Source organism: Xiphophorus hellerii, chromosome 11, assembly GCF_003331165.1.
Source record: "Xiphophorus hellerii strain 12219 chromosome 11, Xiphophorus_hellerii-4.1, whole genome shotgun sequence".
Classification (NCBI taxonomy): domain Eukaryota; kingdom Metazoa; phylum Chordata; class Actinopteri; order Cyprinodontiformes; family Poeciliidae; genus Xiphophorus; species Xiphophorus hellerii.
Window position 1 is genome coordinate 8,628,031 of NC_045682.1, and position 236,543 is coordinate 8,864,573.

The 236,543-nt window shown below is 40.8% G+C and overlaps 2 protein-coding genes across 5 annotated transcripts; one reads left to right on the forward strand and one right to left on the reverse strand.

Annotated features, from left to right (window-relative positions):
* Positions 1–3,324: 3,324 nt before the first annotated feature.
* robo3 (roundabout, axon guidance receptor, homolog 3 (Drosophila)) lies at positions 3,325–186,966 on the reverse strand. Of its 4 annotated transcripts, none has more exons than XM_032576308.1 (27): positions 186,495–186,966; positions 81,647–81,973; positions 52,220–52,377; positions 50,431–50,551; positions 48,415–48,553; positions 48,125–48,252; positions 45,597–45,608; positions 37,801–37,925; positions 34,146–34,317; positions 30,770–30,975; positions 23,155–23,236; positions 20,863–21,031; positions 18,502–18,790; positions 18,204–18,420; positions 17,759–17,883; positions 17,431–17,614; positions 16,381–16,617; positions 15,803–15,842; positions 15,529–15,668; positions 15,170–15,454; positions 12,370–12,514; positions 11,708–11,899; positions 9,361–9,554; positions 9,124–9,231; positions 8,369–8,536; positions 7,167–7,309; positions 3,325–4,175 (listed from the first exon to the last, which is right to left on the reverse strand). In XM_032576308.1, exons 1-27 carry the CDS (start codon positions 186,646–186,648, stop codon positions 4,164–4,166), a joined length of 4,272 nt encoding a protein of 1,423 aa, XP_032432199.1. In that variant the 5' UTR covers positions 186,649–186,966; the 3' UTR covers positions 3,325–4,163. The 4 variants fall into 4 exon arrangements, with proteins under 4 accessions (XP_032432199.1, XP_032432200.1, XP_032432202.1 ...); XM_032576309.1 differs by having other exon boundaries at positions 9,361–9,551; positions 186,495–186,965; XM_032576311.1 differs by lacking the exon at positions 186,495–186,966 and adding an exon at positions 102,253–102,841.
* Positions 186,967–214,606: 27,640 nt separating this feature from the next.
* On the forward strand, positions 214,607–220,855 carry msantd2 (Myb/SANT DNA binding domain containing 2). The gene is made up of 4 exons (XM_032577325.1): positions 214,607–215,300; positions 215,771–216,026; positions 216,127–216,190; positions 217,172–220,855. The coding sequence occupies exons 1-4, from the start codon at positions 214,869–214,871 to the stop codon at positions 218,061–218,063; spliced, it is 1,644 nt and encodes a 547-aa protein (XP_032433216.1). The 5' UTR covers positions 214,607–214,868; the 3' UTR covers positions 218,064–220,855.
* Positions 220,856–236,543: the final 15,688 nt, after the last annotated feature.

The window sequence follows — 236,543 nt, forward strand, 5'->3', positions numbered from 1 at the left end:
AATTGGTTAGATCAAAGCATGTACTTGGTTAGAATGAAGTAGTCAACTTGCAGACCTTAATCCAACTGAGAATTTGTGAAAAACAATTTTAACATATTTTCGCAGAATCCCCCCATCCAATGTGACTGAGCTTAACTATTGTGGGCAGGAATGTAAGTGTCTAGAAGCTGGTAGAGAAGCTGCCAGTAAAAGGTGATTCAATGAAGCACTGACTCAGGTGGGCTGAATACAAATGCATGCCACACTTTTTAGATTTTTTACAATTATGTGCTAATCTATATTGGTCTATCACATAAAACTACAACAACATTCTTGTAATGCATTGTTAAAGTTCTTAATTTTGTCAAATTACAGCAGCGCTCTGTAATTATTATACACACTGGCTGTTGTATCCACGAAACACAGACTCAGAGGGACTGACAAAGCAAATGCGAGCCGCACTTTTCAGACATTTATCCCTCATCGGCTCAGCTTCAGCCTAACAGCGACACTGTGAAGGGGTTTTACAAGACACTGCCTGTTGATCACTCGATCACAGAGCTCTAACCAAACAGCCAGACCAGTGGTTGTTGGGGTGTGCGGCTGAGTGTGTTCGCTCGCTATTGAGCGTGAGCATGTTGAGGCACAGCGAGCATCACAGACCCCCCACGGGGGTAATCCATGCCTCGTTGGAGGTGAAGGGAGTACGCGGTATCCTCTCAGAGCAGAACGTTCCACCAATTTCATGCTCCTCAGTGTGTGGAGCTCTCATCCACATGCAATGCAGCGTAGAGTCAGATTGAGGGTGTGTGTGTGTGTGGGTGTGTGTGTGAGTGTGTATAATGAGCAAGCAGTAACACAGTTTGTTGTCTTTTTAGATTCGTCCCATAGATGTTGCTGCTGCTGGAAGCTGTAAAGCACTTAGTTTGTAAATGGAGCTGATGAAGCAGCTTTAAGCTTTTGCTTAGCAGTGAGCAGCAGAACAGGCAGCAGCATTCGGCCTTCCTCTCTCAGTGATCAGGTCGGTCTACTTTCTGTAGTTCAGCTGGATTGACATCAGCCAAAGGGGAGGTATTATGTAAAATGTACTTTTTTGAGCTTGAGATCATGTTATAAAGCTTTTGCCTCGTCAAAAACACAGCTGGAGCGTTGAAAACTGATTAGTCTTTCAATCATGTTTGAGAAATCCTTTAATCTCTTGTCCATTTGTGAATCTTAGTCTGTGCATTTGTGAATTATGAGACAGTTTTAGCTCCATAATGTTTAGGCTTGAATAGCTTCGCTGATAAGCTAGCTCCTTTTAGGACAACTTGAACAGACCAACAGTCTTTTCCTGCGTCCCACTACATGATTTAGTTTGAAGCGAAATTTAACCCCCAGTTGGCTGAGAGAAGCCGCTTTGTCGTTCGTCGCTGTTTACACACGTTGCTTGTGCGTTGGGTTTATTCCAGGAGCATGCAAATACTAAGGTTTTCTACCTTTGTATGTAAAATAAATGAATAAATAAATAGATTAACTGTGTCAAAATTTGAAGTCTTTTAGGTCGCTGACCGGATTTTTCTTAATGAATTTAACGTAAATCTAGAAACTGGGAGCTTGGTTTGAGTGTGGATTTTGAGTCCATCTTTAGCCTGCAGCAGCATAACTAGCTAACTTTTAAAACCTCTAACCCACACCAGTTACCTTCCTCCATCTTCCTGCTCTCTCACCTGAAGAAGTGAAGCTCTTTGCCCGTTACTAATCCAGTCACAGCCCGTCCCTCTGGTCCGGTGTTGTGGTCCACCAGTTCACCTGAAGGATGAGACAGATGTTTTGAGGCGTACCAGGGTTTGGTTGCTAGCTAAAGGAACAAGTCTTTCCACCAAGCTCAACTTCAATTCAGCAAACTGAATGCTGAATGCAGGCCAATTTCAGCAGTTGGATGGCTGGAAGGCTTTAAACCTGTAGACTCAAATTGTGAGTTCGACTGGTTGGTTGTCCAAGGACACAAAGAGACACAATGAAGTTAGGAAATTAGTTGAAACCTTAATCTCAGAGGACTAAATTACCACAAACAAGATTGACAGTCTGGCAGCAACTCAAGGGTCCAGCTGGTCATTTTAACTGTGACTTGATGAGGAAGTCGAGTGAGCAGCGTCCCTGCTGCTGTGGAGAATAAGCAGCTCAGGAAGTGAGGGGGAGAAGAGAAAAAGAAAAAATAACAAACACTGAATCATCCCAAGACCATGAACAATAGCTGTTTATTTATAAAATATCTTTGGTTTCCCACCTGACTGCCACCACTGACTCAGATATTTTAGTCCTCGACGACACAGTTGCCAGGGTATCTAGAGGAAGTCCAAAGAAACAAAAAGGGTCAGAAAACGTGAACATACGGGCATGGCCATGTTTTCTCACCAACATAAATGTTTTATCTTTCTTTTAGATTTTTTTTATTCACACTAAACTGCCTAGATTGTTTGGGTTGAGGTTTTGGTGTACATTTTGGACCCACTGTGTTTTGGGGCAGAAATGAGAGGAAGCCCACTCCCGTAGAGAAGAAGCAAGCGAGGATGCTTCATTGTTAGCACATATGGTAGTTTATGCTTTTTCTGCTATATTACAATGTTTTCCTAACTGTCTCAAATATGTAGCCTGGTAAAAACCACCCAGTCGTTTTACGCTTTGCTTCGTCCAGAGGGTGTGGACCCTCGGCTATTGAGAACTGATTGCTTACTGGTGGCGTGGACTCTGTTGAAGTCTTAAATGACAGGATGGATCAGATTTTTACGCAATTGCTAATGTTTGGCCGTGATGTATGCATAGAGCCAGTTCGACGCTATGAAGCTTAACAAAATTGTACAATTGTAAAACGGCACGGAAAGTTGACGTTATCGTTCACAACTCCTCCGCCTGTTCGCTGATTGGTCTGGAGGAAATTCAACCAGAGAAATTGAGCTCAATGGGAGAAATCCTAGATGGGGCACTGATGGAAAATGAGAATTGGGTAGGAAAACAATCAGACAGCTGGATGGAGGATGCATCTGAGAGAATAGCATTGCTTGTACTGTCCATCCATGCTTCCTGCTGAATTTCATTCCTTCTTTGATGATGTTCTTAAGACAGCGGTGACCCCGTTTGGTTCTCCAAGTGTTGTCCAGATGTCTTCACTTCACAGTGCAGATGTCCTCACACCCACCCAGCTGTCTGTCCTCAGTAGGAGACAGTCCTGGGATTGCTGGACCCTCTAGACCTCCTAAGTCTTTTTCGTTGCTGCTGAACGTCTCTTCTTGATATTGTGGTTTTAGCTGAACTCTTTCCCGGATTCATGGTATGTACAGCTAAAAAGAAGAACGTGGGCCCAAATCTTGATCAGCAAATGTATTTTTATTGTACATTTACAAAACAACAAGAGTACAAAAAGTCAGCCCACAGACAATTTTTTGTTTCAGAAGGAGAATAAGAAAATTTATTTTCAGAACTGCAGCAAACGGTCTCTCGGATGTAAAAAGGGGAAGGGTTGAGTTGGCGGTCGTACAAGAGGGGGTACAATCAAACTTTCATAAAGCCTGTCAGTCAGCCAGCACAGTGCTGCAGAAAAACCAAAGGAATCATAGAGAAGTATGACATTCGTAACGGACACCTAGGATGCAGGGATCCCGACAGGGAGGCGCTCGGGGCAACAGGCGTCCCTCCGGGTTGTTTTTGGCTTTTCCAACTTCTCTCCTCGACCAGCAAACACATTTTGTGCTTCTTATTTTCTGTTGTTTTGCCATGACAACAAGAGTGCAACAGTAGTTAATGCTTTTCCCTAAAAGTTTACATATTGACAAAAAAAAGTTGGCACATTCAAGAAGACGTTTTCCATAAGAACAGACTTTTTTTTTTTTTTAATTCTTTGATTTTTTTTGTTTTGTTTTGTTTGATCATCATAAATACAATATACGTCTCTCTCCCTGTATCCAGAGCTCACAAAAGAACATTACAGACAGGTATTTACAAAGTAAGGAAAATGAGTGAACTCAAACTCATAAATAATTATAGTAATACCAAAAGTCCGTTTTTTTACTTATTTCACAGCAATAAGTGTAGCTTGATGGGAACTGGTAGCGTCTCCTCGTCTTTAGCCCGGTGTGTCGGTGGTGAAAAGATGAGGGGGGGCTGATGGAGGCATCGCAGGTATCCTGACAGCTTCACAGAGCTCCTTATCTCATTTCCTAGAAGTAATCAAAAATAAAATGTTTTTTTTATTATTATTATTTTTACGGGCAATGTAAAGCTTCATCACTTCATCTTGATTAGCTAGAAAATACCTAAAAAGCCATTATTATTATCAAAAATAAAACTTTATGTCCTAGCATTGTTTTGACTCACACTGCTGTTCAGTTAGCTACAAGAAGGCTTTGATTGATAATGGTAAAGAAAAATTTCACAGTTTGAAATTATTTTCAGTCCACTTGTCACTTTCACTGTAATGTTTTTTTTAAATTTTTTTGCAACAAGTGGCAACGAGTAGCAAAAATGTATAATATTCCCTGCAAAAAAGGTAATTGAAATCTACTCCTATTTTTTATTTTTTAATAATTTCGTAATCAGGCCCCATTGACAGTTAAATTACTTTTAAAATGTTTGAATTAAAACTTAACATATTTAAAAACAGATTTTACATTTTAAAAAATAGAGCAAATTTAAATTTAAAAGCAGAATTACTGGAGTGTAAAATGGAATATTTAACAGGGAGTCACAACGTTGATTGGACTTTTTGTTACTTATAAAGGAGGCTCACAACCTGGAAAACCCCAAAGCTTTATTTGGATTGCAGACTCATCCAATTCAGCCCATGAAGTGTTGAATTGTCACTAAACTGCTCATAATCCAGTATATAAATCCATTTTTTTTAGAATGCATTAGCATTGACAGGGTTTTTAGCCAGAGTAGGCTCTCACAGCCGGTGAACCAATCTGACTCGGACTCTGAAAGGCGACAGTTACCAGGTACGCTGCTGAGTGCTCCACAGAGGCACTTAAGAGCCCGGGAACGGGCTCATCATTTCTGTTTTCTTTCACCTCATGCAAAGATTTGGTGGGGATCTTTTAAAAATGCTCCCTAACATTTAAATGAAGAAAAATAAAATCAATGTTTCAAGTAAATTTCGAAGTCTTAGTGGTTTCTTCCTGTCTATCTTAAAAGGTCATTCGCTTTAAATAAATATACATTAAAGTGTATTGCTAAGAATTTGTTTTTTTGTCGTTTTATTTTTATTAAAAAAGAAGCATCTTAAAATTGGATACTTCTTAGTACTTCACAAAATTAACATAAACAGTTATCAGAGGGGCGTCTAATTCTGCCATTTAAATTCAAAACTTAAATGTCAGAATGGATGATTAGTACCAGGTTTCAGGCTTGTGACTCTTTAGAAAAAAACATTTGTTCCTATGTCTGGATACAAAACTAATGTTTTTATTTGGAAATTTGTACTGTGACAAAGAGGTCAGAAAAAAATGTGTGAGAGACAACAACTTGGAGACCTAACAGACCGGCACCAACCCAATCTGAACCCACCGGACGTCTAAATGCTGATGCGGTATTCTAAAAATGTCCTTTTCTTTGTTGCTAACAAGCAGCTACATTTTCTGTTGCAGAAGTCTACAACAATATAGTTCGTTGAACTCTGTCTCAACAAGGTCTGTCTCAGAAAAGTCAAAATTCCTATTTTAAAAACTGTGAAAAAGCCTGTTGTGATTAATTTTGTTAAGTTAGCGTTTATTCGTCTCTTATCATAAAAGCTAGTGTCAGCTAATTTTAGTTAGCATGCTAATGCTAATAATTCCTAAAGTAATCTGTCAAAAATTCTAAAAGCGATTTTTTTTTTTTAAACAAAGAGTTTCCATCGCTGTATTCTGGAGTATATTTTAATGGAAAATACGTGTTTCTCGAATTTTTTAAGATTGTCTGACTCTTTCCGTGGATTTTCTTCGCAACATGTGCTTTGAAATAATTAACGGCATTTATGATGTTAAAAAAACGGGTTCTGTGAAACGGGGAAGAAATGCGAGTTCTCCATCCGAAAGTCAGGAACTGGTGAAAATACCACATTATTCCTTTGAACATTTTAATGGAAAATGTTCCAGCTACCCTGGGTGTGTTGGTCCTAGACTGACCTTAAGGGTCAAAGGGCATAAGAAAGCAGTCGGAGACCCTCTCATGAGGAAGAAGGAGCCTTATCCAGGCTTCCTGCGCAAACATCTCAAACTTTGCAGCGGGGCGGGGACAGGCTTTCAAGCCCAGAGAGGGTCATCTGGGGGGTTGGGTGGGGGTGGTCCCTGCCGCTCTGTAGATGGGTAGAATAGGATACAAGATACTGTAGCTCTGTATGTGTGGTCATGGTTGCCACTTTTACAGGTCAGTTTAGTCTGTTCACCTGACCCCTGACAGACTACACTGTCAGAGGTCAAGTTTTTCCTCCCACACAAAACTGTGACACCTCGGGTTACAGCTTTAAAAAGAACAAATAAAGTACAATGATGCAGCGAGGAAAAAGGACTGCTAGAAAAATGAAACTATAGATATGTTACAAATTCTAGGATACACCTTTTTTATATTTAAAATGGCAACAAAAAAAAAAGAAAAAATAGTAAATGTTAATTTTTTTTAATTTGAATTTCTGCCTAATACACTGGGTAAAATAATAAAAAATAACAGGAGTTTTTCATTTTTCTTTGGTCCTATTCTTGACTGAAGACGTAGAAATTGAATTTCAGAGATGATTCAGTCTTGTAATATTGTGGATCAAGCTGTAGTCAGACCAGCTTTCACTGTCTACCTACTGTCATGTCAGATATTGTAAGTGTTGTCTGTGCAGCTCAGAGTCCCTGCGGAGCTTTCCATTCCACTGGCGCAGCTTCCTCTGCCATAAAAGACACCGTCTCCTCACCGGAGAGCCTGCAGGGGGTGCATTTGAAGGAGCGCTCCCACGGAGAAGTGTGTCCTCTGAAGAGCACTCCAAATGGAGTGGTGGGAGTGAACACTTAATCGTTTCCTACTGTAAAGCTTAGTGAGTAGAAAGTAATGCTAGATCTGCGAACCCGAGCGTGACACTGAACTGTGGCGGGAACAGTTTTTATTTCTGCGCGTGTTTACGTTTGTGTTGTTTACAAGTCGAGCAGAGATCCGATGCGGCGAAGCTCAAAGACCAAACTGTTTTCTACCTCGTTGTGTTTCCTGGCTGAGCCGAGCCCCCGAGAGCCGGTGGAGCCTCTGGAAGAGGAGCTCCCCGTGGTCGAGCAGTTACCGGACATCTGACTCCTGGAGAGGTAGCCGCTCTTACCGCTGTACGCCACCACTTCCTCATCTGGTGGGGCAAAACAAAGAGAGGACACAGAAACAGAATGAAGGCGTCTAGTGAAAGATGCTTATATAAAAAAAAGCAGAAAATGTAATTTATTCTGACGTCGTTTAGCTGTTTCAGCAGTGGTGAGCACAGTTCGGCTAAAGCGCTAACAGCAGAGCTAGTTTTTCATCTGGCGCCTTTTGCTAACATTTTAGCATGCTTAGCTTCCCCTGAGTTCATCTTTCCGGAAGAATTCTTGGCTGTTTTGTAAGCTTTCGGATGAATAAAGTTTGACATCTGTGTTAAAGTTTTGGTTATTGACTGTTATGAATTCGTCAAGTAGTTTGATATTTATATTCATGCACTTATTTTGAAATGGGTGAAAACGGTTTATGCAGCAGCTCCGTTTCCTTCCTTTGCGTTCTTCACCTGTGACGTGAAAGGTGTGTTCAGAAGAACACAACCATAAACAAAACCACACAATACATTTCCTCCTGTTGAGGGGAACTTATTATGTTGGAACACATTTTGTGTCATTGAATATGGTTGAAGTTGGTGCTTTAGCGTTCACTAAATAGTTTATAGGTGAATCTCTTTAGAGCTAGCATAGCTAATGTTTATGATTAGAGTTTAATGATTAGCACAGCTAACGTTTTAGCTAGCGGTGCCCACCTCTGTGTTTTAGTAACACATTTTAAGCATAATGATATCTGACTAGCTACTACTTTACCAGCTAGCTCAACCTAGCCAATGACTGAACACCTACATATTTCAGATACTCAATACTAATACTTTAGCAGCAATTTATGGATCACTGAACATGTTTTTTCTGTTATTATTTACAGCCAACATCTTGCAATATAACTGCTGAAGAGTCATTCAGAAAGAATGACACAACAAAGCTGGTCTCACTTTACTCCCATGTGGAGGAGAAACACTGCAGTGCAGTAGCAGAGCATGACGCAGCGCTATCTGCTATGGCCCTTGTTCACCAACTGGGACCACTGGAGGCCGGTTTTGTTTGGAAGTGGGTCCCTCTAACCGTACATGACGTGACGAGCTGCAAACACTTCTTCTTACTGTCTGCATGTTTTTGTCCCGAGCCTTTCCGCTGGTGGCTGTTGCTGCTGTAGTCGCTCCTCTCCAGGGAGGACAGGGCGCTGTTTGCCAAGCTGCTGGTCTCCACACACCCCTGGGGGCCCTGAAGCCTGTTCTCCTCTGGGGGGGGCTCCGGAGGTGGGGGCAGGTCTGAACAACACAAAATGAGGAATATAAAATAAGGAATAAAAACAAAAAAATAAAAACACTTAAGCCGTAATAAATAATTTCCTTCTAGTTTACAAAGGCTGCTAGGCTAATTATAGTGTCTGTTATATAACAGCTGTATTTGCTTTCAAAAGAATACTTGGCCACAGTTCATTTAATTGCCTCACATTTAGGGAGCAAGAACATGGCAGAACGCTTACGGCTCGGTTCTCATTTAGAGAATGAGGGAATTTAAAGGAGCAAAAACATTCTGCTTGTTGAAACAAAGAGCTCTGATTGTGACTCGCAGGGAGCCAACCGCATGTTTACTGTTCAGAATATGGCCACTCAGTCCTCTGCCGGTTCTCGCATCGTTTCTGAGCTTTGAGATACGCAAACGCCAGAAATGTTTGCGTATTACACAGAGATCAACACATAGACTTTACACGTGTGAAATGTATAAGTAGGAGCTCCGACCTCCCGCCCTGCAGTCTACTGTGGTTTTCAGTAATACAGCATTTCCTTTACAAACACTTCCTGAATGTGAGAACGTGTGAATAGAGAACAGCGGGTTTCTGAATGTTTTTCACCTCCTTGAATATCTCTTCTGTACGCTGAGGTCTTGGACGCCTTTTTCTTCACTCTGGACCTTTGGTTGGGAGGAGTGCAGGTTTCTGCTGGAGAGGAGCGGCTGTGCACTGTGGCAGAAAGACGACGTTCAGACAATCCACGCGTTTTATGGAAGTAGCAGACAGAAGCTGCTGAATGTTTGCGCATCGATAGCAGAGTCATGGGCCTGTAGTACGTGAACACGGTGGCGGCTTTACCAGGCGTAGATGCGCCGTCTTCATTCGCTGCCGGCGCCTGGCCATGAAGGCAGCAGTGGGCGGGACTTTGGAACTGCAGCGTGCCAGCCTCTGTTGAGCCGAGAAGCTGTTGGCCGCAGAGGCTGGGGTTGGACTGGGTGAGTGGCGGGCTTGGTGCCTGGGGAACTGGAACTGGACCGCAGGGTAACCTTCTGCTATGGGAAGGAAGGGCAACATGTCACTGACTGAGGCTGAGCTGTTAGGAAGTGGAGTTTGTAATAAAAGAATGTGGATAGTAGAATTATTTATTGTCTGATTTCTCCCATAATGACTATAACCTTGTCCTACATAGCATTAATACTAACACAATAGTTTAAGAAATGTAAAAATGTATCTTCAAAGTGTCTTGGAAAAACAGTATAGACACTTGACCTGCTATTGGCTGGCACTTGCAAAGCAGCTCAGCAATATTCACTTTCCTTGGCACTGATTGGCTGTTCCCCCAGCGCAAAGATAAGGAAGACCACGGACGTTAGCTTTTGTGTCCGCACTAAAGTAGTTGTCAAAGCGTATCAGTGCATATTAAGGTATATTTGATGTTAAAACTACTGAGATTCTCAAGGTCTCAAGATGTCAGCTTCTGGAAGAAACGTCTCAAATTAGGCATATCAATTTATCAATTTTCTTGTATCGATTGCATTGTAATATTGATTATTTTGACAACCCTGATGTTGACAAATACTGTATACATCAAACTTGAAATAACTTTACTGCCTTTACACCATCTACAATTAAATATTTGTCTTTCGTAAAGTACGCTTAATTTTTTGTTTACAGTTTCCCCTACTCTAACACTAACGGAAAGGCTTTCCGCTTCTGTTTTTTCTTTACTTTGTTTATATTTTACTTCAAAAACCCGAGATAATGTGAAAACACCAAAGCTGAAGACTCAACGTTTGTTTCTATTTTCCCAACATAAATCCACTTCTTTATCAGCGCTTCCACTGTTTTGTTATGAATTTGGCAACTTTCCCCTGAACAGAATAGTCAACACTACATGAAATCCCCCGGTATAAACTCAGCTAGATTTTTGTTCAGAAAGTTCTCACTGAAATCCAAGCAGACACAAGCAAACAACATAATCTTGTAGCGCATGTAGCAACAGCGTGGCTATGAGAAATAAAACTGTCTTTTCTTTTATTTTGTTAAAAGTTGCCCCTATTCAAGGCAGAGAAAGCACCAAACATGTATTTACCTTCACTTAACCTGCTGAATTTACCTAAAAAGGGCCTGGATGCCAGAGAAGGCATACATCAGTTATAACAAGTACCAAAATATTGTTGAAAGTAGTTTCTGTAACCCCCTAAAATATTTAAATCAAAAATGTTATTATAGGATATTCAGACAAAACTGTCTATGCACCAGATCCAATGAAAGACCTCTCTTACAAAATTGGTTCTTTTCGCACAACGCTGTTTGCAGTTTTCAAATATATATCTTGCTTGCTTCCTTTTCTGTCCTCTTGGCACTCGTTCGATTTGTGGCAGAAAGTCATGGTTTAAATTTTGAGGTGAGGAAAACTGTGACAAACTTCAAGTAAAAAAAAACAAAAATAAAAAAATCCAACTGCTCACAGCTGCTGCAGCTAAGGAGCATGTTTGCTCTGGCTTAGAATTATTGATACTTGCTTTGTGAATCAGACGTTGAGATGAGTTTCATCTCAGTAATGCATTGGTGCAAATTGATCTAACATCAAGTTAGTGTACCGCTCAACATTGTGGAAGACCAAGCGTGCAGTGCTTGTGCAGTTTTGATTCTCTCTATTAATGTTGAGTTTTAACATTCAGGTAATCAAAAGTAACCAAACTTTTAAGACAATAATGTTCAGCATAACGGGAATAAACCCCCTCAATTTAGACTACTCAGGAACTTTGAGACGAGTGGGCAACTAAATGCAATTAATGTGTTGCTATGATGCGTTGGTGTACTTTATTAAATGGGATATATTGTGTATCTTCCAGGCACATGGTGACATTTTATAGCACAGGCAAGTGACCTCATTTCCTTCAGTTGTTATGAAAATGCTGTAGCCATCGAAAACATCTGGGGACTTCAGCTCCAAGGTGGAGTTTAAGGTAAATACTGCATGGGTTAGCGCTTAGGCACCTCTGAATGGTTGCCATGGGAGATTCAAATATTCTTCAAACGTGCATGAGTCGAAGCAACTCTCCATGTTATGTTTTTGATGGTGGAATACTCTTATAACTTGATATAAAGGTAAAACAAAAGAAAAAGAATTGAGCTTTGTGTTCCCATTTAAAAAACACATTATGACTTTTCTCTGAAACATTAAGTCTGGTTCGCGTACCGTGCCAGCTGCTGGTCAGCGGGGGCTCTGGCTTCCTCGTGGGGCGAAGGAGTCAGGGTAGCGGTGGACTGGTGGCTGTAGGAGGTGGCTGGCGAGGACGTGATGTTCCTCTGAGGGGGAGCGGGGCCGTCCTCGCAGCCTTCCATCAGGTACGTCCTCTCAGGAAGGGGCGGACACCACTCCTCGTCCGACCTACGAGTAAAACAAACGCTTCGTACAGCATGTTGCAGCTCCGGCCGGCTCCTCGGTTCATGTGTTGTTGGAATACATTAATACAGAGCCGCTTGTTTGCTCTATGGTTCCTTCAAATTCAGCAAGCCATGAGGCTACTTAAAGATTAATGATGTTCTTTCAGGCTCGACTCGACTTAGCCATTGGCAAAACTGCAGGGGGCTAAGCTTCGTCTAGGGTGGCACTGCTGCTCAGCGAGTGATAAGAAAGATGCTTTGCTTTGAGGTTAAAGACAGCCAGTGCTAAGGAGAAAAACAGCTAAATGACTTAGGCAACTGGCCGAGATAATCGGGTTGTTAAGGCCAGAGGCAAAAAAACAATGCTGGGTTCAATACTCCGTGTGCCTGGCAGAGCTGAGGCTGAATCTAAGCGATGGTCCAGCTGGGTAATTGGTAACCTGTTTGTCTGAGAAAATCAGAAGTCTGCCTCACCCCATGTCCATGTCGTCATGCTGGAGCTGGCCGTCTTGCTCACACTGGTCCAGCTCGCCAACTGGTGGAGGCGGGGGCAAAGCCTCCATCCACGTCAGAGACGGGGTCTTCACCGCCTTCCCCATCGCCTTCTGCTTGGGCTTACCTTCACATCAACAACAGAAAAGAAAACCTTTTTAAAACAGAGCTCTGAGAAAATGGGCAGATATTCCTATAGCAACCCACCTCCAGGATGTAAATATAGGTAGTTATTTTAGTTCACATCAGGGCTGCAACTAATGATTACTTTAGTAATCGATTATTCAAATGATTGTTCTGGGTATAATAAAATTTGCCACATTCTGCAGATTTTTCATTTCACCACTAAAGACTTTTTAAATAAAATATAGATATACAAAGATATACAAATAAGCAAGTAATTTTATTCCATTTTTTCAATAAGAAAATAAACATTAAATTTCTGAAAATGCAATAAAATGAATAGAATATAAATGCAAAATGTACATATTTTATATATTTTGGTATTTTTTTGTATATCTATTTTTATAGCTTTGGCTTAAATGCTGCTCTTTCAGCAAATTGAATTTTCTGAGGTTGTATACTCCAGTTAATGAATAACAGATTCCTCAATTAGTTAACAATTATTTCAAAAATTGTTTCATCACAAATGTATTTACATGTATTCAGTGTATTTACAACATGTAATAAATTAAAAATGTATTGGGAAAGTAATATGTTAGAACATACAACCAGTGTTGTATAGTAACGAAGTAAAAATACTTCACTACTTTACTTAAGTATATTTTGGAGTACTTCATACTTTCCTGGAGTATGAACATTTTTGATGACTTTCACTTTTACTTCACTATATTTCCGAACTTAATTGCGTACTTTTACTCCGATACATTTTCAATGTGTGGTTTAGTTACTCGTTACAAAAAAGCGAGAGAGAGAAACGCAAGTGTTTTGATCCCACCTACTGATTAGCAAGTAGCAAGTAGGCTACCGAACAAAGTCCGTAGCCTGCTTGCCTGGGCTTGTTCATCACCACCAATAGGATACTTCTTCTTCTTCTTCTTTTCTATTATGGCGGATCACAAGCAACTTTAAGGTGCATACCGCCACCTACTGTACATGAGTGTGTAGAAGCATTACTTCATATCTATTAAATTCTACTTTTTAATTTTGTATTCTTAAGATAAATAAACAATGCTTTCCTTAATTTGTGAATATCTGTTATGTTTCCTTCATTTCCTAATATACCTTTAAGATTCCATTCATGCCCCATATTTCTAACTATTCTCTTTAATTCTTCCCTTTCGAGTTCATTTGACTTACAGTTCATCAATATGTGTTCTACATTTTCTTTCTCTCCACATCTCTCACATTTATCATTATTTTTCCTCCCTATTTTATAAAGCATGTCATTTAAGTAGGTATGACCTACTCTTAATCTACTAATTATTATTTCTTCTCTTCTGTTTCGTTCATTAATGCTTCGAATTCAAACTGACTTTTGTACTTCATATAATCTTCTTCCTTTCTTATCTTCATTCCACATTTTTTGCCATTTCTTGATTTCTTTACTTTTAATTAGGATACACCTGTTTCGCTTCTCCCATTAAACACAAAGCAAGTCTCGCAATCAGTAACAGTCACATGGAAATTCTATCTTACAAAAACTCCCCGTCCAACTTGAAGAAACACATCGAGGTAACTTCTTATGAAATGGTTATAATCCTCCTGTTTCAGTAACTATAGCTTGGTCACTAGGCACTACTGTATTGTGAAATCTTGACCATAAATGAACTTTGTTTGGCATTGTTTCAGTTCCACACGTGGTGTATTTAGCTTAGGCCTAATGTTGACTGTAGCAGGCTACCTAGACTCCTCTGTTCAAGGGGGGACAGAAGCCATAGCGATAGCAATTTAGACTAAATTTAACGAATATAGGAAAGGCATGCAAGTTCAAAACCAGGTTTACAGATGCCAATAAGCTGCATTTCCCTCCCAATTCTTTTTTTCTTTTGCATAATGACCAGTTGTGTGCACCACCTACTGACTGTAGCATTGACTGATTCACTGATTTGTGAAGTAGAGTAATCGTAACAGCTCTTTTTCTTCATGTTGGCCGCATTTTCTGTACTATTTATTTTTCTCATTTTCAGCACTGACCTTACTTGAAGGGAAAACTTAAGGCTTACAAAAACTTTGTATTTTCTGTCCTGGAGGGTATACTAAGAAGCTGGTTCAGTTGTAAAGCAGGTTAAGTTAACCTTGTGCTATAGGTAAAGCACCTAATTTTCTTAACTAAATGATGCCTGCAGGTATATCTATTAGCAGGTTTAATTTTGCCTGCACTTGGTTGGGTACATTATTTTAAGTGTATTTGACAAGTTTACCAAAATATAAAAAATGTCATTCAAACTGCATTTGCTTTGTTTTACTTTTTACTTGTACTTTTCATTACATTACTTGAGTACATCCATTTTTACAGTAATTTCCATACTTAAGTACAAGAAGTTTCAGATACTTTAAGACTTTTACTCAAGTAACATTTCAGTCAGTGACTTCGACTTTTACCAAAGTCATATTTTGGAGAGGTACTTGTACTTTTACTTGACTCTGAGATTTCAGTACTTTATACAACACTGCATACAACAACATATTTCCAGTAGTACATCGGTAATTGTATTTTCCTTTCGTAGCGGAAATGCATTTTATTTGGGTTTTTCCTTTACATTTATATTTCCTCCAGAACACTAAGACAAACTCAAACTTAAGCCTGCTCTCGTCTTACCAGCGCAGCGATCCGGCTGTGCGTACTGAGCAGGCTGGGACGGGCCGGGCTGGGTGATCCAGTGCCCTTCGTCCTGCTGCTCCCCGCTAAACGTTGCCCCCTGTGGCTGACTGGAGAAGGGCATGATGGAGGTGGTGGCGTAAGGGGTGGTGGAGACATTCTGGCCGTAGGTGAAGCTGTGCAGGTCCTCGCTGGTGGCATCGATGGTGCTGTAGATGGGACCCTCCGTGGAACCCCCCATGCTGTACTTCTCCGTCTGATTCAGATAGTTGGAGATCCCAGCTTCTGTATGAGGGCGGAGTTTGTTCTCAGCAAAGGTTGGTTGCTTCCCTTTAAGCGCTAGATGACGACTCCCCTACCGTTGTAGTATCTCTCAGCTGGGTCGTGATTGGCCGTGCAGCAGTTGACGGCCTCCTTGCTGCTGTGGACCAGGTTGGTGGTGGGCCAGGAGTCTGCCAGCCACGGGTAGTTGCCCATGTTGCCCCCCAACACGCCAGGCCTGCAGAGACATTATGGATTCACTAGCAGCAGGATGAACAGGCTAACAGAGAGCAAACTATTCTGAAAGAAAGTTTTCAGGCATGAGGGGAGCTGATCAAATGAGATTCTTTAAGAAGAAACCATCTGAGTTACCTTCCAGTGAGTCCTGATGCCTCAGCATGAGGGAACCCCACTGCAACAAGACAGAGAGAAAATAAGGTTTAGGGGGGGTGACCGATGCACCACACACTCCTCAGAACACAACATCGAATATTCCACACATTCTCCTCTATGTTGACTAGAAAGGAAGAATTGAAGGAAGGAAGAGAGAGAGAGACGAAGGATGGAAAGAAGAAAAAAAGGAAGCAAGGAAGGAAGGAATGACTGAAAGAAAGGGCAGAATGACATAAGGAAGGAAAGAATGAGGGATGGAACGATACTGCTTCTATAAAACAGAAATAAAATCTAGAAAAAGAAGTATTATTGATCCATTGTTTTCTTTTATTTTCCATAACCTATCTGTAAAATCCACCCAGATTATCACAAAGTCCACTTTTTACCTCAGATAAATATCACTCTGACTCCTCAAAACCTAATTCCATTTCCTGTGCCTGTGGCAGCAATATGAAATCCTCTTCCACAGGTACTTCCTGTGGCTTCTTTCATAAAGCGCCCGCTCAGACATCAGACAGACAGGCAGCAGACTCCCACACGTCCCCGGCCATCCTGACCTGCCGGTGTGTAGGCGAAGGACGCCGTGTAGTGGCTCAGCTCCTTCCTCTTCTTGCGGCGGCAGTAGATCCACAGGCTGAAGCCCATGAGGATGACCCAGCAGGCGCCGCCGATGCCCGCGATGAACGCCGGCTGCTTGACCACATCAGTGATCTGCTCGGCCAGGCTCACGCTGCCCTCTTCGCCGTTCCCACCGCCGCCGCCGCCTGACGCAGTCGGCTCTTCAGCTGGCAGCTCTGTGGGAACAAACACAGATATGACAATGGCTGAATAACATAATGTATGAACTGGAGCTTTAAATAGCAGGTCAATAAAAGCCTTATGAACCAGGCAGGAGGATTTAAACAGGCTGAAATTGTTTGACCTTACATTTCTTATGGTCTCACTTTAAGGGACAGACCAAGTTTTTGGTACATCACTAACATATGATCACATAACCAGCTAAAATCACTCATTCATCTGATTCATCTGATTCAAGCAATGTCTGACAAAAAAAAGCAACAAAAGTGCTTAAAATGAAATGGTCTTGCAAAACCTCTTCAAACCAGATGAGAGTTCAGAGTAAACAGACGTGGCCGACTGGAAAGAAGCAGTGGCAATAGTTTGTTTGGACAATGTTCAACCGAGACAAACAATGCAAAGACGTTTACAATGTCCACCAGACTTTCTGGTCCACAAGGGCAGTTGCTATGTATCTTGGATTTCTCACCAGGTTTTCGTCACCTCGCTTTCTGATTGGTTACATGCCTCATTCAACAGGCCATGTTCTTGTTTGTCAGGACAATCCAACATGTTGAATATCCCCGAATTTAGATTGGAGCGGTCCCAATTTCCTTCAGAGTGGACCAGATCACTCTGAACACTCTTAGGAGCCATCCCGATAATCATGGAGCCCTTAAGATTGTCGGAAGGGGGAAATCAGGATAAAAAAATGGAATAACGGTCTTGCCATGCCAACTAGGCGCAAGCCATAAAACACAAAATTGTCTTCCTTTGCAGTCCCTCCTTAAGCTAACTTTCCTCCTGCGGGAAGTGTTGAAGAAACTCACTGATGAGAACAGACACCGGATGACTGCGAGTGCCAACGCCAGCGCCCGTCACCGCCGCCACCTCCACCTGGTAGAGCACGCCGGGAATGAGGCCCTTCAGCACTGTGGACTGCGTGGTCCCGTCCACTGTCCGGTTGACGAAGTAGCGCGTCTGGTTATCACCGCCGCTGCCCACGCACCAAACCTGTTGGGACACACTGCTTTTCATGATCATACTGAAACAGCTGCTGACTGATTTAAAGAATGCCTTTTTCGCTGATTTTTTCCAAAATGGAGGAGATTTTACTCTGGAACTTGTTCAGAGTGGACCCGGGTGGGACGTGTTTACCCGGTACTCCTGGATGATGCCGTTCTGCATGTTGCTGGGTGGAGGCTCCCAGGTGACGCTGATGCTGGAACTGTTGCTGAGCTTCACTGTTGCCACTGTAACTCCTCTGGGCGGCGCACTGGGGACTGTGAGAGGAGGCTGATGTTTTATCGTATAATCAAAAAGAATGGACTACTTGTAAAGTCATGTAGAGAAATACATCAAGCTCCAAGTTTGTTTTGGCAAACTTAGGACTCAGCCAGGTCAATCCAGAGTCTGCTGAATTTTGCACCAACCAATAAAAAGCCCCGGGCTGCATGAGTCAGTGAATTGGGGAAGAATTTAATGAAACTACGGATCAATATAAACAAACTTAAACTGCAGAATAAGATAACATGGAGATCTGAAACGCAGCCCTGCAGCCTCACAGAGTCCACTGCACTGATTGGTGAAAGCAACAGATTACCTTCTTCTCGAGTTCGGATCAGCAGCGTTCGGCTGTCCTTGCCCTGGAATTCGTCGAAGTACGGACGGATCTTTATCTCGTACTCAGTTCCTTTGAGCATGCCCGTGAGGACAGTGCTGCGCTCTGAGGGTGAGTTGATGTCCTGGAGGAGCCAGGTTCCCCCACTGGGGCGGTAGAACAGGCGGTAGCCCTGGACGTATGGAGACTGGCGGTCCACCTAAACACCAACCACACCTGGGTCAGCCAAGGGAAACAAAGAATGGAAGCGAAGAAGAAGGGAACGGCATGAGTCACTCACCGTCCAGGACACTCGGATGGAGGTCGAAGTGAGCATGACGGGGTCCTGCAGCTGGACAGCCACCTCTCCCAGCTCTCTCTGCACCTGCCGGTGGTCCACCCCTTGACCCGTGGGACTCACGTCCTGCGTCCTGACCGGCTCAGAGATGGGGCTGGGGTCGCTCAGGCCGTAGGCGTTGACCGCTCGGACGATGAACAGGTAGACGGTGTTGGGAAGAAGGCCTGTGATGGTGTGTGTTTCCATCTTCACCATGTCTGCTACAGTCTGCCATGTGCTGCCTGCTGATTGACTGTGTGGGGATTAAAGGGACTTTAGAAGTGCTTACTTTATGAAGGAGACATTACTTGATTCCCTGGGGCAATAAAATCCATGAATTACATGGAGTAACGGCCACTGGCATTTAAGTACTAAATGTAATATACATAAAAACAAAGGGGTTTTTATGTGACAGAGCAAAACAAAGCAGTACCACGTTGTGAAGTGGAAGGAAAATAAAACTGAACTGTATTATTTTCAATTCAGGATGGAGGGACTGTGTGAACAGGAGTACTCAAGTCTTGCCACACATCCTTAATGGAGTTTGGGTCTGGACTTTGACTGGGCCATTGTCACTCATCAATATGCTTTGATCAGAACCATTCCATTGTTGTTCATGTACCATCGAGTGTTCTTCCAGGTCTGGCCCAGGTCTGTATCTAGCTCCATCTTTTCCCATCAGCTCCAACCATCTTTGCTCTAATCTGATCACATCTTAAGCTTCTTCCACGTGTTTGCTGAGTCCTCTACGGGCCTCAACATTTCATGGCTTCCCTTCAGCAATGAATCTTTTCTTGCCAACGGATTAAACCACCTGAGTTGTGGATTCCTGCTGCTCCCCAGAATTACCATGGTCCTTTAGGTTGCTTCAATGATTAATGCTCTATTTGTCCGGCCAATCAGAACAGGTGGACTATCCCCCCGCCCCCTCTTAAGAGGCAAATCAAAAATACACGCATAGCAATTTATGTTTATTGTTGAAAAATGTAACGTTTTTATAATGCAAACCAAGTTCTTTTGTTTTAAAATTCTTCCGTTGTGTCTCTAAACAGAGCTTCTAGGCTCATTTTCAACCCCCATCCTCTCCTGACTAACGTTGGTAGTTGTGATGTAGAAGTACAAAATGCGCAGCCCTTCATATTGCGTTCAGGAGTGGTGCTCTCTTTACAGTAATAACAATAACTAATCAAAATATTTCAGGGCGGTTAAGGGGCCTTGTTGGATCTCTCTTCTCAGAAAAACAATACGTGTGACCCAAATTTGACCTGATGCAACTTCCTGTGTCAGTGAGTAGTGGACCGTTGCTTGTAGTAATGTAGGGATGTAAACGGGAAATGAGGGCTTGTTCTGGATTATGTGGCCCTCCCCCAATGGATTACACATCATGCTTCCTTTCTCCTGTACCCTGTGAATTTATTCCAACTAGGCTTTGAGGTGAAGTCTAACAACTACTGAACACCACGCAGGAAAATGACTCATGAGAACACGTTACACCCGCAGGAGGCCCTTTCAACTAGACTTTGTAAAACTCACACGAGGTCGGAGTAGAAATAGAGTCTCAACAGGAGAAAAAGAAAAGAAGCATAAAATATAATCTCGAAGATCAAAATTTAAGCAGCTCACCTCGGCACCTGAGGGAATGAACATTTTCTGCAAAAAAAACCCCATTGCTTCCTTCAATAGGTTTTCTAAAGAATCAGTTTGCATCATTCCCTACCACGGAGGACATCTGCATCCGATTAATCTCAGCCAGAGTTCCCTCTGCATCGAGTTGGAAGGATTTATTTTCTCTTGAAGCGTCTCCCTGTGTGGTAGTCGCCCCCCGCCTGCCCTCCCGCCATCCCTCTGAGTTTAATATAGTTGTAATTTATCCAGGGTGGACAACATCTCAGGTGATCCTGAGTACTCAGCGCTTCAAAAGATCAAATTAACCCATTGACTGGTGTAACAGGATAACCTGACATCAACATTTTTAATTGAGGAAACTGTCTTTTGACTGATTGGCTTAGTCATTGCTTTGTGGCTGAAGATTATTAGTGTACATATTCTCATGTGAATGAGCTAAAGTTTTAATACAGCCTTTCTTTAAGTCAAAGAATCACTCCTCTGGTATCAAGTTCCTTGGACTAGGTAGAAAAAGGTGACATTCTCTTATTCCTTTACCATTAGCTATTGATGTAAAGAAGTTTAAGCATCCATCAGAAACACCCCCCTATTGTTTTTCAATTTCGACTTGATTAATGTCTCTGGAAGTACTGGAACCCAAAGACCAGAAGCAGCTTTCTGAATTGAACAGGAAATGCACAAAAAAAAAAAAAAAATCACCTGAAGGCCTCAATGATGTAGGAGGTGACAGCAGCTCCGCCCTCGTGAGCGTTGGGTTGCCAGGTCAGAGAGACGCTGTTCTTGGACACATCTGTGACGATGGGCTTGTGGGGCGGGCCCGGCAGCTGGAAGGGCTCGGTGGCCTGAGCGACCGACGTGTCGGCGCTCTCTGCGCGGCGAAGAAAAAGGTTATGGTGTACGCCGTCAGAGTAACCGTCTCCGGGACATTTACATTATGTGGCTCCAGGAAGCTCTTACAGCTTTTACAATAAGTCCAACATTCAGCAGCAATTGCCTAACAAGAAACGTCAGCTTAACCTTAAGCGTTACAGAATATTATTATGTTGTTTCTCTCTCTTCCTGTGCCAGTTGTGAAGTTTTATCAACCAGAAATATTCCATGTCCTAAAGGGTTACATAGAAAGCCAGCTGACTATGTTCTCTGAGCTGAAACCAGAGCTGCTAACTGCCTCACCAGCGTAGCCATTAGCATGTTTCCAGCCTGGTTACATTAGAATCCTATCAGCGTTATTCTTCACATTGCTGCACATTTACACACATACTGCTGGAAAATGTCCCCAAGGCTGCATGGGTTAATGATTTACTTAACCAGACATTTGCTCGATTCAACATTTTGTTTTCTTAAACCAACAGCACACATGCTACAGCTGACCAAATCACCGAACGTTTGCCTCTTCAGAAGGAGTTTTCATTATGGAGAATTTTTTCTTTTAAATTCAGACAATCCAGAACCAGACAGTGGAAGATTCAATAGAATATATTGTTAGTTTTATATATAAAAATCCATTCAATAAATTAGAATATTACTTAACAGCTCATTTATTTTAGAAACTTCACCACTAAGGAAAACATTAGACAGAATAACTACACTCAGATGAGTAGTTGAAAGTCCCCATTCTTGTTAATTATGATGATTTTTCCATGTACAGCTAATGAAAACATGACATTTAAAACTGGAATATTACACTAGTCTAGTAAAAACAGGCTCCTGGTTGTACGCTTCGTTTCATCCACAGGATCTGGACCCTCGGTTATTGATTGAAATTTTACTAAAGTTTGGCCATGACATATGCAACGCAGCAGTTTGACGTTATGAAGCTGACCAGAAATGACCTGCGCTAATAACAACAATCCTCCTCTGTGGAGAGAGAAGTGCCAAGCTGAAGGAGGCAGCTGTTAATATTAATTCAGTATTTGGAGGTGGACAACACAGGCCGCACCGCTTCGTTCACTTCCTCTGCTGCCATTACTAAAACTACAGGCGGACCACATTTCTACAACAGCGCGGAAAATCTACACAATTCACGACTTCTCGTTCTGTTCGCTGATTGGCCTGTTTGAAATTCCACTGGAGGAATCGGATCTCAAAGATCTGTGAAAAAGTTTGCACATTTGTCTGATTCACATAGTCTTTGTAAAGGAAATTTTGTGTCAAACTGGTGTATTCAGGCAAATGCTTTTCTATGCACTCTAGTGTCATTTAAACAGGACAACGAATGAGTGTTTTTGAAAAGCTGTTGAAGTTAAAAGCAGGATAAAAAGGTGTAATTCTCAAAGAACCGTGCAGGTCGGGCCACGTATTTGGCATCGAACAGTTATTGTTACATGAAATTCAGTTGCAATTTTAATGCAAGATAAGGAATAGGGGAGAAAAAAAAGTAGATTGTAAAGTTTCAAATTGTAACGATGATGGTTGTGTTTATGCAATTTTTCCTTTAGTATTGCTCACTTTGTTAATGAGATGCCGGGACAGCAACGATATAAGATGCAATATACAATGGAAGATGTGCAGTGATCTGGGCCTGCATCTCCGAAAAGCAAAAAATTGGGCAATGGATGTCCTGTTTGTCAGAAAATATTAGGGAAAAAAGTTTTTAAATGACTGGGAATGACGTTTCATCATTATGTTGGGATTGAATAACTTGTTAACTAGTTGGCAACAAGATGAGAGATATCTTGTTGCCAGATGTCCTATATTAAATATCCACAATATAGGAAGCTCACACCTATTTGCTCAGTTAAACTCAGGTGGTGAATTATTTTTTTGGACAGGAAGTGTACAACCACAGAAGAAATTGTCTTGAATTTATCCTGGTTTCATTAAACCAGAAAAGTACATATGGAAAAAAAAATCATTTTGTGTGCATTTTTATTATCATTCCAACTTTTTTTTTTTTTTTCCCATTTACGGTGGTACAATATTTCTGTGTTTGGATACTGCCTCGGGGGAGCTGTCATTTGCATGTAATTAAATCACACAGAGACAATTTACCTTTGACTGTGAGCACGCCACTCCAACTCGTCTCTCCGCTGGAGCTGGAAGCCAGGCAGGTGTAAACTCCAGAATCCGTTTCCTGGCAACCACCAAATTGTGCATCATTAGTTTGGTGCGCTTGTGTGTGTGAGAGTGCGATGGTGTGTTAATGCATCCATTACAAGTGATTGGGACTAAATGTCATATCTCTCAAACCAGAATGTTTGTGATCAGAATACTGAGCAGCAGGAAGTTGGCTGGGATGAAAAGCCAACACAACAGAGAGATGATAATAACTTCACCTCTGGATCCCTTTCACAACTCGGTAAAAAAAAAAAAAAGCCTTTTTAATATTGTTTTCCAAAGCCGTCTGGCTCCCATTAATCCCAACACGTTTAATAAGTACACTTGAAATGGGACATCAAGAGTCACTACCATGTTTCAGTTCTGGTTTCATTTGATAGAATTAGCTCAGTTGTGCAGGTGTGAAACACAAAGGTTGGATCACCTATTTTGAATCAAAAATAAGCACAAAAACACACAGCGATGATATACTGCATATGAGACTTTATAACAAATAACTGGGTTTATTTCAAATGTAATGAACATGGAGATGGAACAGAAAGGAGAAAAGAAAAGAGGGGGAACGGTTTAAAGGGAAAGAAAAATAAGAATAGAGGAGAGAAAGAAAACTAAAAAGAATACAAGAAAACACCCTAGAAATCTGCTTCTACACCTGCAGAAAGAGAAAACAAAACAAAACTGAGAAACCATAGCAACAAACAACATATGCATATATAACAATAACAAATACAACATCACTGAAACACCAAAACACCGTTCTTTTTTTAATCTGAAAAGGGAGAAGTGGATTTAGTGAGTAGTAGATTTGAAATCGGACCCTTTCACATAAAATTCAAATAAACTGCACCTAAGACAAAAACCAAAACAGGTATTATTACTTTTTAGACAGTAGATGATTAAAGTGAAGATATCTTGCGAGTAAAACTTACAAACTGTTATGTTATCTCTGTGGGGGAAAAAAATCTGAATGCTCAAATGTTTTTTAAATATTTTATCTGTATATTTGGTAAAAGACTTGAAAGGTTTGTTGTTGTTTTTTTAATTTTTTTAAAACAAACAAATAAAACAAACACTTCTCCTTATAATCAATTACTTCTAACCATATTTGAATATTTCCCAGGGGGGTACCTAAATAAACAAGCTGTTTCAATTAATTGATTCAACTTTGGAGATTTTGTCAATTGTAGTTATTTCAATGTTGCCGTAATTGAAATATTCTCAGCGGCCCTATTTGAAGTCAAAGCTGAAGTCAAGCTTGTGGCTTTTATGTTCCTCGTCTGATTCCTTCACACCAGAGGCGGAGAGCTGCAGGAAGGATCAAAGGACTGAATTTTAATGACCAGGGAGAGGTCTTGAGATTTCTGAGGCTCCAGTCTTTTTCTGCTCAACAGCTACTTAGTATTCTGGACAGGGTAGACGTAATTAAGAGGTGTGTGATAAATGTGCAGGGTCTATGGGTGTGTGTGTGTGTATATGTGTGAATGTTAGCTATTAAATTTTTGGGGGGCAAGCCAAAAGCTAGACGGTCTGTGAAATTGCTTGCAACGCAGGGAATGTTGGGGGAAAACTCTTAGTGGGACAGAGAGGTAAGCAATGACACACAATGTCTGACCGGCTTTCTGAAGCGTCATTGTGTTGCTTCAGGGGTCTTGTTCATTTATCCCCCCCATATCAACTATTTATCTCCAGCTTGGAATTTAAAATCCAGCCAAATAACGGCAAACTGGCGAATGTTCTGAAGAAATAACAGAGAGAGGAGATAACAGAAACCCAAACTCCACACAATCCAATCCAATATAGCGTCACTGAAGAGATTTTTGAATGCGTTTCACTATCATTTGGATGAAAAAGCACATAAGACATAAGATAAGGTAAACTAAATTTACTGGAGTGTCAACAGGATGTGAATAAAGAAGCAAGTAATATCCCTCACGCTAATAAATTGCTATTCATGTTTTACCGTACAGAATTTGTTGACCAACTAAGCCGGGACTCTAAAGACGTGTCACAACTCTAAAACACCACCCGTATCCACTAGTGATATGGACTTTCTACAGATGCTGTTTCAATAGTATTGGGTTATTTGTGCGACAATACCACAAAACTCGCAGACTAGTTTTGTACTATAGTGTGCAGACACTTTGTCTGTACTGATGAAGATTCATCCACCTCAGCATGCTAAATGATTGGAGTATTTCTAGCTTATCGGTTTCCAGCTCAACTGAACTGATTTTCTGATTTAGATAAAAAATTATGAATGTGGCTTTAGTGTAAAAACAAAACATTGAGCAGTCAGTATGACTGCAAGGTGCCTGGAAAGGCACGATGGATAGACAGACAGATAGCTAAACAAAGAGGTGCTTAGGAATGCTAGGACCCTTTTTGCTCTGAAAACAGCAGTAATCAAACCACTTATAAAAAAGAACAATCTGGACAAATCACTAATGCAGAATTACAGGCCGATCTCCAACCTCCCATTCATCAGCAAAGTTATTGAAAAAGCTGTGTGTAAACAATTAACTAGCTTCCTAACTATAACCAACCACTTTGACTCCTTCCAGTCTGGTTTTCGTGCTCACCACAGCACAGAGACCGCCCTCATAAAAGTGTTCAATGACATCCATATAAATACGGACTGTGGCAGAACCACAGTGCTGGTTCTGTTGGATCTCAGTGCAGCTTTTGACACTGTTGACCATGACATATTACTGAATCGACTGGAGAGTTGGGTCGGACTCTCCGGTCCAGTGCTAAACTGGTTTGAATCTTACATAAAGAACAGGGATTTCTTTGTTTCAATTGAAAACTTTTCATCAAAGAGGTCAAAGGTCACATGTGGGGTACCCCAAGGTTCAATCCTAGGACCCCTTTTATTCAATATTTATATGCTCCCACCAGCTCAGGTTATAACAGGAAATAATATTAGCTACCACAACTATGCAGATGACACACAGCTCTACATTACGATGTCACCAGGTGACTCAGAGCCCATCCAATCACTGAACAGATGCTTAGAACAGATAAATGTGTGGATGTGCCAAAACTTTCTCCAGCTGAACAGAAACAAAACTGAAGTTATTATTTTTGGACCTAAAGAGGAACAATCTAGAGTCAACGCACAGCTTCAGTTATTACAACTGAAAACCAGCGATCAGGCCCGAAACCTGGGAGTAGTGATGGACTCTGACCTGAACCTCCAGAGCCACATAAAGACAGTTACAAAGTCGGCCTTCTATCACCTGAAGAACATTTCCAGGATTAAAGGACTAATGTCTCAGCCAGATGAGATAGAGAAACTCATCCATGCGTTCATCTTCAGTCGTATTGATTATTGCAACAGCGTCTTCACAGGTCTGTCCAACAAATCAATAAAACAGCTGCAGCTGATCCAGAATGCTGCTGCTCGTGTTCTCACTAAAACCAGGAAGATAGAGCACATAACACCAGTTTTAAAGTTCCTACACCGGCTCCCTGTAGCTCAAAGAATAGACTTTAAAATACTGTTGTTAGTTTATAAATCACTGAATGGCTTAGCACCACAATACATTAAAGATCTGCTGTTGTTGTATCAACCTTCCAGACCTCTCAGGTCTTCCGGTTCTGGTCTGCTCTGCATCCCCAGAACCAGAACCAAACGAGGAGAAGCAGCTTTCAGCATCTATGCACCACGAATTTGGAACAAACTTCCAGAAAACTGTAAAACAGCTGAAACACTGACTTCTTTTAAATCTCAACTGAAAACCCACCTGTTTAGAATTGTATTTGAAATGTAATCAATTACAAATTTAATGATGGAACTTGACTTAATGATTGATTCTATATTGCATTGTGATTCTGTGTTTGTTATGATGTAAAGCACTTTGAAATGCCTTGCTGCTGAAATGTGCTATACAAATTAAATTTGATTGATTGATTGATTGATTAGATAGATGTAACACTTTTTTGGTACACTGACATATATGGCAAGATAGGAAGAAGTGTTACAGGTCGAATTTAAGAAATTGGGCAAATAAATGTGAATGGAAAACAGTGCATACAACAAACTACTTTAGAAAGGCACTGTTGTTGCTTTAGGAAGAAAATCCATCCATTTCCTTCTGTTTCCCTGTTCAGAGCTGTAGGGGTTGGGGCCTGACCCAGCGGTAAACGAGAAACAGCTGGAAGTGTTTCTGGACATCCTGGTCTATGGACACCAGGATGGTCATAAACCAGACACAGGCAGGACTTACAGGATGCATCAACATCATAGGGGTAATAAACTTAATGTGAATGTTTTTGGGCTGATGGAGGACACTGGAGGACCAAGAGGGAAACCACACATTCACAAGGAGAACACAAACACTTGACACAGAAAGAGTCTGGCCTGGACTTTCAAGCAGGACGTTCTATTCGATAAACAAGCAACGAGCAATTAGTGTATTTTCTAGTTATGGACCACATTTCTGACATGGTTCAGTGAGACATTGGAGTTAAAGCATGTCCTTGATATTGAGGTCTCCCACCATAACACACCAGCTCATGTGGAGGGAGGAGGTGTGTTGAATGTATTATTAAGTAGTGGATTGTTGGCCCTGCAGATGCTTCCCAGCTGTCCAGAGTGCTTTGTGTTTAAATGGGAAGGCGGCCTCGTTGGGTCTTGCTATTAGCTGTTACAGTCCCGTTTGTTCATCATTCTACAAAGCAGACCCACAAACAGCATCAGCTTTCACTAACGGACTCGCAGGCCATTTTCCTCCCACTGCAAACCTTATACATTATGCAGAATATGTGCCCAGCACAGCCCATCATGACTAATGAGTCAGTGATCACAGCCCTCTCTTCTCCTGGATCTGTGGGCCAGCTCATCAGTAACAGTGACAGAGGAATTACTCAGGTCTAAGTGGCTTGTCAGGCTGTCCTGCAGAACGGGGGACAGGTTATTCCCACTCCCACACCCCCTCTACATGGCAGATCCCTCGCTCTTCCTTTTCCTCCTCTGGAGGAGCTGATCTTGAGTTGACCTGGGAGGCAGCTGATGGTGCTCTGTTCCCTGAAATGGGAAAAAGCAGATCCCCAGATGGTAGCGTTTGATCGGTGGTGGGCTGGTGGGGCAAGCTGCCAAGACACCTGACTGTGGATGAAGGCTGGCAGCCACAGGAGCTCAATGAAACAGATTGTAGGAAAATGGGAAGAAGCAACAGGAAGACAGAAAAGGAGGGAGGAGAGCTGAACAGGCCCACACTTGAGAACTGAGCATGCGAAAATGTTTCTATTTATGATTTTGTTCACATTTTTGGGGGCTTTTAGGTCTTCTACCTTCACTGTCCGACTGCTAGCCCTCTGTTCTGAGGCTCACAGAGGCCTGGTCATGATGTCAGCTCATCTTTTGTTGGGTGCAGAAGGAAAACCTGATTATGGTCAGTAACATACGTGAAGTGGGATTTAAAGACAACTTGTGAACACAATTTCCTACTATAACCCAATCACTCCCCGTCTTAATCTGTTTACTTGTCCCCAATGTAGAGCTTCTGGTTCTCCCCAGGCTTTGTTTGTCTTCCACACCTTGCATTACCTATCCCCATCCTGTACCCCATGCCAGCATTAACCATTTAACAACAACACATACACATACGCCCCAACACACACAAACACCCAGTCTACCTTGGCACCAGTGTGAGGGAGAGCAGAAGTGTGTGTCTGGCAGAAGTCCCAGGGTAATGGCATCTAGTCTTTGCCAGGGTACAAGGAGCAAACGCACCATCTGTCCCACTGCAGGGGCCACGATTCAATCAACTTATTTATACCCACTATTGAAGGGGTAAATGTTCGGTTGATTTCATGGTTGTCTTTAGGTTTGTATCATAGGCTTCTGTCGCTCTCTTTTGACTGTTCCTACAGGCATCATAGGCATATTTGGTCCAAATAAGGTACGTTCATATTGAATTCCAGCTAATGCGCAGATATCTAATATGTACAAAAAACAGGCGTGCTTAAATTTGTTTGTTGTTATCGGCCATCAGACTTGGAGTGTGTTCACACCAGCCCTGTTTAGTCCGCTTTAGTCAAACTCTGGTTCGTTTGAAAATCTAAAATCTCCTTGCTAGAGATTCCTTCCGGATATTATGATATTATGTAGTGTAATACCAGTAAATATTGCCTCGTAAAAGCAACAGTAATACCAGACAATAACTTCAGCCCAAATTTTCATATTGGTGCACCTGCAGTGTTTTTAAATCAGCTAATAACGGATCAGGGGAAGACTTGTTCTGTAAAGTCCCGAAGACTCTCAGCTGGAACTGCGATTCTACAACGTGTCAACTAAAAATGCATAGAACACGTTTTAGTTTTTTTTTAGAATTATTATTGTTTCCAGCTGTTGTAAGCTATTTGTAATTTTCCACATCATAATTATGCTTTGTGTGTCTATCATACAAAATGTCAATAGAACACATTAGTGCATGTTGTTAAAATGTGAGAAAAACTGAAAATGTTCAGGAGGGATGAATAGTTTAGCAAAGGACTCTGCAACATTGTGAATGGCAATAGTTGAGCATCAAAATATGAAATTCACTGGGGCGAATAATATAAAAGAATGAATGTTGTCTGCTTGTGTAACAGGTTCAGGGCCCTCTGGAGTAAATATTTGGTTCTAGACAAACTTTGCTCGATCGTTCCTCCTTTGACATCTTTCATGTTTGCTTGTGTAGGTTGTATATCCTCTAGGTCAACATGATTAATGAGAAATCCAGCTGACCGACACTGGACACAGTCAATATGACTGCTGAACTTGACTTTCTGTTTGGACTCAAATAACAGGATCAGTGTCTGGAGTGGACTCAAAAGTAGACATTTTGTTCTTTTATCTGAAACTAAAGCTTTTCTTTTTTTTTCTTCCTGATCACATTGAATCAAATTCTACAGCCGAGCGTCATTCAGAAAGGATTTTGGAAACGGAGCACTTCCAGTACCTCTTCTCTCTACGTGACGAGTGAGGTTAAAAAAGAAAGCTTCAAACTCCCAGCTGTTTCTGCTTCGGTCCTCTCCTTTCAGTCGGCCTCCTGCCTGCTCCTGTGCCTCCGTCTCTCCCCAACTCACTCAGTCACTCCTCACTTGCACTGATGCATTGAGGATTTAATTACCAGTCTCAGAGATCGTTACTCATTGAGAACCCACAATCAATTAATGCGCGAGCCTCTTCCGAGCTCGTCAAGGCTGCAGTGACCTCAGGTGCTGCGTTGCACCCAGGAGGGAATTCTGGTCAGAATGGATTTAATTAGCATGGAGTCAGATGGTGTTAATGACCGTTAATGGCCTTGCAACGCTCATTATCATGGTGATTGCACGCCGCCTTTTTCTACCTCCACTCTACTTTTAAACACACCCCATGTGAACCAACCACAAGGCTGTATAAGTCACAGTCTCCGGTTCCACCAGATAAAATATGTTCATGTTGTATAAAGTGCATTAAGTACATTATGCAGACCGTGAACACGGGTTATTAGGTTTGGGGCGTAACGGGATGAGATAAAAGTTGGAACTGGGCGAATAAGTGGGAGTGTTACTGTCTCACCTGGAGGCGGGTGATTTGAAAGGTACCATTTTCCATCAGGCTGACTCGTCCGTCGTTTCCCAGAATCCTCTGGCCATCCTTCTCCCATTGAATGCTGGGGATGGGGTTGCCCATGACGTGGCAGTGCAGCTGAGCGGTTGAACCGGGAGCTAGAGTGTGATTGCCTGGCCCCTGTCGGATGATGGGAGGGACCCTGTCTGAGGGTGCTGAAGGGACAGGAAACAGCAGAACGATTTAAGAGTTAGAGATGAAATGCTAATATCTGGTTTTCCTTATTGGATTATTAGCATCTATTTAAATTGTTGGTTGGCATCGTGTTCCCCCCTCGCTAGCATCTTTTCCAGTTTGGTTATCACATATTCTAGAGTTTGAAAGGACAATATCTCTCAACTCCCTTTTCCAGTTCTTTGAATGCACCGAAAAATCTCCCGGTGAGCAGAATCGATCGATTTTAAGATCGATCTGCCCAGATCGGCATCTGGTTGGTCAAAAAAAAAAAAAAGTCAACCTTTTTCTGATGAGCGAGTGCAAGGTTCTGATAGACAAAGTTACACAGATCACATTACTTTTAGAAAAGGCAGGGTTAGACTCAAAGTTAGCTATTTTCAGTACCAGTGAGATATTAGGTGGGACTCGACTGAATGAATATGTTATAAATACAAATGTGGAACTTTGAGTGCAAACATAACTAACATGACTAACTGCAAACATAAGCAATACTTCAAATCAGGAACCCTATTTGCTGCTAAATTATTGAACAATTAGACATAAGAGCTGAACAACAAATATTTATTGTTATTTATATGTTACTTATGTTGTCCAACCATCAGATTGGTGCAAAGTTCTATTATACCCATTCAGCTTTCAAGTGTTTCAGAAATCCCTGATCAATCATGAAAATTTGTCTTCGGAAATGTCGACTGTGGACGCTGACATTAGCATTAGGGACGTCTGTGCTGTTGTAGCATGTTTAGCATCAAGATGCTATTTTAGACTTGAATAACTTTGCTGATAGGCTAGCTTCTTTTAGCATAACTTGAACACAACAATAGTCTTTTCCAGCGTCCAATCAGATTGTTCTTTGAAGCATAAATTTACTCAAAGTCGGCCAAGAGAAGCAGCTTTGTCGTCCATCCAGGTTGTTTGTCGATGTCACTTGTGCGTCAGATTTACTGGCGTACACAAAACGGACAAATACAAAGGTTCCGGCCGGAACTTTTGTATTAATATTTAACTTTGCATTAAGATTTTTTAATGCCCTTAAAGAGCAGTAAGAAGCTAAAAGGAGGATTTTATTTCTTAATTGGGCTGCAGGAGAGTGAGAGAAAGCAAAACCTTCAACAGAAAGAAAGATGGCTGAACTGAAAACAGTGAAGTTTCCTTTTTCTATCCTTTTAGATTCTTTTAGTCACTGTCTATCAAGCAACATGTTGAATTTGGAAATTGTTGTCAGCCTTTCTCTTATATTCTTATAAGAATATAAGAACTTAAAATTATTAACACAAACTGCTACTTTTGTAATGCTACTCACAATAATACAAGGTGAGCCAGGTAAAACCACCAACTCCACCATCATTTCGTCCTTATTTTAAAATAGCAAATCCTGTTTAATAGACTGCAATGGTCTTCTACTATAAATTAGTCATGATCACTCACAGCTTGAAGGCTGGCAAAACAAATTTTCAGTGCTATACTCAAATATTATTAAAATGAAATCCTGAAACAGAAATTAGAATCAGCTGAAATTTGTATCTGGCTTTGCTGAAAACCTTACAGAAAAAGAGATCTGAAATCAGTTTTTATCACTGCCTCTCCACTCATTACTGTCCAAAAACTAAAATCAAACCTTTCCTCTTTGGCTTCCACTTGTGCGCGTGTGTCCTGCCAAATGACACGTAAAATGTTCAAACTGAAGAACTTCTCCTCTCGAAAGCTCTCAGGTCCAACCTCTCTGGTGTTTTGCTCCATTTTTAAAATGCAAATCAATGACATAGTTTTGTTTTTGTTAATCAGGCAGGATGGTGTTACTTTACCTCCTATGAGAGCAACAGACCCCTGTTATGAGTACATCTGTGGAACTTTGAAATTCGGATTTCAGTGGGTGAACAAACAGAAATCATGAATCCCTACTGTATTTAACCTGTGCTGAATGTAATGTAAAAATCAATTTCTTAAATCTATAAATTATGATCAGTCTTTAAAAAAATATGCCTCCTACTGTTTGGTACTCTATGTTTAGTTTGTCATTGTGTTTTCAATGATACGATACAAAAGAGAGGTACAGAACGAAACATTTTGCAGTCATTCTACTTTTCAGAGGGATGCCAGTGGATTTAAAATCAAACTGTACCTGCAAAATAAACAAAAAACAGTTCATAGTTGTTTATATATATTTGTCTTCCAGAGTCCCACCTATAGCTTAAGAATATAGTATACTTTTTTTTTTTTTTTGGACAGTTGTACTGTAGGTGATACACATGCCTTTCTAATGTAAAACTGCAGCTACTACATATGAAGGTTGTAAATAGATTTCCTACAGAGGAAGCAGGTTGGACGCTTGAATAAGTTCTGGGATAAAAAGCTGGACTCGTTCACCTGACTCCAGTTTCCACCTAAAATCCTTTTTGTCAAACATAAAAACTGAAGCAGAAGTGGAATGAAAAAGCAGAGCCACACTAGACTGGCTCAGTAGCATAAATTCCCCAAATGTTGCAGGGCGAGTTAAAGACTGTGTCTAATGTGTTTTGCATGGAGGTAAGTCATGCTTTCATAGCCATTGACACGCAGTCACTGTGCAAAATTAGAGCACCTACTTCACACTGCATTTAGCATTTGCTTAAAGACATGGACCATAACATCATTAGCATTCTATGCTGATTTCAGATCCGATATCATCAGCTAACTGGAGTTAAACTGAAAATGTGAAAAGTCAACAGAGGGGTTGGTGGGGGATGGAGGAGGGGGTTACTGCAGATGGAGCTGAACAAAATCCCAGCTGATTGGGAGCGATGCAGAGAAGGAAGCATATGTTGCAGTCGAGTTATTTGCATAAAACTATCAGCAGTTGTCCCCTTTGATTACATCAGATTAGAGAAGAGATTGGAGAAGGAGGATATTTTCAGTGGAGATGGATATGAGAGTGTTTTTCAGAATTCTTGTGTAGTACACAGGAAGCTAATTTTAATGTCGTAGCGTGTGTAAACTGTGAATTTTTAAAAAAAGCAGAACACAAAGCCTGCTGTGAAAGTGCAGAAAAAAACATGAGCAGAAAAGGGACAAGTCCAAACATAAGACCTAAATTTCATTCAAATGTAGCAAACTTCCGAATCTTAACGTCGCTCCTGGTCAACACGAGTCACTCTGTGCTTAGACTCACCACTTTCCACCTCCAGCAGGGCTTTAGTCAGGATGCTGCCGGCCACGCTGATGGCCTGGCAGATGTAGTAGCCAGAGTCTGCCACTTGCACGTCAGCGATGGTGAGCTCGCCGCTCAGAGACACAGAGAAACGACTTGACTGAGAAGGCTCCTGGATGGGGAACAGCAGGATCTAGAGCAGAAAAACAAGCGGCGGCGTCCTTGTGTCAAACGGTCGGCATTTACAAATAGAATCTCTGATTGGTGCCTATCGACTAACAGAATGGTGTCATGTCAGACCATGAATTCTGGTCTGGCATTCAAATATTAACAGTGTTTCTCCTCTCGTTCTATTGGAAGGGCTATAAGGCTAAAAAGCCTCATCTTAAAATCATATTTACACAGGAAAATATCAATCTGGCTTTCCTTTTAGCTGTCTGTACAGTTTAGTTTTATCCCAGTGCATAACACACACACACACACACACGCCCACACTACGCTGCACATAAAGCATGGGCCGGCTACTGGTTGACAAGTATAGCAGAATTCTGCAAACCTATGCTTTCGAAACCACAACTATTTTTTTCTCGTACCGTCTCTATGACTAAAAGACCCTTTGGCCCAGACTGAAATACCAGTTTCTGTCAGACAACCGAGGAAATATCCAGTTTTAGAAATGTCACCAGCTACATTTCCATTGACCTAAAAACTGGCAAATTGGAATTAAGAAAATAAATTTGCCACATCATAAAACTTGTTTTATGATTAAAAGTTTTTGTGTTAGGATGAAGTGGTTTTTTGGTCATATTAAAATAAGTGTAATTTGCAAAACTACACTGGAAACCTTTTGTTTTGCAGCACACGGGTCATGTGATCCACAACCGGATGTTACTACTGGCGAAAAAGACAAAGAAAACAACAGGAAGTGGTAGGAGGATGATGCGGCAGGATGTTTTTTTAATGACTTATCGTGTGAACAAACATGTCCACACGTGATTTCAATTGTGTTTCTTATTTAATGGAGACATCATAAAAGTCAAATTGTGCTTTTTCAACACCGTTGGAATATGTCATTTGTAATGGAAAAGCATGTCAGGTATTTACACCAGTTACTCCTGAGTATCTTTACTGTGCCATGATAAAACAGTGAGGATGTTTTTGGTACTCTACCCCTGACAGACACATTTTCAACATTTCTGCAAAATTTGATGTAAGCTAAAGGCTGGAAAGTTAAAAAATAGAAAAAAAAAGTTCTTCTAGAACAACCAAACTTTTCTTGAATTAAATTCAGTTTAATCGATTGAAAGTGGTAGACTGAAATGAAACTGAAAATTGCTTTAACAATGCACATTATACACATAGATAAGTATAATTTTCTATCCAACCAGATGTTTTTCAGGTGTGCTGCACTCAGTGTAGGTCACACTAAAACATTATTTATCCTGGTCAGTAGCGTCTGAGGTGAGCAGGCTGACCCGCCGCAGGTCGCTTCAACGCGACGTGTCAACGCCACTCCAGACTCCGAAACCCTCTCCAACCTCATTCCCAACATGCTTCCCACATACTCTCTCTCTCCTCCTCGTTCTTTCCTCCTTATGCTTTCTCCTCTTTATCTCTGTCCTCCACACCTTCTCTCCCACACACATTTTTCAGGCCTCCTCCAATCTCGTCCGCCCTCCCCTATAATCTATACCTGGAAGCCACGCTGCGGGCACCCACGCACTCTCGCTCTCATCGTCTCTGAGCTCTCCAACAGGCTGTAATGCTTATCACACTCTCACCCATTCAAACACACACGCATGCTACTGAAGACATGCAGGCCTGTGCAGACTCACGCTTTGGTGAATAATGCACCGGGTGGATGATGAGAAGGTGAAGTGTGTATGCTGTGTGTGAGTTAGAGTGGCTCTAATCTGCAGCAGGTAGCTGCAGACGACGAGAGGCAGAGAAGAACCGAAGTGTGTCGAGAGGTGTGGGTTTCTGAAAAAACCTCCTACGAAAGGAGTTTAACTAAATGCACGTCCACTTCACTGATATTTTTTTAAATCCGTTTTTCTTTGTTTTAGTCCCACTTGAGTGTTTGAAATCATCAAATAATTTTAATGTCAGACAAATGTAAGTTCAGGACAAGAAAATTGCAGCTTTCAGATGATGGTAATATTTACTAAGGAAAAAAAGGTGCCCAAAACACTCTGGTTGTATGTGGAAAAAGTCAACACTGCCAGACCTTCAGAACCAAGAACTCACTTAAATAGAACCTGTCTGGCAGCATGAAGAACGCTAAAAGATGTATGTCAACAAAATAAGCAACGTTTTCCGTTCAAATGTCCTCATTAATGCCAGATCACTGACAAAAGTAGACATATGAGCTCAATGACTGTTTTTAATCTGTTAAAACTTTTTTTTTTTTTATTAATCCTTTATTTAATCAGGTAAACCCCGTTGAGATCTAGATCTCATTTTCAAGAGGGACCTGGGCAAAAAATTTGCAATACATAGCAACCTGGTTACAAGATAAAAACAATTAATACATATGCACAAGTATAAAACAATAAAAACAACTTAAAAACAATGACACTGTTTCATAGAATCTTGTTGCCTATATTTAAGAACTGCTCGAAATAAGTCCAGTGAAATCATTTCCGACATCTTAAGTTCAGACTGCAACTGATTCCACGCTGTGGGGGCAAAACACTGAATGCCTGCTTCCCTTTTTCAGTTCGAAAGCGTGGGACATGCAGAAGAATAAACAACCAATAAAAAACTATATACATATAATATTAATATCCATCCAAGATGTCTATATCCTTGTCTGGGATTTGAAAACAGGACATTGCTGCTGCAGGATAACCAACTCTGCCAGCATGCAGCCCTTGATGGATTAAAAGTTCAGTTTTTTTCTAGCTTTAGTCTTCCGCTGAGGGTTGTCACGCCCCGAATAAAAATCGTTCTTAAAACAGCGTAAAAACAAGCCGTCTCCAGAGTTGTTCCTCAATTCACTACTGGTTGTTTGTTGTGTTTTTATAGAACCTGCATCAGCCCTGATCTAGCACTAAGACCGCTTTGGTGTAAAAGTACCGTGGATATAAGTTTATCTAATGCCAGAATGTTGACAACACAGGGCAACATTGCAAGCCAGTTGGTTTTACAATTATCACACAGTTCTGAAATGCAGAAAATATGTCTGGAGAACATCAGGAAGTAAAACCAAAGATAACGAGACAATACATGTCTCATTATTGCCTCCAATGAAAGAAGAAAAACGACGAGGCAGAATTGATGGGCTCCGGCTTCTGCTGCGACATGTTTCATGATCCAGATCATCTGCATTCATAACAGTTTCATTTGTATCCCGAGCGTCTCTGAATACCCGATGCTTGACTTCTCAAGGTTGACTAACTGCATTTACAGGTCAGGCTGTGCAAGGACGGCAATCAGCATGAAATCCATTTAACATAGAAGCTACTTTCCTGTAATGTGGCCCGTGTCTACAATCACCGATCTGAGCTCCGTTAACGGTCGCCCGCCTCTCTGCTGCTCAGACTCAGTCTCCATGCAGCTCCAGTCAGACTCATTGTGCCAGAGAGATCCTGCCAAATGCCTCAGAGGGCAGATTTATTCAGAACAGAAGGTGTTTTAGTGTTTACCGCCACGCTTCTGACAGGCATGTTCTCACCTGGCTGCCTTCTTTTTGCCAGAAGACTGCAGGCGGAGGGTTTCCCTTGGTGCCACAGAGGAAGGTTACGGTCCGACCCGGAGCTGTGATCTGGTCCCGTGGCCGGACGACGATCTGAGGAGGAACTGCACGAAAGAAACGCAGACAAAAGGGCAAATTTAAAAGTGGAAATCTTCCCATGGTGTCATATCAACAATCTGCATGTTGTATTATATCCCAGCAGTGAGGCTGAGTGAATGAGCTGACGACAACTAACTGACAACTCTGTCAGACACCTTCTTGTCTTTAAAACACAAATGTAGAGTTAGACACAGGAGGAGCACAGACTGTCAGAGTCAACACAAGTGGAACAAAAGTGTCACCCAGAACTCAAAACCGTGCTTTGTTTCCACTTTCAGGAGGCTGCACTCAAAGCTGGACTGTCAGGGACTAGCTTGATGTTGTTCTTCTGCTACAGTTCATGAAGAAATTCAAAATTTAAAAAATTAAACTGACTGATTCAAGTCATCCTGGACAATGCAATCAAGTTAAATGAAATCAAAATTTTAAAAAGCTCAGACATAAACTATAGATTTTTGCATGCGGTTGAAATGCCGCAGTTATTCTGCCTTATTGCTACTAAACCCATTGCAGTTTTCTTGAAAAGTATTTAGCAAGGTTATTTCAGAGACCGACTGTTTTTCTCTTCAATGGAAGAGAACTTCAGCAAGGACAAAGTCTCAACGAAATCAGTCGGGATGTTTTGAAAACTTTTAACAGTCTGGTTAAAGGTTTACCCCTAAACCTGTTGTTTTGTACAGTATTGACTGCGCTGTATTACAGATATGATTAAATCAGACCGAATGTGATTGAATCTGTCTGTATGATTTAATCACACAGACAGGTTTAAAGACAAGACTGCATTGTGATGAACCAAACTCGTTAACTCACACATTGCTATGTATTTCAATCTGAATTTGTACTGTTTGTGCTGCAAAGTCTATTTGATGCTATGCATGACCCGAAATGCTGAAATGACCAGCTGGATATTGTCCACCAACAGGGAACGATACGAAGGCCCCCACTTAACCTTGGCTGGTTCGGCTCCAGTCAGCGGCGGGGCACACCGCTGTACATATTCACGGCTCCGACTACGAGCCACGATTTAGCCTCTGTTGCAGAAAAGTGAAAAGACGAGCTGAGCCATCCCGGCGTCTGAATCCAGGTTTGTGGGTCACCTCTGTGATGATGAGGCTAATCAGATGTCTTTGAACTGGTGTCAGGCAGGAGGAGAAAGGGGGCTGCAGATAAATGGCAGGCTTTCTCACTTTCTTTCTGCAGCTGCATGTAAAGGTGTGTGCGCTCATATGCACAAAGACACACACCCACACACACACCTCTTTGATTTGTATTGATTCTGTAGCAAAGTGACAGGCCTTCCTCCGCAGAGGGGGTGTGAATGCATAATGATGCCCTCCAACAGTCCTAATTGATTTCTCATCTTCCCACCTGATCTCCTGCTTCTCTTTCATTCTCACCCTCGATTAGCATGGAAGCGCACAGAAGGACGGGACGACAGGAAGGAGGAGAGCCATTCAGCAGTAGAATGTGCAGTCACAGTCAGGGGAGAGAACAAACACGTTCCTTCTGCTAGTTTCTAATTTGGAAAAAAACCCAGAAAAACTCTTAATTGTGGAACCGAAACTCAAGTCCCAAACGTTGCAGATAAAGCAAACATGAGACGCTGTTTTCTTCAAACGCTCCAGTCCAATGATTGATGTTCAAAGAGGAGAAAACCAAACACATGAGCAGAACACATCACTGACTCACAAAAGTTGGGCTTTTGCCTTTGATTGTTCCTTCAATGTGTTCAAACTATGTGCAAAATCGGACTGATGTGAGGTAAGTCCAATATGGCCGGTCTTTCATTTCCCATCTGCACTTTTCAGAGAGATGGGGGGGGGGTGTCACAGTTTGGACCAACAAAATAGTCAAAAGCTAGCTTTTCATAAGAACAATAAAAAGGCAGATTGATGTAAAGTAAGATTTTCTACCACCGAATTGCTTATTCTCCTTGATTGCTCTCAGGCACACCCCAGACACAAATTTTAGGACCCAACCTGGAGGCTACAGGAGGGGACCCATGTGTCAACAGGGGCATAAATCCCAGCTCAGCAGGGGGGGCGTTGCTTGGCTGAGCTGGTGAGGGTCATGTCCTGGGGTCAAAAAGGCAGCTCCCTGTTGGTCCTAAAGGTCAACGTCCAAACATTCACCCCCCGTGTGCTTCATGTGGACATGAGAAAGTGATCTCGCCTTCGCTCCCTCGCTAGCTTCCTGTACAGCCTGATGCAAAGCCCTGAAATATTAAAGAAATGCAGAGTAAAATCCATTCCTTATGTAAATCATCTCCAGGCTAACACACACGCAAATCCCCCCCACACCCCTATACGTACATGTGTATCAAGAAGCAATAGAAGAACATGCCCAACATTAAAGCACTGGGCTATGAAGGCCATTTTAGGGAAAGACAACCCACAAAAAAAATAAATAAATAAATAAAATAAAATAAAAATAAGCATTTCCTTCTCCTTCTTACAAAACTAAACTTTTTCAAACATTTAAAGACGGTGCAGTATTAACACGCTGCATTGGTTGCACCACATAGTGCCTGTCTGCAGAATGACAATGTTTGATTGGAGGAGGCAAGCTGGCGCGTCGCCTGAGGCTGCAATAAATAATTAGCAATAATGGGTGCACTCGGCACGACACTGAGCCTCAGATTTAGGGCAGCGAGGAACATTAGCATCAGCACTTGGGACTGAAAGGGGGGGGGAGAATATAGATCGCAACAGAGTCGCTGAAATATACATGACAGGAATCAGCAAACAATGTCTGCGTGTCACTTGTGGAGTTATTTAAGAGTCAGCCCTGCAGGCTCTTTGGTGCACCAGTGACTCCTCTTTAACAGGCTCCTATCATGAACGGCAAATTACTGTTATGCAAAATAACATGAAATATCAGCTCCGTGTGAGCCAAGCGACGGCAAGTCGGGGATGTCAATTGCCGAGTGTTAAATGCTAAAGGGAAGACAAAGAAAAGCGTCTGATTGAGTAGGGATGTTTTAGAAAAGCCCCGTTGCCAGACTTGTCGAGCATATGGAGGGGCTGACACGCCAAGAGTGAGGCAAAAATAGACATGGGTTGCATGTCGGATTTCCACAGCATTCCAGACAAGAACTGTCAGTTTAAAGGAGGAAAATCTGGTTGGAGCGGGAATCTCTTGGTTACTTTGAAATGTCTGTGTTTCAGTCAGATAGGCACCAAATTTCAGTCTAAATGAGAACAATTCCGAAAACAGTCGGTGGTCTGCTGCTGTAATTATGTTGTTTTTTTTCTGGCAAAAAAAACAAACAAAAAAAACCTGTTATCAAATGTTCAAGTTTAAATACTTGGTTAGGACTAGATTTGAGGGACAAGAGACATCAGGTTCATGTTGAACTGAGAAGCTTTTTTGATGCTAAACAGCTACAGGGTGAGTTGACTGATCATGATGTTGGAGCTGCTCCCTGCTGTTTCTGCAAAAAAAGAAAGTCTACATGTTCTATCCAAAGGTAACCTAGTCCTCAGAGCAGAGGCAGACTTAGGGTGTAGACTTGGTTCTATTGGTGACCAAAACTGGAACATTTATTATATTTTCAGCTGGTGTAGCTCGCTTTCACACTGCAAGATGTCAAATGAGTCAAACCTTTTTCAAAAACTTGTTCCCCTCCTCGAGTGTGTTGGTCTGCACCAAGAACCGCTGAAGGAAACGACATGAAAACCTCTGTAGTGCAACTTTGTCCTTCACAAAATGTTAACAAAAATTGAATGGTATCATATTTTAGTGGTTGTAAGATTTCTCTTTTATGTTTGGCAAAATACAACGAGCCATTTCTCCTGCTAGTGCAGGTCCCAAGCATTTGTTTAGATTATATCTACCCAAAATGCCATGCACTATAGTTCACTTCCTGGTTTTGGGGCGGTCTCCGATCCGCTTGGTGTTCACACGTGCTTTGAAACTGCACCAAACTTCGCTTCAGCTGAACAGAGAGGCTGGACCAGAGTTCGCTTTTTTGTTTGATTACACATTCACACCTCCCCAAATGAACCGGACTTTCTAGGAAAATGAACTAGAGCTGGACTAAAGAGGCCTGGTCTGAACGCACCTTTGAGGATCCAGCAACAGCAGAAATACAATATGTAGGTACCCTGTAGGTGCTTATGTGTGTTCACCTTACCTAACAATTTTTTTGGTGAAAGTTATGCAGAAATGCACAACCAGTTTTAGTTGTGTCAGTGGAAGACCAAAGTGTGTCTATTAAGACAGTAATCCTCACATTGCTGTGATCATCCTCGCGTATGCGCTGCTAAATGTGCTAATGGCAAAGAAACAACTTACTTCTCCACTTCTCCAGGAAAACTGTTTACCTATAGTCATCAGTGACCGTGGTAACTAGCCTTGGCATTTGTGGCCGTCTCTGTTGTGCGGAACCACATAGAGCAAGAGAGAAGGTGTGAGCAGCACATACACAAGAATGATTGCAGCACTAAGAATCTAATCCTGACTCCTAATTGGTTGTTTCTGACCTAATGGTTTATTTCTGTATGACCGCAAATCCATACAGAGAAGGCAGAAGAGATACATTTTTTCACAGATCATATATCTAATATTACACTGTCATAACATCACGTTAGTTTTGACAAACATGTAAAAACTTTTCATAAAAGTTACATACTTTAGCCTTAAGGGGTTAACTATATCTTCATAGAATCCTACTTAAATGGAAAATATTATAAGCAATATTTTAAAAATCTCTGGAAGTCAAAAGGTTTTCATATTATTTGTACTTTTTCAGACTAAAATAAGAATACAGTTACCAGTGAACTGAAGGACTGTCCTGTCTGGAAACCCAGAGCGAAGCAAGAATAAAGACTGACCAGATGGTCCTGTCTGCAGACTGTTCACTGTAAGTTGTTAACTGGTTAGATATTATTAATCCTAAAATCTACAATCACTGGGAGTCTAATCTTCCCTAATCTGAGCCACGCAACAGATTCTGAAATATCACAATAATTTTCTAAGCTTTTGCAGAACGAAGTAGAAGTCGGGACCAGCTGAACCTTCAGCTCAGCTACCGGTTTGATCAACACAAGCCCGTTGTAAACAAACTGAGGCAGGGAAGCGCTTGGGCTCAGCTGTTCGCCACCTACCGAGCGCCGCTCAGAGATCAGAGTGGGAGTTTGTTCCACTGCTGCTGCATGAACTCGCCGTGTTGTTCAATCACACAGCAAAGACAGACAAAGTGATCACAAGCAAAGGATGTTAGCCCCATCTCTCCCGGCCCCCCGTTCTCCTTTGCATGCATGTCTCACATATCATTTGCAGACACACGAGACACATGGCTAAACACACACACACACACCCCCACGCACGCCCCCACACATTTCCAGCAGGAGCTCCTTCGGGGGCTTAGATGCGACAGGCAGCTGTCAGAGTCCCAGACGCTGATTCACACATGTTGCCTCCAACAAACACTCCCCAACACTATGACGACCCCTACTTCCTCATAACACACCCCTGCTCTTACATTTAAACATTATTTCTTCCCTCAGACTGTTTTCACTCCCAAATGAAGACTGAGTACTTGGTTATTTCCATGGAGTTATGCATTGCAGTCAGGCTATAATTCATCAGAGCTTACATTTAATTGGAAGGTAGCCTTTTTTTTTTTTGCCCTGAGCTCCGACTTCTTTATCCAACATCAATAAAGGAACTTTAAGAATGATGATGCTTTAAATAGCCCAAGAAAAAGCTACAGAAGCAGGACTTTGATTATTTTCTAAAGTCGCAGCACCTTGGGGTAATACTGCAGGGGGAAAAGAGAAGAAAAACACTCAGAATAAGAACATTTCAAAGCCTCGCTGGTCTTCAAAATTAGTGCATAGATATATTTTGTTCGCTATGCGATCTCGTTTGCCAATAAAATCTCATTTTCAAATTTAAATGAGTAAGAACTTTGAAAGATGAACCGATCAAATATAAACATATGCAAGTTCAAACCTAAGGATACAATGGAATCTGTCTAGTTTTCTTTCTCGCTCTGTGAGCATTAGGATTTTTCTGGAAGCACACGGTTTCAATCAAGTGTAGGATTAGAGGATTCATGTGGATCACGGATAAACCGTGATCCACATGATCACACGCATGTCTGTGTTGTCTGGACATGCGAGTGTTCACAGTCAGTGCGTTGTTTACGATCCTGAAGGAGCAGCGTCTTCTGCACCATCAAGCTGAGAAGGTTTTCCACCTTCAATGCAACGTATATGTTGTAGAGTTCAACTTGAAAATGAGCATATCTGTCAGATAGAAGACGAGGGGAGGAAACTAAATCCTAAAATTTTAGCATTTGGCTGGAATCTGCTCCTTGAAGCCAAATTGGCAGAGAAGTTGGAGAAAATCTTCTCAGTCAGATATCAGACAGCATACAATAATTAATATTAGTTATGGTGCAGTGAAGATTACAAATCAACAAGTGGTGGCAATATGGGACAACAGTGACCTTTCAAAAGCTGAGAGAAGATAAAACGGTAAATGATAAAACATGGTTGCTGTGGTTGTTACACCATCCTCCTGCATTCTCCATATATCTGGCCTGCCTAAAATCTCCCAAAACCTTTTAAACATTAACCTCCACTTGTTACCGTGGCAAAATGTGTCACAAAAATAAATCAAACAAAAAAAACCAGTAATATAAGTAGCAGGCTTACGGGAGAACGTTATGTTCTGATCAAATCTTGAACGTTTTGGCCACAATTTAAAAAGATATGTTTGACACGTGACAACGAGGATCGAACATCGAACATCATGCCCTCAGACTGCTACTCTCAACCTTCTACCGTGACTTCTAGTTCAGTTCAATGAGATTTTCTACACAAGGTTCACACTTAATTGCATCACTCCAGCATTACTTACTCAAGTCTTTAAATGTGTTAATAGCGGAAAATCTTTATTTCACCTGATCTCTTCTGACAGGCAAAATGGGTTTCAGATTAAATGTTATTTTTTTCCCCTTTAAAGAAACATTAATGTTGGGTAGAAAGCATAACCGCCACCACTAAGAACCGCTATATAAACCTTTCCTGAAAAACAGCACGACTCCACTGTTTATATAGTCTGAACAGAAGCCGACTGAAAGCCTCTGCCTCAGTTTAAGCTCCTGACCTCAATTACATGTTTGTCTTCAAGGAGTGCAAACAGGAAGCTCCACACACCAGAACATTTGAGAGTTAAAACTAGAGGCTACGGTACAGAATCCTGCTTCTGTGTCCCCGACGGACATCTCGTTTACAGACACAACTGGCATTAGCACACATTTATCTCTTCCATGTAGATGCATTTCAATCCAGAGAGCAAATTGAATTCTTCGGGTACGTTGGATTAATCGGAATTAAACTGCAGCCGCATCGCCTCCTTTTAATTCGTTTGACAAAGGCTGAAGGTTTGGATTCTAAATTAAAGATCCCTGGTATTAATGGAAGCCCTGCTTCTTCCTTCCCATGGTTCAATCGTTAGATGACGCAGCACGAGAGTGGTGGAAATAAAAAGCCTTCCTTCCTGATCACAGAAGTGCTTCACTGCTAATTGATTATCATTTTATGCTTTTAGGCAGACGAGCCTCTGCGTTCGTGGCTGCTGTCTGAAACATGGCAACCTGAGAGGATCGCTCACGCACAAACACACGCAAATATACAAGCGATGGAATGAAATGGAATACTTACATGAGTGGCCAACTGCGATGGAGTGATGTTAGAGGAGACGATGGGGCGGAGGAGGGGAGGGAGAGAAGAAAAGTGAGACAAATGAGATGATGAGCTGGTAATGACTCGGAACATTGGATGAAATGAGAGACGCGTCGAGAACTTTCACACTGATGGCTCCTGACTCGAGCCCAGCTCGTTAGAAACTCAAAAATTCAATATATTTTCCAATCAGTAAACACACCAATATCTAAGTACTACCAGGTTCCATTAACCGCAACCCTCTTCAGTGAGGAAGTTGCTGCTGAGGGAAGAAGATTAAAAGTTCGTTATTTTTAGCATAAGTAAACGGAGACATAATTCAAACAGTTTGAAAGAAACCTTTCTACAAAAGTAGAACAAATAGGTTTCTATGATAGATTTGATTTTGCAAGAGAGAGTGAGAATTACAGCAGATAACAGGAAGGCTAAACATAGCACAGCAAAGTTTCTGTGTCCCATCATTTGTGTGACATGTCAGATGCTACCTGTCATTAAACCTTCTAGATGTGGATCTATATGCTGCATCGTAAACCAATTACAACTTGTATTGTAATCACCGGTCTATAAAAAGCCTGACTTGCCGAATCCAACTTTGGCCGAAACTTTTTTTTTTTTTGTCAGACTATTGCAGACAAGATCAGTGGATAATATTGATTTTTCATGTAGGTATGAACCAATTGATGATCTCCAATCTCCCAAACTTAAGGAAATTGGTGCAGATATATCGTTACTCCCCTATTATACGCTAAGTGATCCAGATAGATAATGGGCGATGTGTGCTTCAAGAGCATGCAGCTGGGATAACAGAACCATTCATGCTGGATGTTCAAATGCACTGAGAGCTTTAAATACAAGCAAATTTGTTGAGTTAAAGTCGAAAAGAATATTGACGCGACCTAACTTAAAATAATGACTCTCATAAAGTTAAACAGCTAATCCTGAAAGAAAGAAACAGTGGGACAGGTAGCAGGAGGAGTGATGATCCAAATGAAGACACAGGTGAAGATAAGAGGAGACATTCTGATCGGTGTTTTCACTCTGTGTGTGTTCGTTTACATTCTGTGTGTGTGAGAGAGTTTTTCCTATTATAACCAATGCTCCCAGCTATAACAATCAACCCACAATCAATTTCCATTTGCCTAAAAGCAGCTGCTGGGAATCCCTCCTTCACTCGGAGACAAACTTCTGCTAGTTAAATGTTCACTTCTGCACCAGTGTGTGTTTCTGCACTGCTCTGATTGTCGAAGCATTCTTGAAGTTATCATAATGGAGTGTATTGACATGTCTATCAGTCCGTTCTGTGGGTAGAGGCTGGTGTCTGTACCGAGTAAAAAAACACTAAATATTCCCTTTTATCATAGCAAATGACAGATTCCTCATCCGCTCGCTTCTCTTCAAGGGACCGCCTTTATTCTCAGGCAATTTCGCTGCTTTTTGATCTTAGTTGTTTCTCCACAGGGATGTCGAGTCGAGGCTTGAAAGAACCTTAAAATCCATTTTTTCTCTTTATCTCTCTTTCAGTTGAACTTAACAACGAGTAACCAGTGAAATAATGCAGAATGTTTTCACTGGCAACTTGCTATTAACTTAACTTTGAACATGTTTTTAAATTAACAGACATAATGATCAAAACAGTTGAAGAAACAATCAGAGTTTAATTCCAATCCAATATCCGATTGGCCAGCTGCTTGAGAAGATTTTCCAACTAGCAACTGCAATGATTTTTTTTATGAAAGAGAAGTATCATAAACTAGAAACTGGTAGAATACCCATCTCACTTTCAAAAGTAAAGCTGGTTTTATTATTGCTATGAAGTCCATTCAGGCTGAATGGAAATGTGCATGTGTACATTATACAAAGTCAGTAGAATAATGAAGAAGGAGCAATCACTTCCAACTGATTGAGCTATTTGGTCACAATAACAAATAGCGTGTGTAAAGGTGCGACCTTCAAATGAAGGCATGGGGCAACACAGAGACATATAGCAAACAACCATTTACATACACCCCCCCCCACACACACACTTAATAACAACTTCAAGAGACCAGTTAACCTAACAATCACGTTTTTCAACTTTTCAAATTCTGCCAAGAAGAACACTCAAATATTCAGAGTGTTTTTTGCTGATGGCTGCAAAAAACATGTGTTTGTGGTGCAACTTGCTAAGGGACGTTTACCAAAAATTGGTGTAACTGTAGCGTATCTATATATTGGAGCCTGAAAGCAGAATTTTTACCCATTTTGGAGTAGATCGTACTGGCTAAAATCCACATTCACGTTCAAACTTGTGCTCTCAGCTCTATATTATAGAAACCACTGAAGCTGTAAACTTCTTACCTGGGAAAAAGAGCCATGTACATAGGTTTTTAAAAGCCCCACATTATGAGGACATTCAAGCCCATAATGACTGAATGTAAACTTTCATTTAGAACTTTCTGTTATGTTCTAAGTTGGTATGGTTTTTGTACATGTCAAAGAAATCCAGCAGTATGAACATGTGTCTTTACCGTGTACGTGGAGGGTTCCAGAGGCCTCCGCTTTGCCCACGCTGTTCTCTGACACACAGGTGTAGGTGCCCTCGTCCTCAGCTCGCACCTGGCTCAGACGGAGACTGTTGTCGCTGCGGATCTCAAACCTGCAAACACATCAACACCGGGATGACTCTGCCCAAGAAATCTGAGAAAAAGTGGGAACCCGCAGAAGTTGTTTGCAAGCGTGAGCTTCCCTTCATGCGTTCATACATAATATCTGAATGTGAGATGAATTTTTGAAGTGCTAGTGTTGTTTTTCTTTGTACCTGCCCCGGGGCAACTCTCCCTCTTCCCTCCGCCAGCGGACAGTCGGAGTGGGATCTCCATGTACCTCGCAGAAGAACTCCACCGTATCGTCAGCCAACACCACCTGGTTCACTGGTTGTTTGGTGAAGACGGGCCTCTCTGAAATCACACAGCTACTTAGATCTGCTCCACCTGGATTTGGTGGTAATAAACCCAAACACTTCAATGAAAACTTATTCTGCAGGGTCAGTGTTTGGTTTTAGCAGGAATATAGTCTCTGCTGACTAGGTAGTAAGTTAGTATGGTTTTTAATTTTTTTTTTTTTATTATTATTGAGTCATTTGAATGAGAGAATCTTAAATATTCTCAAGGTAACAAAATATCTAAAATGGTTCCTGTGATTAGTCATTGGCTCCAGAGCAAAACTTGTGAATGTCATTATAAATTAAAGGTTGTTGTTCTCAGCAGACTGTAATAGGTTGCTTCGTATCCAGGGCGTACGCTGTTTGTGGCCCATTGACTGGTGAGGAGAAGCAACAGCTCTCCTGTGACCCTGCAGTGACTATACATGTAAAGAAAAAAGATTCATGCAATTTACCAAAGATTTTATATGGAAAACAAAGTTTAATATCTGAAAAAAAAAAACACATCTGAGTATTTGTAGAGACCAGAAGTGAAGCCAGCAGGCATTTAAACCCCTGCATGCCTGGTTGGACTCAGACGTGGGATATGTAAGAGGATAAGAACTAAAGTGGGAATTGTGGTGGGAAACAAGCAGGTTCATACAAACAGTTCCCTGCTGACATTTTGTACACAGATGTACAAAATATTTGAGTGTTTTTTCTATTTATCACAATCCATTGCACAGCCCATAATAACCAATGCTGTGTGAGCAGAGTTCAGTGGAAGAAGAGTCTGGGAAGTCAATATACAACCTGATCAGGTTTTAATCAGTTTTACTCTTCAAGTTTGTGCACACCGAGAATGTATTTGACCTCAGTTCAGCTTTACTGTCAATGATGACATTCAAAATAAACATATATAAAAAAAACAAAAAAAAAAGATTTCTTTTTTCTAGCTTGTAAACATCCAGTGTTTTTTTTTTCTTACAGAAGAGGAAGATAAGTTTGAATTTGTGGCTGCTGGTTCATGCAAAAGCGCGCCGGTGGCACCGACATGAAGGGAGTAGTTTAAAAAGTTTGTGTCCAGGACGTGTGGGGTCTGCAGACATGTTAGCTGCCCCTATTCCTGACGCTAGCTTGTACAATTCCTGAGTGGGGGAGTTTCTATGTTGCTCTAAATATAATAGCTTATCAAATAATGTATGTTTTTTCGCCATTATGATTTCAGTGAACACATGGATTATCATGATATGTTCAATGTGCTGTGCAGCAACAGACATAATCATTGACTTTACATGTGTGGTCTATATTACATATGTCCCAGATCAAATGGATTTCTTAAATATGAATCAAAAATCAAAGACAAATCTCTATTAGCTATATTTTTAAAAATTGCACCATCCTCCTCTGATTATTTTGAATGCATCAACATTTGACTCTTAAGGGAAACAACACATCTACGTCAAGAGTCTATGATCTGCGTTAGACTCTTGAATCCATTAGGTTTATATTAAATACACCTAATGAGACCTGTACGCCCTGCAAGCTCTCATAAAGATCATGATTGCTGTGAAACAAATTGTGACAGCCTGGAAAACACTAAAGTGTTACTGTTGCAATAAAGTGTATAAGAAGGACAATGGCTGGTTATGTGTTCTCCACAATCGATACACATTGTAAGAATGCTGCAGTCCCACTGAGCCGAAAGTCAGACAGGAGGAAAAGAAGAGGGGTCAAAAGGGCAACTGGGAGGGAAAGATCGATGTTCTACTCCAACAGCTGGCAAGGAAAGGAAGGAGGTATAAAACAAAACCTCCGCAGGGACTCCAAGAGAAGATCCTCAACAAACTAATGTGGAAAAAAAAGGAACTGAATTCAGAGTGCTGTGATACGATCAATTTGAAAATAACTCACCAAATACGACGAGTTCTGCTGGATCGCTGTCTTTCTCACCAACCATGTTTGTTCCCACGCACACATACATGCCAGCGTCACTCTTTCTGGTGTTTGAAATCATCAGCTTTCCTCCTCGGATCTGAAAGTGACAGGAGTGAAGGATTGATGTGGTGGAAGAGGAGAATGGAAGGAAATACATGCGGAGGTAAGAAGAGGATGAAGGGAGAAGTTTTGGGAGGAAGGGTGGAAGAGAAGACGAATGGAGAAAACGTGGAAACAGGATATTGAGACGTGTTGGTCAAGAGCGAAGCCACTCAGTCACATTCAGTGTGTGATGTGACAGATGGCTCCCCCTGCTAAGGCTTCCAGGATTTGACAATGATTCTAGCTCTAAGATGATCACCATGGAAATACTTTGTTTTTATGGTGGGCTGTGCTTATGCACAAGATTCCAAATGTATGATGTGTTGATGTTTGATGGGCATCTAAAATTGTTTCAGTACTGACCCTGAGAGCTCAAGTGTTTGTTCCTAGGGACAACCCCGTTAGGGTTTTATGTATACAACAGATATGGGCCAAATAACAGCTTTCAACCGTGGTGGTAGAAGACTTAAGACTTGGGATTGTTTTGCAGTCGACTCGACTCGACTGGTCATCTATGAACTTCTCTGTATAATAAAACATTCTACAGTGAAAGATGTGGTCAAACAGCCGGTCCATGCAACATGAGGATTAACTTGAGCCCAGGTGTACATTGACAGCAGGAGGTAAAAACATCTCCAAGTGTTGCCAAAAGTCCAAAATTGAATCTGGACTTCGACTGGAGGTCAAAGGTCTTTCCTAAGGTCTCATCACAATGAGACCTAAAGAAATTTCTGCCTGCAAATATCAATTTGAAGAGGCCAACGCTCCTATTGCTGTTGAATGATGAGCTAGTCTTGGTTTCAACACAGCCATCCTTACATAAGAATAATTACATTGTGACTAATGCCTGATTCACACGGTAGGATTTTATAATTGTCAGCTGATTTTCAAAACCTGGGAGACCCTACACAGGGAGATAAAATATTATTGCTAAAACAGGTTTGGCTGTACAGTGTGTGGTGTCAATCCAGGCGTTGGGAGCAACACACCACACGCAACCTGATTTCACTCACCAACATGCAGATGTCAGCTAAGAAATCTCGCAAAACCTCTTGATGCCAAATGGGAGTTCAGAGTTAATAAACATGGCTGATATTTTGTGGACTATATTCAAAACACACACATACACATAAAAATAAAATAACACACAAAGACATCTACAACGTCCACCAGACTTTCAGGAGCACCGTGGCATTTGTTCTGTCTTCTTTATTTAAAACTTCCCTCCCTGTCTGATTGGCTATTCCTCACAATCAACAGGCTGGGTACTTCTTTGTCCTTGGGGAACACCAAGTGTTGAGATGTTGGTCCAAAACAATAAAACGAGTTGAATAGACCCGAGTTTAGATCGGAGCAGTCCTGACGTCCTTCCAGGAGGACCGGATCACTCTGAACACATCACAAAAGGAAGGATCTCTTAAGATTATCTTAAGCGCCATCCTCACAATCATGGAGTCCATAAGATTGTCGGAAGAGGAAAATCGGCATAAAAATGTTGCTGAATAAATTAGGTATTAGTTTGTATTCACTCATTTATTGGACCTGGGCCAGACTTGATCATTTTTTAATTAGGTCATGATATGTAAGATGCTGTTGTCAGCCTCATAAAATAACATTATTAAGTGTTTTTGGTTTTGTTGGAGTGTAGCTGAAGTCTGCTTACAGTGATCCTTTCATCGCGATCGTTGACTCGGATGTTGTTTCTCTTCCAGGAGATGGTGGGTTCAGGATGGCCTCTGGGTGGGATGCACTCCATGACAGCGGGCTCGCCTGCGGCAACCACCACATCACTGGGTGTCTGACGGAAGTCATCTCTCAGAACTGGAGGCAGAAAAAGAGGTTCAGATGCACAGTTAGAACGAGCTTCTATGTCGATGACACTGCTATCGCACCGGTCGTTTGTCCGTTGTGACGTGGGGGGTCCCACTAAAATCCTGCATATTTATGTTGATCAGGCTTTTCAACATACACAATATATACAGGAGTCTGTTACGTCTTCGCTCACTAGCACTCCTGTCAAGAAGCTGAAAAGCACAAATCATGATGAGCCATTGTTGTTCAGACAGTACTTGACAGGACTGAATTGAAACATGGTGTGCATGTATCCCTGAGGTCTTCATTGCCTTCATATCATGAGTGTGTGGGATCCCAGCACATCAATAATGAAGGCTCCGGTAGCAGAGGCACACAATGCCCTGAATTATTCAGTCTGACCCAAACACACTCGCACAGACACACACCCACGCACACGCACACACACACCCCGTCATAATCTAAACAAGCAAATTGAGTAAATCAATTTCATCAGCCACTGTAATTTACTTACAATACAGAATTTCAGCTTGTATGCTTTCAGGGTACATGTTTATGAAATGTGAACATTATTTTTAGACCACAGAGTTGCTTTTTTAAATATGTCTTTAGTCAACATCGTGAGTCTTGCTCTTCATATTTTAAGGGGACTCAGATTGCAGATGTTCCTTACTTCAAAATAAGAGTAACAAACACAGATCCAGCAGCTATTAAGCATGTTTAATCAAGCATGATAGCTTGATTAAACAAAGCTACACGCCAACACTACATAGCTTACTCTTCATGAGACTTTTAAAGTATTTTTGTTTGTAAGAGATTGCAGCACAAGATGTTACTGCACCACCAGGTTTTATGCAATACAAAAGCCTCATTAATTGGCGTTAGTAAGTTCAATTCTAGATTAAACATTGTTGAGAATGTTTGTACACCGTAGGTCTCCTCTTTATTTTGACTTTACTGACATTGCAGAAGGCATCCATCTTTTCATCTCTAATATACGCAGCATTAGTTTGTATTTGAACCAAAATCCATCAATGTATGTTTTCTTGTCATAACCAGCTTTTCAGTAACGATATGTTCATATGCAGTCAGAGTCTCTCCTTTAAAAAACATCACCCAGTAAGTCAGCTATGTCATGATGATTATTATAAAATTCTTTTAATTTTTAAAACAAAGTGACAAATAATGAATTTTACCCATATACTGTATCTCCTCATTGTTGGTGAATCTTGAGGCTGACCTAGATATTACTGGCTTGTTTACCTTAAAAGATTTAAGCTGCATCATAAATTAGCAGCTTTATTTATACCGACAGCTGCTCACAGTCTTCTCCATATTCCAGCTAAATAAGCTGTCAAGTGCATCAGATCGCTGGGAAAGTACTCTTTAATGCACTGCATGCAAGTCTGACAGCTACAAGTAACAGAATTAAAGCAATTTATTCCTGTTACATAAAAGGTCTGTCTGTAAAACCTGATAGATTTGCTTTGCAGAAGAAGAACTTTATAAGTTAAAGTTTCCAGTGACTGCTCATATTGTAGTTGAATTATTTCTTATCCTTTGCACATTTAATGCCATGAAAGATTAGTACGAAGCCTGCCTAATGCTTAATGTCCTATCTTACTGTGTTTAAAGTTGTGAAGCTGACATTCCACAAATAAATATATAAAAACAAATTCAGCAGTAAGAACAACATAGTCCCATTATTAATAAAAGTGTCCAAAAGCACATCCAACTAGAGTACTTTTTACTTTCGCCCTAAGGTATCATTAAAGAACTTTAATTTGAACAATGGATAATATTTTAAAAAAAAATCTTGGCATACATTGGTGGCAGAAAGTGGTACATGAGTGAAATCTTTATTATCTAATCTGTACGAATTATGTTTCATACCTACTGCCATCGATGCTACAAAGAGTTTGATTAGGCTGTTAATGACTGACAAAGGGAAAGGTTTCCTTAAACAGACATTATTAGCAGATTCTAGAAAAAAAAAAAATCTCATGTTTTGTTGCAGGCAATAATTTTGATTCCATTTCCTGAAATCTGCTTTATAAGAAACAAGGATCCCGATCAGCCACAGGGCTCTCTGACTTCATGTGTAACGGCTCCTGTTGTCTGTCTGGCAGAAGTCTGTTGAAAGTTTCATGAAAAGAAATTCGCAAGTGTGCATGTCAAAGGAAAAACTCCTTTATCTAGTATAAATGTGTCCAGCAGTTCTTGCTTACTTTGTCTCTTTCCAAACTGACTCAAGGACAAAAAAAATCAACAAACAAACAAAAAAACCCCCGATTCCTTAACTCCTGAAAAAAAAATGTATGGGTTATGTGCAGTATTTTATCTGCAACTTGGAATTACACTACAAAAGAAGTAGCTGTAAAGATTACTTTGAAGTTCAGCAATTTTATTTACTGACAAATATATAAAGAAAGACTATGCATTTTCTGTATGAGCAAAGACGAGTGATTTGCTTTATATGCAAGGTAAACAGAGAAATTGTCTGATAGCCGGAACATTTTCAGCTCTGAAGGGTGTTGGGTCTGTCAGAAACTCTAAATCTGATATTTTTCAGCACACATTTATACACAGAAATAACCAATAGCAGGCCTTGCTACTAACATTCTTTAGTACGGACGTTGGAGTGAGAAAGAAATGAAGAGCAAGATTTTTTTCAGAGATAATAGAAAGGCTCAACAGAACACAACTAATGTACGTAAATGTTATTGTTTCAGATTTTATGGTTGGTGGCTTTTTGGAAATTTCAAAGTTAAGTTAAGAACATTCTCCATGGAGAAACTGATGCCAACCGTGCATCTAAAATGTAACCTTCACAATAATTTTGTCTTCAAATGGTACAGACTTCTTTTACAGTAACTGCTCTCTCAGAAAGTGGTGAAAATATAAATAAAAATGACCGTTAATCAATGAGGAGTCAACGTTTCACAAAGCCGAAGATCTGAAATCAGATCTGAAGTGAAATAACTTCACTGAAATGAAAGTTAAAGTAATATCCTAGATTCAAGTCACATAAACACATAACAGTTTATTTATAGCGCTAATCAGAGTCTGGTCATTAGGCTGAGTATTTGTGTGAATTATTTTACAGGACGTAAATGCTAACAGGACCCAAACTGCTATGAAAGCTGATGGGTCATAAAATGTGAACAATGCGCACGTGCTCAGGTTTCAGGATGCAAACATGTTGCTGTAATGTAACCAGAGGAGGCTAACGACCGATAGGCCCAGTGCGCCCAGGATCATTCATTCATTCATTCATCCATCCATATCCATCCATCCATCCATCCATCCATCCATCCATCCATCCGAGGACATATTGTTCTCTAACACATCTAGCTATTTAAGGTACATACATTCCTTAAAAAGCTAGAAGAACTATTTTTTCTGTATTCAAGATTACACCGCTTTGTTGGAGGTATTGTGTGTTGGCGTGTGTGTGATGGGGTAAAACATATTCTGTTTGGAATCAAGGTCATGAAAGAAGGACATATTAATAGTTGAGAGAAAAAATAATGCTCCCATAATCAAACAGACTGCTTGTGCTGCCCTGTTAAAATGTCTGTCCTTCCAAGTCTTTGTTGGCCCCTGAACCACTCTGCCTTTGTGCATTTTGTACCTTTGTGTCTATGAGGGATAAAATGGCTGATTGTGGCGTTAGTCAGACCCATACAGTGACGGCCAATTACTTGGCACAGAGCATTTGGGGCACACTGAATCCCACTGGCCCCCTACAATCTCAGAATGATATGCAGAACCACACCCCTGACCTTTTTCATACCTATTACTGACATTTTGCTCAGTCACAATTCACATAGATTAAGCAGAATCGAACTAAATTGTCCAGGATCGTGTCCCATCACGCGGCGTGAGGGTGGAAATGGGACAGCTGAGGGAAACCCCCTGCCCCCAGGTTTAAATTAGCATGCGGTGAGGTTAAAGGACTGCTGTCATGACCTGTCACACAATATTCTGAAATCGTGGCTCCAGGGGAGTTCGATCGTTTTCACTCTGGCCCCCAGCGTTCCCCCAGATCTGAGCAAGAAAAAGGATTCGAAAAGTTTATTAGATACTCACAATTACCCATGAGGCCCTTTGGGGCCCATATTAAGTGGGTGCACTTTGACTTTTTCTTTAAACCCCTTCAACAAAGCCAGAGTAATCTGCACCGCTGGGGCAGAACTGTGTTCTTTAATCAAAGCGCAGGCTCCAAGTAGAACCCACAAGGTATAAGATGAGGACCAGCAGAGAGCTGCTGACTTCTGATTTCTCTTTAAGAAGAGCAACAAAATACTTTTGTCATCCGATAAAAATGTAACCGCTTCCACAAATCTATTCGAAAGAAAACTATGATGTTCTTAAACACAACCCAGAGTTTAAAAAAATGCCATCCTGGTTATGAGACAGAGGCGTCTGTGAACAAAACCCAATTAACAAGAATTAGACTCAAGTATATATCTCCTCTGCCACACAGATATTAACTTTGTATCTTTTTTCATATTCTTTTTGTGCATATCTCAAACTGAAAATGTACAAGCTGACAGCCTCTGTAGGAAATGCTGTGTTCTTTTCAGGAGCTCCTTCACACCCTCTGTGCTTCTTCTGACTCCAACTTTAAACACCTCCGTGATACTCCAAATAGCAGAGTCCGTTTTACTCAGTGACGACTTCCACACTTCCATCAGTGACGACTGATGGAAGTCGTCCAAAACACATCCGCTTTGGCATCCGATCCGACGGAAAGTCCTAAGATCAGGTCGGTTAGTGTATGCAGCAGTTGGAACACGTTCTGAATGTCCGACCAAGAAAGAAGTGGGGTTTATTTTGTTTGGAGCTACAAAATAATTTGACAAGAATATCACACGTAAGACAGGAAGTGAGCCATATGGGCAGAGTAAATTATTTTACTTGCAAAAGCCTGTCACAAAAAGCAATAAATCAGTTTATTATAACGATAAATACTGTGTTAAGACAAGCTGGATAATTTTCATTTCCTTGATTGTTTTTCTCTGTTTCTACCAAAGTCTGGACAACAAAAAGCTCCAGGCGGATGCATGGATCTCCTTTTGTGAAGGGCAATTTTGTTTACACAGACTTCAGTGGCCATTTTATTTGTTGTTTTGGGTGTTCTCTTTGTTTCTTTTGGGTATTTAAAATGTCTTCCAATTCCAGTATTAAATGTTCATTAGACATTAAAGCTTATTGGTCTTTGAGAGGCTGTACTTGCATTATTATGCCATCACCACTGTATAACTTGAAAATGGTCTCAAATTGTCAACGTTATTGTTTATCGCAATAATTTGGGCCAATACATCGCCCCGCAAAATTTGTTATTGTGACGGGTCTGGTGTAGTTATCTATGGCAGCAGGTCAGAAGTACAGAAAGAAAAAAAAAACGTGGGACAACGATCTTGTTGGAGCAGCTGCAGCTTTCTGTCTATAGCTGCTTGTGTTTAAGCTGGCGCTACATTCTACTGCGTAAATTCTCTGGAGTCTGGTGGTACATTGACGGACCATTGAGTCGGAGCCTGTGTCAGGTAAAAAAATCTGCTCAGAGGGTGAAAAGTTGGACGCAAGCAGTGTGTTTTGGGCCTAAGAGGGCATTGACTAATGGAAAAAGATCAGGGTTTTAGCTGCTCCTCAGTAGGAAATACTGTTGAAATTTGCAGAGACCCTATTAAGTGAAACTCTCCAAAGACATCTTGATCAGTGAATGCTTTTATAAATTAAATGAACCAAAGCATTGTAAGTATATGTGGATTCTGCTAAGAATACAAAGTGACTGCAGAGAGGGAGTGATGGTCCCTTGGTCTGCAGAGCTTATGGAGGTAAGAGGAGGGGGAGACGGATGTAAAGCGGTTCAGGCGTCGCTGAGGGGGATTGAGCTGGGCATCTGTCATTCTGTCATCAGACATCTTGTCCTGACATGAAGCAATCTGCTTTGGTGTGAACACACACCCAGAAGCACTCTGATGTTTTTTTTTTGCTCTTTTAGCCGAAGTCCAAACATCTTTCTCAGCCTCTTTTCAAGCCTGCGGAGACACAACCAGCCCCATCTACTGCGTTCCCTCTAAAAGTGGAGCGGTCTCCCCACAGCAATATCTGCCCAGGCCCACCGGCCCTACAGGGGCCCTCATCAGAAGCCACCTTCCATCAGCCACTCTCATTATCCAGAGAGGACCCCCCTCTGATCCCTATCAGCCCTTACACCCCAACAACAGCCCACACAGGATATTGGCGTGTGTGGCGGGAGTGTGTGTGTGTTCTCGGCGGTGATGGGAGGCTCTGTGGAAGTGTGTGCGGCGTGTGGAAGTGAGGTGTGGGGAGGGGGGTCTCACAGTTGGAGACAGATGTCCGTGCCGCCGCTAAGCACCAGCCCCCCCAATGCAAACACAGACACTCTGGTGGATGTGCTGTGTGGCAGCTGTGGTGGCAAATACAGCAAAACACAGTCTGCATTCAATATGAGCCTCTCTGTGCAACATACAGGCTGACTGTAATCCCCCCGCAGTGCATCAGCACACACACGCCTACACGCACACACACTCAGGAGAAAGCCTTTCTTCCATATTTATTTTAGCCTATTGATTCCCCCACAAAGTATTTTACAGCCATGCTAAATGTCAGGAGATGGTCTGGCTCTCTGGAAATGATTATATGACCAATCATAAAAGTGAATCAAAGATAACAGTAAATGAAAGCAAATCACAGTGAGAGGACATTTTAATTACCCCATTCACAAGCCCAGTAGGGTGACCTTCTCTGTCCAAGCATTGCTCACTTCCCTACAACTGCACAGACACACACACACACACACACACACACACACATAACCTGTTCATCAACGTCCGGAGCTTGCCCCCCCCAGCCCCCAACCAAATCTGTCCCCTCCATCTTCTTTTGTCCCTTAGCTAGTCCCCTGGCAGGGCCATTTAGGCCACCGCTGCTGCTGTGCTTAGTCTTGTCAGCTGAGTCCATTTAGCAGCCCATATCGCCCCGTTCCCGCCCGGCAAGTCCTCGGACCCCCACCTTCCCGCCCGGCAACAAACCTGGCTCACAATCCGAAAGCAGCTGGTCCCATTAACGATGCAGACAACAACGTAAGAAATGATTTCCATACAACCCAGTAAAAAAAAAAAAAAAAGTCCCAGGAGTTTGGGAAGAACATGCCGTTTTCTTTCTCCCTGTCTGGGTTTACTGCCTATAACAGCAGAAGAATCAGTAAGGGATGCAGCAGCTAGTTGACTTTTAGTGGATTCTGTGCTCTGCAATATCTTTGTTGCGTTTCATGTCAGCAAGTCGTAAACATGTGGCAAAACTGATTTTTCCAAGAAGGTGAAAGATGGGGAACTGGGTGGGGAATGTCAGATGATTTGAATTGCATAAACAATGTGTCAGTAATTTACCAAAAGGGTACTGCAAACGCCACTTGACATGATGACGGGCTCTCCTTCATCCACCCACGTGATCAGCGTCACCCTGTGCGTTGAAGCTTCTAGCCTGGCAACTTTACGTTCACATAAAAAAACTGCTGGCTTCCAAAATCTGTAAGCATAGTTCAAGCTGCATTCTGAGAATCTGAGACAGTGTGTCTGTGCCGTCCTCTGCAGCATGTCGGTTCATCACCGGAGACGCCTGCTGCGCATCGAGGAAGAGCCGCCTGCAGCAGTGGAAGGGTGCGACGGATTTAACTGTAATCAGAGGTGATGAGTTGAGTTTATAATGTTTCAAGATGCACAAAAAGTGATCAACGTAATAATTTGACTCCTAGGTCCAACTGTGGAAGATGATCATCAGCACCAGCCGGTGTTCTGCAAAAAGACAAACTGAACTGTCTGTTCTTTTTTTGTTGTTGTTCTTTTCACCGTGCATAATGGATTTCTATCTAAACTGTCATTTGTCAGTGTTTGCTGTGAATACAGACAATATTCTTCTTTCCTGCATTTCTATGACTAGTCGACGTCGACTCGACTTTCATCGTGTCGACCTTGACTTGAAAAAAAAAACGAAGTTGTGAAACTCCTGCCAGTGTTGTTCAGAACTAAAACAGTGGAAATGTTTGACTTTAACTACTCTATTCTTTGAAATTACTGAATGGCATATTACAAATTTGCACAGAACGCTGTCACTATTCAAACACAATTTCGCAATTGTGTTTCCATTAAATGAGAAAAGCAATTAAAATTGCACAAAATAGGTTTGTTTACGTGGTAAGTCATTAAAGGACATGTCCACAGATTACAATATCTGCAAACAGCATAGCAGTGGTGTATTTATACCCCAACAAATGCAAATTAACATTGTTTGGGTGTTTTAGACTTGCAAAGATATTCAAAGTCAAAATAGTGCATCATAAAAAGTTTATAAATTAACAGCTCAGTTTATTTATACAGCACAAGCTCACAACGAATATATATATATATATTTTTTTTAATTTTTATTCCTGATATGCCCATATATCTGATGCACAACATCCACAAACAGTGATGGATGACAAAGCCACTTCTCCAATGGGGGTTAATTTTAAAAAAATAAAATGAAAAATGAGCTGGTATGGAAAAGACTGTTGCTGTGTTCAAGTTGTTTGTGCTAAAAATAGTTAGCCTATCAGCAAAGCAATTCAAGCCTACAAAAGCATCTCAATGCTAAACATGTTGCAGCAGCACAGACGTCCCCAATGCTAACGTCAGAGTCCACAGTCCATATTTGTAAAGAAGGATTTCTTCAAAGAAGTTCCATGAATGATCAGGGTTTCCTGAAACACTTGAAAACCAGATGGGTATAATAGCACTTTTCATCAATTGGAAGGTTGAACAACCTGAATAAGATTAAAAACAATAAATGTTTTTTTTGTTGTTCAGCTCAACGGTCTATTTATTCAATAATTTAGCAGCAAAACAGGTTTTTGAATAAAGCGTGTCTATTTTGGTGAATACGAATTACAGATCTAGCAATTAACGTGGTTAAAAATGAGTCCCACCACTAATATTTATTTAAGCTTATTTGCAAAGCAGGTGTGACAGAGACAATGTAATATGCAGCGTACGAAATGCAAAACAAACCAAACTGCGTAATAAATAAATAAATAAATGATACTAAGAAATGACATCATACATACTGACGTTTGAGAACATCTTAAAACCAATCTATAACTTTCCATGTTTTCTCAGACCAGATCCATGAGCCCTGACCTGATCCTGTGGGATGCAGAGGCATCTTTGTAGGTAAAGAATGGCTCTCAAGTTCAGTAACATAAAAAGGGCTTTTCAAAAAGCTGTAGAGAAAGCCTCAAATGGAATGATACCAGCCACAGTCTGCTTTTACTGGCTGGGAGCTTTATCAGAGATCCAATATGACCAGGATGCATTTCTGAGCACAGGGAAGTGGATTATGTAAAAGGCTCCTGTTCTGAAGGTCGACAGGAAGCTCCTCAGTCAGGCCCAACAAGCAAGTCCTTGCTCTCAGATGCAGATTGTATTAAACCGATGAGCTATTTCACCCCAGAGTTCTTGAGCATGAGGGCAAGACCACAAACACAACAAATACAATCTTAACAGGACAAAGAGGTCATATAAATTAATATGAATATCTAAATCCAGCTCAAATCTATTCAAATCACTCTAACTCGTGCCAGTGTGATCAAATCATGCAGTCAATTTTAAAATTCAATACCTTAGACAAACATCAGGTCCAATTAGTGTTATTGAGTCAAATTTAAGGGAATCTGGCCTTTTATCGCCACAAGGAAGCTTTTTTCAGAAGCTACTGGCTTAACCAGGACAACCAGCAAACTAATTTTGAACCAAAATATTTGTTTCCAGTAAGCCAATAAAATCCTGCTGTTCCCACTTTCCGAAAACAATCACACAAAATTTAAATTGACTTAAAGAGGCAGTATTATGTAAAATCAAAATTTTTGAGCTATAAATCATATTGTAATATTAATCCCTAATCAAAAACATACCTGGAGCATTGCTTTGATTCTTTCATGCATATTTGAGAAATCCTTTAACCTCCCGTGGCAACCATTCAGCTGTGAAAAATGCCAGGGTGGACCTAGCCCCGCCTTCGAGTCCAGCTCCTCCTCTGAGCAGCAGTTTCCAAGCTTCCTCCTGACTGAGCATCCCTCCCCTGTGGCGCCCCCACTCAGCTCCTTCAGACTAGCCAGTAGGAATTAGCAAATACCAGGTTGAACTGGGTATCTGCTGAGCTTGTTATACGAGCTACCTCTCAGTGCAATGCTGGTAAAAACGTTGTTGTTGTGATGACTTCCTGAGGGCGGAGCTTCAGAAAGTAGTTTTTAAGGAAGCAGTGGCCCAATTTCAAGGCGTTAAATTACAAAGTCAAATTTCTGTAAGTCACATTTAACATTCTGTGAGAAAACACAAACATGACATTTTTCTAATAACTGAAATGAACATAGTTACTTGATTGTGCTGTAAAATGGCATTATGTGCCTGGAAGACACATAAAACTGTCCCCTTCAAAAGAACGAGAAACTACCAAGCTGAAAGAAATCATGTCTGTGAAGGTGAAGGTTTCCAAGCGTTCCTAAACACTCATTAATAAGCTCTGACCCCTGCACACCGTCCTGTCACACTGAGGTAGAACGAGCAGCATGGTTAGGATTAATGAGGTGCAGTGAGCACAGGGCGGTGGTGGATGGGGGTAACACTTGGTAGAGATGAAAACTGGAGTCTAGCTGTGGGTTTGCTCAACATGCTTCAGTGGGACATCACATGAGGCTCTCAGACAGCAGAGAGGTAGGCCTGTGTTCCTGAGGAGGTGTCCTTTGTGCTTCATGTGTGCCTGTGCATCCATACCAGTTATAATGAAGCCCACAGACAATAAGCATGCTAAAGCAGGAATAGTGTAGCTGATCGGACTACCTGGATGGTAAGCTACTGTCTCCATGAGACAAATGGCCGGTGTTCTACAGTCCTCCAAACATGATCCTGTTGGCAACCACGCTGTTTATCAAGGTTATACAGTCATTTGTAGCCACTTTACAAAACTGCAACTCTGAAGCTGCTCAGATTAAAGTTTTAAAGACGGTGAAGTTTTTACTTGTCTCCATATCCTGGTCATTGCCTTCCTACACAAGTCTGCTCTTCTCATCTCCCTTCAGTGCTTTCTTTCATTCAGCTCGATTTCATCCTGGTCAATCAGTGAACAGACGAAGGAGTTGTGAACCATGGTGTTGACTTTCTGCGCTGTTTTGGAATTGGAACTGCACACTGTCAAAAAGTGAGGCGTCTGACCCTCACAGACATCAACAGAAGGCCAAGACAGTCAGCTATAAGTCATTAAAAGTAAATGAAGCAGCATGTAAACAAAACGTTCCTCATTTTTCCGATTGGACAGTGCTTCTGCCATGTCTGACTGAGAAATCAGATAAGATTTCTGAAAGGGCTTCTACAGTTTCTATGGCGTGTGCATCATGAAATCACTGAAGTGCAATCACCCTACAGCAGGGGTCTCAAACTGCATTGCTTGAGGGCCAGAGTCAGGCAACTTTTAGATGTGTCCCTTGTCCTACATGCTTGAATTAAATTGTGAAATTGCCTCTCTGCTGCTGCATTTCCATTATAATTGTCTAAAAAAGGTTGTCAATATTCTGTGAGAAAACAGAATTTTGCAAATGTGGTGGCTTTCATTGAAAAGGAAGCGCAAAAGAAATCACACATGTGAATAAGTTTGTTCATGCAATAGGTCTTTTAAAAACATACAGCGCTATGATCCTCCAACTACTTCCTGATGTCTTCTTCTTCGTGGTTTGTGCCAGTGGCGACATCTGGTTGTTGATCATGTGACTAGTGTGACAGGAAATAGGCGTTTCCATTGCAGATCTGCAAAATAAACCAATTTCGATAACAGCTAAAAAAATCAAACAAAACCTAGCTCTAGCTTTTTAACAAAAAAAGCAGTTGCTTTGAAATGAGCGTTTCCATTCAGGAAATGTATTTCTGAGATGCAATTACATGGTCAATGAAAACGCAGTGTATCATGCAGTCAAGCTCTACGGTGTTCTGCTAATAGGCTAGTATTTTAGCCAGGTGTGCTGAAGCAGCGAAACATCTCAAAGTTGCAGGACAAGAGCTTAACATCACTGACTTGCAGTGATAAAGAAAAGGAGATTAAAAAATCCAGCTCTAGGGCCGCTTTGGGACTTAGTCCAGAGTCCAATTTCTGGTTTGGGGCCAATTGCTGCAAATCGTTTATGAACATGTTTTAATACTGTAATTCCTAGTGGGGCATGCGTAAACCCCCCAACTCCCAATAGTTTGCAAATCAAACTCTGCAGGGCTTTGCTATTCGCTAGTCTGCAAGAGCGACGACAGTGCGACTCTCAGCTTGAAGGAAGTCTTAAGAACCCGTAGGACAGACTGGATTAAAGGGAGACATGTCCTTCAAAACAGCAGCAGGATTAGAGCCACAAAACGTACAGACTGTTAGGACGTCCTTGAGAGAAATTATGATTTGTTTCTGATGCGAGTGTACCGCTGCGTGGCTGACCCTGATGTCTAAACCCCTGGAACCAGTGAAGGGAAACAAAAAAAAAAAAAAACATTTTCTGAGCATAGATCAATAAAATCGCATTATCAAAAAGCGCTAGATGTGATTTATTTCTTTGCCCTCGGTTTCTTAATCTGAATAGATGATACAGAGTGCAGGCCTGTGACCGCCAAGGAAGAATGATACGTTAGAAAGCGCGCCAGCCAAGGTGAATTCTGTCAGATCTATCAGCTTAATGATGGTACCTCTTTATTTCTTCATGGATTCGGTCCAAACATTGTTTCTTTGATGATGAAAGAGGAGGGAAGAGACGATTCTACATCGCCTGTTTTGTCTCCTGTCGTATGTTTTGTTTTCGCCCTCCTTCTGAAACGTAAACAAGCATTTATCTCTTGAGGATGTGGCGCTGCATCTCTTGAAGCTCTTCCCAAAAACACGACTTTCTTTCACGCGGACAATATGTCGCAAACAGCTAAACTGAAAACGTGCCTCGTAATCTCATATTACCCAAGCTCCTCATGAAAGTTTAAACATATTTGACAGTATTTTATTCTGCTCGAGTGGGTTCCCATTTCTCAAAAAGATGAATAAATGATAAGGCTTGATCGACAAGGCGGCAAAGGAAAACAGCTCATGTCCTTTTGAACAATAGAGACATGTCAGCAAAAAGGCACCGGTAAGTAATGTAGGGTGTGTTTTTGAATTTTAGATGTACATAAATGATGCCTTAAGAAACAAAGAACAGGGGAGCTGTGTTATAATGACAGCTATTTGTAAAAAACAAGCTGGAAAAGAACAAAAGCTCCAACAAAAAGGGAGGGATTTTCACACGTAATTTGACAGAAAATATAGCAATATGTTAACTCACGTGTCATAAGGAACTAGGGGTGGGCGATGAGAACTTAAAGTTTTATCACGATATTCTGTGGTGCGGTTGTGATAATAATAAAAGTGACGTTAAAAAGCTTTTCATTATTCCTTTTACATGGGCACAGCCGTCCTGGTCCCACAAACAGAGATATTGCTCTTGAAAATCACACCTCTTTGGGAATTAGCAAACTTTTAGAACCCCAGTCACATTAAGAAGTGTGATTTGCAACACTAAACTGCACATATTAACTGCATTTAATCATATTTTCAAATATATTGATATTCCTATTGGAAAAAACAATGGTGGACTAACGAGTAAAAAAAAAAAAAAAGCAATTCTGACAATATGCTCAGTTTTGGGTCATTTTAGATCATTAATTGGAATTTATTGTGAAAACAAATTAAATTGTCCTCGTGGTAAGAATTTTATCACAATAAATGATAAATGTGAACGATACAGCAGATGCTGATCCCTATATGGGACATAGGCAGAGAAGCCCATGGCGAGGAAGTAAAGGTAATTCATGCAACAGCCTTTCACCGTCCTCTGCACCACCCCAAGACCCCGAGGGTCCCCCACAACAATACCATTACAGAGATGGCCGAAGCTTCTGTGTGTGGTCAGCTAATAAAGCAATTGTCTGGCCCCCGAAAAGAGGATTACTTTAATCTAGTAATGGGTGATGTCGTGCAGCCTTTAGCGGCATGGTAACAGGGTCACTTAGCATTGCTGAGAAGCCCATTGTAAGACAAATAAAGCCCTCACCCCCAGCACCCTGGCCTATCACCCCCTACTCGCCGGCCCCTTGTTGCCCTCAGCCGACCCTCCACCCAAATCGGGCCTACTGTAGTTCACCCATCTGGAAAAGCAGGAAGACTCTTTAAACTCGACCTCAGGGGGAACGGACGGGATGGACAGCGGTGTCTCTTAACAATGGGCACCCGCCCCCACCCAGTGGGCTTTAATGACTGACCGCTATACTAGGACGGTGGCAGCGACCACCTCCAAGAATTGCACTTTAACAATAAGGCAATTCAAGTGAAATACTACCAGGGGGATTTCTGTTGGCTTGGGAACAACAACATCACTGAGGCCAAAAGGAAAGCAAGCTAAATTGCTCTCATGGCACAAAAAAAAGGCCTGGATAAGAAACTCTAGTGTTCAATAGAAATCAACTATGAACAAAAGACCTATTGCTGTTGTTGTAACATGGATTTCAGTTCCATACTGCAAAATATATCCGGTTTACAAAAAGGTTTACATTTCTCCAGGTTCGGGTGTTTAAACTGTCCACCTCCTGTGATACTTTGTCAAGTCAAGTTTATTTGGACAGCAAATTTCAGGAACGCGGCAGTTCACAGTGCTTTACGTCATAAAAACGTCACACAGTCAACACTTATGAAGCAACAAATATTATATTTTGTCAACTATCATCAAAATTATCACGCAAATACACATCAAATATGTTGATCGATGTTTCACTTACTACTAATCAAGGGCAACACTAAATCAAGGGCTTAAAACCTTGATTAAAGAGTTAAGGTTTTAAGCCTTGATTTAAGGGAACTCAGTGTTTCTGCTGTTTTGCACTTTTCTTTACAAAGTATCTCACACTCAGTCAGAAGGAATCTCTGAATGTTTTGCAGTTAGGAGAAGAAAAGCTTCCAAACCAGAAAAAAATGAGTAGAGAGACTAACAGGTGTTATAAATGTGACATTCTTTGAAACAGAAACTAAGCTCTATTTTTCAGCTCTTAAGAGTTTCGAAAGATACAAGTTGATTGTTTGGTAAGCCGGGCCGGAGGACAACTGGCACAAGATTCCAGCAATGCAGAATTGCAGGCAGACTAGATGGCATGATTTTTTTTTAAAAAGAAATGTTTATTTTAGTTGTTTGAGGTTTGATACTTGACTTGGAAAAACTGACTTGAGAACATCTCTGGTATAGGCTACTAAAGGAGGTGGGAAAACCCACATTACTTGTGCATGTCATGATGCTGAATGTATGTATGACTGTGTAAGTTTAAAACTATACATATATGTATATGTATAGACATCTTAGTAAAGTGGATAATTTGTTGTAAGTTCTATTGGAAGTCATGCAGTCCAAGTCTGGTTCTGCTATATCTATTAAAGAGAAATGGTCAGAGGAGTGTTGCTTCTTTTCCTTTTTCAAAACTTGTAACAGTTGCAGGTTTGACTTGTGACGGAACAAGTCTGAAACCAGAGAGACCCCCGCATCCATTCCAGACCATTCTCTCTGAATTACACCGCCGTCCTTTTAGACTGCACTGTTTAATGCCACAGAATCGCCTCCACCGGCTCCGTAAAGTTCCCACTCACATGGAGTCCTGTTATTTTTATGCATTAGGAGCACTTTCACTGCTCACTTTCTGACCTTGTCCACTTTTCCTGCAGTGTTGCACTGCTGGGGGAGGTGAAGAAGGTGAAGCGTCCCTCCGACATCAGCGTCTTTTGTGTGGAGACAAGCCAGTTTCTCTGCGTCAGCTGACCTCCTGTCAGCTGTCTCTGTCCGCTACAACAAGTTATGACCGACAAGGCAGGTGGTCATGTGTAAAAAAAAAAAAAAAAAACCTTCAAATTTGTTATCATATTGGAGGCAGACGGTGAAGCGAGGAGCCAAAACACTTTTCACTTTATTTTGGTCAAGTGTGAGATGCCTGATCAGAAAACTGTAGATATGCTGAAGGGAAAATAAAAACACTGGAGTGCTTTAGCTTAGGGAATGGGGGCTGGGAGGAAGAGGCAAAAAAAAAATCAATGACTGTGTTAAATAGTGAAATTTAAGAATCACCTTAAAGGGTGAAACAGCTGCATTCTGTGAAGGAGAGAAACAGTGAAGCTATAGAGAGAGGGAGAGAGAGAAGAGCAACATTTCCAATTTTCCACCCCGATCAACAAACTTCAAAAACAGATGGATCCCGCAGCAGAAATCCATTTAGCTCCACACGAATGACTTAAGCCCCCGTTGCGGACGTTTTCTAATTCAAAAGTGGGAGTGCATCTTTACAAGAAATGAATCTTGTGCAAATACATGGGAGCAGAAATCAATAATGATTTCACACAGTTGTTCACCCTCCTACCTACAATTTGGAGGCAGGTCAAATGTGGCAAAATCCACCTGAAATGCCTCTTTTAGCACACACAAAAAAACTGGAAAATACAACTGAACCAAATACTCACAGGTGAATGCTGTGCTCTATATATTAAAAGAAAAAAGTTGCAAAGGTCAACTTTGAGTCAGAAACTGCCTTTGGAAAAGTCTTGCAGCTGTTACCAGTCAGGCATTTGTGGGAAGCTGAGAGCTGACAAACTGTGAGCAAAGACGTTCAGAGCCTGACCTGGAGCTGCCTGTTTGTCAATCAGCCAGTCAGATTATTTCGGACACAAACTATTCTGCGTCCGAAGTATAATGAGCCAGAACCTTTGTACTTTGCTTCTTCTATGCCTGTGAATGTGACGCAAAAGCAACAACAGGGAATAACAGCGGAGGGTGAAAAAGCTGCTTTTCTTGGCCCACTGTGGTGACTTTGCTTCAAAAAACAATCAGAAGGGGAAACTGGGAAAGACTTTTATCGTGTTCAAGTTGCACTAAAATGAGTTGGCCTATCAGTGAAGCTATTCGATTCTAAAATAGCATCTCGATGCTAAACATGTTGCAGCAGCCACTTTATCCCCAATCCTAATGTCAGCATCCACAGTTCACATTTCTGAAGAATAATTTGTTCAAAGACATTCGATGAATGATAAGGGATTCCAGAAACACTTGAAAGCTGAATGGGTATAATGACACCAATCCGATGGTTGAATAAACTAACAGATTAAAAACAATAAATGTGTTTGATGTTGAACTCATATGTCTATCAAATCAATAATCTATCTGAAAAAAAGTGTTTTAGAATTCAAAATGTTGCTCATTTTGCGATTAATTAATTGAATTAACTAGATGAAACATCTTAATCAAGTCCCACCACTAGCTTTACCGTTTGTCCATCATGAACCATTCTGGATTTAAAAATGTTGATGATCATTCGGACATTTCTGAGTTCATGTAAGAATCTAAGTTCTCTAAGGAATACACACGAAGACTCCTATTTTAGTCACGCCAGCTATAATAATGTGCTAATTACTAACATGAGATGCTAAAGACTCTGTAATAATTTTGCATTTGTTTTGTTGTTTTGCTCCTTCACACAGGTACAATTTCTCCTCTGCTCATAATGAACACTCTCAGCAGGAAGACTAAAAAAAGTAAGATTCTGAAAGCTATTCTTATACTTCCTATTTTGCACAGAATGGGTTATAAATCAGTATTTGCATTTAAAGCTCTACAAAGACAAAATTCTAGCTGGCGTATTTCTAATGCATGCGCAGATAAAGAAAATCACTTAAATGATCATGGAACAAGAACTGCAAACACAACGCTGGGTGTTTTAGACAGCATGTCAATAGTGGTAGTGGATTGCTGAGCAAAGACTCACTAAAAAAAGAACTGCTGCCGGCTGTATGATGGGGTGTTCTCTGTCAGAAGTAATTAGTTCCTCCTAACAATGCTCCAAGGAGGGAAGATCCATGGCTCCATGAAAGATGCTCATCTCTGTAGATTTTTAAGACAAGGCTGACGCCGGGCTCAGTGAATCTCGTTGTTTGGAAAGACGCTGCTCACAAGCCGACAGCAAACACCTCTCAGTATAGAAAGGATGAGCATAAGCTCCTTATTGATATGCGGAGACACACTGTGTCCGTCAAGTCAATGCTAATTTGCCCCTCGGCCGCTGGGACGTCAACGAAACAAACATTTTATGATTTAATAAAAGAAAAAAACAATATATTGAACTCTTTTTTTTAACGCTATTATGCAAGAGCTGAAACGACACTAAAATGCAAATTTAGTTTCATTTTTATTATCCTTTATTGAAAATTTCCCCATATGCAATATTCATAAGCAGTTAAAAAAAACAACAAAAAAAACCCCCAGACTGTCGCGTCCAGAGTCCCACCACTTTATGACTCATCCAAACAGAAAGTGGAAACTGTCCAGTGATATAAATAAGATTCAAAATGGATTTAATAAAGCCAGGAATATGCATTCCCATCACCTGGTGAAGGATTTTAAATTAGAACTGAAGCTTGGAGCATGGATGCCCTGCATTTAGCCAGCAGTGGTACAAACAAGCCGTCTGGTTTGCAGAAATAAAAGCCTACAGCTATTCCACACACAGCTGACATTTAAATAATAATCACCATAGGCTGCTTATTGGGAAGAATAATTTGCTCCAATTACAATTCAATATGCAGCCCAAGCAGCTTGACACACTGATTCTGATTGTTAAGACTTGACATTCATTTGTACACTGACCTTCCTGCATTTTAACAACATACTGGAACCAGTTGCTGGATGCTCCACCCGGCACCTCCCACCTTCGGTTTTCCCCCGTGTTGTAATAATACTCAGATTGCCTCCAATTGATTTCCATGAGCCGGTTATTGATTGCGTTGGCCTCTTAGGCTTGCTGTCTGTCATGGATGACATGAAACTCCCCAGATGGATCCTGGTTCGTGTTATAGGTGATGAACTAATGGATTGGTTTATTACTGTAACCTCTGTACCGAAGTGGTACATGTGGTGCCTTCTCATCTCAGCACGGCCATATTTCTTTCAATCTACTCTCACTTCTGTTGTGCCAGATCTAGGGCTAGAAAACGTATCATGGTATAAGCATTGCATATCAGTCAGCAAAGATAATTATTGATTTTTTGTTTTTGTTTTAAATATCCAGAATACTGCCAAACTACTGACATGACCTTTACTCTTTTATCCAACATTTCTTCCTGAGCTGTTGTACTCATTTTATCCTTTTTATTGTTAATTTCACCCCAATCTTTTTTTTTTTCAGCAGTTATGGGGCACGGTGGCAAAATGTGAAACTACTCGAGCTTACTGTGTGTATTCAGCGCACTGAAGGCAGGCAATTGAGATTTCATAGTCAAATTGCCTACATTTCTTCTGATAAATTCCTTCAGCTTCCACAATCCAAAAGGATACTAGCAAGCTTGATGTTGGACGCTTAGCCACTTTTCCAACAGGGTGGAAAAGTAACGTGGCTAAGAGCCCACCCTGCCTGTCAGGGCTGCACCGAGAGCAGCAGACTAGTTGTGCATCCTTGTGACCAATTTCACTGACTCTCAACACTACCAGCTCGGTTTTGCATACAAGACTGAGTATGTGAACACAGTTGTAAAAATTTACCCTTATTCAGAAGTGTCTGGCGGACATTTGATTTGAGCTCACACTGATTCCGCCTCGAGTACACGCAGATCTCTGAGGAGTGGAGTATGTCCAAGAACGTTGGGGCAACGCGAAAATGCTGCTGCGCATGCAACAGGCTGCGGCTGGCTTACCAAAGATGGAATAAGTTTGTTTCTTAACTGAGCCATGAGAGGTTGAGCAGCTAACGTCTTTCCTATGCCTACATCTCCCAGAATGCTATGCAGTTCTGAATTGGAGTTCAGTAAAATTGTCAAAACTCTACCGGACGTATTTTCTACTGACATCGATCACATCTGTATCACGATATACAGTATATAGTTATTGTTTTATCGGCCAGCCCTTGTCACATCCAAAACTCATTGCAACAGATTACAGCGAACCCTCTAATTAATATAGGAAGATATAAGAATAACTTTCAGAATATCACTTATCACTCCTATTTTCTGTTAAACTTAACTCATAGATTTAAGGTCTTCCACGTTAACACTTCCTCTAAAAATGCTTGCAACAGGCCGTCTGTGTGGGAAGAGGGGGTAACTGAGACCCAAACACAGGCTCTGTGAACCATTAACAGAATGGGACAAAGCATTGCTACTGCTGCTCTGTGTGTGGTCCATGTTTCCTTTGGACACGTCTGTCTAGATTAAATATCAAAATTGAATTTTTTAATGTTTTTCTACTTTATCCATCTGTACCTGAAAATTGAAGTTTTGGGTTTACTACAGTATACTTCATACTAGCAAACTGCATCCATTGGTAACTACGACTATGTTCAGTAAATTTGAATCTGTGTTTCTCTGCACATTTAAAATACTTTTGAAAATAATAACCTTTAAGCATACTTTTCATGAAGCCCACATTCCTGTAATTTTTTATTGGTCTATTGTAATTTTCTAATCAAAATATTTAAATTAACTATAAGCAGAAAAGCATAATAAAAAAACTGAAATAAAGGGGTAAAAACATCAGTCTGTGTGAGATTGAATCTATGTGTTTAATTCAGTGAACTGAGTTACTAGAATAAATGAACTTGTCAATAATATTCTTTATTTAACATGAATCTAATGTAGATTGGACATTCATTGTTTTTATTCTTTAAATTCTTTAAACAAAACCAATTGTGAACGTAAGTCTAAGCAAATCCCAATACAGTACACAGCTCAGAGTTAAATATTAGAGGGTGCTGTGTGCATGGCAGTGCTGCGATCAACCACACAGGGCGACAATGGAGCATGATTGGACACGACAGTTGGACCAAGGGCCCTTCATTGTGCTCTCGATGGCCCCGTGGCCCCTGTTCCACACTGTCATTAAAGGGGGGAGAACATTTATGCTCTTCCTCACACCACCTGTTGTTAACCTCTCTCCCTCCCAAAACTGTAACCCCTTCCCCCAACCATCCCACAGCTTTTGTCTCAGAAACCTCTTTATGAGATCAACACACACACACACACACACACACACACACACACACGCCCGCCCACGCACACAAACACATGGTGGTCACTAGTAACACTTGCCTTTTGTATGGTCTAATTAATTCATGGATATCCTCTGGAGGAAGGTTGGCCAGTGTGTCTGGCTCGATGACCAGCAGACGGCCGGATCATACAGAGGGGAATAAGCCAGAAGCCCACAGCCTCACTCCAGCCATCTGATCCCCCCCTTTCGAAATGACCACCAGTTCGCTCTTTGACAAGGCCTGGACCCGCAATCCCATTAGTGAAGCATGAACACGCATCAGATCCTTTCTAAGTTATTTTAAAATATTTGCTACCAAAGGTCCCGACACTGTATTCAACAGTGGAGAGAAATATTGTCTAAAGAATTGATGCGTTGTTTCTCTCATTCAGCTACATTGAGTGATAGACCAACACATAGTATCGTCATGTGACGTCACGTTCTTCAGAAAGTAGCCCACACCGGCATAACAAACGTCAAAACAACTCATGTATGCATTAACTCCTATAAATCTTGATTAAAAACAAACCTAATCTCACCTAATCTCACTTTTATTTAGTTGATTTCACTGTAAGAACGGCCATAGGGTGTATTTGTGGATTTTCACTTTCTACAAGGTAAGATTAACGTTCATATATTTTATAAATAAGCAAGCTTAGTAACATTCAATCAAATATTTCATTATGGAAAAGCTAATCATCTAATCATTAGTAACCATGAAGAAAATGCCCCACCATCATGTAGCCTAACGTACAAAAAAACTGGCAAGCATTTAGATTTTTTTAAGCATTTAAATCTGCTCCAATTTAAGGGGGAAGCCAATTACGACATAGTGGTATAAATAATGTGCCATGAATTCAAACAAAGTCAGCGATTTGATCAAATCAACAAACAAGTCATGAGGGAGAATGTATAGGTTGTTTTCTAAGCTAGCTATCTCCAACTTTTGTAAATACTGCTGTCTATGAACCCCAACTAGGCGTTCTACTTCCATAGATAAATTAGCTCTACTTGAACAAGTAAAGCCATGGCTATACTGGCAAAAATAACTTGGAAAAACAATGGCAGTTGCTCCATTCAATATTCCTGTCTCTCACTTTATGGCGCCTCAAAAATGATTAGGTGACATAGTTGAAAAGGGTCAGTAATTGTTTAGTGGAAGAATAATGAAGTATGACATTCTGACTTTCAGCTGTTTGTTGAAAGCCTCCAAGAGTTGATAAAGAACTTAAAGACCAAACAACTTTTGGAAGATAAAGGAACACAACAGAGGTCAGGGAGGAAGTTGTGGAGAAATTTAGAGCAGAGTTAGGTTCAAACCTATACAATCCATCATCCCAAAATGGAAAGAGCATGACCTACTATATCACTGCAATGCAAACCTACAAAAATGTGGAGAGCCATCTAAACCGACAGGCCAGAAAGGAATATCACGAAGAAGAAAAGCAGACAAAATCTGTTGAAAGGACAGACATTTCCATAAATCTGGCTTTTATAGGAGAGTGTTAAAAAATAAAAAGTCCTAAAATTATCTGTCTAGTTGGCCACAAGCCATGAAGGTGACATTGTAAAGGTGGAAGATGATTCTCTGCTCACTCAGATCAAATGTTAAATTTTGTGCGTCTCATGTAATATGCTACATGTGGAGAAAAATGAACACTGCACAGGACCCTGACAAAAGTGTCACCCCACTGAAACATGGCAGTGGAGGCGTTATGCTTTGGGGAGTCCTGTGAGGAAGTTTGTGGATGACCCCTTTTCTACATGACTGCACACCAGCACACAAGCTAAGGGCCATTAAAACGGGAAGAAGCAAGTTTAATATGGAAGAAGCAGAGTGCCCTGAACCACAATGCAACAGAACCCAGTAGGGATAAATTAGAGCAGAGACTGAGTCAGGCCTTGTGCCAGCAAAACTTTGCTACTTAAAAAAGAGGTCAGGACCAAGAAAGTTCGACACCCACTAGGTTGAAATGTCTGGTCTGTTATAAATCCCTCACCAATCTCCAAACTGTCTACTGTGGATGATGACTTCTCGCAGGTAGGTATGCTTCGTTTCCACTGAGCGGTAGGACACACTATCTTAAAACTCAAAAGCCTAACATGGCATCATACTACAACAAATGTAAACCATTGGTATGTCTCAGTGAAGTTTTTCTGTCCCCCCAGTTAATGGACTATGTAGTGTGACACCTGGAGCTCCACCCTAACTGTATAGTCCTGTGGACCTACACTGAAGGGGGCACAGGAATGGTGTGGTACGGGTTGGTTATATGGGATGTTTTTACAATGGTAACAGACAAACTTGTGTCACAAACTGCACTGACTGCACTACCGCTCAGTGGAAATGAGGTTTTATATAATCAAACTTAAAAAAAACATCCCTAATGGGTTATAAAGCAAAGCGATACCAACTGGATGTCTGACAATAGCTCAACTGATGAAAAACCTCATAACAGTTTTAATGGAGTTAAGGGCCCAACATGGTCAGAACAAAGTTGAACTGTCAAAGTCAAGTGGTTGTGGAGAGACGTTGTGTGCTTTTGCACACAACCTCCGAAGTCCACAAGACACACAGATCAGAGGTCCTGTGAAATCCCTCGTGCTGCAGTATACGTCATTGTGTTTTTTCATATGTGTGATTTACGACAGCATAGTGAACACAGCAATCATGGCAGAGGGCAATACCTATTTCTAGGTGTTGAGAACAAGGCGACGCAATTTTCGTCACACAACTACGACAATGACAACGGATTTCAGCAATTCCGCCCAACCATGAGGAGCCCTTGAGACTCTGACTTAAGAACTAATTAGTTTATGCAAATGTTTCCCTCAGTTTATGGCCCTCTTCTCACAAGCAGAGCTGTTACTGCCCTTACAGTAAATGTTTATTCCACGGCAGGGCATTAAGACACCAATTCAGTGTGACAACTTGAAGTCATTTTCTGTCTGCTAGTTATACAGCCACACTGACCTTACTTGTACTGCAGCGATGTCGGTGTAAACAGAGACTGATTGCAGGTGAGTAGCTATTTAGCTGGAAGGGCACAGAGCAGTGCAGCTGCATCTGGCTGTGTAGGACAGCATGCCCCGCAGAGCTCCCATCACAGCCCATATGTCTACACAACGCTACGCTTAATAACAGGGACAGAGGGCAGCTCCAGGATGGAACACAGAGAGGAGTATGGAGGGGGGAGGACTCACGTAAACGTGAGCATATGAGTTTGTCTGTGGTCACCTTATCCATTTGATCAGATGCACCCAACCTGCTCTCCTTCCACCATAAATTCTTTCTAACTCCCTAAGTCCTTCACTCAAATTCAAATCCATCAACCCTGAAATCAGTTTGTACTGCGAGGATTTCAGCCATTGTGTGGTGTGTGTGTAGGGGTATTACTGTGTACATGTAAGTATTTGAGAGAGAGAGGGCAGCGGAATGAGACAGGAGGCTCTAGCTGGTGACAGTGATGTTCAGCTGCTTCCTTCACTCTGGTCTTCAGGATTACTGTGGGTGAGAATGTTGGACTGGACTCGGCATGCACCCACCTTCACCTGTTAATGTCTGAAATTCTTGAAAACAGCTGCGATTCTGACCCTCAGGGCCTGATTGTTCCTGTTTCTCACCTCCTCCCCCTAAAAAGAACCCTGGAGGTGTGCTGGATTTCTGGGTGAACCAGCCCTTAAAGGTTATTCCACTCAGTTAAATTGAAAATGCTTGAACCCCCTTCGGCCCCTGCACAGTGAAATCTCCTTTTCTCCTCACACATCTGGATGAATATTTATGAGCCATAAAGTCTGGCGCTCGAGTAGCCTATGAAATGCAAACGTCAGAGAAAGAAGACGTTAAAGAACAAGCTAGCAGGAAGTGAGGCATGTCACTCTAAATGTCACATCCTGGTGCAGCCAGGGCACTGCAGGCTATTACATCTACTGTACTCTCTTTGTGAGTGTGAAAGAAGTCGGCCTCTACTACAGACACAGACTTTATGGAACGCATATTCAAGCTTAAAAATGATGACAAAGATATTAGCCAAAAGACACAACATCTGATCCTACTGTAAGGTTTTAGGATTAGAATTGCACCGTCATGATGGCAGCATATTGGAGTAGCTCTGTTATGTTAGCTCTGATTTTTTTGTTCACCTTTTTTTTTGTTTTTTTTGGTTGAGGCGTTGCATGTTTGGATAATTATTTCCTCTAGTTTTGGATGCTGCGCCGCTAGAAGGAATTGTCTTCTTACTTTTTAAATTTCGCACAGTTGTTATGATGCCTAGCAACAAGGTATCTTTTTAACAACAGGGAGCAGCTGATTAGCATCTCAAATGCTCAGATAATACCTGAACTTCAACCTCAAATCCCAGAGGAGTTGAAAATGAGGCTTTATGGATGCAGATCAAGACGACAGAACAAAAGAGAAAATAGGTTCAAACCATCTTTTCCATTGATTATAATGGGCAAAGGGTCATTACCCCAAATCCAGTGTCTCTTTAACCATATGGCTAGAAAGAAATTTACTTAAAGAGGAGTAGCAAAAGCAAATGAGGTGGAGTATTTCATATCACTTCTTACTAATTTGTTTGATTTGTTTCTACCAGTATAATTACACACTTACTCAAACTGCAGGGGCTATTCCAGTTGATTTTTTGACCAAAATATTGACATTCCAACTTCTCAGTTGAATTGAAAGATAGCACAAATTTTCTAAATGTGGGTATTCAATTTTTAGGAGGAGAAAGAGAATCTGTCAGTACAACCAAGGTTTACTAAGTCGGCGAATAATGATCAGATACATTTAGAACACGACTAAGTGAAAGCATTATTAATGACTTTATTATAATAAATAGATTCGCTGACTTTATTTATTACTTTTAGTCATTAAACAACCCTGATAGACTTTCATCAGTCCTCTGGCTGAGCATAGCAGTTGCCTTGCTGGATCTGAGCAGCATATCAGGCGTATCGCCGCCTGATAACCAATTTTAGGTTTTGTGCAGACTGTGTACTTGGCGCTGTACCATAAATTCTACACACACATCTGTGGGAGAAACTGTTTTGTGTGTCAACCTGTGTAACAGAATGCCAGAGCTGGATCATTAAGAACAAAAGTTTGACACTCAGAAACCTTTAGAGATTCTGTGAATGTCGGTGTAAGCCTGTGAGGCAGCCACCAACAACGCACAATGTTTGCCACTGAAGGAAAAACAGAAAGCGTACTCAAAGAAATCATAGGTGTGGTACATTGTCAAAAATCTGGAACCCAAAAGATTTTTTATCATTTCAGGGGTATCTACAGAATGAGAGATATCTGTCACTCATTATGAAAAGTGACTCTCAACACCTCCACCTACTCCATCACAGGTGATGTTCCTACAGAAACAGAGGAAGAGTGAAGTGAAAAGTGCGTCTTCCTGCAGTTAGAAGGGGAGGTGTAGGTGATGGACGTGCTTCACACATCCACGATATTTTTGGAAGATGAGGAATGATTCATCGACTGTTTTTCTTTGAAGGCGGGTAGAGTTGGGTTTGGGTACAACAGCAGGGTTGAATCCTTTCAGGAAAATGGATGCCTTGTCATAAAATCATTGGCAGCAGTCTGAGGTTTCACTGATTTTACTGCAAATATATGGAGTTAAGCGGCAAACCAGAGCGGGCCTGAGTTAAAAAGGGTTTGTGAACCCGCTTTAAAGATTATTGATCTGTGTTTATCATGCCAGATTTATAAATATCAGCTGAAGATATAGATTGGACAGCAAGACAGTCCTGAGTTTGAATTCTGATCTGAGTTTATTTCTGGATGGAGTTTGCATATTCTCCTTGGGCAAATGAGGGTTCTCTCCAGGCATCCCAGCTTTCCCCACAGCCCAAAAACATGACTGTTAGGTTAGTTGGTTTCACTAAAAATAAATGTTTGCATCTGCAGAGCTCATCATTCAAACTACTTCTCAGTCCCATGCTCCTAAGATCGTTGTTAAACGGCTTAAAGGAGAAGAAGCATTGTTGTGTTGACTTGCTAAAGGGTGTAGGAAAGGGAAAAAGGATCTTAAAGAGACAGAGGCCAATTTCAAGGCGTTAGATAGGGCTATGAAGTGGAGTCAAAGTTATTTTTGATATATACAGCATTTTACCTACTGAAGGTAACATAAGCTGGGTTCGCACAGCAGGGGAAATACAACCCAAAATCTGTCTTTTTGTGGTCTTAACTGCCCAATTCTGATCTTTTCACCCCCACCCAAACATCCATCCATTTTCTAACACCCTTGTCCCTAGTGGGGCCAGGAGGGGTGCTGGTGCCTATCTCCAGTGAACATTTCGGGCGAGAGGCGGGGTACAGCCTGGACAGGTCGCCAGTCTGTCGTAGTCCCACCCAGACACCCCAAAAAAATCTTATAAACAACTGCTCAAAATTATAAATATGGACTTATGAAAAAATGGAAAAAGAAGTGTGCCTCATAGCATATTACATAACATATTAGTGTAATTGAGATTTTACTGCTTTCGTTTCTCGACCATAATTTCAGTGAGAAGTGTAACTTCTCTTGTTTTAGCTTTTGTTTAACAGCCTCCAGCTCTATTTTGTCGCTTGTTGTAACTGCAGGATTGGTCAAGTCAAATCATCTGGGTTGTGTGATTGATAGGAGCAGAGCAGGGTGGGGCTACATTTGTACATTTATTGCGCAAGTCACTGTACTTGTTGGAGTGTAATTAATCTCTGCATCTTACTTTCTTTCCTTCTTCAACAAAGTAAACTTGCTCCTTCTCTATGTCCTCCTTCTCTAACACAACTGTATACTGAACATTCTGGTTTGATTTTCTCTGTGCTGTATGCACTGTAGGGTCATTAAACACGCCACAGAAACCCAACACGCCCACCAAGCAAATCATTTTGGCCCAAAGTTCTGGTGTGAACTCTAAAATACCTCAAATCACAATCCCACCACTCCTGGATCCGACTACGTATCCAAACAGACGTCTCTACAGAAGTTGCAGTCAGTGCTCCAAAAAAGATAATTTCTATTAATTGTGCTTTCTTTTTATCAGCTTCACCGTCTTGTTATGATCAATCCTGTCGGCTCCCATTGTTGAAAAACTTTACAATGGATCCCTAGACGCCAACGTCCATTATGACTTCCGTAAATGGAGAGCTACTCTGTGACGCCTACGTTCTTCTTCTGCATGCAGGTCACTTTGAGGATATAAACCCCTCACATAGCATTTATTCAGTAGTACGATCAACCATGCACACACACACACACACACACAAAATCTGATTTCAGAAAAAAAAGCTATAGTAACTTGACTATAACTGGAAAATACATAATACCCCCTTTTAATTAGAAATGTTCACTAGCAGCCTGGCTCTGGAGAAAAAAGCCCGAGGAGTCACGCAGATTCCAATCTGACAGGAGTTTGTTGTATTTTAAGAAAATGGGATCTAGTGGTGGGAAGCTGCCAGCTGCCCCTCGTCCTCTCCCTGCAAGACAGTTTCCCAGCCTTCCTGTCCAGCAGCGACAACCGCTATCTCTGTCTCTTGAACTGGCTGTCATCCGTCCACATTAACAGGACCGGGCGCAGAGGCCCGGCCGCGGCGTGACAGCAGGCTGGGCTCTGTGGAGCGGGTAAAGATAGGACGTGGTGTCAGAGGGGAGTGCGGGGGGCTCAGGGTGGAAGCTGCCAGGAGATCTGACATCAAGGTCGAGGTCTGTGTTTCAAGTTAACTGAGCCGAGTGAGGCTCATGATAAGAAAGCATGGAGTCCTTTGAAGCGATGTCTGCTCTTCCTGACTCTCCCAGCGTGTCTAACGTTATTACCAGTGAACTCTATCTGGGATTTAAATCCTGTCTCATAACAGGAGCCTCCGGATATTTGACACCTGTTATACAAACAGGCACTTTAAGGCCTCCAACACCTTATCTCACCTGCACACAAGCCTCCTTTCACACTTCACTCTTCATCCTTACTCTGACTGATTCGCTCTACAGTTCTGCATTTCAGGGAAGCCGTTAAAGCGTGACACGCCTCCATACGTTTGATTTTCGGTTGCAATACATGATAATCATCCTTCACACCAGTTTTGTTACTTTCTTTCCTTCCCTGACGTAGCAGTTGAGCTCTGACATCACTCACTCGCCACCTCCAGCGACGCGTTGCGGCTGACGGCCTCGCCCAGGTAGTTGCGCGCCACGCAGACGTAGACGCCTTCGTCCGGTTTGCTTCGCCGCCCGTGGACGATTCGCAGGAAGAAGAGCGAGCCGCTGGGCAGCAGCATGCGGTGGGAGCGAGGGTCCTCTCGATCCGTCTCCACCCGCTCGCCGTCTTTGTACCACTCCACGGTGGGCGTGGGCCGCCCCTCAGCCTTGCAGTTGAGGGTCGCCGGTTCTCCCTTGGACACGATCAAATCGGACGGATGCTCGATGACCCGAGGAGCAGCATCCTCCAACCTGGGGCGAGATCCTGAAGGAACAGAAAGGAACACAGAGTTAAAGTTGGCCTTATTCTTACTAGGATAATCATGTATTATTATTTTAGAAAGCGTGAAAATCATTAGTGACTGACATAGCACAGACATCTAGAGTACCTGGTGGAGAAATTACTTGCAAATAAAGGTTTATGCATTTTTATAAGTAATGTGGAACCTTGTAGATCATTAAAAGACAGATGCATAATGCAGCAGAGCATCAATGGGCATAAATAACACACTCAAATGTCTTGCTTCAAAAACATCTACTGTAAATTTACACACATAACTAGTTCAGACAGATCAGTTTATGCTCCCACATCGAGGCAAAAAAAGAAGGCAGATTAAAATTTTGTACAGCTTTGTGAGGCTGAAATCTCACATGCTGCAAATCACCAGTTGTGAATCTTATTTTCTCAACAGATTGGAAGGTAGATGCAGGTGGAGCTGGTGTAATTTAGGTTAATTGCCCCACATTCCCTTTTTTTGTTTTACTCAGATGAGAAAAGCACAGTTATGTGGAAGGCAATATCAGCAACTTAAGCATCCTGAGGTGTAAGAAATGCTGGGTAAATGAAGGAATACCAACAGAAGACCGTGTCACTTTTATCTTTGTTTTTTGGATACTGGCTGCTTGAACGTAAATTGGATGTTTCCTCTTTTTTCTAACACAGCGTTCTATTTCTTTGGCACCATATCAATGTCTTGCGTTGCTGTAAATTGTTACAAATCTTCATGTTTTTGGAGTATTTATTACAGCGCTGTTAACCTTAGACTTCAAAAGAAGATTCTGCAAAAGAAGGTGATGGTGAAGAGCGGAAATGACCATTCGCTGTTCGTTGACCTTTAGGCTGAAAATCCAACCATGCTCCAATGGTCATACTGATGGTAGCTACAGTCATAATCAGCTTTTGATTTGTTTCTTGGCCTGTCAACAATCTTATATAAAGCCCGAGCCACTGAGTCCGGTTCTGGCCAATAACAGTTTTGGTCTGTTTTGAACCACGCCCATGCAGACGTGGCCTGGTGTGTAACATTAGTGGAAAAAATGTATACCAATACAAATGACAGTTTGCTTTGTTTATTTTGACCAGCACTTGGCTCCATTGCGTCACTGCTCCCTGAAGTTTGCACCCAGTTGTTTGGTGACTCCACAGATGATCTCTGTTTTCTTTAGGGTTGAGTTAGTGTTTCCTAGAACGTTCCAGTAAAGGAAACCATCTCTGCCCACGGCTGGTGTTGTTGAAACGCTAACCTTAACTAAGGCAAGTGAAGCCCGTAGAGCTTTAGATGCTGTTCTGGCTTCTTTTGTGATTTCCTAGATGAGGCATTTACTTCTCCCAGTGCCATGATTTGAATTGTCTTCCTCCCTTTATAAATTAAATCATCGTTTGATAACTCTTCATTCTGTTTGCTCGGGTTATCATTTTCAGATATTTGATTTTTAAGTGTGACATATCTTAAATTACTTTTTATTTTGAGCTTGGATAAATCTCTTGCCCGTTGGCGATGCGTTCAAGGACCAGAACCTTTATTTGGAGCTGAACTGGTACAGCCTGCAGGTCCATTCAAAGGAACTAGTTCAAAGGCTCAAACTTTGCTGACACTATCTGATAAGAAAAGCAGTCAGAATTCCTCCAACCAGCAAATCCTTTCTAAGGTTTAGGAGGATTAAGAACTCCTCTAAAGTGCTTCTTGTAGATGGGAATATAGAGAATAGTGTGATGGTGCTTTTTTCAATCCAATTACCCTCACAAAGATGGCGAAATGGGATGTTGTAACAAACGGAAATGGTCCAGAGGAACTGCACTTGCTTAGAAATCAAATAAAGAGAACAGCTGGGCTCCAGTCTGGAATTGTCTGAAATGCACTTTATTTGCACATTTACATTATGCAATACAAAGCATCTATTTTTTTTTTACCTTAAAATTTCACTGTATAATTTGTTGAGCTAGAAAACAGAAGAGTTGGAAGCCAGTTGGAATTATTTTTACCTTTCTGCCATATACCTATGAAAACTATTTCAATAGATCAGATTACCAATGATTGTGATTGTGATTGTGATCAGTTTCTTACTAACCAAACTGACTGAGAGGAAGAATGCTGATTGGTTTTCAGACTCTACAAATGGGTTGTAGTATTAGCAAGTGCTTTAGTTAAATGAAAACATAAGAAGCAGCTGAACTGTAATTTGCCAGAAATTAACAAGATCTAATTTCTGACTTATTAAAAGGATTATATAATGGGAAAAAAAAAATTCATCTTTGTGAAAATACCAACAAAGAAATTGAGGGAATCACAGCTCTGTCCTGATCTAGAAAAATGTCATTCAGTAAGCTGTTCACACACACATGCGCACCCCCACGCACACACCACATCTTAGCTTACATGTATCCCATCGTTCCAGCTTCACTTCCATACATGTTTATTTTAAAAAATCCTGCTGCATTCACTGTGACACGATCTCAGTCCATCAGATATCACCATATTAAAATGGCACAATATTTCTCACCAAAGTAAAGTCTGACTCAGCTCTATTCAGTTGCTGTCAGAATGGCACTTTGTCTCCTGAACTATTTTCAAGTCACAATTATGAGTCCCACATGTTTTACAGAGACTGTTTCTTAGTGGTTTAAGCTCAACATGCTGTTGAGTCTATGGTTGACACTTTTATTTTGAAGGAGGAAAGGAAGTAGTTCATGAGTTGCTCTGTGGTGTTGACAGTCTGACCACAAAAAATATTTTTTTTCCTAGTACCTAACAGTGTGGCTCAGCTCTACAAGGTTTGGGCTCTTTTCCATTACAATTGAGTAAAAGCCCTAATAGGTGTGTTCATCATTATATAAGTTGTGAGTTCCAACAGCGTGAAAAGTAGCACAATGTGCCCTGTACACAACACAACAAAACGTCATGCTAGCTGTGTTTACATTCCCTGATGGGATTTAAATGTATTCAGATTAAATAATCAGAATGTATTCTTTATATTAGCATAACATTAATTAGTCTGATCATGACATACACCAGGCTTTATTCAGAGTAAAAGTAGTGACATGAGTTGTAAAATTCCCTTAAGCAAAACATAAAAGTTGTACTTTGTCTATGGTGAACATAAAATCAAACATACATGTGTTCGTGTTGAGCGCCAAAAACGAATTTGCACCAGCTGTAGCCCTGCTGCCCTTCCCCGCTTTCAACCTGACTGGACCCCAGCAAAGTAGGTTCTAACAAAGGAGCTGGTACCACATAACAGTTACTAGTGGGAAACTCTTATAACGGCCGAGTCAAGCCGCATTGAGCAGGCGCTAGTGGAAAAGAGCCAAAATAGGCTGCAATGGGGGTTACGTAAGCATTTAATAAGCTTCCTCGAATATTAAATCGTTTTTTGTAGAATTTTAGGTACTTGATAAAAGAGAAAAGAGGACAAGGTGACAAAGGAAATTAAAGTTTTGCTAGAAGTGGGAGAACAAATAGATTGGATAGATATTAGCTGTTAGCCAACTGCCATTAGCCGCTAGCAAAGTTAAAGAAGTCATCTGCTTTGAAGCTTCGCACTGACACTAAATGACTTTAAAGTTAGTTATGAGATAAAACCATTACTAGTTTTTCTGATTAGTAAAAAATACAAGAACTTGATAGCACTGAAACTGAACTGAATAATTTTTATTTTTATTTATTTATTTATTTTATTTCGAACAGACAAAAGTAAAATCAAGAAAGAAGAAAAAAATAAGTTAAAACAAATTATCATCCCAAAGTGACATGCAATTTTATATTATCTGATCGAAAAGGAGCAGGTAGAAGATACAGGATCTTATAATGTCCTGCTCCTTTCATACTCATCAACTTCTAATCAATTAAATGTCGAAACACCAAAAAGACACAAATTATTTCCACTTTACGTGATATTTAAATCTCACATTCTCATCTTTATGTGTACAATTATTTAAACACTTTTTATATAGTCCTTCTTTAAAACACGGACTCTAAATAAATGTTATAAATACAAAGGGTAAAACTGTACAGCTAAGTAATAGAAAACTGTGTTATCCTTCTCATAATGTAAATATAACATGTGGCACTACTGATCATGATACACATCAAACACTTATAGATTAGATAACAATACACATACAGTAGATACTGACTATAAGTATTGCTTTCTGTGTATAAATAATGATTTTTTTTTCCCTGTGCTTCTCTGATATTTTTGTGAGTTTTATCTGGGCTGTTCACCAAGATGTAGTGTATTGTTTATTTATCAGGGCAGAAATAAACCACAGTGGTTAAGAGCTCAGCAGAAGAGCCCATTTAAGAGCTAACTCATAAATTTTACAGCGTGAGCAGCGGTAAAGCATACTGCGTGGAAATCGAAAGAAACGTTTTTTAAAGAGGACCAGACGACCGTGGGAGGCAGAGCTAAGTATCAACAAAGAAGATCCAAGAGGAAACCACTGAACACCATCTCTTATGAATGACACGCATGGCAGCAGAGGAAACGTAGGCTTCATGAAAAGATCCCTCATCCCAAATTGAAATGCTCTGCCATCTGTACATGGGCTGTCACCCACATGTCCGGATCAGTCAGGGACGTGGAGGAAATAGTCACTGCTTCCATTACAACTCCAAAAGACGTTCTTTGACCCCGGACCTCTCCATAGGATCCCTTTGTGCTGCTGCAGGCTGCACATTAAACTGACAGTAAAACGCTACTGATCTGCATGATAGAGACTGACTGCGCTGACACACATCTCAAGGATATTTGAATTTCTAAGATGAGCAGTATTCCCCAGCTCCCCAGCTCAAAGTGAGTGAAAACATACACAACGGATAGGGACAGGGCTGGAAAAGAGGAACTCAGATCTGGTTAAGGAGACAGCTGGAGTCTGCCTGCTGATGTTGAGAAGAGTTTCTGGTATGAACACCGTGATCCCTCTAAGGACCTATTAGCTGCTGTGCACGGTGTTCTACAGCAGGATGGCAGCAACTTTTAGAAATACATATGAGCTAATGAAGCCACAGGGATGCAGCAGGAACCCAGGCTGAAAGCCTGGGAGTTTGACGAGAGAGCTGCGTGAAGGAGAGATGAATTACTGCCAAAATAGCCAAAAGGAGAAAACGTCTGATTTCAGAGAGATCTGGCTGCAGATCAGGAACCAGCTGTCCAATATCAGTCTTCGTCATGTAGCAACTTTCTGGTCAATCTCTGACTCATGTCCAGACAAATATGTGTCCAATGCAAAAGTGGGGACACAGGGACCTGTGCTTCCCATCGACAGTGCTCTGTTTTATGGGTGGGCATTTATTGTATCAATTATAATTTATCGACACTTCTTTAGGTGACTGGTGTCCTAAAGAAGCGTATAACAAATCGGTATGTTTTTCAAGAGCAGTATTTGTGTGTGTCTGTGCCATGCAGTCAGAGCCATAAAGTTTCCAGAAAAAAAAATTATAAATTGGTCTTATTGCCACTTTTATCATGATCACAATAGCACCACAAAATATCAGGATAAAACTTTATAGCCCACCTCTACTTGGTTTTGCTTATGAAAGTAATTAGCATTTGCTCACTGAAAACAGACAAATGTTACATGTGTGAAGCTTTATAAACTTACACTGATATAAGCCTACATCTGCTTCTTTAACAGTACAATAAGTGACTCAGTGAAGCCACCAACCTTCAGTGAATATATAAAATATTGAATATTTTAACAGATGTATTATCTATCGATATTGATCCCGAGTCTATCGCGATGCATATTGTTATTGATTCGTTGTCCGGGCCTATTTCAATGTGATGTTTGCATTAAACTCACACAAAAGTGACAGAGCCGCAGTTTGACAATGATTTCAACCAATCTCAAACTCAAAATTTCATCAGGGTTTTCGATTTTATTTTCAATCAACCAAATATAGAAAAGTTTAAATGCTTAAGCCCCACACTGTTGGCTTATTCACTTTAAAACCCTTAAAAGGTGCAAAGAATAAAAGCCAGCACTCACAAAGCCATGTTTCCATCAAAGTAAAGAAGCGTCCAGTTTATTTCAGTTAATTCCACTTCAGCAGCTCTGCGGCCTCAACTTGCCCCTCCTACCTGCTGAGGCCGAACTGACAGACTGAACATCAAAAAGACTTCATCACAAAGAGCAGCACTCTGTATTTATACCATATTGAACCATCAGGAGGAATGCATACACAGAATAAATTACTGTCAAACAACTTCAAAGTCTTTTGCAGCCGCTGAGATAAGGTGAAGGAGAGAAAGAAATCTAAAAAGGTGACAGGGAACTTTAACGTAGCTCAGAATCGAACGAGAAGAATTCAAAACAAAGCAGCCGAGAGCAGGACAGACTCCCGCCGCAGTGTCCTTTCAGTAGCAGGAGTTGGCATGAATTTTACTCTTTCAGCGGAGTTACAAACGTTTCAGCATGAGGACCAGTCCAGCTGAGATGCAGTCCTCATCCAGCCAAGTTATTTCACCATTTACAGCAGCAGCCTTTCATCTTTGAACAGATTTAATCCACAAGCTCATTAAGACACAGCACTGACGACCAAATGATGCTTAAAGTATTCATGCATTGCTATCCGTCACTGGATCCAGCTGACTCCAAGGAATACAAACCTTAAAATGTCCCAAAATAGCCAAACATCACACTGACAAAATGCGTGGCACATATTATGGCACAAAAATACATTATTCAGAAATAATCCTCTGTCATCAAGTGACAGGTCAGATGAGTGGGGGGTCAGCTTCCGATTGGAGACACGCTCGTCGTGTCGCTGCCAGACGATAAAGACCTTGACAGGAATCCTCAAAACAAGACTCCAACAAAAAGAACGCCGCATAAATCCAGGCTGTTAGGTAAAGGAAGGAGGAAATCAAGTGGCACAGACACAAAGTGGAGAAAAGAGCTCTGTGGAAAGTTCACTTCAATATAATTTCACTTGACAAGCTATTTGTTTGGGGTGACAGGCTGTTAAATGCTTTTTCTGCACGTCTGCAGCACTGAAATGCTTCCAACACCGTATCTTTCCATTACAGCCGCTTTCCAACTGAGACGCTGTTCTGACTCCAAATTACACCAGGGAGGATCGATCGATCGATCGATCGATCGATCGATCCATCGATCCATCCATCCATCCATCCATCCATCCATCCATCCATCCATCCATCCATCCATCCATCCATCCATCCATCCATCCATCCATCCATCCATCCATCCATCCATCCATCCATCCATCCATCCATCCATCCATCCATCCATCCATCCATCCATCCATCCATCCTTAAAATCGCCTAATAAATATAATCCAGGTTAGGTATCAGAATATTAGCGCTTAGCTCTAGAACAAATCCAAAATGGAGGCTCTTCAAGCTCTTATTCTTCCAGTCCAGATGGGGGTAAAACATGCCTACCATTTTGATGTCTACTCCCCATCTCTCTAAGCAAATAAAACCAGGACTAAGCTGAGCTCATGCACATGGTGTGCCTAACATATCCAGTTCTTTACTCTACAGACAGCCGTTAAGTATTCACTCTAAACTGAATTCCAGCAAGAGGGTAAAAGGAAGAGATGCTCTTGGTGAAGAGGAACGGAGGAGGAGGAGGAAGAGGAAGGGGGGATCATCAAAGGCATTGCAACAATCTTCCTATTCCATGCTCATTCTTTTCACCATGGCTTCCCTTTTACACAGTGTGTTGTTTTACTGCTCTCTCGCCTCCTCCTACTCCTCCTATTGATTTTCACAGAATCCACAGGAATGCATTTGCAAAATCTGCATTTACAGTTGAATATGCAACAGTAGTGTGAGGTGGGATACAGAGCTTTCTTCTACACTCCCTCCCACTCTGCGACCAACCGGGCACAACAGTAACTTGCATGACAATACGTTGGATTCCCATCGAGGCACCCCCAGCGCTTCTTTAATTGAGTTGATACGAAGCATCTAAATGAGTTGAGTCTTGCAGTGGAAAGGAAAGCTAAGGGTATTTACCACGTCTCTCTAGGAGAATATTATATATTTCGTTCCTTAAAGAAGTGGGAATCCAAATGCGAATTCAAACAGCTCCGCTTCCTGCACCTTCCAAAATGGCCGACCCCATCGCCAGAGCAACTGAAGCAAAGTTTAGCTGAATGCTGTGTCAAGCTGACCAGGCAAAAGCAGATTGCTTTGCTTATCTAATAGGAACAGACAGTGCATTCTGATGGACCGTTTTTACTCTAAATAGTGCCTCTCTGGTAAAACAAGGTCATAAGGGAGCTGATAAGTCTGCTGTTCCGTTTGTTTTTTGGAAAAAACAAGGAGTGAGGATAGATTTTGTAGGTGATTATGTAAACTTAGGTGATTATGTAAACTATTTTCATACTTGAACAACCAAAAACTCTTTAGTTTAAGTAACCAATCAGAAGCTTTACTACGTTGTGGTATGCCATTCTGATGGACTGATAGGATGATTAAACACACCAAGGCCTCAAGGTATAGCAATGTCTAAACAAAGACTTAAAGTGATCCAAGAGTTGAACATGTTGGCCTGAATGTTGGTAATCACCTATTAAACCAAAAGTTAATGTTTGTGATACATAAAAACTCAGAAATACTTCAAAAATTTAATTGGAATTGTAGATTCTTCACCTGCAGAGGTTGACATATTTTTATGTGTGCAATGTGGGCTGATGGAGAGGATAGATAATAGTGGACTTGAGTTTATGAGCAAAACACATAAAGTCAAGGTTATGGAGGCTGTCAAGGACAGCCCACTAAATGTCTGGATTGAGGCAAACTGTTTTTATATACCATTATACAGGAGATATTTGTTGAAACAAGGTGTTGTGATTGGCTTGTGATCGAATCTTTTCTACAGTAGCAAGAGCTAACAACGCTAGTTAGAACTAACATCCTTAGCAGGAGCCAACACTATTAGTAGGAAACAACTTGAAAGATAATGAATGGATGTTTACACTGACATCGAGGCATCTTTAACTAATGTAACGCACCATTCTAACATATTTCAGAAAATGTTTTGATCAAGTTAGAAACTGGAGCTCTTAGCTGGAGCCATTTCTGGTTGGCATTTCTAAGCAGCAGCTGCACAAACACCAGCTTTTTTAGCTTCCTCTGCCCTTCTTATTCTCAATTTTATTTCCTCTTGTCATTTCTACATCTATTTCAACGTGCTCTAGTTCAAACTGAGAAGGCTGAACATTTCTTATTGCGCAAAAATTACTGATCTTGTTCGAGAGAGCTTGGACCTAAGCACCTCGCGCACGTCATCCACCCAGAAGGAACTACAGCATAAACAACGTGGTGAGGTCGGTGTGACAATATTTTATTTTGATTTAGAAAACTAAACAGCCAACAGCATTCTTGTGCTGTTGTTTTTACATCATAAGCACATGCTTCTCAAATAAAGTATATTGACATAACTAATCATGGATCCCTTTAAAGCATGTATGCCATATTTTCTTCCCTTTATTTATCAATCAATCAAGTCAATCAAGTTTATTTGTATACCACATTTCAGCAACAAGGTAGTTCAAAGTGCTTTGCATCATAAAAACACAAAATACAAAGTCATAAAAGACACCATGCAGTCAATTAAGAACTAAAGCAACTATTCCTCTTTCATAAAACACAGGAAATAGGTACCTTTTCACCATCAGTGGGTTTTCTGACAGGACAGAGACAGCATGTGTATTTGCAGTCAACAAATATTGTGTTCTGGCATTTATTTCCAGCAAAAGGCTGCACATCGATCAACGTCAACTTAATTTTTGACTGAAAAACATTTCAGCCATCTGACAATGTGGCGTAATAGGAGAGGGAGCCTAAATCATATCATTTCATGTAGAACTGCTTTGGAAGATGCCAGTGAGCTTGAATCAAGTATGAAGAAATATTTAAAAATGCTAATTTGCCACTTAGATTGTAAATTACATGTATTGAATTACCAAAAATTGTTCAAGACAACTCCAGGAGCTGCAATTCAAACATGTAAGCTATTGATAAAGTGGATGAACTGATGTGAAAAAGACGTCTTTCTTACATCAGCAAATACAATTAACGCAATATGAATGAGTAGGGCTGCTGTAATTATCTAATCAACAATCAATCATCAAGCTGAGACGCTACAAAGAACACAAGAAAGCGCGGCATCTCAAGTGCCTGCTAACCCTCCAGTCACTGCTTGTATATCAACAGGATAACACAATAACAGCTGTACCAGTAACAATCCCTTTTCACATAAGGAGCTGTCCCTGTCAGCTCTGGAGTCAGTCATTGACAGCTGCTGTCAAAACCCGTCAGCTACAGAATCACCCTGGTGTACCGGGCCTGAGAGCGCTCCATTATCAGCTGGCTTGATCTCACACCGAGCTTCTAAGTGTCAGACTAACACAAATATTCCCCACCTACTGACACAGTCATGGTAACAGCAGCAGCTCGACCCACGAGTTTGCAGTTTTCTCACAGCTTCACAGTGGGCTCCTCTGGGGCTGGCAGTGCAGGAAACCTGGGAAGCTTGAAGGTTTTGCCTGACTGGAAGGAGCTTTTGGTTAACACTATTACTATGTGAGAGGAGTCTGGGCCTTTAAATGTGACATACTCATCTTTAGAGTATGTACATACTAGTACCTTTTTGGCGCCCCCCCTTGGGCCAGCTAAGAGTCTGTTACGGACTTGTTTATTGACTTTGCCTTCAATGACTGCCTGTGCCTCCTTTTTAATTATTCACCTTTTAAATAAATTATTGTAAATTTTATTGGTCTGTTTTGAAACTCTGTTCACAATCCTTGCAGTTATTTATTTGGTACACCACTCGGGTGCCACAGAATTTACATGACTAGTAAATATAATTAACTAAATATAACTAAATAGTTACATTTAGTCGTAACTAAATATAGTTCAAACTAAATGTGGACATACACACATTTAGTTGTGTATGTCCAGATGTGACCCGATAGGTTGGTCTGTCAGTCCTTCCTCACAGCAGAGGAAAAGGGGACAGGAGCTGATTTTCAGACCTTTGTAAAGGTAGGTAAGATCAGTGGAAAAGATCGGTCTCACTTATAGGTATCAGCTAATCAGCAATCTCCCAAAATTAAGGGCGTCAGGGCTGACTTATGAACTGATTAATTTATCAATGCACCCCTACTAGAAATATTGCTAATGACTTGTGCAGAAACAAAACTACGTAAAGTACCATGTGATAAACCCCAAAGTACCAGTAACAATCCCTTTTCAAACAAGGGATATTTTGGATGCATATCCAGATTTAAACAACAGTGAAAGTTTTGGAATTGTGAAGAGCACTAAATGTAGCAAGATTTTCATTTACCTACAGAAATAGGTTTCTGTGGTAAGATCAGTAAAATTAAAGGTTTTTGTGTGACATTTTCACCATAACTAAAGTGCCAATTTAAAACGCCTATTTTCTACAATGTTTGAAGGAAGGCATTTCAACATCTTTAAACAAAGTCTAGGCTATGTTGCAATAGTACGTGAATAGTCTTATAGCTGCTTTATAGCATGTTACTGGTTTCTAAAATAACAACAGCCTAATTGATTAAGGTGTTCGGCGGCTCTCCTATCATTTTCTAAATGGGGCGCACCGTCCCGCCAACGAGACCGGCCCCCAGTAAGATCACAGCTTATAGTAATTGAAGGTGTTCACAGTTAGGCCCTAGGATAGACACTAAGTACTGATGAATAATTTCTGAACACAACTGTTGAGTAAAAGAATATAAAACAGAATGTTTCTTTTGTCACGTATCAAGTATCGTGCTACTTGATCCGATTTGCATAAAGAAGCAGCATTCAGAAAACATATGACACATAAATAGCTGCAGAAGCCGTGAAGTCTTTTTCTAATTATTTGAAAGATGGTAATGACTTTTAATTGTGTTTATACTGTACAATAACAGCTGTGTGAGAACCCATCTGGTAAAACGTCTGGCACCTGCCACATCGAGGTATATTATTACCTCTCCACTGTCATGAATTATACAGTTCTACAGAGCTGTTTTCATGTCGTTTCCAACAGATTTGAAATGATTTCCCACGTTGCCTCATTCATTGCCTCATACTGTTGAGTGAGTTTGACAAAAAGTTCTTCTAAAATGTTCGAAATGCATATTAAAACCCCTTAGCTGTCATGATGACGCCGGTGTCCTCATGGACCCATTGACTTACTTGTAAGCATTTTAAGGGTGATGTTTAAAGAGTTTTACAAAGAGCAGCTTTAGGTCTCAGTTAGATGAAGGAGACATGTCCAGGGAGGAGCTGCCTTTGTTCAGTCATAGTTCAGACAATCCCATTTTAACCTTACCAGGACAGACAAGGTTTTGACAAACAAATCAATACCTGGGCAAACTCTGTGCTAGAGATGGAATGAGAACTGAGCTGATAATTCGAAAAAAAATAAAATAAATATTGATCAGTGAACACCCCTAACAAAGCACAACCACATAACACTGACAACAATGGTGTTTGGTGTGGAAGTTGTTACCGTGGTGAAGAAGACTCTAAAACTAGTCATTTTTAAAATGTCAGGAGGAAGAACAGAAGCTGTATGACGTCTCTACAAAGGAAACGGTATTTAGACATGTTGGCTTTTTATTCAGAAGGCTGCGATAAAGGGTTAGAAAACAAAAGCTGAAGTATTCCAGTGAAATTGTTCTGTTTTATCCTTTGGAAGAGTCCAATTCTGTCTGTCATTAAACATGCTGAATCAGAAAGTGTCAATTTTAAATCTCTAAGTTAAGTGAGTACAAACTCTACAGGCTACACACAAAGACTATTATTATTGCCAATTTCACCTACAGACATTGTAAAAATGTAAAATGCCAACTCTGTACTGATTATGTTGTTGTTCGAAAAGGCTAGTAAAAATCCAGTTTAACTGCAGAGGTGTGTATTACTGACCGCTCTCCCACACGAGAGCGATGAAGTTGTCACTTTTTCTGACATTTGCAAAAGTGATAAAACTGTAAAACATAAAACATTTAATGTGCTCTCAAGAAGCAGAAGTAGTAGAAAGTAACGTAAAGTAATGAACTCTAGAATTGCACTGTTCACGGTGGCAGCATATTGGAGTAGATCTGCGTTAATTCAAATTTGTTCCATTTGAAGACTTCTCTTCATATTTTTTTTGGTCAACGCGTAGCTTTCTCTGACAACTATTCCCTCTGGTTTTGGATGCTGAGAAGTTGGAATGATTTTTCTCATGCTCTTTTACTTTCAAACAGTTTCATGATATGTAACTACGGCGACAAGCTGGGGATGTTTTTACTAGTAGGAGATGCTGATTAGCATATTTAATGATCACTACCTGAACTATGGACCCAAAAACAAGAGGAGTTGAAATGAGACTTTATGCAGAGCAGGACAGAGAGAAAAGTAGGAAGTTCAAACCATTTCTTATTTATTTATATGTATATATATATATATATATATATATATATATATATATATATATATATATATATATATATATATATATATACTGTATATATATATATAAATATACATATATATAAGACAATATGACTTTTCAGAATGTTCATTTCTTGCTACAATGAAGGACTAAAAGCACAGGACTAAGCTTCCTCCTGCTGCAGTGGGATGGCAGTCACTGGTGGTTTGCTGTACTCCATGTCTATTTCATAAAATGAACTGCAATAGAAAGATAATGGTGGGGGCCATCCATCTGTCTGTAGCCTGAGGAGGGAGGCTCAGGAGGGACTGTGTCAGCCTCCACCACCCCCCTCAGGCATTTGCCCTTTAGACCTTTGAGGAGAAGAGAGAGCTGACTTGTGCTGTCAGCAGCGACTGTTAAAAGGAGTTCCAGCTCATTATGGTGACTTTTGATCAGTGCCCAGCCGGGCAGACTCTAGCACCCCATTGTCTGTTTAATGTGCTCCTCTGCGTTGCAGAGAGCATTAATATCAGAGGAGACGAGCACCGATAGGTTTACAGAAAGTGACGGATCGTAGCCAACATTGTTTCTTGTTTTATTCTTTCACAATCGAAAACTCCAAAAATGTGCCCTGGTTGCATCATAAAGATTGTCAGACCGTTGCGTAATGGATATTTGGAACGTTGGAACCTGGAAATGCTATTTTTAGAGGTCTACCTAACCAGTGGACTGTTCAGTGACAGGCATCTCAGCGACATGTCTCAGCATATCTAACCCATGTTTTCACCTTATTTCAGATTTCTAAATTTAGTACACTTTCTGTGATTGGAAACATATAGAGCTAAGCATCTAAAGTTGATGCTGTGATGACAGGAAATGGATGTTTACGTCTTAGCTTGGACTTGTCAGAAAGCACTAATTAAATTTTGTTCCTTGAATACTCTGCTGTTACTCCTGTGGATGTAGCGCAGCTATTGACAGACTAATTGATCTGTGAAGAACAGATGGGCTGGCAGGTGGGGGAGGCGGACGTTACGCTCAGCGTTTGTTCTCCAGAACCACTACAGCGGTTTCTCCTATGTCTCTGTTTTCTCTCCTACAAACAGAAATCATTAATGTGCCAATCGAAAAGCAGCGGTTCCTACATTGTTGTGTTATGAACAGAATCAAACTGGAGAGTATGTGACTGAATTCAAATGTAGCCATTTGGAATCTATTGGTTCTGGTTGTCTTTTAAAAGGTCTCAAGGTGACCTGGGTTGTGAATGCTAGTGTTAGCATGCTATCATGAGCATTTTAGCTAGCTTTAGCTTTTTAGCAAATTTTATCCTTTACATGGGATTTTGCATAAGAAAAATCCTACCTTAGATCTACCTGCTAATGATAGCCTACATGCTATCATTAGTATTTCAGCTAGCATTACCTTTATAGTTCTTTTTAGCTTATGGCTAACCTAATTGTTTTTCTGCTTCATTTAAATCAGATAAAGATATATTTTCCCTTTTACATACACACTGTGTGCATCCCTTTCATTTGACTTTCAACTGATTTCTGCCAGATAGACGGCAGCCACTATATAATGAGCCTTATGGATCATCAGGATCCGTGCTTCTTCTATTTAGTAGATGTTTATTGTGTAAGGTGACTACAGTTTTCCCTTGCTTATCAGAAAGATATGCACCTCGAAGATATTCCGATCCCAAAATAAAGTGGAAAATCAGTATTGCTCTTTTAAAGTTACATTGAGAAAACTCCAAGCAGCATGTCTGTTAAACAGCTAGCTGCAGGCTGGACACCTGATTATTTCATCTGCTTTTTTTTATGAAAAAGAAAAACTGAAAAAATGTGTAGTATTTTGCAAAACAAGCACCTCAAAACTACTATTAAAGCTACAGTATGTAACTTTTAGAAAGAATATGGTTTTTTTTACATATTTGTTAAAACTGTCACTGTGTAGTGACAGTTTAATATGAGTCAGACAATCAGTGAAAAGATGGAGCTGCTCCACCTCCTCCATGAGCTTCTGTTGCCATCTGAAGAAGTGCACCGCTCCATAGTAAAAACAAAAAAACACAGCCAGTAGGAGGGTCTTAGCGCTGTCAATCAACATCATGTACTCGCTCGCTCCAAATGAGGAAGAAGCAACTTACCCTTCCAGAAAAAACATTTACCTTCTGTCATCGGTGGCCATACTAACCAGCATTCACAACAGGCTCTGCTAGCTACAGTGTAGCAAAGAGAAAGCAGGAAAGCAGGAGGAAGGATGAGAAGAGCCACACAAGACTGTGATAGAGAGCACTAAGACCCGCCTCGTCGCTCTGATTGGTTGATTCTAGTTAGCACTGGGAGCACTGGGAGAAAGCACGGGTGCTCGATTTTTTCACTGATTATCTGTCTCGTACCATACTGACATACAGTACATGACATAGTTACAATTTCAACAAATGTGTAAAGAAATATTTTTTTTATATAAAAGTTACCTACTGCAGCGTTCAAGTGCTAAAATTAAAATAAATTAAATGTTATGCTTAAAGTTACTGCAACCATTTAAATGAATATGCTATATTATTTTAGCTGCACTAGGGAACAACATCATGCCAGCTAGGTTTTCACTTTCTGACTGAACTGATTCATGTCCAAATTCCTGACCACCAATAATGAAGAAAGAAATCTGTAAGTGAACTCGGTAACTGTGCGGTTTCAGCCACATTCCGCCCCACAGCACTTCCGTCCCTAAAGGAAAGGGGGTTGCAGAATCAAAACTGTAATTACAGCGTGGGTGCCATGGTTTGGTGCAGCCTGTTTGATCTGGTTGCTGCTGTGTTTGCGGACGCACGAGACAACAAGGGGGTCGTTGCAAACCCCAGCCAGGAAGTCCCTTCGCTGAAGTGCCTGGCAAACACATGGTCCCTTGGTGGTCAGCGGGGACGGAGAGTGCTGTGTTGACTGATGGAGACAGAGATGACAGGCAGACAGCAGTGTCACCTTACTGACCAAACAGTCTAATGAGCAGAAGACTGAAATGTGACTCTGCCCCCACAGGAACAGCTCCATCAGATATCAACAGGAAGCAGAAGATGAGCAGGAAGGCCGACTCTTAAGGTTTTATCCCTGGGAAATTCTGTTCATTCCAGAAGCCTGTTAAAGCACATGTGAATAAGACGCTTTAAAAAGTACAGATGTTAGCATCTTAAGAAACCTCGTCGGTAAAAGGAGTATGCACTTGTTTATAAAGGCAGTGTCAGCATTGTGAAGGTGAACCTGAGTAGCCTATTCCAGCCTTTGTAGTCCCTGAGGAGCATGTGAAGTCACTGGAGGAGCTTTTTCCACAGATGCTGAGTTCATCTGCTCTGGTTTCACTGCCTGTGTTTACAGCCTTGTAAAGGGAAGCCTCAGCAGCGGAGCGCCGCCAGATGAGAATGCATCGTCACCGGCTCTGTCACGTCTCTTTTTTGCAGCATCATAGTCGACCATGTTCTGATGAACATGTTCAGTTCTGCCCGAAGTTTATATACACGGTTTATAGGCATGAATTAGGGCTGTGTAATAAAAATGATAACGGTATCTATCGCAACAGACTCGTGGTCAATGAGGGACAATGTTGGCGACGGTGGTAGGAGTACGTCACTAAATCGGTGGGGTGCCGATTCGATTCTGCCTCTGTTGTTGTGTCGATCATTTCAGGCAAGCACCATACGATGCCTTTAGCCGCTCAACTTCCTCCAGGCAAGATAAGAAAGGTTGGTGGTACCAACTTCTTGGTTACCTAGTAACAACTTGTTGAGTAATATACACAGTAGCAGTTTTATGTTGCCTTTAACGCACACTCAGGTTTGCGCACAGTCAGTGCGGACTCAAAGCGAACATCCGCTGGACACGTTCAAAGAATTGTGGGGAAGAGAGAAAAGCTCTAGTCCCTAGCTTTGAAGTATTTTGGATATATAAAACAAAAAACTAACCAATAATTATCAATATCAACTGATATGAAATACTTCCATCGTGACACTTCTGTTGTCATGCGAAATTGCTCACCTCTGGCTTGATGAAGGTTTGTATGGCAATTTCTCACCTCTTGCATGGCAGTACTCAGGGAATTTACCTATAATCACAATGTCTTTTAAAGCCCATTCATCTATCCATTCATCCATCCATCCACCCATCTATGCCCCTATCTATACCCACTTATCCATGCAGGGTGGCGGGGGTGGGGCGCACACAGGACAAACAATGATCCACACACACACACTCATACCTGAGGGAAATTTAGGGATCAGCCCAAACAGCTGCACATAAGCACAGGCCAATCAGAAGTGTCCCCTCACACGATCAGCATCAGATTAAAGGACCCTAGTAAAAATGCTCAGGAACCTCCCAGGAACCACCGAGGCTCAGGGCAATTAGAAACTGGAAGCTGCTGGAATAGCAAAGAGAGTTTTACATTCCTGCTGACCAATAATGATGCTCCGGCTTCAAAAACCACCTCTAAGCCCAACGGACATTTGCAGCTGCCCACATGGACAAGCCACTTACCTTCTGCAGAGATCATTTAGCATAAATCAAACTGTTTGTTAGAAGTCATGTGTTTGGAAGAGTTCAACCACTCTAGAGAGTTGAGAGATGTGGTCTGAAGGATAATCTCCCAACTGTTAAACATGGTGTGGTAGACTGTCTGGTTATACAATGCAGATGAAAAAATGAAGAAGTATTATTGTTGCCACATTTTTCTGTCAAACCTCAAAGAGGTTCACAATCAGCAAGTCAGGATCAGTGATCAGTAGGCCTGTCACAATAACAAATTTTGCAGGATTATAAAATTGTCCCAGAAGTTATTGTGATAAAGGATAATATGTTGGTTTTTTTCAGACCATTTTCAAGTAATATAATAGTAATGGCATAATAATGCAGGGATACATTCTCGACAATTAATAAACTTTTAAATTTTAATGAACATTTAACACTGGAAGTGGAAGACATTTTAAATAAACAAATTAAATAAACAAAATGAATTATGTAGTTTCGGTAAAAAAAATAAATAAAAAAATGTCCTAGTTGAGACCAATGTACCAGACTGAAGACTTTTGTCATCCAGTTTTTGGTAGAGAAGAATGAGAAAAACAATAAATCATGAATATGGAAATTATTGAGTTTGTTTTAATTTATCATCAACTGATTAATTGCTTATTGCGAGTTTTGGTGATCAGTCAGAAAATTGTAATTTAGAATATACGTTCCAATGAGTCTTGTTTGTCAGATTAAAAGTACCTTCTGAAAATAACAACCTTTTGTGCAGGTAATAAGCACTTGTCATTAACCCCACATTTCTGTTTTAAAAATATATTTTTTATTGGTCTGATGGTCTGATATCGGTCTGTAATATCCTAACTTAAATGTCTTGTTTTTATTACCTGTAAGTGGAAAAATCTCAGAATTAACATACATAAAGGCTCTTAAATAGCCATCTGTGTGAAATTAAACTGTATAATGTATCTTACATAAAAAGTTCCTGAAATAAATGGACATTTCAGTAATATTCTAATTTAGGCAGAAAACAGTCAGTTTAAATAAGCCATTGAGAGGTCAAATATATAAAAAATAATTATTATGGAAGCTTTTTGCTGCCTGCAAGATTGTATATTTTATTCTTGTATGAATCACTTTTTGTTTTAGAAAAATCCTGCTATTGTATGTTGTATAAATACTGATCAGGGGCCAAGTTCAATTGGTAGAATGTTGCCATGAAACATTATGAACTGGGGAAGAAACTTTCATCCATTGTTGTGCATTGGATGAAAACTGCAGCGTAATCTTTCAATAAATATTTTTACATTCAGATCCAATCCATGTTAAACATACTGAACATGTCAGATTAGCCAAACAAAACTAATCTAATCCTAGTTCTAATGGTTTTTTAAAATATATATATAACAAAATAAGGACAATGACAGGGACAATTGGTTTAGGCCATAAAACCCATCATGTAGGCCGGTGAGGGATTAAAGCATCATCATCATCATAAGGCTTTCACACTCTAGTAAACAGACAATAGAAGGTTGTACTCCTAAAAGCTAAAATGAAAATTAATGTATGCCTGTTTTTAATGATGGTCATAAAAAAAGACCCATTAAACAACATGAATCAATACTCTCTATTGGAGTCATGCCACAAGGGATTCACTCAGGCCCAGGCCAAGGCAGTCAGGATCCAAATCTCCAAACTTGCTCCACAATCAAATCAAACCTTTAAACTATCAACGACAATCCTAATGTTGCCACACTGGCCGGCAGGGCTGGATTTAACGTTGTTGTCTCAATGCTGCATTGTAGCTATGATAGGCCAATCTCTTCACCTAATGGGCCTGATAATAGTGATAAATGTGTATTTCTGTGGGGAGCAGATGTTGGTGTGAAGCCGGCGTCCCCTGGGCAGGACGCGGGGTAAAGCTGCATTTGGGCCGCTCTGATGTCTGCCGGTTTAAGTGGTCTTTAAATGACATCACCAAGAAGGATTATAGCTGCTGACATAAACGCAAGTGGTTACTAACTGACCCACTGACTGACATTTGTCTGCTTTTCAACTTTCTACAAATAAAGATCTGAAAAGTGTGGCACATATTTATATTCAACTCCCTTTCATCCCATACCTCGAAAAAAAAAAAATCAAGTGCAAATGTACCCAAAGCTGCAGGGACCACTGAACAGGCTGACACATTTTGACAGCCAAAGCACTTTGTGATGTCATAAAACTCCGACAAAATCTATTCCAAGTTTGTATTTTTCAACGTGACAATGCCATAAAATAAAAAAGTTTAACGGGTATGAATTATGCTTTGCGAGGCACAGAATAGAGGCTCATGCTCCAGCTTACCAGACGCCAAAGTTTCCAGAGCAAAAAAAATCAGCACAGGAACCAAAAGCAGGCTGCTCTCCATCATGTGCTGAGATTCTTCATAGGTAGACCAGGCTGCTGACAGTCCTCAGAGCATGCACACTGTGGGATGTACAGTGCGGCTGTTCAGCAGCAGCGACCCTATATCCAAAAGGAGTCCAAACGATCTCCAATCTATGGGGAGAAATCTGCGCAACCAGCAGCATCAAACTCCCCAGGCAGCATGCTAGACGCTGCAGGGCGAAAGCCAAAGTTCAAACATCCCACACGGGTAACTTTTCTCCCGGACTAAAGTCTCCGTCTCTGTCTCCGCTCCGGGATGGTCCGCACAAAAAAAAAAAAAAAGGCAAAGCGCAGGTGATGAGAGGAGAAGCGGCAACTAGTCTCCGCGACCCGTTATTTAGGAGAAATGTTGACGGGGAAATTCCTCCGCTGTGAGACAAACAGCTCGGAGGGGAGATAAAGTCATGGCGGAGAGAAGAAGGAGAGCCCCGGTTAGACGCACAGCTCCATCCCGCTCCTCTGTGCTCAGCTCCGCTGCGGGGACTGACTGAACTACAGCCTCATCACAAAGCGTGGCGCGGTCCCGGAGCAGAGCGCACAGTCACCAAGCTCCCGCTGATACTCGAACAACGTCCGGTAGGACTTTCAAAATAAAACTATACAGCAAGAAAATGGAATTAATATGACGGTCGGGCCTACAGAAAGAATCACAGAGCTTTTTTTTTATCAGTCACTACATACATTACATACATAAAGTACATGTTTTGGTGACGCACAGAGCAGCAGCTGCAACCGAAGACATAATAATGTTCTTAGTTTGGACAACATGGCCTATTGATTAATTTGTTTGCTCTTGTTAATTAACAAAAATAAATATTAGATATTTATGATACTGCAACAATATCATAAAGTTTATGTTTAAGTTGTGTGTCATATTTTTTTGTCGTGTGCGCGAACAGTTGGACAGTTTTACCTCCTGCTACTCGTTCCGTTGTTTACTGCCGCCTCATAATGTTTAGCTTTACAACCCAGAGCCTTGTTAAAGGGCCAGTTCACTCAAAATTAGACTTCAGTGGAATTAAAGTAACTTCTCAAGCCTTGCATGATGACGTGAGGGAATGGTGGTTCACCTGCAGTGCTATGAATCCCACTCTCTGGACCAGACTGGATCTCATTTTCTAGGGTCATCCCTTCTTTTACGGTACTCATCCTCCTGAGAAATGGGACCATCCTCAGAAAGCGGACACATGATTATTCTCACTGACTCCTACCGCGCCAAATATGTGACTTGATATGCCTGCATGTGTCCTGCAGCAAAATCATCATTTTTTTATGTTTGCTTGCTATGGAAGAAAAGAATATATCAAATGCAGTGAAAACAATGTACTGTATACTTTGCCCTTTTAAAACACAGTTGCTTTTTTGTGTTTAAAAAGGCAACTGTGTTGTTAATGTGCTTACAAAATGGGTGAAATCCCAGATTTTAGTCACAGAAATCTTCAAACACTTGCAGTCAGACTGCAAGTGAAGTAAGTATGCCAAAATGTATGTTTTTCTTCCCACAGGAATCACACTTCGCAATATATCAAACTAGAATTATTTTTGTGTTTCTGACATATTTCAACTGAATTTTTTTGATTTCCTGCTCTTTTTTGTTTGTTTGGTTTTTTTTTTACATAAAAAATGACAAATGATACCAAAATCTACATGGGTAGATATCAAATCCTCCCCCATGTTCTAGCATTGCTGTGAAGGTAAAATAGATTTTATAAGAAATGAAACTGATAAGTAGCTCTATGCTACAGTTCATTCTGATTAATTATGCTGATGAATATGGTCTATTCTGGTCATCCCCCACAGGAATACTTGGTACACCCAGCCGCTTAGAAACAGTGCTGTGGTCTTAGAATTAGAAGCAAAGGTGTGAAATGAAATTCACTCCAAATACAGCATCAGCAAGCAATTAGGGGATCTGACTGACCAAGGTCACAATGATACAAAGGAATTAAACCATGGAGTTACCATTAGGTCAGTCCTGAAATCTAAAGCATCAGTCCTAAAATGAGACCTAAACTGAACTGAAAGAAAGACAGAGAGCTATTTTTGTGACTTCATGTGGCATTCAGGACCAACTGCAGCCATTAGAGGGCAACCTGGCTAACTCCAACACACACAGCTTTACATCTATCCAACAGACATGTGATCAAAGTGTGTGTTCACCCTTCAAAGGGATAGAAAGAATAAGAAAATAAGCTACCTTGGACAACAGCCTTTCAACAGAGGCACCTCTGCGTTTATCTGTTTCTGTAATTCCAAATTGTCACCCGGTAAGGTTTAAGGCTACACCGCATCACATGAAAGGCGCTGCTGGTGGAACTGAGTTCAAAATATCTAAGTTGGTTTTGTCCTCATTAAAACTGAGGAGTTTAAAGTTGTCCAATGTTTTTATTTTTGCACAATGGTTTCAGAAAAAAAAGCAAAGGCAGGGAAATACGCGTGTCAGCTGTCTTCTTGACAGTAGCTCAGTTACATTCGATGGAGAGTGTTCATGAATGTCAGTTTTAAAATGCCTACCACCGTTTCTAGATGTTTATTTGTAGTTTTGTTTTCTTCCAGTTATTAAGATAAAGCTTTTAGTTGCAAGCTGGAATGGTACGTGTGAATAAATATCGTAGTCGCTGCTTGTGAAAATTAGTGATGGGTCCAGAAACTCCGACGCATCGGAGTTTCTGGACTCCAATGCGTCGGACCCTGTGTTGGGTCAAAAGAATTTTTTATCTTTTACAGTACAGCATCAACTATGGAGCCTCAAGGCAAACAAAAGGTTTCGTAGTTTGGGACCATTTTGATCTTACATCAGAAAATAAGGTATTGGTTGTCACTTCGTTGTTGTTTCATCCGGTTCTTTTCAGCTTCTACTTGATCTATCTGAATCCAAATTCAGCTGAAATTGACTCTTAGTTTACTTTCATATTATGTTCTGCAGGTTAAGTGTTGCATATGTTTGACAAAACTGTCCTATTTAAATAAATCCACCTCCTCAATGCTGAGGCATTATAGGGCCAGGCATCAGAATGAAGTCCCAGATACACCTAGGACAAACTCAGGTATACAGCCATTCTACAAATTACTCACTTGCTTTTTATAAATTATTTCATATAAATGTATTATTTACTTCATTTTTTTCTACAGCAGGAGAAGTTGTGTCAAAAAAGCATAACAGACTAAATTTCAAAATGTTGGAAAAGCTTATTTTTCTGAATGAAAATTTGTGAACCCCCTCCCCCAGTCCACAAGCATCCTCATTCCAAACACGTTCACTTAAATTTTCACTTTATGGCACATGTTCACATTATTTATTGACTGCATTGAAGAATATCAAATATATTTTTAATTTAACTGAAGATATGACATAATACAATATATAATATACAATCAAATACAATGACTTAAATCTTATTGTATAGACTAGGTCATCGAATCAGTCTGTCTATTACGTTGCCTGTAGGGATTTTTAATGCCCAGCAGGTGTCAGTATTCAGTGACACAGTATCGACACAGTATCAATACAGTTTTGCTATGGGTCGAAACGCTTCATGACGCCTCATTTACCCATCACTAGTGAAAATAATAATAACAACAGTAAACACTCACACAACATTGAAAAATGTTTATACAGGAACAAGTAGTTCCGGTATAAAGATGTTTCAGTATATATCTACTTGACATGGCGCCACCACACGGTCAAATCACGTCATCTCAGCAGCCATGCCTTCCGGGATGTGCGAAACAAATTATCCAATGATATCCAGCTGCACGTGGGAACATTAACACTACAAAACACGCCCTTTTTAAAGCAAAACATGCCCACTCATTCCATGTGGCAGGGGAAATCATTTTTCAATGCAAACAAAGTGGCATTAAAAGTTTAAAAATAGAGCTAAAAATAAAATATACATAAAATAGATGAAATAGGCTAAAAATTAAACAAAGATACAATAAAATTAAAAATAATCTGCATCACACACATCTGGCATTTGTAACTAGTCAGACAAGTCCCCAAGAAAACCCATGACGGACAAGCAAGAGCTCGTCCTACGGAGGTCCATGAAGACAGACGTGTCAATGATTTGGTCCCGTAAAGATAATACTACCACCACCACAACATTCATGGATGTCGGCCAGGTTCGGCGCAGAATGTACATGTGTCAAAGTAAAGCAAGCTTTACTCGCTTCCATGTTAATCTTTTTTCATGTCAGCTGCGGCTGATTGATTCTTCAAAGGCTCTTGCTCCTCTCCGTACGTTTTCCTTCATTAATATTGATAACAGTGCAGTTAAGACTCTACCTCAATATATCTAGAACTAGCCTTTTCTTTTTGAAGTCACAATATCAAGTATGTGGCCGATGACAGCAGGCTCTCAAAGCTGGTATCTGACTGGAAACACAGAAGAGATGCTGACAAAAGTGTGAATCCAAATGCAAATTTGCCTCACATGTAAAATACATTCAATCTCTCCAACTGGGCTGCATTTACAAATCAGGCATTAACATAAACAGGCACGAGCCTGTACAAACAAACCCAAACTTCACTTCAGAATGTCACTATTTATCTGCACACCGGCTTCCCTAGAAGTTGATGGAAAGCGAAAAGTAATATCACATGCGCTTGAAGATAGGGCAAGCTGCAGCCAATGAAACTTGACATCGCAAGAGCCTCAGCTCTGCAATGGAGCAATAAGCAATGATTGGGTGGAGGGCTGTTGAGCTGAATAAATATTAGGGGTCAGGCAGACGTAGTAAACACACGGCTCTTGACATTTACAGAAATGCTTTGGATGGTGGTATGCATCCAGCGCTGCATACTAAGATGCGCTTCAGCACATTCTGCCTCAGACTGCTTCAGTGCATTGTGTGCAACAGAAACAGCTCCCCTTCACCGAGGTCAGGGGGACTGAGAATAGATTCTCTCCTCGTGGGTTAACAACATTTTAAACGCCCCTGATATTTCTTTCATGTTTTATGCATGTACATGTTTAATTTAATTGCAGAAACTGATTAATTGAGCATCGCTCTGTGATTGAATAAAACATGATGAGGCCCTCCGCTAAACGCGTTTCCGCTCGTCTGTGACTGATGCTCCCACTTTGCTGCCTTCGTCAAACATTTGGCGTAGCTGTCAGCGGAATCAAGTACTCCATGAATTTAGACTAATTATCCACATTAGGTGCTGAATTACAATGACAGCCCATCAGCATGAATTGGTGCTATGCAGCATACTCACAGCTGAGCCATACATCATACAATCACTCCCACTCTGCATACACAAAAAGGACGTTTTAGAATATTGCCATTCAGTTAAAGGGGCAGCATCGTGTTTTCCAGGCACATAGTACCATTTTACAGCAAGTGACTATTTTAATTTCAGTTGTTAAAAGATGTAATATGACTTAAAAGAAATTTTACTTTGTAATTTAATTCCTTGAAACTGGGCCGCTGTCTCTTTAAAAACTCCTGCTCTTTCTGAAACTCCGCCTTCTAGAAGTCGTCACAAGCTTTTAGCAAAGTTTTTACCAGCATTGCACTGAGAGGTTCCCCTCAGCAGACTCTCGGTTCCACCAGGTATTTGCTAATTGCTGCTGGCTAGTCTGAAGGAGCTGATTGGAGGAGTTGCAGGGACGGGCTGCTCTGTGAGGCGGAAGCTCGGAGTATTGGAACCTGCAGGTCTGAGGAGGAGCTGTGCCTCAAAGGCGGAGCTAGGTCCAACCAGGCATTTTGCACAGCTGAATGGTTGCCACGGGAGATTCAGGGATTTCTCAAACATGCATGAAAGAATCAACCAGGAATGTTTTTAATAATGGAGTAACATTATAACAAAATGTACAGCTCCAAAAGGTCAAATTTACATAGAAACTTCCCCTTTAAATCTATAGTAAAGGTTTTCACAGAAAGGACCAATAGGTATTCATCCATCCAGAAAACTTCAGGATCAGAACCATAAAAAGCTCCACAGTTCATGTCATTTAATCAATTAAAACTGTATTGCTTAATGTTTTTGTTTTATACTTGATTTTGACCCAGGTTTTAGTTCTGTGGAGTATTTTTTTTCTCCCTCCCCCCCAAAAAAAGCTGCTTCAAATTTAAATCTCTGTGTCTGATTACTTATTCTTCCTCCCATGGCTGAGCAGCTACTATAGGCAGTGTGATTATTCAGGACTGTAGGCCTGATTGAATGAGTAATTAATAAGCAGAAATATCAAGCACCCACTTTTATTTCCTGGGAAAATCCAACATTGGTGGTGAATGACATCTAATGAGGAAATCAAAATGCCACTCGGGTATATTACACACATCGTTTTGAGCTCCAAGGTAATCAAGCAGCAAGTGAGAGTCCTCTTCACATACACCTGCAGGTTGTTGGGGGGATTTGGGTTCTGTTGCACATTTCTTCATGAGCACAAGTCACCTCTAGATGGATGGATGGATGGATGGATGGATGATTGAGTCAAGCACTCCCCAGCAGATCTCCCTTTATATTTTCATATTTATAGTTACATATGATTGCTTTGACCGTTTACCGTCGTCTGGAGGTAAAAAGAAAAATAACATCCTCATAGCAAATCCTGCAACCCGTACCCGTGTAAAGCTCCGCGGATCATTCAACGTGCCAGACAAAGGCAGGGACCAGCACAGAGTACTGGTGAAAAGTAGCGAGGATTTCTCGTAACATTCAAAGAGTCTGTTAAAAATGAGACTTGCTGCAGGTTACGAAGGGATCGACTGCCCATGATTCAGTCAGTGACCTGCTGTCTCTCAGTGGCTAAAAATCTCTAAGGCTGTGTCTAATGATGATTCCAGCTTTGTGATTGACTTTATTGATCCTGTTGCTGAGGTGATGATACCCCCTCAGAAAACTCCAACAAGCAGACGACATTCTCCAATATAGACAAATAAAAACAATTCGGCATGGATCTTGTGAAATTGAAGTGCACCTAACTGAAGGGAAACTTAGGCTTGTTTTTTTTCTTTTTTCTTTGCATGGTTGTTCACATTACTCTTTAGAATATTACCTACCTCTGACTCCAGTGTGAGCTGTTTGCGGTTCCAAAGCTGACCCGAGTGTACAAAAGAACAATAACAATGACATCACACACACACACACACACACCCACCCACGCACCCACACCCCTCTGCACACACAGGATGCTTTGTTCCAGGAAACATGACATAAATAGGTGTACTTAGTTTCCGCGTCTAAGGAAGCTGCTGGATGTGTCAGCAAATGCTGAGGAGGAAATGCAGAAATAACAAAAGAAAAATCCTGAATTCTGGTATTTTGTGATGTTTTGGAACCAGGAATGGTGGAACATGGATGTGAACAACAATCAGTACTTTTAGGGTGACAGGAACTCTGCTCTCAAAGCCTAAAACAGGACTCATCTCCACGAAGAAGCTGTGTGAGTGTGTCGGATTGCAAAGAGGGCAGATTACTGTTGCAGCTGTCATCCATCTTCGTAAATACTAATACTTGCTACCGGTACACAGTTATGAAAAATGGCTTTGAAAAGTGATGTCAAAGTCACAACATTGGTTTTTCCCTCTGGATTCAGTAGGATTGGATACGAGTTGGATTCAGGATCAAATATGATCAAATGTGACTCAAAAAATCTGATCTGAATTCTCACACTTACTCTGAAACACAAAGCAGAGGGCATCCTGCAAAACCTGAATTCACTAGCCAATTTATTGGGTACACCTTATTAGTCAGTCCCTCCATTTTTTATTTTTTTTGCGATTTCGGAAATTCACACAAAATCAACACAACCCCACATTTCTTTGTGCTAATGAAATTGTGAGATTATTGCAAATTTTCCTAAAACGTTGTCAAAACCATTGGGTTTACTTGACTGCCAACTATCGCCTGTAGGTGGCAGTATTTTCTGCTCTTACTACACTGCCTGACCTGATGTCAAGTTGTAGTCGATTTGTCGAGCGACAAAAGTCAAACTTATTGTCATAAGTGGAAATATTGTAAAAAAAAAAAAAAAAAGTGCTAATATTTCTGAAATTAGCAGAGCAAAAACAATGATCTTTGTTGTGATTTTTTTTTTTTTTTTTTTTGCCAATCGTCATGATTTTAAGGCATAATTGACCGTGGGACAGATTCAACAAGGTGACAGAATATTCTCCAGAGATTTTGGCTTTTAGTGCTGTAGATTTGTCAGCTGCACATCCATGATATGAATCTCTCTTTCCACCACATCTAAAAGGATGGATTTAAGGGCCACCAAACCCTTTCCTAAGGGATTTGGTGGTAATTTTTTTCTTTCTTTTAGTATTATTGGATTGAGATCCAGTGACTGTGGAAACCACTAAAGTACAGTGAACTCATTGTCAGACTCAAGAAACCATTTTCTGGTCATTTGAGCTTTGTGACATGGTGCATTATCCTGCTGCATGTAGCCGTCAGAAGATGGCCACACTGTTGTGACGGAGGAACTGACTCAGCAGCAATATGTAGGTAGGCTGTGGTTGTTAAACAAAGCTCACATGGTACTAAGTGGCACATGGCGTGACCACACTATTCCACCACCATCTTCATACCTTTATGTTGTTTAAGCCAAATTGTTTCTCTGTAGCCTGAATATTGCGTCTGGATTTAAGAGAAGTGAAATTTTTTTTTTCCAGATTGGTAAGGCTGTGTGACTTAAATAAGGCCCGATTATGTTTGTTTAATTTGTATCTTAATTTTACAAGTTTGTCTACAGATTTGGAATTTCTTGGAGATATGTATTTAGAAAGAAACACAAGAGAAATTCTGTTTTGATTTTGACGAATGTACAAAAAAATGATGGTGTTGTAAGCTTGTGCTTCTATATCTGCACTTTTTTTGTGCCACTGACAGACATATAAATGTTTATCTATACCTTTGCGTGTTTTGTCTTGTTTTTCTCTCTTTTCTCCATTTTGTTTTTTTTTATTTCAGCATTGTGTTTTGTTTTTTTTTGTTTTTTTAACATTTTTTAAAATTGTGTATGAAAGGATTGAAAATGACCTAAATAGATCTCCATAGCATTATAAATATTATAATAAGCATCAAATCTTAGCTGACAGGAGGGTTACTTGTCGTGGAATCTGCTGCTGCCTCAAGGTTCAGTATCCTGTGTCTTTCTAGATGATGTATTCTCGTACATTGGTTGTAACAAGTGGTTGTTTGAGCTCCTGGTGGGAGCTCATGGGTGCCATCAACAGGATGTCTATTTTTTTTTGTTTCCCAGAGAACCGATGCTCACTGGATATTTTCTTTCCATCAGACCACTTTGACAACCAGAGAGACGACTGAGTATAAAAATCCCAGTAGATCAGCAGTTTCTGAAACACAGCTTCCATATTTAACTTTCCTTTTGCAGTTTGAATTTTAGCTGGTTCTAGTTATGGAAATATCAAATATTTTTGTAATTGAGTACTCTCCCGAATAATTCCTTGATTAATCAAATGTGTCAATTAATCAAAATTTTTTTCAACTGATAACCCCCCATCCTCCACCGCCTTCAGTAGAGCAGTTACTGCTCACATGATGCAAATCCCAGCCTGCTGTTTTTCAGTCACCATTCAGTGACTGTGCTAACTGGTAAAAATTTGGATCTGTTTGCAGCATTGTGTAAGATGCTCTGTCAGGAACATTGCTTCAGATTTTATTATTTTTATGGTCCATGATTCAATATTAAACATTGTTGTGAAGCATTGTGTTCTATTTTATTAGATAACAGTTTGCAACAATGACTGTTGGATATAGTTTAAACATTGCTGTTACAACTATGCTATACATTATGCTGCAGTTTATTCCATGCATAGGTTTTTAAAGCTACCACCACATAATCCAATAGGTACTTTTGAATTTGTCTTCTGTCAAAAGGCAAATTTCTGGTAAATTACTTCTGTTAGTCGGTTTGTTTGTTCAGATCCTACAGCCATAACAGTCATGTGGGAGGGGCTGGCCCAACACTTCCTGTTTAACTTTGTCCATGATGTCACTGATTGCACCGCTGGGGTCCAACCAAATGGAGGGTTTTCTTTTTTGTATGGAATTGTTTATTCTCTTTAAAGCAACCCTCTGAGTTGCAAATTGGATTCACAATTGAATCTCAACAAAGTTTTTGTAGAGACTTTGTTGTGTGGTTTGCCCAATTTTCTAATGGTGGAGACTAGTGAGGTGCAGTTTGTGTTTCAAATCTGTATAAAACCAGTACGATTTTATAAACTGAGAACTTAAAAGGGTGGGGAAAACTATACATACTCCACCAAGAAGAAACTTGAACCGACTGCTGATGATGTCTGTTAATCACCTTCCTTGGCATTTTCACTAAACTACCCCACAGGAGGCAAGAGGTTTGGCCTTGAAGATTTAATTTTGAAAAGAATCATTGAAAGACAGTTTCCGTTGTCTTCACTGTTTCTAAATTCACTGAATTGCTGCTTAGTTAGTCGTTGATTTATCATCTGTGTTAATGGTAAATCGGAACTGGTGTTTTTCAGACTATAACAGGGTTCTTATAAATATGCATCGTTTGTTCATGTATTATTATTGCTCCAAAACAAAGCAGCAGACATTTTGTTTGACCGGTGGAAGCCCGGAGACTCTGTTACCTTTTCCAGAACATTCTTTCCTGGCTATAAATCCGTTTTATGGACAGCAGTGATGGAAGGTCGGATGCTGTTGGGAAATTTCAAGAGGCAATTTTTTTTGTCATGCTTACATTTAGAGCTGGTACAGGAGAGGAGAGAAAACTTCCCACGCAGATTTGTGGACCGATGTCTGTTAAAGTCAAACATTAGCATTTCTTAAATGCCATTGTTTAACACATTGTCACACACTAAACATCGTTGAAAGTGTTTTTTTTCATTTTTATATTTGCTCTTACCTTGGGTTGGGATTTGGGCTTCAATCACTGATTTTTCACCTGTGAACGTTCCCGCAGCAGCCAAACACTCCCTGCATGGCTAACCGCGGTGGAATATTTAATAGGAATGTGAGGCTGGAATGCAGCTGTGCTGCTGCCAGCGCTTAAGGCAGAAAGCAACAGTGTGTTAAGACAGAATCAACAGCACACCACACAGTCACTCACATGTAGGCGAAAGCAGGTGTTGATTGATCTGATGGTACATTACGCCGTGGATAATAATTCCTTATTGTTGATTGTTGGGAATCAGCGAGGCGGAGAAGCAGGTTTCCATATATTACTATTAAATTTATATCACCTGTATCTACAGCCATTCATATGAAACCGTCCCATCTCTCTCCTCCATTACTCTCAATGGGAACCCCATATGTCTCCACCTTTGGTGACCCATCACCGCTAATGGGAGCACCGACCCTCTGAGAAGCTCCAGCAAATACATTCTATTATAGATTAATTGATTAAGAGGGTGGAGCTGCGAGATGACAATATATCTCTTTATTGATCTGCCTTTCAATGAGATTGGCTGTTACCCAACCTCCCTGTGGGAGAGGGAGAAAAAAAAAGAGATGGAAAGTAAGAAGAGGAGGAGATGGTAAAGCGTCGCCTCCATTAAAGGAGCAACTAATTTCCTGTTTCCTTTGTTGCCTGGATTCAGTTCCTCAGTGCGAGTAAAAATTATGAGCAGTAGACTGAGTGATGCACGTACGCCGACTGAAGTGATTTTTCACATTTATTATCTCACTCCTCACCGTTTTCCTCTCTAGGCTTTCTCTCGTCTCATTATACGCAGATCCACCTATCCAGCCTCTCTTTTATGTCTCAAGACCTCTTTGTCTTTCCCATTTCCACATAATGAGAGGCCCCCTATTAATTTTGGGGCTGTGAAGCGAAACGTGCCCTCTGTCGACAGGCTTCCCCCAACACCCTTCTGCATCCCGCTCGCCCCCCAAAACGAAGTGATATGGGTGGATGAAGATAGAGTGGGCAGGGGAGTCCCCGTCTGTTTGCCACCACACATCATAATGAGCAGGGCAGACTGGAGTGTCAAAGGCGACATCGGGTCTATCTGGTGGGGCTCAGCCATTCAACTGGTTTCATAAAATGATTGGATTTGGTCATGAATGGAAGGGGGGCAGATTTGGAATCTGTAGAGTGTGTAATAAGAAAAAAAAACATTCATGACTTCTGTTTATGAAATTAATTTATGATCACAAGAGTTTTCAACAATACTCACCCATTCCTTACTAAGTGATTTTTTAAATTTTTTATTATTTCACCAATGTGTTTCTTTTGACTGAAATTCATTTTCATGTTTTAGAGTGACCCAACCAAAGGCCTGGCTTGAATTTGAGAGAGAACTAATAGACGGATCTGAAGATTAGGGTGACAACACAGAGGACTTGAAGTTCATCACCAACAATAATTCAGCAAAACAGCAACAGGGACCAACAGGAAGCTGAGCAGCCCTTAGAGCAAGGGTCTGATTGGTCATTGAGAAAGGTATAAATAATACTAAAATGCCATTTTAAAAGAAAAATATTAACATTACAGACTTTTTCCTCATTAAAACAATTTTACATTATTATTGGTTGTTGAAAGGAACCAATCTCGCTTCCTACAACAAACTTCCTGGTTAAATGGAAACACTTTATTAAATTTAAGAAAAGCCTCAAAATGGTGATTTTTTTTTTAATCACCATTGGTGATACATTTGGACTGGAAGCACTGTGGATGTGGACGGGGTGGGTGTGCATGTGTGTGTATAGGTTTCTGTGTGTGTGTGTGTTTTTATATTAATGTGTCCATGTTTATTGTACGTATTTTGTATGTGTATGTATGTATTGTTTCCATTTGGCTTAGAAGCTTTTCTTAATTCAAATCTAAGTGAAACAGGAAATGGGGAGATTATTTATGCCATTGTCTGCAGGAAGGAAAAGAGGTGAAATTAAACAAGTTCAACTTCTTCAAACCTTTTCAGACGGTCACCAAATAAGTGGTGTATTTGCATGTCATGTAATGTATGTGTGGTAGGTAATGCAGTGTTGTATTTACATGTACTTTAGCTTTTTCTCTTGGTTAGATTGTCGGGATCTGTTCCTTATCTGTGTTTATTTTGAGTTTCTGTCTCTCTGAGTCTCCGTGTTGTCCTGTCTCCCCTTGATTGTTTCCAGGTGTTTCTTGTCTCCTTGATTACCCTCTGTGTATTTAACCCCACCTGTGTTCTTTGTTCCTTGTCGCAGAAATTACAATAATATGTAAATAACCCCTAGCAAGGATAGTTAGAAATTAGTATTCTTACTTTTTTAGTTTTTTTTTAACCATTAGTGCAAACATCACAGGAGCAGAGAAGAGAGAGTAGAGAGATTATGAACAACCGAGCAAGTAAGTATTTCGAGCTTTTTGCACGTTGGTGTCAAATCACTGCAATTAACAGGCAGTAAATGAACGTCACCTCACAGTGTGACACCGAGTGAGTGGGTGAATGTTAAATATTTTATTTACTTTGTATGATGTAGATTAGGAGAAGTCAATCCACAGACCAGCGATCTGTCCGGAGTCTACGCTGCCTCTGGCCCGATGACTGATGGAGACAAGCATCATCCCCCCCATGAATAGAGAAGTCAGTATAATAACAACAAACAGGAGCTATGCCTCATTTTAACCCGATCAAACATTTTGCTTGATATATTGTACAAGTCAAAAGTTAACAAAACGAACCATAAAACAGAGGAACGTACCAAACCACTATACAGATGTACCAGTCCATCCCTAACACACAACTGAAAGCAATATGTGAGAAAACTGGATTTGAACTCCAAGCTCCATTATGAGTCATAAACAAGTGAAAACTGTAGAAAATGTGGGGCGGGGGCGATTTAAGCAAGCTGATGAATGCAGAAAGGAAACTATAAGCAAAAAAAAAAACTCATAGAAGTCTATTTTTAAGCAAGAGAAGAAAAAGCCTACATTTTTATGAGATGTTTTAATTCTTTCACATAAGCCAAGAACTACCAGTATGGACCTATAAGGAAGGAGAAAGGAAAAAAAAGGAAACGCTTGAGAAAATTGCAGTAATGTGTCTGTGCTCTTGATATCGGTGAAATGAGGAATGTCTAGTCACATCGTGCTGTGCATTCAGCGTCAGAATGAAAGCAGACGTGAGAGGAGCCCAGGTGCAAGTTTAATCTAGGAAGAAGCTACTTCAAAGTCTCTATACAATTTCCATAATTTGAAGCTTCTGCATCTCTATTTTTTGTGAATATAATTGCATGAAAATCCAAGATCACCAGAAGGTACAATGTGTCACAAAAAATTGACTTCATCTAGTTTTTCCTCAAGATTGTACTTTTAACTTTTCTTTTTATTTTACTTTTGAAAAAATTTAGGGAAGAAAAAAAAAAAAAAAAGCTTTACCCCGAGTCTGAACTGACTGAAAGAAAGATACTGTTAGCCATGTTTTTTTTTGATTTTTACAGGAACTGACAACTGATACGAAAGGGGGAAGCCATATGAGAAATCTTCTGAGTGTAATTCAAGAAGGTTCTGTCAGAAGAGGTTTTATTCTTGGCTATTTGCTACTGTAAGAATCGATGGCAGAGCCACAGCTTTCTTTTTCGTTTCTCAAAAGCAGCAGATTGCATGCAAGCTGATAAAGTTCTAACGGTGGTTTCCATTTGCTACAGCCCACTCTCACCAGAGACTATGAGATTGCTTTTACAAATGTTCTAAATGTCGACTCACAGCAGAAAGTGCAGAAATTGTGAAATCCCTGTTGTAGAAGAAGTTACAGTAATGCAATTCAATATATTCAGAATAGCAAAGTTGTAACCCTAAGTTATATTGAAAAAAAAAACAAAAAAACACTTCTTTGCAGTTACATCAGACCAAATTTCTTTTGTTTTAGGCGAGTAAAATCAAAATTTGATAAATGTCACAACAGTGAGAGAAAGAATATGTCAAGAGATTTATTTACTAATGTATTTGGAAATCAAAAGTTTGCACACATTTCTTCCATGTTTAGCAGTGTTGCCTTGGAACTGTATGACTTGGGTCAAACATTTTGGGTTTCCTTCCTTCCACAAACTTTTCACCATAGTTTTAATTCGGTCCATTCCTGCTGATAAAACATGGTGGAACAGAGCCGGGTTTGGAGGCCACCTCACTTTCACACACCTTTTCAGATCTGCCCACAACTTTTCCACAGGATTCAGGTCAGAGCTTCGTGATGGCCTCTCCAAAACCCTGACTTTGCTGTCCTTTGTAGCCACTTTAGCTGGATGCTTATGATTATCGTACGTCGGCACAGGACACGTTTCACTCTGGATAATAACTCTGCCTTAGCAGCTTCAGCATCATCTCCATAGGGTCTTTGGTTTTTGTCCTGGGGTCATCCTGCACATTTCACACCAAAGCACATCCATCTCTGGGACACACAGAACCCATTCCTTCCTAAGTGGTGTGATGGCTGGACATTTCCATCATGTCTACACGTCCATATAATTGGCTGAAAGATGAATGCAGGACCTTGAAGAGCTGGTAAATTGTTCCCAAGGATGAACCAGACTTGTGCAGCTGTATGCGTCTCTTCCTGATATCTTGGCTGATTTCTTTTAACTTTTCCCTTTGTGTCAAACAAGAAAGCAGTGTGTTCAGGCGTCGCCTTCAGGTACTGTACATCCACAGATGTGCCTCCGATTCACTCAAATGTGTCAGATAACCTAGAGTTTCCATCACAATCTGTTTAAAGAAACAGTGTTCGTCCTATATGTAAACTTGTGATTTTAAAGATATTAATAAATACATTTCTGACACGGTCTTTCTATCATTATTGTGGTATTTAGCAAGCAGGAAAAACTTTGGTGATTCTAACGGACCTAAAAATAAGATGAAAAACACAGAATACGGTGAATAGATCTGCAAAATCGTCAGAAAATGTTTTGTTGCCATGAAATCAGCTAAAGTCAACAGATTTTGTCGCCAAGAAATGCGTTAGCCTTCATTGTGAAACCTCTTACTTTTGCTCCTTCAACCAGACGCTGTTCATTCTGCTTTGCCCATTTGGATCATTGGTTCATTTGGATCGTCTCATTTGTCTGAATGTAGCAACGTTATTTCCTGTCCATAACTCGCTATGCGAGACGTGATAACAAGGCAATTAGTGCGTCACTGGCCTTGTTTCATCAGATCATCTCGTTTCACCTGACAGAGCTAATAAGGAAATATATTTTTATGCAAAATTACAAAGGAACCTTGTTTTCAAACTAAAATGTTAGTTAAATAAATAATAAATTTGGATTAGGAAAAAAATAACTACTCTATGTTGCTTCCAGGACAAAATACTTTCACAAATTCACTATTGTAGTTCTGCTGTGTTAGATGGAGCCGCATGTCATGTCATTTTTTCTCTCTCTCCCAGCAGTTTTTGGCAGAAGAAGTCCTGCTTGCTCAAAATAATCTTCCTGGCAAGCTCCAAGTGGTGTCAGGACAGAGGGTCAGAGCGTGCAGCCGGCTGCCACACTGCGCTGCCCTGTAATTTAGCCTCCTCTGCTTCCCCACCCCACAGAGCTCCCATCCGTTCGTTTCCTGCGAGATGAAATGACTCTTCCAATTCTCCCTGTCTGCAGCAGAACGGGAGGGGAGGAGGAGGTGGGGAGATGAAGTAGCAGCAGCAATTATGGAGAACCCCCCCACCCCACCCCCAGTCTTTCTCCTCTTTCCAACACACACTCTTACAAAGCTACAAGAGAGCCTGAACAATTTCTTCTTTTTTTTTTTTTTGCTGCTCCACAGAAAAGCTCCTTCGGCTCCATTCTGCTTGCTCCTCACCTGGTGTTAACAGGCAGCCTTTGCCTTTTCTATATGTCATTATGCTGTGTGACGGGAGCCATTCAAGCCCAGCAGTTAGCGGCCTCACTGGAGGAGCCTTCGTTTTAGGGAGACGAAGTGGAATGCGGCAAATGAGGTGAAATTGCACTGATTCACCAATTTGCATTGGATTTTGATTTTTCCATGAAGAAACTATACATATTTTAATTTTATATACAGTGTCATGAAAAGAATTGTTCTGCTTTACCCTTTTTTTTTTTGTCATACCTAAACATCTAAACCTGAAAATAGCAACAATTGTTTTGCTGAATTAGAAAGTAGCTGTAAGAAAACACATTTCAATGGCCACATTCTAATTACTGCCAGAACTTTGACTCTGACAACAGAGAGGTAAAGAGCAAAAGATTTAAAAAAGCAACACGATGCTGAACTCTGAAAAAAAAAAAAAAAAAACTCAATAGCAGATGAGAGATCTATCAGTCTGAAGAGGCTTACTAAGCTATTTCTAACGCTTTGGAACTGAAATCATTGTGAGTGCGAGCCGTCAAGCACAAACAGAGAAAACATGGAGCAGCAGTAAACCTTTCCAGGAGAGGCCGGCCTGCACTGATGAGAATGCAGGACAACATCGCAACCGCTGCAGGTGTCACCCGATGATCTCCAAGCTGCTCTAAAAAACTATTCTGTGAACTGACGAGCAAACGGTAACACTTCGTCTCATTTAGATTCAGATATGCTCTATACTGGGCTGAAGTTGCCACTAAATACAAATAGAAAGACCTATTTAGTGACAGCCAACCAGAGCCCTATATATGTATATACACACACACACACATATATATATATATATATAGTACAGACCAAAAGTTTGGACACACCTTTTAATTCAATGAGTTTCCTTTATTTTCATGACTATTGACATTGTAGATTCACACTGAAGGCATCAAAACTATGAATAACACATGTGGAAATATGCACTAAACAAAAAAGTGTAAAACAACTGAAAATAGCCCTTATATTCTAGTTTCTTCAAAGTAGCAACCTTTTGCTGTGATTACTGCTTTGCACACACTCTGCATTTTCTTGATGAGCTTCAAGAGGTAGTCACCTGAAATGGTTTTCACTTCATAGGTGTGCCCTGTCCGGTATATATATATATATATATATATATATATATATATATATATATATATATATATATATATATATAATATTTTGTGCTGTGCCATGCTGCCAAAAAGAAAAAAAAGGACTCTAGAAATTTTTCGTTTTCTTATAGCGATAGTGCTTTTGCCGGACATTAGAAATGAAATCTGCAAATCTTATCCAATTTCTTATGACTCATTCTGATTTAGCAAATCAGAATCATCTGGAGACAATCATCACACACATTCACGTCTCAGACAATGTTGTTTCGCAAACACCGACTGCAGTCGGGAAAATGCTAGGAGCTTTGTCTCCTGCATTGAGTTTGAACCCCCATCTCACCGGCCTCCAGCTGAGAGGTAAGCCAATATTCTGTTATTACTTTAGCTGTGTTTGATGCAAAATAGCCCATTATATTTCCAGGACAGAGCTATTGGCTCTGGCAAATTGGAAAAAGAAAGTAATTACACAATGAATGTATACAGCTAGCTCGTTTGTCTGGGTTGAAAATTGATCTAATAAAGCAAAAATAACGCAGCAGAGATGTTCTGGTTTTAATGGGAGAGGCAGCAGAAAATGGTCCGACACTGACCACATGCGATGCAGCAGCTGCTTGCTGAAATGCTCCAGTGGCAAAAACAATAAAGCTTTCAAGCAGAGATTAAATGTGACAGTAGGAGTGAAGGTAATGAGAGCAAAGTCACAGTCTGGAAGGAAGGTCATGGTGTCTAGGCTACGTTGGAATCAGATACTTTTCGGAGACTTACAACTGCTTGTGTTGGGTGAACAAAAGGTTTTGGAGAAGACCTTAATCTGCTTTCGAAAGAAAGTTAATTAGGTACGCCTGTCCTCATTTCCAAAACAAGTCTTTTGACAAAACAGACAGACCATGTGTAGGCGGACTATCATTGTGTGCTGAGGTCGCTACAGTACAGAGACTTACTTTCAGTAAAACATGACACCTGTAACAATATTTTGTGAGCCTTCCTTAACAAGAATGTTATTTTTTCTCCTAACTGAATTCCTTTATGGGTAAAAGCCAAACACTCGGGAATCACAACGGGAAATGAAGCAGAAAAAAAATGTCTCATGTTAAAAAAAAAAACAGTATTACAGCCATCATAACCACCTCAGAACTTGATGTAAATTTTATTTGGATAAACTACCAGACAAATTCATGGAAGAAATTGTAGTGGAGAAGGTATGTAGGTGTTAGTTTCTGATGTTGCATTTTGTGTGTGTGTGTGTGTGTGTGTGTGTGTGTGTGGGGAGTGTACTATAGTGTGCGTTTGTACTGTAGTACACTTCCTACTTTTGGAGCGGTTTCTGGTTCCTTTGATATTCACAAATGCACTCAAACAGCACAAGAGGTCACTTCAACCAAACAGAGACACGTATTTAGATGGACCAGAGTTTGCTCTTTTGGTCTGCGTCAGAGTTTAATGATGCATTGAACACCTGTGCTGTGAACTGGACTTTTAGGCAAACGGACTAGAACTTGATTACAGCGAACTAAACAGGACCGGTGTGAACGCACCACCGACCCGTAGAGGGCACTCTAAGGTTTACAGTGTATTCTTAAATTAGTACTTAAAAGCATGACATGTACAGATTATTGTATTGTGTTAAGAAAAGTCCTCAGGAGAAACATTTTTACCGGACCTATTTCTTGTTCTGTCACAACTCTTTCAAGGAAAAACTCCTCGCATTCAGTCATGGATTTTAGTCGGGTCATTGATTATTCATGGTTCCCTTCTGGCAAATTACAATGTGCAATTTCTTTAGGTAGAAAAATTGACTACTACCTAAAAAAGTGTCTAACAGATGAGAAATTGTGTTCCTTAAGCTACAAAATGATATCCAGGATCAAATATAGAATTTCTGCAGGAAAAATAAATAAATAAATTAGGCAAGATCTGCAAACACCTACAAGAATGTAAAGTTGTTGTTTTTTGTTAATAAAATGAGTTATCTTTCTTAAATGCGTTTTATTCTGCTTCAGCTAAACCAAGCACACAGTTGGAAGTTGTGTGACAACACATTACTGGATCATTTCAAACCTGTAAAACCTCAATCCCTATAATACAGTAAATGCATACATTTCAAAATAAACCTCCGCTGCTGAAAATCTAGCTTTGCTCATTGTGTTCCAATAAGCCACAGGAAAGTTCCACTGGCTCCAGTTTGAATAAGCCCGAAGGCCCCTTCAGGAGCTTTCTCTTTTTACACAGCTCAAGATTCCAAGACTCTCTGCTCTTTCCTTCATAACGCCCTTAGCCTGTCTGTTGTGCAGAAGCAAAGACTTCAGTGAAAAGTGGCTCTGCTCCTCCCTCACAACTCTCTTCAACGACTGACAGGGTTAAGCCTCACTACCTCAAGGGGGAAAATATGAGATGCTGAGGTCAGGGAACTGGGCATGAAATATTCCACATGGTTTGGTTACCTCTGAGGGACTGAGAGATACCTGTGCCCACAGGGACGGTGATCAATGTCAGAACGAGGGAAGGAGGACAGAGTAAACCTGTCGTGACGGCTTGCATCAAGATAGAGGCGACACGAGAAGCTGTCTGTGTCAGACAGATGAGTAACTGTGACTTTCAATGGGATATTTGGATTTTTGACCTTTTTTTTAAAAGAAAAAAGTCAAAATAAAGGTCGGCGTGATAGAATTTGAGAAATTTCTTCTTCATTCTTTGTAGAATGATGACTGGAGCCTGTGCTGACAAAGACCACAAAGGTGCAACTATTTAGCCATCTATGAACGCATACACACTCCCATACACACACTCATAATCACGGTCTTATGCCTTTCAGTCGCCTCATTTCAGCCTCCTGTCTGTCTCGTCAACTGCAGTTCTTTCTTCTGTCATTGTAAGAGACGGCTTTATTCCTGCAAATGCAAGGACATTGCTTGACTGTAGGCTTAGGAGAGCTGCATCAAAAGAAAACCCTTTGGAGACGGTTGTGGCTTTCTTCCTCCCTGACGGAGAAGGAATCAAAATCCCTTGTTCAGTTAAAATTATAGCTGGATTACTTTTGTCCCTGTACAACAGCACTGTCAGAAGAAAATCTCCCCAAGCTAGATTTATGACTTGCACAAGTGACGCAGTAAGCACATGGCACATTTGCAGTATGTCTCTGTGAGAGGGTGAAGGCTGCTGTCCCACACCTGGTTTTTCATCATCATCTTTCCTTGCTTTTGTCTCCCACACTCCCTAATGATGACAGGAGTGTCCAGGTTTTCAGAGAACAAGGTTTTCACTTTAATGTCTGCTTGCCTACTGTCTTGCTCACGGCTTTGGTTTCTCCCCCGTTCCCATCTTCTGATTTACAACGTCCCTGCTGACCAATGGCGAGGCGAGATGTAGCTTGAGGCAGGGAACACGGGGGATTCATTGTTCCCTTTCTCTCCCACTGTCTGTCTTTATTTATGACACCTCCAGCATGACCAGGAACACGCCATGACCCCGGGGGCAAAGCACAGTACCCCAGTGACAACCTCTTCCAAAGCCAGACCTTTCGTGTTTTTGTGGGTCTCTGATGGATCACAAGACAATAGCCGCTCTGCTCATCGCTGTGAGGGAGTCAGATGGGGTGAAGCTTGGGTGAATAAGAGCTATCACAGCACTGCGCGCAACCATGGAGCACATGGGGTGAATGATGGTTATGATGGAGAGTAAAGGGGAGAGTAGGAGGTCTAACGCTTTAAGCGTGACAGTTGAGTGTCACCGGTGTCATCTGACAGCGTCCCTCGGGGGACAATGTCATATGTTTGGTTTTGTTGTTGAAACAGACAATTTGAAGGGCAGAGAAATGAAAACTTCAATGCTCCCCTCTGCTAGCAGGTAATGCGTTACTGACAGCTGCCACTGACGATGCATTGTGAGTTACAGAAGTCCTGATTTTCCTCTGAATTATGACAAATAGATGCAGTTCCACAGTAAATGTGCCTTGGTCAGCTGTAAGCTGATTCAGCATTATTCTGCGTACTTGAGACATCTGCTTTAGTCACTAGCGAAATTAGCTGGTTCCGCCTGTGTTAGCAGATCAGCAGCAGATTCAGACGGTCGTCGACAAACGTGGAAACACCTGACAGAACTAACTAATCCATTCAGTAAGCTCAAGTAAGTGTAAGTAACTTTAGCTTTGGTTATTAGCTTTACCCCCAAGAGTGGAAATAAGGAAGGCCAAGAATAATTGCTAAGACAGTTTCTATTTTATGTATTAATGCATACTAAGGTATAACTAAGTAAATTCAACTTAGGGCCGGTGGGTTTCTTTGTGGAGTTCTCATTATGGATGGATGGTTTTTTCTGGGTCCTACAGTTTCTGCTGATTATGAAAAATATCCATTTTAGGTTTAAATGAGTCCACGTCAATGGACCCACCATGTTCATTTCTGTGTGAACATGGTGGTTGCTTCCTGGACCGCCTGCAGTCCTGGACACAATAAAGTCTGTGTGGAAAATCTTTATGAAATTGGAGTAGCTGATCAGTTTTCCAGTAAAAGGTACGTTTTCTCCATGGTTTCCCAGAATTATTTGCATCACTGTACGAATTCTTCCAAATCTAGCTGGTGGCAGACTCGCAGCATGTATTCTGATTCAAATATTAATGCATTTCAATAGATTTTCTGGGCCCCAGGGCCCTGTAAGCAGCTAGTCAGTGACATCATCTATTTTCACACTGGGTATAGATTTTGAATCTCTGGTGGATTCCTCTTCCTCTGAGAAACTGTCCTCATATGGAAAGACTCGTATTGAACAACAGCACTGAGGCAGAGACTGGTGCCAGAAAACACAGGCAATGACCGGTTTGTAGTGGTAAATGGCCTGCGTAAACAGAGCTGTCGAAGCAGAAAGCGTCTTGAACACCTGTTTGACCGAGCATTAGAGCAGGTGGACGGGCCAAAGAACGAAGGTCACCCAGAGCCTGGAGGAAGTGCTTCACCGGGGCTGTTGGCTGGAGGGTCGGAAGTTAAATACAGCAACTGATATCAATCAAGCGTACAGCTGTTCAAACAACTGTTTTTGCATGTTATATGCACTCCATTACCTCTTCCTCAGTCCTGTGGATATGAGGAACTACAGCATATATCAGAGAATCCTCACCCAGCATGTGCAGCGTAGGCAGGATTTACCACTACCGCAGACTTCGGTTAGGGTCCATTCCCATCAAAGATTTTCTATAAGAGAAAGAGATTCTATACCAACCCACTTTCTACAAATAAAAAGGCAAGAGCAACATTTTGCATAGACCAGAGGTAAAGAGAAATGTTGCAAAAGAATGAAAAGAAAGATGGACGTGTGGCCAGATGAGCATTTTGTTGAAAATCGTCCAATTAAAACTTACTTCATCCTGATGCACATCCTGAAAACCGTGGCCTGATAAGGAATGTTTTTTATGGAAACGATTACATCACGTGAGATATAAACGTTTACTGCGACTTCAGAACTCAACATGAACTCTTACATAATGAATGCATGGAATGTTTTTACTGGTAGGGTTCCTGGGACCATTGATTTTACGTGTGTGTTTTTAATTACATGTTTTCATAACTTTATGCTGATTTACATTGTAGATTATTTGATTAGATTGTGTGTTCTGCGCTGAAGTTTAATTTGGTAATTTTTCTCCCTTACATGTCTTTTAAAGAAAACTAAACTACCTGTGTCCCTTTGGCAAACTTTGTGCCATTGACTAGCATTTACAAATGCAGTTTTGACTAAACCATTACCATCATTTGATTGTTTTTTTTTGTTTGTTTTTTTGCAAATTTTTATTATTACCCCATGTTGAAGTCATTTTTGTAACCTTTGTTGCATTCAACTTTTGATGATTGCTTGATGTAAAACTGCATTTATTAAATGGTTAAAAAACAACAAAAAGGAAAGGTTGATGAGAATGATTGTGTTTTGCCGTGTATGGGGTTGATGAAAAAATAGGGAATAAAATTTTCATTTGTAGGAAAAAAAAAGCTATTTATGTGTTTAAAAATTTGGAACATTCATCGTGATTTGACGTGGACTCAAGCAGATAATGGGATTCATATTTACAGTCATATTCAGAAAAATTACATTTTTTTTAAGTTGATTTATTTTTTTATTTCAGTAACTCAACTGACAAAGTGAAACACATTATATAGATTATTAATCCACAGACTGACATTTTCAAAACTCGATTTCAGGTAATTATAATGATTTCCTGCTTATAGCTAATGAAAACACTATATTTAAAACCAGAACAATAAAGCACATTTTTATAATAGATAATTAAAAATATATATATTTAATACCTACTTTAAGGCTGTTAAGGTAGTATTAACTACCTTTACGTACCATTTCAAAGGGTACTTTTAATGCTCATTGCCTTATCTATACTATCCATGCCATTTCAAGGGTCATGCCACACAGATGCTTATAGTAACAATAGTTTTTATTTCATAAAGGGGCTTTGAATGTTATTTCTTTTCACAGTGAGTCAGTTTTACACACAAAACCCTAAAAGTAACATAACTGGACAAGTGAGCGCTATTTGTTAGACATTATGGAAGGAAAAGAGGCCTCTGACGTGCCTCCACTCAGGGTGAGGTCAGTGTAAGTCAGTGGAGTGACCAACAAGGGGATAAATGTAGATAAGTACCGAGAGGTTTTTGGATGCTGAACGTGTGTGTCAGCTGTAGCTCATGTGTTTAACATTCTCACTTCACGCTGTAACAACGTGGAGAATAAATGGTAAGCTGAACAACAAACGAGTCATGAAAGCGTCAGCTGCACAGAGGCCAAGCTGTGTGGGTGCAGAGAAACACAAATATCTCTCCAGTGTATTTTAGCTTCTTCTGATGATCTCCTCCTGAATGGGACAAATCCTAATAGTTCTTGTTTTCTCTCTAGCATTAAATACGAATCTAACAGTTGAAGGTTACTATAAAAAACTGACCCTCACACATAAAACAAGGACAGATGAGACAGTTTATGACTATTGCTTCATGTATTTTTAGCAGACAGAAGAGTGTAGTCAGTGTTGTTTATGCACTAAGGGTAAGTGCATCACTAGTAGCTCAGAGTCCTGGAGAAACCTACAGTTGTAGATATTGTTGATATTGATTAGCTAATCAATTTTGTCTGCAGATGTGTTTATCTGTGGACATGAACAAGATGTGAGATTTTTTTAAAAATATATTCCCTCTGGCAGCTGGGACTACGCTGCATCATTTATCAGTTAAAAACCTGGGCAAAAATATCACATACTGTAGCCTGACACAAGAGAAGGTTCTATTGTTGTGGAAGTCCTCCTGTCTGGTTTCAGTCCAAAAGAAAACTCACACATCAATCATCAATGTGTGGTTGCCCTAACAACCCACATCATAAAGGACCTGGAGAGAGACTCCCGTTGCCAAACTTGAGTAAGCAAACAACAAAGTGTTTGCTTATTGTCATGGAATTAGAGCTGAAATCAAACCCACAAACCAGGCAGCACTACGAGGATCATGTTCTTTGATTTCTCCAACACATTTCAGCTTAGTCAGAAACTCCAGAAGATGCAGGTGGAGACCTCAGCAATTGCCTGGATCCACGACTACCTGACAAACAAACTGCAGTTTGCAAGACTGAAGGACTTGCATGTGAGCAGCACAGGAGTACCACAGGGGACTGTACTCTCACCATTACTTTTCACTCTGCACACCTCAGACTTCTAGCACTTGTCAGACTCCTGTTATCTACAGAAATACTCGAATGACTCTGCAGTTATCGAGTCTTTCAATGATGGTTAAGAAGCAGAGTACAGAGAGCTTTGGAGCATGGTGTGGAAACAGTTATCTCATCTTGAATGCGAACAAAGCAAAGGCAATAATTGTAGATTTAAAGGAAAACAAGGTTGTAGATTTGGTATAAAACCACCATGATATGCCTTAAAAGATGAAATAGACTTGAAAAGAACTCGTGACTGTATTGGTAGATATCTTTCGATTTGAACAATGTTCTTAAGTTAAGCATCACAAACTTTGCATATAATGATCATACACTTAGTTTTCTCCTGGACCTATGTTTTTTCTTGTCTGTTATCTCCAACTGCCCTTTAGAATGATGACAATTCTTTGGCGTTTTTGGCATTTAGGATATAGAATTGACGGACGTCTAAATAAAGAAAAATACAGTTTTAAAGTTTGCGTGGCCAGTCAGAACATTGGAAAGAAACCATTTCATGGTTATTGTGGTTCTTGATCTGGTTCAGTAGCTGCCTGTCTATTAAGGTTTTGGATTTGTTTTGGTGGAAAAACTATTACAGTTGCTGATTGCAAGCTCCTGTACTTAATGCAGACCGAGTGGAGACGATTGCCAAGAATTTTTTTTTGTTTTCCTCGTATGTTTTCACAGCTTTCATATCAACCAAGAGAAAAAAGTCTTTACGCATGTGCCAAGAATAGCAAAGCTCTCATCTCAAATTCATTATATCTGCAATATGCGCCCTTTTCCCTGCCTGCCTTCTTCATGTTTGAAACAGATATAGAGCTTCAGTAGATCAGAAGGATTGAGTGCTCAAAATACAGCCACAGGGATCAGTGGTAGCACATAGAAACACAAATTTATTCAGCTAAATGTTGCAGCAATAGTTGCAATTTAAACGAAAAGTGGATTTCTGAAAGACCTCAGATGAGAATAACACGAAAATGTCTTTCAGGTAAATACAAACAGAACCATTGGTTTCTTTGCAATTGTGTTCATGTCAGCGGAGGCATTGTGACTATTTTTCTTATTTAGTTTTAGAAGTGATAGGACATTTAAAGTCTAGACTACGCATTTGGGTCGAGGTGCAAATAAATATGTTACCAAAAGTCAACAGATTTCACAGCATTTATTTACATTCTTGCATATGAAATATTATTAATTGCTCCTTCTTTTTGAAGACATCATAAAGATTATGAAAGTAGAACTGATCTGTAGAGACTGAGCTGTGTTTTGAACTGAAGCATAATCAGTACAGTGAAAAAAAAATTTTTTCTTTCAATGAGGAAAGGCCTAATAATGTGTCAAAGTTTTAATGGATGGCAAAGCTGGATTTCAAGAGTGACTGTGACGTAACCTAAACTAAAAGAAGGGTGTTATCCTGTAATCTGTGGATGTGTTTTCTGTAACTGTAATGATTAAGTGTGAGGAGAACAAAGAGGACCACAATAAATCATTACAACATCTTTTTCCACTGTAAATGAGATAAATATCTTGTAGTACTCAACTGAAATATCAAATTAATCTCTCGAAAGGGAAATAAAAATACAAAAACTGTGGCTTCAGCTAAAGGATGCAAAAGTCCAGAATTTCTTGCTACGACAGCTTAACTTTAGTTTATATTAATCTGACTCCATGTTATGATGGCAGGTGTCGATTGAAAAAACCTGAATGCTGAAAATGAATTAAAAGTTGTATTAGCTTGGAGCTATTTGATTTATGATGCTTAGCTATTAAGATAAATGAATTATTGTTTATTTTCATGTACTTTGCCATTTTATTATCACCGGCTATTCTGCGGTTGTGTTTCTTCTTGTTTACAATTTATATCAGTTTCCATTTTGTCTTTCACCTTACCCTCAGCCTGCCATTTTAAAACCCTTTTCAGATGGGATTATTTCCTTGTTCGCCTCTACCTGCTCCCTTCCCCAGCTGCCTCCACTCTACCGGTAATTAGATCTTCTGGTTCCTTTTGTCAATTCCACTGTACCCTCAGTATTTAAGCTTTTCTCTCTCCTTTTCATGCTTGTTGGATTCTTCCATTTTCTCCATGGTTCCCTGTTTCAGTTTTGTTCTTCTGCTCTTGCGCCCTGGCTCTCGGTGTGCTCCATACGTCATTGTAAATACAGTAAAGAGATTTTTTTTCAGCATGATCCTTCTTAGATCTTGTCTGAACTACCGTCTGCCCTCTAACTCACCATTCATAGCAATTTGCCCCGATGCAGATGATTGCACCAGGGCAATATATATTTCAAATGAATATGTTTTTTCCATTGAAATATACATGATATATGTCAAAGAAAATGTAGAAAACAATTTGAAATGATTTGTTGATGTTTCATGTTTTGCACAGGCTTATCTGGAGAAGATATTGAGACTTTTTGCTAACACTGTCTTTACCCTCTAATCATGTCAGATCCTAAATGTTGCATCCAGTCACTGCTGTTTCAGAAGAAATATCCACTTAAATATTTGTACAAACGGTAGACAAGATTATGTTGTTTAAGACAACTAGGAAATGTGGAGAAAACCCCTTCCTGTATCGATTCATATTAACTTTTGGCTGCTAATGATGCTGGTGTTAAAATCTGCCTTGGAGATTCCAACATATGGTTGGATGGATGGATAGAAAATGTAATAAATGGTCAAGTCAAACTTAGTCTTTAATATTCCTCACTGTTTGCAGACGCTGTTAAAACACATGTGATCTGTGATTCATCCAACATTTGTTTAACCAATGTAAGTTTGCTTTGTTTTCAATTCCCCTCAATAACTTTCACATTGTAGAAACAATATCTGCTTGTCAAACAGATTCAATTCAAACATACGTTCTTTTAATATCAGGTCACTTAGGTGACGAATAAAACGAATTTCCAAGCTGTTGTTTCAGGTTTCTAAAATTAATGCATTTGTACGTTATGAAGAGGCACACGCTGTATCTGAATAACAATACTAAGGCCATGTGTTGGTCCATCTGCCAAGGACCCACAGCCAAACAGCACCTCGCTTTGACTTCTATAAATAAAATCATAGGCCTCGTCTCACAGGGGCCAATAGGGGATACCCTCCGGACCCCTCCCCACTCTGAAGCACTCTTTTTGTCAGACATCTCTTTTCTTCATTGCTGTCTGGGCCCCAGTTATGGCTGGGGACAGAGGTCACTTCACTTTCATTTCTATTCATGCCAGGAAATGAATTGTAATTCCACTGGGCCGTACTGCAACACATATCCATCTTAACAAGTCAATTCATGTCTGACCAGCTCTGTGTTTTTCACAAATCAGCTGAAAAATTGGCCACGGGTGTGAAATCACATTCATTTATGCCTGGTACAAAATCCCTCAGTTCAGAAATCAGGCATGATTGGACAAAACAATGATGCCATTTCACTTTGACTGAACAAATATGCACATCGTCAGCATGCAGCTCACGTGAAAAGATGTTTTATCAGGTTGTTTCACAAAAACAACTCCACAGAAGTGAATCTATATTGATGGTGTAATCAACACATGTGACATTGCAAAATGCACTCATATCGTAAACAGCCGAGCTAATAGAGGTAACGTGTGTGACATTAGAGATCTCAGCCTTGAGTTAGGCCTGTCCGGTGTGACCAATGTGAGAACAGAAAACAACAACAACAACAAACACAACAATGATGAAGCTACATTTGGAAAGCGCTCCCAGAGACCGCTCATAAAGAAAGGCTGCGAAATAAGTCAGCAAGAAGCTGCAGCTTTCAATGGGTTGACTGAAAAAGTGAAACTCAAGAGAGAACAATCCAGCTAAGCTCTATACAGTGTATAGTGAATTATTTAGGATTTTTAAAGTCTGATTCTTTTGGGATCTTGTGGATGTTACTCATGATGGATAACTCTTATAACATCCAGTATTAATCCAGATTTGTTGGTTGAATGGCGAATTTGCCAAGGCTCCATACCAAAGTAGATTCATACAATCTTAAAACAGATCATCTCAAAAACATGTAGTGTTTGTATGTATGAAACAACGCATACATACAATATCCTTAAAATATAATTTTGAGGATATTTGTACAATTCTCATGGTTTGAATTTGGCCATAATTTTCACAGAAACTACAGATTGTTTACTCTGGAAAAAGTGTTTCTAAGGACCTTCTGATGGGCATATGCATAGGACAAAGAACATTAATATTTCCTTTAAGACTAACAATGAGCATAATATTTGCTACCTTCAAAAATGTGTTTAATGTAACTTTTGCTCACTTGATTTTGTTCTCTCGCAAACCTCCTGAGGACCTGCTGTGTATAGTTGGTGCTTTACACTCCTCATTCAATCTGGAATTGTTTGTATTGATATTGTACATACGTGTTATGATGATCAACTGGAGTTTTACAAAATGATTACTGCATTTTCCAGAGTACAAGTCTCTTCATGTGAAAAAATGTGACATGAAGAGGGAAAAAAAAACAAAACACAGGAGTATGAGTCACATTTATTTACAAAAGGGAGACCTTATGTTCTGGTGACACTTTGTGTCCAGTTGATTTTCAGTAAACTTATGGAAACTGTTGTTTTTAGCGTGAAGGTCTGCTGGAGTTTCTGTTCTCTAAATCAGGGTGGTCAGAAACGACCTGGCTCTGCTGGCGAAGCGCGCTCCGAGGCAGAGACGCATGCAGTGTAAATCTGGGCCGATAGAGAGGCGTTTGCGTTACATGAAGCGGCAGCGCCAAGAAAAGTCACTCATATTCATCTCCTTGGCAATGAGGAGAAGAATGAGATGTAACTGCTAGGACAGCCTCAGCAGCTGTTCTAGCAGTTTGGAAAAACCTTTCCTGCCAACATCCATCACTATCCACAATACATATTTGAAGAATATGAGTTACAACATTTAACTTCCCTTTGAGATCAAAAAGTATTATTGCCTTGACTTGAACCGAATTGAATTAAATTGAAAGGTAGCACCAACAGATAGACATAGATATCTACACACGCTACAGTAGGAAAATCTTACAAGGTAGCACAGATTGACAGAATTTCTTTGTGTACCCAACTGTGGGTATTGGCGGTAATGTTTACTCCTTGGTTCATGTCCGCCAGCATGAGATAATATTTAACGCATCAGTCAAAAAAAAAATGTGTCAAAAACAAAAACATATATAAGTGGCACAATCAGCCAAACTATGAAAGGAAGTGCGACTTGTAGCTGGGAAAATACAGCACTCATACATAGTTTATATTCAGTTGCTAAGATTAGCTCTGCAGACACATCAGAGACACAACCCTCCTCCTCCTCACCTTCAGGTGAAGATGGACACCAGTTAAATACCCAAGGGCCTTTTAGGACCAGGCGTTAACATGCAGCATGTGTATTACAGATGCAAGTGGTTCACACCTGCGACTGAAAGCAGGCCTCTGAGATCATATCTCTGGGTTTTGCTTTTCATGCAGCCATGTGGGCGAACAATGACACCATCAGCCGAACTGCTGATTTTTTTTTTTTTTTAAATGAAAATCACCAAGCAATTCAATCATCAGCCTGGTGTTCATGTATTGATGCTGTTCTGCTGTGGCCCTGAAGCACAAACCACATCAATAAATCCCTGAACTTGAAAAACACAACACATTTAACAGCACAATCACATTAACTGAGCACAACTACAAATTATGTAAACACAACAACAGAATGGTCATTGGTGTATTTGTAGTTGTTTTAGTGATTTGTTGAAGTGTTTTGCACTTCGGGGCCACCGTACTGTTCAGATTGACCTGCTTTGAACTTCCTGAAATAATTTCGTCTACAAAAATTATTAAACAGAATGAATACGAGTGAAGTAAAGGTGCATATACATATGTCTCAGAACTGATTCCATTCAGATTGTTCTATTAATGCAGATAAAAATGGCCCAAAGCACCTCTGAAGGTGGCCTGAGAGAAACTGTAATCGAGTCACATTAAAGTGAATTCTGGGCAGGTTCTGCTCATTCAAGAGGGATCTAAGAGCCTGTGGTCTGAATGAGCCCTATGTTTCTGCTGGCACTATAGTATAAAAGAAATACTGCCCACTAGAAGCATGTGAAGCTGAAAAATATTCAAACTCAGTAGATTATTAAACAGATGCACTCAACATTTGTCTCACCAGTGGCATATGTTTAATTCTTAGCATACAAGTAGAAAATATGGTGGGAAATAAAATATCTAATATCACATGAGGGTGCATATGATAATTTGTTTCTGCACAGAAATCTGTGTTAAATAATTTTCTAAGTCACATCCCAAGACATTTGCTTCAGACTGAAGAAATAACTTTTTTTATGTAGTTTTTATTTCACCTTTATTTTAACAGGGAAAAAGGCAACAAAAAAACCATTGAGATTAAAACCTCTTTTTCAAGGGACTCCTGGCCAAGAAGACAAATACAACACAGAAAATAAGCTTCAAAATAACATAAAGGATTAAATATCAGAAAAACAACAATGGCTAACTGAAGAACCAAAAGCAGGCTGGTTGGAAACTGCTGCAATTCAGCCTGAACGGCCGAATAAATCTGTGGTTCAGAGATTATTTTTTTTATTCTTTATTTTTTTAAAGAAGGATTTGACACGTTCTATTCTTTTTCAGAATTCTTTTGTCCAAATCAGGCTATGGAATCAATGCAGTGAGACATTTTAATCTACCTGTCTGAAAGGCGGTTTGGAGAAAATTGGTGGCAAATGGCAGCCGTCGAGCAATCACAGGCAACTTATCGGTGCTGCACTGAATCGAAAGGAACCGCATCCCTTATAAACACTGACCAAGGACTGTCTGGATGCTCTGATTGTTGGCTTGTTGAACTGGTCTGAGGGGGTTAACGCCATTCACACGTGTTGACCAAAAAAGAGGTGAGGAAAGGTACTTTGCTGTTGATAGCAACATGTCAGCAGGCTCTTTGTACACACACTAATAAAGAATTCAAAGAGCTCACTAAGTACACTACCATGTGTTCATCCTGCTTCTCCTTTCAGTTATGGACTATTAGGACTTTCTCAGACTATTGTCATTCTGTGAATGAACACTGGCTATTATGTTCAGAGTGAAATACTCTTATCCTACAAGCTCTGCGCCTTGACCATTAGCAAAAACAGGTTAAGCAAAAAGAAGAAGTAAAAAATAAAAACAGCGGCTTGCTTTTACACTAAGGTGTATCTAATGGTGTAAGAAAATAAATACTAGTCTTGTGTACTCTTCTGTGCTTTTGATATCAGAGCACACAATTCAATCTCCACCAGAATCAATTCCAGCATTTGTCTGTGATTTTAACACGTTGAGTCAAACCAATGGAAACAACTGCATGATTTTGCGCCTCCGTCTTAGAGGTTGTCAACATGGATGTCGAAGTCTACCACGATTATGAAATGGTTGTAATCAATCCTTGACGCCCACTGTAAAAAACTGCCACATATTTTGGGGCTTTTAGATGAAGTTAGTGGCTGAGCTTGCTTACGGCTTAACGAGTTTCTGCTTAAATGAATGTTCTGGGAGCCGGTGTTTTCCACATTAGATGGACCCACTTGTTGGACCTGCAGTCACCAGGTAACGGCTAATTTGTTATTCATGAAAGCCACTTATATAAAGGCGCCCTCAGCAGCAGATAAATTGGCCCTTTACGCAAATGGAAGACCATCTCTTTGTTCGCAGCGACCATTTTGGTTGGAGTAGGTGATGGTGATGGCAATGCGTGGGAGGAATAAAACAGTCCGGACAACAATTTCACATATACACACAGAAGCGTGCATTACAGTTTTATTGATGTGTGTGTCGGAGGGGTTGGAAGCCTCCATTATAGCTTCAGACAGCGCTTGGATTGGACTAAATTACTGTTTGTGTGTTTGAAGTGTCCTGCCAGGGGCCGCAGTTTGGAAAGTAGCTGGAGGTAGGGATGAAGTGCAGAATGTCACCAAAGCAGCTGGAGAGGGCTAATGAGGCTAGCAGCGGTTGCTATCTCTATCGGCGCATGTCTGGCTGGACCAGGGCAAAACTTTGAGACAATCATCTAGAAATAAAAACGACAGCATGTCCCTGCTTGAGCGCAATACGCCGTCTTCTTTTTCTTCTTCTATTCATAAAGACATATTTTGCTATTCTGGGCTTGAAAATGACTGGAGAGAAGCTCCACAGGTAGCTGACCGCTGGTCTTTAGCTACCCGTCAGAGGGAAATAAATGGAACGCCGCCTGCTGTGCCTGGAAGTGAAGAGCGGTGCATGTCTGACTCTGCGGTGAGCTCTTTGGCTCCAGCTAAAAGAACGGAGTCCCACCTCAGTGGGTTAGTGCACACAGCAGAACATTTAGTTTTACCAAAGAAAAAAAAAAAAAAAAACTTTAAAACTGCAAAAGGAATGCCAACTAGCTGTGAGGCAATGTTGCTGTGTTATTCATTCAAGACTTCTCGAAGAAAAAAGATGTTTTAATTTCTCTGGCATTTAACAAATAAAAACAATGTATGTAAATACATGGCTTGAACTGTGTATCTGCTCCAAGCTCAACATTTTTCACGAATCCTTGGAGATGAGAGGAAGCAGTTTCTCACTCATGCACGGTTACGTTGCACCTAATTTTCTTTCTCAAACACACACTCCCCATGTGGCAGAGGTTAACTGACAGCAATAAGCAGGGAAGGACATGCATGTATTTTCTATTTCATTTCTTTGCTTCCAATACCTAACAACATGTAAAAAGAAAAAAAAGTCCATGGGATGTGAGAAACACAAAACAGAGAGAAAGAACAGAACAAAGCGAGTGAACACTTTAGGTCTCATAGCAATCCAACCAGAGTGCTTCAGTGTCTAAATAATGGAATTGCAATTCTAGCATCAGCACACTTGTCATGTAGCTTTATAATTGGCAGGCAGATGGGCTTTGTGTGACACTGTTGTCTTCATTAGCACACCTAACTCATATTGGTTTGGTACCAGCCAAGAACGGTGATGGCGAGCCGCGTGCAGGCCTCTAGTTTTATGGCCGTGCGGCAGATAAAATCCAATTAAAGTGGAGGAATCAAATTAAGCTAGCTGCATCTGGATATGCTAATTCCTGACTGGCATGCTGCTCAATCTAATTCCCTCCCAAGGGTAATTTTTTGACAAGTGTGCTGCGTGTGACGATGGACTTCGGCGGCAGCCCCTTGCGGATGTGTAATTTGGCGGAGCGTTTCATTTTTATTGGCTAAATTTCAATTAAATACAAGTGTAACCTGTTTTTGATAATTGAAGGACAGAAATGGCAGCTCTGTGTAAATCTGAGCATGGCCTGACATGTGGCAGTTTATGCGCGTCTGGGAGGGAACATTTTCATGAGCTAATTTGCTTGCGGGAGGCGACGCCGTAGCACGGTTGCTAGAATCGAAGTGGAAGGACCTAGATTAAAAGGTGAGTATTATGTATTTTACAAGCATATAGTGCCTTTTTATAGCACAATCAAGTAATTAGATTGCCTGAAAATGCTGTATACAGTATATCAAATATGTCTTTAAAGAAATTTCACCTCCTAGTTTCATATTTTGAAATTGGGCCTCTGTCTCTTTAAAAACTTCAGCTCCACCTTCAGGATATCACAAACCTACTCCTCTATTAACCCTTTAACAACGTTTTTATCGCTGTTGCACTGTGAAGTACTGTAGTAGCTCTAAGGAGGAGCTTCGTTCTCGAAGACGGCACTCGGTGCGTCCAGGCGTTTTGTTTTGCACAGCCGAAAGGTTGACATGGGAGATGCGAGGATTTCTCAAACATGCATAAAAGAGTCAAAGCAGCACTCCAGGTAATTTATCGATGAGGAAAAATATAGCATGAAGTAAAGCTCCAAAGAGTCATGTTTTCATGATACCGTGCCTTTAAAAAGAGACTGAATACATTTTGCAAGGTGCACTTTTCAGATTTTCACTTCTATAAAATGTTTTGGGAATCATGTATAATTTCCTTTCCTCTTCAGGGTTCACTCTGTCGAAGTGCCATTTGTGATGAGACTGACAGATTTCTAGGCTCTCGCAGCACTTTAGAGGAAACAACTTTTGATATTCTTAAACGGTTTAATATGTTTCTTTGAAAAAGAATAAGCAGTACCGGTCTGAAAACCCCCCAAAAGAAAACGGTGACATCTGACAGAATGGAGGCAATCAAAAGTCGATAAACTTTGTCACAATAGAAGTTTCAACAATGAGGCAGCAACAAAACAACATCTTGGATTTCACTAAAGTAAAGTGTTTGAACATTCAAAATGGCAAAAAACAGAGTTGGTATACGTTGCAGTTTTTCTTATGTTAGTTTTGTTTTTGGTGAAATTTAAAGAAACAACAGTAGTTCATTCAGTGGAATTAAAAGTAAATGTTATGTTCATGGGTTAACTTTTAAATACGAGTTTATTTGCTAAATGTATGTTTTATGCATGCAACTAGATTACACGCATTATTTCATAATAAATGTGAAATAAGTGGATAAGGAGTGGGGATGTTGGTATGTTTATATTTCCACTTGCTCCCTTGAGTATGCAAAACAAAAGTTATGACATTACGCTTCACGCTGCATTTTTGTACTTACCCAAATAAAACAATAAAATAAATAAACAATCACTTGAAATTCTAATGAAATACATCAAGCTTTGTGACTGTAAACTAAAAAATGTAATATGTTCAAGGAATGTGAATTTGGAAGCTACTGTATGGTGATGACCTAATTTTTCAAATAGAACACAAATATATTCTTCTTCAGATGTAAATACAGCACGTTTCATGGTGCAAACAACAGCTGTAGACATGGGCGTCCTTTCTCTTCCATCTGAAGCTATTAAAATGTAAAATAATTCTCCGTAGAAAGGGCAGCTTGGCCAGCCGGAGGTGCGCTGTGGACCTCAGAGAAACATTCACCCGAGACACAGAGAACAACAGGCCACAGCAGAGTGAAATATTAATGCTTTCTCTGTTGGTCACTGGCCTTACAAGGTCATCTGTTCCTGTTTCATTGTTGGAAAGCAGCCTGACAGCAGAGGCAATTGAAACTGAGGAGATTTCCAGCTTGTCCTCACTCAAATTAAACCCGGGAAGCCATGACTCTTTGTTGCGTGACCTCGGTGCACATTGTTACCTGCAAGGATGGAGAAAGAGGTGGGGGGGGATGGTGGGGGAAGAGCTTTTTCTTCATTTATTTAGCTCTTAATGCTTCCAGCACGGCGGTTCCACAGGGCCGCTGTGAGGAACGCGTGTCAGTCTTTGGGAGTGTTTGTGGCGATCTGAGTGTTTTATGTGAGCAGTCTCCTTCTTGTTGAAGGACAGGCGCGATCAATAGAAGCAATCAATGTTGCATGAAGGCTGGATGGTAGACAGTTGCTGAGGTTGGCCCCCTCTGCCCCCACTTTTTTTTTTCTTCCTTCTTTACCAGCTGCAGTAAACAAACCCAGAAACGCACAGAAAATGTACTGCATATCCCAGGATTCACAGCAGCAGCAGCAGCACATTTCCAGGAGAATGCATAGTTTTCTTTCATCTTTCTCCCACACACCTATAGAACCATAACAGCAAACTAACGTCTGGCACAAGCACAGAATGCTATCCACTGATTCCCTGGTCTTCGCCCAAATAATTATTTTTTGCCCCAGAATCTGCAAATACAATCTTCCTTTTCTGTAGTCCTCTACACTCTGATTATTGTCAGCAGTCTTCTGTTATACAATATAAAGTTTCTTTTGTTTTCGGCAGCGCCATAGCACTTGCGACCTCCTTTTGGCCCCGTTGATGATTTTCCATCAGGTCTTTTGGAGGACGTTTTTAACCCAGTCAGGCCCTTTATTGTTAATCTAATGAACATCTCCCAGATGTCTGGTTGTGTCCCAGCTGCCTTCATACACGCTGCCATCCTCATCAAGTATCCAACCTGGATCTCTGTCTGCTTTTCCTGTTTTCACAGCCATTTAAAGTCTCCCCCTTTGTATTAAAGCGATTAGTAAAAGTTGGCTCGTAACCAGCTGCAGTCTTTTATTTATTTCCCATATCGGTGTAAAAAGTACAGTCTTGAACTTGTTTACGCCAAGTCATAATTATAGAATTATATCAATCCATTTGGAAAAAAATATTTTTTGTGTGATTTAACCCGAGGGGTACCCCAAGGCTCCATTCAAAGTCCCAACAAATTTCACCGTTTTTACTCCTCATTATGCATGTTTACATTTAGGATCTACTGTATATACATTGGTTCTGATTTCTTCTTTTTCTAGACTTTTATAATTTGTCTTGTTGAGTCGTTTGCATTTCTGGACAATTATTCCCTCTGGTTTTGGATGCTGGGCAGCTGGAAAGGATTTATTTTTTTTGTTACAATAGGTAACCATAGGAACAAATTGTGGTTTGTACAACTGGAAGCAGATTAATATCACAAAAGCTCAAATAATGCCAGGGACTTAAAGAGTAGTGGCATAAGCTAATAAGGTGAACCACCAGTGTTTACCAATAAGAAGGAGTGACATCCTGTATGCGTTTACTGTGTGAAATATTCAGAGAATCCATCCATCAGTTATCTAACACTCTCATCCTTACAGAGTTTATGTATGCACCTTTGTTCATCAGTATTAACTATTCACCAGTTGCCTTTAGCTGCCAATGTTTACTGGAACATTAATTCAGATCAACAGATTAAAAAAATCATTTTATCAGTGTTAAAAAACTTTGCACTGCTAAATAAATCTCAATAATAATAATTAAAAAAAATCAATCATGCTTCAAATGTCTTTTTTTTCCCACTCACACAGTCGTCTGGCCTTCAGCCTTCCTGCGCTGTGTTTGTGCATGCAGAAATGGAACAGCACATCGAGTAAGCTGTGGCAAACCGAATCGTTTAAAGACAAACACTCGAGCAAAACGAACTCCGAACATCAGATAAGATGACAACAAGGACAGGACGCTATTTCAAGCTCCCAATCAGGACTGTTCTCCTCCTGCCTCCTTTATGCTCTTAATGCCATCATATGTCCTGATGAAATCAGACCGATAAACTCACTTTGACTCCCACGTAATTAACACATTTTCACTGCACCAGCCTTCAAGAACCGAGAACCGTTTCGGGCAATGTGCCCGAGCAATTTTAGGCAGACATGAGCGGAGGCGGTGAGGGAAAGAGCTTTTTCAGACAGCGCTCTGATGCCGAAGCGCAGCGTTTAGCAGGGCTATATTAGATTTTGCTGGCGTGTACAGGCCATGTGAAAATGGGCCATTTGATGAGCTCTGAGCCGCTGCCATCTCCCTGAACAAGCTCCGCATCCAGCATGTCCTGGAAAGTCCAAAGCCAGCTTTTGTTGATCGTTTATTATATTACATCCTCCAAATTATGGGAATTCTGTCCCTGCTTGCGTTTTGAGTAGTTTTGTTGGAAACCTGAGTATGTCTGGTTTCTGACGCAAATTGAAATGAATTATTTTTTTTTTTTTTTTTGCTGCTTGTTCTTCGTGGTAGCAGAATCTAATTCACTGTAAACTGACTGACTCTGTGCCGGAGGGTGTCTGACTTTCCTGTATGCTTCTAAAATTTGAGTGTATGCACAGTGGGGACATATAGACCTCGGTTAGAAAAACGTCGTGCTTCACATTCGATTTGAAGCCTCCGGGGGGAATCACTGGAGGAAGAGCGAAAAGACATCCCTGCCAATTTGAACAGAATTTCAATGATATGGTTCCAAGGCTCAGTTAAAGAGAGGAAAATTGCAACTGTTGCCGTGCCGAAATGCTAATCCAACTAAATTAAAGCTTTACGCAGCTGCAAAGTTGACCAACTTCTCACATGTAGAGAAACCAGTTTTCCAAAAGCTAAGGAGGTGCTGTGGTACAAAGTGTGTTTTAAAGTCCTTGCAGCAAGCTAAACAAATTGTAAATAAAAAAAATATACATACATATTTATACCCATATATAAAATCTCTGTCACAGATCTACCTTTTTGGCACTGATTGCCCAGCTTGTGCTGTGTAACGCTTACAGTCGCCGCGCTTTTTATGCTACAGAACAATGTCCCTCTTTGACTGACCGGACTTTCTCATTGCTGGTTTTTATCTATCAACGCATCCTTGGCCATCTTTCTACATATTTATGCTCACTTTTGTCTAGAACTTTCAGCCGTCGTAGTCTGCGCTCTCTGGATGTCACTTTGATGCAGGTCGAGTTTATTTGTATAGCACATTTCAGCAGTGTTCAAAGTGTGTTACGTCACAAAAACACAAAAATATAAACATTACGTTTTGTAGAGTCACCAAAATCATCAATACACACCAAATGAGTCGGTCAATGCTGTCTCTTTTTCCGATGAAGAAAGAACATGGTAGAACATCCATTTCCTTTCTATTTCTCCTCTGTAGTGTTTGCTACATTATTCAGGTGATGCAGTTTAAATTAGAAACCAAACGTGTCTAATGACTGCTGTCATCTGGTTTTAGACCTGAAGCTTTGCAGTGTCTACTTTGGGAACCCTGCTTATTTTAACATGCATTTTAGTAGAACTGAACAATGCAACAGGTGAAGACCATCATGCACAGTCAACTGCAGGACATAGTGCGTCTGTCTGTGCGTTTGTCCTACTTTGTGAACGACAGACACGGGGCGGGGGGAGCAGTAATCTGCAGCTGAAAGTTGCTTTTGGAAATAACTGGTGGAAATAGCCCTTCAAGGGGGAAACAAAAGTTAAGTGGAGGTGCTGAGAAAACGATAATGGCACATTTTAATGAAATCCCTGGAGTGGTGAAACGCTCAAGGGATGATTGGAATCAAATCACCCTCGGCCTTAGTTTCCTCCCCTATCAATCCAACTCGAGCAACTCCCATTAGTTTCCGCGTTTCTTTTCTACCATTTCCACGAGTTCTCTGTTGTCTTGCTCGTGTTTTTCATGGCCGTCTCTCTCCGTTCTCCTTACATGTGTTGCTTAATCGTCATGCGAGTCTTTAAGAGAACAAGCCAAATTGCCACTTTCTCTTCAATTTACATTGCCGTCTTCTAATGTTCCCTTCTTACTTGCTCAAAGCTCAAAGCCTCTTTAAGCTCCATATAAAAATCTTGACTGTTTTGAGTAAGTTTTGTTTTGTAGGATAGAGAAATAAAAAAAAAAGTAGCTTACAGCTGAAAATGCAATCAAAACGACACATTTTCTTAATGTGTTTTCACAGATAAAATTCTGAAACACTTTGAAGGGATTTGTATTCAGCCACTGTACGTTAACAGTACTTTGCAGAAGTCCATTTTTCTGCAGGTGTAGCTGCAAGTCTTTTTGTGGTACATACCAGCTTTGTACAACAAGCAGAGAGCCGTTCTATGCTTTGATGAAACCATTCCATCTTAGATTTGGCTCCCATGTTTTGGGTTGTTGTTGTGAAAATTGGTCTCTGTCTCAAATCTTTCACACCTCCATTTTTTTTTTTTTTTTTTTAAAGACAACCACGTTTAAACTTCACAGGAATCAACTCCCTGTGCCTGCTGAAGAGCATGACGGCGCCATAATCACAGGGTCACCATGGAGATGGCATGTTCACAGACTAATGTGAAATATTACTTCTCCTCCAGGCCAAAAACATCAAATTGGGTGATTGATGTTAAAATTATGCACGCTATGTTTTTTTGTTATTGTGCATAAAATCAATATAAAATAAAAACATTGTGTTTTACTGGACATAGTTTCTTTTTAAAAGCAAGTGTGTCCAACTCCACAGTGCAACAGTCCTTTCTGGCTGCCTCCCTGTTCAAACAGGAGGCTGAATTACCTCCTTGTCATGTCAGCAAGTTTTGCATAAGCCTGGTCATGAGCCATTTATTTGATTCAGACGCGTTAGAGCAGGGATGCATCCAAAAGTTCCAGGACAGCAGCGATAACGGACTGTAGTTCGGAGACCGCGGTTTTAAATGTACCTTTTTTTAATATTTATTTACTTATTTCATGAAATCTTTTCACAGTCTACTAGTTTGGTTGCCATTTTATCTGTTATTGTTCAGTAATGATGATGTTATGAGCGCACTACAGGCTGGGAGATGACAGCATGACAATAATGCAGCCATAAAGTCAAAATGTGAGCATTCAAAGTTGCAGGATTTCCACAAATACAGCCAGTTTAACAGTTTCCATACCTCTGGGTTTCACGTTGCGTTAAATAATCTCCTTGTTTCCATAAACAAAGCTTCCCACTCTCTCTGTAGCCATAATTAACAATACACTTTTGCGAATTTCCCAGTTTACAGCTGATGAGGGACAGATTCTGCCCCCAGGTCACAGCGGAGGCACAGCATTAAAATTTAATCGTGGTCATGCACAAATTTTAAAGGGAGCAGTGTGAGGAATTAAACCGACATGGGAAAAAAAAAAAGAAAACCCATAAAAAGGAACCTCTGTTCTAATGAGTGAGGAGAGAATGATGCGAATGCATTTACGTGCCACTGATGTGAAAGCAGAGAGCCCGGGGCCACGCAGGGCCGTCTGGGATCCCACGTTTGACAGTTACAGTCGGTGCCGTGGCAACAGACCTCGTCCCTCTGCTGCTCCTCAAAGAATGCGGTGTGTCGTGCGAGGCTCCCGCCGCCTGTTTTCATAGAAACTCTTCATGATGCGGCGGGGGGAAACAAAACAAAACAAAAAAAAAAAGACAACCAATTAAAGCAACAACAAGTCGGTAAACACAAGCAGACTCCAATTTATCCTGGAAGTCTGCTGAAGGTACTCGGGATGCGACGCGCCGAAGCCGGGTTTGCGCGCCGTGGCAGAGAAACAAGGATGCAGAGAAACTAGCCACAGACTCCAGAGTGCTGCAGTCCCAAACGACTCATTAGCTACTCCAGGGGTAGGAATAAATTTAGCCTCCTCAATTAGTGAAGAGGCCGGGACGTATATTTAGTTTCCAAACACCGAATCTTCAGAGGAGACCTGTGTGTATCCTGCGTACTGTCGTGCTTGCCTCCTCAGACCACATGTGGCACAGCAATTAATAAAACATTAAAACATGTTTCCTTATCATGTAATCCAGTGATTATCTCAGCATTTGAACACCCATGGTAGCTAAAATAATGGAAAATATAATCAGTATTTACCCGGAGCCACTGGTGTACTCCGCCTACGTGTGTGTGCGTGTGTGTGTGTGTGCTGTTACCTCTGCGCCGCGGTGTCTTTAGGCTGATTACAACAGCGCCAGAGGGGAATACACCATTGTTCATGTTATTTATGAGCCTCATTTAATTGGGCTGAGAGCAGCGAGGCTCGGCAGCCCGCTCCTTCCCAGTTAAGCACAGCACTGCAGACGATGGAGGGCTAGAGAGGGTGAAGCGGGTGGTGGGGGGCAGCAGGTAGCAGAATTGATCTGGATGAGTTGGAAGGTGGATTAGATGCACCGCGTGACGGGTCACGAAGACTGCGGCAGATCCCGTCCGTCCGTCAGCTTTGCATCTTTGTTTGTTTGGGTGGTGGGGTGTAAATCATGCGCCCGTTTCATTGGCTTGATGATCGCATGTGCTGATGTCTCTGTTGAATCCGACACAAGGCCTTACCATTGGCTATGTGCCCTCAGTCAATAGCAATGAATGAATACGGCAACGCATTTAATTTAGACATTTCATTAGATCCAATTCATGTTCGAACCAGTTCTGGGAACACTGGGGAAATTAGGCCTGTAAGGCTTCTACACTCACTGTGAACTGTTTGGTTATTTATAGTTAATTAGTTAAAGTTTCAATTTGTCTGAGGCGCTTGGAAGGGCAGTTTGGTCAGTGAGAGGACTGCTTGTTTTCTCTCTTTATTTTTGGATTTTTATATAGTTTTTTTCTGTAAAGATGACTCATGCGGCACTCATCAAGAAGAAAAAAAATACCAAAATAACCAGATATTTTTTGGAAAACTCATAGCATTTCAGGCTTTATGTAATTAATCAACAGATTTACTCATTATGCAAAATATGTTTTTCTACACTGTCCAGGTCAGATGTCAACCAAATCACAGCATGGTTTGGTTGAAGTTCTGATCTCAGTCCCATGATATTGAACTGAGATCAGAACTTCATAATATTAACTCCAGAACATTGACTAGTTGTTCTTATGTTTTTAGGGTCATTTTTTTATTTGGAAGGTGCTGTTTACCCCAAACCTAGTCGACCTGACAAGATGCTTTAACATTTCACATAATACAGTCTCTGCCTTACCGGCTGCCTCTCTGATTGTTTATAGATGTATCCAGCTCTGTACAGATCCAGCAGGCGAGCGGATCTCTGATCAAAGAGTCACCAAACTCCCGTCTTGTTTGTGGCGCCTTCCATTTCCGCTTCTGATTTTTCCGTCATTGTCCGTCCCTCTTTATGGTCCGTGTAGAACACATTCAGTGCATGTCTTTTCTTCATTTCTTGTCCTTTTCTCCTTCTTTTGACTTTATTTCTTTTCTTTTCTCTCTCTCTCTCTCTCTTTTTCTGATTTGACTTCACAATGCATGTTCTCCGTTTAAATCAAATATTCTTCTCATTGACCAAACAGAAGCAATTTCTGGCTTTTTAATTCTAAGCTGGTACTCAAGAGTACCATCTTCTAACCCATTTTTCCAGTGTGGATAAATACCCTGCCAGCAACAGGATGTAGAGCGCGGTAACGGCATTGTAAACTACATGTCAGGGTGGAATTTCTTAACAACTTGTATGGACTCATTTAATTTTAGCCATTTTTACAAACCTGTTAAATTTAAGGCTGCTGGGTGAAAACGGAACCAGTGGGCCTCATAGAAGTAGATCACAATAGTTGAGGCCAGCAGTAGTTTAATAGCATAATTGTTTTTGCTTTAATTAATTTGGTTGGTAGTAATAAGTTCAGGCAGAGTATTGATGATATGCGTCGTTCTTAGCCTTGTGACCAGTTAAAGCTTCAGTATGTAACTTTAATAAAATCTATTTTTTTACACATTTGCTGAAAATGTCAACTGTTGTGACAATACAGTATGAGGTGAAAAAAATCAAGCATTAGTAGCACTGGGAGGAGGTAAAGGAACTTAATCTTTTCACATTATGATCTGTCTCATAACGTACTGTCACGACTTTTAACAGAAAATGTATTTTTTAAAAAAAAATAAAAGTTACATACTGAAACCTTAAAAGTAGTTGCTTTGCTCAGCGTCTTTCCTGGTGCTTCTGTCAATGAGTCAGACACTCCAGAACTTTTTTTTTTTTTAAATTAAGGATTGTGCTTAGGTTGTGCAGTAAAAGTACTCAACTAATAAAAAAAGAGTAAAGTGGTAAAGTGGTTTCAAAAGAAAATGACAAAATGATTTTTGAGATTCTTAATCAGCTTTGAGAGGGCGCATCAAAAAGCTGGAGACCAAAAAGAAAGCAAAAAAAAAAAAAGAGAAAGTCATTGGTAGAATCCGTAGAGTCAACAGAGACGAAGGTAACTGACAAATAGAGCCACCCATCATGGAGGAGGTGGAGGAGTAGAAAAGCCTTGGTGTTCACCTTCGCAACAGGTTGGAGAGGCAACAGTAATGAACAGAGCAGACTTTACGTCTTAAGGACGGTTAGGTCTCTCAATGTCTGCAGTAAACTGTCTCATATCTTCTATACGTCTGCTGTGGAGAGTGTAATCCATTCTGCCATCATCTGTTGGGGTATCAGCAGCAGAGTCAGGTCAGGGACTTAAAAAATGCGCAACAAGCTGATAAAGAAGGCTGGTTCTGCTCTGGAACCTCTGTAGATGACTGGAAAAAGACAGAGTCTTCATAAAACTAAAGGAAATAATTAACAATCCTGAATATAGTATGGCATCAGGATGCCATACCAAAAAAGAAACTATTGCGTATTAATGATAACAACAAGGAGATCCATCCTGGCCCCAGACCACTGCGACATGTATTCTACGTCACTAAGCCCCATTGCTGCATATCATTAAACCCAACACTCATCTGTATGTCAGCATCATTCTGTACCATTCAGATCTTTCCCTCAGGCTGCCTAACCCGGTGTTATCGTCAAAGAGTCTGATTGATGATTTAGACCCTGAAACCAGTTCTCATGCTGATGTTAGCTGTCTGAACTTCCTCCCAAACATAAACACATATATCTACAACTTTCCATCCCTCCTTAATTCCCACTGAAGCTCGATCAATGTTGTAGAACAGCTTCTATTTATTCCTCCGTAGTACGATCACAGTCCCTAACTCCCTTCACACTCCCTCGGTGCTGCTCCTTCCCTCCCTAAAGACGTTAGAAATTTTTATCTCCATGCACCATCGGCACTTCTCTGCTCTCAGAATTAGATTGAAGAAGATTTCTTGGCTTGCGGTTGAATGTGTGAGGTGTCCTTGCAGGAAACACGGCTGATGCGGCTTAAGCACCAGCACAGGCTCCGCTCCACTCAGCTCTGAGAGCCAATAAACACAGAGCCAGATAACGATGACACTCTACTGCTTTGTTCGTGAAATAAATTGTATGTGTCATTATGGGATGGAGTATCATCAATTGGCAAGCAAATATCTGCAAGTTGTTGTTTTTTTTTCTTCTTCAATATTATCTGCAGTCGCACAAACAGCGTTGACAGCCTGTTTGGAAAATCGAGCTGCTGTCAGCTATAAATCCAGTAATGGTAAAGGAAATCCGTGAGCTTTAGTGTTTTCTGCTCCCTGAAATCATTTTGTGCTCTAGAATTTAGGGAATGATCTTCACATTGGCCTGTCTCTCTGCCTCTGGTATTGACAGGCTCTCCAGTACTTGTTCCTCTCCTCAGTTCTAATTTCTAGTGCTCTCATCAGTTGTCACCGGATAGAGAAATTAAATCTTTGCCATTTGAGATGTCCCGCACTGCTTTTGAGTTTGCTGACGCAGCCTTGTTTTGGATATCAAAACAGAGGACAGCTCGAGAGACTCAGCCAGTCATTTCCTAATGAGCTGTTGGCAGGTCGGCGTTGCTTCATCTGTCCAGATAGGAAACACTGGCGGATAATTGGCCCGTTTCATAGCTGGGATGTTTTCTCCGGTTTGAGATTCTGAGCATTAACGAGCTGAGTATCACAATGCTATGGGGTCAGTTCAAATGATGACAAAAAAGACAGGAACTGATGATGCTCTCACAGAGCTAATGATGTCTGCCATTAGCAGGGAGAGCTCCTGCTGCCACTGTCCGCCGCAACACACTCCAACAGGAGCTGGGACAACAACTGCAGATATGTAGAAATATGTAAAGAGCTGGAATTTGATGTCCGTGTTTTTTACTTCCATGACGGTATGCAATTAAAACTGACAAATTATTTTAAGACCTGTAGAATGCGGTAATGATTCCATGGTTATTTCTACAGATTCCCGTAGCCATGGCAAAAAGATAAATACTCTCTTTCAGATCCGTCATTCTATGAATCAGGAGATAGCAGCAGATGATCTGGTCATGACTTCATCAGTGTCTCACTTAGTGAAGAATTTAGCCCCACACTCTTTCAGTGCATTAAGGGTTTTGGACGTTCCTTAATGCACATCTTTCTTAAAGTCTTGCTGAGGCATTTTAATCAGGAGGTCCAGACCTTGGCTTGGCCATTGCAACGGTTTTACTTTTTCATCCATTTTCTAATGGATTTGCTGATTGGGGTCATTGTCCTGTTGATGTGCCAGTTTTATCCCACCTTCAGTTTCTGGACAGATGCCCTCTCATTTGGCTCTAGAATGCATATCTACAGTTCATGGTCCACTCGGTCGTTCAATCGCTCACAGAAAATTTCCCTGCTGTACATTATTACAGAAGCTCCTTCCTTAGGTCTTTTCTGTCCAAAGGACACTGTTCCTGAAGTTCTATGGTTTTGCAAACCGAATTTGTGCTGCTATTTTCTTTTGAAAGACAAATGTCCTTTCTGCTGTCCTGGCAACCCTTCCAACGACTGATGAATCCTTTATCCTAAAACAATTTGACCCAGGACTTAGAGGTCCTCCTGCTGTCTCTGTGTGATTTCCTAAGGAATCAAGGTGGTGAGGAGGTTGAATTCAAAGTTTCACGGTAACACCTTTGACTTTAGCAAAAGGACAGTGCCGTGTTTATTGGTACGCCAGCTCTGGTGCTCTTGGGTCGGATGTAGTAATGAGACCGGCCAGCTGTTGGAAACACATCCATGCATCCCCTCTTGGGAGAGGTTTCCACACAAAACAAATGGTTGTCATGGCTTTGTGCAAACAGAGGAGCAACAAGAAGCTTCAGCAGACAACAAGAAATCCAACTAAAATGCAAAGAGTGACTTAGTATTCTTTATTGGAACTCTTTACCACCATCAATCTGCGTGGCGTCTGTAATTTCACCAACATGAGCGAAGAGTTTGCTCCTCCTCTTCCCTTGAATTAAACAGAAATCCACAAGCTATTTGGTATGACTTTTTTAGTCTCTCAAGGCAGACCCGGTTATGGTTCTGTTCATGAATAATTAATAACAGTTCATACAAAAAAAGAAAATAAAATCTAGTAATGAAGGGACTTTGCTGCTGGATGTGTTTTTATTGTGTTTTCATACAATAATCAACATTTCCACACCAGCAACGCTACGGCGTTGACTGTATCAGCCTTTTCAGCTACAGATTTAGCAAATTAGGACGCGTTAGCGGCAACTGATGCAAACAACAGCAATAACAATTAGCACTAAATATTTAGGTGGAAGTTTTCTGATTTGGAAGCTGTATGTGATATTCCGTAATCGGAACTGGTTCGGAACAGAAGAATCCTGGATCAGAGCGTCTCTGCTCAATGATGACCCATTTGAGTTCCACTAGGCACCTTTTGTGTTTCTGTGAAGCTAGTTTTATTAATAAAAGCTGACAAGGCCACGGTCAGTTTGATGGGTGATTTATGAATGCCCAGAGGCACCCGGTGGGTACATGTTTGAACTGTATTGTGAAAGGGGATTTATCCTTTTTTTCCCCCCTCAGAGCATTAAAGGGTCTGACCTTGGGGCTGGAGGGGAATTTGATTCAAACGAGCAAACAACAAGAACGCCTGCTTTTATGTACATTTGTCGAACCTGGGAAAAGTGCACTGCTTTTATAGTGTTCTGCGACTTTAAAATCCTGCAACTGAAACAGCGGGATCTTTCTTTTTACGACTTTAATTTAGATCTGGCTTTGCTTTAGTTCGGAAGAACAGCAAGTGCTTCACTCAAGTGGCTCTGACATGAATCAATGTGAAGCTGCAGGGAGAAATACCGTCTAATCTGTCAACTGGACAGAGTGTTTCACACTCTCACTGTGTTTGTGATGTGTCCGTCTGCGATGTCTGCTTTGTGATCCGTCCCAGGATTTTGGAAGCCTGTGACTTGCATTTGATTTTGCTCGTGTTATTTTTATTTTTCTAATTGAAGCCTAATGCGGATGCACGGCTTGTACAGACACTAGGCTTTGTTTTCTCTGGACCTTCTAGATACATTTTTGTCTTTAATGGATCTGAATTCCTAACTTGAAATGAATCAGAAAGACTTTCTCATTTTAAAAGTGTGCCTCTTTGCACTATTAATGATGTTCTGTCAGACACGGATTGTGGTGAGGCGCCACTAGAGGGATACTCCAGTCTGCCTTGAATCAGATGAAACAACTCATTTACATGTCTGAAAAATTGGAATATTTTATTTCACACAATATCGTGCTTGACAGTCGGCTTTAGTTTGCTGCGCCGCAGCATGGCGAATCAACGGAGGTCTGGGAGACTGTCAATTTACTTTAATGTTTGTTGGATATGCTATCAAAATAAGGAGATTTCAAGCAGTATACAGACTTTACTTTGTGTGTGTGAGGAATTATTTTTTTAGGATCTAAACTTTAGAATTCTGAGAATTGTGAATTTCTTCTCCATCTTCCCTTCTTATCACAAATTCTCTGGCTGGGGCCACCAAAACCGCGGATGAACAGGGGCGTGGCATGTTAATGACGATCGTTTGTGGCCGTCGCATTTATCAGTAACCAATTGTTTATATGCAGCCGTTGGAGGAGATCCCAGGGAGACCCTGAACTCACCAGGGGGAATAGAGATCCCGTCTGGTCTGCACACACCTTGAGATCTCACGTTTGAAGATGGAGAGGGTCAGTTTAGAGAGCGACAGTCTGGGTTTTCCTCTGGGGAAAATTTGATTTCACATGACAGGAAGACGGGGTTAAGTTGGATTAATGGACAATGGGTGGATGAATAATTGCAACGATGAAATTCTTTGAAATTGTAGATTTGGTTGACCTGAAAAAGCTACAGTAGTTCTTTGTTCAGATTGGTTGCATTTTAATTGAATACTAGTAGTTTTGTTTGAATTGTTTTGTTGTTGTTTTTTTTCCTGACAATTAATACATGTTGTTACTTTTACATGTGATTGCCAAACTGCAGGATACTCCCCATGATAGTATCTCTTAACTTTATTTGCTAAAAGTAATTGATGCAATAGAAAAACAATCCCTTTACTTTGGATAGGACACTGTAGCATAGAGTCATATTCAATAAACCAGAATATTATCAAAATTTGAAATGACTGTTCATTTCAAATTGAAACGAATGACTGAAATGAAATTCAGAAAAGTTACAGAATTTTATTTCAGTAACTCAATTCACTAAGTGAATCACATTATATATACATATATATATATATATATATATATAAATTCCACACAGCCTGATGTTTTCAAGTCTTGTTTTCCAGTTCATTAAGACGATTTCTGTTTACAGCTGAAGAAAACACGTATGAGATTAAAATATTGTTTCAAGCCAATTACAAATACGCTTAATAAAAAGTACGTTTATTACCCACTTGAAGGTTATTTTAAAAACTTACTTTTGACATGACCAACGGGCTTCGGTGAACACATCTTCTCATTTATTCAATTCAATTCAATATGACTGCTCTCGCCCGGCACCTGCCTATCGAATCAGGCTGTAAATAATGTAAACACCAGCTAAGCCAGGCAGCCATTCTGAAACATTCCACTAGTGACTGGTGCAACTTGTACATCCACACATGCAGCGCTGCAACAGAATCGACCCTATTGCAATTTTAATATGTGACCCTCAATCTGGAGCCACGCTCTGGGTACGAATTCCTGTCACGAATATTTTATACTTGTAAATCACAATGCGCAATTGTGAGTTTTGCAACCTTGTTAAACAAGATGGCTGAGAATTGTATCTATGTGTGCCCATTGATGAGAACTTACATGTGAAATGATTTGTATTTGTTCAAAATAGTTACACACCAAACCAACCAATACATTCAGCTGCAAGTACTTGGAGTCCTTGTGACAGACTCAGCAGGAAAGAAAGCAACCACTGCATGATGTGAATCACAAAGAAAATGTCTGTCACGTTTCTAACTTAAAACTAACTTCACTGTAGGAATAAAACCAAGCAGAAGGATTATCCAATCAAAACGGTTTGAGGGAGTCAGACGTTTGACAGCCAAACGTAAATCTGATTGGCTTGTTACATTTGTGATTGACATGACATTGACCAATCAGCTAAAAGGGAAAAAGCCCTGGCCAAAATTCATACACGAATGAAACTCACATGTAAGCAAGGGAAGTGTTTAGTTTTAGATGTAGGTTTTGTGCTTTGTATGTAAAAAGACCCTAAAAAAAAACAAATTCTAACTTTTGTGATTGTTTTTTACAAATACACATTTTTTTTAAACACATAAATTATCTATGCATGTAATAAGATAAAATTCTTAGCTATTTACTAGTACAAAATACTTATAACAAAAATTCTAGCCATATAACTGAAAGTAAAACTGACTGCTTGCCATACTTTTTGATTAAGAATTATCTGAACACTTATGAGAACTTATGGAGGATTGTGACTGAATTACTAAAATATCGGTCACTGTTTAAATACATAAAAAGAAAACTAGAAAAGTGTGTCATTCAGAACGACAGGACATCAAAAGCTACACATATCTATTAGACAGGCCAGGCCTGGCTCAAGTTGGCCTTCATTTCTTTATATTTAGACCCATCCAAAATATATTTTAATTATCCATCATGGATGGCAAGATAGGAAAAAGACGGGAGACTTGATTTTAGCTGGACCAGTCGACTGGTTGTGCCAGTTTCAAGAGGTCAGCCTTTAATGTATGCAAGGAAACAAAAATTTAGGGATTACTTATCAGGCAGCAAAAAAACTGTAAATGACATCTGTAGGAAAAGTTAAGATTTAAAAGTAATCAATCATTTACTTGTAACTGAGTGATTCTTTTGGATGAAGGGTAATGAGAATTAATGGTTGGTTACTATTAAGTAACCGTCAGTAGCTGTCTTTAAAGCAGACAGGCTTGTGAGGAGGAGTTTTATAGATCCTGCTCTGCAGTACAGGCAGCTGCCTTCTTATTTCATCTCTGACTCATTCTGCTTTCCCTCCATCTCTGCATTCAATCTAACGTTACTAGACTATCTCCTGTTCTCATGAGGCCTGTGTCGGCACCGCTGCTGGATGGGGATTTCCAAAGTTATTATCAAGGCAGGGTCTAAGTAGCTGAGGAGGAACAGAGTGGGAGAGAGACGAGACGAGGCGGGGTGGGGGATGCAGAGATATGACGATGGGAGTCGCACAGCAGGAGAAATGAGAACTGGTGAGGTGGATATGTAGGCAGAACAGCTTGCATTAGTTATCTGACATGTATATTCAAGCATTAAAAGGAATATCCTAATGCGATACGCGCTACTCTGTTTATTCATGTGTCGTAAAGGATTTGCAAGATTCAAAATCTGTTTAGGCCGTTTAAATTGAAAATATTGGCAGTCTACGTTGACTGGTCTGTGCTGTAGAATGCAAAACGTGGCGAGAAAATAAAAACCAACCCTGAAGCTGTGAGTAAAAGCGGCATTCAGTACATTTTAGGTTGGAGATGGTGTAAATAATGATAATTAAATCTTCCGCTACCCCAGCTTCAAACCACAGGCTGCTTCAATCCCCCATCAGAAACTCTCTGGTTGAGGCAAGCTGACACCAAGGTGTCTGCGACTTCCACACCTGAGTGGAGGTTTCACTTTCTTGCTTGTTTCTTCAGATAGTCCGGCTCCTTTGGGCTGAGGTGAAAGGTTATCACTCCACACTGTCGTTCGGTTCACCTAAACTATAGAGGAAACCAGAAAGACAGTAAATCTAAGACCCTGTTCACTGCAGGCTAAAGTGGCACAAATCAGATTTTTTTCGGGGGTCAAGTTACCAGGTCAGACTTTTTAGAATAAGTGTGAACGCTCAGATCTGGCCCATATCAGATTTTTTTTTTTTTCAGTCAGACACTTTGATGAATCCGACTCCAATCCACTTTTTTCTTCTTTTTTTATGCGATTCCAGTGGGAACAACCGAAGCGGTTCCGAAGTGACTTTGTTGTCGCTTTCCATCGACGTTTGTCATAGCCGTGCACTGGCGGGAGGTGTTAGCAGTTTACGTGAAGTTAAATTGTAAGAGGACATTTTCGGCCATACTCAGCTGAGATTTTCATCCGACCCAATGAAACGTACACACAGACAAGTTGACATGCAGGCCGACTTGAATAAAAGACGACAAATTCAACATGCGGCTAAATAAAAATGTTGGACTAAAAAAAAAACAGGAAAAACAGTAACAAATACAATAAAGTCGGCGAGGAGAAACATTTTCCATCCAGACCCTTAAAGGAGCTGAGAAAAATAGCTTGAAGGCTTAGAGCCCCATTTGGAAGTCTGCACTCCTGATCAATACCAATGGCTTCTCAATTTTGCTGTGCAATGAGTTCTCAATAAAACCAGTGAAGGGGCATTACGCCCCCCCACACACACCCGCCTACTTCTGAATCCAATCCCAGAGACAACCCCAGCCTTGTCCATAATGGATTCCCTATTTCATAGAGCTGGGCTTGTGTTCCTCTGGTGCTTGGTTAATATTTCAGCCAAATGTCGGTCCTCCTCGCACAGCCCACTTTGTTGTATTGATTTATTTGAGCATTCTCTCTACCCACCTCTGCGGTGGGAAGACGATCTATTATGGAGTTTAATACCTCTCTTGTAGCTCATTTTATCTTTTTTTTCCTTCTTCTTCTTTTTATTTCCAGAAAACATTGCTTGGCGCTTGTTGTGCTCCCAATCTGAGCAGGAGTCAGAAACAGTGGTGTCAATTATCCGGAGTTAAATTCAGCAAACAGGAAGTATCTCATCAGGCAGGAGGCCGATGGTGAACACTGCCTCGTTTCTGGCTATATATAGAAGCGCTGCGGACACACTGCGTCTGGAACGAGGGACTTCCTGGTTTGGTGAGAGAGGAGGACAGAGACCGAATCCGGATGTGGGAAGGAGGAAGCCTGCTGTCCTTCCTGCATCCTGCATCCTGTCCTTCACACCTGCTCAGGTTATGAGGGTTACCGCGATCTTCCTCGCAATCACAAAAATTCTGTGCGAGAAAGAAAAAGCTCGGCAGAACAATTCAGAAAGAAGGTTTCAGAGTGGAAGTTTGAATATTAACATTATATTAACGTCTAGCTCCAAAAGTAATATGCACCGGTTGTTTGAGGAAATACCTGCTTAACAGGTGACGTAAAATGAGCTCTTCTGCTGTGTATACCTCAGAAATGATTAGGCTGATTAAAACAGAGAACTGCAACTAAAGAACAATAAATATCTTGTAAACAGGAGAGGCAGTCCCATTTTTAAAAAGACTAAACCTAACTGAATTCTAAGCCTGGAAGTTGTGCTTCAATCAACCTAAAAAAATAAAAAATGTTTCTTAAGTTTGTTTTTAACCTGTACTTGAAACTCTTTTTCTGACAACCAGCGGGACATGGACGGCTAATAACCTAGATCTGGTATTAAAAAACATCAATAGCACTTCTATATTATCTCTAAAGTATACATACAACAAGCACAGAGCTCTTATTGTTGTACAGCGTGACTTTTCTCTCTGGTCTTTGTCAGCATTTTGCAGTTGAATCTTGCACTTGTATCTAGGCCGCGTTATTTAGTGAGAGTTCAGAAAGCAGGGCATCACAGTGACATATTCTGTAAGCATGTAGCCTCTTCCAGAGATCCTATCTGTCTAAACATAAGGAAACCAGATAGTCGGGTTAGATAGACAACAGGGAGCTGCTGCAGAGCTTTAGTGGCATAAGGAATAGGAGTGCCAGGGTCTCAACACCAGACACGGACACAGTGTGTGTGCTTCAAATCAGCTGCCTAACTCCAAGACACAAAAAGTAATCACTTCCATGGGATCAGGAAAAGGGATCTGACATACCTCGACCTTAAAATCCAGCAGGAGTCGTGAGTTTAATTGCACTTCTGAGAACTCTTAAACCGACTGTACTGAATCTGAATTTTATTGGGATAATTAAAATCGAACTGAAGGATTTTTTTTTATATATAACTGGACATGAACTGAAAATGAATTAACACTTTTAGCCCATACTCCACACCTCCTAGTGGGATGGATTAGCTTCTCTCTCCAGGAAAGATGTACCCAGGTCAGGTCATCAATCCATCACAGAGACACAGAGAACGAATAACCATGCATGCACACACTCATACAAAGGTCGGTTAACCTAATGTTCACATAATTTGACAAACACATGCGTGCTGAGACCATGTAATCCTGTGCAGAACGGCCCTTGGCCAGGACTTAACTCCAGGATCTTCTTGCTCCAAGGTAACAGCACTAACAACTGAGTTAGCACCAGAGAATAAGAATTAAATCAGATTAGCACCGCAAAACTGATGCCGTAGTCATTAGAAACATCTAACTTTCATTGTGCAAACTGCAAGATTGTTTTTCTGTAAACAAATATACTAGAGCACCCACATGTTGTCTACAAAGTACGGTGGTAAGTTTCTAGTATAACTAACCTCGCTGTGGAAGCATAACCCCGGCCCTGGCGAGTTTTGAAAAATTCCACCCAAGTTTGGATGAACGGACGGGGTAAGCAGGGTTGTGATCAGGACGGAGGAAACACTGGTGTCAACTTATTCACTAGTTATTATCCTCATAGCAACTTGCTTTTTATCAAAAACATCATTTGCGATAAAACTGGCGACTTTTTCTGTGTTGTTGGAGTCAACCTTAGCAGTCGTCCGTTCAAAAACAAATAGTGAGGGCAGAAGAAACTCATTCTGCTCGGTATCCACATTGCAAATAAATCAATGTGCGTCACTCACAACCTGAATGACGCTATCAGTAACTCCTGACGGTCGGGGCCGTGTGTCTGAGTGAGGCGGTTTTATACACAAACGTGGGGCTGTGATGAAGTTTTACCGAACTGTACAGCTGTAAACCAATAGGAAAATTCAACTGCTTCGACATCGAATGACCAAAACACAACATTGGAGAACTAAATAAATTTACAAGAAAATGTTAAAATGACAGAAACACAAAGGTAGAACCCTAAATCGTCTATGCAGACGGTTTATCAGCATAAACATTGATTTGACACTTCAAAGTAAAGACCTTCATCCACTGGACTCTCTCCCATCCGCCCGGCCGTGCCTGATGTTCATAATGCAGCATCAATCAAAGCCACATATAAAAGTTTGGATGTGCATTTCTCCCACTCACAAAGAATGGCACAATCAGCGGTGAATTTCAAACACAATCCACAGCCAATTCCGCCCCTTGATTTAGTTAAATGCTTCGTAAGGGAGCCTGAGAGGGACTCGAGCCGAGTGCACAGATCACTGTGTCCACACCCTTTGCGTGCTAATTTATATCCCCACGTTCGCAGTAAATGCAGAGCTCTTCAATAACACCGAGTGGAGACGGAGCTGCAGAGTGCCTCGCGACCTGACACCCTTGGAGTATTTACAATCTGCGAACTTAGTTGCAGTGTTCTAAAGAGGGCCACATAAAAAAACAGCTACAACTTTCCATGCTTTTAATCCAGTAGCAGGCACATTTCGGCCCAGTTGGAGTGGATTTATGATGCCAAAGAAAATCATAATTATTACTAAAAACAATAATTAAACTTACAGAGACGTGAGGTCGCTTGAACAACAGTCTGAAGAGCACTATAAACTGCTTTGCAATTAGGACAATTCAGCTGTGAAAGTACTGTACACAGTTCTGCTTTTCTCTCGTCGGCTGCAAACACAGCGGCTGAACATGATAATTACACAGTAAATTACAGTCCCTGTAAACTGGATTACAATAGATCCTGCAACTGAGTGCTGCAGTTAAATACCATAGTCAACCAACTGTACCTTTTGTGAGCAAATTTCAGCAAATAAGTAATTCACAATGAGAACACAGACCGTGTGAAAGCGACTGCACATAGACGTTGATTGGAAGGACTCCAGCTCCATCTTGTTAATGGAATAAGAAATCAAGGTGATTATTCCGCAGAACATTTTTCGGCACGTTCTCCGACCCGCTGCGCAGAGAGAAAAGCTTCCGACTCTGACTGAGTCGCTTTATTTAACTGGCAGCCGTTCCTGAGTCATTCCTAACTGCAGGTCAGTGTGAGAGTGTTTTTATTACAAAGGCCTTTCAATGATCAGACAGGCGATTACACACAGTGGTATCATTTTTCTTTTCTTTTCTTTTAAAGGTCAAGAGGCCAGGAAAAAAAAACAAAATTATAGACTAGCATGCAAACACAGAAAGACCTGGACCTTTCTGTGTTTATTTAACACTTTCTGTGTTAAATAAATGCCACTCATTTAAAGTTTTGATGCATATAATTAACAGGCAGAAGTTAAAACATGTATACTTATAGTTAATTTTAAATGATCACCTGAATATCTAAAAAAGGCTTTAAAAAAGTTTTTTTTTTCTGGTTATTATCAGCCCCTTATAATGACTTTAATCTGTTTTTAACTCAACTTTTTGCTTTAGACCCAAGTTGGAACCAGAAAACATTTCAGACATAGTCTTTAATTTAACAGCATATGCAGAAGGGAGCAAAGAAACACATATGTGGGGAACAAAACACATCTTACATTTATTGGCCCAATTCAAACCCCTCTGAATGTTCCTCACAGAACACCAAAATGTCCACTTTCTTGTCCATATCTAAGTTTCTTTTTTATTTTCTCTAGTGGCTTTTATTTGATAGTGAATTGATAGGATAGTGGGTTGTGCGAGAGAGAGAGAGCGAAGACATTCGGCAAAGGTCAACAGGTTGGGACTTGAACCCGTGACGGCCACGCATGCTTTATCCCCTGCGCCACCGCCGCACCCAAACTGCATCCACTCTCATCCAGAACCCTCAAAGGGAGGACTGATAAACATTTGGTCATGTGATTACAAATAAACCCACCTACTGACCTGCTGGTAAAAGACGGTGGAACATATGAACTATTATTTATTAGAGCTCAATTATTTCTCTGTAATGTATAGTTTGGGAGACATGGGTGCCGATGTATGGCTAATGATAAGTGGGAAAAACTGGAGACCAGGATACAAATAAAAGAACAAACACAGCTTTATTGAAACATAAAACACCTTAGCTGAGGCGGAGAGATTGCATTGCTGTCAGACAAACTCTGAACTAGACATCGTGATTCCGTATCCTTATACACCCCTCAGAAATCAAAGGAACATATCAGAGGGCGTTAACACATACCCAAGGGGGTTTACAAAATTAACACATGCACAAAGATGGAATGGAATAAACTCAGACAGCTCACAGGGTGGATCTATAATTAAGAACAGCTACATCCTCTTTTCTGTTTGCCTGCTCATGATGTTCTAGTAACAAGTACAGGAAAGATGGGAGCTGTTTTCCTGTCAAAGTGTGATAATTATTTATTCTTTGTCTGTTGTCAGGCAGCAAGAAGTTTTGAAGACCCTAAAAAGGAGCAATAGGGCCCGTGGTTTGGCCTTTTTCCTGTTTCAACCGTTTTCTGTAGAGAGCTGCAGTTTCTGTCTGCAAGAGACGCAGAGAGCCTTAGCAGAAAACAAACACATATAAGTAATAATAATCCTGTAAATGGTTTAATAAACTATTTGATAAAAGTAAACACACTGTGAATAATTATTTTATTCCACACTAACATTCATGCATACAGGTGTCAGCTGTCGATGGTAATGTAATCTAAATGACTTGAGCAGTTCTAGGTCTCTATTTCTACCAGCTTGTTTCACATTATTGTCCAAACTAAATGTTATTGACAGACACAAAAAGATGAGTTTGACTTGAGAGGTGGGAACGCCTCCATAAAGACGCCTTCTGAAATCTCAGTCCAGATGAGAAGTTGTGAGGATTGTTAAGGTGGAATCTGGACGCGACAATCTAACCAACTCAAGGTTTTTGTTCAGAAGACAATTGGTGACTAGCTGTTTCATTTCAAACTCCTTCTCTTGGCTAAATAATGTCAGAGATGTTCTGACCTGAATTAGACGTCAACAAGATGTCAATGCATGTACACTGTGTGTATTGGAACAATAGGTCTGCACAGAGAAACTAGTTAGGAAAGTTTTCTGGTTTGAAGTTTTGTAATATTTGGAGGGTGGATGGGGTTAAGTGGTCAATGATAAAGGGTCAACATGTGTATATCAAGTGGCTGATCTTATGCAGGTCATACAATACCGTCAAAAAGGGTTTACGTATTCCAATATAGGCTTTCTCAAGGACTCATTACATGACTGTGATCCAAAGGCCTTGAGCCTTCAATCAGAAAACGATCACCCCGTTACTGAGTCATGTGTAGAGAATATATTTCCATCTATCATCCATTTTCAATGCCGGCTTAATCTTTGAGTAAGCATCGGGGTTAAAGGGCATTGTGGACTGGTCCAGTCTATCACAGGGCAACACAGAGATACACAGGACAGACAACCAGGCAGTCCATCTAATTTCAGTGTTACTGAACTGCAGGAGGAATTCACACGTGCATTGGGAGAACATGCAGAGTCATCAAAAAATAGGCCCGTTTGGGCTTCTTACTAATAGGCAATAGTCCTGTGCAGTATCTCTGGACGTAAACTACATGTTCTATGCAACTAGTAATAGTTTTATTTGAACTGGCCCGGATCAACATAAATCAAGAGCAATGTCGAGACTATTCTGCTGCATTTCAGCTAAAAATGAAAAGTTGTTGGTTTCAAAGAAACATTTAAAAACGGATTCGAAAGCAGGGAGTTCAGCCATTGATCAACATCTGCAGTGTGTTTACTATGCACCGCTCTGGTGATCTACAACCCTGAAGCTACGTTCTGACTCTAGTCTGGAATTTTTTTTTTTTTTTTTTAAAAGCAACACCAGAGGAAACCCTGCATATTTCCACTGATTTCCCTAAACAGCCGTCCCCTTGTGAGGGAATTTGGCAGAAGTGCACGCAGCACGTCCATGTACAGCAGACATAAATCATGCCCCATTGGCAGCAACATATATCAGAACTTTATTACCTGGACATCGATCGGGCCTCAGACAGGCCAGTGATGGGGACTGTGGGAAGGGGAAAAATGAAATTCTGCCTTTGGCGTTTTGTTTCGATATAACTAACTAGCCAAGCGGCGAGGAGAGAAATACCTTCTGTTCTCGACTTATGTCTTCCTTAATCCATCAGAAGTCGACTGGCTGCAAACCCTCAAGGACGAGAAGCTTTTTTTTTCCTTTTTCTATTTTGCACTAAAGAACAATAATACTCTGGTGCAAGTTGTGGTTCAAGTGGCTGTGGTAATGAAAGGTGGTCTGAGTCTCAAGCTGTCTTCCTTTTTCATTATTGAAGCCTTTACTAGCCTTTACTTTACTTGATCCACATAACATTACAGTCCTGTGAAAAGGAATCCCTCCCTTACAAACTTCTATTGCTTAGCTTCTTTTCCCGCAGGTAAATAATTTAGATAATCAAACTAAGTTCACCTTCAAAAAGCAAACCCCAAGTGAATTAAAAATGTTGCTCATTTTGTCAAGACGCGGGTTTTGATTAAAATGCAATTAATTGTGATTCATACACAAACTCCAATTAACGCAACTCAAAATATTAATCGAGTTAATTAGAGTCCCACCATACAATTTATTATCTACACCCAGAAATAATGACAGAAAAACCTGTCTGAGAATATGAAGCTACGGAATCTCAAAGAGCAACATATCATATCCGGGTCCAAAAAGAACAACAACAAAATTACTCATATATATTAGTCTATAAAAAGACTACTATACTGTATGTCACTTCTAAGGCTTTGGGATTCAATTGAACTACAATGAGAGCAATTATTCACAAACAAACAAATCATGGAACAGTGGTTAGTCTTCCCAGCAGTGGCAGCTGTCATCCAGGATGTCACAAAAAAAGCCCATAGCAACAGCCAAATAACTGCCTATTTAAGGCCAGTGTTTATGACTTAATTATAAAAGAGTGAGTGCACAAAAATGCCATCCAAGGGAGAGTTCAGACATCAGAACCGCTGCTGACCAAAGAGGATGCAAAATAATTTTAGGAAAAGATTCTGTGGGCTGATAAGATAAAAGTGGACATTTGTTTCAGAAGGTGTTCAGAAAAAGAATATCATCCAGACACACAAAGATGGCGGAGGTGGTTTGATGGTCTGCGGCTAATTTGATGTTTCAGGTTGAGGACAACTTGACATTATGCTCGAAAACTCAAAAACGTTTCTTGGGAGAAGAGTGGGGCTGTCCACAGCTCAAAAAGATAAAGTTATCGCTTGATGGCAGCTGCTGCTACCAACGATGGTACCGTTAGATTCAGGGAGTATTTTACATCGGGCTGGGTTATTTTTTTATATTTCTTTTTTTCTTTCCAAATTAAATCATCATTTGTAAATTTCAACTCAGACTGTCTTTGTCTGTTAAAATTTACTTGAAGATCTGAAAGACTTAAGTGTGGCAAAAAAAAGCAAACCAGCAGAAACCTTTTTTTTATATACATCTCACATCATTTTTTTGTCTGCCCATATGAACAACAGTGTGGAATAATTTCATGCCCTTACAAGCTTAGGAGGATATAGACTGTGCATATGCTTCAAATGACAAATATTCTAATTAAAAGAGGAGATATGACTGTCAGATAAAAAGAGGCTGTTTGGCTCCAGTGGGTCTTTTCATGTACCAAGCATGGCAGCCGTTGGGATTTTTGAGGTTTCACATTTAAAACTCAGACATTGATTTTAAGACGAGTCCTGCTAAAACGAACCATTGAGAGAGAGCACTGTCAGAGTCTCTCAGGGTTCAGCAGAAAAATCTATTTACTTAGCAAGAAAAGCACACATATGCGCCGAGTGTGTACATACGCACCTCCACATGCAACCGAGGAGGCACACGTACACTCCTGTGCTTATGCCCGCCATCACACACAGATAGCGGATTTTAGATCAATGCTGGAGGAGAATCAATGGATGGTGGGGGTGGGCAAAGCCAAATTGCTCAGGGCGAAGATATATTTAGAAAGGTAAAAGACTTGCAAGTGGGACGGCTGCGGAGAAGACAGCGGTAAGAAAATGAGAAGGAAAAAAGGCTACAGGAGCGGTTCTGTTCAGCTAATTGATAAGAAAAGCGCTGCTCAAGGGGTGTGGGGGCGGGGTGGGGGGAGCAACTAGATAACATCCAACCTCCCCAGGGTTCCAGTTCCTGGAGGCTTACCTCACCCAGACACCTGCACAAATGATCAGACTGTTTACATGGTCTACTCCATGTAAAATAAGCCAACAAGCTCAAACTTCTTTGTTAAGCTGAGCTGGATATTCCTGCAAGACTTGCACAACCTGGACAAGTTGTCTGTCCATCATAGAAACACACACCTAAGGGCAAATTACAATTAATTAAGCTAACATTGATGTTGGATGAGTGGGAGGAAGACAGACTACCTAGAGGGAACACGCAAAGTCCACATGGAAACCCCCCTGGCTGTGATTTGAACTGAGGATTTATTTGCTGCAAGGCAACAGTGCAACAATCTTCAACCCCATGCAGCCCTAAGAAGTCATCCAACAAAAAATTTCTCAGAATAGAAGGTTTTAGAATAAAAGCGGGAACATGTAGTGAAGTCATTTCTACTCTGCCAGACGTAATGCTTCAGTTCCAAAGAGGCAGAGCTGTCTGTCTTCGCCCGACAGTTTAGTCTGAACGCTGAATAGAGAAGTGTTACAGTCTGAAATATTCCTGTAACTCTGTCTCGGTGAATTCTACAGTCCCAAAACTCCCTCTGTGTGGTACTGTCAGCGCTCCAGTCTGATTCATTTTCTCCTCCCCCTTTTTCTGTGTTCCACTCCTCCCTTACATGTGAGAAGTCTGCTCAGCACCGTATCAGAGAATGGAGCTTTCTTTTTTGGCAGATATTTTGGCTTTGCTCAGTCAGCTAAGGATCCTTCGCCAACTCTTCCACCCACTTTGTCCCTTCCTTAAATGGTGAAGGAGTCTCAGGACCAGAAGATTGTCTCTCGCGGCAACAAGTCTCCAGATGTGATCGCTGCTCACCATGTCAGATGTTAGGGGATTTAAAGGTAGAACGCCCACAGCAGCTGGTGAGGCACCATCCGACCAGGGTGAAAAAAAGTCTTGTTTTCGTAGGGAAACGCTCCTGTAAGAAGTGTCAAGAAGAGAGAAAGAATGTCGAATCTGAATGGAGCTACTTCACCTCACTGCCATGTCTGCCTCCTGCATGCTGTCAATCTGAAAGGGTTGCAGGAAAACAGCTTTGCAGAGACAGAACATGTTGGTGTGAAGCAATGAGGGAGAGACTGTAAATCAACTGAAATCCACTGAGAAACTTCATGTGAATCCAAATTCTGGAGCTTTTTGAAGGTGTAACTTCTGGCATGTGGACATGTGATCTCTCCGTTTTCACTCAGAATTTTGATATCAATTGTTCTTTCGGACAATGGTGTTAGAAAATGGATGGATGGATGGATGGATGTTCTTTCGAATGTAATACCCTTTACTTACCAAAATGTTCTACACTTGTCAGACATAACATTATGATTCCTGCCTGGTAGTGAGTTACTCCATCTTTTGCTGTCAAAAGAAGCCTTGACAAGAAGATTTCTGAAGGGGTGCTATGGTATCTGGAAGTCAGATGTTAGCAACACATCTTTTAATCCATGAACATTGCAATGTGAGACCTCCATTGTTCAGATTTCTCTGTCCAACACATCCCACTGACTTATTTGGATTGAGATCTGGGAAGTTTGAAGGCCAACGCAAGACACAGACTTGTGGTGTTCCTCAAGCCATGTTTGGTCCCATTGTTCCTGTTTGTTTTTTGGTCTGCTGCAGCAATTTGAGCCTGAATAACTTGACTATGGATTAAGCTACAGTACATGGACCACTCTCCACTCTGTAGCATTAATTGATAAATGTTGGTCACCATTGGTACAATGCACACTTATTCCCTTCAATATCCAGTTGTTATCGCTTCACTCGCCAGTGGTCATAATGTTATGCTTGGTGCATCTACCTGCAAACAGTTAATTAAAAAGACTATTCTCAGTACCCAGCTTCACAAGCAATGACAAGTAAAACATTTTTCACCTCTCCATGATCAGAAAAAGGCTGACCAGAGTTCAATAGCTCAATGCACCTTTTCAGATTCCTTTTTTTTGGGTGAAATATTAAGCTGACCTTTTTAAATTACTTCTCCACAATGAATATTTACAAAGAATGCACTTCAGCTGCACCTTCAAGCGTCAGGCGTGATGAAAGATGTTCAGAATAAAGTGTGAAAATAAGGCTCAAGGCTGAGCAGTAATTAGTTTCCCCATTCAAATTTCAGCTATTGTGCCTTGTCCTTCACTTAATGTAGACTTTGCAGGGAACATTAATGGAGGCAGCATTAGGAGCACATCCATAAACATTTCTGCTTTCTCATCTCCATACGGACAGGAGAGAGGGCCCACCCACACAAACACACACATCTACGGGAGTGGGAGGCGTGTTTGGGGTGCCATGGAGAGTGATGGATGAAGGTATGTCTGAAGGCGGAGCAGGTCAAAAGGCGAGCGAGTGTGATAAAGGCAACGCCCCGTCACCTGTCACTTCTGCCAACAAAACCCTTCGGATCCTCAGCAAATGTCAGGAGGAAGCTGTGGTCTGATGTGGGACAGGCGAGGCGTTCTGTTGGTATTCGGAACCCTGGAGCTGCTGTGGACTCGGACGTGTTCTTGAACAACAACATCTCACAAGTCAAAGGGCTTTTTATTCCGAAGTCAAACAGTTTTCTTCGATTAGACCGCTGCAGAAAATTATGTCCTGGAGCTGATGACCAACAAAACACATCTCTTCACGGACCTCTGCTGCCACCTGGTGGCTAGAAGAAAATACTACCCCACACCTCTGTGATAATCAACTTCTGAGTCATAAATTACATTTCTGAGCATTTGATATGCACTGAATCAAGTTGAATGTTGCCACTGATATATAAAGATCTAATGAAGTTAAAATATACATTTCCAAATTGTCATAACTAGATGATTTATGACATTAGGGAAAGCAGACCATAAAGAAATACAGTGAAATAACAATTGTAAAGTTTCAAGCGTCTGCTTCCTGACTGCATACATATTGATATATTTAACTGTGTTCCCTATGTCACTTTGACTTTTTTGTTTGATGAAGCCTTGCTGTGGTCTGTATGTACGTACAGCATTAGATCTGAATTCACAATTTTGAAAATTAAATTTTGTCACATTACAATATTTTGTTGAGATTTGGTGTGATAAAAACAATTACAGTGTATAGCTGTTAAGTGGAAAGAAAATGGTGAACGCTTTCCCAAAAAGTCACAAAAATAGCTCAAGTTGCATCAGATTGGATTGCAAATGTATTTGAACATTCATTTTGAAGTGTTGCCACAGATTCTCAACAGGAAAATCTGTCTTGACGATGCTTTTTGCTCTTTAACGTTCTCTAACTGACCTGAGGTCTTCATAGAAAAGTTGGGTATATATTGAGATTGAAAATCAGGTGAAAATCACGCTGCAGCCATGCATCACAAAAATTAGTATGTTTTTCTTAAATTTTTCTTAAATCCGTAAAGCTTTTGACTGTGATGGGAAAAGCAGGTAGGGATACTTCTGCTTCGCACTGATCAATCAATCTGATTGAATCATTTGGAAAGGCTTTCGCTTACATTTGAAGCAACATTCTGTTTTAATTCTACAGCTGCTGATATTCTGCAAACGAATCTCTAATTATACTTTATTTATTAATTTACTAATAATAAGTTGTCTACTGGTTTAGAAATGAAAGTGTAGCATTGATTTGCGTTGAAATGCTGTTATGTCTTGCTGACATCTTGTGGTCGGTTCTGGTATCACTGGGACAGCTTTGCCTGAAGGAATGAAATTCCCATGGGAATTAATAATGAACTCGTCTCGTCTCTCGGCTGATAGATGGAGTCAACTGCTGTTAAAGATGTGGGAGAAGTCGAAAGGTTTAAAGGCAGACAGCAGAAACAGTTAGTCAAAAAGTGTCCAACAAAAATAAATCTAAGCCAAAAATAAATAAGTAAATAAATAAAAGTACCTTGGATATTCTTTAAGTTCTGAACAGAATGAACTTCACAGTTTGGGCCACTAGATGGAACCAAAGATGTGCTCAATTTCTCTTGCTACAATAAACGAGATTAAACAAAGAATGTAATGTGTAAAATACACCATATATTTTTAGTATTTACATCAATTCTATTTATTGTGCTCCACTGTTTATGACAGTGGTGCGCCCCCTATAGGGGGAGGTGGGCAGTGCTATTACTTGGGGCGGTGGGGGGGGAGTGGTATGGATGATTGAAAAAAAGAAAAAGAAAAAAAAAATGTTTCACTGTAAAGATGGTTTGTAGTGTGTTTTGTTGCAACCTGAAGTGTGAAATAAACTTCAGTGGAGTTTGAAAACAAAATATGTGTTTATGTCTGGTTGAACGATGTGTGTGCCCAGTTGATTTTTTTGATGAAAATCTTTGGGAACCGCTGGTTTCTGAAGTAAATTCCACTTGATATTGAATGTTTATGGCCACTAGAGGTCTCCCTTGCTCTCACTGCAAGTGATCCATGGGGTTCCCAGATCAAACTGATCAGTAAACAAGAATCCAGCTTTATAACTGAAGTGATGCCTCTCAGCCGATTTAAGGGCTTCTTGCCTTTCATGGAAAGTCGTCCAAGAGATGCGCGTTGCCTCCGATATTTCCTTTCATCTGTCATATTTATTTCATTCATATTTTTCATCTTTCAGGAACCTTTTAAAAAGTCAAGAGAACGGAGGAGAAGGCACTCTTCCTCCTGAAGCCTACACTGCTGGACGGTAGATGCTAATTGAAAGAAACAATGCCGGGCCACATGTTCTTAAGACGTGTCATCTGGCCGAGGCGCTCCGGAGACGCAGCAGTGTGACCCGCTCCTCTCCTTTATTCTCATCTGCTGTGGTTCCGCACAGCACTGAAGCTGCTTTCATTAGACTTCAGAGGCTCTGAGCCCAAGATTCAGCAACAAGGATGAAACTTTAACATGTTAGACAGAAGTTCATGCACAGGAAAACATTTAAATACATATATAATCTTCTATACGTATGATATAATTATGATATTTTGTCAAGCGACTGGTTGATATTGATGCAACTGTTCAGCTTCATTCATGTTGAATCAGATTTGGTACAGAGACAACTGGAGATCTTTTTTGCTGTTGTTGTTTGCTTCAGATTTGTTGCTTGCAGACAAATGTACTCCTGTTAGTATTATGTTCAAGTAAAGAGAGAATTTGTGTCAGGTTTTGGACTCAGAGCACCAGGAAATGCCCCGGGGCCATGACTATGAAGTCCAACATGGCGGCTTGTGGAAGGATAGTAGTTCAAGCTGTAATCAGATTAAAACCCAAACATTATGAGAGGGGCACAAATGTTGGATTTAGTGAACATTTCTCCTAAATTCTACTAAAGAAGAAATGCAATCATTTAAAAGTTTCTCATCAGATTTAAGTGAAAAGTCTGCATAGCGTCTGGAGTTTGCTACGATTGAGCAGCAGTCCCTGAATCGGTGCCAAGACTCATCAGTGCAAATTTCTTTGCACCAGAGTCCATTCTTGCTCTTGCTGTAGAATTCAGAAATGTCAGACACTGGAATAGACTTTTGATTATTATCAAATCACTCTCTAAAATTTGCAAGAATTAATTTAAGGGACCTTACTCATCTGAACAAGATCAGTCCACTAGATCAATTCTAAAAGCAAAACATATTGTGGAGTAACAGGGTCACGCTCTTAATAATGAATTCCAGTTGCCTCATTCTGCACGGACGGATCTGTTTCTTTTTTCATTTTTCTTAATTGTCCGATTTTTCTTTCCATCTCATTTACATGTGGTACTAAGTTATCTCAGACTGACTTTATATTCAGTTATTTTTCCACAATCAATCACAACAATTGATTGATTGATTTTATGATCAAGAGTCTTCTTGTCACATTACTGTTGTGTAAGTCTTCACCGCCTTTAAGCCTAGGTGCTGCCATTGTCGAACAAGCTCTGCACTGGTGGTTTGCTGTTCAGGAGGTGAGTGTTCAACCATATTGGATTTCTGTGAATATTTTTCGCTGCAAATGACCATAAAAAGATTCTTTTACAGACACCGGTTTGGGTGATGTAGCCAAACAACTGAAAAAAATATAGTTCTCTTTCAAACTTTGTGTAATAAAACGTCTGTTTCAGTCATCGGGCTTTAAGGTAACAAAGAAATTGCCGGTGGGTTTCCGTAGAGACAACGGCGTCACAGGTCAGTTTAATGATGACAACGGTACGAATTTTATATGCAAACCCTGATGCTTATTTGGTCCCTTTACTTGTTTTCCCACATACAGTAGATGATCAAAGGAATTCAAAAAGCAACAATTAAAAAGCCATGATTTATTTATTCAAGTAAAAGTGTGTTGTTATTGAAGCAACTTTTTATCATAAAGTGGATTAACTCCTCTCTCCAGGATCAAAGTACTTGCTTCGCTTTTTGTGTTTTGCTCATTTACAATTCTGTTTCATGTTGGTTATTCAGCCACTCATTTGTGCATATTATAATATCATGCAGCTTAATCCTCTGCCCACTGACTGGATTACAGCTGACGGTAACAGAGAGCAGCTTTATCCATGGGTGGAACTGTTTTCAGGGAGGCCAATCACACTTTCATTTACAGCATTTAAAGAAATCCCCAGTGATATAAATTATTACTCAATAGAAGTAAACATATCTTGACCTCAAAAACTTTAGTTCCAGACCGCTTGTTGAGTCAAAGCGGGAATCTTTTACACTCTGTTTGCAACATTCCCTGGAAGAATACACAACTTTGTTCTTCATAAAAGTGATTTATAGGCCAACAGGAGGTGACATCACAGCTCTGACTCAGATTACTGCAGTTTGCTTTTCCAACCTCGGTATTGATGTCCTTTGTCAGAAGGTGAACGCAACTTGCACCACAAGGTTAGGTGACATCATCAGGATGTGACATCACCCATCAGGACCTAAACATATACTGTACATCCAACACCAATGAGGTCAGATTAACATTAAACAGCTGCTGGACTAGACTGCCCGAGACATTTTTTTTTAATGTCCACCTTATTCCTATGACCCATGATGTTTTGCATGAATTACAACTGACATTCTTGCATGTAAGCAAATCGGAGAGCACAAAGAGCGGTTTAAAATAGTGCTGTCAATCAGTTAAAAAACATAATTACACTCTAATGCTGTGCCTAACTTTTATAGCACAATTGAGTAACTTGTTAGAACATGCTACATATATCAAATATGACCTAAAAGACATTTTACATTGTCATTTAATGCCTTGAAATTGGTCATCTGCAGCTTTAAAAGCTCCTGCTCTTTCTGAAGTGCCGCCTTCAGGAAGTCGTCACAACATCACTCCTCTATTAACCCTTTAATGATGTTTTTACCAGCACTGCGCTAAAAAGTAGCTCGTATAATGAGCTCAGTAGATGCGCAGTTACTAGTCTGGCTAGTCTGAAGGAGCAGAGCGGGGAAGTCGAGGGAGAGGGTTTCTCTGTAAGGTGGAAGCTCAAAAGATTGGAATTTGCAGCTCAGAGGAGGAGCTTCATCCTTCAGGATATATAAGTCCACCCAGGCGTTTTGCACAGCTGAATGGTTACGGTGGGAGATGAAAGGATTTCTCAACACTCCATATATGTTTTTCATGAGGGGATAACATTATAACATGCTGTAAAGTTAACTGTATATAAAACTGCCCCTTTAACTGTTGCTTAATCCATGAACAGTTTGGCCATTTAACATCACCAGCTGGTGTTTAAAGGAGTGTTTCATTCCCATTTGCAGAGCCAAACAGGTGAGAGATGGAGAAGTACTTGTTGGCATCAGAAACAGCATTTGCAAGCACTAAACGCAATACAACTTGCCTTATATAAAGCAGTGTTTATACATTGGGCTGCACAATTTTCAGGCTAGTAGCATTGTTAACTTGCGTCAAGAAGGTCTGGGGTTAATATTGCAACCTGGTCTCGTTTAGTACGGAGTTTGCGTGTCCTTGCATGGAAATGAGACCAGTCCTTTCAGAGGGAATACCCAGAATACATGAAATTTGAAACCAGAAGAAGAATGGTTGTTTCATTATTAAATGAATCTATAAATAGACTGTTGGCTCTAGATGAATACAGAAATGATATTCAGTATGCCAGAGAAATGACTCCTTCGTGCCACGATTTGTTCATTAATATTTGATGCATGATTTAAATTATAGCTCAGTGTGTCTGTCATGCTGCACACAGATTCATCAGCTCAGGCTGAAAAAGGTGAACATTCATGTAGGTGCATGGCGGTTCTCTATGACACTCAGCAATTAGTGCTTAATTACCAATTAATCAATATATTCAGCCTGGATATATGGTCACATGGAAATCCCTGCATATACAGACAGACAAGTAGAATTGTTCTGACTGCATAAAGCACTTAATTCCAGTCTTTGTCTCTCTCTTGTAATGTTGGATGCAGGGATTAATTTTAATTACCAACATTTAAGTGAAATGCAGAATATTCAAATTTTGACATTTATTAAAATGCTGCTAGAATGGGACGCAGTCACATTCAGTCATTTTAGTCTAAACGAAGCACCTAATTAGACAAAACGTATTCATATTCCTATCGTTCAGAATATAGCAGAACAAACCCATTCTTATGCAGGATGCTGGAGGAAGTTTACTACCCGCAGAGATTAAAATTAGCTTAGGGGTCAGAGGTCATTCATCTGCTGCCAAGACAGGAAGTCTGATGTTCAGTATGCAACAGGTGTTTCTTCTGTAACCGTTTTAATTCCCAGGCATGAGCTCCTCTTAATGACTTTATTATTAGGCTTTACTTTCATACAGACTAGCAGGGAGGCACATTATCATCAATATAATATCAATGAAACAATGAGCAATTTAATAGAAGAAAATGCCTAAAATGATGGGAAAAGGCTGCTGTTAGTGGTGAACTAAAGAAAAACCTTTTTTAATTATTATTTTTCTCAAAACTTAAACCCCAATATTTTACAATGAATCACAATATTTTGCAGCTGTTAAAAACAAATAGCTTTTTCGTTTTTGGAGGGGACTTGGTGGGACACTCGTCTTTAAATTAAGGTGGTAATTAAAGTTTTTTAATTGAATCCTAAACAAAAACTAGTAATGCATTAAAGTCAAAGTTCTGTCTACTCCTGGACATTTCTAAGAGTTTTATATTGGTGAGATAAATCATTTTAAGAAAAAGTATTGATCAAAAAACTCAAATTAAAACATCAGAAAGGAATTTATCTGTAATAATTTCAGAGCAGGTTTTGGAAATGGATATTTTGTCTTTATTTACTCTGGAGAACAGTAGTTGATTATACAATGCATGAAAACTAACAGGTTCTTCATTTTCTTTTTCATAAAAACAATAGAGACAACAAGTAACTTAACTATCAGGAGGACACTAGTGTTCTCATGGACCCATTGACTAAAAATTCAGTGTTATGGGAGTGACAGTCGAGGGGACAAATCATTACGACACAAAGCTGGAAAATCATTTAAATCTGTAAAAAATAATAATAATAAAATAAAAATTAGAGACCAGACCAGAGGAAACCTCTAAGGGTGAAAAGGCTAGGTGACAGACAGGGTACCTGATGAGAAGCCTCAATGTGTTGGAAACTATTTTACAGGATCAATAGTTAAAGGTGAAAGAAATGTCAAAGAAATTGCTTCTGAGTGTGAGAACTTTAGAGAGTGTCGAAGGTGAGAAGCCGGAAGGCAAAGAAAAGAAAGATGAAAGACAAACTATGAGGAAAACAACTGTTTTGAATTCTGCTGCCCATCCATGTCTGGTTTGATTTTTAGAGAAGGTCAGTAAATACACACGCACGCTGTGAAACGCACCATGTGAGGGCAGATAAAGGGAGCCACATCCATCTGATATTACATTGTGCATTAAAGCCACGTAACCGGTTCTGTCAAGAAGGGCAAACAGCAATCTCTCCTGTACAAAGCCAATGACCAAATTCTGTGATGTTCCCAAGTCTCACATGTGTCCAAAATTCATACTTTCATATTTAGGCCTCTAATGTTGACTTTGACACAATGTGCTTTTGTTACTATGACTGTTAGTTCAGTAATTGATTTCCTGTTGATAACAGGATGATTCTTGTGCTTTTTTCTGTACCTCAAGACAATGTCTTATACTTGCCTCATATGTGATAAGGATAAAAAAAGGATTTATTTTCACTTTCCAGTATCTATGGCACAACCTAAACCCTGGGCTGTTTAATACTTAACTATACATAAAGATGTAGATATTTATGTATTATTCATAAATATCTACAACATTACCACTACAACTCAGAGACACCATATACAGGCCTAATGTACATAAACACAATGGACCCAAATAAATGCTAGTCAAATCCAACATTAATGGCCTGACAATATTATTACTTGATCACACCTTACTCTATGCAGACACTCTGTCTGTTTAGATGGAGATTCACCCACCTCAGTAAAAAAAAGTAAATAAGAGGTAGAGGTTTGATCTTTCTATCCTGGAAGGTACGTTAATACTTAAATATGGAAAAATACAATATGAAAAGAGACAGGGATGGCACAGCGTTCCCAAGTTAGCTGATGAATTCACCCCAAAACACACATACAAGCACCTTAAATCCAAGACAAGCTGCGTCAGGATGTGTTGCATGTTCCAGAGCCACGACAGAACTCTCTATGTAATGTTTCTAAGCAACAAAGAAAGATAAGGTATCTGTTATTTTAGATTAAGTCACATCGTTTTAATTAAGAGCTGAAATTAATGTGAGAAGAATAGAAGGGGGCAGACACTGGAACGCAGCGAGAAGTGAAGGGTCTGGACTAGTGCTTCAGGCCATCAAGGGAAAGAGATATTTTCAGTCACTTCCAGAAGTGAATTAAGATTGACAGCTTGACTTTGCGTTCACAGACCTTATTACCATAAAGCTATTTATTAGGCTGATTTTCCAGCCTGGGAAAAGTAGACACAGCAGAAAGAAGTAGAGGGGGTCGGCTCCGTGGGGGAAGGCTGGTAGGAGGTTAAGGGCATGTCACCATGGAAACAAAGTGGGATATTGAGGAGTGATTTGGAATAGTGGACATCCTTTTACAGGTGGAGGATAGGTATCGTGCATTGGGCCAAAGGTCAGACAGGAGTATCACGTCTTGTGTATGCACTGTGGGGAATTATCACACTAAGATTGAGTTGAATGTGTCACCAAGGAAGGGTGTGATAGTTAACTAGGAAGTGATTCACTAATCTCTACAGTCCCCGTTTGCTGATGCTACACATATTTAGCATTCAGTTAGTGTGACTGTAACAGCTTAACAAACAACTACAACCCTAATCCATGTTAACCCCCTAGTGCACCAACACTTCCTGCTGCTCTTCATTAGCACTAATTAGGGTCTTACTGCTGCACATGGCAGGGGGCTGCTGATACCTTTCTCAGTGCTCAGCTAAAACATACAGGGCTCAATTCTAGGGAGTTCAATTGTCAAACTTGGGTTATACCAGCATTCACAAAACAGACTCTATGCTTCATCAAATAACATCCACCAACAACAAAGTTCAGTTTATTGAAACTAAATGTGTAAAATGTAAAGAGACCCCAAAGGTCAACTAATATATGAGAAAAAATATTGGTTGTGAGGCTTGGTGAAAAAGTTGATTATTTGTAAAAAGAAGCCTGAGGACTGGCAGCCAGTAGGGTAGAGATGTTTGGGTTGACGGGAAAAGGCACCTCAACCCCAAAATACTAACAAAATCATTTATTTTTGAGTCAAATTGGGAGAATGTGGCTCTAGTGCAAAGCATTTTGAGTGGTTGGTTTGACAAGAAAAGTGCTATATAAATTGAATCTACTCACTATAACTTAAAAAAAAATTACTTCACATCAGAGCCAGTGTTCTTATGATTATGATTACCTGAGCAGGGAAACAGATCATGGTATGCTATACAACCTTAACACAATCTGAATCTTTTCAGACGGATTCTATGAGTTGGTATTCAGAGGCATGCGTGACCAATTGTGTCACTGCACCGTTCCTTCCCATCCGACGGATTCACAGGATCATTTACAAACAGGATGTGATGTCAAATGGATGCGTTTCCCGCTAGCTTTTTTGGGATGGTTGCTGTGTTCTTGCCTACTTTTTTTGGGGGGGGGGAGAATACAGAGTAATACAAAAAGATGAAGTGAAAAATATAGATGAGGTGAAATGAAGTGACACCTCAAATCTTCTCACAGCTCACTTTACTCTGTTTCATGAACTCTATTTGAACAACAGGCAATGATGTGAGAGAGGAAAACGCAACGCATACAGATTTTCAATTTGTCATGATGCAACATCTGACTTTAGTTAAGTAATATTTGAGCTGTGATATGGATTTCATTTTAACATTCATTATCATTTCACGCCGAATCTTTGACTGAGGTACATAAATGTAACAAAAGCTACATGAAACGGAAAGGAAAGTGTTAAAGCACTCCGAACTAATCCCACTGAAGGGCATAAGATTTGCTGTGGGGCAGACGGAACGAACAAAAGATCCTTCGTCACACTCTATGAGCGCCGAAGCTGGGTCAGTTCTGCTGTTGTGAGGGTTAGGGGTGTTTGTAGACAGGTTAAAGGTCACGACTTTCCTGCCGACCCCTGAGTCATCAACACACTTAACCCCTTCATTGTGATCGACTTCTCATCCCGGAGCTCCCAGATGACTGACGATGCCATCGCTGTTAACACACTGCAGTGGAAGTTGTTGAGAGGAGGGGAGTGTGGGGATAATTGATGTACTCCTCCACTGGGGAAAATGACTTTTTGGCTCTTTTGCAATGCAAAATGAAGTAGGGCTGTATGATTCATTGATTTAATTGATTCAGGTATTAATAAGAGAGTTTGGAAAATCTTTTTCATTTCCGGAAGCAGAGGTAAGATGCATTTCTTATATTTAAAATTCTTCTCCAGATTTACCTTTGAATTCAACAACAAGATCAGGAATGTTGGAGGTTCAAATAGAATAGTCGGGGTTTGTTTACCTCCAACCCTTTTTCTACTGCTGGCTGGCATTGCTCCCTTTTCAGGAGAAGAATGGCTTATCTTGTAGGAGGAAATAGCACGATTTCACACACTGCTTTTTTTTTTGTCTGCCAGATCAGATGAATTCCTCCGGAGAACCTGGTATTGACCCCGGGAATCAGGGATTGATCCGATGCTGGTGGTACAACCAAGAAGGCTGATGTGCTGCAGTATGAGCTACAATACAATGAGCAACAACATCTTAGAGAAGTATTCACACCTTCTGATTTATTTTTTACACATCATCACACATTACAACCATAATCTCCCATACACAGCTGAAAACAGGATTCACAAATTGGCACATTGTTGTGAGTATTAGAGGTAAGGAGATAGGTTTGTCCCTTTTCTTTAAAAAATCCGATCAGTTTAAAGGAAGATGGATGGAGCTCAATTAACAATTATAATGGCAGAAAGCTGCAGGTAAAACTTGACACTGAGGTGGAGGTTCACCTTCCAGCAGGACAACATGCAGCCAAATCTACAGCAGAAGGGCTAAATCAAATCATACTAAAATGTTAGAATGGCCCAGTCAACGTCCAGATGTAAATCCAGTTAACAATTAGTGGAAAAATTTTAAAATTGTATAACTGGACTTATAGCTGAAATTGCAGCACAAGGTCATTCTACAAAGCAATGAAAGATTTTTTGATTTTTCTATAGAAAAGCATTTTAAAATCTATCGTTATCCTTTGTCTCATTTTCGTTTAATTCACAATGATCCTACATTGTCTTAAGTTTGAGTAAACTGAAGTGCTATGAATACTTTTGCAAGGCACTGTAATGCACTTTTTGACCTTCCAATTCTTATTTAGTATCTTGTGCTTAATTTTATGGGTTTCGGGAGGGGAGCGGTATTTCACCCGCAGGGCAACAGAGAGAGACTCTAAGCAGTCTCTGATTGACCTGTAATGTGTTTTTGGGTGGGGTTAGTACCTGCTTTTTGGAGTATTTAAAGAGGTGGCATTATTGAATTTGGACTTTTTTAACTTAATACCATATTATGATGTTATCAATCGGCAAAAACGTACCTGGGGTGTTTTGCATGTTGGAGAAATCCTTTAATCTCCCATGGCAACCATTTGGAGGCGGCTAACCGCTTCCTTTCAAGGATGCTGCCTGTTTCCTCAAAGCTCCTCCTCGGAGCTGCAGTCTTCAGCTGAGTTTCTGCCTCACAGAGAACCCCGCTCTCTCCCTCCCCCGCTCGGCTCCTCCAGACTAGCAGCAGCAGCAATAAGCAAACGCCTGGTGGAACTGTAGCTGAACTCATCATACGAACGACTTATCAGGCCAAAGCTAGTACAAACCGCTAAAAACAGCATAATGGAGGAGCATTGTTGTAATCACGTGCTAAAGGCAGAGTGTCAGAAAGATTAGGAGACAGAGGTCAATTTCAAGGTGTCAAATTGCAAATTTCTTTTAAGTTATGTTTGCTATATACAGCATTACAGTCATTGGAAATGTTATTCTCTGTTTTGCTACTTTGTGCAACAAATAGTGACTCTCTCTTTGTCTTAGCTTACTCTTTAAAAAAAATTATTCTAATGAATTTCTTCATTAGAAATGATTTGTTTGCAGTTAACTACTATTGAACATCTCAACTGTCTCTCAAGATTGAGGTCAGAACAGTCAGGGCTGCACCACTGTAGGATTGTGGCTGCATGCTGCCTCCATCAGAACTTACGAGATCATAATGATACTCTTACAAATTGAGCTTAATGCTGTTATTTTCTATCCTCAATGAAATGCCACAAACACACCTTCTGAATATGCAGCTGAGACTTTTCAGTGAGTCCGAGTGTAGAAAAATACGCCAAACATAGAGAAAAAAGGTGTCTTTAAGGAAATGACTCATTACTTTTCGTTATGCCAATTACAAATTTCTGCTGCGTAGTAGAGTGAAACTCAAACTCGCCCTCCTAATTTGCAACGCGATGAGAAGAATAACAATGACCAGATATGAAGAGTAATACAGCACAGCAGTGGTGAGTTTAGCTCTAGATGATGGGATGAAGAAAATGTTGGGTTTTTTTTCTGAATGGGATAAAAGAAAAGAAAATTGCAAATGGCACCCAGCCTGCTTCCATCTGAAACTGAGTGGTGCCATTCTCTGTATTGGAGAGGACATCATTTTCATTCATTCCTATAACTCAGTCAACCACAGGAGCCAAGCTGCATTATCATACTCATCACTGTGGCTTAAGGCAGCCTTCCTCCTAAAACACTCCAGGAAAAGAATTGAGCCACACTGACATTTGGAATTCCAATCATCTCCACAATTTCCTTGTCCTTTCTCTTTGTCTGCTAATCCGATGAACCTCATATCACATAATCTATTGACATCACCACGAAATCACCAGGTATAACCATAACTATTACCAACTTAGCTGCCTCAGTCATTATTAGGACATGCAGCATAGTCTCCTGTTTTATCCTTCTCTCGCTTTACTTTCTACATCTCCGTTCACCTTTCCTTCAGACGCTGCCTAATTTTCATTCCATGCTCAGCTATGTAAATATTTCTGCATATTATATCAAATCCAGCAGGGAAGCTCAGAATGCTCTGCTACAGTGCCTGTATGATCAGGTAAATCTGCTGGCGAATAAATGAACATTTTTAAATATCTTTGTAGATTTTCCATGTTGTAAGACAGAAGAAACACATAATTCAGGGTCTGCAGTTGCTTGTAAAAAGCTCCTGTCTGTAATAAAGATGAGGAGCTACTATCCCCATCACAATGCCTTAGTTATTAATGTTGTAGGAAGACATACTCCCTGTGATAATGCTCCGGCCACTACACTATGTACATTACTGTACATACAGTATTGTTTGGGAATCAAAAATATGTACCTAATGATGAACCAGAAATGTGGAAGTGCAATATTTTCTTCCTGATATCTTGGTTGAATTCTTGCGTTTTTAAAAGTGGTAAGATTAATAGTACTTTCCAGATGTAAAGGTATAGAGTACCTTGTTTAATTGCTTAGATCCTGTTATGCACTCATAAAGATTCAATCACCCTGCTGTTCAAAATTCCTGGAGCAGGTCCAACTAACACCAGCCTGACCCACTTTCCTTTTAATTTTTATTACTTTCCAATTAATTTAGTAAATCCGACCTCATCCGACCTCTTGGGTGTTTAGAACATTTAGCTTTCATTGACAACAAGATATTGACGTCATGGTCAGCAGTGCAGATTTTATTCTGTTCATCCCAGAACATAGTCGATATTACTCACAGAAGTGACAGGGCACAATGCTATTAGATCAGTTCCTCCAGGATTTCATGTTTGTTTGGAATTTTTTGCATTCAAAATCACTGAATTTTGTTCTTTTTGTTCTACAAATACAAATCAAGACGTTTATTCCAAGCGTTTCACAACATTATACGATTCCTACATGAGCAGCAAAAATCATGCTCATCAAATCTGATTTATAACCAGGTTGCAATAGTGATGTGGTTTGCAGAGACGGATCAGAGAGTGCACTGGCTGTTGGTGAGAAGTCTGACCCTGCTGTGAGTGATGGGTCTGCTAGGCTTCGTGCCATCTGAATGTGAGGTCCAAATCCCTCCACCTACTGTTCTCCCCCGGTTTGTCTGGCCCTCCACCACGAAAGCCTCCCTGGTCATCAGGCATTCTCTTTTTACCCATCCACAAAGCGTCAACACAAGCTCAGCAAGAAAGGTCACATTTAATGATCCCGGCATCGTGCTGGCGCTGGAAGCCGCTTTCACAGGAAGTGTGGAGTCCGCGGGGGGAAACGGTGTCTGTGGTCTGTGCCTCCCGCTGACTTTGAATTAACATGCAACTCTGTGCATTTGTGTATCTGCATCTCAGGTCCATGTGATGCGGGTGACCGAGAGAGACGGTGCCGGGGTAATGGCTGGGTATCTACAACGGCAGAGTTGAGCAGAGGAAGGTATTACGGGGGACAACTGCTGGTTCAATGGAGGTTGGCTCACACCATGAATAAAGATGCTTGTCCTCACAAATAGCTCCCCAGAAATCTATTAATAATGTATCTCTACCAGTCAGCCGTTCCAAGAAAATACAAGGGAACCACAACTACAGCGGGGAGTGATGCAAGCTATCTTTTCCGTTTCTTGAGCTGTTTGTTTTGTGCTCCCGCTCCTCTGCTGGAGCCGACTGCAGCCACGCAGCGCATGCACTAGCATCAGCATTAGCACCAAACATCCCTCAGTTTTACATTCACCCGAGGGTTTCCTGCACAAGGAAGCTTAACCTTATCCCGGTGGGCACCGAGCTGCTGGTCTTCCCTCAGTTTTGTTCTCCCAGAAAATATGTTTTCTCATAAAGTGAACAGGCTTGACGACGTGTAGCTCTGATTTGCACCGAAAAACAGCCTGCTGGCACTTTGGGTTTTGCACAAATAAAAGTCGGACGTGATCTACTTTTTGAGGGATTTGCATATGGAAATAGCATAATTGCCTTGAATATATGCATGCAAAGAGCTGCCAAGTCCCTGACAGTTCTAAAGAGAGAAGAGCAGAGGTGAATCTACTTGACCTCCACGAAAGGACAAATGGCCACATTAGTGCCTGGGAATTATTTTACATATACATGCAAACATATAATTACACAGCAGAGCAGCAGGCAGCGCCTTCCCCAGCCGCCCAGAAACCCCTGCTCATGTGGCGACTCTTGTTAACCACTGGTTTGTCACTAAACGATGTAGCTCAGCGTTCCCAGATGTCCCTGTTCCACGCAGCCGCAAAGATCGGCTGTAACTCACTTTTTCTTCCGTGGGTTCGTTGTGTTTTGCATATTGATTCACAAGCACAAATATCCTCCTCGGAGATTTCTTTCTGACGCCTGCTCCTTGGAGAACACCTGTCTGAACACCTTTTCTCCTTTTCCTTATTGATTCTGAATGCAAAAGATTGTTTGTTAACCCTTGTGTTGTCTTGCGGGTCAAAAGTGACCCACTAGCATGTTTAGCCTTAGAAATAATACCGTAAACAATCTTTTTCCAACTTGAAATTTTATGACTTTTCCTAAATTGACCCCATCATTAGAAAAAGTGATACTTTGTTTATGTTTCCATGTGGGCTGTACACCACTAGGGTACAAGGATTGCCTTATGTGTCATTTCTGACCCGTGAATTATAAAACCATTTAAACAGCAGAAAAAAGTTCAAAGGTCACACAGACACCGTCTCTAATATATACACACACACCTACACACCCAAAGGTCACACACAAACTTTCTCTAATACATACACACACCTACACGCCCACACACACACATCAAATAAACTGGATTGATGTATGAATTGAACTAGTATTCGTCCTGCAACTGACCCCTCACATCACACAAGTTTCCAAACAAAACAAAAAGCTATCCCAGACATAATAAAAACAAATTCAGTATAGAGGTGCCATAAATCAAAGTACCATTAGTTGATTCCTTGCTGAAGCTGTGAGTAGATGTTTCACTGTCCAACAGGTCATAGGTTGCACGTTCACCCCTACTGTCCGACACAAGCTGTTGAACATCTTATTTAATTTGGCACGATGTTAAACGTAAGATTTTGAACATCATCTTGAACATCAGCTAAATAAACTGAACTGAATTTTAAAGCAACTTCATGGTAACAACATGGTTTAGAGTGACCACAGGTTCAAACATAGTCTACATTTGTTTAGACTATTAGCAAGTTCTTTGCTATTCAAATTTAAACAAAACAAAATTGTGTGTTAATTTGTGAGGATGTTTTTTTATTTTTTAGATTTGGATCAATATTTGTGTAGAGAGCATCAACAGCAAACTTAAATAAACCCGTTTCATTTCAAACTATTTCTGAAATGTGCTCAGCTAAATAAATACGATTTAACTAGTTATAAAGGTATTTTAGCTCAATTGTTTTTTTCTTTGTACTTAAAAGAAAACTAAATCAGTATTAGTTCAAGCATAATGCCTAAAACTTTAAAATAGAGCAAAATTAGTCTAATCTAGGAAATTTGTCTGGAGCATTAGGACTGTGGCTCAACTAAGAAGACCTGGATGGAAACTTCAACTCTTGCTCCAACACAGAAATGAGTTAATATATTAACTTATAATAGACATATAGACACATCAGCCGTGCTGTTTACTGCACTACACATGGTTGACAGCTAACTGTAACCAGGTTGCTGTGTATTGCAGACTTCTGCCCAGGTCCCTCTTGAAAATGAGATCCAGATCTCAATGGGGTTTACCTGGTTAAACAAAGGAAATAAAATAAAATTAAAAAAACTGGACCGGAAACTTCACTTTGACTCTTTAGATATTAAGGTTAGCCTGGTTACCAATTTCAAGAAATTAATCATGTCAAAATGTAAACATTATATTAGGAAAAATATAATACTTGAGAACATTCTATAATTTTAAAACTTAATATTTATTCATCTTTCAACACTTATTTTATAGTGCAGGTATAAAACGTGGCTGAATACATGACTGTAATAAGAAAATGAAAAAGTGCTTATCTGTAATTTGTATAAATGCAGTTCTTTAAATGGGAAACTCTTCAGTGTCACCACTTCAGCACCACTAAAAAGAAATTGAAGGCTATTTAGCGGTTGTCAGATCTCATCAGGAATATTCCTGTTTAGTGGTTGTAGGAGAAAAAAAAAACACAGAGACCATGCAGTAAGGAAGAGTGTTAAAAGAAGTGATAGATAGAAGAGCCAGACCCAGCAGACTGCTGTAGTGTTGTGATTCCATGTTTGAGTGCATTGTCCATTATTTCCCAAATTGGTTATTGGGCCTCATTGATTTTCTCATCGAGCCTCCCTCTGAGCTGCAGGTCAACCGACTCAAGCTGTCCGCCGACTGTCCTGCTATCGAGCTCTTTGCTTGAATACCCACGGTTTGACCACCGGCCGCCAGAGCCCCTCCTCCCTCAGATGAATCAGCACATAATGGGCAGGGAGATATATCTCAATTATGGTTTGTTATTATTCTTTTAAACACCCATATGGAGAATCAAGACAAAGATATGAAATAACAAAAACAGCTGCTATATCGATATTTTTGTATTTTGTTTGCAGAAATTTTGATTTAAATGTTTGCTCATCAATCTGGGTGTTTTCATGTGGCCAGTCTGCGTCCCTTCTTGTAATAGAAAAGCCTTTTATTCTTCATCTCACTGATTAGCAGAACTACTTCTCCTGCCTCACTCCTCATTTCAACTGCTTGGATTTATTGATGCCATCACTAGAGGAGGACTCTGCCTCTCTGAGCTCTGAGCAATATGAGCCGGGATCCACACGGAGCACGGCTGTCTATCAGCCTGCCAGTCGGAGCTGATCTGCCTCAGATAGATTTCCCTCAATGGATTCATTGTCCCTCATCGTCTCTCGCGCGTTCTTTCTCTATAGATCTAAGGGAACCAGCCCCATGCTCAATCTGCACTCCATTAGAGCATGAGGATGGAAAGAACAAAAAATAAAAAAAGGTGTGAGGGCGTTACAAGAGAAGAGGGTAGCTGGGGCATCTGTCAAAGGGCAAACGTTACTCCAATCTGTAACAAAACACAGCCACAAAAGTGGCGCGCAAAAAGCAATGCTACTGGTTTGCTCTTCACTATCAGTTAAAGGACACAAACTGGGAACCAGCAGGGAGTTTCTAAAACCAACCCACAGGAAAAAAAGGCTGAATGAAATTGTTACCTTTACGGCAAGTAGTATGTCCAATACATATTACACTCACCTGGCAATGGTGTGTGGGGGTGAGTGTGTGTGTGTTCTTGTATTTGAAACATTGTAAGGACCATTTGTCTATCACATACCACGTTGTGGGGACCAACTGCTCCTTGGGGACCAAAGCCTGTTCCCTGCAAGGGGTTATGTTTAGGACCAAGGTGTGAATAGACTTTTGGGCTAGGTATGTACCTAGTTAGGTGTATGGTTAGGTGTAGAGTAAGGGTGAGAGCTAGAATATAGAAATGAATGGAAGTCAGGGCAAAGTCCCTGCAAAGATGGAGAAACACATATGTGTGGGTGTGTGTGTGCGCTTCATTGGTATTCATTGACATGGAATCTAAGCCAGTGTGCTCATTACAGCTGGCCTATCAAGGTGATCTGTTGACTTAACTCAACCCTTCGTACAAATGTGAATGGTAAATAGCCATGTACAATTCATGCGTTATCAATTCCAGAGGACTCCAAAGCGATTCACACTTCATTCAGTCATTCACACAGAGGTGGCAATATGGATGACCGTCATAGTGTGACACACTGCCATGCCCTCTGACCACCACCAGTGTGTACTGCTCAAGACAGCAGAGGCAGATGGAGAGGAGATCAATCCAGCAACTCGCCGATTGCAGGATGAACTCCTACCACCATTGTCCCAAAGCATATCTGCAGTAAAAATAGTACAGTAAGCACACAGCATGGATATACCACATGAGGTCATTAGCCCTCCAAGGTATGCACACCTTGATACCAATAAAAAAAACAGGCACTTGGGAGTTCCACCTGAACAAGAATCCACTGAGCCACTGAGACTGAGGGAAGGAAAAGCCCAGTGGCAAAACTTAAGGAGAAGTGACAGCTTCAGGCCTGCGGAGCTGACAGCGGACAGCTTCATTTAGCAGAGCAAACAGGCTGCCGTTCATGCTTCTGCAGTCTACACTTTGTTACTAGGTACGGCAATCTCCCCATCACGTTTCACTCGCAGCCCAGATCTCTTGAGGCTGGCATTTGTTTCCTCTGCTAACAGAAATTTTCAACAGGACAAAGAGGTAAGAGAAGTAAAAGACATGGAGTGGAGCTTTGTCAAATGTCAAATTTCTCAGTGAGAATGCCACCAGCCCAGTGAACAGGAATCAGGAAGGAAATGTTGAAGTTTATTCTCATTATCAATGTGAAGTGAAGAGACATAATTATTACTGATACTCTGTGGGCATATTGATATTGAATTCTGTAACAAAATCCAGTTATATCCATTCACCTCATGTGAATAATCTCTCATTAACTTTTTTTCTCTTGACAGAATCTCCAGCACAGTTCCCCAGTCTAAACACGACAAGGTTTGCTTTAAACAAGCGCTGCTGTCACAGCAGGTGAAGATGTGAAAACAAATCTGAATGGACTCACCGTTGGAGCCTGTCAAGTTTCCCCAGTCAAGCAGCGAGCTGTTAAAGGAAGCCAGAGACTCGTTGAAGAACACGTCGGTGCCGTTGGATGGGCTACGGATGGTGTCGGTGAACAAATTCATCTGCAGCAGGGTCTTGATCAGGTAGCGCAGCATCGTGCCCCCCAGAGGGACCCGCAACCCCCTCTTGCTGCGCTGCTCCCTCTCAGTTTGTCCTGAAAGTGAATGTCTCTCCAGCTGACTCTGCTCTCCCAGCTCTCTGCTAAGATGTTTCCATGCGTTGGAGAAGATACAACAGAAAAGTGTAAAAGTGTGTCAAAAGAGAGAAATCAAGTTGGTCGTAATTAGTTGTCAGTCGGAAGTGAGGGAATGGGTGGTCCAGCTGGGGGTCCCTCTGAGCCTCGGATCAGGGCTGTCCTCTTTGTTTCTATTGTTCTGCTATAAAATAACTTCACATGCTGTCTGCCGTCACACTGAACAACAGCCTCTTGCCGCTGTAAAAGAATCCAGTGATGTGATGATGACCCCTTCGGATTGTTCTCCACTCCACAACCCCTCCCTCTAGCTCCTCCTGTGTCCCTCCCTCTCTCCCTCTCTCCTTCCTCTCCTCCCTCTCTCTGCGATGGGTTCCCCGGGGGGACGTATAGGACTGGAGGGGGGTCCAGAGGGGAGATAGAGAGCAGGTGTTGTTGGCAATAAATGTTTAATTATTAGATTCATAATCATCCCAGGAGGCTGTGAATCAGGGTGGCTGAGTAAAGGGGCTTGAAAAGGCTTACAGTCACTGTCTCAGCCATAAACGATGTGAATTCAAAAATGTCATCCGACACGCAGAAGTGCTCACTTACACGATGTTTCAAGGGAAAGCAAATATGGGACAAGCCAGACTCCTGCTGTGTGCGTCGAATCTATCATATTTCCCAAAACAAATGCACCGCCTGACAGGAGCTAAACATGGATCCAAGTTCTACTGAATAAATTTGACGCAATCAGCTGGGTTTCCTCAGTGATAAAACTTTTTACCAGGTGATGTAAAAAACAAACTTCACTGCAATAACCCAATTGAAATTAACTCTGAAAGAAGTCTTATGACTAGATTGAATTGGTATATAATTCAGTATATTTATTGGATGTCTTTCTTTCTTTCATGCTTGTTGTTGTGAATATAAACAAACTTTGCAATTTTTTACTCAGTCCAAAAAGGAAGCTGCTATGTTAGAAGTCTAAAATAATCTATTCAAAGTATGTTCTTTTAGAAAGTCTATCTGAAATACTAAATGGTGAGCCAATGATTATCAGATTCTAAATATGATGTCAGGTTACAAAGTGACAAAAGCAAACATTAAATGAAAGCAATCCATATGCTTTCATGGTGACTTTCCATATTTTGTCACATTGTAACTATAAGCTTAAGCTTATTTTGCAGAAATGTATTTAATACTCCAGCAAGATGTAACACATTACTATGAAGTGGAAGAAAAGTAATACATTTGATGTAAGATTTCTACATTTCTGAGTGCATAATGTAATCTCAATATAAAGCCAGCTCTTCTACGTAGGCGTCAGAGGTTTGATAGAGAACAAACAGCATCATGAAGACCAAGAAATACAGCAGACCAGTTAGGCAGAAAGTTGTGAAGAAGAAGTAGAATATCCCAAGCTTGTCCTAGTTCTCTAGGATGTACGCAATATGCCAAGCTTTTAACATCTCACAGATTGTTCCAACTCACCATCTGAACATGGAGAGAGGATGACAGAATCACAAAGGTACCAAGATGTCACCCTAAACATAAACTGACAGACTTTCCATCACATAAGCAGCCAAGAGATCCATGGTACCTCAGGTGGAGCTGCAGATATTCGCAGCATAAGGGCGCATTAACACCAGTCATCTTTAGTCCACTTCAATCAAACTGTAGTGCGTTTGGTCTCAAAAGGCTGGTTTGTTTGGGGAGTGTGATTGTGCAACTCTAATGTGGACCAGAAGAGGTCTGCCTAAAAACTTAGGTCTCTGTTCGGGTGAAGCGACATTCAATTGAAACTTGAAAACTGATGCCAACAGACACTCTTCATCTTGTCTGACTAAGCTTGAAGTCAGTAGATGTGCAAACCTGGTAGAGTACACCAGGCGGTTCTATAACGTACTGCCTCAGGGGAGCTGAATGCACATACATGCAGATCACACATATCAGATTTTTACTGATTTAAAATTATTTAAATGTTTTTCATGTTTTTTCTTCACTTTTCAGTTATTCTCTCTGCCTTGTTTTAGTCTGCCATATAGAATCCCACCAAAATACAAATTGTGGGGAAGTTTAAATGACGTGAACATTTGCCAGCACTAGTATTTTCACATACTGTGAATTTTCTATAAGACTGGCTCAATCTTTTTTTTTTTTTGTCTTAGTTCAGTTTTGAAATGAAAAACTGAGAGCATACATCACATTAAAAAACCTCCTGCAGTGAAATATACCTCAGCGTTTTTGGCAGTCTTGTAGTAAACAGATTGCATGCCTCCATCATGTGCCTTCAATCATGCTCAAGCTCATAAAGCCTTAATGCATTGCCCACATATCATCATTGACATGCACGTATGAACATGGAAGTACGGTCGCATGTGGCACTGGGACGTCCCGCTGACAGCTTCAGTGTGACTCCTATTAACCATACCCGTCCCCCATCAGGGCCTTGCCCTCCTGCTCAATCACTGTGTCAATGGGAGTTTCCCCGACGACAAAGCTGCCGTGACGACCCCTGTCCCGTAGCCTCTTTCTGGAATTTTTTCTTGTCCCCTTCTCATTTTGGGGGGTTTTCCATTCATGGGGTATCCGTGCCAGCTACACAAACACATATGGCGTTAATGGGGAAACAACATGGGAATGACATGGAGGAGGGTGTGCCGAACCGGAGATCGATAGCCCCTGACAAGTTGGATTGTGATCATATTTTGGTGAGAGTGAAGTCATCTGGCCAGTGGGTTTGCGTTGTCACATAAACATGTTTTGATGTATTCAAAAATTCTAAAATCTGCTAAAGTTGGATCTGTCAGTTAGCTCCGCCAGGCCTTCCAGAAACAAAACAAAGAAGGTAAAGAACATTCTGGATGTAATGACAATTATTCAGCCAACGCAAAATCTTCATCTTCCGATCAGGTTCAGGAAACAAAAGCTTTGGAATTACCTGTTCCACTTTTTCCCAGTAGACAGATCAACACTGCTGCAGAATTAAGTCATTTTCACTTTGGCCTGTGATAAAAGGGCAACTTGACCCAAATGTGCATATGAGGATTGTACTTCATGAACTGAATTTAACTGAAATTAAATGAACTTACTGTAAGAGAACTAAACTGGACAGTCGAATTTTGATTCAACTGAGATTAATTGAATCAAAATTTAATTAAACTGAACTGAAATCATTTCGGTTTATTTGAATAAAGTACTTTATTCAAATAAAGTACTTTATTTGAATAAAGTAGGGGGCTGTTTCTTCACAGCCCCTTTGTTTTTTTCTGTATTTGGGAAATAATAGAAATAGAAAGGCTTGTAGACCTAATTCAACATACACAACCAAGAATTTTACACTTTCTCTGTAAGGGTACAATGTTTCTGGAAAAACAAAAGTGAAAAAAATTAAGAAAAAGTTTGTGAAATACTACTTCTTTTAACAAGCAGCAAGGGCTGTATTCGATTCCAAAGGCTAAATTTGGTTCATGCAGTGACCTTTTGCTTTATTAAGAGGACATCTGTTAGAAGCGTGAAACCAAATTTAATGCAAATCCATCACACAAAATGACGAGTGGTGGCACACTCAGTGTTCTGTTTTACATCTGCATGTGAATGCTGAGATGGATGCAGATGGGTCATTAATGTCATGTTAATGTCTTCCTGTTGTAGCGCTATGCCTATGGCAAACCTTAAAAAATTCCATCATACCATGAAATGCACAAACGCAAATGTGTCAGCGTTGCTTATTAATAGTTGTTTATAATGAGTTTGAGTCCTTTGACGCAACAGAGTAAGTCCACAGTTTAGATGCTGTTCATTGACAGAGTCCCAATTTAGTGACATCCTGCAAGATCTCAGCAAGTTCTGGTAAAATCCTCATTGTTAGTTGGAGTGCCTCAAGATCCTCAGCATTGCATTGTGCATTTGCTAATCACACTGATTTTTACTGACATGTTTATGAAAGACAACTCACAGTTAAACAAACAGGAATAAAGACTGGCTGCTAATATGGCAGCCACTACTAGGATGCAGAGAGACCTGATGATACAAGAGTCTCACTCAGTGGCGCAAAAAGTGGGTATGCAGTGTATGCAACGCATAGGGGGCGCTGCACTAGAGGGGGCGCAAAAACGATGTGGGGAATTTTTTTTCTAGTCAGCATTTTATGTACTTAACAGCTGTTAGTGTATGAAATAATCAATAACAGAGGAACAGCCCTGATTAGGCGCCCCCCTCCTGCCAGCCGCTCTCCCCTCCCATACAGGTAGCTTGGGCAGCGGCCCTTCGAGGACGCGCTGAGGCGTGTTTTTTTTTCTTTTAAATTTGTAGTAATGCCTCGACAACAGGGAGCTAAAGATGGGGCGGCAGATAAAACTCCGGGGCACAAAACAGAAAACGGAAGAGGGGGAAGGATAAAGATGTTGGAAAGATGAACAAAAGCTTTTCAAAGTGGTTGAAAGACAGAAGGTAAGTAATGTCAGTGTATCAACAAGAGAGTTGTAAATATTCAGGTTACCTTAAGCTAGCCTAAAATGACAGGTAGTTGTTGTTGTCTCCGCCCCGTATTGAACCAATACGGGACGCGATTTATTCCGTATTGCTATAATGTCTGATAGACACACCTATCACACACATCTCAACAATAAGTGTAATAATAATGACCAAAACAAAACACGGGAAATATTAAGGTCAGCTAAATTGTCTTTGCGGGACCTAAATGGGACCCCCCCTATTGTCGGCGATATTCAGTGGTGCAGAGTGGGTTGTTTGATATCGGAGAGAATGGGTCAGGAGAGGAACACCGCAGAACCTAAAGAACCAGACATCAGTCTCTTCATCCCTCAATCAAAAAATAATATAAATGGTAATTTAAAGAACAGATCATACAAATAGATTAATAAATAAATCAATAAATTGAAATTTTTGTTTCATTCTTTTTTAATTGCCCTGTAGGCAGCAATTTATTCACATATATGTACATTTATTATTATTGATACTTTAATTAAAGATCAGTTGTACAAGTTTATGTCGTGGGGAGGAAGAGAGGGAGACGCCGATATCATGTTTGCATGCACCTCAGAAAGTACGTAGTTGCGCTCCCAATCTCACTTCAGTCACTGGAGAATAGAAGACTGATCTGTAAATGCAAGCTCATGATTAATAAACTAATGCTCTCCAATTCTTTAATCATTCAGACACTGAGTCGCTCACGCATGCAGAAAAGGAGATTTAGACAAAAGACTGCCAGTTATGACAAAAGACTTCAAACAACAAGGACGTTTGCTCTTGTTCAGCCACAGGTGATGATGCCTCCTGGCTACGATGGTAATATTGCTAACACTTTAGCTGAGCTCCTACAAACAGTGATTATGTTTTTGCGGATGAGATTTAAAGCTCTTTGGAGGCATATGGTGTTGTGGATTCTTTCCTTACAAAGAACCATTAAAAACACTCGTTTGCTTTTATATTTTTGAGAAGCCATATTGGGGTAACTCATTTTATGTTGGATGACTGAATTCAGAGCGGAGTCCTTGTTTTTAGGTGATGATGCAAACTATTTGTTGATCTGGGCTTGGTTCAGATATTTTTAGTACACTGTATTTAAAATTTTTTGTCATTATACAATTGCATCCAGATGCTGCTGAGTTGTCTATGTCTTAAGCTACGTTCCATTTACATTTGAAGTAGGATTTTGTTGGTGGGTTTTATGTCTCACTCAAGGTAGCAGTGTTCCAGTTAAGAAGTTGGGATTACAGCATCTTTGATGGGACTAAACTCCTTTAGTCCTTTGGGACTAAACTCCTACTAAACAACTTACAAAAATAGTATAGATTTTTGTAGGGTTAGGGTTTGGGACTATGCAAATATGCAAAGACAGAACAAAACGTACCTTTTGACATTGACAACAGACAACTTTGACCACAATGGACGGTAAACATAACAGAGCTGTACTAAAAGTATTAAGCCTCAGTTCACTGAAACTGGAGGATGGTTGTTTGTTCCCTCAACACTTCACCATTTGAACTTTTTTCATGGGATGTAAATTAAGATACAGTTAAGAGTAGTGAATAATGATGTAACCCAGAAAAGTCTTTGAGCATTATACATTCATAATAATTTTACATAACTCTTATAGATGTTTATCCTCACTCGTAGTTTCCTGTCATATTTGCTGTTTCTATTATCTCTCTGTGTGTGAGATGAAGTTGGGTCATTATCTGACATATCCTGAGCAGTGATGCATAATTGCTGCCATCACTTGCAGTCAGAGAGACATCAGAAAGGTAGCAATGTGTCACCACTCCCCACGCTACCAAGGCTGAACATCTGTGCCCAGGTCTGGCGTTGTGCCCTTTGGGGTCATCTGCTGCAGTTTGTCCCCTTTGAGAAACTCTGAGCTCAGGCAGAGACAGCTGGATGCCTCCCAAGCCCCTCTCTCCCCACTGGATCCTGAAAGGTAGGCAGGGAACCAGATCCCAAGTCCCAGCCGGCTGCAGGTGTGCAATGGCCCCGCCCCCTTATTCACAACTGACATCTGAAAGGGTGTAATAGCAGATTCTTTGTTGGCAGCAAAGTGCTGCTGACCCAGACTGGCGGAGTCCATCATTAGAGCTGGGAGCACACAGCTGCCCATGTGCCAAAGTGCCATAATTGGTGTCTCTGTACCATACATTTAGCTGGTTGGCCATAAGGAGAGGCCCCCAGAGTGAAATGGCCATCATTTCCCTGTAGGGAGCTGTGTCCAATCATGTCTCTCTAAAGCAGGCTGTCCAGGAGCCCTGCTGATTATTTCCTTATTTCCTCCAATTGCCTCATAACTTCAAAGTCAACTTCAAAGCATTTGGACTGCCTGCAAGGTATCAGCCACAATAGCTTATACCCAGACAAGCCTTTAACACCAAGTGAAATCTTTTTGTCTCCATCTGAACCTGGTTCAGCTCATCAACAGTCAGATAGCAGACTGCATAACTGGGACTGACAGAAGCAATATGCTTCAGCCTGGGGATTATCTGATCTCCAGAGGTTTGAAGTTACATGCAAGGCCACGAGAGGAGGAAGTTAAACAAAGCACCTAACACTAGGAAGAGCTAAACCCTCAACAAACTCTGGATAATTGCACAACAAAAGCCCAATTAGCCACAACCTCAAGGATATTTAAAATGAAAAGAGGGACCTGTCATTTAGCCTGTATTTGCATCTCATGAATTTCCATCAACACCTTCATATACACATTTTCATTTTCTTTTTATTCTCAGATTAATGCAGATCAATGCAAAATACTCATTTAAATATGCATTAGTATTATAAGTGGGCCCTACTGCTCCACACTGAGGGTGGTAATTTTGGTAAGTCCAGGACCCGGCTGCTCCCTCAAAGCTCTTTACCAGTGCTCTTACTAGCTGCTGCCATTTGCAAGTGCTTCCTGGAAACTCCTTTCCCAGGCTGATGAGACCTGCCTGGTAAAGATCTTTCAGAATTTCAAGGTTGACTGAAATTCTCACAATCAAGTGAGACTGGACATTGGAGCTCACTCCAATCACAGACTCAGAGAGAATCTTTGCTACACCTAGGCTGAGGTCTCTGTCATATTGATTGGAGAGAAGAAAGGAGATTTGCGATTATTTGTGAGCCTCAGAAATTAAGGGAGGAGGGAACTTTTTTTTTTCTTTTTTTAGCTTGATTGCTTTCCCACAGTGCCAAGCCCAGCAGACAGCCAACTTCAAAGAGGGTAAGCATTCAGAGGGAAAAATCAATGGTAAGCACTGGTTAGTTTAATAAGCGCTCATTCAGAACCTCCCTGCATATCGTTCACTACTCAGTTTGTTGGAGAACCTCGATTCTTACTTTCAAAAAAAAAAAAAAAAAAAAGAGTAAAGAGTGATTTGTCATGCTGATAGTTAGAGGTGGGCAAATCAATTGATACAAAGTTGGCACCAGAGTCGGATTCATAATAGTGGGGCTAGATCAGCAATTTAATTTCAGATTCCCTCTTGAAATGTTATTTTTAGCATTGCATTGTCTCAACTGTATCTCAAAGAAAAATTTGCTTTGATTTGCTCTTGAATGTTTAGTCTTTTTTTCCTCTTTGTTTCTGTTTATCATGTTAATATGTTAGGCGAAGTAAATGGGCATCTATAAGTTTCGTCCAAATTCTGTATTAAAATAATTCAAAGGAAAAACCAAGAAAGCATCTGAAGATCAAAAGTTTGATAATATATCTATGTTAAAAAAATAAAAATGACCGGTATCCCTATCTGTGATTCTGGCCCTGTATTTACTTGGCATCAGATTGTTACCAATGTGCAGTATCGCACAACTCTTATGAAAATACAATCATGAGCACATAATCTAACTTAAACTTAAGTTATACTCTGTGCACAGCTGACAAAACTTGGAATACTGCATGTTTAATCGTCAATGAACAGAAATCCAACTCTCTCAAGTCATAATTGCAGCTGACTGTCAATCAGGGATGAAAGTCATTTTTTCTTGAATGAAAATTATGGTGAGAAATGAATAAAGTGACCTTGCTTCAGTTTTCAGTGCTTTTCTTTTCAGGAAGACTCTACTTTAAATATACAGTATGTGCCCTAAAGTAAAAAAGAAAGTCTATACATTTAACATTTGTACCCAATGAGGTGCATCTTGCAATAGATCCCCTGAAGGCAGTTAAAATAACTGTACCATGGCCCAATGAATACCATCCCAGCTGGACTCCCCCCTCTATCAGAGACCGATGGGTCAGGGTCTGTAACAGGTAGGCTCCCCAGGTGCAAGAACATCCTCATGGATTGCTAAACTATTGCACCCCATCTCGTCAAAGCTGAGCTTAATCGGTGGTGGGCGGCTTCTGGTCAGTAATGAGCAATGAAGGCATGTGGAATTGGGCTTTGCCGATCTTCGTCCCGTTCTGGCAGTGGAGTATGGATTTTAACCATCTGGCTGCGCAAGAGGGGAGAGGAGAGGGGATGTTACGCCTGACGGATGACTTTAACAAAGACGTGGCAAGAGAGAGGGGCGTGTCTGCGATCACAAGCTGAATTATAGTCAGTGCAGGTCTATTGTGTTGCGTGATGGGTTGGTTATTCACAGCTGGGGCTATCTAAATTGTTCTTTTATTCTGCTTTATTGAGGCCAGAGGGGGTGGAGAATGATTAACAAACAGCACAACAAGGCCGACTCATTGTCAACCTTTCCCTCTTAATTTAGTCTCCATCCATTTATTTTTCACCGCTGTCTAGGATGTAAAGGCACAGGCCTTGCTTGGTTAACTGTGAACTCTTTGGACAGTTTTATGGTAACAGAACTGATGCATGTTATGAGCCAAAATGTTAAGTAATGTTTTTTCTTCAATTTTATCTAATTTATAAGTTATATATAGATTGAATATTATACTATATATAGATCGAATATTCCTGATAATTATGGGCTGTAATATTTTTTTCCTTTATGTTCGAATGGGAACAAAATGTTGGAACCTTTTATGTGGTCATGGGAGCTTAAAACTTTTGTAATTTCCAAAACAACAATAAAAATGTGTCAAATTACTCATACCCGTCTTGCCCCCCTTTCTTTCCTGAAACACCGTTACTCTACTTCCATCTGGTGTCTATTTGCATACCAACTCCTCAAGCCCTTGGGGATGATCGGGAACAAGAAAGGCCCAATCCAGCCTCGCAAAATCTCTCAGAGGGTACTGGTCCCTCCTGCCACTCCATAAACCAAACTGGTCAGAGCTTTCATGGCAATTAGGGAGCATAGTGGCTCCTTTCCAGGCACCCACTGATCTTCCAGTTTCACAAGTACCAAAGCTCTCACATCCTTCACACAGAAGCCATTAGCAAAGGTGGCCCGCTGGCAAGGACTTATAGGTGGCCTCTCAGGAAATGACAGTGTCTCTGATGGTAACCCGGAGTAAGAGAGAGATCTGAGAAAGTTGCTTTTACAGTGGCCTGAGGTGTTCAGACTAGACAGACTTCTCAGCTGAAAAAGTTTCAGATGGCATAAGAAAATGTTTGAGGATCTTAAACATATCTAATGCTGGCCTAAATAATTGAAATAACTGAATTTTGAGTGGAAATGTTTTTGTCAGGTTTTCAGTAGACATACGTCACAATGACAGAGAATTTCCACTATCTGCTACTGTAACCATATGCCAGTGACAGCAGCACAGAAGATGTAGGATGTGTTGAACCAGTGTAGCACTTTGTTTTCTGGAAGGAAAGGCTGAGCAAAAGAACTTAACTGAAAATATCAAAGAATTGTCTCGTATATCTTCATGGAGAGCAAGAGCTGCACAGATTTCCTCCAATAGTTATGAGAACAATGCAGATTTAAACCCAACTCAGCATTTAACAGTGAAATAACAGAAGCCAAATTATCACCCAACCAATACATTCAGAATTTCTCAATAAATTTAACAGCTATGCAATGTAGTACTTTCAATGTAGTAATGATCTGCATAGAATATTCTATGCAAAGACAGCAAGAGCCAAGATTCAAACCACCAACCTTCTTGCTATGAGCTAATGATGATTGCATGATGACCTCCGCGTGTGTCTTCTGGAGTTTCTGACAAAGTAAATTAGGTTGAACTGTGTTAAATGCACTGGAGATTTCAAAGAATATGATCCTCGCAGTGCTGCCTGCTTCGTCCAGATGACAGTGAATTTGTTGAAGAAGGTTTATGGTGGCGTCTTCAAATCCAACTCCTCAGCAAAAACAGCTGACAGCAGCTGAACCTTCAGACATGTTCTGGTTTACTCTCTCCAGCTCCCTCAGATCTACCTGATTTTTAAAATAGTTTTTTTAAACCAAAATACCATACTTTTCGCTTTAGTCTTATATTATCTGTCCATGGATTAAACATGGGTAATTCAAGAAATATACCAATAAAAATACACACCGAGTCAAAGGTCCATGTGTTAGAATTAAAATGAGCTGAGTTTTATGTTATGTCATGTTAAAGGGACTCCAACAACTCACAGCATTTATGTAGGAACATATAGGCTTTACCTCCCAATTCTCGAAGGCACAATGTACAGTGCATCATTTAATTAAGTCAATGAGCGTTTCACCAAGGTCATTAGGAGGATCTTGTTAAAATTTGCTGCTCCATCAGTGCAGCCATCAGAGACCTTCTGTGGTACAACTTGAGGTTTTTTTTTATGACTTGTTTTTGTTGTTTTTGATTCATTTTATTTTTTCCAATTACTAATAACCTGATATTTCAGTGTAACCTTTGGTCAGTTTACTGTAAAACTGTAAACTTACTGTAAAACTTTTTTCCTGCTTGCTGAACTATTAGAGAATTGTCTTAATTTCCTTTCAATGAGAACTAAAGTTGTTGAGAATTTTACCAGACATGTATTTTTATCTTTAATATATGTGGGGGGGGGGGACGGGGATTAGGATTAGCATTTATATCTACAAGAAGAAAAGAAAATCAATTATTGACACTAACATGCTAATGAAATTTGTACATTTCAATTTCAAGTTCCTTAAAAACAAAACCAGATTTTCTTTACATCATCTTCTCTCCATCTCGAAAATTGCAACTCATCCAATCACCCTCCAGGTACCAAACCAAACAAGGCGCTTATCTCTCTTTATTCACATTTCATTTCCTTTGATCACAGTGCACTGAATATGCAAAAATCACTTCCTGTTTTCCAACTTGGATTCAAACAGTCGGTGCATTTTACATCCCAGGCGTCATCTCCTTAAAGTCGGAACAAAGTGAAGCAGCATCTCCCGTTTGTTCATCTTTACAAAGCTCTTGTGTTTGTCTACCCAAAGCTGTGAGTGATTACTGTTCATTGGAAGGGGCAGGCCTTTAATTAGTCGGGGCTCCCTGGGGTGTCATTACCACAGGGGAATCTCGTCCCTCTTTATTAGCCCATTTTAATATTTACTAAAAAAAGAGATACAGAAGGTGGGGTAATTTGGGGGTTTTCAGATGGGACACCCGCTCCTGTGAATATGTATGTGGCATGTGAAGCAGTTGAGGGAATATGGTGGACAAGCGCCAGAGGTGATGGACGAGCTTGGCTGGGGCTCATCTGCAGACCCCCCCCCACCCCACTCCACACCTTTAACAAAAGGGCCTCCATAGGAGTTAAGAGAGCATGGCGAAAGCATAAACAGAAACAGGGAGGTGATGAAATAAAGTAGAGAGCGAGAAGAACATTATGTTTCTTTATTTCTATGAGAAATGTTTAAAGAAAACCATTAAGGGTGAATTTTGATGAGTTGTCAGCTTAAAGCCCATGAAGCGAAAATCCACAATGACTTGTTTAAAGGTAAAACTTCTAACAAGACGTGTTGACAGACTGAACATCGTATTGTCATGGCAAAGTCACCTCTTTTTAAAACTATAGATGGTGAAATCCATCAAAGCACTGACTCTAATTCCAACCAAGGACAGACCCAATCACACCCAAAGAGGTTTTAAAGGCTGATTTCATTCAAATGAATAGCAAGAAAAGAACACATTTCACTCAACATCTACTTGTGGTTGTCAGTTTTCAAAGGCTTCCATTCTTTTCTTTTACTCAGCTGCTCATTTGAAGCGATATCAAATAAAGCGAAGCATCAGAAAGTCTGGGTAATTACAAACCTCCAAGCTTGTGCTTTCTTTATCCCCGTTCCAGGAACAGAGAGATTAAGGAATGATGAGACATATGTTGTCAAGTGTCGACCTTGAAAAGACACAAGATGCAACTTTTGCCTCTGAAGTGGATTCACTGAGGTATCGAGACTCCTGAATGCAATTACAGCGGGGTGTTGCATCCCTTATTTAATCTCTAATTGGCCACAGTGTGTGTTTAAGTGTCGTTTTTTCAGGCATGTAGAAGAGGAAGGGATTCTATCTGGCAGCTGATCCCCCTGAAGATATTAGCCTCATCCTTCAGTCAGATCTACTATCATTAAAACTGCAAGAAGAGCAAATGTGACACTACAAACAACAGCAATATCTCATTTTAGATCGTCTCAGAGGGAGACATGAAAGAATTTATCAAAACTGGTGTGGTTTCATGTCAAAAAAGTTTGTTCTGTGTATTAATGTCAATATGTAAGACTAGTTAGACTTGCTGAATCTTGCCATTGAAGCTTAGCATATTTTATTTTACACAAAGGTCAGAGACATTCAATTAAACACATCATTACATTAAACCTTTGGTTCACTGATTAAAAACACCATGCTCCTTTGATTGATTACCGGTACCTTTGCTTTTCAGTATGTGTGTATATTTTCTTAAGACAAGCCTGTTTACTTATTTACACCCTACAGATTTATCAGCAAAGCACCTGAACATGTGTGTCATTTGTGATAGTTTGAACAAACTCACCCTTACGGCCCCCACATACTCTGTCATCCTTCACTCTACGGCTGATTCTCAAATTTACCTTTCTGAGGTAAAGTTCTCTTTCCACAGAAAGGTAAATTTTTACAGCTATGGAAGTGCACTCACTTGCTGTGTTTCCATTAATGATAGAATTGTGCAAACTGAAATTAGGAAAATAAATTTGCTCAACGGAAATGCAGCCATTTCGAAAAAGCTCCCGTTTTTCGATAAAAAGCTTTTGCTGCAGGATGAGGTGACCTTTATGGCCACATCGAAATAGATGTATTTTGCGAAACTGACACGGAAGCACTTATTTTGCATTACATGAGTCAAGTGATCAACAATCGGATTTTACTACTGGCAAAAACGGCAAATGAAAATACAGGAAATAGTAGGAGGATGCACTACACTAAAAAGTAAATGCAATCAAAGCAGCCTTTCACATGCCAGCAGATTTCTCAGGGATCAAATGTATTACAGTGCAGCAACAAGTTAAATCAAAATCTTGTAAAAAAAAATAAATAAATAAATTTATAGAAACTATTAATTTCTATTAAAACTAAGCAATGCCTAAATTGCTAATAAAGGAGGGATTGGAAATTTAAAGGAATTCCTAACTAAATCTGAATTTCTACATATTGCCAAACCAGAGTTGCCAAATACAGAGTTCAAAGTTCTCTCATCGTTTCCATCAGCAATGTCCTCTAGTGACAACTCAATGGTAGCTTGCTTCGTCTCCCACCTCAAAAGCTAGCATGTACGTGGCTTTGGTTGGTTGTCACCTCTTGATATTAGCCAGCCCTGTTCTAAGCTGACTCCATAAAGCCAAAGAAAGGCTTTTTCTTTCACTTCCTTTTCTTTTTTTCAACCACAAAGGGGCCACATGTGCAGCTCAGTTTGAGGGGCATTAGTGCTCCATGGTCATCAAAGGCACAGGATATAGTGTGAGGAAAGCAGGGGTATAAAGGGACTCGGTTGGGTGCCAAAGCAGTCCCCTCTGCACCCAGTGCCTTTTAATTAGCCTCACAGCAGGAGCACGGCACCAGCACACACACACAACACTCATCACTCACACAGAGGTGCACGAGTACACACATGAGCTTGACAGTTGCATATCTTTCTTCTGCTTCATTAGTTTCTCTAAATAAGTCGTTTAGTTTGTGCCAAATAATCTTTTTTGTCCCACTGATTTGGAGAAGACAACAGAGGTGCTCTGTTATACCCCAAACTTTAAATATTGTCTCTGTGTAAGGTCTTTTTAAAATGTAAAGATGGAAAGAAAATATATTTTATTGAAACTGTCTCACATAAATAAATTAGGGGCGAATCACTCACCAATAAGATGCTTTGTGGTAAAAACGATAACAGTTCTTGTGATCAGAGACTGAAACAAGTCTGCAGGTTTTACATTTACCTCTGAATCTTTGTGCTTGAAACAAATTATAAAAACATTTTAATGAGTATAAACAACTATTTTCATAAACTTTTCAGATATTTTATCTCGCCGACAAAATCAAAACAGCCAAGCTAAAAAGCATCTTTCTCCTGACAGAAAATTAATTCTGTCAGGAGTACATAACAAATTATGATTTGTTATGTACTCAACCTCACTGCTGATCTAACATTTCCACCGAGTACACAAAGGAGAAGTTTGTGTTAAAGGGGTAGTATGTTTTCAAGCCACATAAATCAATTAATAGCACAACTATGTTGCTTTCAGTTGTTATAAAAATGCTGTATCAATCAAATATCACTTAAGAAATCTGACTTCCCAATTTCACACCTTGGAAATGACCTCTGTCTCTTCCCAACACTCCACCTTCAGGAAGTCATCACAACATCGCTCCTCTATTAAACCTTTTTTATACCAGGGTTACTCTGAGAAGTAGAATGTATAATGAGGTTGGCCGACATACAGTTCCACCCGTTGTTTGCTAATTGCTACTGGCTAGTCTGGAGGAGCCGAGTAGGGTGCTTTGTGGGGTGGAAGCTTGGAAACTGCAGCTCAGAGGAGGAGCTTCATTGTTATAGGCGGTACTTGGTCCCCCCAAGTGGTTTGCACAGCTGAATGGTTGCCATGGGAGATTTAACTACTTCTCAAACATCGGTGAAAGAATTCAGACAACACTCCAGGCGTGTTTTTGATGTGATGAAAACATTACAACACAATCTGAAGCTCAAAAAAGTAATTTTACATAACACTGCATCTTTCAGTGAGGTATAGATTACCATGGGTTTTTCATTATACGATTTCATAACAATCATTATCATACATATGATTATTATGTATCATATGTATGATTGCGGATAGGTTATAAAAGGTTAAAGGTCATCTGTCCATAAGAGAGACACAAAGTGCAAACTATGTATCAGCACACTCGGACCGAAAAACTGTTAAGAGAGAGCAGTTATTCTTACATTCTTTCTTTGAGCTGTGGAAGGAGAGGAGCACTTGGAGAGAACCAGTTCATGCATGGGGAGAACATGCAAACTCTATGCAGAAGCTTAACAGACATCTGACAACAGATCTGACACAACTAGACAAGGACCCGACAAAGAATAAGGAACACAGGTGGGTTTAAATACACAAGGAAGACAATCAGGGGAAACAAGGAATAGGTGTAACTAATCAAGGGGTAGACGGGGCAACACAGAGACTCTACAGAACACAGAAACCAAAATAAACACACAAAAACAAATTCTTACAAAAATGACTAAAAGTGAGTTTGAGCGAGGATTTTACCGTTGGGTTAATGTCAGGGCTGTGATTTTACATTCCAAATGCTCTTCCTTCATTTCAGTCTGAAGGCCATGTGTGTGCGTGTGTGGGCGGGTGGATGTGTGTGTGTGTGTGAGTTCTATACTCCATGAAGGTTATAATGATGGACTCTTTAGATTCCAGTCACATTAAGGGAGGATTTGGCAAATCAGCTGAAAATTGGAAGGTTGAAAATACCTGGTTATTCAGTAATCTGTGTAATCATAGGAAGGACATTAGTATTATTCAAGGTTGGCATAACTGTTGTGATAGAATCTGGAACATGAAAAATGAATATCACTAAATCTTTCATATAAAAAGGATTAAGCTTTTCTGTTTTCTGTTCTAGTATCGTTTTGCTAGTCAAACCAAAACTTGCAGGTACAAGGTGGTGGGACAGGCTGAGGTTGACTTGAAGAAAAACACGGTGGATTTTAAACATGGCATGCTGATGTGATAATATAGTCTGATCTTACTCTCTTCTTCCTGTCTGTAGTTCTCTGTCACGTTAAAGTTGGATGCTACTGCAGTTTTATTGGTTCATAAGATTACTAGAGTTAAACCGTTAGCTTCTTCCGTGAAGTCAATTATTCACGTGCATGGGTCATTTCAATTTATGCCAACGAAGCATCATTTGCAACACAGTTTTGATGCAGAACTGGCAAATGTTGAGTGCGATAAATAGGCCCAGTTTGGCGCTCCCACTGATGACAGATTCTGACTTTGGGAAGTTGCAAGAAGAAGGTCACTGTTTACAGGACCCTTATGAAGTTCACAATGCTTCTCATATCCCCTTTGGCATATTATTGCTCATCTGTTTTATATGTCCAGTAAGTATATGCATCACATAAACTTTCTCATGTCATCAAAGATATAAGATTCGGAAAATTCTTTAGCCGGTTTGGCTCTATTGCTTGTTCATGATCATCTTCAGGCAGCCATGGCTCCTTCAGATGATGGATCAGGATCAACTGTTCTTTCATCTTATATGTCCACATTCTCATTTGGTCTGTCATCTTCCATCTTCACGGGTGCAATAAATCCCACTTCTGACACCAAACACTGCACAGAAAGGTAACTTGACTGAGCGACGCAAAGAAGTCAAAGTTTGTGTTTGAGTCTAAAAATAAACTAGATTCCACAGTGCCAGCACATCTGCAGTATGCCACATTCTTCTCTTAATAAATGTGTGCATTTGAAACTTACAATTTGAGCAAAAACAGAAAAAAAGAAGAATATACCTTTTCACCACCCTGTAGTAATGAATTCTGCCCAGTTTTAAACACTTAAAAATTTCACAGAACTGTTGTGGCATTCTGTTTGAGTAAATTTTATTCATTTATTTTTTTAGTGGGGGTGAGGGGGGAGTGTTACAGGCTTAAAAAAATAAGTTTGCTGTTAACTCATCACCATGTTTGCCACTGATAAGGTGTTATCTCCAATGCTGCCCAGAGTGAACAGACCAGAGCGCAGTGGTCAGGTCAGACACAGAGGCTAATGCTGTATTGAGTTGTGGACGGGCTCAGGGTCAAGAGGCCTGGCTGCTTCAGCTGCTTTGCACCTGAGGTCCTCTAGAGATGAGGCAGAGAGGGCTGGGAGGGGGAGCTTCACTTTACCACCAAGAAGTACATTCATTCATCATTAACTCATCTATTGAGTCCTCAATTACTTCTAACCATAGAGGACTAATTTAAACGGCAGGCCTTTGGATCAGAAGTTACAGTCTGCAGTCCTTCAGTTATTGATATTTACCCATTTTCTCTGTGATTATTTTAATGTTTAGCCTTCTGGAAGATGCAAAACAACTCATTACTTTTTATGTTGTAAATAAAACTGCTGGAGTGTCACCCCCCGCCCCAAAAGATGATACTCTGGCAAAAAATGTTTTGGAAAAGAGATTTCATACGGTAGTCCGAAAATTACCACATAAATATGCCAGACTGTCCTTTAATGCAAGTCAACCTTAACCAGTAGAAACAAAGCAGCTCATTGCTCAGATTATGATTCATAGTTCTCCTTTGTGATGACTTTGCAAATTATATCATCACCAAATGATTATTTGCATCTTGATTCAACATTCATGAGATGTTAATGCGTTGAAGAAGGCCCATCATTTCCAAAGCTGCCCGTGATATTTAGGTTTAATTAGGTAATGGTACCAGCTGCTGCTTAATCTGGATCTCAGTACAACTTTAGTTTATCTTTCATTTGTCTTACTTCATGGGAACACAATATAAGCAGAACAAAAACTATTTTTTCAGAATGTGTTGCAGGGAGGTTTATTATAATACTTGTTAAAATTAGCTTCTAATCTAAACCAAATGGAACAGCAACACATTTTAAGAGTGAGCCTTAAAACATCAAACGAACAAAGAACAATCCTTCACTCGTGCCTCATTGTGCTTTACTATTGTACTTAAGATTTGTTCAGAACTTGGATTCCCTAACTTCCAGCCAACCCCCTTCCCTCCCCACACACACACACACACACACCCACCTACACACACACACACACTTTTCTCAGAGGCAGCCAAGCTTGACATGGCTTTGGCCCTGACCCAAGGCTCTACCTGGATGTTTAGTCTTGGAGCGGCTGGAGATCAGATGTTTTTGGTCATACAGCACCGCTCATTACGTCTCCTGTCTCATCCAAGCAAACATAATGAGACAGTGTTTAATGTCCAGAGACCCTCCCCACCCCTGATCTGTGTGTGTGAAAGCTCGTCAAGCCAAATTACCTTGACGTCTCGTTCACTGACGGCACCTGGGCCCCCTAGTAGCTTGGAGGAGGTTATGCGAGGGAAGGGGAATCCATTGGGATTGTTGAGGTGGGGGACGAGGGGGTGAAGCTGTGCCCAGCTGGATGAAGTCAAAGAGCTACACCCTGATTGGCGTGGCTGGGATGAGAGAGGCGTTTGAATTTTGGCATCGGGAGAGTCAGTGGGGGACTAGTGGGGGTTCTTTTGTTTGAGGACATGTGTGAGAATCCAACATAGCAGTGCTGTGGAGAATGCCAGAACCATAGTAAATTATCCATAAAGGTTTCGCAGTAAAACCTCTAACTTCTGTACTGGTCAGGACTACTTTCAACACCTGACTGGAATAAATTTGAAATTAAACAAATGTAGAAAAAAAAAAAAACTTGATTAAGTTTGGTGCCCGTATTGACATTTTGATAATCTGATAAAAAATAAATAAAACGGGACTCAAACAAACAAACAAAATATTGTGTTCAGGCACGTTGTATTTTCTTCTTTGTATTTTGTCACATTACAAGCAAAACATTTATACTTTCATTAGGATATCGGTTCAATTGGGAATGTCTTCACACATGTATTGATTGCTATTATTGCCCAATGGTTTTTTTGCATGACAGCTCAGCCTCATTCGCATTGTGCTTTTACTCAAGTGTTACCTTACAGCTGAGACAGGATTTCCAGAATGACTGCTCTTTTTGAACTTGAAATGATGAAGCTGAAAAACTCTTACAGTTAGTGTCAGATAAGTGGAAAGAAGTGATATAATTTAGAATAGTCAGGGTGGATTTATAGCACCGTTTTGAGGCGGACTACATTTTTAATGTGATGGTACAAACACACAGTGGGCTTCAAAGCTGGGAGGCTGAACAGATGAAACTCGTATTACTTTAGTTGAGTGTTTGCGTTGATTGGTTCATCAATAATTTAATCCGCACAATCTATTCCCTTTACTCATAATTGAATAGCTTTTACTTCTAATAATGAATATAAAGTGCTCGTCATTTAAGGAAATGTAGTATAATAAAATGATGGTTTATGCCTTAGTAGTTCTAAATGAGTAAATTCAGTATCTTCCTGTCGACTGGGGACCTTCAACCAATGAATCAAACCTGCTCAATATTTCATACTGTTTTAGTTTGTTGGGAAAAGCGGAAGTGACTGAATAATTGCTGGAATCCAGAATGCAAAAATGCAAGAGAGCCTTTTAAGAGTAAGTGACTTTTTAATGTGCCATTTCTAACACAATGCTTCAAAGTGGTGTCCGTCAAAATCTCTCATCATCTCTTGATCAGGAGTCAACCCGCTGACAGAAATGCAAAACAGAAACACCACAGTGGGAGTATTCACTTCATTCTTACATGCAACAGACTTTTGAGAAGTGATACAGCCAGTTACTGCAGATGGTCTGTAATGGAATGTGAAGAGAGGACTGTATCAGTGCAGCGATTTCAAGCTCGACACTGGATGAGCACAAAGTGCATCATGTGAACTCGTGAGTCCAGACACTTCATCAGCGTTCCAAATCTCTCAGTGTAACCTATGCCTGCATACAAAGAAAGAAAACCTCTCCTCAATTCAACATGAGAGGTGAGGTCATGTGTTTTTAGATTGGGTGTAACTGGCAGGATGCAGCAGTCCATCGACTTCCTGAGCATAAAAAGCAACACTAGAGGGCATTCCTAACCAAATGTTAGTAGAGAGTAACTCAGAGCAAAAAGAGCGTGACCAATACAATGAAGAAATGTATCTTATTGCCAACAACTATTACTGAAATGTAAAAAAAAAAAAAAAGGTCTTGACTGTGAGGGGGTGAACCAAACCATAAGCCCCTCAGGTTATATAAAAAGCCCTGAGCACTGAGGCGTCCTTGTTCTCAGTTAACTCAGGCTTCTTCACCAGACCAGACTCTGAAGATCACCATGGGCCCTAGGTCGTCAACCACTGGATCCACTGCCATCCATTAAGGCTCCATACTCAGGTCTGCTGTGCTCATTTTGTGAGCCATGCAAGCTGTCCATTGTCGGTTGAGATTTCTTAGTCGAGTGTGTCGATGGAACACATTTCTCGTGACAAATAACTTCATTTCCCACAATTTGACAAAACATTTTGCCATCCAAGTTCCTGTCGTAAAGTCTTTTTTCTACATGCGTGTCTACATACACCACATTACAGATAGCTTAGCTCCAAATGTTCTTTGCAATGGGTTAAAATGAGTTTAAGCTCATTTTAGGATTTTCATCTGGTTATTTTGAGTTTGAAAATCCTTCTAGTTAGGAGTGCAGAGCACGGAGGATGGGCTGTTTTTATATGCCAGTCAAATAACTTTAAACTTCATTGGAGAAGACCTGCAGGCGGACGTGTACGCAGGCCTCTAATGGCTGAAAACATCAAATAAAAGTCGACAGGCCGCACTTGGACTTTATAATCATCATGCCACATCACACGTGTAACGTAATGAGTCTGAAACCCAGACTGCATTCAGACACGCATAACCGAAAGCACTTGAGGCAATTCCTGGCACTGTCATTAATACTGAGGATCATGGGGAACAGATGTGTCTCGATCAAAGATGAGCACAAAGACAAAAATAAATCCATCACCTGGGTGACAGGGCGGATTTGCCTATTAGCCTGGAGCAATAACAAAAAGCTGATTGGTAGGCCTCTCTGACAAAGAAAGATTGTGTTTTTGTTTGTTTTACACTGCTATTTAGTCATTGTTTAGTTTTTCTCAGATCAATGGCACTGCAGTGATTAAGAAAGTTACCAAATTCCCAATTGGAGAAGATTTGAAACAAACCTTTTCAAACTCTTTGAACAGCACAAAGAGCACACACTCCTTGTCTACCTAACCAGTAGCAGATATCAGCAGCCAACACAAACCTCCCCACCAGTCCCCTCCCTTCATCTATGCCAAAAGTGATATGGTAGCTATTGCTTACAGCCAGCAAAAACAATCATCCCTCTGATAATAAGCCCGGGATTATGTTCACAGTCATTCTCTAATTGGCACAAAAGCTAAAGTCAACCTTCAAATTCATGAGGCATCAGCAAAGCGGCTCCGAAAGGTGACGTCTGTGTCCTGAACGTGTGCAAATAACATCTCATTAACTTTAAGTTATGTCTGCACATGTCCACAGAATATAATGGCCTTTCCTTGATGGTACATAGATCAACACGGACCCTGGCTATTCTGTCTCAATGTGCTCTAAGGAATGTGAATACAAATAAGGCCGTGGAGGATTTGACCTTTCTCCCTGCTGAATGTGTCGCTGGTGTACAGTGCGTCTACAAAGTATTCACAACACTTCACTTTTACCATGTTTTGTTACAGGACAGTCTTATTCTAAAGTGGAATCATTTATTTTTATTTTTTGCCTCAACACTTTAAACTCAATGCCTCTATAATGACAAAGTGGGGGTTAACATTTTAACAAATGTATTAAAAATGCTAAACAAAACAAAAGAGAATTACGTGTGAACAATTATCCACAGCCTTTGCTTATGACTTTGTTGAAGGACATGAAGGTCTTCTTTGGAATCTCTTATAAGCTTGGCACAACTGCTTTGGGGACTTTGCTCTCATTTTTCTCTGCAGGTCTTCAGTCAGGTTGGAAGGGGAGATATTTTTACCTCTTTCTATAGATGTTAAATTGAGGAAATTCACAGGCTTCTACTGGGGGCAGTTGAAACTTATAACTAAATATAACTCAACCCAAGAATGACTAAATTCAGGAATGACTGAACATAACGTACAAGGTCAACAAAACGTCATCATGCTATGATTGGCAAAGGCTGTAAATACCAATGCACAGACTTTTTTTCTCAGATATTTACAAAGATTTTCAAAAAAATGTTTTTGTTTTTTTTTTACTTTGTAATTTCGGAATTTGAGGACAATTTAGAAATGAAGTTATTCGGAAAATACCTGCGACATGGCAAAATGTGGAAAAGGTGAAGTGATGTGAACACTTTCTGGATGCGCTGCATCATTTCTGTTCACATAACACAACAATAGCAAATAAAGTCATCTTGACACAATAGTTGTCAGCACCACAGCAGCATAATGTACTTCCTGATGTTTTCACTGTTTTGTGGCGTTGTCAGAACATTTTTGCGACGCTGATGTCCTACTTTCCAACGGTCATGACTGCATGTTTTGGCACTGACACAAATGTTCTGTTTTGTAAACTTTGAAACCAGTTTTTGCGCTGAGTGTTCACAGTCCAGCTCATTTTCTGATTGCATCAGCTAATATGGACACGACCAAATGACTATATGTAGAGCATAGAACCTTCATTTTGAGATGATGAGGCAATTATTAAATAAAAACAATACGGTGACACAAAGAACAAGAAAAATACAAAACAGGGGGGCATTATAAATGAGGAGTTGATGCTTGACAATATGTTACTTTTCATTTTATGACTAAATGGGAATCAGTGTAACTGTAGCTTTAGTGTACAATAGAACCATGTAGAAAAGAATAAGCTGACGCTACAAAGCACAGCATTTGTTTCACAGTAAAAGCATTTGGTCATGACTGCGTTGTCCAGATTATATTGGTTTCATATAAACTTTTCAAAGCACATTTTCCTTTGACACGGTTTCAGCTTCCATGACTGCCTGCTCTTTGAGGTCCTTAGATTAGCTGTTGTTGGATCTAGTTTGATGTACCCAATTCAGTCTGCCGTCCAGTATTTGAAACATTTCGTTTCATTATGTCAATTTGCGACATTAGACATGAGATAGAAAGGAAACAAAGAATTTTTGGGATCCTTTGGTTAAAAGTTGATTAAGTCCACACAAAAATCCAGCTTCCTTTGGAACACCATGTTTCTGGTTCATTTCATCCCTTCCAGACAGAAAACATATCAAGGATGTGTCACCTGTCAACTGCAGTTTTGACATGAAAAGGTTAGATCGTCCACTGCCTCCTGTCTCTGACCTTTATTGGACAGCAAGTGCATAAGAGTGAATCTTACTGCTCCTCTGGCCAGGTCAGGACCTTACTGCCCAGAGACGCACACCGAGTCAAACAAGGAGCAGATGGCAGTGCAGGCCTGAATGACTCACACTCCCTGATGGAAGCTTATCAAATACAGTCAGTTGGAGAAAACAATAGCAAAGTTTATTGATCGTGCCATCAAATGACCAATTATACACCAAAATCCAATGAAAGGTCTTGCTCCCTGCACATCCCTGCACAGTGGTGACAAAGGGCTTCACTCATCTGAGAAAGTGGAGAGTGAACCTCCCAACAATATGGATTTTTTACTTCCTGTGGTTTAAGCTAAAATGTGTTTTTTAGGTAGTTGACATACACAGTTATAACGCTTTGGAGAAGTATTCAAGTTATTAACATTTTTCCATATTGCGTTATCTACAAAAGATACTTTAAAAAGTTCTTCCCAAGAAGTAGAAGAATAATTCACAGAGATGTGTGTGTGGGCGTGTATGTGTTTTTGTAAAATGCAATATTAAATGCTGCAATAAGCAGTGAATACAGTATTGCATGAAGACAAATGCTTTATACCTGCTGATTGCACTTTGCTCATTTCTGAATCAGTATTTTTAAAGGTCACATAAATTCACAACACTGTTCACAACATTATTCATAATTTAACCTCTGAATAAATTGAAAGATGAAAAAAGGTCACTTGTTTAGACACACTGAACTGAAATCTAATTGCTTTTTTTTTGCAGCAGGAATATGCTCACAAATGCAAAAAGAAACGAAGACCCATATATAACCACCTAACTTACCCTACTTCTAACCGGGTCACCTAATGTAACATGGTAGGTAATAGTAGAAGTAGGTGTTCAGTTGTCTTCAGTGTCTTCTTGTTGTTTTTCAGTGTAGTACAAGATAAACTCTGTCATAATGACAGTTTTGAGACTTTTAAGCAGGTAGAGATTAGGAACAAAGAAGATTTACTGAAACAAGGTGATGGAAATAGCCAGTGTTCAGGTTCAGGTCCACACTAAGAGGCAAGATACGTTTGTTTTTGTTTTTAGGGGGTTGATGTTGGTTAACAGTAAGTTGTTTAGGTGGAGAGGATGACTTACTGTTGCTGACAAAGACAACGATCCAGAGAACGGGGAGTTTGGCCTCAGAGGAAGTGGTTGATAGGGAGAGGATGGGCGGTGCAGCCAGGGTGAGGCTGCTGCCTCAGAAACCCGCATCTCCTTTAAATTCCTCCTGATTGCTTCTGATGAGGAACAGCTGGAGATCAAACCTGCCAGTCACACCCAGCAAAGGAGAAAGTAAGGGAAACGCCACAGAAACACACACCCCCACACACGCCCCAACATGCACATAACCTCTGGATGAGGAAACATGTTCAGAAATGTACAGCTGGACATTGAACATTTTTACTCTTCTCTCATTTCATCAAGCCATCTTAGGTTTACGGTAACCTGGCCAATGTCTTCCTATGCAATTCCACTAGATTCTCATCTCCCTTCAGTGCTCCATCTGGGATTTCTCCCATTGAGCTAGATTTCACCGATTGAATATCCTCCGGGCCAATCAGCGAACAGAAGGAGAAGTTGTGAAAGATGATATAATTTTTCTGCGTTGTTTTAGAATAGTAGTCTTCCATGGTTGTAGTTTTATCAAACTATCAAATGGTAGAAGTGAGAGAATCCGCTCAGTTGGTGTTGGCTATGCATCCAAATATTGAATCAACAGTAACAGCCGCCTCGTTTGGCCCAGCACTTCTCACTTCCTATGGGAGATGGTTGTTTGCAGCTCGTGGAATTTCCCATAAACCTCGTAGCATAAAACAACCAAACCTTAGTGTCTGACTTAAATTTAAAATTTAAAACAAAGTCCTCACCTCCAGCAAGAAATCGTGTCTCAGTAGCCAAGGGCCCAGACCCTCTGTACGAAGAAAAGAGTGGAAGAATTGGTTTTGTTTTTACCAGGCTAGGTTTGCAAAGGATGAAATTGTTTTGGCAATCATAATGTATTTTTGTCACTGACTGAAGTTCATGACTGAAAGACTTCAAGCTGTTACAGTGACAGAGCACTGAATGTCATTCATGTGTCCATAACATTTACTACATTTGGAAGATACATGTGTCATCAGACCACAGGTCTGTAAACAATTAGCTCTTTGTCTCTGAGTGCATTTGCAAACTGTAATCTGGCTTTATATTTTGCTTTTATTTCTCCTCTATAGAGGAGAAGCATTTAAGCTCATTGTTGGTACAGGACTCATTTTACTGCTGATATGGACACTGTCTCACCAGCTTGCAGGATAATCACAAGGAAGCATTTGCTCTGGCGTTGATTCATTTCTGGGACACAGAACTGCTCTCCTTCCTGAAGTGTAGATGGGTGGAAAATAACAAAACAGATAAATGTTATTCTTCTTATCAAATCAATCTTATTGTGTTTACTCAGTCATTATTCTGGAAATGTATTTAGCAAATAAATGTTCTTAGATATACGTTAATAATCCTATCATCCTAACTGACTAAAATCAAATAGAAGTTTGTATGCAGGACTGGCCCAAGTCTATTGTCCCTAAGCGAAATTTGGTTTTGGGGCCCTCTAGTTCTGCTAACAATGTGGACTGGCTGCAATCAGCAGCCCGATCATTAGGTCATTCACACACCTGCTATAAACTTAGTGAATCTCTGGCAGTGCTGTTTACATTATATACATGTATAATAGGATACATTTATTGGCCAACTGATTTATTGACCAGTTGATTTCTGGGTGCCGATTTCCTTAATTTTGGGGGATCGTGATTGGCCGATACTTAGGTGAAGCCCATCTTATCCCCTAGTCTTATCTTTGTCAGCAAAAATTTAAAAAATCGGCCTCTGTCCTCTTCTGCTCTGCAGTGAGAGGTGTGACTGACAGACCAGGTCAGGTCTGCACATTTGCAGTTAACAATATTCACCCCACTGTTACCAACTCAGTGACTTTCTTGCTATATTTAGCAACATTTCAGACGGAAAAACAATTTATATCAGCCCAAATCAAAATGGGCTGATCAGGCTTTTTAAAGATCGGTAACCAGGGATCGGCTAGAAAACTGCAATCGGTGCAGCCCTGCACACATATTCATGACAGGCTTTGATTAAATAAATTTCTACTAAGTGTTACTCCAATAGCTAAAAATGTAATTTATACCAGTCTTTCTCCCCTGAGAATGTGGACCAGCACCGGTACTGGACTGATTCTGAGCCTTCAAATGATTTTAACATAACTTAGAAGTTGATGTAAAAAATAATGTTTGTTTAGCCACAAAATGATTATAATCAGCAGCAAACAACATATCCCCAGCTACAGCATAGAGCAGCTCATCAATGTAGCAGCTAAGTAGCCTGACGTAAAAACATTTTGCTAGACAATGTCAAACACTGAGAAGTTTTCATTATTGTTAACAAACATTATCAAACACGGCGTTTTGAAGCCAAAAATACCTCAGAAATATACAGAGATGAGAATCAACTCATTTAAAGTTTAAACTCAGTTTCACACAAACACAAAGAGCCGAGCATAAATGTTTGGCTGCTAAATTGGACCATTCCAGGTCGCTATCAAGCTGGCAGTCTTACAAATCTTTTACATTACATTACCAAGACACATTAAAACAAACCTTTATCTTGGCTTTTTTTCCTATTCTTCCTCTTTTTGCTATCTCCTTCTCTGAAGGATAAGTCCTTTTATGAGACATTGTTTTGCTTACTTAACTTCTGACCGGAACTTTGGACGTTTGGATGCAGCTCGTTACCGGCGAAGCGTGCAGTACCTACCGCGGCCACCAGGGGGCCCCGAAGAGCAATTTATTTATTTATTTCAATAAAATCAAGATTTCTACATACATTATCAAATATATATTATTGTAAAAACAAACCACTTCATAGTGAAATTGTGTGTGTTTGATATTATAATGACATAGAAATTATTACTAAAAAAATAAATAAAAAATCAGCTCCACTGAGGGGGCCCTTAGTGACCTTGGGGCCCTAAGCGGCTGCTTAGTTTGCATATGCCTTGGGCCGGCCTTTTTTTTATATGATTTAAATGTCGGACCATGAGAAGCATTATTTGTGTCTTTTTATGCACTTTAAATATCTGGTTTCAACTGGGTGTTTTATTGAAATCTTTTGAAATCCCCTATTGAATGTAGGTTTTAAATTAATAATTTTGAGAATATGAAGATTTTGACCGACAATGTGTCCTTGTTCACATCCTCATCATTTTCTCCGAGCCCCTCTAACGTAACATCTTCTTCCCGCCCCCTCCCCTTAGCAACAGAAGCAACATGGCGGCGTCCAGTAACGCGGAGCCCTCTCCGGAGATAGCGACACCATTAAAGATACCGAAAACCGAGGTGCCATCTCCCGAGTCCGAGGATTTGAGCGACAGCATCCAATACCACTCCAATCCTTCGACACCGAACCGCTTCTCGCCTCTGAACGTGGGTTCTGGAACCGCGGGCCGGACGGCGGCCTCATCCTCCTCCAACAGCTTCACCGCCTGCCGGGGGATGTCATGGACGCCGTCCGAGACAAACGCCCTCATCGCGGTGTGGGGCAACGAGAGGCTCACGGAGGCGCGGATGCAGCAGCTGGAGGTCGCGGGCACCGTGTTCTCCGGGAAGCCGCCCGGTCCTGCCATGTACGAGCGAGTGTCCAGAGCGCTGTCGGACCTGGGGTACGAGAGAACCCCGTCCCAGTGCAGGGAGAGGATGAAGGTAAGGAACCATGACAGCAAGATGTCACTGTCACGACTCCAACCTGTTACCATGACACCAAACTGGGTCCGCTGACTGCTTAGAGCCGTGTCACACTGGAGACATCTTTCATCACAGAACACCTCCTTAAAACCTGTTCTTATTTCTGGTAGTGGATCATGAACTGGGAAATATAAAGTGTTGCTTTATCTTACATATTATATAAATAAATCTTTAGGTATTTAGGCCCAGATGAGCCATCAGAGCGTCAGACGCTCTATAAGTGCATAATGTTTGCTAAATAGTGAGTTTTTTTATAATTTGGTCCAAGCTTTGTTACAAAGAAGATACTTACTATTGTATGCCTTCATTCACCTGTTCATTCATTTAGGTAGTAGAATTAAGATGCTACAGCTGCATAGATCAGTCAGCTGGGTGAGCGATGTGTCCTTTGAAAACTAAAATCCTCGCTGTTCCTCTGTCCCAAACAGACACTTAGGCGCTGCTACAGCCGTGTGAAGGAGCATGGGATCGGGAAGAGAAAGAGCAGCTACACCTTGGAGCAGCTGGAGAAGGTGTTCGGTCAGGGAGGCTGGGACTCTCAGAGCTGTGCCCCGGTGCTGATCAACAGCAGCGGGTTGTACCAGGAGATGGAGTCTGACGGCAGCACGCTGGAGGACTTCTCGCAGGAGGACTGGTGCAACCAGGTGCTGGACTCGGCCTTCCAGGAGGGAGACATGGACACCGGTGAGATCCGTTTCAATTTATGAAAAAGTAATTGTGACAAAATTGGATGGATGAAATTAATCCATTATTTTTGTATCCCATGTTTCTTCCTCTGGTTTAGAAGAACTACAGGTGCCTAAAAGCAGAGCTCTACAGATTCAAGCAGAATTGTATGAATTAACCCAGTAAGTTTTTTTTTTTCCAATAAAGCTTGTTTTTACATGACTGTAGTAAATTGCTGTTACATCTCCTCACTCTGAGAATCTGGGTTTTAAAATTTTACTGGATTCTTCAACCAAACTTCTCCAGGTTCAGTGTTTATAACTGTGCACTCACAGTAGCAGCACTTACGTTTTCTTACCATTTTTAAAATCTGCTCATCGGCAAAACTACAGTGTTCCAAAAGTGTTCGCGCCTCTTGAAAATACGAAGATATTTTGAACTTTTTCACTATTTGTCATGATGTGACCTCAAATTTCTATGTACTGATGAAGCGCAACTGATTTCCGTCATTTTGGAAGATCGGCAGCTTAGATGTGAACCAATCTTATCTGCCTCCGAACAGACAGATCCGCCCACCGAGTCACGTCTGTACGCGCGTGATTAACAATATTCACCTCGCTGTTGCCAACTTAGCTGTTTTTTGTCGTTATATTTAGTAGGAATCCATGACGTAGCGGCAGTAACATCGGCATGGGCCGATATTAGCAGTTTCTTAACCTACAGCAGAGAAACAGTGGTAAAGTCAGCAGCGTCATAAAAGCATTATTAATACTGGATATTGGCACAAAGTTTCATTTCGGTGCAGCCCTGATATTGAGCAACATTTTAGACAAAAAGAAATCAGCCAATATCAGAACCAACGGGTCAGGGTTTTTATAAGATCGGTGATTGGCTGGAAAACTGCAGTGGGTGCACCCTCTAATTTTAAGTGAAAGAGGAGCACACACCTGAAGAGAATAAATAAGAAATTTTTCTAAATATTTCTCAAATAAAATAAAAATAAAAAAATTTCAGAATGTTTATATTCAGCCCGTCTTTACTGCAGTACCCCCAAAGTAAATGCCCTAATTGGGTAATAAAGTTTAGCCGTGTGTAGTTTCCTCTCATTGTAATCACATATTTCTAAATCAGGCGGTTGCTACTGGTTCTGTGACTGTGTGCAGGAAAAGGGAGGCGATGCAGACGGTGATCCGCATCCTGGAGTCGGTGCAGCTGAACTGGGAGCATTTCCAGACGTGGACCGAGTTCTCCCGGCTGCACCTGTCCAACAAGCTGGCCATCTTTGGCGTGGGCTACAACACGCGCTGGCGCGACGACGTACGCTACCACTACGCCGAGATCAGCTCGCAGGTGCCGCTGGGCAAGCGGCTCCGGGAGTACTTCAACCCGGAGAAGCCGGAGGGCCGGGTCATCATGACCAAGGTCCAGAAGATGAACTGGAAGAACGTCTACTACAAGTTCCTGGACATCACCATCAGCGAGGCGCGCTGCCTGGAGCTCCACATGGAGGTGGACTGGATCCCCGTGTCGCGGCCGCCGCTGGCGAGCAGCAAAGGCTCGTCCCACTACCTCCTGCCCGGTTTCGTCCCCAAGACGCACGGCCTGTACGCCATCGGCTGCGAGGCCCTGCCGGCCTGCGACGCCGCTTGCACGCCGCCTCCTCTGGCCAACGACGAGGAGGACGACGACAGTAGCTCGCCCCGGCGGGAGGCGGAGAACGGGTCGGAGCGTGACGTCAGAACTGGGCCCGCCGTCACTTACTGCTACCTGGGCGTCGCCGAGGACAGGACCATCCAGCAGTGCCTCTCCCAGCACTTTCAGGGACCCGGGAAGCACTGCGTCTATGGGGAGCCGTCCGGCGTGACCCGCTTCCTGCAGGAGAACGGCGCCGGCGCTAGGACGGATCAGCATGGCGGAGACTCGCAGCAGCGCTGCGCCGTTTACGTGAAATTCATCGAGGTGGAGCTGGACTTCCTCTCGGCGGGCTCCCTGGTGGAATGCCTGGAAACGGCCGTCGGTTATTCCTTAAGGTTCAACAACAAGGAAACATCGTAACCACCACCCCGTCGGTTTACAGATGACTCTACAGCTCTGGTGGAGGCAGCATCAAGCTGCGGGATGCTCTTCTGGTTAAGCAGCTTAAAAAAAAAAAAGTAAAGAAAAGATTTTTTTTTTTTTTTTTTGTCTCTGGCTGTCATGGAAACAAGCGTTGACATGTAACGTTCATTTGTCGCTGAGGGATGTATTTACGTACGCATCACCAGTTAAAAGCTGCCCACCATAATAAGCTCACCAAGTTATTCAGAATACTAAATCCTTCAGTTTCGATGCAGAGTTTCATCAGAGTTCAAGTGTTCAAGCTGACGGAGTTTCTAAATGAACAACAGTTTCTGCCTCAGTATGATCTGCAGCACTGACAACAGCGCTTATTATTGAATATTGTGCACTAAGATTCTCCAGCTGCTTGTTAGGCTTTTTGTGACATGTCTGATCAGGGAGAGTAGGGCTGGAGGTCGGTATCTGTGTGTGTGCGCGCATGTGTGTGTGTGTGTTTGTGGGTGGGCGTTACGCTGCAGTATGCATCTGTCTACCTCATTAAGACGTAGCAAACCAAGCAGTGAGGGACCACAGCTGGATGTATTCAGAAACTGCCTTCACATGGACCGTTGGTTTGAGTCCACAGAGCATCTATGGGTAGAGGCGAAGTCATGCCTTATGTTTTGCACATGTGGCGGGTTTAGCAAGCAAGAGATGCTTCCACACAAACTACAGAACCGTCACTCCGCGGCCGGATGGCGTGAGCCGGCGTCTACGGAGCCGACTGTAGGCCCGGACGAGGAAGCAGGATTCACTGTTTTTTTGAGACAACGTCCAGCTCAGATTAAGATCTTCAATGTTTACGACGATAACTGATAACTTGTTACAGGCCAGGATTCCAGTAACCAATCGGTTCCCTGCGAGAGAATAAATAATAATATTAATAATAATAAAAAAACAAAAAGAAAACAGTTTTACACCCGACCAGAAACAACTTCCTCATGAAGTGTCTCTGGCGGATCGTTATGCAGCCTAGAATCGTCTTCTGCAAACGTCTGAATCACATAATGATCAGTTCACCCGTTTACCAGTTTACAGCCCCATTCTGAATCTGTAGACAAACCATTTCATTCCCATGTGCTAAGCTATTGTAAATCAGTTTCCTGTTATGGTAATAAATTAAGGAGGTAAATAACAATAAAACGGTTAAATGTCACATTTAAATTCATTTAATTAGATGTTTTGTGTTTCACAATAGAGCCATTTAGGAGTGCAGTCATTGCAGTTTTCTGGCCAATCACCAATCTCTTAAAAAGTCGCACCTGTTCGATAAGACTTTTTATTGGTTTTTAGGCCAAAGCCAATATTTTTTGTCTAAAATATAGCAAGAAGGTATCTGAGTTGGCAACAATGGGGTCACTGTTGTTAACTGCGAACGTACACGTCAGAGCAACAGAGGACAGTAGTTGAGTTTTAGACTTTTAGATAAGATCAGTTTCACATAGAAGCATCAGCCAATCCCTGATCTCCCAAAATGAAGGAAATCAGGGAGGATCAATCGGTGCACCCGTAGATCTATTGATTGAGTTTTGCATCCCTCCCCACAGTTTTTGTACATTAGGCCCCAAATCAACCATTAAAAATTTATGTAAGTTGTCGAAGGGAGTATTAAATAGAAGTGCACTAAAAAAAACGTACCTATATTTAGTGATTTCATGCAAAAGAATTGCCCGAATTGGCGGGTCAGGCATTTTAAATATCGTAGCTCGGCCAGAAAATGCAATCGGTGCACTCTGTGTATTAAAACACAAAATGACCAAAACTGTGCAGCAGCGACTTGCGACTGTGGATGAAGCTGGTTGAGATGTTTCCAACATTCCTAATAAACCAATTAAACATGAGTGCATTCACCAGGAATAAAAACATTTTTTAAATTATTTTATCTATTTAGAATATTAGTAATCTGATAGATTAAATTGTAAAATCCGGAGATTGTATTGACTTTATAGTAGATTAACATACTGGAACCATATAATGCAGACACTAAATGGTTAAACTTGTTCAAATAGTTCAGATTGATCTCTTGAAGAAGTGGGCAAAAATTAAAAAGAACATTTAAATCCAAAACAAAGCCTGCCCACGTGGAGGCGCTGTTGGGTCACATCTGTTCGGAAACCGCTAAATCCTCTCCTGCATCGTTTCTTGTTGCTCTGATGCACATGAACCTGCTGGGATTTGTTCACAGTTTAGTTTGCAGCAACTCAGACCCATCATCAAAAAAAAAAAAACCCGGTTCTGGTTCTGGTTTGGAAATACCTGCCAGTAGTTTGGAGCATCTCTTGCTGCAGCCGCTGGCTGGTTGGTGATGTAACGATGTAACATTTCAAATGCAGACAACAGGAAACGTTTGCTGTGTTCAGAAGCCGACCCGACAGCGCTGCGGCTCATTCAGGGCCCATAATAAAGCTGGACCCTTGAAAAGGATCTGCAGGTTACGTGCAATGAATGTGCCAGGAAGCGACTGCGGCACACAACAAAACGTGGCGTGTCCATATGAATCTATGTAATGTGAAATACCATATAGCTTATATAATATATATTTGAGAACATCGGTGTTCTTGAGCATTCCAGCTTTTGTGAAATTTATTTGTTTGGGACATCAAAGATATTAAAAAAAATGATATTTTTACCTCATTGATTTAATGCCATGTACTGTATGTGCTTGTTTCTAAGTCACCATGTTGTCTGTTTACATGTTTGAAGAACAATAAATGGGGAACTCTCTGTGGTTAGCCACATACTAAAAGTAACCGGTGTGTTATTTATTGACTTGTCACGATAAATTTTGCCGGACGATATGTTATTGCGATTATCAGAATTTTTGTTTTGGGGATATTTGCAAGTGATGTACTGACAGTGGCATAATTGGTGCAACTTCACCTCCTCAAAGAATAATAATTGTTCTTTACGAAACTAAAGTTGGACACTGGAACTGGAACAACAAATAAAACGGGGAGGAGGAATAAACACACACACAAAACCGAAACTGTAAAGAAAATTAATGATGAAATCTCTAGACGGAATTACTCTTCAAAAAATATTCATCAGAATGGAAATGATCAAGTCCATTTTAATTTATCATGTGATCAATTGCTTATTGCAGCAGCCTCAGTTACTTAACAAGGCTCCAGATGAATCTGATGTGTGACCTAAAATGTGAACCAGAGCATTCAAGAATCTGAACTGGGATCAGTTGACTGATAGCTTCTCAACAAAAGGCTGTGAATACAGAGGGCTCCCTGTCTGCAGTGGTGAGAGGACTACGTTGTGACAACATGAGAGGAGGCTCCCATGTTAGTCACAACACTACTACACGCTTAACCGTGTTTCACTGAAACTTTGTGTGACACAAAGTAGTGTATCACTATTTATCTGAAGGAAATTGACATGGTTTTCAAAATTGTTAACAAATTCACTTTGATGGAAAGGTAAGACTCAAGCTGTAATTCCGCCTTTTGGCCAGGAGATGGCCCTGTGTAGCTGTTGCAGAAGTTGCTTGGCCCAGACTGTTTAACAGCAATATAAAAGCCCAACAGAACCTGCAAATGGTTCCCTGCAGTAGTCTGATGTTGTAGGAACTGGAGAGAACGTGCAACATCAAGACTGAATGTTAATGGTGAATCCAGTCCAAAAGGTTTCCCTCTACTGGCCAGAATAGAAAACTTTATGGGACAGTATTAGGTGTGTCTGTCGTAGAATCACTACCTACTCATTAAACTGATGACACCCTGTGTGTTTGCCATTAAACACTTACAAAATAACTAAAGTAAATAAAATAACTAAAGTAAATAACTAAAGTAAATAACTAACAACGAGTCTCATCCACTCCATGACGTGCTGGCCGTATACAGGAGCGCCTTCAGCCAGAGACTCATTTGGCCAAAGTGCACCACAGAGCGCCACAGAAAGTCATTTCTGCCTGTTGCCATCAGGCTTTACAACGCCCAAGTCTGTGCTAATTGATTCAATTATTTTCTGCACTCATTTATAGGTTCTTTATTGATTAATACATATTGCATGTGATTGCTACATTATTTATTTATTTATTTGTTTATATCTAGTCATTTTGAACTATTCACTCTTTATTATTCACTCTCCGGTACCTATATATATTTTACGAACTTTGTATTTATCACCTAAGATTAAATAGCTTTCAACAAATAAGCAATTTCCCCTTGGGGTCAATAAAGTACATTCTATTCTATTCTATTCTATTCTATTCTATAGGAATGAAGAACAAAAATAAAATCCTGGAACCTTGAAAATCTCAGCTGTTCAGCCATTTGCCGATTCAGTGCTTTTAGAATCAAAGTAAGAAGAAACTTTACAATACTTAAAACCCACCTGCTGCCCTTAGAGTAAAAGTGCAAGCATATTTTGAAAGTTATTTTATTCCGACTCACAAAATTTTACTCACATTTTGTGAGCTTAGCTGGAGGTACCCAAATAAAATCCTGCTTGGAGTCCCATAAAGTGCTGGCCCTCATTCCAAGCTATGTAGATTGTAGGAGTTTAGTCAAAAAATTGGAACTCCATGATGTTGTTCTTCTGTTTCTTATGCAGACCACCTTTCTGAGGCCTACAGTGGTTCTGAGTCTGAAATTTGTTATTCCATTTGTATGTTTATTCCATTATCAGGTCCTGTTGAAACTAAGAATGCACAGAACCATTCTTTTTTTACTTCCGATACCGATACAGATATCTGAAGTTTCGTATTCGATCTGATACAGAAAAACAGTACTGAACTGATTCAAAACGTTTCTTTTTTTTTAAACAGACTTAAATGTACTGAATAACAAATTTATTTGATAACTCTGCATCTTTCGGCTCTTAATTACACCAATAGCTTCACAAGCTTGATAAAACATGCAAAAACAACAAAACTATCTGTAATTTGCTCAGTCCATGCAATTGGAGTACAACGGCCAATGTAAAGCAAATAATAAAGAAATTGAAGCTGACAAGAACAACAGGTTGACTACATTGGTCAAACATGGAAAAATAAACTTCAACAAATCTTCTTCCAGATGGTTCAGAAAGTGCAACTAGAAACTCTAAATATAATGTAAAATACATAATAGAGCCTGACGTTGCTCAGAGCACAAAGCATAGAACTAGCCTGAATGGATCTGATCGGGCACATCGTCACCGATACCCGATCTAGAATTTTTTTCAATATCGGGACTGTTATATATATTAATGTTGCATCTCTAGTTGAAAAATGCCTCCTCAAATCAACAGGCATGTTTTTCTGGCTTCTGCTTGAAAACTTCCAATTTAGAAAGAAGCACAGAGGCTGTTGGCAACAATACAACCGAATCTCATTCCCACATGAACCGGACTCTGCTACTTTGGATTTAATCACAGTATAACCCTTGTTGACCTCGCATAAATGAGCAGTCCACCTGTGTTAGCCTCAGCATTGTTGCTGAGGCAACAGAGTAACCCCAGAAAATGAAATAAGGAGGACTGACCACTTGGCCGAGCACAGGTCAGTCCATATTTTTCTATCAGGATGGTGAGCTCACCTTGGGAATTCACGTCAAGCTGAGTCCAGTCTGTTTGCTTTGCTTTTAAGCCTAAACCCCTTCACACATGGCAGAACAGGAACTGAACATTTTTCAAGGAGAGATGAGAGGAGAGGATCAGGATTTAGTTGTGAGGTTTTGGAAAATAGGCTTAGAGTTTAAAAAGCTTGTGACATGGCATTTAAACTAGATGAGTAGCATGTAAATATGCCTGTCTAGAATTTCTGTACAAGCAAATTCTTCTTCTTTTCAGTGACCAGTTTGGGTCAAAGCATGTCAGCAGGGAAATAAAATGTTATATCTGTAGTAGATTTAGCTTTTTTTGGTTGACATGGCACAAACATTTTCTCATTACTGCAACGTAGTTATATGACCTCTTAGCATTTATTTTAAAATATATTTTCTTCACTGTAAAAATATATGTGAATGCTGGAATTCTCTGCAGCATAGTAATTGATTTAACAAGTTGCAAATCAACAGAAGTACGGGTAACTATGGCTAGCTCTGCCAATGTTTATATTCCTGTGTTATTTATTTTTGCACCTAAATTTTCTTCAGTGTCAATAAAGTTGAGCAAACATTCAATTTACTTCATCACAAATAAATGTAGTGTAAATCAATTAAACTTTATATTTTTCTATATATTTTTTAATCATTATACACTTTAAAATGAAAGAGAAAAATAGACTGAAATGAAATAGTTTACAATGTAAAAATTGTTTTGCAAACTATTAAAGTAGGATTTGATGGTTTTTGTTTAAACCAGCCCACTTGTCACCAGAGCTGGGTAACTACTTTGCTTAGTTACATGATCAAAAAGACTTCATAGAGGGATCACATTTATGGAGGTACAGGTGAACCTGCTCTGCAAGAACTCCTTCCAAATAGAGTGAAAGGTGGAACATGCAATCTGCACCAACAGTGCATTGACTATGCATCTAACCATCTCTGCTGTCACTTTTAATTATGTCTAAAAGAAAAACTATTTAAAATAAGCAAACAACACCTAGCTTAGCCATGGGGACAAGTAGAGACTGGCGGCTTGCCTTGCTTATAAAACTCTGGGGGAATCCTGAACAAGCTCCCCAACCTTTGGTTCTCTACAGCTGATACCAGTTATTAATCAGCACCGTGACATGGTAGACGGTAACAAAAGGTTCTGAGGGCTCCAGTGGGGTCTGCCATGGCAAACGCTAATTTGAAGGTGGTGATTTTAAAAAATGATCTCCTTAAGTCGAAGAGAGGATTCTGTAGGTGTTATTCATATTTGCGAGACACAAAAGTTCAATAAATACCACGTTCAAGCACAAGGTGGCTCACAAGTGTTCTTGGCGCCACGTATCTTGGGCTGAAGGTCAAGGATCAATCTTTTAATTGCATCGTCAAATCTGTGGCACTACATGTTGGCAGAGATGACAACTGATCACCACCTGGTGGCGCTGACTGACCTGGTAAACCTGAACAGGTTGTGGAAGGGAGCTGGGGATGAGTGGTGGAGGAAACTGTTCGACTCCAAGATGATCTCTGTAATGCTGCGAGGAAAGTTGAGACATGGAATCAGAATGTCCCGTATTCAGGACCTCCACTGCAGAAGCTGTGGCCTGAAGTTCGACTTTCGGGGTGGGATGTCCTCGAGGACCCCCAAAGCAGCTGACAGTGGCCTGGCAGCCAGAAGGACTGTGGCTTCTGTAGTTGGAGTAACAAAAACTGGGGCATGGAAAGTGTTACACCAGCTGCAGCAGAACTAATGTGGCGTGTTGGAGTTTTTTTGGAAGAGAGAGTAAGAAGAATGGAGGTGGATGACAGAAAGTCCTTAACAAGGAATGACCAGAACCAACTAAGTCTGAGAATTTATTAACAAAAACACCCCAACTTTACACTCAAAACACGCCGTCAACAAATCTGCAGTGTCGCTTTGATTCCTTCATGTTTGAGAAATCCTTTAATCTCCATGGCAACCACTCAGCTGTTAAAACACCTGAGTGGACCCAGCCCTGCCTACAGGTCGCAGCTCCTCCTCAGAGCTGCAGCTTCCCAGTTTCTGCCTCACAGAGCAGCACTCCGCCTGCGACTCCCCCACTCAGCTCCTTCAGACTAGCCAGCAGCAATTAGCAAACAGCTGGTGGAGCTGCTGTGAAACTGATTCTGTGGCGGTTCTGAACATCATGGTCAGGTATAAGATGAATGTCTTCTGCGCTGAAGGGGTCGGAGGTTTAAAAAGAAACCTATAAACCTTCTATTCTCAGACCAAAAACCTTTTATTCACACAAATCCTGATCAGTGAAAATGTACCAACAAAAATCGGAAAAAGTCAAGGAATCAGACCACATTCCAGCGTTTCCTGTACGAGACAAAGAATGAGGAATTAAAGCCTGTTAGCAACTTTTATCACGGCTCCCTGCGAGGAACGTCCGGATTCCTCCGATTTAACAGACGTGCATAAAAACAGAAAACCAAGTTGACAGCAACACAGAAGAGACCAGCGACTGCAGCAGGAGATCTTAACTCTGAGGTTTGTCTTTTAGTTTGTTACAGGGCGAACGATGATTTAGGGGACAGGAGTGAAACTGTTCAGATGACTCGCTGCAGTACGCCTGCAGGTGTTTGATGGAGACAGAGAGAGAGCATGAGTACAGACGGAGAAACTCTGGACAGACCAGGTGAGGTCAGAGGTCAAGAGTCCAGGAGAGGAACCGGATCAAACCTGCAACATTCCTCACATCGACCCGATTAGAGGATCGGATTCACTTCAGACTTAAAATAAAAAACCGAAGAGAGAAACTAAAAGAATCTTTAATACTTTATTAAACAGAAAATAGAAATTACATTCATGTTAAAAAGTCGCATTAATTTCACTTTAAAAGCTTCATCTGAGAACCAACAGGAAAATAACTCGCACATCTGGCCTCTAACCAGAATCAGAACCAGGAGCATCAGAAAAAGTAAATAGCTTCTGGTTCTGACGAGAACCAGAACCGGATCATTCAGCTGAGACCTGGAGCAACAGAACCACCAACATTGAAACACCAAAATGATGAAACATCCATCAGTCAGACAGAAAATCCTGATTTACAATCAATCAATCAATTGAGTAATAAATCAACAAATTTATGGTTAATAAAAACATTTATTCTAACATGATTGGACTGCAGTGAACATTAAACTCGTCCCAGCAGGCAGGTCAGGATTTTGTTTCTGTTTACCCAGCAGGTAAATCACCTGACTGGAATAAACCTGAAAACATCCAGATTTTTATTAATATGTCAGATAAAAAAATGCAAAAAAATCTAAATTATTAATTATTCTGAAGCCACCTGGTGGAGAAAAGCTCAGATCAAAACAAACAATACTAGTAATAATAATAATAATAATAATAATAATAATAATAATAACAATAATAATCAATGATAAAAAATGTGAATTTGATTCTTCCGGTTTAAATTATTTTATCACCAGATTAAATGAGAAAATCTGATCAATGTGCGAGTGAGGAAGAGGAGGAGTGAGGAGGGGCGCAGGCTGCTCTACCTGGGCCTGCGGCGCCACGATCTGATTGGATGCTGGGAGAGACCAGTGTGTTCAAGTTGTGCTAAAAGCAGTTAGCCTGTCAGAAAGCTATGCTAGCCTAAAATAGCCTCAATGCTAAACATGTAGCAGCTAATGCTAATGTTAGCATTTATAATCACATTTCTACAGAAGTTCCATGAAATTGTGAAGATAAAAGGATAGAAAAACATTTTGAACCTGAAGAACAGATTAAAAATGATAAATATCTTTGTTATTTATTTACTACCTATTTTTACTATCGCTACAATATTTTTACTCCATCCATCCATCCATCCATCCATCCATCCATCCATCCATCCATCCATCCATCCATCTTAAAAAGGGAGGACCAGACTTCCCTCTCCCCAGCCACTTGTTCCAGTACCTCACCAGGGAGGCGTCCAGGAGGCATCCTGACCAGATGCCCAAGCCACCTCAATTGGCTCCTCTCGATGTGAAGGAGCAGCGGCTCTACTCTGACTCCCTCCCGGATGACTGAGCTTCTCACCCTATCTCTAAGGGAGAGCCCAGACAACCTACGGAGAAAACCCATTTCGGCCGCTTGTATCTGTGATCTCGTTCTATCGGTCATGACCCAAAGCTCATGACCATAGATGAGGGTGGGAACGTAGATCGACCGGTAAATCGAGAGCTTCGCTTTTTCACTCAGCTCTCTCTTCACCACGACAGACCGGTACAGCGCCCGCTTGACGGCAGACGCTGCGCCAATCCGCTTGTCGATCTCCAGCTCCCTTCTTCTTCCTCAATCGTGAACAAGATCTCGAGATACTTGAACTCCTCCACTTGGGGCAGGACACCTCCTACTCCCACCCCTCCACCCACGACCCGGAGAAGGCACTCTACCCTTTTTTGGCTGAAGACCATGGACTCAAATTTGGAGGCACTGATCCTCATCCCAGCCGCTTCACACTCGGCTGCAAACCGCTTCAGCGAGAGCTGCAGAACACGACCTGATGAAGCCAACAGGACCACATCATCCACAAAAAGCAGAGACGTGATCCTAAGGCCACCAAAAAGGATCCCCTCAACACCTTGGCTGGTCCAGTGTTGCACGACCAGGACGATAACCACATTGCTCTTCCTGAATCCGAGGTTCAACTATCCGATAGAACCTCCTCTCCAAGACCCCTGAATAGACCTTGCCAGGGAGGTTTAAGAGTGTGACACTCCTGTAATTGGAGCACACCCTCCGGTCCCCCTTTTTGAACAGGGGGACCACCACCCCAATCTGCCAATCCAGGGGACCTGCCCCCGATGTCCATGCAATATTGCAGAGTCGCGTCAGCCAACACGACCCTACAACATTCAGAGCCTTAAGGAACTCCGGACGAATCTCATCCACCCCCGGGGACCTCGTCCCCAGAGATTGAAGAGCCCAACCCAGAGTCCCCAGGCTCAGCTTCCTCAATGGAAGGCCCTCCGATTTTCCGCCTCCTGGTGCTCCCTCCGATTCTCCCTCGACGACTCCAGGTGGTCCCAGGGCTCCCTCGACGCCTCCAGGTGGTCCCAGGGCTCCCTCGACGCCTCCAGGTGGTCCCAGGGCTCCCTCGACGACTCCAGGTGGTCTCAGAGCTCCCTCGACGACTCCAGGTGGTCTCAGAGCTCCCTCGACGCCTCCAGGTGGTCCCAGGGCTCCCTCGACGCCTCCAGGTGGTCCCAGGGCTCCCCCGTCGCCTCCAGGTGGTCCCAGGGCTCCCTCGTCGCCTCCAGGTGGTCCCAGGGCTCCCTCGTCGCATCCAGGTGGTCCCAGGGCTCCCTCGTCGCCTCCAGGTGGTCCCAGGGCTCCCTCGACGACTCCAGGTGGTCCCAGGGCTCCCTTGTCGCCTCCAGGTGGTCCCAGGGCTCCCTCGACGCCTCCAGGTGGTCCCAGGGCTCCCTCGTCGCCTCCAGGTGGTCCCAGAGCTCCCTCGTCGCCTCCAGGTGGTCCCAGGGCTCCCTCGTCGCCTCCAGGTGGTCCGGCCCCTGCGCCGACATTGTCCGCCGGACCGGCCTTCAGGGATTCGCCTCCTGCGCCACCAACGTTGCCCCCTTTGCATGATGGATGGATAGTTTTGGCCCCACTTGGAGAACATTCAATCCCCATGAAGACAGAAGAGCCAAGGCTGGGTTCCCGAAGCTGCGGCAGCGGTTTGACGCCCCCTATACCTTCTGGGCTAATTTACCCACCGACCTGCAGCTTAGGGAGCCCAGAAACACCTTCCTGAGCAGATGGATTACCACAGCAAGGGGCAGCCATCTTGCTATGGCAATCCACATTTTAGAAAATTAAAGAAATGTTTTAATCACACCTTAGCAGAATATAGAGACCAATTAACTAAAGTCGTGATTTTAGACTGTGGCAGGAAGCCGGAGTACCCGGAGAGAAACCTGCAAACAGGAAACTACTTTTTGAAGAGAGGGGGCAAAGGTCAACTAGACAAGCCAAATAAACCAACAGTCATTTTTTTGGACTCTGGGATGAAGCCGGAGAGAACCCACTAATGCACTTGGAGAAAATGCAAACCCCATAAAGACAGAAGAACCCAGGCAGGAATTCAGACCCAGGCAAATGTCTTATTCAAAGAAAAGAAAAGAAATGTTTTAATCACACCTAAGCAAAATTTAGAAACCAATTAACTAAACAGTCTCAATTTCAGACTGTGGCAGGAAGCCGGAGCACCCGGAGAGAAACCTGCAAACAGGAAACCTGTCAAATCTTTTTACCTTTCAATCTAATAATTTAATTTAACTGAACACATCAGGATAAGTGTTCAGTCCCAGTCAGATTTCTCCAGCCTCAAATGGTCAATAATGATTTGTTCTGGGATTTTTTTATCTTCCGAATTTGTTATTTTTAGCTCCTCTCCAAAAGATCCTTGATCATGTTGAAGAGGAGGGGCTGGAGAAACTGTAACGTCAGGTGTGACTTCATTTCTTACCTTTTCCCACAGACATCTGCCGGTTGTTCCTTGCCGTTGAAACGCCTTTCCAAAACTAGTTGCTGCCGTCGTCCAGACAGACCTGGGACACACTTTGGTCTGCTACCTCCTCCTTAGCCGACATCGCCACTTTTGCAAGGTCCCAATGAATCGAGAGCGTTGAGGGAGAAAACGCCTCTCTCTGGCACCGAGAAGAGCATTAGAAATGCTCCTTCGGGCCGTGCTCCATCGGGCCCTTGCCGTGGCAATCCATCTGCTCCACCAGGTGTTTCTGGGCTCCCTCAGCTGCAGGTCGGTGGGTAAACTAGCCCAGAAGTTGTAGGGGGTGTTAAACCGCTGCCGCAGCTTCGGGAACCTTTTGAAGATCAAGTCAATGATGAAAAACTTGATCCCTACAGAAACACCTAGGATTAAACCCAGCAGCTGGTATGGCAACACGCATGAGAAGAGCAAAACCAGCCAGAGTCCCACGTAGATCTTTACTGTGGGCTCTGGCCGGACCCAAATGCACAGATTTTTGATCTTCTCAAGCGTGTCGGCCATGTTTCCAAAAAGCTCCTGGGTTTTGTGAGCAGAATCGAAAGCCAAGTGGACCATCTGTAAGACACCTGTGCCTTTCAGATGTTCCCCTGGCTCACACATGTCGGGTATGATGCTCCTCGGGATCCTCCAGCCTTTGGAAATTAAATAATTTATGGAAAGTTGGAGAATCACGAGGAGCACGATGGAGGAAATGGTCCAGCTAAACCACACTGTGCACATGTACAGACAGAAAAAACAGGCTGTCATGTACACAGAGTGCCAGCTGGACAAAGCAGACAGGTTGTTAAAAAATTGTGCCACAGGTCTGAAGTCTCGTTCCAGGCGTCTCATGTTCTTCGTGATCTTTATGGGGCTTAGTGGGTCCTCCCTCTCCACAATCGCCTTTGGGTGGAAACGGAGTTTCTCCCTAAACGCTCTAAGGCGATCGCGGATCTTCATCTTGGCTGTCGTTGTTCCTGGTCTCTATGAAAAGTGTGTGGGCTCAATGTTGGAGCAACACATTAAATCTTTAGAACTTCTTTGATCTATTGTGATGTACATGATGTCATCTATGACCTCATCAGTGAGCTCACTGGACTTCTGGGGCAAGGTCTTGCTTCTGATCGTTGCTATGGAAACGATCAGAACAGTTCTGAATGAGTCAAGCTGAAATAATGACTAAATACTTAAATATTAAGTAATATTTTTTATTTAACATGAAGAGATTAACAGTAGATTTCTACAAATTAGAATTTTTGCGTTTGTGGTTTTCCGTACCTGCTGTGGTATAAGTGGTTGTGTATTCCAACCCTGACTGGTTTCGATGGAGTAGGTGGGCGTGGCGGCGTGGCGAAGTGACCTGTAACACCATTGCCATATGTTTGGCTCTAGATTCCACATGTTTCGACTGAGCTGCACCAAACTTACTGGGATGGATCCTTATCCAGCCCCAGACAGGAATCCATAAGAATCCTTGGTGGGCGTGGCCTAATTTATCTACAGCGCCCCCTAAAAGCTTTTAAAACATCAGCTCCAAGCCATGCTTCAACCCAGACTTATGAAACTTGGTACACATGTGTATCTGGTCAGGACCTACAAAAACGTCTCTTGGAGCCATGGTCCAAACTCAACAGGAAGACGGTCATTTTGGATCAAAGCCGCCATTTCCTCTTTTTTATAGACGTCTCATCTGATCGAACTCGTCCTACAGCTTTTGAGATACGGACTTCAGAATCACTCAGCATAACCTTGAGGCACTGAAGGTCAAACAGTTATCACAGGATTTTTCATGTGGGCGTGGCTTAGTGTCAAAGTTTGACTATTTGCCATAAAACATCAAGGTGCAATAACTTCCACATACAAAGTCAGAGCTGCATCAGACTTTCTATGTCTCATTATAGACCAGCCCTCATCACATTCGCATGGTTAACTGATGACATAACCTCCGCCCCACCCACTTCCAACAGGAAGTCACCTGTTTTTTCTGCTGGATTTCTTACTTTTACACTTTGATTCACATATAAGTGACATAAATGACATGATGATGAAGTCTCTCAGAAAATACTGAAATTATTGTTTGATCCCTACTTCTTCACTGTGTGTATGATCAAATGGGATCATCTAACTCTTCATAACAACACATCATGTCTATCAAACCCTACAGGAAGTTCTTGCTAATCTTTCACTACCAAACAGGAAGTGACAATAACTCATCTCCTGGATGTCAGATATCAGCCATCACATTTTTACACAACATGTGCTCCTTTACCTAAAAACAACACTTCTGATAAGCAACTATCGACTCACAGTCGACAATAAACGTTTTGATTCATATTCAATTGCCCTGATTAAATGATTTTTTCCTGTGCCAGCACCACCTGTAATAAAAATGTGCAGTGGTTAAGGATTTATTCCATTAAGCTTGGCTAAACAATACTGCCTGATTTAATTAAAAACAAAAACAGAGAACTGTTTTTCATTCACAGATCTAATCAATGCAAGGCTTTCAGTTCTTCTAATTTATTTTTCTCAAATAATGAAACGTCTTTACACTGCAGACTTAAATCAGGGATTTGTTCCTGATCACTGTTTTCTATTTGTCTTCCTTTTTGTAATACCACACACTCCAAGCGTTCCAGTTCAACCTCAGAACACCATTCAGCCCATCGTCTTCCAGCATTACATCACCAGTAACATTGTCCACAGATTCCAACTCAAACTCACTCCTACTTAAATCTACAACAGACTTTACTGAAGGTTTTGTTCCATCAACAAATCCAAACAAACCAGTTCTGTAAAACTCACCAAAGGTTGCACAACTTGAAGGCTTGAGTTCACTATCAAAGCGATAAGGTAGAAATAACTGCATTATGCTTTGGTAAAACTTTTCTGGCTCTTTTGTTTCAGAGAAACGCACATATCGAACAGCTGCTGGTTTTGTCCAAATTCTTTTTGCAATAAACCCAAAGTCATTATTCAACTTTATTGCATTTCTACATTTCTCAAGTTTTGTCAAAACGCTATAATCTGAAGCAAACTTAACCAGGCACCTATTATTAAACATATTATCATTCGGCCTATTCTTATAGCGGTCAACTATACCAGTCATCCACATGTCTTTTGGGGTAAGATTCTGTGATGTAGCTTTTGTCTCAAAACAGAAATGGGAAAACTCATTTTCACAATATTATCACCAGTTGGAATAAAAATAACGCTACGAGAACACTCCTTTAAATGCATGTTGGTACTAGAAGTACTAGAGAAAGGCCATTTGGTATTTCTACCTATGCAGTCTAGAGATGGGCCAAATGACCTGAAGGATTTTATCTAGCAGGTGCTTTTGTTCTGTAAATAAGGCCATTACCTTATAAGTACCCTGGTAATGGCCTCAACGCATCCTTAGACTTAGACTTCGACTTAGACTGACTTTGTTGTCATTTTCAATGCACAGGGTGTATACAGAACGAAATTTCGTTGCATACGGCTCAGGACAATGTTTGAGGTTCCAATGTTGTGAGTAAAATAAAATACAGTATAAAATATGAATATAAATCTAAATATAAAATATAAAGTGCAGGACTGACAGTAAAATAGAAGTTATTTAGCTCTGTACATGTGCAAGGTATAAAGTGGAGACCAGTTTTTGAGTGCAGTCCAGTTAAGAGTTCAGCAGTCTGATGGCAAGTGGGAAAAAGCTGTTTCGGAACCAGGTGGACCTGCACCGGATGCTGCGGAACCTCTTTCCAGAGGGCAGCAGGGAGAACAGTCCATGGTGGGGGTGTGAGGGGTCACTGATGATGTTTCGGCCTCAGGACACGCATCCTGCATCGATGGTTGACCTGACACTTCGCCCTTTTGCCTGAGCTGGGTGTGGAAGGTTGTTGCCGAAGCAGTTTCTTCTTGTGTGCCTTCTTCTCACTCACATGAGAGTTACTGAACTCTTTTGCAAGCTCAACCAGGAAGTCCACCCGTCTCTCCTGCACCCCAATGCATGCCTGATAAAGCACATGTGCATTCAGTGCTGCCATGTCAATCATGTTTGCCAGGTTTGCTGACCAGCTGTCACATAGTGATGGAACCTTGGTCACCCCCCGCAAGATTATGACTGAAATAAATGCCATTAGTTCTTGTGAACTAAATAGGTGAAGCAGTCACCTATTTATCCTCCACAGCACAAAAGGCTGCATGCAAATTTGCATGTGCAAAGTCTCCCAGATTTCTTTTGCTTACACTTTTTGCATGATTTTTTTGAGGTGGATCAACACAATTAATTTGGTTAGTTTATTTCTAAACTGTCATTTTAAACCCACTTAGCTTTATTTAAAAGAAAAACATTACTAATTTCTTTTAGAAAAACCTTTGCATATTTCTTGAAACAGATTGTATGTTTTGCAAACTCTATGTACATTTGGCAAAATGACCTGGATAATGCAGCACAACATCATGGATCAGCTGCAAAAGGTCACATCTCTCCAAAAACACTTCATGTATGCTTCAAAACTAGACTGAAGAGCATTACCTACAGGAGATCTGATCTCCTGTTGGTATCATAGATACCCACCCCCAACATGGACTATTCACACTCCTACCTTCTGGCCTGACGGTCAACGGCCACATTTACAATTGAAGAAGGGATGCTAATTTGAGCCATCGGAGTCGTCAGTTTGGACTCAGGGTCTTTTGGCTCTGTTTCAGTAAGTCTGGGGAGAGGTCGAAAACCCTAGTACTCCTAGTAAATGCATGTTGGTGAGTCTATACACTGCTTCCTGAGCACAAACATCACGGTTATGCAAATAGACTCTATCAAATCTCTTTAAAGCTTCTTTAGCACAAACATTTCCTTCTTTGGCTGCTTCTCTTTTTGTCCATTTCCTAGAAGAAAACCAATTTCACGTTAAATTTTTGACATGTAAGATACAATATAAACACAACATGCATATGCATCAACACAATACTGGATATCAGTATTTGCATTCCAAGCTTTTAACAGCGGTCTACTATATGGATTAATCCAGATTTCTTTAATTTGCCTTTTCAACACCATTCCTACTAAATCGTTTAAATTCTGATTCAAATACATCTTGATTCATGCACAAGCCTTCAAACATTTCTTCCACCGTGCTATATGGACAGTTCTCACCCTAACCCTCCTTATTTTTATTTTATAAAGACACTAATATTTATTACAATACAGAGACATAAGAGTCGTCTTCTCTTATGAACAACACCACCAAACCAAAACAATAAGAACAGATCCAATAAAACACTGATAAAATTAATAAATTACAAACTTTAAAAGGATTGTTTCCTTAAAATAAGTATCACTGCTGTAACATTTTTTTGTTTATTTGAAATCTCTGAAATGTATTGAATCATATGAATACCTAACTGAAATATTAATGGAATTGCCCACCGATGTATATCAATCCTAACATATGAATCCCCTTGTTGCTATTTTAGTTATTGTTTCATTATTATTATTTTTTTTCCAACAGAACTTCTGCAGGTACCAGAGGGTTCTGCTGCAGGGATGAGGCACCATCTGTAAACGACCTCTGACCTCATCACGGTTTCTTCTTCTTCCCTTTAAAGATGATTTCCACATGTCAACGTTCCATCCAGTGTTGTATAGTAACGAAGTAGAAATACTTCACTACTTTACTTAAGTATATTTTGGAGTACTTCATACTTTCCTCGAGTATGAAAATTTTTGATGACTTTCACTTTTACTTCACTATATTTCCGAACTTAATTGCGTACTTTTACTCCGATACATTTTCAATGTGTGGTTTAGTTACTCGTTACAAAAAAGCGAGAGAGAGAAACAAAGTGTTTTGACCCCACCTACTGATTAGCAAGTAGGCTACCGAACAAAGTCCGTAGCCTGCTTGCCTGGGCTTGTTCATCACCTCCAATAGGATACACCTGTTTCGCTTCTCCCATTGTTGGGGGAATTAGAAATCAGAACACCTTACAGCGTGGGGGTGGGAGGGACGAACAGAGAAGAGTGCTGCCCGCACTGACGCGGCTCAGGGATTACGTGACACGCAGCGCCGTGCCCTATAATGCACTGTAAGCTATGTAATGTGTTTGAGGCAGTTGACCAAAATCCCGGACAATTTTTAAATTCCCCCCGGACATCTTTTTAGGTCTGAACAGTAGGACATGTCCGGGAAAAAGAGGACGTCTGGTCACCCTAGTTCAATGGGGGACAGAAGCCATAGCGATAGCAATTTAGACTAAATTTAACGAATATAGGAAAGGCATGCAAGTTCAAAACCACAAACCATTAACATGTGCTACTCTTTAAAACTGGAACAATTTATTAGCAGGTTTCATTGTGCCTGCACTTGGTTGGGTACATTATTTTAAGTTTATTTGACAAGTTTACCAAAATATAAGAA

Bases quoted from the DNA above. Each gene is read 5' to 3' on its own strand.
- robo3 (XM_032576308.1), bottom strand. From the start codon at position 186,648: ATGCTGCGCTACCTGATCAAGACCCTGCTGCAGATGAATTTGTTCACC. The intron at 48,554-50,430 runs GTGAGTTATTTT...GTGTGATTTCAG, and splicing joins AGCAGAACTCGTCGTATTTG to AGAGGCCCGTCTTCACCAAA. The intron at 9,232-9,360 runs GTAAAGCCGCCA...TTTCTGCCACAG, and splicing joins AGACGGCGCATCTACGCCTG to TGCACAGCCGCTCCTCTCCA.
- msantd2 (XM_032577325.1), top strand. From the start codon at position 214,869: ATGGCGGCGTCCAGTAACGCGGAGCCCTCTCCGGAGATAGCGACACCA. The intron at 216,027-216,126 runs GTGAGATCCGTT...CCTCTGGTTTAG, and splicing joins GGAGGGAGACATGGACACCG to AAGAACTACAGGTGCCTAAA. The intron at 216,191-217,171 runs GTAAGTTTTTTT...GACTGTGTGCAG, and splicing joins GAATTGTATGAATTAACCCA to GAAAAGGGAGGCGATGCAGA.